This window comes from Candoia aspera, chromosome 18 (genome assembly GCF_035149785.1).
Source record: "Candoia aspera isolate rCanAsp1 chromosome 18, rCanAsp1.hap2, whole genome shotgun sequence".
NCBI lineage: Eukaryota > Metazoa > Chordata > Lepidosauria > Squamata > Boidae > Candoia > Candoia aspera.
In genome coordinates, this window is record NC_086170.1 from 6,448,498 (window position 1) to 6,728,884 (window position 280,387).

The window sequence follows — 280,387 nt, forward strand, 5'->3', positions numbered from 1 at the left end:
TGAAAGAAAGGACCGAAGGAATCCCCTCCTGGCTGCCATCAATTGGCGTTCTTTTCCCCAGGCTGAGCCCCTCAGATTGAATTTGTGCTTAATTTGGTTCCTGGATTTGATTGAAATATGCTCCCGACAGCCACCTCTCCCCATCCCCTGTCTAGAAGGACTGTCCTAGATTTAAGAGCTTGGAGGAGCGTTTGATTGCTGTTCCCAGCATGCATGGGTTTGTAGAGGATGACCAGGAGGAACCCAGAGATGCTGGGGACTATCACCCAACCCCCATCCAGGGCAAAGCTTTGCTCAAGCAGATTCTGGCATTGGAAGAACCCAGTGCCCTAAACGGGTCTCATCTCCTTGGACATGCCAGGATCTCCTCCCAAGGAACAGAAGTGGCACCATGTCCTGGTACAAGCCCAGGGTTAGAGACTCAGCCTTCAGCCAGCACCTCAGATTTCCCACTTCCTCCTTGTGGGAGAAAATATGCTCTGGATAAGGACTGGATGAGAAGCCAGAGGAACAATCTCATAACCTGTAAGTAAAGGTTTCCCTTGACATTAAGTCCAGTCGTGTCCGACTCTAGGGGGCGGTGCTCATCTCCGTCTCAAAGCCGAAGAGCCGGCGTTTGTCCGAAGACACTTCCTCCGTGGTCATGTGGCCGGCATGACCAAACGGAACACCGTTACCTGCCCGCCGAAGCGGTACCTATTAATCTACTCACATTGGCATATTTTTGAACTGCTAGGTTGGCAGGAGCTGGGACTAGCAACAGGAGCTCGCCCCGTCACGCGGATTCGAACCGCCGACCTTCCGATCGGCAAGCTCAGCAGCTCAGCGGTTTAACCCGCAGCGCCACCGCGTCCCTTCTCATAACCTGACCCTTGCTGAAACAACATCTCTCTTGGTTTGCGCAGTGTGGAGCAGCTCTCGTGATCCTCAAAACTACTCTGAGCAAAGCAGGGGCTGATTCCTGTGGGAATCAACCTTTCCCCAACCTGGCAGATTACATTCCTATGATACCCAGGCTGTTTGGCCATCGGAGGTTATGTCTGAACGGGTCTGGCAAGCTGCCACTTGCCGCTTCCTGCCATCATTTGTCTGCCGGCAAAGTGCCCACGAGGGTCTGTGTTGCTTCCATTCTCACAAGTCTGGCACACTTGCCTCCTGCTGTGTTCTTGTGATTGTCTGGCCTGCAGTGCTGCGAACCTGCCCCAACACCTCACCCCATCCGTGGTAAGTTGTGCCTCTTGTTAAAGTTGTACAATAATTCCCAGGCACCTCCCCAAGACTCCATCCAGCTGGTGGGGCAAGTTTTAAGAATGCCGAAACACATCTGGGAATAAATGGCCAGTGCATTCCAAGGCAGCTGAGAAAAATGCAGCTGTCAAAGTACATTTGCAGCCTTCTGCAGCCTTCCCTACAATCCCATAATAATAGAGCCATTCTGAAAGCCTGAGCTGCCCCGAGTGTTCACGCTAATGTAAATGAGAGCCATACATTCGCCCAGAAAGGGCCTGCCTCTTTGCCAGTCCCCCAACCTGGAGAATTGTAGTTGGAAAAAAAGATTCTTAGCATAGGACTCCTGTATGCTTGAATCCCAGCATCTGGCTGTATAAGACGATAAAACAAGAAAGGAGATTGCTCTCTCCCCCTTAAATTCGGTTCCTATTCAAGAACTCACCGGTAGAGATCATCCTGCCCCACCCCTGGCCTTTACTCATTCATTCAGAGAGGGCCTCATGGACAGTTCTGAAAGAAAAAAAAATGGAGCAATGGAAAGTCAAAAATATTTGAAACGTTTTGGAAAAGGCAAAACTCTCACCTTTTCTTCCCTAAGGGGCCATTTTATCGACTAACATGTTTCAAACTAAACATTGCTTCATTTCTTTCTTCTTCTTGCCTCTTCCACCCAACACTGGGCCACATCTCCATGAACATCAGGGGCAGGCTGGCTATTTTGCAGAATGGGGGACGGGGGCTGCAGTTCCCCCAAAGTTTGCATGGCTGGCCAGGACAAAACTTAAGATTTGAAATAAACTGTATTAATCAGAGTTAAAATTAAACTGTCCCATTAAGAATTAAGTCAACACCGCTACTCCTTGTCTCATTCCCATTTTCCTTGTCTTGCCATATGAATGCTTGCCATTTCTCAGCAGCTAGGAGCGAAAGGAGAGGAAGAATCCAGGTCAGTTGTCTGCCAAGCATATCTGCGCATGCTGTGCCCCCGTGGTTGCTCATGAGGATTGTAATTGTGCATTGAAAACAATAATGAGATGATTGCTCTGTTTGCCAGTTTCCCTTCTCTAGGTACCACTTGGCCAGAAATGTCACAGGCTGTACTTTCTGTAATCATAGATTTTGCCTTCAGTTTTCCAGCCTTGATAGCTTATCTGGTTAAAGTAGCTTTTTTTTCCTTTTCTTTTTGACTAGCATGCTGCGCTGAAGGTTTTTTTAAAAATGGAAAAACTGCTCCAGGGAATGAACTGTGGCGCAAGCAGACGCCAATCAAAATTATGCAAAGCAAGTTTCCTGCAGTTTCTTACCAAATTGGTAAGTGTTTTTCAACAGTGATCAGATCACTATACTCGATTTCTGTAGGCATCTGCATCTCAGCCTGTTAGATACTTCAGTTAGGAAATGTCTCTCCTATTCCAAATGATTAATTTGGCCAAGCAGACGTCATTAACCCTTTACAGATTTTTTTTTAAGGGGAGACGCTGGGAATTACAGGGATCCATGAGAGGAGACAAACACCTTCCTTGCTCACTCACCTGCCACCTCTTTGAATCCTCTTTGGCACCAGTAATTTCATCTGACATTTCCCAGAAACTCATGTTGCATGAGGACTAGAAACATTTTCATGTTTTTCTAGCCCAGGTAGGGAGGAATACTGGGAGAAATTTAAGTGTTTCCCTTTCCCCTCAGAAAACCTGATAAAGCACACATTTAAAAAAATAAAATGAATAGATTTGACTCAACTGGCGTCCACTGGACGTGTTGGGATAAAATTCGTGGGAACTTGTGCTTGGAGCAGGCTGATACAGCAGCTAATAGTCACCTCCAGTTTCACAGCACATTGTACACATTTGTGTAGATGTGAATCAGCTTTCTTTAATGGCATACTCTAAATAATATTGACCTGCAGCGATTAGTTGCTTTTCTTCCTGTTTCTTTTCTGTTGATCAAACGTCTTGCTCATTATATATATATATATATCAATCTCCATGACTTTTACTCAGCATTTCCTTTGACATTGCAGAGTGCCCCTTGAGTTTTTGGAAACACAAATCAATGATTAATGCTGAACCCACTGATCGGTCAAAAGACCTATTTTTTTTTCTTTCATAGGATCTTAAAGTAGATGCTCCATTGAGAAATAATTCTGATTGAACTCAGGGACTATTTCCAGGGAAGTGAATAGAGGATGGAGGTGCAAGTTGCAGTGTGTCTTTCATGCCAGAGCCTTGAAATAAGAGCAAATGGCTTCTGAGCGTGTGCAGAAAACCTTTCCAGAGTCTCTCCATAAATGCAGGCTCTGGTCGATGTGATGGGAAATATTGAAGCATAGGAAATAATTATCCCCAGAAAAATTCTTGGCCATGAGGTTAGACTAGTAAAAGCATGCAGCATTGTCAGCCAGTTAAAACTGCAGCCCTTTCATTTGGGGTTTTTGCAATAAGCGGTGCCTTTAAAAGCTGCTCGGGCATTAAAAACCCCATCAAAGAAATGGAAAGAAATAATCACTCCATGCTTCATTATTAATTTTCTCTACGATAATGTGGCAGTAAGAATCTTAAACCTTGAAAGCTGTAATACCACTGCTCTAGCATGTCTGTCAATTATTGTGACAAGTGACATCACTGCTCTTCCTTTTGGGAAAAAAATGTCCCCGAATGATGTTTCCTGTGTTTGTTCATTTCTTGGCCCATTTTATCTCCTGGGTGGAAGAACGAGATACTTAATGCTGTAGCTCCAAGCTGGAAAAGAACTGCCTGGCGTCATTTTAATCTCAAACTATTCCTCTGCTGAATGGTAACTTCATAAGGACTAGAACATTGGTGTCTCTACTACTCAGGCCGAGTCAGTAGAATTCCAAAAGTCGCTTTCACCTGTGATTTTCTAATGCCTGGCAGAGATTCCTGCTGTTAGAACAGGGCAAAAATCTGAAATTTCAAAAATGGGAAGCAGAGATATTCCGAAGGGCTGTGTAAAAACGGCCATCTGGAACACTGACGAGAAAAAGTTCACATTTTCCCGATCTTGTTTATTTTAGATATAACATGCTCTTGGCTTTTGTGCTGCCCCTGGTAACACCTCATTAATATTTTCTCTTGTGTGTACCTTTTCATAAGCCATTAACTTTTGCATCAGTCTGTAAATGGAGCAAAAGTCTCCTTGCCTATCTCACGATCTCTCAGCCGCTTGTTTTAGCACAGGAATCTCTCCGGAAGAAACTTGCTGCCTGACGAACCAAGATCAGAAGACTGGCTCAATAGCTTAACCTTTTTGATTCACTCCATAGAAAGCCAACAGACTCACATTTAGGGGCTCAAAGCAGAAGCCAGACAAAACCAACGAGCATGGGATGGAGCTAGGATAACATCAGGAAGGGTAGAATAGAAATTTGAAGAGCTTTGCAGAACCTGGCCTGTATTTTTCAACTCTGTGCAGAATCTGGGTTTCAGACTTGGAATGCAGGTAGGGCCACATTCAGCTGTCCCCCCAAACCATCAGGCACAGGTAGATACCTGAATCAAGGCAGAAAGCTAAGGAAGATGTAAACCCACCTTTTTCCCCATTTAATAGATGCTTCTTACATATCCTGCATCTTTTCCTCTCTTAAGATCCTGAGGTTGGAGATAATGCAACAAGAATGCCATCATCTCTAGACCTACAGTGTGATTTATGGAAATTTGCACTTCCACAATTTGCTGCTGGAGATCCTTTGTTCCTGAGAAGCTGTCTTAAACTCAGAGTGACTGGGTAGGTTGAAGTTTTAATGGGATCCCCTCCGAATATCTCTCTATTGATTTTATGGCATGCAAATCCAAGTTCCTGTTCAGCAGACAAAGGGACACCATTCCACCCAAATCTGGCACTTGCCTGCCCAGGCCTCTGCTTCCCCATTTCCTTGCTTTCGAAAGAATCCTGAGCAGCAGAACAGGTTCAGGGGAATATTAAAACCTAGGAAAACAGTTTATTATCAGGTATTTTTCCATTGCGTTTTACTTACAGCTCAGCCCCTTCCTGCCCCAGCCCACAATAAGATCTGTGCCGCCTTTTAAAAGTGCAATCAGATATAAAATGTGCAATTCTGGGGGTGGGAATTCTAAAATAACAGGCATGTGCTTTAAAAAGAACACACTGGGGCTTTTTTCAAACAGGAAGCCAGAAACAAAAGATGTAGTTTTAGGGGAATTATAAGTTCTCAGAGGATATCTGGGCAGTTCCGATGTGCATTTTAAAAAATTGGAGGGCTATTTGTGGCTTGATGGGTCACATTAAAATAGGCCATTGGGTTAATTCAGGTACAGCCCAATTAGCTTCCAATACACAAACATCCGTGGCTGCTTATCCCAGGTGTGAATTGGAGTGGATAAAGCTGTGTGTGTGTGTCTGTCTGTCTGTCTGTGTTGTTCTGAGCTCCTTTTGGCAATGTTAACAACGTAGGCAAGGGGAGGGAAATACTTCTGACGCATTTGAAACGGAGAGAGAGTTTGTGGTTCTAGAAAAGCAGGAGTAACAGGTTGCTGTTCACAATTGTGAAGGACAAGAGAGGAAGGCTGCAGCTTAATTTAAAAAAAAAAAGACATTTTACTGGGAACCTATAAAACTGATTAAATGAGGCAGGCAGAACTGACTTGCAGTGGCCCATGACTTTGCGTGAATGCTTTTGAAAGGGTGGGTATGAGTGATTATATTAGAGAATTCAGAATATTGCTTTGCACAGCTTTTTCCAAACTGGATGCCTTGCAGATGGGTGGACTTTGTCTCCCTTGTGTCCTCAGCAATAGCCGTTTGTTGGAGGATTCTTGAAAGTGGTGCACAGATATTTTGGGGAAGGCTGGATTAGCCAATGTTGGGCTACATATACAGTACCTGTTAGATATCGATGCTAGTCTGCTTGAGAACAAATAAACCATTAGTACCCCACACTTGAGGGACGCGGTGGCGCTGCGGGTTAAACCGCTGAGCTGCTGAGCTTGCTGATCGGAAGGTCGGCGGTTTGAGTCCGCGTGACGGGGCGAGCTCCCGTTGCTAGTCCCAGCTCCTGCCAACCTAGCAGTTCGAAAACATGCCAATGTGAGTAGGTTAATAGGTACCGCTTTGGCGGGCAGGTAACGGCGTTCCGTTTAGTCATGCCGGCCACATGACCACGGAGGAAGTGTCTTTGGACAAACGCCGGCTCTTCGGCTTTGAGACGGAGATGAGCACCGCCCCCTAGAGTCGGACACGACTGGACTTCATGTCAAGGGAAACCTTTACCTTTACCCCACACTTACTTTGTGTGTGCTAATTAGGCCCTTCCTGTGGCATCCAGGCATAAGCTGCATTCACAAGGCATGATGTATTTAATTTATTTAAATTTTGAAGACATACATACATAAAATTAATTCAGATTTAGTTCTGGCCCAGCCCACAACAGATCACAGATCATAGCTGACCTTGGCAGATCTTGAAAAAGCTAAGCAAGTGTGCGCTTGGTTTGGAGATCATCAGAAGATCCCAGGACTGTAGATTAGACTGGGAAGTCAGAACAAAAAATCTTTAAAGAAGGCAGTGATGAAGTACTTCCACATTATTGCCAAGGGAACTACAGGTAGTCCTCGCTTAACGACCACAATTGAGACCGGAATTTTGGTTGCTAAGCAAAGTGGTCATTAAGAGAATCCAACCCAATTTTACAACCTTTTTTGCAGCAGTCATTAAGTGAATCACTGTGGTCATCGAGCAGACCATGTGGTTGTTAAGTGAATCACACAGTTCCCCATTGATTTTGCTTGCCAGAAGCCAGCTGGGAAGGTCTAAAATGGTGATCACGTGACCACAAAGTGCTTTGACGGTCATACATATGAACCAGTTGCCAAGTGCCCAAATTGTGATCACATTACCACAGGGACACTGCAACGTCATAAGTGTGAGCACTGGTTGTAAGTCGTTTTTTTCTGCACCGTCATAAGTCTGAACTGTCACTAAACAACTGGTCATTAAGTGAGGACTACCTGTACAAAGCACATCTGTAAATTCAGCAAGAGTCAAGCTCGACTCCAGGAAGTCTTTATAACAGTCTGTAACTTGTGACAGCATCTAGCCAACCATGGTCGGGCCTAACAAGCTAATCAAGGTTGAACCTGATAATATGGGGGTGGAAAGCCACTAAGAAATCTGAGGGCAGTTGGATCCTAAATATAGTACAAGGCCTAGAAATTTAAATAAGGCAGGTGTAGTCTGAGTCATGCTTTCCAAATATAATTATTACCTACGTTTCTGGGCATTGTAGCTCAGCAACATCCAACATTCAGGACCAGGTTCTAGTCCCAACTTGGCCAATATTAGAGCCAGCAAATTTGGCTCGTACACTTTCTCTCACTTTCTCCCTCTCTCTGCTGCCTCAAGAGGGGTTGCCAAGATCTCACATCAACAGGCTGGGAGGAAAAAAAATCAGGGCTGAGGTTGTTGGAAGGCAGGTGGGTTAATAAACAAAAGTTAACAGCATGGTGTTGGAAGAACAGTTTCTTCCTGTCCTTTAGAAAAACGGAGAAGGCTGTTCTTATCAAAAATAACTTCCACTCTGTATGCTTTTTTGCCTGGCCCAAAAAACAAAAGAGGAAAGGAAAGGGAGGGGAGGGGAGGGGAGGGGAGGACAATATAAAAAACTGGAAATGTGTGCCTGCACGTCCAGATTGGGACTAAACAATGCATTAAGCCAGAAAGTAACTAATTATTGTGGCTTAGCATTACTTTCAACCCAGTCCCCTGGCCACAGTGGTTAACACTTGCTCCCTCTTGTCTGTGACAAATGGTGGCAAAAGTAGATTCAAGGATGGGAAAATATGGGGAGGAAAAACCACCACCCAGTTGAGCATAATCTATGTTGTGGAATCGGGGTGAATTTTTTTCCCCCATTTAAGTTGGCTGTCAAGCCTTGCCAAGCCACTGTGGCAGGACTCAACCTTAATTGAAAGGGGCTGTGATTCTTGTTCTTCCCTTCTCTCTAATCCCAGCTCTTGATGTAGAATTTCCTTTCCATCAAGGGCCGCCTTAGGAAAGATTTCTGGCTTGTGAATCAGTGGCCTTCTGACCCCCGAACAGAGAGGTGAGCTTTTTCTGAACCAGAGAGAGAATGCTTTTAAAGCCCCATGTAGGGACAGGGGTAACTGCCTTATCAGCATGGACGGCTTTGCTTTGGCCTTGAAACTGCACAATTAAAGTCTCCCTTAATGGACCTCCAATTTCACTGAATTAACCCTGCGGGACTTAAACATTTCTCTTTTAAAAGGTGAAGAGGGCAGAGAGTGTTTCAAAGATGTCAAAAACTGTCAGCATCTGCTTGAAAAAGACCCCCACTGCCCCCTCCAGTGTGTTGCTAGAAACCCTGTTCGGACATGCTAGATTTCTTGAATGGAGATCCATACAGTCCTGTTAGCTCTGCTAGCCAAGTGCTGCCGTTTGGCTATAAGGAGTCTCAAGTGACTATGATTTATTGAACCAGCCATGAATGGTTGGGCTCCCCACAAGACAGCGCTGAAAATGAGGGCCAGCAGATTACGATGGTGGGTGGCCTTGGAACTCATACTAAGCCAGAAACAAGCAAACAATGCTGGGCCTTTATGTATTAAATGTAAACACCAATTGGACTCTAGGCAGTTATTACAGGTAGGCCTTGACTTATGACCATTTGTTTAGCGACCGTTCAAAGTTACGACGGTGCTGCAAAAAGTGACTTACGGCTAGTCCTTGCACTTACGGCTGTCACAGCATCCCTGCAGTCACATGATCAAAATTCAGGTGCTTGGCAACTGGCATGCATTTACAATGGTTGCAGCATCCTGGGGACACGTGATTGCCATTTGCTACCTTCCCATCTGGCTTCTGACAAGCAAAGTCAGTGGCGGAAGCTGGATTTGCTGAATGACCATGTGACTTGCTTAACGACTGAAGCAAAAAGATCGTAAGATCAGGTGTGACTCACTTAATGACCACCTTGCTTAGCAATGGAAGTTCCAGTCCCAAATGTGATTTATTATCATCATCATCTTCTTCTTCATCTGCCTGAATCAATCCACTGCAGAATGGTTTCTTGACTGAAGACTGACCTGCCATGTGGTCCAGCGCATGCTGGTAGAGCAATGTTCCCAAAACGGAGGGACCAGCCCAAAGTCGCCCAGATGGCTTTCATGCCAAGGAAGGACCAGAACCCAGAACTGGACTCCTTGGTCCTAGGCCAGCACCACACTGGCTCCCTTACATATATACATGCAGTAATTATACTACAAGCAACCTATAAATACAGCAAATCTAAGCTGCATACAGTATGGGATGGCTCCAGCATCAGTCCTAGGGATGAAGGCCAGACTGGGAAGTCAACAAACATCCTGGAGGAGGGCAGTGTACCCTGCGCTGGGAAAAGTCTTCCGGGACTTATCCATGATTTCCCCAGTGGGCGGTCACGAAGGGCAGCTCTGGCTTTATTACCTGAAGGATGCATTCAGGAGCCTGGCTGGGTATAATGCTTCTTAGCATCTCTAAGCCGTGGCAGATTCCTTCCGGGATGTGTCCGGGTGGCCTCGTCCGCATCCTGGAGCGAAGCCCAACGGGGCTGGCTTCTCTGCCCCTTGAAGTCATGGCTTCCTTTCGGCCGAGCACGCTGGGCCCCCTGCGCTGTGTAAGCTGGATTCTGTGGCCTAGTGTGAACCCAATCGAGTGTGGGGTACTCAATAAACCCTGGCTGCAAGTGAAACGGGAACAGGATCATAATATTGCTGGCAACGTCGGCTACAGGATGTGCTGGGCAGCTGGCCTGAGAAATACAGATGGCTCCAATAGGGGAGAGTCTCTAGCCCGTGCCGCGCGATCCATCAAAGCTGGAGCTCAGCGCTGCGGGTGGCGGAGTCCTCGGCGCTCTCTGAGCTGGGTGGTTGCCCGCGGAAGTTTCGTTACCGGACCAGGTAGCATCATCAGTGCATCATCAGTGCATCATCAGGCGCTGGAGTCCAGCACCCATCATCCCCCGCCCCCTCTCGGGCTGATTAAAGTGGAGATGGGCCCACGCCCCTGGAGCTCAGCGGCCTAGCCCGGTTTGGGTGCGGGGCGGGCGCCGGGTAGGAGAAGCCCGGGAGAACAAAGCCGGCGGGGCGTGGAAGGGGCGGGGCCGGGGCGGGGCCTCTCGCCGCGCTCCACCACTTCGCCAAGCGGGCGCCTCCTTTTCTCTTCCTGGCTGGAGCCGCCGGCGAGCGCGTCCTGCGCGGAGACGGACCCGCGCGCCTGACTCGTGTCGGAGACAAAGGCTGGCGGGCCGGGCCGGGCCGGGCCGCTTCCTCCCCGCCGCCCATGGCTTCAGCCCAGCGAGCCAGCCCCGTCTCTTGCCGCCTCGTGGCAGCCGCGATCTGGTGGCAGGTGAGTGGCTGCGCCCGCGATTGAAGTTGCGGGCGCCTCCCCGTCCCGCGAGCGGGTGTCTCTCGAGGATGCTCCGGCAAGGCGGGGTTCGCACGACCCGCGAATCGCCCGTGGCGTTCCTTTGGGTTTGCGACTCTCGTGAACCAGCCGCTGCGGTTTCTCTCCCGCGGGTTCTAGCCTGTCCAGAAGTCCAGTCGGTAAGCAAACTGCTTTAGAGGCCAGGAGAAGGGGCGGGGAGGCTTAAATCTGTCAGCCAGCCTTTTTCTCCAACCTGGTGCCCTGCCCCAAGCCTTCCTTTATTTAATCCTGGCCTTGGGAATAATTCTCAGCTGCCTGAATTCACCCACTGTCCTGAGGCAGAAATCGTAGTTTGAAAATCAGCATGTGGTTTGGCCTGGCACACAAACTAAAAAAGCCACGTTTTAGATTTTGCAGGTGCAGAATCTAAGATCAGCTGCTGATTTACTAGACTTGATGAAACTCTTAAAAATGTGCGCTCTGGAAAAATTGCTGTCTTGTAGCTGCGCTGGGTGTGTTTGCCTGACAATCCTAAAGCATTTTCTGTTTCCTCCACACACAAGCTAGCTTGCAGTCCAAACTGAATAAATGTGGTCAATACTCCCTCTCTTTATTCTTATTTTTCTACAGCGGTGAAGAATATGCATTTCAGGATCAGTGAATTGGAGCGGATTTTTCTTTGTAATAAAGCTAATTTCTGTGGGGCAGAATGAATGGGGCTTGGAGTTGAGAATAAACCTGCTTTACAGTGTTTTGAATGAAATTCAGCAGTGCATATGCGCTGGGTTCACACAACATTTTTGAATTTGTCAGGCGAGTGTCAGCCTTTATGTTGGGGGTGATGCTTGATTGACTTGAACTTTGGCTTGTTTGGGGGGCAATTCTTCAGCCTGGTTCTGGACTCAGGTTGCTCTGTGTTTCAGGGCATGGTGTAAATCCAGAAAGTTATTAATTTAAGAACTCAAGGCAGGGAATCTTGAATATCAGGGCATTGTTTTGTGAGCTTCTCAGGGGGATCCGAGTGGTGGATTGTTAGTCCTGTAGTACTTGAGTCTGATTCCCAAATCTACCTGATTAACAGAGTTTTGGGGTGCTGTGCGTTCTAAGAGCCACCAGATTAGATTCTGGATTTGGCCCTCTTGCTTTCCTATCCTGTGCTAAGTGTCCTGTCTTTCTCCTCTCTGCAGGCAGTGCCTTCCTTTTCCGAGATCCACTGCCCTGGCCATCAAGAGTAAGTTAAATTTAAGTATCTCCTTTGAGTACGAATTTCTCCCTTTCGAATACTTAAAAGGTAACGCTAAGCTGGTCCACGAGGACAACCTCCCTGGTGGTTTTTCTGCCCTCCAGCAAATTGGAGGTGACAGGATTGGCCTACCTTTTCTGTTTGTTGTGGAAGTGAGCAAGCAGCTGTGTGTGAGCTGGATCCAGTTCTTGTGTGTGAGCTGAATCAAGTTCTTGAGCAGTGACTGGCAACTTCCTTCTCTTCCAGATGTTCCCAACAAGGAACTAGCTGGACAAGCTTGTGGTACGTTTGGTAAGTTTTATTTTATCATTCCTGAAGCAGTGCTTTCTTTGTTTCAGCAGCAAATCCTGCAGTTACCTGGATGTCTCTCACAGAGGGTGCTAAAATGTGGTTTGTTTTAACCATGCTTTTGGGAATAAACCGTGGTTTGAATCCAGTGTCTCAGGAAGGAGACTTCGAAAACCTAGCCAGAAAAGATTCTTTTCCAGCTGGGGACCGCCCCTATATTTTGGGGGCACACAAACTGTAGCTGAAAAGCAATACCGTGCTATAGTTTTTGAAAGTTTTAACGTCCTGTGGGTTGAATGCAAAAAAGGCATTTGACAGTTCTTGCATCAGGCATTCAATCGGATGAATTTAAAGGTGCCTCCCGGTATTAAAGAACCCAAGGAGGATGCTGTGAAACTACTGTTTGCCCAGAAAGAATGCTGCTGTTTGCTTTTTATGCATTTAATTTCTTCTTCTTATATGCCTGATGCCTTCAGCATCATCCATCCCAGTGCCAGGAACAGGCTGTAAGGTGGCAACTCGGGTAGAAGAAGTTACCCTTTTGTGTGTGTTGGTGTGTGTGTATACATACACACAGATTCAGAGAGAAACATACCAATCGATTGTGGCATTGCAGTTCCCAGTAGGGCTGGTTGGGGATCCTGGGAGGTGTGATCCCTCAACCGAGGCAGGAGCAGAGGCTCCTCCGACCATCTTGGGGAGTTTGGAAGAGATGTGTGCATTTCACAGATGATTCATCCTGGCCCTGCCTGCCTGCCTGCCCCACAGAAGAGAGAAGAGTTTCCCTCTTCTAAGGGCCCGTCTGCCTTTGGATGAATGAATCAATTCTGTTCCCATTGGCCAAGGTTCTTCCGTGCTGCAGGCGTGACTCAGAGACACTGCTGTGTTGTGGGTCAACATCCTGGGCCGTATGTATCAGGAAACTTGAGAACTGGCCTCACCCAGAAACAGTGGGTGGATTTCCCTCCTAGCTGTGATTCAGATGATTGTGTGTTGTTAGGTAAGTCAAGAGCAGGGCAGGCGTTTATTCAACTCATCCTGACTTAGCTTTTGGAGATATTTGGCATATTTGAGGAGGAGGTCAGCTTTCCGCCTACTTCTCTTGCTCTCGGGGAATATTCGGCGATAAAATAGCCTCTCAGCCAGACAGGAATCGTTTAGCAACTGAAGTAGGACTGCTTGGCAGGTCACCTGTTGCAACTCTGTTTGTATCAGCCTCTAATTTGCAGAACCACCTAAATTAAGGAATGACTGAGTTCACACGGTCACAGAAACCTGGCTGTTGCCTTTACAGGCAGTGGGAACCATGCTCCATTAAGCCATGATGTGCTTTCCCTGTTCAGGCATCACAGGTTATGTGAACGTGGAAATTCTGTTTTGCCAACCCAGCTTTAGTGCATTGTGTGAACCTTCTGGGGCCAGGGCCCTACAATTTTCTCCTTGCTGAGGTTGGTGATGGCATTTAGGAGCTTTCTAGCAGCTGCCCCTCAAAAGGGTTTGAAGCCAGGACAAAAACAAAGTTTGATTCTGTTAAACCAATTCATTAAATGCAGCTAATAGGATTATCCCCCAGGTTCCCACCGCTTCCCCTTCTGTCCCAACTGAAAATTCCAGTTAGGTGTTGATTTTTAAAAGGTCTACAGAAGCTGCAGTCTAAAGTTTTTGAAAGTCACGGTCGTATACCCCGCGACAACCAAAAAGATAGATAAGCCGCATCTACAGCTTCCTTCATTCCTGATTGTTAGCCGTCCGGCTGTGGCTGATGGGAGCTGGAGTTCAGCAACCACCATTTTCCCTTCACTTGTTGTGGGGCAACATCCTTGTTGAGTAAAAATTCTTCCTTGGCCTAGGAAGATAACTCAGATCATAAAATTACCAAGTGTAGATCTTTTGTGTGAATCATTACGGAAGATCTGGGGAATGTTTTACCTAGAGATGTTAAATGGCTAACTTTCTGGGTGCCCGTTTCTCTTTTTTTCCTCTTCTGACAATATGCGTTACTGTCCTGTGGACTGATTGCTCAATCGTATTGTGAAAGCTATAGGAGCCTTTTTTCCCAAGCCAAGCAGGTATTCAGAAATGTAACTGCGATGGGGGGGGGCTGTGTGTTTGCCTAATTACACTTGTATTTTTTTAAAACCTCTTTGCATGCGAAAGAATGACAAAGTTGCACATTTCTGGTCATTTGAACCCATCACTCTATCCAATCTCAGTGATGACTCAGAAGAGAAAGAATAATGCATTCCCATGTGTGCAAAAATTGCTCCAGAAGGGAATAGATGGCTCCCTCAAATGCACCCAGGCTGAGGCACTGCACAAATGCCTCATGTGGTTTGCCTGACTTTCTCTTCATGTGAACCCAGTCAGTTGTGGTTCATTTAAGAAACTGGGATTAAACCAGCTTTGGCTTGGTGTCATGCATGACCCCAGCTACTATTGGTACCTCAGCTGAACCCTCAACTGATGTTTATCTTACCTACAGGAAGTGAAAGCAATGTAAATCGTAACTGGCATCTGGTGTGTTTCCACAAAAAAAAATTACCACTTGGATGTTTGCCAGATGCAGAAGCTGTGATTTTTATCAAACCCTGCAGCCGGTGCTTACAAATCCTCCCAATTGCCCTGGAGCAGTGTTTCTCAACCTTGGCAACTTTAAGAGGGGTGGACTTCAACTCCCAGAATTCCCCAGACAGCATGGCTGGCTGGGGAATTCTGGGAGTTGATGTCCACACATCTTCAAGCTGCCAAGGTTGAGAAACACTGCCCTAGAGAGAGGAGGGTGTAAGCCTTGAGTAAAGTGGTATGGGGCAGGGTAGAGTTGTTCTTTCAAACCCCAACCCTTGCTTAGTTTGTGATTCCTAAGCATGGGCATTGTATGGTAGGCTATGCATCTTATCATAACCAGGATGATGGAATTGTAGTCCACCAGCACCTGTGGAGTCAAGGCCGGAAGCCATTTAAATGCAATTTTCCTCCCTCCCTCTTATTAATCCCACTTACTAACACGAAGTTCATCTCTTCCCATTTTCTCCCCGCAGGCTTATCCTGATCACAGTTTTCCTGCTCCTGATGTGCGGGATTGGAGCCAGCTGTGCCAAGTTCTGCTGCCGCACCAAGCGATCGCTGCGCCAGACCTTTCCGCCCCATGCTCATGACCTCACGGTCATCCCCACGGAGCATGACAGCACAGCCCACAGCACCGTCACCTGTAAGTAAACAGTGCCCGGGTGCTCCTTTTCTGCCGTTTGGGGGAGTCCAGAGTTTGAGGCATGACTTGCGGGAACCAAAGTCCCTTCATTTCATTTGTTTGGCGGTTTGAAAAAGCATCTGATAATCTTAAGAGTATTCACACAGAAGGGGAAAAGTTGGCGTGGCTAACTAGGTAGGCTTATCTGGGCCCTTGTTGACAATGCTGGAGTTTCCTGCTCTTGAGGCTGTTGCAGGAAGGAAGTGAATTATTATTATTATTATTACTATTACTGTTACTATCACCAGTGTTTCTCAACCTCGGCAACTTTAAGATGGGTGGACTTCAACTCCCAGAATTCCCTGGCCAGGATCCTGGCTAGGGAATCCTGGGAGTTGAAGTCCACCCATCTTCAAGCTGCTGAGGTTCAGAAACACTGACTATTCTTATTATTACAACTATTTAGATTCAGAGGCCACCAAACTCCAGAAAGATGGTGTTTTTTTTAAATAAGTGCTGCATGCTTTGTTAGAGGATAACTTTTCAAATCAGATCAATTGTTAAATGAGCCCCACCCTCCCCTTTTTCTCCATTTTTTGCATCTTGCACTAAGTCATGGTTTACTGCATCAACCCTAGTTTACCAGCTGCAAGTAGCATGTGAAATGTTGGACCAGAGAGGCCACCCCCCATTTGCAAGCCCCTCTCCAGCATCCCAAGATCATGTTGTAATTTTTCATGTTGTTTTTTTTAAATAAAAACACATCTCACCTTTAAACACACACCCAAATAACTGAACTTTGGCATTTTCAGGTCAATTTTGGTCTCTTTGGGTTATTGTTTTCTCAGAATGTTGAGATGGGAAAGGGAGTGGTTTGCCTCTTGCACTGATTCTACCCCTTAATACCCCTGGACTAAATCCAACTAATAGGCCCAGTTTCAGCCCCACCTTACCTGACCAGATAGTCTCCTGTGGAAGGCTGACAGACTATGTTGAAACCCATCTCCTCCAACATGGTCCCTATTCTGAACCATGGCTTCCGATCCACAGTGGCTGGATTCATACAAGATCTTCAGTCCAAACCATGCGCACCACCTGAAACTGCTTAATGAACCAGTCCTGGCTGTTGTGTTGACCCAGGGAAGCCTGATCTTTCTGTTTCACTGTTCTGCAGCCTACAGCTCAGTCCAGTACCCTCCGCGTGTCCCGCTTTCGCTGCCTTTTGGAGACACAGACAGGAATTTGGCGTGTCCCCCAGCCTACAGCCTCTACGCCATAGAAATGCCGCCCTCCTATGATGAGGCCATCCAAATGGCCAAGTCTCCTGTCGAGACTCCGTCGATGGGCCAGAAACTGGACAGCGACGCCTGTGAACCAGCAGCCTCGCAGGAGCAGAATGAAACCCAAACATCGCCCAGACCATCTGAAGGCAGCCCCATGCAGGTGCAGGAGAACCCAGGAGGTCCATCTGTTCCCTCCCAAGAGCAATCATCGTGGTCTCCTTGAGAGGGGAACAGGAGGATATGGACAGAAATAATGGTGGAGAAGGGAAATTGGATCACGTCTATGTTGCTACCCTCATCTTGATGGACCTCTACCACGATCCATCCAAGAGTACCTCCTGCCATTTCTGATAACGTCCCATTTGACATTTCAAGAGGATTGAAACAGGATGGTTGCCATCCATGTCTTAATTATCCAAGGTGAAAAATAAAGCTTTTGGAGTAGCACGGCCACCCCTTGGGGGTCAGCTGCCTTGAGTGCATTGGACATAACAGGAAATGGCTGGCTGCTGGACCTAAAGGGGGTCGAAAGGTGTGTATCCTGTGCCCTGCGGTCAAAAAAAAATGAGAGCAAGTACAAATTAATCTCTCTTTCTTCTGGGAAGACTGGACTTTCTAGCAAATTGCTGAGATATGGGATTCGTTGCTATGTAACGGCCAAGCTTGGACCCAGAGCCCGTTTTGAATTTTTCCTATTTTCTCTTGATAGACTGGGCAACGGAGTCGTGGTAACAAGGTGGAAACCCTTTCAGAAAGGCCAAAGTCATTTGTTTATCCTAATCCAAACCGGAATGGTTTCCCGGTTTCTGTTGCCTGATTCCCTTGTCTCCTCCAAGGACCATTGCTGTGTCCGACTGGAATGTAAAATACATGCTGGGATATTAGCAGGTCTGCTGTGGATTTGCAGAATAATGCAATCTTTTGCCAAGAGGGCGTTGATTTCTTATTTTAAATCTAGCAATATTCTTCTAGACTGCAAAGCGTTTTTGAATCTTAGGTATTTATCTTAAAAAATAATGTTTGTGTTTATATCTGTGTGTGTGTATATAGAAGTTCAGCATATTGGGAAAATGCTGATATAAATGCCCCACAGGTTAGTTTTCTTCCCAGGACCTAATTTTTCATAGATAGCTGGCAGAAATTTTGGAATGAATCTGAAATAGTCTCTAATAATACCAGTAACCTTTCAGGAACGTGTGTGTTTTGTTGTTTCTTTCTGTTTGAATCATTGATTGCCCCTGGAGAGCCTCAGTTTCACAGCCCAAACTCCTGCTGGTGTTGAAAGTTCCTCCTTGTAAGGTGGAGGAGAAAAATTTTCACAAATCTTGTGAATTGTTTAACCCTGCCATTTTTGAAGGCTGGAGGTAAAGAAATGATAACTAACTACCCATCTCTTTGGGATACTTTTCTTTCTCAACTCTCCTGGCCTAGGCAGAAAACCTTTAGTAGTATAACCAAAAGTGTGTTGGAGGTGCGTAGGTTTAAGGCAGAATTAGCTGGGTTGAAGCCATAATCCTGGTTTAATACCAAATGGCAGCTTCACACAACCCTCTGGGCCAAGACCTAGCAAACCAGATTACAACATAGCAGAAGACATGACGCTCCAGTTGAGCATCTCCTGGGGAGTTTTGTGGAACACACAGGAGGGCATGCAAAGTACCAAGTGTACCCTGTTTTTTCTGAAACCCCGTTCGTTAAATTTGACACAAGTTTTATTGATCAGACTCCTCAACAAGGGTGAACTGTCCAATTCTGGCTTGTCCCAAATGTGGCTAGAGTCATGTAGACTCAGGTCAAGAAGAAAGATTTGTTTCATGTCTCTCTCAGTTTAAGAACTCTTGATGTCACCAAGGCTGTGATTTTGTGTGCTGTTTGATGTCCAGGTTCTATCACGGTGGTTACCTGTTTGGCATCCTGGCATCATCGAAGGAAGAGAAAGCAAACAGGAGAGATGAACTGAAAAGTTTCTTGAAGGCCTTACTGGGTCAGTTTGAAGGATTCGCCTGTCATCATGGCCACAAATTCTAGGAAGGGAAAACAAATCTATAGCAAGAAGGTAGAAGTTTGCCTTTTTCTCCCTTCCTTCCTTGCCTCCCCCCCACCCAGACATGTTGGCAGGATGCTGCAAAGGCTGACACTCAGCACAATGGGCAATTTTTCCACCCAGGACTAGCCCTTCTGTTGGGCAAAGTGAGGCAACGTGTGGCCCATGTAGTAGAGTAGCAGCGAGGTCCTGAAGAACTGAATTATGAACTGGGGGTGACCCAGATCTCCAGGCTACCTCGCTCACCTTCCTGGATTGTACATGTAGAGGCAGGACAGGTGGCCTCTGGCATCTCTTACAACAGGTAGTCCTTGACTTAACGACCGTTTAACAATGGTCCAAAGTTACGACGGCCTTGGGATGGGTGCTTTATGGCCTGAAAAGCACTTCTGAGCATCTCAAAATGTTGCACCCCCCTCGCGGTCATGTGATCGCATTTCACGCACTTGGCAACCGGCTCGCATTTACGACTGGTTGCAGCGTCCTGCGGTCACGTGATCGTGCTTTGCAACTTTTTTGCCATTTTCCAGCAAAAAACACCCACTGGGGAAGCTGGATTTGCTTAACGACCTGTGATTTCACTTAACCACTGCAGTAAAAACGGTTGTAAAATCAGGGACTGGTCACATGGTATCTCGACTTAGGACCACAACGGCTTATGATGGAAATTCCGGTCCCGGTTGTGGTTGTAAGTCAAGGACTACCTGTACTGCGATCAGATGATCCGTTAGCCTGTGCCCAGTGCGATCCTTTGGGATGGATAATACTTTCAGGTGGGTCCTAGGTGGGTGGATTGTCATGCATACTCCTGCAGAATCAGCCCACGTTTGTTAATTACACCCTCTGATTAACAAACCCGAAGTTAAGAGTAGCATAAAATCAAATTGTAAAGAACCGCAAATTCTACCCACCCGCCTTCCATTTGAAATCTCCGGACAAGCTTCAGAGTCCGTGTTGCAAAATAAATGCCGTATTTTGCTGTGGATAAATCGGTGTTACTATCCAAATGGCTCCTTCTAGTGGACAATTTGAGGACTTGTGAGCCTGTTTGCTCTCATCCCTATAATTTCCACAAAGGTTGGAAATTCATCTCCCAGGATTCCCAGCTTTTAACCCGCTTGCTGGGGAATTCTGGGGTTTGACCTTCAACACATCTCATGGGGAAGGCTGTTCTGTATCTTTGCATAGGATAAAACATGCAATTAAGCAATCTGTTTATGGCAAACATAGGCAGATATTATAAATTGGTTTTGTTTGTGACTTATTTTTCAAACTAAAGTCTACAACTGGAGCTAGGTGCAAAGACGGAGGTGGAAGATGGAACTAAGTTTAAAATGGAGGAGCAGATGTGCAGCATTAACAGTATCTCAGGATAACCAGCGGTATAACAAGCCAACATCTAAATTCCCCAGAGGAAGAGATGCTAACAGGCAGGCTGGAGAAGGAGTAAGAGCTTTTAATTCTTAACTAACTGGGGAGTGGGAGCTGTTACCAGTATTTCTCTCACCCAGACAAACTCCCTAATTTATCTTCCCTTTAGTTTGACTTAACAAACTTCCTTCTGGGGTGTAAATGAAGGTTGATGTTTTTTTAAGTGACCAAACACTCCCCTTTCGATTGAAACAGAACCTGCTGTAGAGACATTACTGAAATGTTCATAGAAACTCTGTATTTGCACAAGTTAAAAAATGCTTTCAGGGTGCCAGCTTTGGGAGGAGGGGGAAGAATTCAGCCAAGAAAGGAATAAAAAGCAGCATAGGAGTATCGTCTGTTGGGAGAATGTGTGTGCTGTGTATATTTTGTATAAAGAAAGTAACAAACAAGTTATTACCCTCTAATTATGCTGTGTAAATATTAAAAAGTCAACAGTAGGTGGCAGCAACTCAGTGACAGCAGGTCTACTTAGTACTTGGATAGGAGACCACAAGGAAATTGCAAGCTGAAAAAACATTCTAGAAGCAGTAGCACCAATTTTGATATTGTTGCCAATAAACTGCACAGAAATATCAATATTGTCTCCTGAAGACCATCTCTATTTGCGAGCACTGTTATCTTTACCGTTTCAATGTTAAGCGCTTCTGTTTTCTCAATTTTCCTTTTCCCTCCCCAACCTCTTTCCTTCAGTGTCAGGACATTTTAGATTGTCAACCTGCAGGCCAGGAATTGTCCAAACCATTCTGAGAGCCTTCAATAAATTAGACTCGCTTTCAATAAATTAAAAATATTGACAGAATGCAATGCAGTCTTGATTTATGTAAAACTGACTCTAATCAGTACTTCCTTCAATGCAACCTGCTGGCCTGCTTAGTGGGTGCATCACTGGATGGTGTGCAGGATCATGCTTTCAATACCTTCGTAATCAATGGTCCCATCCCCATCCTTGTCTGCTTCTTTCATCATGAGTTCGGCTTCCTGTTCGTTCAGTGGTTCTCCGGCATTCATCAATACGTACCTAAAAAGGCAGAGAACATGAGAAGGCTTGAAGTACCACTCACATTCTCTTGTTGGGCCACTCCCTCTGAACATGGAGACTCCATTTAATGCCTTTGGCTGCTTACTTGAGTGTGTCCCACTCAATGTAGCCCTTATGTTCTTTATCAAAGACTTTAAAGGCTGCTCTGAGTTCTTCGTCCTGGTTTTTTGCCTTCTCATGGTAAATTCCCATCAACACCAAAAACCCGTCACAGTTGAAGGTACCTTTATCTGGAGGAAAAAGAGGAGACACTGGGGTCAAATCTGCAAAGACTTGCTTCTGATTTACTTTCTCAATTTTTTTATTTTTGGGGGTAGGGTGGCTGGCATTTTGTTGCAGCCAGAGATGGATTGTTCCCTCCACACAAAAGTTTGGGGGACTCAGAAGGATGCAGGAAGGAAAGTTATGAGGTCCCTAGATGGAGCAGGGAGGAATTTTAAGCCTATTTTAAGGCTGTGATGGCTGATCTCAGAAAGCTAGGAAGGCTGATGGATGGGAGACCACCAATAAATTTTGCGTGGTCAACTGGGCAGTAAAAGAGAACAAAAGTCTCAGAAAACAACAACAACAAACCACATGGGTGTGTCAACGAAGTCTTCAGAAATTGAGCAAAGATTTTAAACATGAATACTCAGAAGTACCCTGCACAAAGTTAGTGGGACTCAGCTTGATAAATCTTTCAGTAGAATTGCAGCCCTATTCATGCTTGCGAGGCCTTTGGCCCTATTGCAGTGTGATTTGATTTTTTAGATTATTTTAACATTAAAATTAAAAGTTCCCATTTTCTTTAAAATGAGAAGGTTTCTACTTCGTTAAGCAAGTTGCCTCTCTGTTTTTGGTAATCCTTCAGCACCAGAGACATTCTCACTTATTTTGTCTTCTGGAAAATCATGTTCCGACCAATTTTGCTCATCTGTCCAAAAAAGTGGAAGGGGGTCATGCCCTCTACGGTTTCCAGTAACTTCCATCTTAGATGAAATTTGCATAAGCTTCCTCAAAGAAGCCACAATTTGTCCTCAATGGGGAGACTTTTCTCCCTTCTAAAAGAAACAGTCTGTTTGCATAATAATTCATTTACAGCCATGCTGTTGTGCTGTGCCTAGCTATAAATGCAACTTGAGTGATCAGGAATGGAAGGAGATCAGCCAAAGAAACAAGCAGTTCAGTTCCTGAAACTGGGAAGGTCTTTCCCTGTGGGAGGGAGAAGGAAGCCACATCAGAAGAATGTGCAGGGCTCACGCAGATGAGTGTCGCACATGGGACTCCTGGGAGTCCTAGCAAAGAAGTTGTAATGGCCAGGTTATCAGACATGGGTCAACAGAATCGTGAAGGACACAAAATTCTGGAGGACACCACAGTGCTGGGCCAGAACTTTTGGAAACCCAAGGCAGCCCCTTGGAAAGGCAGCCGTCTTACTCTCTTTGTCGACATCCTTGGCCATCGTGACCAGTTCTCGCTTGGTGGGGTTAATGCCAATCAAACTCATGAGGCTCTCCAGTTCGTCTGTCTTCACCAAGCCATTCCCTTCTTCATCAAACATCTCAAAGATGCCCTTATATTCAGTTATCTGCTCTGGTGTCAGGGTTCCTGCCTGTGGTGAGAAGGAAGGTGGTGTGAAATTTGGGGCAGAGTCAGAAGAAGGACACTTTAGACCTCAGGTTGACTGACAAGCTGCTTCTCCTAAGTGGCCGACTGTGGCACTTGGAGAGGAGGAAAAAGAAGAGTATGGAAAGGGAGGTGGACCAAGATACCTAAAATTATGGACAACATGGAGAAATTAGGAGTGTTGGTGTTATGTCAGAACTCGTTACCTTTTGCCAGTGATAGAGAACAGGACGTTTTGAGTAGGTTCTTAGATGGACTTCTTCATCAGGAACATAAGGTAGCAAACTCACTGCTGCTAACAGTCAAGAAGGTTACAGGACTTAGTAGCGAATTCATGGGGGCAATAGCTACTATTACAAATTAGTGCAGTAGTTCCAAATACTGGGTGACATGAACAGCGCTGGACTGAATTCCATGCAACACATCCTGTAAATGAATTAATCTATTCTGGATTCACAAGTATAATGAATCATAAAGTCACTGAATAAATAAATAGGCTGGGTTGGCACATCAGATACAGACAACTCTAGCCATAGTTAGTACTAGCAAAACGTAGTCTCTTTTATAAATGCATTAGCGAAGTCTTTTCCTGGGGCTGTGTGAATCCAATCTGCACATTTGGGGAGATGTATTGTCTCCAGATCCTTCCTTCCTTCCTTCCTTCCTTCCTTCCTTCCTTCCATCCATCCATCCATCCATCCATCCATCCATCCATCCATCCATCCTGGATGCCTATTTCATACAATGACTCCAGGCATCTCTCAATCATACAATTCATACAATGACACTAGACGTCTCACGCATATTTTAAAACAGAGCCTTCCACCCAGCCACCAGACCAAATGTCCTCACAGCTCAACCCCACAGCCTAGCCCAATGCTTGGGAGAAGAGCCAGGTCTTCACAGCCCTCCAGAAGGCTAAAAGGGTAGGGGTCCCTCTGATCTCCGGTGGGAGGCTGTTCCAAAGGACTGGTGCAGCCACTGAGAAGTGGTACCTAAATTTTTGCATAATGCAATCCCACCCGTTTTGCATTATCCCCTCTCCAACCTTTGATATCTGTTTTAGTTCCCCAGAGGAAATTTTTCCCCAGGGGATAAATAAAAGTCATCTGGGCTTTTCTCTAGACAGAGCGATGGAGGAGGCTTGTAGGGCAAAAGAATTCCACTCCACTGTCCAGCCAAGGACCTACACGTTGATGAAGGGAAATATTTTTACAGGGGTTTCTCTTCCAGCCGTTTTAGAATGTCATCGTTAGGGGCAAAATCTCATTTAAAAAAAAAACCTGCCAATTGATTGGAAATGAAACAGAGCAAGCATGAAGCTGAAGACACGCAAAGCTCACACCAAGCAGGAACAGCCTGATGTTCCTCTCCAGAGATAAGTCTTTAAAGTTATAGCTGGTTAGAAACTCACCATTTCCTTGGTATTTTCAGCCTGGGACGGTGCCCTTCAGCTAACTGGTGATGGAGTAGGACATGCGGGCAGGAATGGTGGGGAAGCTACTCCCTTGTACAGTTAAGAAGAGAGTGCATGAGCTCTGGCCCCAGGGGGGTAAGGATATTGGCAACCTTTTATGGGAATGAAAGGTGGCTGATCCTATTTCTGGGGGAAGAATTTGTCTAACCATGCCTGCTAAGTCTAGAAGAAGGTCATCAGTCTTGCACTGAAATGGCACATCTGCTTTGCATGTGAAGAAAACTGGGGCTCTCTTGGCTGCTCCCAAAATCCTTCCTTCCTTCCTTCCTTCCTTCCTTCCTTCCTTCCTTCCTTCCTTCCTTCCTTCCTTCCTTCCTTCCTTCCTTCCTTCCTTCCTTCCACCAAAATATAGACTGCAAACTTCACCACCACTAATACTTCTCTCCCCCTAGAAAGATGGCAGTTTAAGTTTGCCAAGAGGGGAAGGAATGCAAAGGTAAGCCGACAAAGGAAAGATATGAGCAAGCAGATGTTGGCGAGGGTCTCAATCCCAGCCAACAGGATTAGTCCTGGGCAACATGTGGAGAAAGAAACAGATAGTGGGCATTTGGCTGGCGTGTTAGCCTGGGCTGCTCGGAAAATGAAAGCCAAGTTGGAGCGCTCAGGCAGAGTGGAGGTTGGAAGAGAGGGAAGAAAGAGGACAGGGAAAGCTTTTCCCACTTTGGGGAAAAGATTAAGCAGCGGGTTGCTGCTATTCTGCCTGGGCCAGGCTGACTGCTGAATTAAGTGCAGAGATTTGCTCCTGAGGTCCTCACATGGCATTTATCGCAACAATAGGTCTGTCCGCCGGGATGGAATTGCTCCAAAGGTGGGAGATTTGGTCCGTGGTGATGCTGAAGGATTTAGAGCGACGGAGCCTCAACCATTGGAAGAGATAGGCGGTGCAAAAGGCTGAGATCTGAAAGGTCAGCCCCAGTCCCAGTGCCAGAGGTGGGTGATTTTTTTCCCCCCCATTCTCCAGCGCTGGAAGAATGGAAGAAATATTCAGATTGCAGGAGGTTCTGCCATTGGGTAAGGCCAGAAAAACATCCTTTCGCCTCCGAGTGCACTAAGTTGTGGGGGATGTCCTCTGCTGCTTTGGAGGCCTGCCTTTGATTGCACAATTGCAGCTGCCATTTTGACTTTCACACACACACACACACACACACACACACACACACTGTAAACTGCCCAGAGTCCCCCTTTTGGGAGAGCTGGGCGGCAATAGAAATTTGGAAAACAAAAAAATAAATAATAGAGATATCTGTACATATGCAGACAGCAGAAAAGAGAAAAGAAAAAAAAATGCAAAGATGTAATATCAGTAAGTGGACAGAGAAAGGGCAAAAATTGTAGAGCTGGTACTCAGTATCGTGTTGATGAAGGATTAACCACAACAAGCACTGAGTTATTTTTAACAACAGAGAAAAGGGTTTTGAAGGTCTTTTTAACTCTGAGCTGAATGCCAGTATCTCCCCCGTTTTATTGTTTAAAGGTAAACCACCTAACCCTGAACCTGGTTTCCCTTCGGATCATATAAATCTTTTACCAACTTGATTTTTTTGACCCTCCTCTCCCAGATGCCCCTTGCAGACTGTTTGCCTTTTTGACAACTGATTTAACCAAATAAAGGTCTAGCCATAAGCACACTTATAAAAGAAAACCTTATAGAACATATGGGGTTTTAACTCACCATGGAGAGGACTTTAAGCTCGGTCTCCAAATCTAACTCCACTTGCATTTTCTCAACAAGCTGACCTATTACGAATTCTCAAAGGGGTTAATTTTTTTAAGCATCTATCCTCTAAACATCATTCTCTGGCCCATTATATTCTTTTTCCCCCAAATGTCCAATCTGTGCATCACTCTTAACCAGGGAAAAAAGGGCAGTTTCTTAAAGAAGCACAAGTAGAAACTGCAATTTAATAAGTCATTCCCTTGTCAATGTAGAATTCAGGAAAGTGGTTGCCTGTCTTTTTTCCAGCCTCCTCCAGCCATCATTATTAAAACAGTGGCCCAGTTTTTCACACTTTTGAAGCAGGCAATATGTAGAAACGAAGCCTGGGGTGTAAAATTTATTTTTATTTATTTATTTATTTATTTATTAATCAAATTTATCACCGCCCATCTCCCAAAAGGGACTCTGGGCGGTTTACAATAAAACATAAATAAAAATATAAAACTATAAAACACTATACTACATAATACAATAAATATAATAAAAACCTCGATGGCTGGGAGTTCTTTATGATTTGCAGGCAGAGCTGGGTCCTTCTAAGAAACTACCATCCCCAGGAATGGCTACTCTCCCTCCCACCCCAGGCATAATTACAGAACCAGGTCTTTAGCTGTTTCCTAAAGTCCAGGAGGGAGGGAGCCAATCTCACTTCCCGGGGAAGGATATTCCAAAGGGCAGGTGCTATTGCAGAGAAGGCCTGCCTCCTGGACCCTGCCAGATGGAATTCTCTTGCAGACGGGGGGTCCATAGCATGCCCTCTCTACACGACCGGGTGGGACGGGCTGATGTGATGGAGAGGAGACGGTCCCTCAGGTAGCCTGGCCCCATGCCATGTAGGGCTTTAAAGGTGATAACCAACACCTTGAATTGGACCCGGAAGCATACTGGCAACCAATGCAGCTCGCGGAGCAAAGGGGTGATGTGTGCTGATCTTGGGAAACCCAAGATCGCCCGCGCGGCTGCATTTTGGACCAGCTGAAGCTTCCAGATACTCTTCAAGGGTAGCCCCATGTAGAGCGCATTGCAGTAGTCTATATGGGAGATAACAAGGGCAGGAGTGACCATTCGAAGGGCCTCCTGGTCCAGGAAGGGGCGTAACTGGTGCACAACCCAAAGTTGTGCAAAGGCCCTCCTGGCCACGATTGCCACCTGCTCTTCGAGCAGGAGTCATGAGTCCAGGAGGACCCCCAAGTTACACACCGGGTCTGTCTGGGGCAGTGCAACCCCATCCTTAACGTTAAAATTGCCTTAACATTGTTTAAAAGAAGATGTTCAAAGTGGAGAGGGGACTCAAAAAAACCCCTGAGATTCTACCCACTTTGCTCTGTTGCCCCAACAATTGAGATTGTTGTTCCTTCTCCCCCAACATGAAGTATGGAAAGCGACCTGCTCCTGTTCTAAAGTGGAAGGTTTCACTTTATGTGACATTTGCCAGCCGAAGGGGAGACTTTCATAGCGACCGAGCCCAAATTAAGCAGAGAACCGATTTGGTTTTGAATGCCTGCTAGTGCTTCGCACGCACTGAGAGGCCCAAACTGGTTGCAAAAGTCTCCGGGGAAGTGTGTTTCTCCTGGCTCAAGCAAGAAAATAAAATGATATGATGGCCTCAAGCTGGCCACCTGTTCTTGTCTCTAAAAAGGGTTAGCTGCAGACCCCACGGCAAATGGCGAGAGGCTCCCTTGAGCCCCAGACTTCATGAGTTCTGCACCAAATAAGGGTATCTCTTTGGGGCAAGTGTATTTTGAATACCCCCCTGGGGATTGGAAGCTATGAAATGACCCTTGGAAAAAAAATCATGTTGATTAAGGATGCTTCCAGACTGGGAAGCTTAAAAGTTAATGGGTTGATTTTGTCCAAATGTCCTTGGGAACTCAGCTCCATTGATGTTTTATATTCAAAAGTGGCTCAGGGCAGCATCCTTTGCTTATTAATGCTATGAGTGGTGCTGTTGTGTAGCCAGCCAGCAGATGTTTCAGAGGGAAGACCCGTAAGGGCAGAGAAAGGCAGGTACCCCGGAAGGCCCGGCCAAGAAAACACCCTCTCAGTTTCTTTTTCGATAAGGAGAAAGGCCGAGCTACAAAAAAAGAAAGAAAGAAGATGAAGCTAGACCCGATCCAGTGTCTCGGCTGGGCCGGCTTCTACGCACCGCCTGTTCTTTTGAAAGCGCTGTTGCGTGCTGGAGAGGGGTTTGGCCAGAGGACAGGCAGGGAAAGGTTTCCATTTCTGTTCATTGATTCTCCAGAGCAGCAACCGTAGAAAGTAAAACCAAACAGTGCCCTAGAAACAAAGAAAGGACTTGTTCGGATCACAGTGCAGCAAGTGAGCCCTGCGGCAGAATGTCGCAATCCGGGAGTCCCCACATTTCAGCCAGCTGTTCCTTCTCTAGAATCACAGAGGCTGTTGAAAATTAACCACTCCCTCCCATCCAGCTTCCCTTCCCGGGGTTGTGTTCCCACAATATGCCCATGCCCTTTTTACTTAACCACCTTTTTGCCGAATCAAACACCCTCGGCTGGGCTTGTCCAAGCCACTGAGCCATAAATCACAGCTTGCCAACCACACTGCATGGGTTGACGTAATATGCAAAGCCACAAATGATCAGCAGCCTTTGGACTCTCTGCATGTGAGTGTGTGTGTGTGTGTGTGTGTGTGTGAGAGAGAGAGAGAGAGAGAATCCAGTCTTGTCTGCAAGGAAGCGGTTGTGTCTCAGCTCAGCTGATGCCTGAGTTCATACCACACACTAAGCCGTTGTAGAATAAATTCAGATGGCATATGAAGCCCAAACTGGCCAGGCCGTATGATGGCTAAACGCAATGCATGAGCCTCACCCGTATGACCACCCGGGCTTCTCTTCTTTGATGGCTACGGTCTGTCCAGGTACTAGCTGCTCTTTTTATTAAAGCGGGGAGCTCCACTCTGGATTTTTTGGCATGGATTGTCACTGGCGTGAGGAACTGCCAAACAATATTGGAGGGTGCCCCAAATTCTGTCTTGCTTCTAATGCCTTTGCTAATGTTCCCTTGCTAGCGGCAAGAAGCAGCGGTCTTTCTACCTTCCTTCAAGAAGGACTTGGGGCTCCTGTATTTATGCTGGAGGCCACGCTGTGTTGTGTGTGGGTGTGTGTCGGATTGTGTGCTTGCTTGTTTGTTTTCCAGATCACTCCATATTACACCTGATCTTGGGCAAAGGCATTCTGCTGCTTTCTTTCATTGCTTTGGAGACCCAACCCTCAGCTCTGACTCTTAGCCGCCCTCCTTCTGTAGCCGCAAACCCCAGGCACTTCCCTGTTGCTCCTTCTGCCAAGGGAGGGGCTGAGCCAAACGGCATCGTGTGGCGAAACAGACGCACGTGCGCACTCCCGGGGATGCAGGCATCTGATTTGCAAGGGGCTAAAAATAGCTCCCACGCTCGCTCTGATTTTCCACATCTGAGGTCTCCCCTCTCTTCTGGCTGGTTGGCGATGCTCACTTTCAGGTGGCTTGAAGGCCTGGCAGGCAAGCTCTGTTAACGGGGAGGGAGGGAGGGAGCACTGCGACGGCCCCGTGTTCCTCTCCTTAGCTTGGTCTTCTCCCTTCCATCCCCTTCAGGGAGGTGTTGTGTAGTGGAGAAAATAAATCTAGCCAAGAAACTGGAGCGTGCACCCTTTCCCCACCCCCATGCCATCTTTCAGATACGACCAAACCCCAAACTGGGTCAAACCCAGTCGATCTCTTTGCCTAATCCCATCAGACCCATGTTGATCCTCCCTGCCCCCAGATAAAGCCCCCTGCAATCCCATCTAAACCAAAGAATAGAGGCCTCCTCACCTGCTCATGGTGCAGCCCGGGGGCAACCTTACAAAGCAGTGTTTCTCAACCTTGGCCACTGGAAGATGTGCAGACTTCAACCCCCGGAATTCCTTAGCCAGCTGGGAGTTGAAGTCCACACGTCTTCCACCGATCAAGGTTGAGGAACATTGCAGTAGGGAACCCTTCCTCTTGACCTCGTCTCTTAATTTACTCCCTCTACGTCCTGCTTGAAATCCCCCTTTCCAGGTTCCAAACCGGGTGCAGCAGCCAAGACCTTCTGGGGAGAGCAGAAGGCTACATCAAGGTCCCCTCTCCTACGTCTCCATCTCCTGAGGTCTCCTCTCCTCGAAGTGCAATGCCGGTTTAAGGACACTCTTAATCAGGGCAATGGCTCCCTTTAAATTCTTCCCCCTTGCAGCAAAAAGGTGGTGCTTGGGAGCTCTTGTTTTTTTTGGAAAGAGATACACCGTGAAGTTCTCTCGGGTCGCTTTCCATCAATTCTTCCCTTTCTTTGGCACTCTCCTTGGCCCTGCAGAGCTGGCCCCTTTCTGAAGCCGATTTCACCATGGCAGGAGTGGGGAAACCTTGGTCTTCCAGTCTGGCGTCTGGCCAGTGGGATTTTTAGTTCTTGTCTAGCCTTGTCTAGTGGAGTTTGTATTCAGAGGTGTTCTGGCCTAGATAGCTTGAGCAAGGTCTACCAGTCCTGTGCACGATTGATTATGTGCCATCAAACTGTTTTTGACCTCTAGTGACCACATAGATAGGTTTTCTCCAGGATGATGTAGCCTTAATCTGGTCCTTCGGGTCCTTCAACGGTGCCCCATTGCCACTGTAACTGAGTCCCTGCACCTTGCTGCTGGTCATCCTCTTCTTCCCTTCCCTTCCACCTTTGCCAGCATTACAGCCTTTTCCAGACAGCTGGGTCTTCGCATTATGTGTCCAAAAACTAGTTCTGTAGGAGTCAAAATTACAGCCTCAGCCTGCAAGACACCGCGTTTAGGTTACAGCAGCAACGTGACCTTGGGTGATCTTGCGAAATTAAATGGGATCAGCTATGGTTAATACTCAAAGGGGAGTCCACTAGGAAATGCCAGGGCTGCAGGCTGGAGGAAGGCGTAGTTCTATTCCAATGTAAGAATTTGCCTTACGGCAAGGCGGGATATTTACCCCCTTTGCTTAGTGCGCACTTCGGGACGTGTAGTTTGAAAAGGCTAGAAATGTATTTTGATATCTTGACCCTTCCTTGCACCCAGCTCCTGTATACCCCTGTGGACTAGAGATGGTTGCTTGAAATCTTTAACGCAATCCTCCTTAAATCTGCATTGCACACTACCTTGGCGATTTTCTGCTCTCTTGTCCACCGGCCTGACGCAACAGAAACCTTCACCCCGTTTTTGGCGAGCGCGGCAAAATAATCAAAAGATGCCATGGCAGGCAGCTATCCTCTTGGGAACATGGCTTGGAGGTAATAAATCCTGTTTGCAGCTGAAAATGCCGCCAGCAAGCCACTGGGCTGCTTACCCCCACCCCTCACCCCACCCCGTTGCACCAGCAGGTTTGTCACTGCAGCATCTTATAAGAGCGATCAGTCTTTGCACGCAGGGATATGGCAATTCCGCAATGCTGGCAAGAAGAGAGTTAGTTAGTTTCTCTGCCTTTGGTGAGAGGGCTGGCTGGAGGAAGCCAAAGAGAGATGGCTAATCAGCTGTGGGGAGGGAAGCCACCCCCAGGACAGCCGAGGAGATGCCACAAGGCACCTCTGGTTCCAAGGAGGCTTGCAGAAGCCGTGGCAAAAAATATTTCCTGTGCATGAAACACACCTTGAGCAAGCCTTGCTTTATCTTTACGTTTTTCTTTGTGGGAGAAAAGCCGTGCTAGTCTATGGTGGCAAAGAAATCAGGAGAGCACCTCCTCCGACTAACAAATGTTATTAAAAGGCAGATGTTTTGCACAAAAGTGTCTGCCTTTTAATAAAATGTGTTAGCCAGAAAAGGTGCTACCAGACTCCTCCCAATGTTTCTGTGCGTTGCGTCAACCAAACTTTCTGCATCCTTGACCAAGGGCTTGGGGTATGGCAGCAGAAGGCAAGGTGTTAGTCTGGTATTACATATCCACTCGTCTCCTGCTTTTCTTTTCTTTTCTTTTCTTTTCCTTTTCTTTTCTTTTCTTCTTCTCTTCTCTTCTCTTTGTTCTTTTCTTTTCTTTCCCCCCCACCCCAGCTTGTTACTCCCAGCTAGCCTTCTAGGTGCACATTAGCCCCATCCAGGAGAAACCCATCCACCCCCAAAGGATCCAGTGATGGAATCCCCATTGCTACACCATCCATTGTGATGAAGGCCCAAACAGCTGGCTTCACATCTGTAGTTGCTGCTGCTGAAGGGCAGGCCCCAAGCAGTGTGTGTTGAAGCAGCCGGCTGGGATGAAACCAAAGCATGAAAGACAAAAGGGAAAAGGAAGGCCCTTTCTCACAATTCTGATGGATGCATGGATGTGAAGAGGGAGCAGAGTATTGGAGTGTGGCCCCATCCAACCCTCCCCCCCACTTCTGAACAGAAAGTCCTACGCCTTGGTTCCCTAGCTGCCTAAAAAGGAAGAAATGGCTTAGCTCATCCAGCATGCAAAACCAAAATGTTGCATAAAACCCGGCAATGGTGGTTTATTCATTTCTCCATGGTTAAGTCACCAATGAGTTAGGGTCTTGTGCAAAGACATCCTCATGTGTTTGCACAAGACTAAGAAACAGGCCGTTAATCTGGATGGAAGCTTGGCTTCCTAACCGGTAAGAGTCACTTCCAAGAAACAAGGAGGGCGGCTACTTTCTGTATTTGCAAACTTCCCAAATTCACCTGTTTGGCCACTTGGTGGCACCAAGTTCCCGGCCAGATCCTGGTTTGATCTAGTGGGCTTCCCCCCCCCCTTTTTTCTATTCTAAGCAAGGAAATTAAACAGTGAGATCTGCAGGTCAGAGGCCCCCGATTAAGGCTTGGCATTAAGATTCTGCTACCTGGGCTTCATGGCAGGATTAAAAATATATGGAAGCTTTATGGGGCTATTGACTCCCCGGAGCTGTCTTGAAACCAAATTAAAGATCAGGCAGGTGGGAAGAAATGTGTTTTCCGTCCTTGCCATTTATGGATCCATGCCACCCACTCTGCAAAGGGAAAAAGAGAATATCTCACCCTGGGCCCTTTGAGCATGCTCCTGCTGCTAAGGCCCGATAAATAATAAATAATGCGGCACCGGCACTAGCAAAATGCCAAGGAATTCTGCAGTGCTTCGCCGTGGATCTGTTGCCCTTACAGGTCAGCACCGGAAGATGCCTGCTGTGGTAGCTTACGGGCTATCCAAGTCTGGAGTCCCTTCATCAGGCCAGAAAAGAAGATCTTCCATTTGTAATCACACAGCAAGGATAGGAGACCACAGTTGCTCCATTTGTGATCTAACAGTTCCACCCCGGCCTTTCTAAAGGGAATTAATAGCCTAGAGCAGTGTTTCTCAACCGTGGGAACTTTAAGATATGCTGGGAATTCTGGGAGTTGAAGTCCACGTATCCTAAAGTTGCCAGAGTTGAGAAACACTGGCCTAGAGACCTGAATAAGGGAACCCACAACTGCAGCTGTAGGGATTGTGATCAGCAAAAACAACTCTTTCCACCATGGCTCCGAAGAACTCTAAACCAAGGAGCAAAATTTTATATGCCTCTATGTTCAGGATCCCCAGGCCCACTTGCGTCGCTTTTAATGCCTGACCCTGTATTGGTGGTAAAGAATCAGTGGCAGCCATCCCCCAACAAAGAATCCAAGTCATACAGAAAAGAGGAAGCTTTGTGCAAGTGGTCCCCGCCCGCTGTCAAAGCTGTGCTATTCACAGGACCCAATTTTCTGACTTCCAGCAACGTTGCACAGAAAACAGGCAAATTCAGACAATCTTCCTGGAGTCTGTTCTGCTTTGCCTGGTGCACACCAGCAACGTTTTACAGGGCTCAACCGGAGGGGTAGCTCTGCCATGACGTTTTTGATCAGTGAATTAGTTCTTGTGGCATTATGTATCATTGAACTCCTTCCCCACTGTGCCCGGAGTGGTGAGAATGTTCAGATCCTTGTTTAGAGAGGGACTCCATGCTAAGCCATCCTCTGATTTGGCGTGGACCCAGTCTGATAGGTGAACTTTTAATTATGGCTCAGTGTTACATGTGAACCAGCATACTAGTCCTTGTTCAGGCAATCCTGCTAAATCCGGCATGGGATAGAGATGATGATTCTTAATTTTGCTTGCTTGTTTCTAACAATGTGATTGCTGTGTTTGTAAGGTTTCATGCGATCGCAAATCTAACTTTTTTTCAAATAGCTGGAAACACCTTGTGATTCTTTCTATGGTCTTCCCAATCCTCTGATTTGACAAATTATGCTTAACTTACTCAGGTCACTTACGTCTTGATTTAGATTATGGATGTTTTTGTTCTTTGGGTTGTCAACTTTCTCTTTTCCCTTGTCTTGGAGGATCATTAATTTCTAAATGTACTAATATTATTAAGACTTACTTCGTTGGGTACATTTTAGAGCCATGCTCCATAATTTTTTAACTCTTTCTTAGCTTAATCGTCTTAACAGGCAGAAACAGGCTCTATTATTTAACAAAGTTGTTTAAATTTACAGTTGGCTTTTCTGCAGCTTTTAGCTCAAGTTTGATTGCTTGTTGAGATTGTTAGATCAGTATCAGCAGCTCCTGGAATTGTGATGTGAGAAGACAAGGTGGTGTGTTGTTTTGTTTTAATTGGGTGAAGTGTTTTAAATAAAACTTTGACCAAGGTGGATTCAGAGCTGGAAATAAGTTAAGGTACTCAACAGTTCTCATAGCAAAGAATGAACAATTATTGGTGCTCTAAATCCCACCCCCCACCCCACTTCTATTAAAAACCAAATTGGAGAATGTGGTTTGGTTTATCCCTCCTTGGCCCCAGGGAAGTGGAAATGAGGGATTTTTACCCTTGAGAATTACCCCAGGTCTTCTTTGGGGCCGTTCTTCAAAGTAATTCCCAAAACAGGGAATTTGGAACCTCCGACTGGCTCTGAGAATTTTGAATTTATTTGAAAGCAGATCAATTCTGAGGAGTTGTGAGCTTGGAGCCGATTGGTATTGACCAAAATGCACGGCCAACTGTCCCAAGTAGGTTGGTTCCATCTTCTTCCCTATAGCATCCACTACCATTGTTTTAAGGGACGGGGGAGTGTTGTGGTACGGTGAAGTCTTCCACCCATTTGAAAAGCAAGGGAGTAAATAGGTTGATTTGTAAGGAAGAGGGCCACCTGAACTGGGTTCTGCATTTCTGGAATCAAGCCACAAGGAAAAGGGAGGATTTAGCTCAGCCAGGAGAGCAGGCAGGCCAGCTGCTTTGTCAGAAAGGTAAAAGTTGTTGTTGAGCAAGAAATAGCAAGGAAGGAAATGCATCAGTAAGATATCTCAGGGAGATTGCTAAAGGAAAGTTGAAGACACCTCTCAGAAAACATTTTATTTTATATCCGTGATGTGTAAGGCTGTCTGTCTTTAAGGCAGAAAGTTGCTGACTTTCTGCAGGAATGGGGAAAGCCCAGGTTTTCTGTAGGAATAGAAAAATCTGCATATTCTGATAAAAAAACCTTTTAAAATAATTTCTGTTGAAAATCGCTGAATATATGACTAATTTCTTAGCAAAATAAAATCCCACTCATTTCCACTAGTCAATACTCTGATTATCTAGTACGTTGTATCCGTCTACCAGTCGGTTCTATATCGGGAAAAAAGGAAGGAGAACTCAAATTCATAACCAAAATCTGTTTGAATACGTGCGGAATTAAAAACAGACTTTTAGTTCGTATTTTTCTACGTTTAGACCCGTCATTTCCTTCTGAGTGTGCAATAAGGAATCATCCACACTTTAACACGAACAATTAGAAATGTCCTTACTGTTTAAAGCAAAAAATGCACTAAATATTAGAATACAACAATGCAAAAGCTGCAGAACATAAAGTCACAACAGGAATCAAAACTATTTCAAAAATATATTTTGGGGGGGAAGGAATGGTTATGAGTCAAATCCTTTGCTTCACGTACAAGAATTATTCTGTTCGATCTGATCAGAGGACCACAGAAGACCAGAGCATTCTGCTTAATAAAAACATAAATAATCAGATCATATAACCTAAGTCCGGCTCAGCCCACACGAGAAATGAAACACGTAATTCACTGCAGCAGTTAGTAGGAGTTGAATGGGGATTAAAAATGCTTTGGAACGTTAAAAATGGGACCTGAGAACAAGGGTTCTAGACAGACTTGCTGCTGTCCTGATGTTTGCTATGGAACCAGCAGGGCTGTTGTGGATGCTATAAATCCCAGGCAGGTTGAACTGGCATAATTTAATCCCTTTGTAAAACCATCGATTCCCAATTAAACTGCACAGTGGCACACCGTCCCTCTTTCAAAGTTACCACGCTGGAAAGATAAGGATGCTACCCTCCCACCTTTCTGACAGATTTTGCTCCAGATTTTTAACCCTTTTCCCCCTAAACAGTTGGCATCCTCATTGAAAAAGCCCCTTCTTTTAATCAGCTGCCCTTTTAATGAATCCCATTGCAGTGGTGCTCAAACTTTTCAGCTAAAGATCATGCTTTATTATGGAATTGTTTATGTGCCTGGCCCCAGGGGTGGCTCCCTAGGGGAAGTTCTCAGGTTGGCTCTGGCGTGGTTGCATGGAAACATCCAATTTCTGGAGCAACAGGTGCTTTGGGAGGGTCTGTAGCCAACAGTGTTCGCCTGTCAACAGGGGTGTAATCAGATCCTCAAGGGACTGCTACAAGTCCTTTGGGGTGGGGGGTATGTTTTACTGTGAACTGCCAAGAGACTTCTGTTGTTGGTGGTATAACTTGTTTAATAAGGAAAATAAAACGGAGACTATTCCAGTTAAGCGCAGGGCCCTGTACGTTTTGAAGTGATAGGCTATAATTTGTAAGCCGCTGAGACTCGATTGATTCAAGCAGGGTATAAATCCAATATCTCTACATGTAGGATAGAGAGAGAGAGATTTATGCTTCATCATCATCTGTGTCCTAACAGGAACCACGCTGAGACGAGGAGCGGGTCTCTAGTGTTTATCACTGCTACATAAGACAGAAAATCCTAACGAACTGAAGAAGCGTGGGAAAAACCCAGACAGATAAACCCCGAAAGTCAAGGCGGGTCTGATCTGTGTCTCTTTGAATGGCAGCTTAATTCCTCAGTACTACGCATGCGTTTTCCCCCCTGGATAGAGGCCCCCTCCTGCTCGCCATCAGTGCTCATGACATCCAGACTTGCAAGAGTCTGTTAATGCAGCTTAACAGTAAAGTAGAATTAGCAGGCCAAGTTTCCTCTCTGGTCTACCTGGCAAGGCTGACATCATCCTACACTGTAATTCAGCTTGTTGCTTTTTTTTTTTTTGGCTTGGTCTGAAAACAGAGAGCAGGACCTAAACCATGGTTTATCTTAGGGCAGGACGCCCCAGGGGGTGATGGCTTAGCAATGGCAACTTTGGCTTAGTGTGGTGTACAAAGATATTCAGATCTGGGCTCGTCCCAAGCCTGTAGTGGTTTTGTGCAAAGCAAAAAGGGACCAGATCTTGGGAAGTGACAGCCAGGGGTGTTCACATAAAAAGCAGGTCTTGCTTTGATCACACCATCATGGCTACAACCTTGGCTTTTTCTGACTAGGTCCTGCAGATATCTGTGGTGGAAGGGGCTCAGGGCTGTGAAATGTGTATGTGTTAGTCTGCAGACAGATAGCTTTCACATTTTCCAGTGCTAAGGAATCCCCTTCACCCATCCCATGACGCTGAAGCTTATCGCGCAAGCCACGGCCTGCGATCTGTAAAACAGGTCACAATCTCCAGAAGTGTCCTGTCCACTTAGAAAAAAATGCATTAGCAGCTTTGGAAGGTTTAAAGAAAAGCCAGTTGTGAGGGGGGGAAATGTAGAAAAGGCTCCAGCAGTCCAAGCACAGCAGGGAGTGTTGTGCACGGGGCAAAGGAGGAAATGAAAAACGAGAAAGATGGAACAGAACCACCAGAAAAAAGAGTGTGGAATATTTTGCTGTAGGTCATGCCTGTAGTATGTAATACAATATCTGGCCTTTCCACCCTTATACTCAAATAGTTCTGTTGATTTCACAGATTGATAAGTGAAAGTATGTGCATGAATAGGAAGAAAGGGAGAGAAACTGAGTTTCCTTGAAATGCTCCATTATGGCCATTGGGGGAAGAAGCTCATTCCATGCACATTCGCTCCAAAGAAATCCGCCAAGCCAAGATGTTGTTGCTAAAATTCTCCGATTTCGAGAGGTATTGAAGATCGCCTCAATGTTTCAGCAGAAATACTCCAGCTGAAAGGGAAAATGAGGAATTTAAGGTAATGAGAGGGACTGAGTGTGTCACTTCTACCCTTATCCCTCCTTTCTCTACTTATTGAATATTGATGAGCATTCAGTAAATAAAAACAAAGAGGAGCCTTTACATCTAAGAATGTGAGCTCTGTAATTGGTTTTCTGGCCTCTTCCTAAAGTTTTGTTCAGGACAAGGTGTGCAGATATTGTAACTCCAAAGGATTGCTTAGAAAGCAGAAAGTTTCAAAAACGAGAATAGTGGAAGAGTGCTTTGTACATGGAAAGCCAAAGGGTCAGTGGTCTCCAGTGCTAGGCAGGATTCAAAATTCAGAGATCCACCGAAATCCATCCCCTCTGTGATTTTGTGCAGAAGCCACAGGCGCAGAGTCAAGCAGGATTTCTTCCATACAGACCCCTGTTTTAAAATGCTTCCGTGCTTAGTGTGGATTGTGGGAACGCTTAGTGCGGATTGTTCACCACATTGCTCCATCGGTGTGGTGAACGTCTGAACGGCTTTGTCCTGGGCACCTTCTCTCTATTATTCATTTCATTAAATTCTCTATTAATCCGATTTTGTACCTGTCACAATCAGCTGGGCTCTTGGTAAAGGTAAAGGTAAAGGTTTCCCTTGACATGAAGTCCAGTCGTGTCCGACTCTAGGGGGCGGTGTTCATCTCCGTTTCAAAGCCGAAGAGCCGGCGTTTGTCCATAGACACTTCCATGGTCGTGTGGCCGGCATGACTAAATGGAGCGCCATTACCTGCCTGCCAAAGTGGTACCTATTAATCCACTCACATTTGCATGTTTTCAAACTGCTAGGTTGGCAGGAGCTGGGACTAGCAACGGGAGCTCGCCCCGTCACGCGGATTCGAACCGCCGACCTTCCGATCGGCAAGCTCGGCGGCTCAGCGGTTTAACCCGCAGCGCCACCGCGTCCCTGGGCTCTTGGTAGTTCACAACAAATGTATTCAATAATGACAGTATGCTAAAACAGCCACAGGGTAAAAATACATAAAAGCGGTAAAGTCAAATGCCAATACTACAAAATAAAGACACCATCACCATCACCATCCCATTCAAATCAAATTCTTCGTTACAGGTCAGTGAGCCAGACTGAATAAAACTTACGAAATAGAACATACAAAATAAAAGATGTCATATCAGATAAAAGATGTACACTCAGCTTGCACTGTTTCTCTACCAACAATATAGAAGTTTTACAAGCTGCAAAAAGGAATATCGCAACAGCAAGCATTAGCTGGGGGTCCTTATCTGCTAGTAAAAACTGAACCTAAAATTCTTCAATCCATCCTGGAAAGGGGGTTAGAAGTGACGTTAGAAGCTATTTCCTGATAAAAGTCAGAGTATACGTTTGTATTTCAATGTTATCATCTTTACAAGGACGGACCCTTTCCACATACGGAATTTCTGCTGATGGTATAATGCTGAACCGTGATAAATAATAATAAGTCCTCATCCCCTGGCACAATCTCAGTCACTGTAGGCCTTCCAAAACACATTTTAAACAGGTTTGGGAAGAAGAGGAAAACGAGAAGCGTAAGCAGAGCGGCTTATTTTGCATAACGCGTGCACAGCCACTGAAAAACATCACCTGTGAGCTTCAGCCTGCTCACTTTGCTACGGGCTAGGGGTGGGGTGGGGGACAAGAATCAACTTCTCCTGGGATGCACAGATCAAGCAGGTTGACTCCATCTGAAAAAAGCCATTAAACTTTTGAGCCAAAACTAAAAACCAATACTTATGCATTGCACCTGGGAGCCACACCAGGGCCCGGAGCACTGGTAGAATGTGCTTGTCCATGCAGCGTTATGGAAAGGAGCTACTCTGCCGCTGCACCTTATACAGGTAGTCCTCACTTAATGACCACAATTGGGACCAGAATTTTGGTTGCTAAGTGAAGCAGTCATTAAGCAAATCCTACCCGATTTTAACGAGCTTTTTTTGCAGCAGTCGTTAAGAGAATCACTGCAGTTGTTAAGTGAACCACATGGTCATTAAGTGAATCATGCGGTTCCCCATTGATTTTGCTTGCCAGAATCTGGCCAGGAAGGTCAAAAATGGTGATCACGTGACGGTCATAAATGTGAACCAGTTGCCAAGCACCCAGTTCATGATCACGTGACCATGGGGACCCCATGATGGTCGTAAGTGTGAGGACTGATTGTAAGTCGGTTTTTCCAGCACTGTCGTAAGTCCGAACTGTCACTAAACAAATGGTTGTTAAGCGAGGACTACCTGTAACATTGCAATTTTGTGCCGCCTTCTCTCTCCTAATGGAATAACTGCAGATTATATTACCTTAGAAGTAAGTCCCACTGCACTGAGAAAAGGGCACAGGGTGGCATCTTCCTGGATGCCACCTTCCTGCAGGGCCTGAAGGTTACTAAGTGTTTTTCCTTTTGCGCCACCTGATCCTCTGGAAAGTTGAAATTGAAGGACGTCTTTTGGTTGGGGTTTGGGCAAGGGGGGAACATCCTGCAGCCCTGGCCTTCCTATCGTGCTGCAATCGGGGTTTTCATTCATGCCGCAAAAGGTTTTCTGAGGCATGTTTTCTTCAAGGAAGCAAATTCACATAACCCGTAACAGCAGGGCTGGGTTCTCTTCCCATTAGCACTGATTGCTCACTTCCGATTCCCTGTTTTGATTGTACGGTTGGCTAGAAAAGGCGAACTGTAATTCCCCTCTCCGAGCCCCAGTTGCTCAAGAGGAGAGGTTGCTTGCCATGGGGCCGCCTCTTCCCTTCCTCTTAGCAGAAGCTTGCTGCCCGCTGCCCACTTTAAGTTGGATTGTTTATAAAGCAAGGGCCAAACACCCAACATCCTCCCTCCTTCCTTCCTTCCTTCCTTCCTTCCTTCCTTCCTTCCTTCCTTCCTTCCTTCCTTCCTTCCTTCCTTCCTTCCTTCCTGACCTCTGCGAAACTCCAGTTCTAACATCTAAGGTGGCTTCTCAGCCACGTCTCCGAGTCCTAAGCTGGGAAGATCTGTGCTCCTGCTGAAAGCCACCGGCCATCTGAAGCACACAGGTTGACTTCACCTGCAAATTCCGTTTGTTGTTTTATTTGTAATGTTCCTCCCTTTCTTTTCCTGGTGGTGGTACTAATCAAAAAGCAGGAGCCAAATAAGGGCAACATCACGACTCCACCACTTCTTAAACCAGGGCCACACAACCTCATTTGCATTGTTTTTTGGTTGGGCTTCTTGGGGACAATCTGGGGGGGGGGTAGTTGTTCAGGCTGCTGTCAGGGCCTAAACCCATTTTAATTTCTCTCTTCCAGAAATTCTCTCTCTTTTTTTAATTGGGAGGCTGATTCACACGTCCCACTGAGCCACAATGTTCACCGTATTTTTAAAATTCATTTCTCCCCTGTCTTTCAGCAATTATTTAAAAGGGTGTAAACCATGGTCTTTGGCTCAGCACCATGTACCAACCCAGCTAATTGGGGTTTGCTGCACCAGTCGTGGTCAAACCAATAGTGGTTTACCACAAAATGTGACCAGGCTCCACTTTGTTCTTGCTAACAAAGTTGGAGATTATTTGCAGAAAGCATTTAATTTAGTACAAGAAATTCAGGTTCCTTAGTTCAGTTAGTATAGGGAGTTTGTTCCTTTAGATGCCAGGATGCTGAGTTAGGTATCAAAAAATACATTTCTTTGCTTGTGAAGGGCTAATTAGTTGACTTAATTAAGGCCACTGGCCAGCATTTGCTTGCAAAGGGCTGTTGTAAAATAGCAAAATACACAGAGCTGTCTGTTGTGCTTCATTTTCTCCTCGTTTGCTTCTCCCTATTCTCTCTATTACATGTAGCCACAGTATGCTAAGCTTGTCTAAAATTAACCATGGTTAGTTGGTTTGTTCTCTGGGGTATTTACAGCCAAAGAATTGCGAAGGAGTACACCTCAAGGTATTTTCCCTATCCTTCTCTGGCCATTACCCCTCTGCCCTCTGTACATTTTCAGACACTTGTCCCTTTTGACTTACCTCAATTTGTGCAAAGGGATTGCTGGGCGTTGAATGTATACAATCAATTCAAAGTATATTTAATTTGGCTTGTAAATGTCCCTGCCATCCTTGAAAAGAAATATTATCACAAGAAACTGTTTTTCCTTGCAGTTTTTTGCAGGGTATGCTGCCTTATAGTCGGTTATGGGTGCTTTAAGAAATCTTGTACGGTATCATAAATATCTGCAATAAATGTATTTAGTATTTTCATTTTCAGTATTTACAATTCCTCTTTTTTTCTTCCTCTCTACAAATGAGTGAGCTTCTTGTATTTTTATGTAATGCTGGTCCTTGGTGGCCTTCATTTTCTTCTTTCTTTCTCCTTTTATTTTTTTTCTGAATTTTTGCCCTTGGTCTTCTAAATTGTACTCCCTCGAATCATCATAAAGATACAAGTTTTGCTTTTATAGTTATATGACACACACGTACACCCCAAGGTTGAGTGAATAAGATGGCCAACCTTGGCTGATTTCAACAATCTAAGCAAGATTGGACCTGATGAAGGCTCGGATGGAAGATCAACCGGGAAGTCTACAGGCTATGGTCAAAAAAAAAAATATTGATGGTTTTGAACGTTGGTGTTGGAAAAAATTCCTGAGAATATCATGAATGGCCAAGCAAACAAACAAGTGGATCACAGAACAAACCATTCCAGGCACAAGTGATCAGGCTCAAATTGTGATATTTTGGATATATTATATGAAGAATCAGCTTCCTTGAGAAGTCCATCATGCTGGGAGAAGTGGAAAGGAAGAGAATAGGACAATCACCAGCCGGGTGGAGGGACTCAGCTATAATGGTGATGGGTCCACTATCGAAAGATGTCTTTAAATCACTCTGCGGAAGATCTATCTACGTGGCTGCTTGGAGTTGACACCAACTTGATGGGATATTAACCATCAATCAGTGGTAAGAAAAGACCCGCAGCAAGGTGGACGGACTTAGTTACAGCAATGCTGTTGGAAGGCTTGAAGGGCCAGGTTGGGCCAGATCATCCTGGAAGAGTCAACCCTGACATGATGGCACAGAATCCGTCCCTACATAGTCTACGCACATGCACCCGAACTGTGTATGTATAATTTCCTCCAGTGGGAGGAGATGGGCGGTGACAAATTTGATAAACACACAAACAAATAAATAAATAACTATCTTTTTAGTCTTTGGGGAGCTATTTTGGTGAATACTACCTAACCTCATTAAATGTGTGCATCCCTTATGGTTTTCATAAAACAGTACAGAAATCTGATAGTCAGCCTGGCTTTGGTCTGAAGAAAATGAAGAAAGAGTTCTGTGCAATATTCACAAAGACGTGCATATATTTCATGGGTGGGTGTGTATCTCACATTTTATATATGTGTGTGTGTATAAAACATACACATATTTTACGCGCACACACGCGCACACACGGGCATGTATGTCATGTCATGTCCATTTGGAAACTTGGAAGAAATCTGTTCTTCTGTGGCGCCAACAGAGAACAAGATGTGTCATCCCAGGGTGATGAGCCATGGGACGAGTGGAGGGGGTGCTTAATACAGAATTTTTGCATTTTCATATAGTTTTTATTGGGTCTTTTTATGTGAACTTGGCTGAAAAGCTGCTCTGCTTCCATGGGGTGGCATAGAAGTAGCTCCAGAGACAGACAGAAAGACAGGCTGGCCTTGCTGGGAGTGGAAAAATTAGGTATTCCCACACACAACTGACGCGCTGTATTTATGACATGTATTTATTTATTATTTGTATCGATTTTATTTATGACACACATGACGTATTCTTTGTTTCGATTTCCATCCTCTTTCTGGAGGGTGAATGTGTCCTTATAGATGTGTAATTTGCATCCATTCGCACAGAAGTATATGCATTTAAGTATGCATGTATGTATGTATAATGCATATAGCTTATATATAGGTATACACGCACACACAGTCTTTGTTTCTATTTTTATGGGTATTCATACACGTGTATGTAGACACAAGCGCGCGCGCGCACATACACGCAGATACACGCGTGCCTGCACGGAGCTGTGGGGGAGGCAGCTGTGTCTCTAGGTCCCCCGCTGCCGTGTTCACGATCAGCGGCACCCACGTCCCCGCCACTCCCGGCTTTGCTCTCTGGGGCCGCCGCCGCCGCCCCCCGCGCCACCGCGCGCCTCGCCCCCTCAGGCGGCGCCGGGAACAGGGCGAGACAGCCCCGGAGGCCCGAGGGGCGGGGCCGCCGGCGGGGTTTCCCGGCCGCGGCCGCAGGGGCGGGGCCTGCGCGTGCGCGCCGGCCGGGAACGCCCTCCCGCCTGTTTGCCTGCCTGCCTGCCGCGCCCAGGCGAGACGCCGCTGCCCCCTTTTTCCTCGCGGCGCTCCGGCCTCGTCTCCGCTTCCCCTCGGCCGGGCCGGGCAGGGCAGGGCAGGGCAGGGCAGGGCAGGGCCGGGCAGGGCGGGACGCCCGCGAAGAGGACCGCGCGCGCGGAGAGCGAGGCCCGACCGCGCCCGCCCCAGCGCCCCCGCGGGGCTCCCTGCGCCCGCGCCGTCGTTGCGGTGGTTGCCGCCGCGGCCGCCGCCCTCGTTCCTCCGCGGCGGGGGTCCCGGCCGGGGCGAGCGGAGCCGCGCGGCCTCCTCGGCCTCCCGGTGGTTCTGCGCCCCGCCGCCCCGTCACGTCGCCCGGCCGGGGAAGGCGAGAGGCGCCGGGAGAAGGTCGCCCGCGGCCGCGCAGCCGGGCCGGCGGGGGTCGCCCGGGGGCGCCGGAGGAGGAGGAGGAGGAGGAGGAGCCGCGGCCGCCCAGGAAGGTGAGACCGGGCAGGGGGCGACTCCCCCCGGCAGAGACCCCTCTCGCCCCGGCCCCTCCCTCGGCCCGCTCCCCGCAGCAGCCCCCCGCGGCGAGCCCCGTTTCGTCATCGCCCCATTCAACCCTCTCCCGCAAGGCAGAGCCTCCCCGTGGGTATCCCATAATAACCCCCGGCCCCTCCTTCCAGGCTCAGAGCCTTGGGCCCTCCTTTGCACCCCCCGTCCGAGCCCCCCGCCTTTCCTCTTCCCACTTGGGACCCCCTTTTCCCAGCCACTGCCCGGCGCTGCGCCTCTGGCGCCCCGAGTCGATCCAGCGCATGGAGGAAATAACACCACAGGCTTGTTTTTTCCCTCCTCCGTCCCGCTCAACCCGCCTCTCCCCCGAGCCCCGTTCATCCCGTTATCCTCAGGGCCCCTCAGATTGAAATCCAGCTTGGCTGGTACTGATCACAATAACGATCGGTTGCTGCATTCTGGGAAACAGCCTCTTTATCGCCAAATTCCAACTTTTCCCCCAAGCCCCCCCAAACCATAATGATGCTCGCGGCCCCTCCTTCCCCCCCAGCGACCCTGATGGTTTCGGTCGGGTGGTAATACATTCAATAAAGCCCCCCAGACCTGATCAAATCCCTACAACGGCCTGCCAGGCCCCCCTTCCTTCTCCCCATCTCTTGATCCCCTCCCGCAGACCTCAAAACCTTCCCGCCTCCCAGGCGAATTCTAATTAAGAATTTCATTTTTGGATCCCTGGCGGGCATCGACCGGCACCTCCATCATGGTTCCTGCCTTTGATTTTTGGCCTGTCCCTTCTGGAGAGGGCAGCTCCTTATTGAAATTTGCCAGCCCCCCCCCCCCAGTTTAGCCAAATCATGCTCCCCTAGTTTTCTCAAAAAGCGGGGGAGGTGATGTGCTGCCCCCTTGACCTTCCGGCCCACCTCTCCTTCCCACCTCCTTTGCTCTTCCCCCCCACATATTTCCCTCTTTCATTTCTAGTCTTTCTTCCTTTTTTTAACCTTTCCCCCCTCCCCCTCAGTGACTAAAATGTTCTTCCTTTCTCTTCTCCCCCCCCCCTTCCTGTTTCCCCCTTCTGCCGCCACCGTGTCTTTCCCTCCCTTCTTCCTTTGGCCATTTTCCCCTGTCTGCCACTTCTGCTTTTCTTCTCCTTTTCATGTCCTCCCCCCACCCAGCGGCTGCACATCCTTTCTCTAGCCAGTCCCCTCCATTTTGCGCTCCCTTCTCTTCCCCTCCTCCCCGAATCTCGCTGCATCCAAAATTTGGTCCTCTTTGATGTCCTCTTTTGGTTTAGGGAAAGAGCCCAACCTTTTTCAGATTGCTGACACAGGGGAATCAAGAAATCACACCGCCCTGCGGCCCCCTTCGCTTTCATTGTCTTCATCACCGTCCCACCCATTTCAGCATCAGGGAAGGGAGTGTTTCCCTGTAGGCAGAGATAGGGGGGAAAAAGGGGGGGTCTTTTCTGCCCTGAAGGGGCAAGAGTGGGAAAGAAAAGCAGCTAGACCACAAGGAAAATGCTTGGGAGAAATTTTCCACAGCATTATGTGCGCTTGGTATAATGGTGGAAGATTGCTTGCTTGAAAGGAGCCGAAACCAGGGCACCATTCTAAGTTTTGGCTGAAGGAAGGGCTAAAAAATGGGATTTTGCTGATCCTTGTCTTCCCATGGTAGGAAAGGATGGTTGGGGAGGTGGGGGAGGGAGAGGGGAGAAACTGTTTTTTTGTTGTCTTAACTGAGCAATTCGGCTATTTTTATTTTAAAAATTCCTTGTTTAAAGTTGCTTCTCTGTTTCGATAGGCGTTGTGTAATTTTTGCCATTAATGTTCCAGCTCGTGGTGGTTGCGAAGGAGATGCAGAACGATAGATCATTTTTGAGGCTTTGTTTTTTTTTAAGTAGCGGTGCAAATTAAGGAAAGCGGCTTTGGGGGAGCAGAGTCCCTTTTAAAAAAAACTCAGGCTTTTTAAAATGATGGATAAGGAGGAAAAAGAGGCAGGGAGTTTTGTATGGCTTTAAGGAAACAGTTGATCTGGATCTGGAGGAAGCCCCGTTAAGCAGGAAAGAAGGTGGAGATGAAGGGCCAGGAAGAAAATTGGAATGATATACAGCCTGTTCTCGGCTGCCAATTTCTCATTTCTGATGATTAGCTAAAATTTTAATGCGTGTGATCTTTTCTCACAATTGCCTCCGCCGATCTCTTTCTTGGGGCACGTTTTATGTAAAAGATGATTCTGGGAATGGCCTCTCTCTGCTGCTTTAGACACGGCAATGGTTTCTTTTGCAAAAGAAAGCGTTCCTGAAAAAAACGGGAGCCGGCAGGTGGCTGGCTGCTTCTGGGGATCTGGAGGTGGGGAGAAAATGTAGGACCCCAAATTGAACCCGGACTCCCTTTTTTCATGGTCCTTTGGGTGGCACCAGATTGTGGCACTTTCTTGAAGCTTTCCTGATCAGCCCAAGCTGGTAAATAAAGCTCCTCTTTGGAAAATGAATATGCACAGAAGACCTATCTCATCTCAGCCCATGTTGTGTTTTTGGGGAGGAAGCATTGAACAAGTTAATTGTCTTGGTCTCTGCATATCAGGAAGGGTGTGCTTTTCATGCCCTCACTTTTTTTTCCCCATTTTTCTTTTCTGGAAATGAATGGATGTTTTGTGCCTGGAACCAGGAACTGCAACAAGATGGCGTTTGCAGAAAAGCCACTGTGCGTTTTCAACTCAGCATCACGGCTTGGCCAAGCTAAACCTTGGCAGCTGGAGATAGCTTTCTTGACTTTATCACCTTTTTTTCCCTGTCATTAACAGATAGTGCTTTGGTGGGGAATTGACAAATGTTCTGATTTTTATTTTTTTTTAACTTTCTCTCATTTTCAGTTCTCTAATAGCAATTGAGTGGGTGGAGTAGTTGGCTGAAATCGTTACAGATTAGATAATATATCAAAGGATCAAGGAGGGGTGTTATTCCTGAGTATCCGTTTATAAAAGAGTGAAATTATTTTGCAAAAGTTACCTCGGTTTTGTATAAGCGTTTTTTGAGGATGGTAGAATTTGTAGCGTCTGTAGAAATTGCATTTCTGGCCTTTGCCGGTATGTGTCAGCTTCTGTTACAGTGGTTGACCTGAAATTATTTCATAAAATAAATATCAATAGATAAAAATCTGTTTTGGATGCTTTTCCCAAATCATCCATATTTGATCTGTTACTTTGTTGGAAAAACAGGGGGACAATATACAATCTGTATAGCTTCCCTTGAATTCAGTGGGCCTTACTTGCTTAAAGTAAAGCCCAAATTCCTATTTTGGGGCTTAAGGGCAGCAGATTTTAAACAAAAGTGATTTTTGTTTCAAAACTCCTTGCATTTTTACTTACAGATTGACTGATGTTTGGGGTCATATTGCTGCCCTGAATACTTCTTTGGAGGTATGACAGTTGACATGGAATTACTATTTTTAATTTAAAAATTCAACTATTATAATTCTATTGGTTGGATTTCTAGCCTACACCTGAAGAATCATTAAGGCAAAATAAATGTTTATTTAGTAAAACTTCCACAGTGCTGTGGCCAAAATAGTGAACAACCAGCAAAGGCAAAAATCATTTAACTGAATCAATATAAATAAACAAAAGCAATGGAATATTTTTTTTAAAGAAAGCTTACAATATCTAGCATTTCTGGAATAATTTAGAAATGGTTAAATATTTATTTTATTGTACTTTGATCTTATGTTGAAGTATGGAACAGATTAGACTTGAACCCTTTTCAAGTTCAGTTAACCAAATATTCCACCTTAAGTTTTAAAATATTGTAGACCAGTAGAATAGAAGCTTTTGATTAAAACACCTTCTTTTATTAGCTTTGAGTTTGGAACCAGGTTTATTTTTCAGGGTCTGCCAACCTTTCTTTCCCTTTTTCATACTTTGTGGTTAAGATGCACATCCAAAGTAGACATTGTCAATAAATGCAATCAAAGATGGGTGCCTGGCATACATGTGTTCACGTTTCTACTTCCTGTCTTGGCTTTTGCCATATAAGAACAGGCACAACCTAACATGGAGGTTTTTGTAGTCCTGGGTGCTGTGAATCGTAGACTTTACCCCTATTTATTTTTCATAGCTGTTCAGTCAACTTTCAGCAAGCAGTGTCTAACATGCAAGTCTGATCTAGAATCTCAATTGTTAATCTAATTAGCAATGTTTGCATTTTGAAAAGAACCATATCAACTCTTGCTGAAGACTAGCATTTATGGAATACATGCTTTTCATTTGCCCTGGAAAAGGCATGTGTAGGATTGCTTGTGTTAAACCTAAAACATAAATTGAATGGTGCTTTGCATCAGATGTTCTATGGAAATGGTGTTGTCCCTTTAACCTAATTGATCCAAATTGTGCTAGATAAAAAGGAAACCAGAAGAGTGGGTTGGGTACACTTCTTGGACTAAATCAACAGTAACAGGTTGTGGTGTTTATTCTGCAGGCTGTCCTTCCTTTTAAGGGGTTCGGCTGCAGTTAGGAACCAGCTTTGTGAAACATCAGGAAGTTAGTTCCTCCTTGCATGAAGGGCTAACCTCTCCAGAAGATACAGATTTTCAAGTTCAGTGGAGAATTGGGGGGAGACTACCTGTCAGACTGATCTAGAACTTGGTTTTGAAAATAGCGTTGTCTCTTGAGATGCCTTCTTGAGATGTGATTGGTCCTACATCTCCTCAACTTCTACTGATCTAATGTCATTGGTTTCATTAATGCAAATAGTTTCATTAATAATGTGCCCCGCACAGACACACACACACACACACACACCATACCCTGCTTGTGAGAACTTTTTTTGGCAAAATAATCATGCTTGTCAAAAGCTCTGTAGATTTCCCTTCATGTCTGTTGCAATTGGCTCAGGTTTCAGTCCCTCAATAGGATTAAATTCTTACTGTCCATGGATTTGGGCTTTGCATTAATGGATTGGTAATTGATACTCTCAATTTTAATATCCAGATGTAGCTGTATGGCATTCTGGGTTCTTTTGAGAGTGCTGTTAACACTAGCCTGCAGAGAAAAAGGAAGATGAATAATCTTAGATGGCAGAGTTCCTGGATTGGGGGGGGGAATCCTCATTACTATTCACCCCACCAGGAGGAAAAAGGATAATGGGAATTAAAGAGGCATGTGCTCCAGAGCCATTATCTTGAGAACATTTTGAAATAGCTTCAGAGGGCTTGCTTTTAATATTTTGAGTGTTGAGTGGTTTTTATGTGGGTACTTCTGAAGGGGTTATTACAAGTAGTGGATTCTAAATAGAAGTGCAGTAGGCCACATTGGGGAAGAAAGGAAAGGAAAGGAGGATGGTGATTTAGGAAAGGCTTTGTTGAAAGGTAGATCCTAAGATGAATATCTTGGATGATAAAAGATCAAGTCATGACGGGCACAAAGGACAGCCTAAAGTTATAAATATGAAAGGTCTAAAACAGAAGAGAATATGTGACTGGAGGTTGGGGAAGAGCAATAAAGTTGCTATTGGATTTTATTTTCCTTGGGTTGAAGGCCTGTTCAGGAGCATAGCATTATATAGCTTCAAGCCTGAATCTGTCATGGTTGCCCAAAGCTGGTGCCGAAGGTCTAGGCCAGTATTTCGAAACCCTGGCAACTTAACAATGTCTGGACTTCAACTCCCAGAATTCCCCAGCCAGCATGGCTGGCTGGGGAATTCTGGGAGTTGAAGTCCAGACACCTTAAAGTTGCTATGGTTGAGAAACACTGGCCTAGGAGCTTCTTCCAGAAAAAGCTGTGGGTTGATCTGCGGTACAACGAGGATGACAAAAATTACCATTTAATATAGGTGGACCAAGCTCATGGTTTCCCAGCCTCTTGGAACAACTGATCTTTGAAAAAAAGCAAAGCTAATTCAGTGGGGCTGCAGCTAGAGAGAGGTGTGACTGAGATTCTTTGGAGTTTTTTTTTTTTTTTAAAGCAACAGTGCATTCGGTTTGGGAGCAGTCCCCATCGCCCTACACGTATAGACACGCTTTCCTCTAGTGAAATCCCCCCTCCTTTGTGAAGGACACATTTTGCTCTGTTGGTCAGATAGCAGTTTTTGGAAGAGGTGACCTAGGGAATAGCTGACCTCCCCTCCCCATTCATTGCTGCTTTTGCTGCTTAAGGGAGCCACAACGTTCTCCCAAATCCAGATGTCTTCTCAGCCTCCTTCCAAACCTGTTTAGCAGCCAGTTTCACGTGTCTTGTTGCATTTTTTTCCCCAATGCTGATTGAAGGGACACTGTCAGAGCCTAGACCATGAAAATGCTGTGTGCCCTCCCATGAATAATCTTGATTTTCCATCCTGCGCATAATTCATAGTATTGAGAAGCTGGGGAAATATTTCAATTTCTGGGGTAGTGTTTATAGAGTTCTTGTTAGCCTGTTCTGTCATAGCCTGTTCCGTCATCTTCATAGACGGAAATCGTGTGCCTTCTGTGCCTACCAATTGAAGACAATGCTCCATTGGCAGCAATAAAAAAAATTCCTTTTGGCTCCACAGATAATTGAAAAAAACAAAACAACTCTGTAACGCAATCATCTTTAAAAGTTAAAAATGGATGGGGACGCTGTCTGTAGAAACAAGGAGGGCAAAGATCAGGAGCCTCCTCAGAGCAGGGTCCAAAAATTCAAGATGGGGGCCGCGACGGTGCAAGTGAAGCTCCACCCGCTTTTTATATGCAATAGCCATAAAAAATAGGCAGAGCTTAGATCGCAGGGGCCCCCATCTTGAATTTTTGGACCATGCCTTGCGGGCACCCCTGGCAAAGATGCATCAGCGCTGCCAATTTTGCAGGTCATATCACCGCTGCTTCTATAACGTGTTCCTACGCGCTGTCTAGGCAACTGGAAAAGGCAATATCGACAAATGTATGTCTTAAGAGAAAATACATAAGAAGCTAGACTGGTAAGCTGGTTCCATTATCAGCTGATCTGAAGCTTATCTCCAGCCAGTCGTTATAACCTCGTTGCTCCTGCCGGCTTACAGGCCAGATGCATGAGCAGGCTGTTTCATATTTTCCTTGTAGTGGGTGGGGTGGCGGTGCAGTTCTTGGTTTTCCAACTTGTCTGGTCTCCCCCCCCCCCCCGCCCCAGGGTGAGCTTCCGGAAGAAGTAGAGCGCTGCAAGGGTGGGGAATTAATTGTTTTTTCCTCTAGCACTAGGAAAGGAAGCACAGCCTCTTTGTCACTGCGTACAAGTCAGAAGCAGATCGGTGACTTCCAAGAGAAGATACAAGCTCTTTTAGGAATGGTGTTGGTTTCACCCCAGCGAACTGTGATAAAAGTCAGCATTCCCAGATAGATCGATCGCCTGTATATCCTGACTAGGCTGTGCCATTGCCTGTGAATTTAGGACTTGTTTTACTGAGGCGTGTTGTTGCTGTTTTGGAAAAGAGCTTTTGTCGTGTTGCTTGAACTTGGACGAGGATTATAAAACTGTCCATCGGCAAGAAAAACCATCTGCTTTGAAACCAGGCAACAGTTGCTGGTGTGCCTTATTTTTGATCACAGAGGGGAACTGAAAGCATGCCAACACTTGTGTGCTCCAGAAAGGTTGAGTTGGGCTGGGCCACCAAGCTAAACTACTGTAAAGGCGAGGTATATTTGCTTGCTGGCTGACTGAAAACCAGCATTCTTTGGCCAACTGGATGGTTGGTGCCAGATGGGTAGAAATCTGTGGCAGGTTTTCCCCATGACATCTCCCCCATCTTTTGCAGACATCAAACAGTGATTTGGGCAAAAGAAAGATAATCAAGAACTTGGGTGCACGGATGGGCGGGCACAAACGTTTGGGTAAATATCCAGCCCTTCCCCCTTCTGAACTAAGAATGGTTTATTTTGTTTTCTAATGACAAGTGAGCTCCCTCAAAAAGTTCCATTCAAATGAGCAGAAGTACCATTCCTGGCATTAATTTCCTTTTCCCCTCTTGCACATCACTTAGGATGCTAAAATTATGCAAACAGACTTGTGTATGTTGGTGTTCACAACTTCATATGCAGTCACCACGTAATATTGCATAGGATGCCCATAAGTTTGTGTTACAGGAAACATCTTTATATAGACACCAGCTATTGGTCACTAGCCCAGCATTGTTTGTCGTGATTGGTTACAGTTGTCTGGGATTTTAAAAAGGATGCTTCCTCATTCTTGCTCGGCCATGCCAAAGCTTGAACTGGGGTATTTCTGTATACAAAGCTTTTTAGATGATAAATATTATTATAATCCATGCTCCAGGTTTGAGTGTTTTTTTGTCCAGCCGTCTCAAATAAATGAATGACTGTTGTGCTACATGAAAAACTGAAGATTAAATATGAATCCAGGAGGATGGTTAATGGTTTATAAACTTATCAGAAACCAGGTATTCTTGGGGGTTGTTGGGACTTGTGATATTCAAAGGCCTTTACCAGTTGATAGCATATTGTCTGAGATTATTTTTTTTTCCAGTTGGAGGAACTGTAGATACATCTGTCATGGTTTTGCCAATAATACAGCTGTCCTGCCATCTGTAAATATAGAATAATAGAAAGAATAGAGGCAATTTGGGCCCTTTCTTGTACAGTAATTAGAATGTAAGGTGATGTGCAGAAGCTGAAGAACATTATAATTATAATTGACAACTGATGTCAGGGGTTGGGGCAAAGATCAACCTTTTGTTTAATGTTTATAGGCAAATATATCTCTTACCCTTCGTTTTAAGTGCAGGCTATTAAGTCCTGGCTTTATTATTATGGCAGTATGTTTGGCACTTATCACTTCTAACTTTAATTATTTGTGAAATCTGTACTTTACCTTCTCAGGAGTGTGTTCTTTACCTTTTACAATTCTAGGGAGGGAGTGGGTTGTTACTTTCTCAGATGCTTAAAACAGGGGTGTTTGAAACCTGTAAGTCTCCTGCAGCTTCCCGAATACCAGTTGTGATTGTTAGCATTTTAGTCATTTTACTGGAGAATACAAGGGAAATTAGGCATTTAAATGAGTATAAACACTCCAAATGTCTAAATCATCTACCAGATGGGACTCTTCAGTAATAAAATTCTTGTTCAAATATTAAAGGAGGAGATGAGTTCTTCATATCATTATGAAATGGACTAAAATGGGTGTCCTTCCAGCTTTATGGTATTATTTTTGTGAAATCATAAACACATGTATATTTTCACTGTCCTGTTTTCCAAATCAAAGCTGTAACATTCAAAAGAACATACCAACAAAAAATAATTCGTTTCCCAGAACAAAATCAATATATGAACTAAATTCTGTTTAAAAGGTAGCACATAGCATCACTTGATAAGAACCAGTATGAATCCCTTTGGGGCATTTACAATTACTGAATCAACATGTATATCTATTAAATTTAAAATAACTTCTCCTGCCATGCTACGCAATCATGTTGACATTAATAATTGGTCTGATCTTTTTTTTTAAAATGTGGGATCTGTAAAATAAGTGCCAATCAAGTATCCTAACCTTGTTTTATGCTTAAGTTTCTGGGGAAAATAGGAAGCAGATGTTAACACTTGTTTGGCCTTCTTTAAGGAATTGTGTAGTCTCCAAAACCTGAGAACAGGGTACTCAGTAGTTCCTAGGAGTTGCAATCTGGTGCCCACCAAGTATTTTTTTTGCTCATTGTTGATTCCAGTTAAGTTTTTATGGCTTCAGTGCTGATTAACTCCTTTTTTGTGTGGAAAATAATTCAACCTGTTAGAACATGAATGACTCAGTGCTAGGTAACTCTATTTCCCCTCCCTTCAACTCAATATGCATTTCATTGCTAATCAAATTCAAAATGAAAACAAGAAAATGATGTTTCCAGAGAATGAATGAAGAGGATCATAGAGTTTTAAGGAGAAGCATTTTAAGTCTTGGTGGCCAACGCCTTTCTCAGTGAAGGAGTCCCAGTTAAAGTGGCCTAGACAGATGGTGGTTTCACCTCCACTGAGCTCCTCTGGGGAAGGGGAGCCCACCATCTCCCTTCGTCTTTGGACTTTATATAATTTTAGGATGTAAGAAGCTGATGGTTTTCTACTTAAAGTCTAGAGCCCTCAAAACCAAGTTGCTTCTGCTTTCACGTGCTCACACGTGCAAGAAGCCTTCTGCATGACAGGAAGCTAAGCAGTTGGAAACACCTGCTCTAAACAGGAAGTGGCTTGCAGGGTTTGCCAGATAGGCAAACTAAAGCTTTTCTTCCTTTCCCTCTTCTTGGTTTGGTTGAAGAGGCCATCTCTCCTAACCTGGGAATATTGAATGTGGCTAAGAATGTAAGACAAGGAGCCCTTAAGGTAGCAGCGGAGGATAATACATTGTTCGCTATCTAATTTGGATTTGTCTTTCATTATAGGTATGGGTTTTACACCAATTAGCGTGAGGGTCCTGAGCTCATTGTGTGATGGACCTTTCATGTTTTATTCTGTTCATACGGTCCCAATGTTTTGGGATGAGTTTTGAGAGCAACCTGTAAAACTGGGTAGGAATCATTGAATAATAAGGGGGTCTTCATATTCACTTTTTCATATTCTCATCTAATTCTGGTTTAAACCTTCACGAAAAGGCCAATCTGAAATAAGGAAATTGGACTGTTAGGGTAATGGGTTTAACCCATTAGTAGGACATGTCATCTTTTTTCTTCACAAATGTTGCCCAACTGCCTTCATCTTTTGCACATACAATAAAAGGGTAAAACTCTGCTTTTCAACTCAACCTTGTGTAAACCTCTCTCTTCCAGCGCCTTGCCCCTTCCTTCAAAAATACTTCCACCAGTTGCATAAACACAGGATGTTTCATTTCTTACAAGAACAGGGCCATTCCCGTAAATGGTAAGACTCCTGGCAGTGCAATCCGGTTCACCTCTTTGGACGCTCCAGAACACTTCCCTCTCAACAAATTGGGGTGGAGAAATGTTTGCGTTCTCTTAATCACTGCAAAAAAGAAAAGCTTTTCCCACTGAAGTCAGAGGGGTATCTTAGATTGGCTGAAGAGTTGGACTCTTTTCTTCCAGGTCATTCGTGGCCAGGTTACACTTTCTAGCTTCCTTTCTTCTGTCTCAGATTGTGGGGCTGTGGATATATACATGATGACCAAGAAGAGGAACAATCCTGGATTTCCACCTTCAACATTGGATCTTTCTCCTTCGGTGACCCTCCGAGGAAGCTATTGTTAAAATGTAGGTCTTCCACTCCTTAAAAGGAGTTCAGAGATTCTCATCCAGAAATTCTTGCTGAGCCCCATAAGAGCCATTGTACTGTTTAATGTCTCAAAGGTATGCGTGTCTGGAAACTATAGAGTAGTCAAAATAATTTTCATGACTTCTTGCCATTTTGGCATTTTATGACACAAAGACATCTTCCCACCATCATGACCTCTGTTTTCCCAGTAGTAGTACTCTGTAGGTGGATAATACATGGGAGGGGAAATTACACATGTTCTGACTTGTCTCCATAACTCATTTCAAAATGGCAAATGTCTTCAATTGCATTGTTGGGACTACAACTAAAATGCTACTTCCATTTGCAAATGTTAGTAAGTGCCAGTTTGTCTTTGTCAAAGGGGAATAGGGTTTTTAGTAACAAACATACGCAAGCTATGTTTACAAAATCCACTTGGTGCAGTGGAGTTGTGTAGATAAACACACACAACTGATGAAGTAGATTGCAGTTCGCATTCTCTTTCTGCTTCCCTGATCTTGTGTATCTGCTGCTTTTCACCGGATATTTTTCCAACCACAGATAGCGTCCTGCAGTGTTCTCCCAACTCAACTTTTAGGGTTAGAAGAAACTTTAGGACCAGTTCAACCACAATTGGTTTGGGTCAACCACCTGCTGAGGACTTCTGCTATCCTTCCCCTTTCCTTTTCTGTCTCAGCAGATTTGTAGAGGACGGACCAACCATTCTCCTGGTCTGCCATGTTCCTTAGCCAGAAGATGAACTAGTGCACATGATAAGGGATGAGAACAATGCTCTAGATCAGTGTTTTTCAAACTTGGCAACTTTAAGATGTGTGGACTTCAACTCTCAGAGTTCCTCAGCCAGCATGATGGCTGGGGAATTCTGGGAGTTGAAGTTCGCACATCTTCAAGTTGCCAAGTTTGAAAAACACTGATCTAGATTGATTCTCCATTAAAGATGTTATTTCAAGGCAAAAGGAAAAGTGAACTCCAGCGTGTGCTCTCTCCCTCCCTCCCTCCCTCCCTGTGTAAATGACTGCTATATTTTGAAACAAAAATTGGGGTTCCCTTATTTCCCCCTTTCTTTCAGGAAAAAGAGACTTAAGTGCAACCTCCCAGCAAGAATAAAACTCACCCAGTCTTGGGTTGAGATCTGTTTGTAAGTTACAATGAATAGATTGTGTTTATTCTCAAAGTGAGCACCCACGAATGCGTGTATGATAGATGTGCGTTAGTGAAATGCTAAATGGCATTGATATCACATGTTACGATGCTTACGTGACCAAATAGTCAGAAAATGTGCAGCAAGACAGACGGACATTAAGGAGATGGTCTTTACAGGTCTGAAAGGGGAGCAGAGTTTGGCTAAACCTTGGGAAGTTATATTAGAAGGTGGCTGATATTTACAGGTACAGATTTACTCTGAAACTGATGCAGGTTCAATAAAAATTATTCCATGCTTGCTTCAGGTTTAGACAGCTGCTGGGCCACAGCTGGGAGCCAAGTGGTCGATCTAAGCAGTTTGTCACAGATGGCTTCCACTTTTTTGAGCCTTTCAGTGCATTTTTTTAAATTTTAATGAAGTGTATCGCTTTTGGCATTTGCTTTCCAGCCTCATGATGTCATTAGCTGATAAGATGATTCTTTCCAGACACATCTCTACAGAGAATGCTTTGGCATACCTTCTGAAATCCAAATGTATATGATTGGTTTCTATTTAGAGGTGGGCAGTGCGCACAAAGACCCATTCCTGCTCCCGACATCCCTTTTAACTGTACAGATTCAATGGCAAGGCAGGGCTACCATTTTTGTGTTTCCATTGAACTTCCTATTTCTTAGCTGGATGCTATTCCTGTTTTCTCTTACGTTTTAGGTCCTTGAGTGCAAAAGAGGGTGTACACGCACGTATGTTTTAAAGATTATGCAAGTCAGAAGGCATTTCTCTGTAGGCTTAGTTTCTTTGTTCTAGCACAGGGTTTCTCAGCCAGGGTTCGGTGGCACCCTCAGGTTCCATGAGAGGTCGCTAGGGGTTCCCTGGGAGATCATGATTTATTTTAAAAATTATTTCCAATTTGGGGCAAGTTCACATTAAAGAGGTAAGTTTCATTCTCTGTTTTCAGTTTAGGAACACCGTTAATGCCTATAGACAGGCCTACCGGTGAAACGAATAGAATGATTTTGTGACTTCTGGCCTATATTTGTCCCTGAATGCGCAGGGGTTTCCCAAGGCCTGAAAAATATTTCAAGGGTTCCTCCAGGGTCAAAAGGTTGAAAAAGGCTGGTCTAGTATATTCTCAATAGATGTCTCTAGCCTGGTATTTGGCCTCTCGCTCCCATTAAGAGCCATTGTCTTATGAAGGCCAAGTAATTAGGGAGAGATACCCTCCATCACCTCTGAAGAGCATCAGACTTGGGAAAAGCTGATGTGATGTTCACCTAGCTTCTTTGTCGCACTCCACCCTATTTTCCTTTCTGAATGCTGTGCTTTTGATATTGTGATAAGCGCGTGCCGAAAACAAGTGGAAGAATGGGGAGAAAGTCCAGGCCATATTATGTGGTCTTTTCTGTGAGACCAAAAAGACTTGGATTAATGTGGTCTGAAACTGTATACAGCTTCAGGGTGTGGCTTCCTTTTCGTTCTGATTACTAATGAAAACTGGAAAGGAATCGTGAAATTTTTTTATTTTATTTTTTTGCGTTAATTTCATGCAGGCTTCCTTCCTCTGAGGTTTTTTTGTTTTTTTTTAAACTTGCAGTGGGGCGAGCAAGAAAAAAGTGTTTATTTTTACAATAAGTGGGTTAGCGAAGGTTTCGAGTTTATGTTAATCAAATGCTTAGTCATCGCCTTGTGTTGGAGATAATGCTGTTTTATCTGTGTTCTGTTCTCTTCGCTTGCCACACAGTATACCCATTTCTGCTTTACCCTTTCTAGGTGTAACGCCGTTAATCAATCCAATAACCAGTAAAATAATGTCTGTATCATAAAGAAGCCGAGCATGCGGTAGTTAAAAAGCTAACAGACCTCAGTTTATGGACATTCAGTCTTTTGTGTGCATTCTGTGTGTAATAATAAACAGTTTAAGCAACAACAAGCAAGTCCCTTGCTTGGGAAAATATTAAAAGTTGACGACGTATAGTTGCTAACAGAATTAGGGTTAGGGTTAGAGAAGTCTTTGAAAGAGTTAAAATGCAACATAAATGCTAAATCTTTGTGTGTGTACACACACACACACACACACACAGCTTTGGGGCTCTTTTCTAGGGCAAACAGGCAGTATAGTCGATTTAGCCCAAAGCCAAAACATGGATAACATGATGGGTTAACTTGACTCCCTTAATACGACTTTAGTGTCATTGCATACAGATTCAATTCAGATTTTCCTTTGACTGAAGAAATGCTTAGGAAATTTTGGATTGTTTTCTTTCCATTCCCTCCCTTGTTGCCTCATTAAGCCCCTTACATGTCCTCCTTCCTTTCTCCCTGAACTTCTAATATTATTAAGTGACTTCTTAAACCTTCATTGTTTCAGTATTTCACTTAATTTGTGTCCTATGAAAAGTTACTAGCAGGGCTGGATAAAGCTGGAATTTTATTAATGGGAAGAAGTGGCAATTTAGCAATGTGGTTCATGATAGAAAATACCTGGATTTGTACTACAGTGTAAACCACTTAAAGCTTACGACTGGGTGAAAAACTGGAACATGTGTGTATGAGACAGGATGCTCTGAAAAAGAAGATAAAGAAACTGTGGGGTTATTCATCTATCTAGAGAGAACTAGAGGCCTGTACAGTATGAGGATTTACATCTTGTTTTTCATCTTATTTTTCTCTTTGCCCATGGTAAACAGGAGTGAGGCATTTGGATTTAATTGGAGAGTTTGCTCACTGGAGGGTTGATAGCTGTTGACAAAGAAAGCCTTTGGGATCAAGGTACTGAACAGTAAGTTCTGCACCTATGAAGATTGTGTGTGTGTGTGTGTGTGTGTGTGTGTGTGTTTAAAAAATGCAACGTTAACACTTGCCTTTTATCCTGAGGAACTTGGTTTAGAGGACTGCGCTTGTGGAAAAATTTGGAAAAGCTAACTACAGCCAGCCTGTAAAGGAAGGGATACTGCCTGTTGACAGTGCTGCTGGGAATTTCCCAAGGGAAGGATAGATGTTGCCTTGGTGCATAACAGTTGAAGAGCACGCTAGGCCAACTGGTTTCCTAGTTACCCTAACCCACAGCATCTCTTGGAAGGGTGCATTGCATGGGAAGGGGCGTTACTTTAAATAGGCAGAGCACCACTGTTGAGTGTACATCCAAATGCAACTCAAAAGGAACATGGAATTGTCTTTTTGAGGACTTGCAGTCTATGCAGCGTCTTTCCCCAACATGGTGCCTTCCAGATGCTTTGGATTAGAAAGTTCCTTCCTTATCCCAAGCCGCAGGGCTGTTACACAGGTGTAGTGTAAAAAGACCAGTGCAGCACCATGTTGGGTCCTGCCTGAAGCTTCTGCATTGTACGCATATATCTCATTGAAGTTCCTCCCTTTCAAGGGGTGACTTGATTTCTAAATTATGGGTGAGTGAAGCAAAGTGTGCTTGCCACGGCTGTGTTCCAGTATGCTGCAGTGCCCAGTCTGATGGCTGCACATGGCAGTCTGTTGAGAACTTGGGTGTTTCTTTGAAAATGTTCTCTCTTCTTCTGGGGTTGGTGCCCAACTGTAGACCTATAGATGTTAGCTACACCAACTCATTGAAGAAAGACAGAATGAGGTATGGCTCAAAGACAGAAATCACTTAACCAGTAATTTGTCATAAAATGGCAGACATGACTTAATGCTTTCTGTGGTCTGTCCCAAAAAACCAGGGCACTCTAGGTTGAATGCTAGAAATGCGGCTTGATTGCCCCTTCTCTCTATCCGTTGCATGTGAAGGGTTCATTTGAGTCAAGATCATTTTTAACAGCCAGATTCTATGGTGAAACCATTTAAACATCCATCCATCCATCAGATTTATATTCATAATTTCATGGCTGCAATAGAACAATTGCCCTGTCTGAACAAGTGGTGACTTTTTTTCTGAGTCACGTTGAGCCACAAAAACATTTTCAGATGGCAGAGAGATTTGAACCACCTGGCAGTTGTGTGTCGTTTTAAGTCAATAAGCAATACATACTTATTAAACTGTCTGGTTTTTACTGTGGTCTGTTTATCAGTTGTAAACCTTCACCCCTCCCGAAAAACACACCCATTGTGGTTGAAGTCCTGTGGGGAAAATAGGAGGAGAAGAGAGTATTAGGTGTTTTCCCTGCCGTGAGTTGTTCATAAAAACAATAAAGGGATAAAAAAAGAATCTAAAATAAATAAGTGATAAAACTATCCGACCATAGGGCGCATCGCGTGTTTGCTGTGTTTTCCAAAAGGGGGTTTTGGATTCTCCTGTTATCCAAACCACATCTAGTAGTGAAGGCATCCAAATTTAATTAGACAGGTGCTCCCACCCAACAACCTGAAGCAGAATCCCTTACTCAGAAGCTGAATCACAACTTTTGCCTTCTACCTGACTTTTGCCTTGCCGTAATAGGCCCCCACATGGGATTATTTGCAGCAAAGAGGCCTACCATCCAAATTGTGGTTGGTTATTTTGAACAAGCTTGGCCCTTGCATCTGTCTACATTTTCTTTCGCCCTTCTTCCCTTTCTTCTGAATGCTTCCCTTAGCATCCCTGTCTTTTGGGTTATTAACTCTCCCCTTTACTACTGCGGTCCTTCCTTCCCCTCTTTTTTGGGTGTGAAAAACCACCGCAGAGCTGCCTTCATCCCAGTCTAAGCAAACAAAACTCCACTCTACTTTGCAATGTAAATTCTTGAGGGGTCCCTCACTCTCCATAGAAAATATGTACTTTGCATGTGTTAGCACCTGTAACTGGAAGGCCCTAATGCCGAAACCCGCAACGTGCTGGGTACCCCTTTTGAACTTCAGTTGGGCCGTTTCCGTGAATCTCTCCTGGATTGGGAATTCATGTCAGCAAGAGAAATCTGAATTAAAATTGGGCATTTGGAGTGCTCGCCTGCATGCTAATACCCATAGAATCCTTCTGACTTGCAGCTGCTTCATCAAATTGCTTGCATCGGAACACTTGGCTCAAACCAGTAATTTGGAGAACTGGGTTGTGCTCAGCAGGACCTTTCAACACGATCTGAAAAAGCAAGGGCATTTAAAAAGTGCCGCTTTGTTCAAAGGCGACACTTCTCTCAGGCTTGAAAGGAAGGGGGGGAAAATAATCCCCATAGCGCTGTAACTCTTAGAAACACGACTGGGGTTTTATTGCCCTTCAATATTAAAGTGGAAGTGGATGCTTTTGAAAGTCGACATTTTTTTTTTTTCATTGCCCAGAAGATGGGAGAGAGTGAAACTGCGTGGTGGCAAATGTAGTTATCCTTTGAGATGGCGTTAAAGAAGTGATGGCAGGGGTCCGGGTTTCTGGTGACAAGAGGGAATGAACCACAGAAGATGCTGTCCTGATCAGAAATTGTTGGAATAACCAGGTGGCTGCAACTGAACAAGTACAAAAGATGTATTTTCATGATTTGATTGATTGATTGATTGATTATGTGCCATCAAGTCCATGCCAACTCTTTGTGGCCACATAGATTTTCTCCACAATGATTTATCCCTGACCTGGTCCTTCAGAGGTGCCCCCATCGCTACAGTAACCGAGTCCCTCCACCTTGCTGCTGGTCATCCTCTTTTCTTTCCTTCCACCTTTCCCAGCATTAGAGCCTTCTCCAGAGAGCTGGGTCTTTGCATAATGTATCCAAAGTAGGATACTCACTACAGGTAGTCCTTGCTTAGTGACTACCTCGTCTAATGGCCATTCAGAGTTACAACAGTGCTAAAACCAGTTTAGCGACCACTCGCGTTTATGACCTTCGCAGCACCTCTCTGCTCTTATTTTCACCTGCTTATTTACCTCATACCAAGAAGTCCTCAAAGCAAGAGAAAGAACTGAAGGAAGTAGCAAGAAGCAAAGGAGAACTGAAGTAAAATCATAAGCATAGTCGCAGTTGCGTGATTTTTCACTTACTGGCCACTTCGCTTAATGACCAAGTTGCCAGTACCAATTGCGGTTGCTAAATGAAGACTACCTGTATTTAGGTACCGTACCGCTTTTCATTATATGCCTCCAAGGAAACTTTGCAGTGCGTTTATGTGGTCCCTTGAGATGTAAAAGGAAGCTCCCACCTTCGTAAATCCCTTTTTAAAAACGTTGGCATAGGCTGTTGCCACCAATGGCATGATGTCACAATGTTCAAATGCCATGTTTGGATATACTTTATCCATGGGTTGATCTCTGGGACTGATGGATCACCTAGAAATTGAACCCCCTCCTTGAATTTGGAGGAGATTTTACTCTAGGTAGCATTGTTCCAATGGAATCCAATACTTGGCTTCAGAATAACCAGCGGGAGCGGGAAAGGGTCAGAATTGGGGGCTGTCATTTAATGGACGTCACGCTCTTGAATCCCTTGCCCCTGTAGATCCCCCCTTCTGTCACCAGCCATCGCTTGGATGGCAAGGTAGTCTTTCCCAGCATCTGGAGAAAGGAGAGATCTTGGTTTGAAAAAGAACTTCCTTGCTGCGACTTCCTCTCCCAGCTCTTTGCTTTTCTGGGTGGAAGGGGGAAGGACGGCCACACACCCCCAAAGAGGGGGAAAGGGGTGCTCTCTCTGTTCTTTGTATCGCAATCCAGGAGGAAGTCGTCTGAATACTGAGGCTGAACAAGGGAAGAGCGATCGCTCAAGGTATGATCTGGAGAAATCCGTGGGAGAGAGGCCAGACCAGTGTTTCTCAACCTTGGCTACTCTAAGATCTGTGGGCTTCACCTCCCAGAATTCCCCAGCCAGCATAAGATGGCTGGGGAATTCTGGGAGGTGAAGTCCACCCATCTTGGAGTTGCCAAGGTTGAAAATCACTGGGCTAGAGTAAAGTATGAAAAACAGACACAATCAGCATTTAGCTCCCTGGACTGCTTGGGCAAAGTATTGCAGAATTTTGGGGGTTCAGTTTGCTTTTTTATTTTGTTTCCTTTGCTCTCAAACTGTGGAAAGATGTTGCCATACCCGCTTCTTTTACTTTTTCTTTTTTTAAGACGAATGCTAAAATTACAGTCCTGCCACCACCACACATTTGGCTCAGTGGAACGAGAATAACTTTCCTTTTTTTATTGTTCAAATTCCAGTGGCATCGTTTCACCCCAGCATTTAGCTCCGTAGAGTCTGTGTGTTAAGTGAGCTTTTTTTAGTGACAGCAAATAACTTTATTTGTCTTTTGAAAAAAAATTGCCTGGGGATTTCTTCCTGAAATGTGCATAACGCTGCAGTAAAGTTGTTTGTTTTGTAGTACATTCTGTCTTTGATGATAACTGGGCCTTTGAGGGCCCTGGAGAGGGAAGGCGGCGGTGTGCTTTTGACCTGATAAGCTGGAGCATCACAAATCTTTGGTCTGGTCAAGCTGACCAGACATTGCCTCACGATGTGGAAACGTTACTGAGATGGTGTGCAGGCAGGTGTGGTTGAAAGCAGAGTCAAAAATGAATGCCACTTTGGGGAATCAGTCACGTGGCTCAGTTTGCCCAGGAAAAAGGAATCCAAAGCCCTAAGAAGGCCCCTCCCCTTGGCAAGCTTGCCTCTACTTTAAGTCCTCTGCCATGGTAGGTTGGCACCATCTTGCCTTTGCTTGCAGTCTCTGTCTTGTGGGATGATGGCGAAGGTTAGACAGTATTGTGAAAGGAAGACTTCGAAATGCTTGGTTAATGCTTTTATAACCCGAATTTACAGACTAGCTAATACAGACTAAACGAGTCAGCGCTGAATGGTTGCATCCTATATTCTTTTGTAGCTCCTGTTCCTCATCGGCCTCAAAGGGTTGAACTCTTCCAGTCTCACCTGTGCTCAGTATCTTGGAGCAAACCGAACTCCCTTTCTATAAAACCCTTTATCTTACATTCCCCGCGGAAGCGGAATCCAAAACAGGTAGCAGGAATTTAAAACGAGCACCGTTGACAGAAATTATAAGCCGGTACAGCAAGCGCAGGAAAATAAATCCAGAAAAAAAACAGGAAAACGAAGCATATAAAAGTAGCACGTCGCCCACCGTTTGGTCTGTTGAAATGGCCTTCCCAAACATCTGGAGCTAAACCAGCTGCACAGATTGGTGTTGGTGTAAGTCACTTCCCTAAATCTGAACAAGAAGATGACAAAGTTGTAGCCGAGAACGGGGGCACGCTTGCATGGAAATCCATAATTTCCAGGACAGAAAAGAATTCAGCTGCACGCTGTTGAGTGTTTGCCTCCAGATGTTGCTCCAAAATAGAGAAGAAATTCAACTTCCTCCCAACCATAATTCATTCTACCAGTATTTAAGCACCTGTTAAAAACAAGCTTTTGCCCCCTTTACGAGTATCTATTCAGGGGAAGGTGATGAATCATGTCTGAGTTCCCATTGGGTTCTTTAATACATGAAAAACATGTATTAATTTAAAAAATACTGATTTTAATTGAAATAGTTGGCATCCTTAGCTGGTTTGGAGGTTAAGCAAAAGACCTACAGAGATTATTTCTAGCATATCATTACTATGCTGCTGATTCGTCTCCTCGCTTTAAATTAGCTCATTGTAATTTTTACTTTTCCATTTTATGACCCATGCATCTGCATCTAACGAAGCAGAGAATGTCAGCATCGCGGGTGAAGCTAGATTATCAGTTAAAAGCCGCTTTGTTTCTGTTGTGCGCTGGTGGTCCCGGAGCTCCAGGATTCGGAAGGAGAATTTAGAAATTCTCAGTTGAGTTACTACAATTGAACTTAGGGTTGATGGTGTGGGGGGGACCTTTTCCTGCTGCCTGATTTGTGCGCTAAAGAGAAATTGTGGTGTTGGAACCTATCCCTGGGCATTACTGCCTTGTTAATGTTGCTGTTTTTTGGTTCCTTGTTCGGGCAGATCAGGGGTTCTCATGGTTTCAAAAGCTTACTCAGACTGAGAACGTTGTTTCAAAGAAGTTGGTTCGGTGCAAATGTTTACCAGCTGCTGGATCGTGTCTCTGAGGAATCACATCTGTGATGCTTTTAAGCCTATTACGAACTGGGTGAGATTGTGTGTGTGTGTTTTGTTTAGAAACCTTGCGCGTTGTGCCCGAGTAGGAAGCCACGCATCTCCAAGACAAAACGAGATTGCAGTGGGAAGTTGTTACCTTCTGGGGCAGGCTAACACAGCCATGACATTTCCCCCATCTTTTCTCCCGATAGTAATATTATTGATCAGTGTTCCTATTGCTTGTTTCCTGTTCCGTCCTCAGCTGCAGCCTTTCCTGGGTAAAGATAACTTGGCTTCTGGGTTGGATGACTGTAAAGTGTTCTGTGTGGGGCTGACCTTGGAAACAATTCAGAAGTCTCGGCTTTGAATTTCCGGGATTTGGGCCAGTTAGCAGAACCACGTTATGGAACCGTGTTATCTCAGCTGCTGGTTTGCAAGTAGGCTCAGCTTCCTGGGGTGGGTGGGTGCTTTTTAACCTTGCAAATGACATGCCAGGAGGACCCGTCTCCATTTTTCTTCGGGGAAAGTGTGCTAGGCACCTGTAAGAGAGGGAGTCTCCACTGGGGTGGTCTCACCATGTCTGGCCCTGTTATTTTGTTATTCTTTGTCCAGCACTTTAAATTCCTGCGTGTGAGGTTTTTGTATCAAGTTAATTATTTATTCCTCTCCGTTCTAATGCCATATTGATTTGTGTTGTTTTCAGTTGTTAACAGTGGGCAGATTTCAAATTTTTATGAGATCCAGGTTTGGATGGAGGATTCTCTTTCCAGGTCCAAATGTGTAGGCTGGCTTATGCAGCCATCGCAGTTGCTGCAGCAAAATATAAACATTTAAAAATCAAGCCATAAATACAGCACTGCCAGCCTGACTTTTTCCCACATAGCGTCCTGAGAACTATAACTTTAGAGAGATGGGTATGTTTCTTAGCCAGAAAACCCTCTTTATACTCAGGGAGATTTCAGTGACCGTTACATTAGATACAAGAACTGCAAATATTTATATATGTAAATGCTTGAAACATAACATCTGAAAACTTTGAAGAAAAACAGGGAAGTCAGAGTGTTCCTTAAAAAGCCATCCCCACTTATGAGACTGGAGGGAAATACCTTGGAATATAAAACCTTTGTACAGGTCGCCCTCACTTAACGACCACAATTGGGCCCAGAATTTTGGTTGCTAAGCAAAGCGATCATTAAGCAAATCCAACCTGATTTTATGGCATTTTTTACATTAGTTAAGTGAATTGCGTGGTTCCTTATTGATTTTGCTTGCCAGAAGCTGGCTGGGAAGGTCGAAAATGGCGATCGTGTGACCACGGGATGCTGCGACGGTCATAAATGCGAACTGATTGCCAAGTGCCCACACCATGATCACATGGCGACAGGGACGCTGCAGTGGTTATAAGTGTTAGGACCAGTTGTAAGTCAGTTTTTTCAGCACCATCGTAAGTCTGGCAACCGTCACTAAGCGAATGGTTGTTAAGCAAGGACTACCTGTATAGGTTGTTGATCTGGGGAGGTCATAAGAAACCCCTCTTTTCCTACTTAGTAAAATACCACTGTTACTTTTGGGGTACACAGATAATTAAAGTCACAGTCCTTTCGCTACTTCGTAATCTAGCCAATCTGTGTGGTATTTCATGGAATCAATGACTGTTTGGTATGGGTGGGCAGGAGCAGACACCCCACCGCGCAAGTTGCAGCCAAAACCCCCTTAAAAACAACAGCCTAACCCTATTAGATTGCGGTGTGAGCAGTCCTTGTTTAATTTCATTTTTAAGCAAAATGTGTAAGTGTTTGGGCAGCTCCTCTGGGGTTTTAAGATAAAACCCAGGAAGAACTGATGGTGTGAGTATTTGCACAGCATGGCTAGCTATAAATAATTAGAACTTAATTTCAGTGCGTTAATAACAGTTAGCTAGGCCAGTTTAAGTAATTAGCATCACTGTCTTTAATTTGGTAACTGCTTCAAAGACGCTGCATCCTTTGATTAAGTTGGCCATCCGTTTTCCGTTCGTAGCGTCATTTGTCTAAGAGGCAGAAGTTTTTGTTAAAATGAAGAACTGTTCACCCGAGAAAATATTTTCCAGGTTGACTTCGTCTTGTGCTTGGTTCGTTGCAAGTGACCATTGAAATGGTGGTTTGGGTTTGTTTTCCTTGTGGCGGTTATGTGTCTGGATATAAAAATGCCATTTCTGTTAAAGTGAGGAAGACGAAGGTATTCGGAAGTGCCATATTGCTGAATCATGAAAGTGCTCTGAATGCGTTTTCCAGGTCCTTGCCTGTAGAATTTGTTGGTGAAGTATTTATTTATTAGATTCGTATTCCACCTTTCGTTCAGGAACTCATGATGAGGTACAGAGAGCCCTCCCCGTTTTCCCCTCCAAATAAGCAGGGCTGTGAGAGAGAGGAACTGGCCCCAAGTCCGTTGAACCTCCTGGCCAAGAGGGATTAGAACTTGGTCTTCCTACCTCTAGTCCAGCGGCTTCGCCGCTACACCTCCCTGGCTCTGAAGCTAAGAGAGAGGGACCGGCCCAAAGTCACCTAGAGGCCTTCTGTGGGTATGGGTGGAGTTGACGTGGATCTTCTCTTCCTAGTTCATCCCCTTCGCTATCTTCCTCCTCCTCCCTCCCTCCCTCCTGGTTCTTCTACCAGTATCTAGGCATTCCTTGGAGAACACAGCTAATTTATTGCCTCCATAGTGAGTCCCTCTCAGTTCTGAGATTCAGTTGATTCAGCTATGTGGTGTGTGGTCAGAAGATGTACCTCCCATCTCGCTTAGTGAAAACCACATTCTCTTCTGAACGTTCATTGTTTTGAGCGTTTGCACCACAACCCACCCAAATCCGAGGGATGTTCAGACATTGCAATGCAATAAAAAAAAGAATGGAATTAATAAGGGTTTGGTATTTTCTATCTCTTCTGTGTATTTGGGGAGTTTTGTAGGTATCCTGGAGACAGGAAAACTGGCTTTGTTTCATTGGATGAAACAATCAGCGGTGAAAATATTAAAGATTCTTTTGTACATCCAAGCTTCCTCCCAGTGCTGTAAGGAACAAACCAGTCTAGCTAGATATAATTACTGTGCTATTTATTTTTTTCTTGGTGTTTATTTCCTACTTTTCTGCACAGGGTGGCTCATATAATAATAATGATACAATAAAGACTTAAAGCATAAATCAGATTAAAAAAGGAAGATAATAAATTTATATGCCACCTGACTCCCAGTGACATACTCAACAGTGGTCGCATTAAAGCATGTGTAATTAATTAAATTATAATTAAATTATAAAATAGGGACGCGGTGGCGCTGCGGGTTAAACCGCTGAGCTGCCGATCGGAAGGTCGGCGGTTCGAAACCGCGCGGCGGGGTGAGCTCCCGTTGCTAGTCCCAGCTCCTGCACACCAAGCAGTTCGAAAACATGCAAATGTGAGTAGATTAATTGGTACCGCTTCGGCGGGAAGGTAACGGCGTTCCGTGAGTCATGCTGGCCACATGACCCGGAAGTGTCTATGACAACGCCGGCTCCAAGGCTTAGAAACGGAGATGAGCACCGCCCCCTAGAGTCGGACACGACTGGACTTTACGTCAAGGGAAACCTTTACCTTTACTAATTAATTAAAATCTGCTTATTTAAAAGCAAGACAAATCAATAGTCTGCATTCAGAATGAAATAAGAGTTGGAGAATCAGAATGTAAGTTTGGGAATGTTGGTAGGCACGTAATTGGTTGTCTTATTGATTAGTTGATTGGTTCTGTGCCATCAAGTTGCTGTCAATTCTTAGTAACCGCAGAGCTACATTTTCTCCAGGATGGTCTGTTGCTAACCTGGTCCTTCAGCTCTTCCAGTCACCCTGCAATTGAGGCCATCCACCTTGTTGGTCATCTTACACATCCGAGTCAATAGGGCAGATCTTGGGCACTGATGGAGGTGCGGCGTTTACAGTTTAGAAGCATTCTTCTCTCTGCTGGCCATTTTTCTTGGAACTCTTCACATTCATATAGGGCTTTTCGCTAAACTATTATTGGAAAAGTAAGATGGACAAACAGGTCTCCTGACCATCTGAATCTTGGCCAGCTAGAACTTCCAAGATCTGCGGTGTTGTATATAGGAAAGCCCCAGCAAAAGAGGAAAAGAGAGTCTCTCTCACACTTGCTCAGAATTTCTAGGAGTTAAGCAAAATACCTTGCTTATAGAGCAAGGATCTCACCCTTGTGCAATAATGGAATTGCACGGGCCACCTGCCGCTTTCTTTAGGCGAATTGAAATTGGGTAGCAAATCAGATGTCCGTCCAACAGTTGGATGACCTTGAAAGGGCCTTTTGGTTATCGATAATGCCAGGCGTCTTACAGCGGGATGGGGAGTGTGAGTAGCTCGTCTCTGTCAAATATTGCTATTAAACAATGGCTTTGGGCATTTTAAATAAGTTAGGGGCTCAGCACTTGGGGCGGGGACGGTTTTTTGGCAGTTTGGAGGTGGTATTTGCTGCAAGTCTCCAGCTGTTTGTTAAATGCAGGCGGGGCTGTTTGGTGACCCGGATCCCATTTTATTCATTGCCTCAGTTAGAATGCAGACTTCAAACTTGCTAGCCCTGGATCCATAATTATAAGCCTTGCGGCTCATTATAAGTATCCTTGGGATAAAGTAACTCGTGATTTTTGCATTAACAGAAAGCTAGTGGAGAAAGGCTGCAGGCTAGGGATGGGTTGCCTTTTTCTTTTCCACCCCAAAACTGGAGAGGCCAGTGAGGTCTGCAAGACCAAGATGGAGTTCTGTGCTGGCCTTGTTTCCTCCCCCAGGAATGGCCACAGAGACGCAGTTCTTGTGATGAAATAACTGGAATGATGTCAGGCCCTAATTCTCACGGTTTCCAGAAGACAATTCAAAAGGAACTCTTAGCTGTCTTGAATCATGTCAAGTCTGGAAGAGCTGGCCCACAACTCTGTGCCTCGTGGCTCCTTTATCATTGGCAGCCTCCCCCTGGGGCTGGCCGATCTGACTGAGGGTAGAATCTTACAAGAGAGCACCCAGGCATCATTTAATTGGATTTGCACAAATGGCTAACCCGAGTTGGGAGATTATTAAGCATTAGCCAGGATACTGCAACCTAGAAACCAAAAATTCAGAGTTGCTTCTGGGTATAGAAGTGGTAGGACTAGAGGTTGTAGGTTCAGTTGGGGTAGTTACTGAAAACGTACTGTTAGTTAGTTAGTTAGTTTATTTATTTTCTATCCCACCTTTATTAGTTTTACAAATAACTCAAGGCGGCAAATATACCACTTCCTCCTCCTGTTTTCCCCACCACAACCACCCTGTGAGGTGAGTCAGGCTGAGAGAGAGGGACGGGCCCAAGGTCACCCAGCCGGCCTTCATGCCTAAGGCGGGACTAGAACTCTCCTACCACGCCTGATTGGCTCTTGGGCTGAGAGAGAGGGACGGGCCCAAGGTCACCCAGTCGGCTTTCCTGCCTAAGGCGGGACTAGAACTCCCTGTCTCCTGGTTTCTAGCCCGTTGCCTTTACCACTAGGCCAAACTGGCTCTCATAATTCATAATCATAATCTCATTATTGCTTCGAGTTGTGTCCTGCCTTTGATTCAAGAGATCAGGTGGTATGCATAATGTCCCCCTTCCGTTTTTTCCCCCCAACCACAAACCTCTTGGGCTGAGAGAGCGGGATTGCCCCGAAGTGTGACAGTTAAACTCTCTAAACAAAGAAGATCCTAGGAGTTAGGCTGTCTGGGAATATGAGAAAATAGGATTTTTGCCACCAACAGTGCTATAGCATATGAAGCTCCCTCTTTTTCACATCACCTTCACGCCCACATTGCCCAGTATGTTCATTTCACACACTTTTGCTTAGTAGAGTTTTTTATACCAGTAGTCTGAAAAGTTTTGCTAGGTGGGGAACCAGCTGGAATAAATCCAGCCAACTGAGATTTCTTCCACATGCCGCTGTTTCCTAGAACAGAATGCTTTATATATACAGTGGCCGTATTTTCTTGGAAAAAAAATAACGGACAGACCTGAAAAAGGGGCAAATCCGAAAAAGGTTCATAAGGATAAATTTTTTTAATTGTTTGTGTTTATAACTTTGCTTTACAAAGGAAAATTCAAGAGGAAACCCAAGAAAAACTTCTACAAAAAGGCATATTCTAATAAGAATGTCTAAAATCAAACATTATGTGTAAATTTATTTTAAAAGGCAATTCAGTTTCCATATTTTTCACATGAATGTGAAAGACTGCATTAGGTGGTACCATTTGTACAATAAAAGTTAAATGACCAAAATAAAGGACAAAAGTGAATTTTTGGAAAAAAGAAAATAGATCTAAAGGACAGCTTTCTGAAATAAAGGACTGTTCTTTATAATAAAGGATGTATGGTCATGGTATTTATAATGAGCCACAGTTTCCCGATTCTTAAATAGTTGTAGCAAGCAAATAACTTTTGCGTGTGTGTGTATCCAAGTTGAAAATTCTGAGAATAAACATGGATTAGCAACTGGAGTGCTCTGACTTCAAAACCTACATGCCCGAGCAAATAAATCATATTAAGGCTTGACAGGGTGGCCTAGTCTTAATATGATTTATTTGCTTGGGCATGTAAGTTTTGAGGTCAGAGCACTCCAGTTGCTAATCCATGTTTATTCTGTGACCTCAGAATTTTCACCTTGGATACACACACACGCAAAAGTTTTAAGGCTTGACAGGGTGGCCTAGAGGGACGCGGTGGCGCTGCGGGTTAAACTGCTGAGCTTGCCGATCGGAAGGTCGGAGGCTGGAATCCGCGTGATGGGGCGAGCTCCCGTTGCTAGTCCCAGCTCCTGCCAACTTAGCAGTTCGAAAACGTGCCAATGTGAGTCGATTAATAGGTACCGCTTTGGCAGGCAGGTAACGGCGTTCCGTTTAGTCATGCCGGCCACATGACCATGGAGGAAGTGTCTTCGGACAAACGCCGGCTCTTCGGCTTTGAGACGGAGATGAGCACCGCCCCCTAGAGTCGGACACGGCTGGACTTCATGTCAAGGGAAACATTTACCTTTACCTGGTGGCCTAGTTCATAAAGACACTGAGTCAAAGACTGTTCATATAATACACTTAATCAGAAAATAAATTCCATTCTAGTCCAGTCCAACCGCTACTTTATTTTCTGTATTTCTTTTAGGGTCTGTGCAGAGGCTTCTTTGATCAAGAGTTTTTAAATGTTGCTACTAATTTTAATCATGAATTCCATTTCAAATGAACCCACATAATTATTTTATTTTGCTTTCTTTTGTTTTATCAATTCCCACCCCAGAGTTATTGCTGAACATAGAGGAATCAGCCATCGGTGCCATGCACAATTTTCTTCTTCCTTCCATGGTTTGAAAAAAAAATAATATGGGAGATAATACAGAATAGTGCACAGTTTACAAATGTTGTGTAATTTAATATTACTTAGCCCAAGATTTGGATGTGTGTGTGCATGTAGGTATAAGTATTTGGTTCAGTATAGCCCATTACTATGGCCAAAAGATGATCTGAGTCATGCTCCCATGTTGAAGATAAGGCTGCAGTCTTAGGTGTCTCGGCCCCTTCTCTGTCAGCGTGCCTAGGATGACATCACAAATGGGCTGCTTCATTTCAGTTGACTTTTTATATCTGTTCAGTCGTGTCCGATTCCCAGAGACTGCCTGGACAAGCCCCTGCAGTTTTCTTGGCAAGGCTTTTCAGAAGTGGTTGGCCATTGCCTCCTTCCTAGGGCTGAGAGTGTGTGACTGGCCCAAGTCACCCGGCTGGCTTTGTTCCTCTGGCGGGCGAGAACTCATGCCTGATGCCTTAACTACCACACCAAACTAGCTCTATAAGTTTACTTTATCTTTCTTCCTTCCTTCCTTTCTTTTCTTTCTTTCATTCATTCATTCATTCATTCATTTTGCAGGTTTTTAAGCTTCTGAGGGGTGTCAGAGCCGCACACCTTTAGCACGGGAAGATGAGTGAACTTGACCAACTACGCCAGGAGGCTGAGCAACTAAAAAACCAAATCAGAGTATGTATTGTCTTGTTTTCCTCTCTTTCCCCAGTGAGATATTCTTGAGAATTTTAGAGCTGTATCTGTGTGGCCTATAGAATTTTCAAAGATTTGAGCTTGGAGGGAAAAAAAAAAAGACCTAAATTGGCATTCCAATGGAATGACGGGTGTGATTGGGTTCAGATAACAGCAAAATCAAAATGACATTGAAATGTTTTTTTCTGGGGGTTTTTTTCTATTAAAAATGCTGAAAAATGGACTTAGAATAGGGAAAAAAAAGAAAAAATAGTTCTGTTTACCCTAACCCTGTTCTAAGTCCATTTTTCAGCATCTCTTATGCCCTGTGATCTGTTTAAGCCACCACATTACTGTTTTAAGTACAACTTTGCAGTGGCTCTAGGTGGCACAGAATGACAGCACCAATAAAATGCAGATCGTCCCCCCAAATGTGTGGAAAAAACAGCCAACACCCCTAGCAAAAGAAAAAAAAATCAATTAAAAAACCACGGAGGACCCATCACTCACAAGACGGGGGCGGCGGGGGAGAGGCAAGTTTTCAATCTTTTTCAAACACTGTCAAGGTGGGGGCCGGAAAAATCTCAGAGGGATGGTATTGTCCAAAAATAAAACGACGTAACTGGATATTTGAATTAACTGGAATAAACTTGGAAAATATTCATGCCATCCTGCAGACTTTATCCATTCTCACCCAAAAGGGGTACCGGTGCATACCTGTTCACCCACTTCCAATTTCCTGCATGCAAGGAGGCCGTTGAAATGCAAATTATCTTGCTGATTTTATCATTACTTAAGTTGGTAAGGATCCCATTGGATTAGACCAACTCCTGCCTGACCCCGTGTCCTGTTTCTTATACAGCCCTGTAGCTTGTCCCATTCATTTCATTGGGACTACTCTCTGTGAAAGTAAAGACACCACAACATGCTTAGTGTAAATAAATGGGATTTATTTCCATCGCTGTCTTTTCTTTTGACAGGAACTGAATTTATTGGTTAAAGAAAGCTGCGTAAACTTAAGCTCTTGTTAACTGAAGAATACACTGCATATACTCACAGATAAACCCATCTGCAGATAAGCCAACTCTCCAAATTTTGTATGTTTTAATTTTCACAATTGGCTAATCTCTGGGCAAACCATGGATTATCCATTTTTCATGGTATTCTTTTTATTAAAAATTTGAGAGTCAGCTTATCCACGAATGGGCTTATCTGCAAGTATGTACAGGATATACGGATACTTTAAAAAGTATTACCATATATACTCGCAGATAAGCCCATCCGTGGATAAGCCAACCCCAATTTTGGGGGTGTAGTTTGGCACCTAAAATTCTCGTCGTCTTCGTGAGTATCTGTGGTATATCCTTTTGCTTTACTAAAATTCACAATTGTTCTGAAAACATGGTTTCAGAAAGGAAGTTCAGCCTCCTTTGGGGTCCAGTATACACATCTTACATTTGCAGAACGGAAATGCCACAAATAAAATGAAATATCCGATCGAGCAGCTTTTCTTAAAACAAAGACCCAGTGAAAGTTTGTAGAGCTGGCGTTAAATTCAAAATTAGGTTTTTAAATGTGAACTAGAGAGACCACCCCTCTTAAATTTGGAAATATAAATAGTCCCAGTTGGAGCTCTGTATATTGCAATCGGCTTTTCAGGGTGGTGTGAGTGCCTGGAACCCGTTTTATTTCCTGGTGTTTACATCTGCGCCCTATTTTCTGTTCCAGCCTTCCTTGCATCTAGTTGAGTTTTCTGCCAAGCGATGACAAGCGAAACACAAGATCCTGGTTATGGGAACCTGTTACTTGTATGTGGTTTTGAGGCTAAGCCAGGTGGGAAATACCTCTGCAAGGAGGAGGACGGGATCTAAAATTCCCTATCCATGCTTCCCTGACAGATTTCCTAGTCCAGAGAAACTGAAACAAGCAGGAAGAATTGGTTTAAAGGGTTTCCTTGTTTAATGCAAACTTCTGCTTGTAGAAAAAGCAGTTCAAAGTGGGAGGGGAAAATATAAGTTGTCAGATGTTTTTATGGGAATGGAGGGTGAAGCTTCCAAGCTCATGCATCAGAAGGCAGCTTCCTTTATCTTGTATGCTGCTGGCACTAAATGATCTCTTTGGGATCCTTAGAATGGATCCACTTTTCATGATTTTTTTCATCTGAGTTTTACTCTACATTGTGAAAGGTGCTGTTTCCTTACAGCATACAAGCTAGACCTTCAGAATATTCTGCAAAACAAGCTTATGTAATGTTTATACCATCCCTACCCACCCGCTTTCCAAACTAAATACAATCCTGTCATGTGGAACCCATCCCTTATAAATGTCCATCGTGGGACATCTCACAAATTATCTTGCTGCTGTATACATAGCTAGCTGAAGAAATTAATATCCATGTCTTCCTGCTTTCATTAATTCTACATTTCTTTAAACATAATGAAAGGAAAGGCTCTATGAGGGAAATGTTTGCTTTCTTAAGGTGTTCTCTGTTTAAAATCAGGGGAGGAAAAAATCCTGCAAAGTTGGTTGTATGGTGTACGGGAGAATGGCACTGGAGCACCGTTTCAAAGACCTTCCCAACCTATTTATTGGCACAGCTAGTTTCCAACACTAGTAAAAACCGAATAAGTTAACATCCCCCTTACAAGAAAGCCCATTCTCTGTTTTTTTGAGCTTTACCTCCTGCTACAAAGCATTTTAAATGAAATGTTATGGGACATCGTAGGGGGGAATATGGCAACCTGCCCCTCTCCATATGATTTGGACTACAGTTTGCCTCATTCCTTGTTGCATGGTTGAAGGCACTGGATTGAGGAAAGATAAATTGATTTCTGTTACATAAATATGCCATGCGTGTATCTTGAAACTATCTGTGGTGAGAGGGAGAGGGAAAATCAAACAGCAGAGCCTTTGGAAAAATCCTTCCTGGATATCAGATCTCCTGTCTCTAAAAGGACTACTGGACACCTCTGATCAACGTTGAAAATACTGCTATGCATTAGGGTAAGGGGGACAAACTTCACTATCGATGGGACATGTTGCATTACGTTCTAATGCTTTCGCTGGTTGAGTGGGACAATTGCATTTAAATCTATTCCACTGCATTGACATCCACTTCAGAATTCCCCGGCAACTGCAACAGGCGACTTAGAGTAACGAGATAGATTTTGAGTAGCTGGTTAACATTTATACAAACGTGGGCAGTGCAGCTTGACGTGCTGGGCCCAGCAGAAGGGGTTTCACAAAGAGATTATCCGGCTTAGCTTGTCTGAAACCTTTGCGCCCGTTCTGTCGTTCATCGTAATACCATTCTTACAGTTTGATCAAGGGAGAGGCTGCTCTTGGAAATTGCTCTTAACAGGCTTTCTGAATTCTTAGCAGATTATAGGCTTCTGATAAAACACAGGGCTTTCTTCATTGGAGGTATTTATTTATGCCCTTTTCCTATTTGTGCGTGGCCCTGGGACAGCTAACAGTCAGTTTTAAAACCGAAGCAAACCAACCAGCTACAAAAATGTTCTTCTGGTTTCTCCTTGTCCATCTCTGCAAGCATCTTTAATTCACACTCTGTCTTTCCTTATTTCAGGATGCTAGGAAAGCTTGTGCTGACGCTACATTGGCCCAGGTAGGTCTGCGCACGGGTGCAAATTTAATCAAAGCGTAGGGTGGCCAGTGAAAATTTAATCAAAGCGTAGGGCGGCCAGTGAAAATGGCTTACGTTTAAAAGACTGCCGTTTGTTCATCTTTTGGGTTTCGTTGGCCATGGGCAGTCTGCTTAGGTAGCATTACTGACTCCTTGTATCAGTGATTCTCAACCTTGGCAACTTTAAGTTGTGTGGACTTCAACTCCCAGAATTCATCTTTGGGCATATAATAATCTTGCTGCAGTTACCCTGTATAAAGTTAGTCTTCCATAAGTCTTTTCTAATTGACTATCCCTAAGTCCCAATAAAAAAGAGTTCTGGTTTCCTCCTTTCCTTTCCTGATCGATGATTTGAGTGGCTTTCTCCAACCTGGGGTCCTGCTGGGGGTCCAGAAAGCAGCATGCATTTTGCTAAGCTACTTCAACAGATTTGAAGAGAAAAAGGGGGGAATTCTGTTTCGTTGTTCCAGAGTTAAATAATTGTGTTGTATGGAGACAGTGCAAATATGCAGACCTATATTTTTCCCAGTTGTGTTTATGCTACAAGCTTCCATGGTTTGATTGCAGTATAGCGAAATACAAGGCTTTATATTTACTTAGCCACATTACGAGGAAATGTGTTGAAGGCTGTTTCCTTTTACAAGCGGTTTCCTAGAAAGCATGTTTAATTTGGGCAGCAAAAACATTTTGCTACACCTTCAGGTTTTAACAAGTTCCCCTGGGCCTTTAGTATTTTGCAATACTAAGACCCTTGCAGACATGTAACAGCCCTTTTACTGTTACCTCGTACCATAGGGTGTCGTCCCCCAAACACACACACACACACACACACACACACACACGCACCCTTGAGTAGTTGCTGCTGCTGACAGACATGTGCAATTCTCCCTTTTAGATCACAGCCAACATTGATCCCGTGGGTCGCATTCAGATGCGTACTAGAAGAACACTGCGGGGACACCTGGCCAAAATTTATGCAATGCACTGGGGAACCGATTCCAGGTGAGTTCAGGGCTGGACGCATTGCCAGCAGCAAAGCTGGGTACTAAGTTCTGGATGTCTCCTCTGGGTCCTTTCCCCCCTCCCTCATGAGAAGAGGGAAGAATTTGCCACAAAAAAGGGAGACAGAATGAAAACGGGAAGAATGGGTCCTTGTATTGGTGAATATGGTACTTTACCAGAGAGCTTACAGGCTCTTTGTAAGGGGGCAGTAGGGTTGAAAAGCCACAAATGGAGGAGGCAAGAATAACAAGGGGCTGTTGAAAATGACGGTGTTGTGGTTGCAGCGCAGCACAAATGTCTGCGCGTGGATGGGCTTGCCGTTTCCCCACAGCATCGTCAGACCTGCTTAAAAATAACTCATTGCTGCTTGGGTCCCTGTTTGGAGATGTCCCACATTTTGCATTGACCCGGTTGATGGGAAGTTGGCAAGAGTCAGTTAATTTTTTTGTATGGAGATAGGTGAGGCTCCAAAACACAGCAGGGGAAGATTTATTGAAATGAAGACCCCATTGCCATTATTACAGTACAATTACCAGTTTTCCTGCTCCAGAACTGAGCATATTGAGTGATGCTGACAAGTAAGCTTGACATTTATTCTTCTGCTTTGTTGGCAGAGAGCTGAAATGGTTTTTCAAAAATATAGCAGCCTTTTTCTTTTTAAATTAACCGAAGCTGTATCAGAAGGGGTGTTTTTAATCCAATGAAAGGACTCTTATTAATTACTTGAATTTGTTTATTCAAATCAGTCTGTGTTACTCTGTTTTTTAAGCTGATCTTTATTTTATTAACGATGTCACAATAATATTCAAACACGGAACAAGCTTAAACTTAAAATGCTAATGAAGAGACAGTAAAGTTTACAAACACCATTTAAAATACATAAATTCAATGCAAAACACGCAATGCAGTAATAAATACCATTATACTATAAAATGCTATAATCTGTGTTGCTCTTAAGCACCTTATAGATTCCTGGATTTTTGTAATCTCAGAGAAAAATCTGAGAAGGTGGAAATACCAGCTGATAAACACACCAGTTACGTACCAATCCATTCTTGTTCGTTTTGATTGATATACTTCCCCAGGATTGGCAGTACAAGTGTTTCCAGTGGCTCAGTTTGGCTTGTTAAATGGCAGTTTAATAGACAAGGATATGCACAGATGTTCTGCACTCAAAGCCTCAGGGTTTAAAATGGCGCAGAAGGGATTGACACGGTTCCTGGTTAGCACTCTTAGAACCTAAGGAGATCTGGTTGGTTTGGGAACTCTTGCGAAGGGCCTGTGTGGAGGATTTGATCATCTGAATGAGGCCAGTCTGGACCGGTTCACTGTATGATTAGCAAAAACCGTATTTCCTTCCTCACCTGTCCTTCTAGGCTCCTGGTTAGTGCATCACAGGATGGAAAGCTGATCATTTGGGACAGCTACACCACAAACAAGGTAGGAGCCTCGCCAGTTTTGTCGTTGTTGTTGTTGAATTGCAGCATGGCTAAAAGAGGAAGAAATACGCTGTACTGGGGTGGGAAGGAGGGGAGTCTGGCTTGTGTTGTCTTAAGGATGGTTTTATTTTGCTAGCTGGTGAAAAGAGGGAAGACGCCATAATGCAACTTTGTTCCATAGGCATGTGTTGTGTAAGGCTCTACTTTTGCCCAGGTGAAGAGTCAAGATACACCCTCTTTACTCCTTCAGTTGCAAATGACAAATTATTTCTGTAAGTCACAGACAAGTTTAGCATCGCTGCTGGCAATAAACATAGATTTACGATCTAGCTGCGTGAAAAACAGGGAATGTCTAGACCAGGGTTTCTCAACCCTGGCAACTTTAAGATGGGTGGGCTTCGGCTCCCAGAATTCCCCAGCCAGCTGGTCCGGAACCGAAGCTTTTCCGCTGAATGTAGGCTCCGCAGTGATATGAAATAACTTTGGGATTTGGGACATTCAGTCAGAGCCCATTGGAGTTGGGCGGCCAATAAATTAAAATTAATTAAGTAATTGATGATAATCTGCTCCTTGCAGCTAGCAAAATGGTGACTTCACAGAAAAAAGTGCAGACAGGAGCCCTCGAACCTGACCAGGCCTTTAGAAATCACAATTCGAGACACTTGCTGGGCTGAGAAATCCCAATAAAGTCCTGTTCTCAATGCTGTGTGTAAAAGTGTCGTGTAATACTTGAACTTTTGCCTTATTTCAATAAGGCAGAGTAATTTATTGGCAAACACACATCCCATTCTTAGGAAATACGTCTCTCTCTCGCAGCCTTGCCCCTAACTGCCAGCAACACTTCTACCAGCTCAAGTAACCCCATGTGTTTGGCTGAGCAAGTATGTTTTTATTTTGCCTTATTTTTGCTAGGTCCACGCCATTCCTTTGCGTTCCTCCTGGGTCATGACCTGCGCATACGCCCCTTCCGGAAACTACGTGGCCTGCGGTGGACTCGATAACATTTGTTCCATTTACAACTTAAAAACACGTGAAGGCAATGTCCGAGTAAGCCGTGAGCTGGCTGGCCACACAGGTATGTCCCTCTCCCATCCAGGTTCTGCGCCCTTGGCCTTCAGGTTATGTTACGCCCTTCGATGTTGCCAGCTTGCTTGTTGAGCGACTTCAGTATATATCCTGGGATCTGTGTGATTTTCTTGCCATTAAAGTGAAGTCAGGTGGTTAGAGCTCGTGGGGCAGGTAGATGCTCAACTCAATCTTTTGCCTTTCCCAGCTATGTGGACTTCAACTCCCCCAGCCAGCACAGCCATCTCTGGGATGCTGGGACTTTAAGTCTAACATCCCAAGAGCACCTGGCTTTTAAAACTGGCTACTGAATTGGCTCCCTCCTCGTTCTGTGGTTGTGTAAACTTCACTTCTCCAGACTGAATATAGCATGCTAGCAGGGAGCTTGCCTGTGATGTTTGAAGGGTCTCAGAGGGGCTGGTTAGGACTGGTTCTGCAAGATGCTACTTAATGGCTGGGTGGTACCTAATACCATAGAACACCCTTCCTCAATCGTTTGGCCCTGGAGGAACCCTTGAAATGTTTTTCGGGCCTCAGGGAACCCCTGCCCATTCAGGCTCAAAGATAGGCCAGGAGTTACAAAATCATTCTATTCGTTTCCTGGGTAGGCCTGTATATGCAGTAACAGTGTTCTTCAAGTAAAAATAATGAATGAAACTTACCCCTTCAATGTGAAGTTGCCTGAATTTGAAATATTTTTTTAAATAAATCATGACCACCCAGGGAACCCCTAGTGACTCCTCGCGGAACCCGAGGGCTCCGCAGAACCCTGGTTGAGAAACCCTGCCGTAGAGGAACAGATAGAGAGCAGAATACGTCTGTCCCAAGAGATTAATCTGTTCGATGCGCTGAACAGCTGTTTTTTTCTGGGTGCCAGGAAAAAGACTATAATCTCACTTTTGTCATAATAGACTTAGTCATCATGACTATCCAGACAAATGCTTCATCCACGGGGGTGTTGGGAATATCTCTGGGTCCGCATCTGACCGCTTGCAGACCATTAAACAAAATTTAGTGCTGCTAAGTTCCAAGTGCCATGAAAATGATGAACATTTGAGAGGATAAGCGGATGGAATATGATCTCAGTTTCTGGGCGTCCAGTTTGGCACTACAACTAAGCCACTAAAGCTCCTTTTTAGACATTCTGGTTTGCGTGAGATTCCTTTGCTGTTGTGTTGGGTTGCGTGAGGGACCTCACAAAGATCAGGTGTGGACGCAGTGATGTAATACACCTTGAGGGCGGAAAATGATTTTGAAAAGAAAACTGCGTAGCTGTGGTTGCTTTCTTACAGATTAACAGAGGGGTTTTCACTGTTTGTCCTGTTATCTGAGGGTCCAGTTTGCCGTTACTTTTCTGCACCAGCTCAAACATCCCTTGCGCTGTTTTTCTTTCCAGCCAGAAATGTTTGGTCAGTGATCCTCCGTGATGGCAGAAGATTCAAGTTGGCAGTATTATTACCCCTGAGGTCAATAAGGGGTGGTTTCAGCCAGGTGTTAGGGTGGTTGGCTTGAACCAAAAGGATGAGGGTTTTGTTTTAGAGATTTTTCCAGACCAAGCACGGACACGCACACCCCCACACCAGGTTTCAAAGGTTTTTAGGCTTAGCAGGTACAGACGTCACAGCAAAATTCCAAAGATACGTGAGTCCAGAGGAGCAGGCAGAGATGATGTTGGGTTGCTGTTCCAAGGTCCAGGTGTTTGTGGGCAGGTCATCAGCCTGTCCAGGGTCCCCGTCACTCTGTTGGTGCTCCTACTTGGTGCCTCCACTGGGCGGAAACCAATCAAGGCTGGGACTATTGTGTAAAGGGCCTTCGCTCTGCCCAGCACAAAGCACTCCCCAGGGATCAAGAGTCAGTTCCTTGTCGTCTGCAGGGAGATCTGCTCTGGATGATTGAGGGCAGGATCATCCCCCAAGCAGGCTGAATCCGAGCTGGCCATCTCAGTACGAAAGTTCCTTGTGCGTCCTTGGAATCATCTGTGACGTAGGAAAAGGGAGAGTCTCTGACACGCACTTCTGTGATGTCAGCCTTACCAGGTAGACCAGACAGGAAACACAACCAGATGAGCTAAGTCTACTTTATGGGAAGGCTACATTAACAGAATCTTGCAAGTCTGAAAGGACAGTTCTCCCCCATCTCCTTTACAGCCCGAGAAACTAGGGGGAGGGGTCCCTTCTGAGCCTCTTGCCTTGCCCATTTTGCAGCTGCGGGCTGTGTCATCTGACCATTCCTTTGGCAGCATCTCTTTGCCCCGTCTGCCAAGGTCTTTCCTGCCTACCATTACATGTAGTGACCCGGGTCCTGCACGGAGAAGATCCCAGTTCAAACCTCACTTGACCTCAGAAGTTCATTAGCTGGTTGGGCTAGTTGGCATCTCTGAGCCAAAACAGCTGCCATGTCTTCTGCTTGGCTCACGTGGCTGCCCTCCGCAGATGACGCACAACTCCAGGAGACAATGCATTTGGTTTAAGATGTTCCCAACTGGTGCTGTGACCTCCAAATTACAGTTGGGATTGGAATCTCTCCACCACCCTAGCAGATGGCTTTCCTACTAGAGGAAAGGCAGAGTATAAATGTAATCATCAATGAATAAAGATTGGTGCCTCTCTAACAGGTTTTATTGTAACCGTATGCAAGCTATTTATCTGCATGCACATAACAATATTCAGGTCAATGATCTCTCATGCCTGGTACTCCCACTCAATCAGTGTATTTATTTTGATCAAATTTCTGATTATCCAGAAAAATCCAGTTTTAAAAAACTGGAAAGGTTTTGTTTTTTTTAATACAGTCAAAAAGAAGCCGCCGCTCCTATGCAGATAAGCAATAACAAAGGGCAGGTTTGTTTTAATATATGCTAGCAGTGAGAATTTGGCATCTTTCCTTGTGTTCTCGGGGCGCTGGTCCCAGAGGGAGCCGTAACCCACCTCTCTTCTACGGGGCCTGCTAAATATGGACTTGCAAGGTTGGAGAGCGAACCCTCTCAAAAGCGAAGATCACCACCATTCTCTGTGCTGCATTTTACGCTCTCCTTTGTGTGGGCAAAAAACAGACCCCGAAGGTGCAACTCGGCTCAGAGACTCTACCGCCCGCTTGCCAGCTTGGCTCCGGAAAAACCTTTTGCGGTTCTTAAGAGACCCTCCAGCAAAGCTTTGCATCCTGCTGATTTCTCACTGCTGCAGGCTTTTTGGATGGAGACTAAAAGAAGCTGCCTGAAAACAGCTCACGGGGGGGGGGGGCAGCGGAGGGGGAACTGAGGCTATACGGCAGCAAAGAGTTATTTATAAATCCGGCAGATTGGCTGCCAATTTAACAGGTTCACAGGTGATAGTCAAACGGGAGTATTTTCTAAATAAGCCTGACTTGAAGTTAATTCATTGGCCACAAAGGTTGTGTGAAGCTAGTTGGAAAAGGGTTTATGGCAAAGGGCGGTAGCCATTTTCCTCCGACCTTTGGTGTGTTTCCAGAGCCCGTTCCCCTTTGAAGCCATCCTGTGACATCTCGCTGGATCAGATCCTGTCCTGAGACACCCTGGGGTCACCCGTCCCTCCTCGGGTTCTTGTCAAAATGGGGTTGGCGGCTGATGAACCGAGGCTGTGGATGTGGAAATCCCCAGGGTGACTGAAACGTATTTGCCTGAAATGGGCTGTGGGAATGACCTTGGGAGATGGAAGGAAGAGCTGCAGACTAGACAATGGACAGATAAGAGGCAGCTGAGCCCCCAGGAGGAAAAGGGGTGTGGGAAGCATCTCAGACCCTCGTTCCCTGGAAAGTAAAGGCAAGGGAGGGGGAAAATGCTTTCAGACGTGCTGGATTCTGTTACTGTAACCTTACAGTAAAGGTAGTGTTGGTATTCATGTGTCCGGTTTCTTGTCTGGACTACCTCAAAGGGCTGACAGCGCCTCTGGCTTTCTCTTTTCCAGGCTATTTGTCCTGTTGCCGGTTTGTGGATGATAATCAGATTGTGACCAGCTCTGGAGATACCACTTGGTAAGAGCCAGACTCGGTAGCGGGTCCCAGAGATGGGTTTGTTTATTCAACAAACTGAGGAAGAATGTTGAGATTAGGCTGAAAGATCATCCCTCCCCGTCCTGCCCCCCCAGCCCCGAAATCCTGCAGAAGCATAGAACGGAAGGACAAGGCTGTTCGGAGCAAGCAGAGATCTATTGTCAGTACCCCAAAATCAGGAGGGGGTTTGCGATGGAAGCTCCTGCCGTTTTAAAAAAACGGGGAGTCAAAAAGGTGTGACCGGACCACTCCTGACCTTTTGCCTCCAGGGACCAACATGGCTCCCCTCCTGCAACTTTTGCTGCCAGAATCAGCGTCCCCACCCAGATCCATCCTTCTCCCCCTTCTCACATCTTTCTGGATTTTAGCATCCTAATTTTGGAAGGGGGGATCTTGCTTTGTGATGACTGTTAAACCATTAGGAGCCACAACCCCTGTTGCATCCACCACCAGTCCCCTCTTGATAATCCCGTACGTACTAGGCAAAAAACGTCGTCTTCCCCAGTTTTAATCAAGATTTTTATTGTGGTCTCCGTTTGCAGTAAAAGAAGAGCCAACCAGTTTCTGTTCTGCTTGGCCTAGAGTGAGCATCTTTTTCTTTTAATGTGGAGAACGAGGACAGAAAAGTTCTCAATCCCTGCTTTGGTTTCTGTAGATCGATGCGGGTATTGGTTTTTCTCTATAATGTGCAAGAGACTTTCTGCAGTACTTGGCTTTGGATGTTGGGATTAGAGGAATACTCTGGTGTTCAGGCAGCCTTTACAGCATTGGCCTCTTCTAAGCCACTTCGGATCATGGGGATATCTGGTTTCTTTTTCCTTTTGAAAATAAGGGCGGGCCCTTTAAGGCCAGGCAGACTTGGGGATTTTATCAGTGTGTGAGAATCCCTAAGGAGGGGGAATAAGAACCTTTAGGATACCAGCTTGGTTGTTCTAACGATTGCCTTCTCATCCCACCCCGCACCCCCAGCGCCCTCTGGGATATAGAAACCGGACAGCAAACTACTACATTTACCGGCCACACCGGCGACGTCATGAGCCTATCCCTCGCTCCTGATTCCAAGTGTTTTGTGTCTGGTGCCTGCGATGCCTCGGCCAAGCTGTGGGACGTCCGAGAAGGGATGTGCAGGCAGACCTTCACCGGCCACGAGTCGGACATCAATGCCATTTGTGTACGTAAGAACGTGGCGGGTGATGGGACGGCAAGGCTGCCGTTGCGACAGCCAATGCCTTGACGCCATCGAGGTCCCTCGATGGAGTGTGGAGCTGCTGTCCAATTGGGGAGAAGCTTTTTACAGGCAGGGCTCCCTTTTCTCTGGAAGGAGGAAATCGCCCCCAAATCTTAGTTAGCCCCACTCCGCCGGTCAATTGCAAAAGGCAGCTTTACTTGGAACAACTTACATCCCACGATGATAGCGCGAATATTACAAAACAGCAGTATCTGCCCATTTCAGGTCCTTGGGAAGGACTCGGCAGGTAGACGAAAATGCCAGATCCAGTCTCAGCATCTGGCTGGCCATGCGGCCAACCCTAATAGTTTAATCCCACCTTTGTTTGTCTCTCCCCCCCCCCAGTTCTTCCCCAACGGCAACGCGTTCGCCACTGGCTCCGATGACGCCACATGCCGGCTCTTCGACCTCCGTGCCGACCAGGAGCTCATGGTTTATTCCCACGACAACATCATTTGCGGCATCACCTCCGTAGCGTTCTCCAAGAGCGGGCGCCTCCTGCTCGCTGGTTACGACGACTTCAACTGCAACGTGTGGGACACGCTCAAAGCGGACAGGGCAGGTCAGCTTTTGCCTCCTCCGTGTCTAAAACAAGAAAGGCGGTGGGGGCAGAAGGGGGGGCACGTACCCTGGGAAGGACATCCCGAACGGAAAAGGTGAAACTCTCAAGATGGCGGAAAGAAAGGGTGAGGACCTGGGGGAGGAAGACAGAGGCAGACGAGTGCCTCTGGAAAATCGGATCCTTGAGCAAACCTGAGTGGGGAGGATATGTATTCCACTAAAACTGAAATGATAGAAGCCAAACGGTGATCAGAAAATCCAGCCACTCATGGTTTTCCTGAGTCTGTTTTTTTTTTTTGCAATGGCGACCACTATTGCATTGAAACATTTCCCCCGTGTTGTATTCCCCTCTCTCTCCAGGTGTCTTAGCTGGCCACGATAACCGTGTCAGCTGCTTAGGGGTGACTGATGACGGCATGGCGGTGGCAACGGGATCCTGGGATAGCTTCCTCAAGATCTGGAACTGAAGCCTGTAGGTAGTCTTTGCCCCCGCCCCTCCAAAGCAGCGGGGTGGGAAAACGCACTGGAATCTGTCTCCATCTTTGCACAAAGTGACGCATGGCGGAGGAACGGTGCTACGGTTTCTGTTCGTCGTCTTTGCAGAGGATACTGATGGGTTTGGGCCTAACCCTTCCCTGCCTCTATGCACAGGCAGGCAGGGAAACCAGGAACGTAGTGGTTCCTCTCTGTATAGGAACGAGGCATTCTGGTTTAAGGGGTGTTATATCCATACCAGGTAACAAGTTGCTCCCTGCGTCTGTGTCCTGTGCTTGATTTGGGGACACGGCTGACGAGAGGGCAAGGCCGTCAGCAGCGACATCACCCCCCCCCCCAGACCCAGCATGCTGGGAAAGGCCTCACCCGAGTTGGCTGCTGTTGCATCACTGCAGGCAACCCTTAAAAACAGCCTTTGAAATTCCTAACTTGCTCTCTGAATACGCAAGGCGGATGATCCATCTTGTTTTCTCTCCATCTTGCATAACCCAGGATGGTGTAGGACAGTGTTTCCTAACCTTGGCCACTTTAAGAGGTGTGGAGTTCAACTCCCAGGATTCCCCAGCCAGGATCCTGACCAGGGAATTCTGGGAGTTGAAGTCCACACCTCTCAAAGTGGCCAAGGCTGGGAACCATTGGTGTAGGAGATCCGCCTAGCAGGAAGAGCGGCTCCATATTGGCCAATCCAGATGCACCCTCTTCTTGCTAGTTGGTGCAATTTAAGGCTGCCGTCTCAGGCTTGGGGCGACGCGAGGCCTTTCCCGCTTCCGAAAGCAGCCCCCCATCCACTGAGGGCAGAGGGGGAGTCGAGATCATCCCCAGTGACTTTGCTTTGAAGGCCTAACCAAGTTCTTTCTGTGCATTCTCTGGCAGGACAGTCCGTGGACTCCCCGCTGACCGGACAACTTTTCCAACAGTTGAAAGTTTGAAATAACGTATCCAACTCAATATACTAACTTGGATCCCCTCCCTGCCTCCTCTCCCCCCCCCCCATTTCCTGCCCCACCACCAAAGGGGAAGATCTTTCCACCTCTCTTGTTCGCTGAATCAAAGAGCACAATTCTCTCTCAAAGAGGAATTACCGTGGGTTCTACAAATAGCAAAAGAGATTAAAATTGTGCATTCCATTGGGGACCACTTTTTTTTTTTTTTTTTGGTCTAGAGAGGGAAAAAAAAAAACGAAAGAAACCACACGCTTGTGTAAGCATGCCCAGGCAAGAATAAACGAATAAGTGGTGATAAACAAACAAATAAGGAAAACACACACATTGTGAAGCAAGACAACCTGTAAGTTTCACTGAAGTTTAAAAATGGCAAATCATACTGACTTTATGGGTTATAGTGGGAAGGCCTCATTTTAATCTCATTTTCAGACTTAAAAGTCTTGTTCGTAGCAAGATCGGTATCCCCTCTTTTGTCCATATCTCCATTTCCTTTCCCCTTTTTTAAAATTTTTTTCCTTTTCCTTTTTTTTTTTTTTAAATGCAGTTTGCTTTTTATGGTCCAACTTCGAGCCAAGACAAAGGAGTCAGAACCCAGATGCTTCTGGGGTTGTTAATGCTGTAAATTTACTCCCTGAATCTTCTTTTTCTTTCTTAATTTTTTTTTAAATTTCTGTCTTAATGTCACAAATTGTTGCACAAATATTGCATATATACGATAATGTTACGAAGATAACCAAGCACACTCTGTACATGGTATTGAATGTTTAAAAAACTTTCACTTTTATTGGTAACAAAAATGCAACCCCTTGTCCCCCCCCCTCCGGCCTCGCCTCCTGCGGCCTTTCTTTTTCATTTCCTGTCTGCTTCGTTTGATTTACTAATGCTGAAGGCTATCCCATAATCACAATAAACAAGATTTGGTGGATTGGCTTTCAGGAGCAGGGCCGAAAAGAAAAACCGTTGTAATGCTGGGTGGTTCCATCAAGGCTGGGTCTGAAGCGACACCCTAATTAATGTGTTGTTGTTTTTTTAAACCACAATCTTAGACTTTCTAAATTAAACAAGCACCGTGGAAAAGAAGGGGGAAAAAAAGTTTTCGGTTTGCCATATTGGGTTGGATTACTCTTTAGAATCGCATGCTGTAGAAACGCTGAAGTGCATAATAAAACTAAGACATCCTTCTATGTGTTTTCTTTTGAGAAATAACCTAATCCTTTTCTTTTAAAAAAAGAAGAAAAAAAGCAGCTGTAACCATTGCTGATTTTCCTTACTGCCGCTTACTCTGTGCATAGAATGAATTCCGTGAAGAATTGAAAAGCCCCCCAGGTTATGCACATCTGGAAGTAGGACGATAAGTTGCTATTCTTTAATAGAGTTTTTTTTCCCCCTCCCCCCCCCAAAAAAAAATTGAAAGCAAAAAGCCATCTGTTTAAACATTCAGATTCGATTCTGGGGTAGAGAAGGGAGAAGAAAACGCAGCTCGGTCGAAACCCATCCGATTAGCCTTTTTCTGGCTTTGTATTTTGACAGACAGAGAAACAAGATTAAACTCTTCAGAGCATTTGGAGAGCCAATTGTTTGGATAAACCTTTGATGTTCCTTTGGCCCCATCAGGATTTCCCTCCCCACCCCTTTTGCGGCAGCAGTGATTTTTAATCCATTTCCTTTTCTCTTTCGTTCCCCCTCCTGCAACATTCTGTACAAAATGTGCTGTAATTGTGCATTTTTAGGCCTGGATTTGGCATCTTGAATTTTGGTTTTTTGGTTATTTTTTTTAATCACCCTCTTTCCTCTTCCCTCGCCCCCATGAGATTACCCTCTGTAGAGCTTCCTCCACACCCTTATTCCTTCACTTTTTGTATTTAATTTTAAAAGTCGGTGTACTTCAAGAAAGCTGGATGCAAGATAGATCCTATATTAAAATGTACTGTTATTTAAGATGTAATAAAGCAGTTTGACATGAGTTGTTGGGGGGCCCTCATTTTTCCAGGAAGCTGGAAACTGGAACCAGCATTTATTTTCTTCTACGCAAAGGATGGCTTTGGTTTAAATTTCACCAACAGGCAAAATCTCCAAAGCAAATGACTGTATCTGCAAACCTAACCCTCCATAAAACATCTGGGGGTTCCACTTCTTCCTTCAAAGGTTTAGCGGCAGAGACTGGGACAAGCGAAATTTGGGGCAGATTGTCCCAGCAGTATTGCTCAAGCATCCGATCTTTCATTTTCCCCTCTTACTCAATTTGAGATGGGGGCAAGAAGCCTGATCCCTTAATTATCACTCCAAGGGTACTGAAAAAATGCAGTTTGGCATCCCTCTAAACTTTGAAACTGCAAGATTGGCTGAATAAACCACCCCAAGTTCACATACTAAGCCAAATTCAGCTCCTCCAGTCAATCCTTAGTGGCAAATCATAATGGTCAAAGCTGGCAAATTATAAAATATATGGGGAACTGTCGATAAGGTAGAATCAGTTGAATCAAAGTAGAATTTAAGTGGCCTGCTTACTCCAAAGGTGGAGAGAATGTTACATGCCATAAACCATGGTTTGCAGCCACAGCTGGGTTTGCACAACACACTAAGCCAAAGCCAACCAGGTTTAGATGCAACTTGGCAGATAAGCACAATTAATGGTGTGTGGGTTGCGCAACACACTACAGACCAGCACAGAATAGGATTGGAGCTCATTTTTGTATCCTGAGGCACAGAAGAGCTTAAATTTGCACATTCAAGGGGGACTTTTAAAAAGTTAGCTTCCATCTGCCAATTTTTAAGGGGGGAATCTGAACCATCCACATGCACACACACTGCAGAAATTGTGTGGGTGGTTTTGGGAAGAGGTGTGTGTGTGTATGGAAGTTAAGAGTAAAGGTTCCTTCAAGGCAAGATTTTAAGAACAAGAGACCCATCCATGTTGTCCTCTTGGTAAATAGGGATGCTATCTGGCTTGCTGTTGGGGCATTCTGACATTTTTTTTAATCCTGTTCTAGCCAATCACCCTGGGATTTTCTGAAAGTATCCCATCCATATACTAATCGAGATCAGTCTCCTGATCTAGGTATATATGGAGGTAGAGTTGAAATCTAACAAGGCACAATCTCTCTTATGGGGCTAAGGGGAGCCTTGGGTTTTAAGTAGCAGGGCAAAATGTGTTATTTCTTCAAGTTAAAAAATTCAGGAAGGAGATTGTAACAATCATTGTTGGCATTGTCCCTTGTCTAGGCAGGTTGCGTGAACAACTCATCTTGGGACGCCATGTAGCAGTTGGGTTGCAAGCTGTGATGTATGATGTGGGTTGATCTTTAATTGGGTCGATCAAAAGACTTGGGGACACAATCCCACTACCTGCTAAACTTGGTTAGAACTAACCTTGAGTTCTGTTGTCCAAACCCAGGACGCTGAGATGTTTGAACTGGAGAACAGGACCTAAATTGTGCAAAGGGGGCGGGGGGTGGCTTGCTTTCATTGACTGAATATTGCATAATTTTTTAAGCTGTCTGCAAAGATGATTTCCCACTAAGTTTTTTGCAGTGTTGGTCTCAGCTTAAAATAACGCATGCTTCCGTTCATTTAAAGGGGGGCACCCAGGATCGTGGCTAATTGCACGGGCCTTGAGCCTGCTGGCCGCGGTTGATAGGTGCTGAAATCCTGCACCTTGAAGGGGCCACGATGGAGAAAACATGTTTACACTATGATCACGATCAACTTCATGCAGGAGTTGGGGATCTTGGCAAAGCCGTGGGAAAACTCAAAAGCAATTACAAAGCTCTTTCTAAAATGTGGATCTGTATGTCATGCATCCACACACACCTTCAGAGCAGGATTAAACAAACCTGAGTGTTGAAGAATGTTTGAAAGGAAGAGGGAAGAGAAGCTAAAGTGATCCTGGGTAGGGCACGGTGGCATTTCTCACCCTGATTGTCAAGAGAGGGAAATAGGGGGAACCCTCCTTTCTTTGGCAAGGCAGGGTGCAAATTAAATTCACGAGCCCTTCCCCAGGCTAATAAGTTGGATCCAGCTCCATCAAGAACTGGCCCGTTTGGCGCAAAAATCAGCCTTTTTTTAGGTGTTTGGGAGGGACGGCGGCTGGGGTCCCCTGCAGGAAATCCCAGCTCTAAAAACGGTGGCAGCTGAGCCAAGGCAGAAGCCTGCGGGGGCGGAGGGCCTGGCTCTGATCCTGGATGAGTCATCCCGCTTTCATATGGAATTATATGTTTGCTTATTCAAACCGCCTCAGTTCAGTAGCCAAGAGAGCCAGTCTGGTCTAGTTAAGGTTCTGGGCTAGACACCAGGAGTCCCTGAGTTCTAGTCGCACCTTAGGCATGAAAGCGGCTGGGTGGCCTTGGGCCAGTCACTTTCTCTCAGCCCAACTTGGTGCAATGTAGGCTAGCCGCCTTGTGGTGCACCCCGGGCAACATGACTTGTAACGCTGAATAGTCTACACATCTGGCTGCTGGACCTCACAAGGATTTCCCAGCAAGAAAAAAAGCCGCATGAACACGGAACTGCTATGCCATACAATTAAAAAAAAAAAAAAAAGTTCAGTAGCCTTCCTTAACTGTTTTTTTAAATGATTGGTGTCTTGAAGTTGCGTTGAGGATAAAGCGGTGATTTGACAGACACATTTTCCTGGCAACAGCTTTCTGCCTGTTTCGCCAACCGGGAATCGCCTAGTGGTCTCCCATCCAAGTATTAACCAGCCCCAACTCTTGATTAGCTTCTGAGTCCACACACAGCTGGCAACGTGCCTCCTCTTATTTGCATTAAGTTGTTCTATGTACCAAGCTCTGTTTTGAATGTTGGCAAGCTTGACCTTCCCTTTTTTTGACACTTCTGGATTAGATTCTTTTAAAAACAAAACAAGGAAACTCCACACAATGGCTTGAAGTGGGTATGAGTCTCACCACTGGCCAACAAAATCTTAAGAAAATTCATCTTTGTTTCGTTAGTCATCCTCCCTGGCAGGTTTTAATGCCTAAAGTGCCATTTGATGCTTTCAAAATGGTCTCTCACATGTACAATGTGTTTGCACACTCAGAGACAAGTTTAGCATTGCACAAAGCGGCCCTTGATTCTCACAAACAGGTCATGCGGTAAATTTATTAGCCTGGAAGAAGATTCTTAGCTCCTGAGACAGGTATCTGTGTTTATCAACATTATTTATATCCCTATAGTAGTTTCAGGGTATATAGATCCCTTTTCAAAAATGATAAGATGATTAAAAATCCTTGGGTGTGTATTGAAAGGCAACTGCCTTGCAGAATTAGGAACAGCCTCTCCACTTTTGAAATGGTTAATTGTGAATTCCATAAATTAGTTCTTTTTATTCTCTCTTCTGCCAACACATGTTGATCTCAAATTCTGGCATTGCCCCAGCCATAAAGTCTCATTCTTTCTTCCCTTAGCTTAACCGAACTCTTCCCTTCTTAAAACCTAACAATTTTCTTAGCCCAAGTGACACAACCCTTAGAGTTAAGTGAAAGTTAAAAAAAAAAAAAAGTCTAAAAAATGCCCTTACCCATTGCTACCTTTCAACCACTAGAGGGCGCCTTTTCAACACTTAGCTTTGTCCAAAGGACTGGATGGAACGCTGGAATTTTTGCCAATCCAAAATAATCTTGCATCTTTTCTTCATTTTTATTTTACTTCTCCAATGATGCTGCCAAGACTGAAGATGGCCCTGGCCATAATCAACCCTCTGCATCTTCATTCCTCCAAGGTATGTGTCAAGAGTCACGAGAAGGAAGGGGCGGAAAAGATACCTGTGGTTTGCCAATCCACAGGAGGCTTTAAATGTCAGAGAAATGGAAACCGTCCAGAAAAATGAGGCAGAAAAACAGAAGCCCTTTTGGGAGGGGAAGAAAAAAACCGAAAAATTGCAACAGTGATTTCATCACAGCATAAATTGAGATCCAAGGTACTGGGGAGGGGGTGTTAGGGTTCCCTCCCTCTTCAAATCAAGAGGCATTTTTAGTAGAAACTTGTTCTTCCATCGAATAATCTGACCTCAAAGCCATCATTTGGGCCAAGTCTGCAGTTATTTCGTCAAGCAGCCAGGGTGGTCTGGAATGAAGTGTTACTGATTACAGTAATTATTATTTAAGTAATTTAATTATTAATTAGTAAATAAGTAAATGAAGTACATGAGGACTAGTGACCTATGTGATTGGGGCTTTAACTACCAGATGCTTTCCTATTGACATGACCTTAAGAGAAGGGGTTCTGAGAATGCAGGATGGAAGTTCTTTGCTCATTTGAGAGGGAGCTACAATACTTAGGGGTATATTTTATTTGTCATTCTTCCAATCCCTTTGTATGCAGGCCTGTGGGCCTCCAAGCTTGGGGGAAAAAAAAGGCTTTTTTTCTCTCTTTCTCTTGTGAATGCTTTCAAAAACACCGGTGATCTCTGCCAGCTGGGGCTTACAGGTATAAAAATAGATATAGATGAAAAGAATATTAATGCACAGAGCAGGCAGGGGACAGCGAAGTCTATTGATGTTCGATGCATGTGCAAAGTCCTGGTCATCTGCATCTGATGGCTGGCAGATGAAACTGCACTGATTACCATTAATAGGGGAAATAAACAGAATTTGATTATCCAGATCTTGATTTACAGGCTCAGCCTGTAGCAGGAATTATGTCTGAGGTATTAGCCATCCTTCTCTGAACTTTCAAAGTTTGGGGGATATTTGCTGCCCTTGAAATATTTGAATATTTGAGAAAAAAAATTCCTTTATACCTTTTGACCTGCTGCCTTTCGTCATGAGAAATGTTTGGTATCTGTCCACAGGTAACCGTGTTTTGAGCCGACGATGTGAAACGCAGCTTAGTATTCGATCGCGGCTGTCCCGTGTCATTTAACCATTGGGAATAAAGTTCAATTTACTCAGTCAACTAGCAGGGAACGTTTGTGACTGAGAGCAGAGAAAAACTGCAAAAAAACTAGCCCTATAGTTTTTTTAAAAAGCAAAGGGGGAATCAGTGCATTGGTAAAGGTTTTACATGAACATTCCCAACAGGTTTCCAAAGTAGCTTTGCAGAAAGATTTTGAAGCAACGTAAAGTAATATTACGTCAGCCCAATTTGTACCTGCTTGGAGGTGCCTGCTCCTTGTTGATCCGGTTCACAGTCATGCCTCAACTATAGTTTATTGAACATGGCTGGCTGGGGAATTCTGGGAGTTGAAGTCCTCACATCTTAAAGTTGCCAAGGTTGAGAAACACTAACCCAGCAAACCATGTTATGCCTTCCCACATTATGCAGAACCAGGCAAAGTCTGTGATGCTGAGGGGTGGGAATGTGGCCCCACAAGCAAGCTAGTTTAATGTATGCAGGACGGCCTATTGATTTTACATCCGCTTAACCACCATCCTCAACAAATGCTCATCAGTGGTTTTCATTTAGGTGAGTTGGGGGGAGGCAACAGAGTTGTGACATTATACGTCCAAATTTTCACGTCACTGGGGAGGACATGTCAATCAAGTCTGGAGGCTGCGAAGACCAAAACCAGGCTAACAGCCCTTCCAAACGCAGGAATCAGCATCGCTTAATTATTGCTTCTCTGGATCTTGAAGGGCATCAAACTCATCCTGTCCAGGAAACTTTTGAAGTGTTTGCCTTTTCGCAGGACGCGTCAAGCAGTAGCTCAGCAAAGGAACAGAGGGGTGGGGTCAAAAAAGTCAAAATGGCACCTACTTTTTTATGTGCCTCAAAATATTTAATTTTAATTTTTCTGCACTGAGGGACATTTTTTTTTTTGCATTTTTCTCTCATCTCATTGCTGTTCTTTAGCTCCTGCTGTTTGGCTGTTATTTTATCCTGCCTATTTTTAAAGCCTGCCTGCAGATTTGTATTTTTGCGCTGCTGCTCTTTTGAGGTGACCTTTGTAGGCCTAGTTTTTAAAATGTTTATATAAGCCTCCTTGGACAAATAGACAAAAACACCTAACAAGTATATATAGTGGGTAGAAATTGGCCAAAGATGCTTTTTCTTGGCAGGGTTTTTTTTTATTATTATTATTCCAACTGTTGCAGGAAAACAGAGGTGAAGACTGGGATCCTGCACTTCTTTAAGCCACAATATGATGTTTTTGCTTTTGGCTTAGGGAAAGCAGTATATTGCAATGTGCAAACCACAGCTTCTGCTTGAGCCAACTGTATAAACTCAAGCAATTGGTTTGCCTACGCTGCAAACCAATTTAGGCTGTGAAGGATTCACAGCCCCATAATCCCATGCAGAAAACCCTGTTCATATTGCAACGTTCAGTGGAAACCCACACACTGGGTTTATTTATGATTTAAGTTCTTTTCCGTCCCGCTCATGAATCAAAAGCAGTTCCAGAACAGCTTACCAGTCTGAGTAATGCCTCCTGTCTTGCCCTGGGGCTTACAATCCAAGAGGCATAGCACACGAGGAAAAGGGACGCGGGGGGAAGAGGAAACGGCAAATGGAGACATTCCCCTCTTAAAATATCCTTGCTTCTTCTCGGGGCACATTTTGCAGAAATTAACCAACGGTGCTGGAAAGAAACCCTGAGACTCTTGGTCTCGGAGAAAGATTTTCAGGGCTTCCCTTCTCAATGGCGGGCAGCCGACGGGGCTCGCGATGCGGCGGCGCCGCGCGCCTCTCCACCCTTTCACAGCTCCCTCGCCCGGCTTAGTGCGCACGCGCGGCGGCGCCCCGCCCGCCGTGCCTCCGCGCGCCCGGCCTCCCCTCACAGGGGCGGAGGGGCGGGCCGAGGGCGGGGAATGGAGGCGGTGCGCGGCCGGCTCCGCGGCGGCCGCCCTCGGCCGGATTCGCTGGCCTGGAGGCGCCCACGGCTGGCGGCGGCGGCGGCGACAGCGGCGGGAGGCCTGTGAGGCCCGTCTCGGAGGCGCTTGGACCGAGGGGAGCGCGCGCGAGGGAGCGGCGGAGGAGGGGCCTGGCTCGAGGGTGAGTGACGTCAGCAGGAGAGGCGGGGCCGAGCGGGGGACCGGCGGGGCCAGAGAGGGAAGGAGGGGACGGCCGTCTGTCCCCCAACGCGGCGCCCGCCGCCCCCCGCCATGCACCCCTCCAGGATTTGGCCCCCCTCCGGTGCCCTCCAGGGCCGAGGGACCCCAGCCCCCGCCATGGCCTTCCGGGGTTGCATCACCGCCCCCATCGTCCAGCCCTCGGCTCTGGCCCACCACGTGGCTTCCGGGGACTTCGGACCACAGCCTCCATCATCCATCCACGCAACATTTTGCCTTTCCCCCACTGGCGCCTTCCGGGCAGGTTGGATCACCCTCCCCGTCATCCCCTCATCAAAGATTAACCCTCACCACGACCACCCTGCCCTGCATGCTCTCCGCCTTGTTGGACTGCATGGCCCATCATCCTTAGCCTTCCCTCCTACCTGCTCCTTTCATTACGTTGGGATATAACCGTACTAATATCTCCCAAGCTGACATTCACTCTGTCTCCTTGCTGCAGACTGCAGCTCCTATCCTCCACTCCCTTCCCCCATGAACCCTTTCCACACATCGCCGGTTTTCTGACCCGCAACCCTTTCATTGCTGGTGTTCATACAATACGCTTAGTTTTCATGTTTGCTGAGGTGTTTGTGTGTGCGTGTTAGTCTCTTGCAGAAACACAACTCCAAACCTGTTCAGTTCGTTTATGGTTTAGCAAACCAAGATACGGATTAATTCAGTAACCCATTAAATGTGTTGTGCAAATGCAGCCTTTTTGAACTGCGATTGCATCAACTTCCCAGCCCGTAGGTTCCTGTGAAATTTGATTCCTGCCATTTAACTTTCTTACAATCTGTGGATTCCAAATTTACCAGACTATAACTTTTAACATCTGCCCCACCTCATCAGCTCAATAGCGGGGTTCCAGAAAAGAGGTGCTGTAGGACAGTGGTCCAAAGTCTTTTGCAGGCTCTCTTGATAACCATTTGCTGTAATTATGGATCATTTAGCTAACCACTGCTTAATTGCTTACAAAACAACAAAGGATTTTTGGAAGAATGTCATATTTGCTTTGCTCTGTTGTTCTGACTCTAGAAATACAAACTAATCATTTTTGGCCCTTGGAATGTTTGCAGAAAGAATGAGAATGGTATCGTCTTAAAGTCACAGTCCAATAAATAGGATAAATTACACAACAAGGATATGGATGGATTCACAAAAGAGCCAAAAGTGAACTCTCTTTAACATGTATGATTTTGTTTGGGAGGACGAGCTCTCTTTTAAAGAAAGTAGATAGTTCTTTCAACAGTAAGACTTCAAGATTTCAGTGGGTGCAGTTAATAAAGGGAGAATCAGCCCATTCTAATGTTCCTGTATAAATGGTCAAATTAAAATTAAGAAGTGATTTGTAAGAGACAACAGCCTCAGAGCATGTTAATTTTCTCTTTGATAGAGTTACTAATGTAATAGATAATGGGAATGCTGTAGATGTAGTTTATCTTCATTTCAGCAAAGTGTTTTTGCAATGTTTTCTCTGGGGTTGACAAGCCATGCGAATTGGATGTAGCAACTGTTAGGTGGATCTATTATAGGTTGAACTTTCATACCCAGGGAAAACTGATTGACAGCTCAGTGTTATCCAACCAACCAACCATTTTTTTAAAAAAGGTCAACAGTCTGCTTCAGAACATAGTGGGCATCTGGGTGGAATTAGATGATCTTCCTATGCTCTAATAGTAGAGATAAGAATTATCTCTTGATTTCACACACTCCAGCTGTGTGCACATGACCCACTTATCCAAGGCTTGTTCAGAAAATTCACCTTTCTAGGTTGATGGAACAGAGGAGATCATAAAGAGACCGCATGGCCTGGGTTTGTACACTGCACTAGATTGAAGTGTGTGTAGACAGCTTGCAAGTGCATAGTACAGTATTGTGAAAAAATAGCCGTTAAGTGGAATCTTGCTGAACTGGCCAGTTAGCAAATCAGGCAGGGAAACGTGTTAAGGTAAATGGTGAGCTGCCTCGGTAGATGGCAAATGTTTGCAAGGATGAGTCTAATAAGCCCATAATTTCAAAGATAACTTAAAGTCAGTGGGAGCAAAGCTGTTGAAAAGTTGCAATATTGGGTGGGTCGGTGGGTGGCTGGACTGCTTGGAGCTAAGCCGTCCTCAGATCATAATTACCCCAAACCTTGGGAGAGACATTGTCATCAGTACTGATGGTGAGCAGGAGGGGGCCTCTATCCAGGGGGGAAAACGCATGCGTAGTACTGAGGAATTAAGCAGCCATTCAAAGAGACACAGATCAGACCCGCCTTAACTTTCGGGGTTTATCTGTCTGGGTTTTTCCCACGCTTCTTCAGTTTGTTAGGATTTTCTGTCTCATTAGCAGCAATAAACACTAGAGACCTATTCCTTGTCTCAGCGTGGTTCCTGACTGTTAGGACAGACATCCAGCGTAAGCGCCTCCTTTTTCACAATCTGCAGTTTACAAATAGGCCAAGGTAAGTTAACAGTAACACTGCACTAATGCTGGCTTCCCACGTGACTCAGAGCCATAATGTCATTTGCTTTTGGCTGTATGGTTTGTGCAACTCAGCCATAGTGGCTGGAAAACCATGGTTTATAGCTTAGGTTGTATCAGCCCAGCCAGTTCCAGTTTATTCACTAAATGGTGGTTAAGCCAAGTGGCTCCGCTTAACCAGCCCATTGACTTAGCTTTATGGAGGTTTAAATGTGATTCTGGTCAAAGGCTTTCCACTGTGCTGCTCTGAGTCTATTAAGTTCAGAAGTGTGTTTAAGCGACTTTGAAACCACGTCCCTAACTCTAACCCCCCCGTCTGAGTTTCCAAGCGGTGCAAGAAAAATAACATGCATGCTAGGAATCCATCTTATTTGGAAAAGAATAGGGTGACATTTCAGCCCTGCAGCTTCCTGTTTTCCGCTTCTCTTCAAGAAAAGATTTTGCAACGGGCAATTTGAAGAAATTCTGTAGTCCTTTCTGCAGATTTAGTAACTATTGTGTAGTTCAGATTATAAAAGGTAGTATGATGTGAGCAGGCAAAGGCTGAATTGCTGCGGTAAAACCAGTGTTAAGCTCAGCCTTTCTTATAGTAACACTGGATGATCTTGGTTTCATTACCATATGAATCAGTAGCATCCATTGTGATTTGTTTCACCTGGGTAGATAAGCCAACCAGGGAAAAGTCTGGTCTGGTGACAAGCCAGGATTTGTTAGCAATCAACCAGGATCTGATACAAGCATGGCAAGAAATATGATTGTGATGTCTACTGTCCCCCCAGGCAGCCCGTAGTCATGCTGGTTCAGAATGATAGGAATTGTAGTCTGGAAGCTGCCACGTTGCAGAAGTCAAGTTTAAACATTCTGGAGGAGGAGCACCCAAGCCACAAATAGGACTATTTACATGTTGAATTAAGCAAGGACTTGGCTCAGCCCACGCAGCACACTAAGCCAAAATTAAATAATTTATATTTTAAATATATATATATATATATATATATATATATATATATAAAACATAAATAAATTATGGTTTTGCTTACTGTTCTGTGCATATATAGCCACTGTGCCTTTGTTTTTCTCTCTCGTACATAACATTGGGCTGTTTGTGACCAAATGGCGGAGTACGTTACTAAGTTAAGCAAGTGAAAACTTAAGTTTCCATCTGCAACTTTTCAGCAAATAAATAACACAGAGGTGGATTCTGGTACAGGCACTTGAAACGTTTAAAATTGAGAGAAATTTGTCCAAAGGAAAATGGCAAGTTCTTCCAATTATCTCATCTTCTGTATGCCTGGGAGAGAAACGATAGGACTGAATGGTATTGGGCTGCATGTATGGATCTTTTTACAAATTGTATAAATGATGAATAAACCATTTCAGTTGCAAAAAAGAGAAGCGTGGGGAGATAAAGTGCCTGTTTGTTCTTCTTCTTCTCAATGTCTCTCTGTTTCTTCCTGATGTTGGAATCCAAGCAAGTTCTTAAAGGTATGATTCAGAAGGCAACATCTGTTAGGGTGGACCGTTGACGGTGGCATTAGTGTGGCCAAAGCTATGTGTGAACCAGCCAACTGGGGTCAAGCTGCAAGGCTCGTTCTGGTTCCTGATTCTTGGCTTGTTAGGAGAATAGCAATATACTATTAAAACCATGGAGATCATTCCTTGGTTAATTTAGTCAGCTAGTAGGAAAACCCCAGGAAGTGAGATAGCTAGAAGAATTAATCACCTGAGCAAGGCCATGATAAGCTCAGTTATGTGTGGAATGGAGCCTTGGAGTGTTGTCAGTGTCCCCCCTTGTGCATCTATCGAAATTCATTTTGTTTATTCTTCTGGATTAGATGCATATTGCTCCCTTTCTGTTTTTTTGTAAAGCGTCCTATAGACCAGTGTTTCTCAACCTTGGCAACTTTAAGATGGGTGGACTTCAACTCCCAGAATCCCCCAGCCGGCATGAAGTCCATGCATCTTAGAAGTTTCCATGGTTGAGAAACAGTGCTATGGATTGTAGAGCACTAACATTGGCAAATTCTTTTCTGCCTTTGTGTGATACACAACCCAATATTTAAATACGTATTTACCGTAGTGGTGACTGATTTTATCCATTGCATGAACAACACCGGTGAAGACAGCCAAGTCTCCTTACCATCTAATTATTTATTTCATGTGTTCGTTAATCTCCCCACCTTTAGTGTGCAATCTCTGCTAGTTTGGTAGATCAGATCTGAGGGCTTCCCTATTTTCCTAGTGTTTATATTTTGAGAGGCACCTGCTTTAGTAAGCACTGTTCAAAACTCCCCTTAAGAATCTGTCCTCATGATGGGATCATTCCAAAAAGAACTGCTGGCATATTTAAGGAGAATCAGTGGACCAATTTTTTTGTTTCTTGCCTAACCATTTTCTCCAACTGCTCTTTATTTTCATATTGCAAATTGTGAACTTTAAAATGTTGGGGTGGTCTCTGATGGGGCTGTAATTCAGGGGTAGAGCCCTTGCTTAATACACAGAAAAGTATCCTTTGCATATCTGTTAAAAATCCTGAATTGATGACTGCCAGTCAGTGCAGATGGAGCAATGGTCTGGGTCTGTAAAAACAGATTTTTTATGAGCCGTTGTTTTAATCTGTAAGGAAAAGGGGTTTATAATGTAGATTTAACTTAACTCTTTACAACCTTATGGCCTCTACGTGTTATCTAGTTAATAGCAATTTCCTAAATCCTTGATTATTGCGTGTTTGACTGTTGTAAAGCTCCTTCAAGCTCTGATGTAATTTACTTAACTCTGATCTGCATAAACAATATTTGAATTAAACCAAAGGACAAAAAGGAACATTTTGCCCAGTGGTTTCTCATTTCAGAAAGTTGGCTTGGCTAATATAGTTGGGTTTTTTTTTAATCTGTTCAATTGCGTCTGATTCTGGGAGACTGCCTGGACAAGTCCCTGCAGTTTTCTTGGCAAGGTTTTTTGGAAGTGGTTTGCCATTGCCTGCTTCCTAGGGCTGAGAAAAGTGACTGGCCCAAGGTCCCCCAGCTGGCTTTGTATCCAAGGTGGGACTAGAACTCACTGCCTCCCGGTTTCCAGCCTGATGCCTTAACTGCTACATCAGACTGGCTCTCAGTTTGTAAATACAGTTTACTGACCCACTAAAGAATATGCACTTGTTGTATTAATAAGTATTATTAGTTTTTTCATGTGTGAATTTTTGGAAAACGCTGTAATAGGCAGCTGTAGATCTGTTGACATGAGTGGGAAACAGCCCAGCAATTTAAAAATAATGTATTGAAATTGATGGGTGAGGGAAGAAAGTAAATATTCTTTTGCCTTTGTGGATATAACTTGGTATATTCTACTATTGCGCAGTGGAACTTTACTTCCTCATAAGCATGCCCTGGTCTCCACCCAACTGGGGTTTTTATGCTGCATTTTGTAGATTTTCTTCCGCAAAGTATTCACAAGACTGGCCTTCTTTAGAGTGGGACGCAGATAAATCGGAGCAGTTTGGGAAGGAAACTGAAGTGCTGAAATGCTAAAGTAACAAAAGGATGCCAGGCTCCATGTGCGTCAGAACACTAGAGTCCCACATTTTTATGGGACAATTCTGCAATCTGAAAGGCCAGACTTTTAAATTCAATTCTTGCCCTGATCCTCAAGGGCCTCCCCAAACGCCTTGTAGCTCAGAAAATTCAGACAACTATAAAATTATCCAAATATTAATAAACACCCATACAGGAGTAACGTATTTTGTTAGCTAAGTTGGTAAATGCTTCATCCTGTTTTGCACACTTTGGTTGTGTTTGTGCGTCACACTAATCAGTAGTGGGGAGGGGGTTGGTGAGGTTTTGATTAGCACACTGTGTGGGCCCAGCTGTTGGGGTTTACAAACCATGGTTCATGGCTTGGCACGGTGGGTGAAGCCAGTCAGTTGTGACTTATTCCACAAATCGCAAATTAACCATGCTAATTGCAAGACATGAGCTGGCCATCACTGTATTTCCAAGAACTCAGTTTATAATTAATGTAAGGCCCAGAAAAAATACTTACTTAGTTCTGTGGGCTGTGACTCTGCAGGAAGCTTCAGTTTGCAGGACGCTGCAGTTGAGTCCCTGGCAATCTCCAGTTAAGCCGATCACTTGTTGTAGATGCTGTGAAACATCTGTCTTGCAGACCACAGTCCACTTCGTCAGATGTGTAAAGCCCTGTCTAGTGCTTCTCATTTTGAACTGGTATATATTTACATCCATAGGTGGTATCTGGCGAAAAGTCAGGCCGGAATGTGTACAAAGGTGCTTTGCAGATATAACGATACTAAAATACATTATTTGGCAGGGTGTGTGAATGACAGGGGAAGTTGCTGGCTGGGGAATTCTGGGAGTTGAAGGCCACACATCTTAAGACAGCCAAGGCTGAGAAGCATTGCAATAGACCATTACAATAGGTTGGCATTTGTATCTGGAGCTTGTTTAACAAGAAATTAACTTTGGTCTTGGGGTATCTTGAAATCAATACATTCTCTCCAACTTCCCTGCATTCACACTTCCCTCTCCCTCCTTATAGCCTTGCATCTCATATACCAGCTGAATTGGGTGAATCATTCCTACGTTGGATGCAAAAAGGGACTGGTCAGAAACCTGGACCAAAATAGTCATTTCTGTTGTAACCGAAGAATTGGGAAACTTTGGGAGGTGGTACTGTCTTAAGATGAGTGGGAGGTTTCCAAAAAGTTCTCTGCGGGCAGAGTTTCCAAATTCCTGATCTTTTACCATTCTCCTGGTTTACTTTCCTTTTTTATTTGTGGCTTTCTGATTTTTTTTTTAATTGTAGCTGTTCTACATGCAGGTGCTAGTTTATGGGGGCCGTCAAATTGTGGTTTGAAATGACGTTGCTAGCTAGCTTCTACTCAAAGAAAGGCAAACTCGGAATGATTATGACGACGCTATCCGTTCGGTCATGTCCACTTCTTGGCGCTTCTGTGGAATCTAGAAATGCACTAGAAATACACATCACTAAATACATCCATCCAGAAGCCAGATGTTGGCTTTGCTGGGACTTGAATCTGACAGGAATTGTAAATTTTAATTCTTTCCCTAGCTACTTCCCAAAATGGAGTTGGAAGCAGAGGCGTTTGGTCCAGCTGGGGAAGACCTGAGCCCCGGCACCCTGTGCTATCAGTGCCCTACCTGTAACGCCGACGAGGAACGGAGCGGTGTGAACTCCATGCGAGGACGGGCCAAGACGCGCAGCTTGTCTGCTTCTCCTGCCCTGGGCAGCACCAAGGAATTCAGGTACGAGATTAGAGCAGGATTGCCAAACATGCAATCACATGTGGGGTAATTAATGGCTATCTTGAGTCAACGAGCTGACATATGAATAAGCATTCTGAAGGCATGCTCCGAGTGCAGGCCCAACCCAGCTCTCCATTTATAATTGTCCCCTGATTAACTGTAGCATCCAGTCATTTAAAAATATGCTGTAGAGGTCTCGCCTAATTTCTTTCCTTCGCCCTTGGTGCTAAATACAGGTAGTCCTTGCTTAACGGCCACAGTTGGGACTAAAATTTCAGTTGCTAAGCGAAGCAGTCATTAAGCGAATCTGACCAGATTTTACGAACTTTTTTGCGGCGGTCATTAAGAGAATCACTGTGGGCGTTAAATAAACCTCGTGGTCATTAAGCAAAGCACCCAGTTTGCCATTGATTTTGCTTGCTAGGAGCTGGCCAAGAAGGTCAAAAATGATCACGTGACCACAGGACACTGCGATGATCATAAATGTGAACTGGTTGCCAAGTGCCTAAATTGTGATCGTGTGACGGGGGGAGGCTGCAGTGGTCATAAGTGTGAGGACCAGTCGTAAGTCTGAACTGTCACTAAACAAATGGTTGTTAAGCGAAGACTACCTATGTGGATTGCCTTCTAAACCATACTGCACATATACTAAAATTTAAAATGTTTGTAACTTATATGTACATCTGAAATCTTTACTTTGGGTTCTTAGGCTCCAAGGTTTAAGGTCCAGTGACTTACAGTTTCAGAAAATATCACGAACTGATTGTTGAGCTCCTTTCCGGGTTTTTTTGTTTGTTTGTTTTGTTTTAAGTTTGTTGGGTGCTGTTTCTAACCACAATTCCAAGCCGGAAAATTATAGTTTATAGGTATGGAACAAATCAGGATATTAAGCCATCGTTTTGCTAAAAGCCCTGGCTTATGTTGAAGCTGCTAACTTGAGTTTCTTGGCTTGGCTAACACAGGCCACTGTATTTGACTGAAGAGTTAATTCCTCTATGGAGAATTGGGGAAGATTACAAATGGGAGAAAAAGTAAATTTGCCCTACTTCTTTATTGTTGTTGTTGTTGTTGTTATTTTGCTATGAAGGAGATTTTTCCCACTCTGAGATTAAGAGGTTTTTGCTCCTGTCTCTCTCTGGAGCAATTTGTTCCAAATGTGTCTTTTCAGAGACTTCCATGGCTGCGCAAATCTCCCAGGAATTGAATTGTGAGGATTGCCGTTGCATTTTGTCTGGATTCAGGAATCAGCAGAACTGTAATGATTGCCCATCCTGATATACTCAGACTCACAAGCAGATACTTAATGATATCTGATTTATTGGTAGAATAGTATGCAAATACAGAGAAAGCTGAGAATGACTAAAAGCGCGCCAAATACAAACTAAAAACCCTCGGCTCCAAACGTAATCCCTCCCCTCGCCCGGCCATAGCAACCACCCCCCTCCCAGGTGCTGTTCACCGTTTTCCACACATCCTGGGAAAGCAACCTTGAACACATGAGATAACCCAAACACATTCCAACCCAGCAGCCAACAGATAACAACTCCCCGAAGAGGAATCCTCCTCCCTCCCGAGATCAAACACGTATCAGGCAAATGACATGCGAAACGTTACGATGTACCAGGAACATTGGAACGGTGAACATGCCAAGAACACTTTATGGCTAAATCCACTACAGATGACCACCCTCCTGTCCGTTCCATTTCTCCATTGCCTGCATGGCGTGAAACGGACTGCTTAATGTTTGGAAAGACGTTTTCTCTGCCCGCGCTCTGAAGAGCCGCCATTAGGCCCAAAAGAGACCTTCCTGTATTTGTTTTCAGTGTCCCCATATTCTTTCCAAACAAATAGGTTCACACAATCCGTTCGGCCATCAGTGGCTTAAGTTGGGTTTGTTGACAAAGCCATCATGGGTTGGACACGCTAAACCGTAAATCATGGTTTGCAAACCAGAGTTTAGGTTTCAGACCACGTGGTAGGCCAAAACGAAGCTGCGTGTGAGAAACCAGCCTTTGGGGATGAAGAAACTGATGACGCTTTGCTTAAATAGTGCCTGTTCTCAAACCCAGCTCCTCCCCTCATCTTTTTAATCATTGTTTGCATCCATCAAACAGCCCTTTCAGTGCAAGAAAAGTCTTCTGTTTTCAGCTCCTATTTCCTCTTGGTTCTGTTGCTTGAAAACTTTGCAAATATTGAGTAAGGTGGAGATACTTTGGCTTTGGGCTTGTGAAAGGCGTGGTACAAAGGAAGAGGCGAATGTAGATAGATGTCGTCATCATCACGTTACTTAAGAGGATAAAATCTGGGAAGCAATTGGAATTTTGTAATGTTGCCCTTCCTCTGTGGTTAAAGATCTGCCTTCTGTGCGTGTGATGGCATACCTTATATAATAGCCTCCGACCTATCGGATGATGTTGCGGGAGAGGGAATGTGGATTTGCATTATGGACTCCTCGGGCTCGAAGTTTTCGCAGCCACAAAAATCACAAGCGATTTTAAAGGAGCCTTCCAAATAATCGGTTCAAAATTACTAGGCTCCAGTGTATTGATCTTTTTTTTTTTTTTAAAGTAGCCTGTGAAGTTAATAAGTAGCCGGTTTTACAGTGGAGAAAGGAATTCCTTTCATAGAATGAAAGGAACATAGAAAGGATAGCTTGGAAGGGACCTTGGAGATCATCTAGTCCAGCCCCCTGCGTTATTGACTCCCAGCAGGGAAATGCAGATTAGGAATCTTTTTGCTTTGTATTCTCAGCCCTGAAAGCAGCGTACAAATCCGAGCATTAGCCAGCATTGGGCTTTCAGACCTCAGGGATACAAAAAAACTCTGCACATCCTTAGAGAGGCACTCATACAAACACACACTCACACACACCTCCAAGGCATCTCTTGTTTGCTGGGATGTAATAAAGGAGGTAGTGTTGCCGACTTCAAACGTGTGAGAAAAACAAAAGATCTGTTGTCTCAACCCTGACCTTGGCCGCCAACACACAGTGTGTTTGCGTGGGATCAGGGAGTTGAGCTAGCCGAGAATGTGCTGGCATCATTGGGAAAGGCTTTGATAAGGCGACCTGCTTGAAAAGCTCTTGCTGCCTAAAATGCCAGGTCCCGCAGAGCGAAAGTTCTGAAAACCAACCTGCTTGCTTCAGTGTATATTTGTCTATTTATTCCAGGTATACCTGGAAGCCTTTTTAATCATTTATTTATGTTATTGATTGATCGCATTTATATAGCCGCCCATCTGACATAATGTGGGCAGCGCACACCATAAAACCCCGTAAAACAGTCCAAATTGTTTTGGATCTTTTGAGGGAGATGGGCGGTGACGAAATTTGAAATACAAATAAGTAAATGATACATAAAAACCATCATGTAACCCTCTAGCACAGAGTTTCTCATCCTCAGTGGCTTGAAGATGGGTGGACTTGAACTCCCAGAATTCTCCAGCCAGCAAGGGAATCCAGCCTTGCTGGCTGGGGAATTCTGGGAGTTGAAGTCCACCCATCTTCAAGCCGCTGAGGTTGAGAAACCCTGCTCTAGCAGGCTCCAGTCTATCATGCGATCCCCAGGCCAGTTGACAAAACCATGTTTTAAGGGCCTTCTGGACAGATGTTCCACAGGGTGGGGGCCACGGCAGAAAAGGCTTTCCTCCTTGCGGTCCAACCGATGAAACTCCCTGGTCAATGGGACCCTTCACGCTTGTCTCTTCTGCCGGATCTGGTGGGACGGGTCGATATAACCGGGCAAGGCGGTCCCTCAAGTAACCCAGTCCCATGCCCTGTAGGGCTTTGAAGGTCATAACCATCGCCTTGAATTGGACCCGGAAGCAAACTGGCAATCAATGCGGCTTGTGGAGCAGAGGTGTGACCTCTGCAGTTCTCTGTAACTGCGGCAGGTGACAGGAACAAAGGTCAGTGACAGGTGAGCTTTCCCGGTCACCTGGGGCGAAGAAAAATGACCTCCAGGTGACCACCGTGGTTGTCGGTGAGATCTGTCCTTTGGATTGCTAATAACTCCATGAGGCTGATTGGAAGCGGGGGCGGAAACGCAATGAAGCTTTGCAAGGCTGTCTGAGTCAGGCACTCACAGGTGGAGTTAGCAACCTGCTTCAGTGCTGTGATGTAATGCGGGAGGTTGCTTCCTGGATGGGATGTAAATCTTCAACGTGGCCCGCACAAATCTCCGAAAGTGGCCCTGAGTTATTTTTAACCTGACAGCAGGGGAACCAGGCAGTTATGCACGTTGAATCCCACTGACTATATTCGTTAAGCTGAACCATATTTCCGTAAAAATGGAATGGTCTCTTGCTGTTTGGCTCACAGCCCCCAGCACTCATTCAGAGATCAAAGGTAGCTTCTCAGTCGGAAGAAAGTTGAATACCTCTGGTCTCTTCCACGTGTGACAAAATTGGGATATACCCCAGTAGCTACATCTGGACATCCCAGTAAGCAGGGCACAGTTGTTCTTTCAACAGCTAAACAAATCCAGGCAGGACCATCTGGGGATCCCTTAAGATTTTCTGACAATTGGGAGCTATGACTTGTTTCTTTCCTAATGGGCTGGAACAAACCAGGCCTCTAAATACTGTAAAAAAAGGTACTACTTCTATTATGCCTGTACAGCCCTGTTCTACCCTAGAATTCCCCCCTTTTGGATTGACAGAAGGTTGCATCTGGACATATTAGACCAGTAGCTTACCAAAATTTCTAATGGCTGGTTAGAAGTTCTTGGAATCGTTGCTGAATCGTTCTGACGGCGACACCGGATGTCCCACCCTTATGGGAAGAGATCTGACCGCCTCTTTTGCCATTTGGAATGGCTTATATTTTATTTCCCGTTCATTCTTTTATTTCAACCAATGGGTGGGATTCCTATTTTCTTCTACCCTTTGAGTTCCTGATACCTTAAGCTGTAAAATATGGTTTCCAAACCACTGTGATTGGATTCCCATGTGCGTCCTAACCACATGTTGACTCAGTGTGATGGGAACTCAATCTGTAGACCAGCCTTTCTCAACCTTTTGACCCTGGAGGAACCCTTGAAATATTTTTCAGGCCTTGGGGAACCCCTGCACATTCAGGCTCAAATATAGGCCAGGAGTTACAAAACCATTATATTCGTTTCCTGGGTAGGCCTGTATATGCAGTAACAGTGTTCTTCAAGTAAAAATAAAGAATGAAACTTACCTCTTTAATGTGAAATTGCCTGAATTTGAAATTATTTTTTAAATAAATCGTGACCTCTCATGGAACCCGAGGGGAACCCCTGGTTGAGAAACCCTGCTGTAGAATATAGTACATTTTTCAGGAACGTCATTAAAATTTCTGAATTTGGAGCCAACCCAGACTCTGTTGCTTTTGCTTATTATAATTTGGGGCGGCAAATTATAAACTGACCCTTTTATCCTTGATGACAATGTTGCATGTCCTTGAGATTTTAGGAACTCAATCCTGCTATTTCTCTTTCAGGAGGACACGTTCTTTACATGGACCATGCCCAGTCACCACCTTTGGACCAAAAGCTTGCATGTTGCAGAATCCCCAGACAATCATGTAAGTGTGAACCTTCCTGTTTCCTTTATCTTTCCAGCAACAAAACTGATTAAGGAAGTGTTGCAGAGAAGTACAGACACCTTAACCTAGATGATTGGATTTGTTTGTGCTTTGGTTGGTTTCTTGAAAACCGTTTCCTTGTTTCTGCCATAAAAGCCCTGATTCAGCTCATACAACACCTACTGCTTTAGGTGTTTAAGCTATGGGCTTAAATTTCTTCGATTGTGTCCATAAAAGGGCAGCTAGGGGACATTTCTTTCTGTATGGGTGGGGAGAAGGTAGTTCCTGTTCATCAAGGTGTGGTCCCTGGGTGAATATTTATCCTTGAGTTCCATGGTTTGGAAAGAGTACTGAAGAAGTTGATGTGGTGATGATCTCCTTCATAGAAAGGGCTTCAGAAATAGGCTGGCTATCAGCAAACTCTTTCCAAAAACGGGCATTTTAAAGGCAATGAGGTATGTCTGTGTAGCATTTAAACTCACATTGAAAATGACCGATATGCATGCCTGTTGGCTTTCCAATGTATGTCTTCCATTGGCTTGCAGCTGCACATATCACCTTGAATATTCTTTTGCTAGCTTCAATGGGATCTTCACAGTGGCACTTGGAGTGAGCGGGAATTAAGGCAGGTCCATTGGAGTGGCTGGGCAGCCCCCTTTGGAAGATGGTTTAATTGATGTTCCTGCACAACTTAGAGAATTGGGCTGCACAGTCCTTGGAGAATTGTGTGATTCTCTCATTCATTTTTCTTCTGCTGCTCAGGGACTTCCTTTTTATAACAGCTTTTTCTGACTTAGGGTCTCCAAATGTTGGATGACATGCCCATCATTTCTGACCAGAAACCCACTTGGCAGGCTGTGATGGCAGCTGTAGTCAAAAGTTGGCAAATTCAGGTTTGGGAAAAGCTGTGTGGCTGGAGAGGAGTATAGAAATGGCCTCGAAGAAGGAATTCAACAGCCGTTGCAGAAATACCAGCTTAGCCCTGGAAGGGAGGAACGAGTGAGAAAGAAAATCAAGACTGCCTCGCCTTGATTTTCTTTGGTATAAGCAGGGCAAAGAGATCTCTTTGGCTTTCAAGACTTAGTTATTATACCTTTAATAATAGAATTCCAATAGTTCTTGTTTTCTGGCCTGGCTGACCTCTAAGGGCTGACATCTGCAGAGATTTGGGTTCAGGGTCTCCTGTTTTAAAGATACCAAGAAGAGTCTATTTATTTGCTTTATTTAGATACTGCCTGTTCCTGGAGGCTCTGGAATTACTCCAGTTATCTAGAATTACTTTCCAGCAGTGTCCAGAACAGCCTTTCAGAGTAGAAGATCTTCAGGACTTCGTTTAATCATCACCTGAAAAGCATCACTTCTCCTTTAGCTGTGTCAGCTGCCAGCTTTTTCTGAAGTGGGGAAACAGTTGTGGCCAAAGTGATAGTTCCAGCCTATAGCTTCTCATTAAGAGAGGCTGGCCAGCGGTGTTGGTGTGAATGCTCACCTTTCTTATTTTTAATGTACATTAGGCAGGTGGACATTCTCAGACACTTAAAACATGTGCATGCCTTCTCTTGGTCTTCATGTGGTGAGAAGCCATGGGTGTCCTCCCTGTCTTTGCAAATGTGTCAGCATGACCAGCCTATCTGACGATTAAATTAATTTGTTTTCTGCACTGGCACAAAGACAGTGACCCAAATTGGCTAGGTTGCGAACAAACCAAGATTGAAGCTATTCAGACTTCTAGCACGGTGTGTGAATACAGCTGACCCGTCTTTCGCTGTAATTAGGTGGTGTGGAAGCCTGGCCATCAAGTTAAAATTTTCATGAGTGTTGAGTACACGTGCGCAGATGTTTGGTCCAGAATCTGAAATTCAGGATGCTTCCATGACATTCCTTATAAAAGATTCCCCATCCTCTGCTTATATGCCTCCATCGACTCACCACTCTTGACAAAATCTGCCTGCCTTTTCCACTGTAGGATCTCTCTCTGTTAGAATTTTTTTATTCTAACTTTTCAGTGAAATCTATTTACCTGAGAATAATTCTGATTTATCTTCTGCATGGCACCTTTTCAAGTAGCTTCTTTTAAAAGAAGTCTGGTGTCTCCTGATGTAGGGGTGATTTTTAAAATCTGTTTACATATGTACCCTCAGAAGATGGGTGGTGGTGGTGTTTTATGAAACCCACAAGGACCAGGAATGGCAAACCTTGTGTTAAGAGAAGGGCGGCATCCCCAGTTCTGGGTTCAACTCCTAGTATTTCTGCCCTGGGCTGGGGAAGACAGTTGTTTAGATTCCTAAAGAATTGCAGATAGCCAGTGCTGAAATATTGGTCTAGTTATCCTGCTTCTTAAACGGGCTCTTCGTTTAGTACGATGAGGACTAGAATCTTGCTTTGTTCTTAGGGTCATCGCTCAGTATAATTTTGCAAGCTGGTAACAGGGCTTGGGGGGAAAAATACTGTAGAACTTCAGTCAGTTGGTAGAGAAAAACTCTTTGCTAACTGGTTTGTTTGGTTTCAGTTCTGTGGATTAATCTGGCTAATAAGCAGATTTCCCGGTATCTGTATATCATTTTTTGGAAGGTCTGCTTTTATGGTGGATGTGAGTCTTCTGCTTAGAACAGCGTTTCTCAACCTTGGCAACTTGAAGATGGGTGGACTTCAACTCCCAGAATTCCTTGGCCAGGATCCTGGCTGGGGAATCCTGGAAGTTGAAATCCACACATCTTCAAGTTGCCACGGTTGAGAAACACTGGCATAGATTATAGGAGTCTGACTTGAATTATACTTGCTGCAAGCTGATGGCTTTGAAAGTTGGCCTGAAATTGCCTATTAGGTCGGTTGCATGGATGAAATTTGAGTCAGGAACTTCCCTTGCTTCGGGTAGGAAAGCAGTTTCAGCCCACGGCAGGGTGGGGAATTTCCCTGGCCCGCTGAAAAAGTAAATAAAAATAGCTTTGCGATGGACCTTCCTGTCTGCTCAGGGCCTGAATTGCTTTTCTTTTCACCCTTTGACTTTTCTGGCGACTGAGGCCTTGTGGCATAGCCACTTGAGGCCACAAGTTCCTTCTGGTGGCTTAAAAACTAACAGATGCTGCTTGCACCCCAGCCTAGTCACATAAGAGTTGAGCCCAGCTGTGAAAAAAACACAGAGATCTTGGACAGAGCCTGGCTCCGTGCCAGTCTGAGGTGGAACTCCCTTTCTTCTGGCATGGTTGTGATTGTGGTGAACTTGGTAGAGCTGTCTGGGGGTAAATTCAGTAGTCCAGCCTCAACCACCGCTGCTCAGCTGGTTTTCTCTCCCCCACCCCACCCGTTTCAAGCAGCATCTTCACTGGCTGTCCACAGCTGTTTCCTAGTTTCTATGCTTTTGCAGAGAAATTGAGTCCAAGTTTAAAACAAAACAAAAAACCCACATACACCTGCACAGATGTGTACCAGAGAGCGAGGAACTGGCACTGGCCAGCATCACAGGACCAACCGGGGGAACAGTACTGACTCAGTTCCTGCCCGGGGCATTTTGCCAACGCACCTCCCTTTCAGGTGACGGTCAGGCCCTCCCGTGGCTTGGCAGATGATGGGTTAAAGGCAGCTTATTCAACTTTGGACTTGCATCACCCTTTTTTATCACCAGGTTGGAGCAGCTGAGACACGGGATGCTCCTCCTCTGGGCCTGTGCTGGGGTTGTACAATATAATGACTGTGGGCTGAGATTAATCCACTTGCAGAGGCTTTGCAGGAGACACCCAGAGCTTTTCAAGCACTGGAGAAGCAGAGCCAGCATCCAGGAAAAACCAGCTGCGCGAGGCATTACGAGGAGCAGCAGATTAGCGATTTCAGTTTCCCGGCACTGGCACCTTTCTCTCAATGTTGTGGTTTTGTGTGTTTGTTTTAAGTCCACGTTCACTTCCCCAAATTAGTTTCTTTCCCTCCCGAAGAACTGGAAGTAGACGGTAGCTGGTTGTGCTGTCTCTCCTCGTAATAGGAGAGATTTTAACAGCCCAAAAAAAACTCAATACGAAGCTCAGAACAGTTGTGGCTTGTTATGCGAAGGCACATCTTGGAATCTGGTGTTGATTAAAGCTTCTTAGTAAACCACTGTTTATGCAAAGAGAAGCTAAAGGAGGAACAGTAATTTTTTAACAAGTACACTGGGCATTTCTCTCTCTCTCCTCTTTTTTTTTTTATTAACCTGAGAGGTCCTGGATAATTCTGTTAGATCTTTACAGTGGATTTTTCAAGGAGACAGCAATGTTGTTTTGGGGATGAATCAAAACCATTGAGAAAAGGAAAGACTGGCTTAGGAGCACGATGTTTTGTCTAAGGTAGCTGTTTGGCTTCAAAAAGGTTATTTTAAGGCTGATTTCTGGCGTTGGGTTCAGCCCGGGTCCAACTGGAAGAAGGCAATGAAGATTTTCCAGCACATCAGCAATTGCCCGCTTGCTTGTGCGGCTTGGAAGTGGTGAGTTGAGTGGGAGAAAACGGGAAATTGTTATGAGTGGAAAGTGATTTGAGAGCTGAGTTTTGGCATGGAAGTCCTCAGAGGGAGTTGATTATCCCTGCTAGTTTGTAGTGGAAAAGTTACTGAAAAGTTGGGTTGGTCGTTTGGAAATGCTGCATACTTTTCCTGGCTCCAGCTTGAAGTAAACTGGATTCGGAAATGCAGGTTAGGACGAAAATATCTGGCATTTCGAAAGTTCTCTGACGTGCAGTTTCTAATTCCATTTTCTTTGTTTTTATGATTTCTCATCCTTCCTTCCTTCCTTCCCTATGGATTGTTCTGACTGGGAGTATATACTGTAGAGAACATCATGTAAAAAAAATAAAAATCAAGGTCAATTTTCCATTGTTCTTTTTGTTCTGTATTTAAGACACTGTTAGATTCTTGCTGGGTTCCTGCCTGTCTTCTATGAAGTTCCAAAGTAGGTTTTTATCATCGCCTTTCTGAGGTTAAGTAAGGTGGTCGTGATGGGTCAGGATTTGTCCTGAGGTCATTGCCAAGACCTCCTGGCTTCCTTGAAACACAAAAGCAAATCTGTGTCCAGATTCAGAGTCTTGCTTTCAGGGATCTGATAGGGTTGGCTATTTGTTTATTTTAAATATTTATCTCTTGCTTTTTACTGATGAAACAGCAGGGGAAAATATGTGTCTGATATTTTTTAAGTGTTAACGGAATGATGCTAAATTGCAACATCCCATTTAGTTAATTGTTAATATAACATAAAGAGAACTGTACTGAGTCAGAGTGAAGAATGTTTTAGTTCTTGCCCCAGAAGTCATGGGTTTTAGTGATATTCTTAGGCTCCTGTTTCCCAGCTCTTGATAATTCAGAGAAAGAGAATGTGTGTGTGTGATTTATATATATAATGATATACATGTATGTATGTCTAATTGCCACTAATAGAAATAATATTTATTTATTTAAATTTGTATCACCGCCCATCTTCCCTAACGGGAGGCTCTATATATGTCTAATTGCCACTGCTAGCCAAGTCCTCTGTTAATTTTCTAAAAAATTAACTGTCTGGGTGGCCAGACAGTTCCACAGTTTAACTCTGCAGTTGCAGAGAAATGTCCCTTTTCATCTCCATTGGAAGAAGAAATTCAGCCTAACTTCTTTCTCCACGTGTAGAAAAGTTCAGACAAATATGACTGATAAGCAGGAAATATTTTTTCTTCCCACCTTTGGCTTGTGTACACCTGGTTTAGCTCAAGGCTAAACATTTGAAAAAACGGAGGGAAAAAGGGAAGGAAAATCAAGAACCAGCTTTTTAAAAATATATATATTTGTGCTAAATGAAACATTTTGTCAAGCAATAGAAAGCTGGTTTGATAGTAGAGCTGTGGTTGACCCCAAAACAATCCACAAGTCTAGGCTGGCCGGCTTCTCAAAAGAGACGGGCTGCCTCCCCTTACGTCAAAAGTGCTTGAGAAAGAGAATGACATTCTTACTGCCGTGATTTGCCTATATATAGGATTCTCAGTTGGAAAGCAAAGTCCTTGAGAGAATCCTCGCATTGTTACTTCCACCTCTAACATACTGACCTGACCTCAGGTTCCTTGGACTGATCATTTCTCGTCTTGGTTACTGCTGCAAAAGTGTGACAGGTAACACAGTTTAACAGCCCATTGTCAAATACTCGAAGATGGTTTGACCCTTTTCACTTGTTGGTTGTCTATCACGTAGCTGCAGTTATGAGATTGGCTTCCTCCAGAATGGCTCGTGGCTTCATACGAGGGTTATGGAGGAGGACAGATCTGTTGAGGGATACTCATCCTGAAGGCTAGTCTGGACGTTTCTCCCTAAATATCAGTCCGTCAGGAGGAAACCCTCCTGAGATAAAATGGCATCACGTGGTTTTCCATCTCAGCTTTTTTCATCAATGGATAATGAACAAGGGCAGTGTTTCCCAACCTTGGCAGCTTGAAGATGTGTGGACTTCAACTCCCAGAATTCCCCAGCCAGCATGGGGAATGCTGGGGAATTGCATGGCTGGCTGGGGAATTCTGGGAGTCGAAGTCCACACATCTTCAAGCCGCCAAGATTGAGAAAGATCTAGAGATTCTAACACAATGTGTTATGGATGTAGAAATGCAGAAACAATCCAAATCTAATTTCCAATGACTTTCAGTCTTGGAGATTGGATGTGAGTGTGAATCTAGCTAACCGTATTACTGGTTTGGAACCATTTAGATAATCTCTTGGAGGTGACTTTTAATATGTCACTAACCTCCCGCTGGAAAGTCCAGTCGGTCAGAGGCTAGAAGCATCTAGCCATGTCCTCCTTCCTTTATTGCAAGTATTTTAGGAATACGGGGAGAAAGCTTCATTTCCCATCTTTTTTTTTTCAATCAGAATTTGTCGAGTCAATTTCTGTGTCGCCCTCTTTCAGACCGGCACCCAGAGATTACCAGAATATAAACCGATTCACATGGGAGAACAACAGTCTCCTTGTAATGTCCCTATAAAATGAGTGAATCCGATCACATTTGATTTTGGTACAATTTCTGGGTTACAGTAGTGGTCCTGTCTTTATGAAGTTGCCTGCCAAGAGGCAGGCAGCAGAACACTTGGCATATCACTGGGTTGGATGCAAATTTCACCATTCCTGCTGTCCTCTGCTTCGTTGCCTCTAATAGGAGAGAGCTTGCGGCTTCCCGCATTGACTGGCACCACTGCTGAGCATGCTTGGCGTGGGACCGGTGTGTGGGGTTAACCTGTTGGGCCACAGGCAGTCGCAGCAGCTTCACCAAAGCATCTTCCTTTGCTTGACGCTGCATTGGCACATTGCGTAAGGCTGGGCCGGAGAAATTGGCGAAGCCCCAGAGTGGGCGTTTGAACGCTGAACTCCATGGGGAATTTAGCTCCCTAGAGGCTGAAAATACGGAGGCTAAAATAAACCCATTTGAGCTGGGGGAGTGGATAGGTGCATAGGGAGACACACCAGGGAAACACCAGCATGTCTGCTGATTCAAAGAGGCGCAGTTGCAGCAGTAATTGTGTCTGGATGGAGCGCATTGTAAGCGTGGGATGGGTTTAAATCATTCAGGGCGAACAGAAGCCGAAGCCCCATTTATTGTTGCAGCTGGAACTGCTGGAACTTTTCCTAAGGAGCTACTTTGTCTAAAATGTGGCTCATCTCCATGATCTAAGGTTCCTTAAAAGGAGGACTCTTGGGGCAGGACAGAACTTGGGGCTGTGCAGACAGGTGGGGGGGAAAGCCGAAAAGGCCACTGCTTTATATGCAGGGTTGCCGAACAAATCGATCCGGGCTCTCCCACTAAATCATCTTTCGAACGCCAGCATCCGAGCGATCTCGGCTGAAACTTTCCAAACAATTTGCTTTCAGCGAAGAGAGAAACTCTGAGACGGTATAATGCTGGGAATTTCCTATACTGGAACAGAATGTGTGTGTGTGTGTGTGTGAAAATCTCACTACATAATACATGGAATTTTCTGAAAGCTGCAAAGGGACCTGCGTGGTCATATTCTGGCATGTTGAAAGAATCAGCTGTCTAAAAGTCGCCCCTGAATGTTTAAAAAGTCCTGCCTGGGGAAGTTCACATTTCAACCCCTCCTTGGGAAATCTATGCCACACGCCAGAGGTAAACCAAGGGAAAACTACTTATTTTTTTCCACCCCTCTCCTCCTCTTTTGGCAAAAAATTGGAGTGTCCTGCTCATGTCTTCCAACAGGCACATTCAGGATCCAGCAAGCCAGCGGTTGACCTGGAACAAACCTCCAAAAAGTGTCCTTGTGATCAAAAAGATCCGAGACGCCAGTCTTCTGCAGCCCTTCAAAGACCTCTGTATCTATTTGACAGAGGTAAGCTGGACTTTGTTCTATCCCTCTCTCTGTCTCTCAGCTTAGACAAACAAGCACTTGGCTAAAAATCCTAGCTTTTTGGTGTTGGTGCAGAGGTGCCCCGGGAATATCTAGGCTGCAGACCTAGACATGCGTCTAAGGTGAAATTCCCCAGGAAGAAACGAAAGGCAACATGAGGTATGACGCAGGTTTCCCAAAGCTGTTTTGGAGGCCTGATTGGCATATCACAATTAGCCGTGGCTTCTTGACTAAACCACATTGGGGTAGGCTCTCCCCACATGCTAAGCCCCCAACTGTGGTTTACAGATCAGTGTGACTGGGAACCCACTGGATGCTAAGCCTCAACTAAACAAGTTACACAAGAGTTGAGGGTGATGCCAGGCTGTGAAAAATTGGGGGGGAAAAGGGAAATACAGGCAGTCCTCGCTTAACAACCATTAGTTTAGTGATGGTTCGGATTTAAGACAGTGCTGAAAAAACTGACTTACAACTGATCCTCACACTTATGACCGTTGCAGCGTCCCATGGTCATGTGATGGCCAATTTTTACCTTCCCAGCCGGCTTCTGGCAAACAAAATCAGTGAGGAACTGCGCGATTCACTTAACAGCCACGTGGTTCACTTAACGCCTGCAGTGATTCACTTAACAACTGCCGCAAAAAAGGTCGTAAAATCAGGTTGTATGTGCTTAATGGCTGCTTCGCTTAGCTACCAAGATTCCAGTCCTAATTGTGGTCATTTAACTGAGGACTACCTGTAACAGGCAGGGATAACATAGATGATTAGCAGAAATGTGCTTGTTCCAAAGGGGTTTGATGGCATCTGAGCTAGCGAAAAGAAAAAAAAAAAGGGCCACAAATGCAGAGAATGCAAAACAGTTGTGTGGTTGCCTGGCCTTGGCGGGGTAGAATTACGTTCCATTTCCAAGACAGATCTCAAATGAAAACCAGAAAATTCGGAAGAGAGGGAGCTGTGTTGTTCTCTGTCTGGGTTCCGGTGGGTGTTTGTGCTGCATCCAGGAAAGCGAAGCTTGCTCTTGAGTAGGCAGGAAGAATCAAACAGCCCTTTTCCCTAATGTCAGTGACAGGGTGTGTTGGGCGCAAGGTAAAAGGTGTATCTGACTCGTCTGCCAGACAGCCTAAATTCTTGTGGCTGGAGCTGCTAACTTCACTTGAAAGATCTCACAGCTGGCCCTACTGTTAGACCTTAGCGAACAGAATTTAAGTGCCACAAAAGGGCAGCAGAGAGTTATTTAAGCAGTTCTCGATCACTGTTTTTGACACTCTCACCCACATGCATGACTCATTACCTGATTTTCTGGTACCTTAGAAGACTCCCAGAGAGAATTTGAGAAACTTTACTCAACTTTTTTTTTTGTTTTGTTCTTGGACCTTGGACGATTCCACCCCATAGCATTCTGGGATTGGGTCAAGAAACCCCCTGCTTGAAATCTGACTTCGCGTGGCATGTTTTCGTGGCCTGGTTCACCCACAGCCACATCAGGGGGTTCCTTTAACTTGGTGGTTAGTGGTTTGTGTGAAGCCAGCCCTTCGGATCTGGCGGTCAGTTTGCAGCAGAAACCCAGTCCACTATGGTTTGTTCAGAAAACCGTGGTTAAGCAAACCAAAGCATGGAGCAGTGTGTGAATCACTTTTGTGTGTTCGGGCAAAGGTTGGATCAGAATGCCCTCAAGATGTTTTGGACTGCGTCCCTCAAGACTGATCACACTGAGGGGTCTTAAGAGGGCCACATCTGCAGCACCTTGGAGAGTGGATCTATTCTGATGCCAAAAATTGCTGTGTAAATTTTCCCAGGAAGAGCTAGGAGAAATTTCTCTATGATGACCTGGGCAGTTAATACTATTTAACCCCTCCCCTAGTCTTTGAACATAAATCTCCACTGCAAAGTGACAAGGCACTTAGCTTACATTTGGGGGAGCACAGATCTAAATCTGGGGATGCTTCCAAACACAGAGGCGAGGTCCACTTTGACCTCTTGATTCAGTTCTTCTGATCTCCCAACCAGGCATGAAACTTACTGCAAGTACACAGAGACTCCTTTGCAACCCGGGATGGCAAAGGGATGAGGTTTGCCTTTACGTGGATGAGCCTCTCAGTCTTTCTCTGCACCTTGGTTAAAAGGAGAGAAGGAAGGAAGCAGCCTGGGCGTGGGGTGGTTTTCAGTAATCGATCAGATTCACATGCCCCACGTGCCTGCCATATTAAATAAATCCATTTCCTAGATTCATTCATTCAGCAAATTTCTAGGCTATTCAACTCGCAAAGAACTCTGCGCAGTTCCTTTCCCCAGGGTCCATTTAACATACTTAGCCGACACTGAAACTAACTCAGCAAGTTATGTGAATACAGCCAGTAACTTGTCTGATTGACCTGGTTCAGTAACCTTGTTTGATTGACCTGGGACCATTGAAGATCACTGGAGGTTTTTATTGGCTTGTTTAAGTCAATGCAACTTTCTCCCAGGTGAACAACATGCTGGTTTATGTGGAGAAGAAAGTGCTTGAGGACCCCGCCATCATGAATGATGACAGTTTTGGGCCTGTGAAGAAGCGGTTTTGCACATTCAGTGAAGGTAATTAACAGCCTCAGAACTGCCACGTGGTTCAAGAGGGCTGGTGGTGAGAACTGCACCTTTTCCCATGTAATAGGAAGACTAGGAGAAAGGAAATCAGAAATACAGTATATGGGGATATATTCGTTCTAAGGGGGAAGTAGTTCGGTTGCTGGAATTCTTGTTACCCTATCCCATTCTTCTCAATAAATCTCGTTAAAGAAGACTTTGCAAGAAGCAGGCTCAGAATAACTTTTAATTTGAGGCAGCTGCCAAAGAGCCTGCCACGAATGTTGATAAATGGCCATGGGTAAAACAGGATCAGATAAAAGGGTCTCGCATTCAGTCATCCTGCTGTATATTTTCCTATTTAATTGGTAGGAAAAAAGGGAAATACAGGCAGTCCTTGCTTAACAACCATTAGTTTAGTGATGGTTCGGACTTAAGACAGTGCTGAAAAAACTGACTTACAACTGATCCTCACACTTATGACCGTCACAGCGTCATAAGTGTAAGGATCAGTTGTAAGTCAGTGAGGAAGCTTCTGGTCTTGATTTTTTTTTTCCTTTTCGTAGATTATGACGACATCTCGGATCAGATAGATTTTATCATCTGCCTGGGTGGAGATGGGACATTACTGTATGCTTCGTCGCTTTTTCCAGTAAGCTAGTCTTTGCTCTCCAACCCATTCCTTTGCACAGCTGGGACCACTTCTGTTACCTGCATTTGTCTGTTCAGGAGTGTCATTTTCTGCATTTTCCTCTCTCAGGTTTATTATGGGCTCAGTTTCTGTCCCTTTCCACATCAACAGTTAAATATGGTATGAGCTAAAATACCAACTTGTTTAAAAAAAAGCACATTTATTCTACAAAGACATTGAGAAAAAAATCCAGGTAAAATTAAATACAGCCAAATGTGTGGAACACAAGAAGGTCAGTACAGCTGCCTTAAATGTGCAGTAGAAGCTCACATGCCAAAGTTGTTCTTTTTGTTCCTCTTAAGTTACAAAACAGTACAGGTATGAATGAGAGGAATACAGGTAGTCCTTGACTTACAAACACAATTGGGACCGGAACTTCCATCGCTAAGCAAGGTGGTCGTTAAGTGAGTCACGTCCGATTTTATGACCTTTTTTGCCATGGCCGTTAAGCAAATCTGGCTTCCCCCATTGACTTTGCTTGTCGGAAGACGGCTGGGAAGGTCGCAAATGGCAATCACGTGTTCCGGGGAAACTGCGACCATCATAAACACATGCTGGCTGCCAAGCGCCTGAATTCTGATCCCATAATTGCAGGGACACTGTGACAGTTGTAAGTGTGAGGACCAGTCGTAAGTCACTTTTTCCAGCGCCATTGTAACTTCGAATGATTGTTAAACGAATGGTCATAAGTCAAGGATTATCTGTATAATAATAACAACAGTGTATTAATTTTATCTGGTTTACAAATTATTAAAAACATTTAAAAACAAGGAACAATGCCAGAACCCCAAAACCAGACAAAACAACAGAGAAGTGGCAGAGAAACACGACTAAGGACTGGTGATTTCTGCAGATTGCTTTGCAAACCTAGCCCAATTAGCCTGGCATATTTGCTCTGGGTTTTGCATTAATTCCCAATCAGTACAAAAGAATCAAAGGGGCATTTGTCCCAGATGTAAGAACGAGGACAAAAATGCTCAGGGGATGCTGTTTTCCTCAGCTTTTCCTCAGTGCTTTCTCTCCCCCCCCCTCTTGTTTTTTTCCTTGCCAACAGAGGAGTGTCCCCCCAGTTATGGCTTTCCATTTGGGGTCCCTGGGCTTCCTCACCCCCTTCAATTTTGAGAACTTTCAGTCTCAAGTCACCCAGGTAATAGAAGGTAAGTTCTGAAGAGCCCCTCCATTTCTACAGGCTGCTGCATTGCTCACAAGGTGCATGGTCTTTTCTGGGGGGAAGGAGTGGAGCGAGTGGATTCTGCCTGCCTCTCCACTGATGAACTCAGGACCCCCAAAATGCTCCCTTTTGCGCTCGTATGGCTACATCGACATTGGGGCGTGCTTTGCTCTCCGAACAAGCAATCCGTTTGAACAGTGACAGAAGAAAAAGTCTGCACAGCAGAGCTCAAAACTAACATGCAGCTGATTCTCAGATGTATTTATTTGTTTATTTTCAATTTTGATGCTGTCCGACTCCAACCGATGGGGTTCAGCAACCTCAGGGCATCTTAATTGCCACCCTGCCCCAGTTGTTTTTTGTTTTTTTTAATAACTTAATTTATTGCCAAGCCAAGCACCAGGCTTGTCCGCTGCCTTTATTTGCAAGAATGCCTGTCAGCCTTGCGAGGTAGTCCAGACAAGAAGCACGCCCAAAAGAACTATACTTTTTTGTAAGGTTACATTAACAGAATCTTGCAAGTCTGAAAGTACATTTCTCCCCCCTCGCCTTTACAGCACAAGACACTAGGGAAGGTCCCTCCTGAGACGTTTGCCACACCCCCATTCCTGCTGTGGGCTCAGCTGCCTCTTATCCATTGCCCTGGCTGCAGCTCTTCCCCCTGTCTCCCAAGGTCATTCCCACAGATCATTAGAAAATAGAGACTGGCTGGCTGCAACTCAGAGGCCCACCTGGTAGAAAGCAAATGTAATCTGGGAGGAGAGCAGGCTAATCCTGGCGAGCTTTGTATAGAAGATAGCAATGTCACCAGTTTGCCTTCCGGTCAGTGGGCCTCCCTCTGTGGCAGCCATTTTGTGAGTGTGCTCATTACATATTTTCAAAATCTCAGACAGACCCCTTCTAAGACCAAATGGTGGGCATGATCATATAATGTACCCTCTGGCAGAAAAGTCCAGGTTGATTCAATCTGTTTGAAGCCCCAGAGAGTTTCTGCCATTCTGCAGAGTCAGTACCGTACTTTTAAATTTGAAATATTTTAATTGATAAATTGTCAGGGGATATATATTTTTACTTTTATTTTATAATTTCTTACTGTATAATTTCTAATGTTTTAGGCTCACCCCATAAGGTAACAAATGCATTAATACAGTAATGGCAGAGTGAATGCTGTATTATTATGTGAGATATTCTGTTAGTTTGTAGTTTACTATTGCATTTCTTGATTGTACTTTGTTTTTTCTTTTAAATTTTGCTGGTCATTGACCACAACTAATAAAATACGTAAAGTCAGTACTGAGTGACGGTCTAAGTTAAGACCATTGCTCTGGATTGGCTCAGGTCAGAAGCAGGTTCTGGACCCCGTGGATCTGACTATATTATTCTATAAAATGGATTTTTATTGTGAGGATTCAGTGTAGGTGATTCTTCAGTTCCTTCTGGAGTTGCTACTTTAATCCCTCCTCGTCGCCTCTTAATTCCTTCTCGCAGGCAATGCGGCCCTCGTTCTCCGAAGCAGGCTGAAAGTGAAGGTTATTAAGGAACACCGGGAGAAAAAGGCAGTGATTCAGAATGGGATTGAAGAAAACGGGCTGGTGTCTTCAAGTCTGGAAAAGGAAATGTTTAAGCAAGCAACTCAGTATCTGGTTGGTACCTTCCGATGATCGGGCAGGTCATCCTTGCTCCCCCCTTCTTTCTAACCAATATTACTGAGCGTGAGTCGAGATTCCTCAGATTAAATTTGCCTGGAACTTCCTGGATGATTCGTTTTAAAGATATCGAGACTTCTTCCCACCCCACCCTGATTTGTGTTTTGGCTATGATCACTAGCTAGATGTTTTTGCCTGCAGTATCAGCAAAAAAAAAGAAAAGAAAGAAAGAAAGAAAGAAAGAAAGAAAAAGAAAGAAATTGTTTATTAATTTATTGTTTAATTGTTTATTAAAGTATTGGTTGATGGGTTGGTTTAATATAATGTCCTTGTGAATTAAATGATTATTAATTTAAATTGTTGAAGTCGGCTTTGACATATGCTGGCTTCTAAATGATACAGAGCCTGCCTTGTTATATATTTTTTTTTGTTGGGGGGTGGAGCTACAGCTGTGAAGCTCCATATGGAAAACGCCTCTGCAAAAGATCATTTCAGGGCTCTGCTAAAGGCACTCTTGTCCGCTCCTGCAGCCTGCTGCTCGCAGAGAGGGAAGGCGGCATCAGACAGGGGAGAAAGGGTCAGGAGGAGGCCTCCATCCCGCTTGCCTCTGCCCCACCCGCTCTTTAGCTTGGTCCCGCCCTCTGAAAAGCTCAGAAGGAATGTGGCCCTCCCCTGAAGAAGGATTACCCATCCCGATACAAAACAAACACTGTGCAACAGCTTTGATCCAAGCCCTAGATGACGGCATCGGTTTATTTTACACCTCCTTCCAATTATCGGCCCCATCGGGGCTCCTCTGGGAAGCATCGAGGCTAGACGTGGGAGAGATGGGAAGTGGTTCCCGCCCAGCCAGAGGAAGCATCCTGATCGCAGATCTGTCTGTTGGCAAACTGAGAGACAGGTAGAAACGGGCCTCCCACCTCGGAGAGAGGCACACCCAACTTGTGGCATAGCAAAAGTGGAAGACCGACACCTCTATATATAGGTCTCTCTTTGGGCATGCAGCAATTGCTGGAATTCCCCCCTAATAGCTTTGCAGCTTTGCAGCGATCACATGCCTGTCCAAAGCTCCTTGATTCAAGCGTGCCGGTGGAATTGGTGCCAGTCTAGACGCCTTAAGCCAAGTTGGAGACGGGTGTGTTTCACCGGCAACATCCCTTTCTGTCCTCCAGGTCCTGAATGAAGTGGTGGTCGACCGAGGGCCTTCCTCCTACCTTTCCAACGTGGACGTCTTTCTTGACGGCCATCTTATTACCACCGTTCAAGGAGATGGTGAGCCTCTTTTGGGTTGCCCGGCACCAGGGAAGGCTGATGGAGCCGGTGGGTTACAAGTTGGCCCCTCGGGTTGGTCTGAATACAGATGGTGCTTGTTTCTTCCCACTAGGTGTCATTGTTTCCACACCGACTGGCAGTACGGCATACGCAGCTGCTGCGGGCGCGTCGATGATCCATCCGAATGTCCCTGCCATCATGATTACCCCAATCTGCCCTCATTCCCTGTCCTTCCGGCCCATCGTTGTCCCAGCTGGAGTGGACCTGAAGGTATGATCTTAATTAGCTTCCGTAAAAGAGTAACATTGTAGAGTAGTGCTGGTTTGAGCAGGGAGGACCATGTTCTGGTCCCCTGCTCAGCCACAGAAGCTCCTTGGGTGCCTTTGGGCTGGTCGTTCTCTTTCAGCCCAGCTTATCTGGGGAAAAATGAAAGGAGGAAGCACTCTATACACCATCTTGAGCTCCTGAATGAAAGGCAGGATATAAGGCTAATAAACCAACACTTTTTTTTAAATACTGCACAGGCAACGTGCCCCCAAGGTGATTACAGGTAGTCCTCACTCAATGAGCATTTGTTTAGTGACGGACTTATGCTGGTGCTAAAAAAACGACTTGCGACTGGTGCTTGCACTTACAACCATTGCAGCATCCCTGCAGTCACATGATCACAATTTGGGTGCTGGGCAACCCTTTCACATTTACGACCACCACAGCATCCTGCGGTCGTGTGATCGCCATTTTTGACTTTCCCAGCTGGCTTCTGGCAAGCAAAATCAATGGGGAATCGTATGATTTGCTTAACCACGTGTTTCGCTTAATGACCATGGTGATTTGCTTAACAGCTGGTGCAAAAAAGGTTATAAAATCAGGTCAGATTCGCTTAGCAACCAAAATTCCAGTCCCAGTTGTAATTGTTAAATGAGGACTACTTGTATTCATTTTCTTGCTTTGCATTCAACCCCCTAAACCGTGAATGAACCAGATGGGCCAAGTTCCTACCACACATTAAATCACAAAACAAAGCAGACAAGAAACTAACTTGATTAGCAAACAGCTAACTTGGTTGAAACTAACCTGCTGTTTGTGCTGTCACTGGCCTGATTAAGCCTATGTTTTGCATTCCCCATCCCAGCGAACAGGCTTACGTTTTCTCTTATCTAAGTAAACAAAGTATTAGTGTCAATCCTGGCTCTTTCTTCCCCACCACCACCTCCCCTCAAACAGAGAGATTACAGCAGGCTCACGCCTTGTGCCAAAATGTATTTTGGTCCCACAAAGCAACAGAGAAGAGCGAAGTCAGGGAAAGCGATTAACAGCTTTATTTGGAAAGCTGGAACTCTGTGCTGTGGTCAGCATTTGTGTCTTGGGGAAGGCTGTGCTTTGAAGGAGCGAATCGTGTTTCACCTCTGACCCCACCCAAAAGAACCCAGCTAGCATTCTTTCTTAACAACAGAAACCACATTCTGCATATCCCTTTTGTCTCCAAATTGGCAGGTAGGTACCACCAGAGGACCTCTGAATGTAGACTCTTTGCTTGGATTAAAAGAAGCATGCCGAAACATGCATAAATCAGAGGTTGGAAATCAGCAGCTCAGCATCCAAAGATCTAGATCAGTGTTTTTCAACCTTGGCAACTGGGAGTTCTGGGAGTTGAAGTCCACACATCTTAAAGTTGCCAGGGTTGAGAAACACTGGTCTAGACACACAACTTGGCCTCAATCTTAACAGGCCAGATAGTTTTTACCAATAATCACTAATGCACATAACTGTTGCTCCACTTTGGGGGGTTCCTGGTTTTCTCTTAGCCATCATGGTTTCCATAACATGGGAAGCGTCGTAACAGCAATACCGTAATATAGATGGTTTGGCTTAGGCTTAGCCAGTTGTGATGGATTGCATAATGTAAGCTCTACCATTGTGGCTTATCAAGTCATGGTTAGGAGGAACGAGGGCCTAGCAGTGTAGAAGTGTACCTGAACTTAGCACCAGGGGTAATACATCACCATCGTGACTCGGAGCTGTTTTTTCTCTCAGAGGTACTTTTTCCATCAAACTTGGAAATCACGTGTCTGTCTTCTTTCTCTCTCAATCCAGATCATGCTGTCTCCGGATGCCAGGAATACCGCGTGGGTTTCGTTCGACGGGCGGAAGAGGCAGGAGATCTGCCACGGGGACAGGTGAGAATGTTCTTCCAGATGAAGCCAGAATCGGCCAAAGAAGGGATTTTCTTCTGAATAATCAGGAAATGCAGACGATGCGGGAGTGTAAAGGAACAACGGTTGGCATTCAAAATGTTGTTCTGACTTTGTGGGAAATGTTTTGACCTTAGAGGGGGGAGCTGCTTTTAAGCAACTCCGATTTGAACTCCAAACGACTGTTGAATTCCAAGCTGTTGAAATATCTGGAAGACCATCCATTTTCAGCTGGATTTGTCATGAGTGCTGATGGCAAGCAGGAGGGGGCCACGATCCAGGGGGGGAAAACGCATGCATAGTACTGAGGAGTTGAGCAGCCATTCAAAGAGACACAGGTCAGACCCGCCTTAACTTTCGGGGTTTATCTGTCTGGGTTTTCCCACGCTTCGTCAGTTTGTTAGGATTCTGTCTTATGTAGCAGTGATAAACACTAGAGACCTGCTCCTCGTCCCAGCGTGGTTCCTGACTGTTAGGACAGGATTTGTCCTAACCGGCCATCTTCTCTTTCTTTTAGCATCAGCATCACAACCTCTTGCTACCCTCTCCCATCGATCTGCTTCCAAGATCCCGTGAGCGATTGGTTTGAAAGCCTGGCCGAGTGTTTGCACTGGAACATCCGGAAGAAGCAAAATCACTTTGCTGTCGACGAGGAGGAAGAGTTTTGAGTGTTGTTGGGTACAGGCTGAGCTCACCCCTGGAGGAGACAGCAAGATGGGACTGTCCGTGTATATAAGTGTTTCAAGCCTGTAGCTGTTGGGAGTAGACCAAGATAATGTGCTTCTCCCTCATCGATATATATATCATATATATATATATATATATGATTTTTTAAAACAAAGATAGCAACGTACCTCAGATCAGTCTGTTCTACTGATGACCAGCTATCATGTTAATTTCCTGCCTTGTTAGGGAACCCTGGGGAGAAGAGGAACGGGTAGATCATTGGCTTGTGTGGGCCATCAAAGAAAGCTATATCTTTCCAAAAATGTGGAGTGTGTTTTCCGAGCAATCAGTTTCATTTCTGGCAAGGAAAGCCATATTAAAATGAATGGCATTTGCTCAGTTGGGTCCCAAATACTGGCAAATCCACCGATGGGGTGTGATCTCCAGGGGCTGTGGTGGTGGTGGTGTTGCGAGTCTGGCCATGGTTTGCTATAAGCAGTGTCTTATCTGTTCTGCAAACTTGCCACAGACGGACCTTTTCATTACAACTGCTGTTCATCCTTCATTTCTCCCCTTTCTTCGATTTACAAAAAGGGTGTTCTGATTTTTCAATGGCTGTTGAAAACCCTTTTCCCTTTGTGTTTCGATGTCCATCTTTTTATATGTCTTGTGTGATATATCTGTCCTTGAAGGGACCAAGGCAAGCAGGACTCCTGTTTTCAACCAGCTTTTGGCATCTTCCGAAGTCATTTTTCTTCAATTGGTTCTGGATGTGAGAGCAGCAGACAAAGTCTGTAGGGACGGGAGGTGTTTCGCCTTCCCTTTGAAGCACGCGTGGGGGTGTCTTTCTGCGTGTCAAAACTCTCCTGGCCTCTTGTGTGAATTCTTTGCTTCTGAAGTAATTCCAACATATTGTTCCAAATCCACACGAGTATTGCGGGGTTGAAAATATACCCTGGTCTGGAAAATAAAAGCAAAAACCAAAAATTCCCATGTAGAGTCTTTGGGGGTTGCTCCGTTTTCTCTTCCAAGTGCATCAATTTCTGTTGTCGGGATTCCTGTAATTAGCTCTCTCAAGAGCCCCACAGATTTGGACGGCATTGACATGGCCAAACAACGGGTGGAGATTGGAAGCCCTGATTTTTCAGCTCTTTGGAGACAGTCCTCTGGATTTCTGCAAGACACAGAAATAGCTAAAGGCTCCAGTCCTGTGGCCCCGTCTCTCTGGGAATTCAGCCTTGCCGAGCTGTTTCCTGCTGGACCACGTGATACAAGGCTGAAACTGTTTGAGAGAAGACTGCCTTCAATAGCTTTTGAGTCCAAACGAGAATGAAGTTTGGTTTGATGTCAAACCACGTGAATGTCCAACTGGAGTTTAAAAAAAAAATCCTTTGCTTTTCCCCCAGTGTCTTCAACATGCTGTGTGTCCTTTTTCTCTCTCTCTCTTTTTTTTTTTTGCTGCTGTTATAATATTTTCTGTTGTTGTTGTTGTCTAAGATTCTATCTCATGGATATGGGGAAAAGAAACATGGCTTTTACAAAGATTAATAAAAGGGATTTTCAAGAATGGGGAACATCCAGACTAAAATACTTTTTTAATCCTCCACTATTACCAAATTCTACTTTGTTTTCATTCAGGGTGAGCCAGCACAGGAGAAAGAGGTCATTCAGTGACTTCAGAGAACTGATAATTGGAAGTCTGGTTTGGGATGCCTTGCGTATTTTTTAAAAATCCCCAAATCCCTGTCATGAAGGAAGTTGACAGCCCCGACTTTTTCTTGCACAAAAGGAGTTGGATATTCCCATGTTGGTTATTTTTGAAGGCAGGGAGAGTCCCAAAGGGATGTCCTTTTAAAATGGGGCAGCTGCCTCCTTCCTTATCCCCCTGTCTGATGGAAGTACAGTGTAGGCTGTTCAGGTTTCTCCCTGCTGTGGTATCGGCTTCATCTGGGCAGTCCAAATTTGATGGAAAAGGAACAGGCAGGATTTTCCCCAAAGAAATTCACTGGCATTTTGTCAGGGATTGGCAATCTTGCGTGAAAATGTGTCTATCACATAATTTTTTTACAGCATGCTCAGTATTGTGTAAACCCCTCCCACCTTTGCACGCAGAAAACGTCTTCAGGTCATCCAATGCCGGCTAAAAGTGACGCTTTGCAAATGTTTTCTAGCATCACAAGCTTGTTTGTTTTACTTAGTGGGATTTTTTAATTGTCGAGCAAAATACAGCAAGCTGCCACCCATCTCACACTTCACTGGCCATTCAGAAGGCTGTCCCACTATGTTGGTGAGAATTTTTAAGACATCCTTTGTATCACTTTTTTTCCAAATCTACAGATATTTTAGCTGGCTGGTTGAATTTCAGCCGTGCTTTCCAAACTGCAGGGGTGTGGCATTTTAACTTTAGAACAATAAAACCATCAACATGGCTAGCTTTCCAAATACTGTGTAGCTTGCTGGGGGTTGGAAATGAAGGATATGGTTCTGTGCCAGAGTAAGGAAATTACTTGTTGAAACAGTTTGCGAGTTTCCATGCAGAAAAAGTGTTTTGTTTTCTTCATCTTCCACTCTGTTCCCTTACCAATGTTTAAGCCACCATGGAATAGAGAGTTGCTAGTTGGGTTTTCGTCCTGAGATGCAATAATGAAGGAAAAAAAGGCTAAAAGCCTCTGATGTTGGTGTTGATCCAGGATATCTTGGCTTGGCCAAAAAGATTCATTGAAGACAGAAAGGAAAAATAAATAAATAACCTCATTTCCGATGAGATGAGAAGTAAAATGATTTCCTTATTTAGGAAATGTGGGAGTTTACTTTTTCATTAAGTTGACCGATTTTTTAACAAATCATCTTGAAAAGAAACATTCTTTTTCTAATGAGTACCTTTTTTGCAGGGTTCAGAAAATAGCCTAGCTGTTTTTTAAAGTTAAGGTTGTATATAATTGCGAGTGGCTTGGAATTATGTCCTCCTGATGAATGCTGTCTCAAAATAATTTTTCAAAGCTCTTAGGGCTGCCCTGCCACTTGCCATTTTGTGATCCTGAGCAAAGCTGCTCCCCTCCCACCTCTTTATTTATACGTATTCTTTGGCTTGGAGGCAGCTGGACCAGAAGACAAGGAGAGCTGGACCATGTCACTTGAACTCTGGATTTTGGATTGCGGCTGGGTCCTAGCATCATCCTGCCGGCCTTCGCCATTCATCGTTCAAACTTCTCTGAACGGGAGGAAGCGCCCTTCCTTCTTTTCACAGCAGAGACCCAGCCCAAAGCTGTGTCTTTTATGGAAGCATGTTTGAGCCACTTCTTTTGAGTAGAACAAGGACTGGAGGTGGAGTAACAAACCAGGATGGTTAAAAGTCAGGCTTATATCCTGAATGGGGCACCACACCCTCCGATGAAGCCACGCGCAACCCCACTTCTATTTCTGTCAACTCACTGCATGTTCATTTAAGCTACCTCTGCTAAGGACCCACGGGACTTTGGTGATGGATTTCAGCTTGTTTCCTTCCTCTGCTGCTGGACGTCCAACTTCCCCTCTCTTGGCAAGAGAACTGCAGCTCAGCCCTGAGAAAACTATTGTTTACAGTGCATTGTTTGGAGGGCGTCAATGCAGCAGGGCGAGGACAGGGCACGGCCGCATTGGCAAGAGGCCTGACGTGCCGAGCAAACATTCAGAGAGGACATCGGGGCATTACTTGAAAGTGGAGGGGATTATACAGCCTTCCGTGTGTTGCCCAACGGCAGCATCCAAGCACTCATTGGAACTTCTGGGGGGGGGGGTGATTTGGCAAAACCGGAAAGTCCCAGCTAATTTTCAAAGTGCTGCTTCAGTCCAGAGTTCTTGAATGTGGAGACAGCTGGTTCAAGAGCTGCTTCCTCTGATGTGCTTGCTTCTCCAAATCCATTTCTGGTCCTTTTCTAACGAAGTGCAGCCTATAAAGACGTGTGGAGTGGATGTGGCAGAGATGGCGGGGCGGGAAATAAAAATTAGTAGGCCTGGTCCAATGTGTTGGTTGCCTACCAAAAAATCCACTTTTTGCTGCACGGTCAATGTTCTCCTTTTTGCTCCGGTTAAAGGCAGCCCCGCTGCAGGGTTCTGAACTTTGTTAAGAAAGATGCCTGACGTTTCTTATTGTTAATGCTTTGGAGACTTGTAAAATACTGCTGAGGGTGGAACTATTTTCCAGATCTTTTCAATAAATCTATTTTTTTTTTTTCCCAAAGTTTGGTGTCATGCAATGCTGTAGCATCCCAAAGACATTGAGACATGGTGACTGAAGAGCATGAGTGGGGCTGAGGAACATCCGTGTTTGAGAAATATATTGTTCTTCAAGCAGCTGGGTGGAAGCTCCCTGGTTTTGCCTTTCAGCATCCAAAACTTGGAGATGGCTTGCCTCTCTCTGCTATTGAGTTAATCCCAAACTCATAACATTTCTTAGAAAGGAGAAGAAAAGGTAATGGGTGGGGGGAATGATCCCTTGTGGAAAAAAGGGTGGTTTCATATAATACATTGAGCCCCGAATATGGTTATGTTGGCTTGGGTTGAGTTGAGCATGTGCGAACCCAATCTTTTTCTTCTCACAAGCAGTCGTCCATGGTTTATGGCTTAGCACGCTACATGAACCAGGCCAGTTGGACAAATTATGGCTTATTGTGGTATGGGAACCTGGACAGCTATTCAGTGGTCTCAGGGTCTTTAGAGCAAAACACTCTAAAATGTTCAGTAGGGAGGCTGGAACCCCACCCTTCCCAAAGATATTAGCAGCATCAGAATTGATCCTTGAGAGGTGATAAGATTAAGCTAAGATTATAATGGAGGCTGTAAAGCTGCAGGGCAGGATTGGAGAAACCTCCCCACTTCCTGATACTGTAATAACTTAATCACAAGCATCCACCACTTGCATCTGGAAAGAACATCTGGCTGGAACTTTGGCAGTTGATACTGAGATAATGTGGGGAAGATAGCAAAGTAAATGAGTGACCGATAAATAAATAGTGCAAAAACATTTTTTTTCCCCCTTGCAGAACGCTAGGAAAGGGGAGGACATTTTTCCACTCAGCCTGTTGTTTTTAAGCAAGAGCCCAGCTGATGGAGCAAGCAGGTATTGAGTAAGTCCTGTAAATCAGCAGTGAATGATGAAAAGGGCAGCCGCTTCGTAAATTGGGAAATGCCAACCGCCTTCGAAAACATTGGGGTTGGCAAGGGAGGCTGAGAAATGCAGATGGTGCAAGATTAACAAAGGAGTTGCTCAAGAGCATCAGTTTTTGTTTCCCTGAAGAGCAAATTGTTTTCTGCCTGGGGTAGACGAGGTCAAAAGGTACCAAACGCAACCGTGCCATTGATCCTTTATTGAAAAATACAAGGCTGGTAACAAACCTTTTAATAAAGCATTATAGTTAGAGTATTAAATATTGGGTTTTGTCTTGGTTTTTTGTTAGAAAAATCACTTCGTTATGAAGAATATATTGGCTAAGACACTCACATAGCTGGGTTGTTTTGAAAAGGCAGGACCAAGCCTATACATTTGGGAGAAGGTCATCTTTGGAAGTTTTAAGATTGCACTGAAGTTTTTTAAAAGGGCTCTCTGGATCCGGCAAGAAATCAGCCATGGAAGGAGAGCTGGAGATCCCACTGTCAGGGCCACGTGGCCTGCTTTAGATGGGCCTGCTGCCCTCGGCAGGGCCCAATTTCTACACCCTGGATGTAACAATTCGGTCTCCTGCAGTGAAGCACCCGCATGATTTTTCGGAGGAAGCAGACAGCTGGCATCTCCAACCGCTTGGACCATCTCAGAACTCCAGCGTGACACAAGATCTCTCCACGTCGCCCACCGGTTTTAGACCAAAGTCCCTCTAACGGGCCTTCGGTGGGTCTTGACCCTAAATTCTTCAGATGGGACAAGATCTCTGGCTTCCCTGCAAAAGGGGTGTGTTCATTCACAGTTGCCCAGCCCAGGTGTATGCTACTGTTCCCTGCCTCCCCGGCTCCTGGCACCTCACCCGGAGGGCAGGGCCATCTCCTTAAGCGTCTGCCAAATTTGGAGGATCAGAAGCAAACTTGGAGCTGGAGCGACAACTCAACTCCTGCAACCTTGAAAGGGTGAAAAAAGCTCCCTCTGCAACCCATCACAGAGTACAGTAAAGCAGAAGTGCAAGAGATCGGTGTTTCTGGTTTCAGGCTGGAGGCTGAAATCCCGTTTTTAGTTCAGGCTGACCCTCTTTCGGAGAGGGTCACGGGCAAACAGGGCCTGAGGCTCTTAGCACAAGAAAGGGTTCATCTGAAGCTGCCACCCCACCCCCCAAAAATCTGGCTTTCAATTTGGCACCTGAAATCTGCCTGTCGATCAAGCTCAGACATGCCAGCGTTGCAGTGCCCCGCCTGAACTAAAAATGGGATTACAGGAGACCCAGGGAGCAAATGCCAGCTCCTAGCATGGGAAAAGCCACTCACAGTTCAAGCTACATTGAGAAGGTGCTCCGGCAGTTCTTTTGGAAAATAGGAGTATGCGTGTTTTTGTTTGCTTTTCAGCAAGGGGAAGCTGGGAGGGCGGTCCAGGGGATCCAGCAAGGAAGCAGCAAAGGTCTCCACTGGGATCAAGCCTCTTCTGCTGCTTCTCCGTCAGTCTCCGGGGGAGGGGGGAATCCGATTTTCCCAAGCAGGTTTTCACTCTATGAGAGCACCATGTCGACGTGGCGGTGGAGCTGCAGGTCACGAACTGATCCTTCCATAGGAAGAAAACACTGCGTGCAGAGCAACAGAGAAAGGAACATCAACCAAGAATGAAACCAGCGTGCAAAAAAAGTTGCCTAAGAGTCCACTGCTTGTACTACTCTGTGGTGTGGGAAGGAACGGTTTTGCCTGGAGCACTGATCGGCATTCCTGAGCACTGACCAATCAGAAGTCAGTGCGAGAGTCGTTTTGCTTTGATCCCTCACTGGTAGGCCTCAGCTGCAGCCCTCAGCACTCAAACACTCAGCTTTGCCCGGCTTGGTTTTGATGGCCTCTCTGCTGATCTAACGTGGCATCTCGGCCTTCCTATCTAACTGTCAGGATGAATCAGCCGGCAGTATTTGGAAAAGAGGAATTCACCTGAGCCAGGTGGCTTCTCATTCTGGCCTGCCAAGGGTCCCACTAATCCTCATGCCAGCTGTCCGCTGAGGGGTTCCGCCCCGCACTGATTGAAGTTACTCCCAGAAACCTTTCCTAAGCCTCGGATACTCACTCCTCTCTCTCAGCCCTTGCCCAAAACTGTGATAGACATGAAACAGTGCCCAAAACAGGACGCTTTTGATCGTCACAGAGATGCAGGAGCAAGTGATGATGGCAGCTTCCAGAGCATAGGAATTCCCTTGGCCCCATTCTGTTATGACCTGGAGAAAAAGACCACATCCCGCATTGTCATGCACATCTCCCATTGTAAAACAACTAGCCCCTGGAAACAAAACGGAATGAAATTCACACCTGCTCTCATTTCAGAACATACCACCGCGGACCCATAGCTTGTTCCTCCCAAACAGCCAAGTTAACAAGCCAAGGTCTGCCGCCACAAGCTGGGAATCCCACATACTAAGCCACAGTTTCTTTTGATCGTGGTTTGTCGGTGGATTTCCAAAGGTGGCACTTTACCTCTGCCAGCCTTAACCTCTCCGGGTCATCCACCTTGCAGGGATGTTGGGAAATAAAGGAAAAAGACGGTGCACAAGGATCAGCACTCTCTTATTTAAAGGATAGATTGGAAAACTAAGATCCATGGATACTCCAGTGCCTAATTAAGAGACTTTGCCCATCCAATGGTTTGTATGCCTTTTGGCCAAAAAAAAAAAGTGTGTGAAAATTGCCCTTTATCTCCCTCTGCTTAATCCTGCTGTTGAGAACTACTGAAGGGTTATCTCTGTTTTATTTTTTTAAAGAATGGGATTGCTGTGTTCAAGGTGGTTTTTTTTTTGCCCTGCCCAGGAGAAACATTCTGGAAAGTTTTGACACTGAAGAGCTTTGTGAAACCTCACAAATCTGGTTTTGACCCTAAGCGTCTGACCATGGCTGGTCCAAAGGATCCTTCAGCTCGCATTCTGGAATGTTTCCAAGACAGCTGTTTCCCTGGCCTACTTGCATTTCTTTAGATGATGGGATTGACAAAAATCACTGAAGTTGTGACTGTGGTGTTCAGAAAAAAGGGTTAGTTTGGGTTTTTCTCCCCCTGTACATAAGGGAAGAGGAGCAAATGGCACTTTTAGAGAAATCACTAAGATGTGGTTGGTTCTCACTCAACAACGAAGCTAACAAACCAGTATCTGGAGCCATGGGCATGCTAAAGTCCCAGCAACAGACTGTTCCTGGTTTTAAGAAATCTCTGTTAGGTGCACCCATGTTTTCCTAAGTTGATTCACAGCAAGGGATGTCTGAACTGGGCCTATGTTTGACTTCCTTGGGTGGGATCCAGCTGAAGTTATTTATGGCTGGGTTCTGAAAGTTATGGATGGAGACCAAACTTCTGCCATTACAGTAGAACCAAGGAGACTCCTGCAAATTTCAAAAAGAAGGACTGACGACTGATTTTTGTTTCCACCATTTGCAAAGTTTCATCTGCCTTATGAACCAACTTTCTGCCTTTCAATGGGTCGGGGGTTCATTTTCAAGAGCTGAAATGCTCTGGGAACTTGAATTTCTTTTTTCTTTGGGCTCAGGAACCCATTTCAGGAAACTGGGTGAAAGGTCCATCATCCTTAACTTCCTTCTCCCTTGGGGCAGATTTTTAATTGACAAAGGAGTTCCCCCTCCTTAAATCAGTAAACTATTTGGCAAGACTTACTGTGTAGAGCAGGTATCCGAGATAAGCCACTTCTGGTAAGTTCTGAATCACAAAAATCCAGGTGAGAGGTTTCAACTCTTTTAAGATCTACAGAACAAAAGAAAAGGCATGGGTTGACTGTAGACCAGTGTTTCTCAACCTCGCCAACTTGAAGATGTGTGGACTTCAACTCCCAGAATTCCCCAGCCATGGCTGGCTGGGGAATTCTGAGAGTTGAAGTCCACACATCTTCAAGTTGGCGAGGTCGAGAAACCCTGCTGTAGACTCACCAGTTGTAAAACAAGCGTTTTCACATTGGTTTTAACTGTAAAGAACTCAAACTAGCCTAGGGCGTCTTTGAAAGCAGGAAGAGCTTAAAAAGTCTTCCCAAACGGATAGAACGGGGTAGGGAGATGGAACAGCCGTTAGCAGGACTGGACAGCCCCTGAATTCTACGACAGAAAAGTAACAGAAAGAACAACCTCTTCCCCATGCAAGCACTATTGAAGGTACTCACTGCCGTGATGCCACAAACAACTTTCAGAATAGCCCAGCAAATCCCAGCGGCCAAGAACACACTGTGCAGGTTTGAAATCTCCCGAGTTGTCAGCAGCAGGACACACAGACAGAGCTGGGGAATGGGAGACAGACCTTAGCAAGACAGCTGGCAGGAGGACACATCTGCAGGTCACCTTCCCGTCCCTGAATCAGACAGTGGTTCAGGGCCACATCTTGACATTCATTCCCTGAAAGTTTCAGGGATCTTTGGCAGTCCAGGAAGGGCTGCAGCACAAGGATGCTGTCTGGCATTTCAGCTAACCAGCCTGCCGTCTTCTTTCCTGTGTCCCATCTCTCTCTCTCCTTCATCCTTTCTGAAGCCAGTTAGTTTTCTATGATGAATGCCCAGCCCATGCTGGATTGTTCTGAGGGCTTTGCTCTCCCCGCCTTGGGTTTCTTTCTTAAAAGTGTTTTTTGAGCTTAAGGGGATCCTTACGTCTGCGCATAAGATGGCCTGACACAGCCAATTGCCCTCGGGGCCTCGACGTTGGAAACGGAAAGAATTAATTCAGAAAAGGCCCCCATCTTGAGACTGTCTCATCTCCAAACTCGCGAGGAACTGGATGAGCTGATATTTAGGACTTTGATTTATTTAATATTTATTTTTCAAATTTCTATCACTGCCCATCTCCCCCCAAAAGGGGGGACTCTGGGCGGTTTACAATAAAATCATCCTTTTAAAAATATCAACATATATTGATTTCATCTCATGCAGGAAGCAAGCAGATTGGGGATAAAGGTTATCTCATTCTCTCTGATGTGTCCTAAAATTGCCCAACTTCAAGAGATAACCAGCTACCTATCATCCCCTTTCTGATGGCTTCCAATGGGACAGCACTACAGTGCCCATCCTCTCCCATGGGAAAATGATTAAAACTGTAGTCCAGGCCAATCTGGAGAACAACGGGCTGAAAAAGGCCAACCTCAGGTCTTTTAAGCGTGTGCGAGAAGCATTTCTGGTACTTTTTTGGTGGCAGAAAGGGGGACATTCCTTGTGCCCAAGGACTCGAATCAGCTGGGACCTACCTGAGCCTGGAGGTCAAAGGTCAGCATGGAAAAGCAGAGGTTCATCATGAAGTACTGGGCTTGAAGGCTCTCCAGAGCCCCACCCACTCGGAAAGCCATCCCACTCTCGCTCTGAATAAGGATCACGGCGCAGCTCACGTCAAAGGCACCCACCAAGAGGATCAGGACAAAGCGGGCCTGGAGGAAGCAGAGAATGAGGGGGGACTCGAAAGGGCAGCCCCCAGGGCCCCCACCAAGGCCAGATCCTCCCCTTTCAGCTCAAACATTGCCTCCCCACCATCACAAGCATTGGATCGCCCACCAGGTGCTCACCAGCAACGCTGACTTCTGCTTGGCGGGGAGGACAGTGAAGTTGATCACGGAGCGCAAAATGACCAGGGCGATGGAGATGACAAAGACTATCAGCTCCTGGCGATTCTCCTGCAGGATTCCCCGGCTGACGTAATAGATGCAGAAAACTGCCAAAGAGAGAGAGGCCTGGCTAGCAGTAGCCGGGGAAGAGGGAAAAGAGATTTCCCAAGCTGAAAGCGGAGCCCTGGGATCAGCCCAGGGGTCCATCTTTTAAGTGCCCTCCCTCTGTGTTTTAATTGATGTGAAGTGTAACCTTAGCAACTTGGGTATTGTAAAAGCATCTCTTTGGCCTCTGTCCATCTATGTGTTAACAGCTCCAAAAGTTCAAGGGCTGCCCCCATGGGTGGGATGAAACCATCACACAAGTGACTTCATGATGCAGGTGATATCCCTGTGGCTTCTGATAACCCCCCACAGCAGCACCCCTTATTATTTACAGGAAAAACAGTTCTTATAAATAAGGAACATTAAAAATAAAAACAAGGAACATTCACTTTCTGGGACCAAAGATGACAAGACTCTTGAGTGGCACCAGGCCCAAATTTTGGGTCATTGGTGAGAAACTGCCCCTGGTCATTGAAAAGTCTGGCTCCATCTCCGGATCCTTATTGATAAAATGCCAATATGTGGGGGTGGAAACTCTGCTGAGAGCAATTAAAGTGGTGGATCTGGAGGTGGCAGAGAAGTCCTATAAAAGCTGGGTCTCAAATGCCACCTACTGCCTAGAGTGCACATTGCTTGCAGTTGACAAGGCAGTGGAAGAGTTGAGCAAGCCAATAAACAGGAAGTGTCATCTACAAGGGCAATAGCATTTTTGGGAGAGTCCAAGTCGGGAACCCCCACTAACCCGTCCCAGGGGTGCAGAAATTGATGGGAACCAGATGAAGCTAACTCGTGATGCTGGCTATTTTGGGGTACTGACATGATTAAAACCTGATCCAGTGACCAAGGTAGGATGAACAGACTAGGACAGTGTGCAAATTACAAACTACACAATCACAGCCAAATATAAATGACTGTAAATTGTCCTTCATTTGTTGGAAAGAGTCAATCCCCCTCTTCCCCCTTGTACAAGAATTAGTTCGGTCTGGGGTTAGCTGTCACTCAAAAATGTAATTTATATAGAAAGACCACTTTTGTGCCCTTGTAGCTCGTCCTTCTCCACCTTTCTAATTTATAAGGCTTGTCCAGTCAGGACAATTTTAGATTACCAAGGCCAATGATCTGAATGAGAGACACAGGAAAATCTTCGTTTTTCTGCTGGAAGAGGTTCTCTATGGTTAATCCAATGACACTCAACAACGAGAGGATGGTGACGCAGAAGTAGATCTTGACAGGGGAAGACAGTTCGGACCATCGTTTTATCTGGAATTATAAGAGCGCATCTAACGTAAAGGAAATTCTCCTTCACGCTGAACATCAACTTCCCCATCTAGCCCACAATCCTGGGATTTCCTGGGGGTCTCCCATCCAAGGACTAGGTTGCTTTTCGAAGTTAGCTAAGGGCAGATAGGTGCTATCAGCTGCTGCCCACAATTTTTGTAAAATTAGCAGAAAGTTCAGGGCAACGCTGCAGCGTACCTCATCTTAGGTTAGAGTTATGCCTGTCCTTTCTCCAGATATAACCCATAGGTCCAATGGCTCAAACCAGTTAATTGAAATTAACAAGACTGGTGAAGCTCAGACACTTACAGGGCCACAAGGTGTTGCAATCAACTCTTGGTGTCTTGGAGTTAGATTTGGCAGCGGAGAGTTTATACTTTCATTCGGCAAAGGAGAGTCCAGAGTTTCTTCTGACTGGGAAAGGAGAACCCTAGGTGGACAGGAGGTCAAGCCAGGTGAAATGTAGAAGCTAGACTAATGCATATTGAAAAATAAGTTATTTAGGAACTGCAGGTCAAATGTGTTGCCATTTTGCCAGCTGTTAACTGACCAAACTTGAAGGCTGCTGAAAATCAGGTCAGTTGTGCAAAATTGGGGCAGTGCAAAAAATCAGAACAGCTCATTTTATAGCCAGGCCCAGGCGAGTATGTTGGGTGCGGAAATGTGCTGGTTCACCAAGGGTGTGCTAAGCTGGCAGGAGGGAAAAGAGTTGGGGAGTTCAGGAAAGGAACAGGCCTCTATCTGTTCCAGTTTTTTGTAAAATTTGGATTTGGGGTTTGGCTGGAGGATCTCAGACAGGAGTCAGAAACTTGTGGTGCTCCAGATGTCAGCTGAAGGAAATTGGGGGTCAACATCTGGAAAGCCACATCCTTTTCCAAAAGGGTGGCAGTGGGGTCTGGATGCCCAGCGGAGGCTCAGCTGAACTCTTAAGCTTTGCTCCCAACTGGGCAGTGAAGTTTGTGAACTGTGCAGGGTACGCTCCTCCAGTGGGAAGAGAGCGTTGGGCTCCAAGCCCACGTGTGGAGAGCAGCAGTTGAATTTGTTCTGACCCACGGCAAAATTGCACACTTTGGGCATTTCAGACTGGGGTGGATGTGCGTCGGGGCTGGTGGTGGAAGAAGAGGAAAAGGGGGCAGCACTGATGCTTTGGCATTTCATAGCAGACGGGCCAGGAAGTGCAAGGGCATCAGCTCCCAGTTCCTCAAGTTAAATTAAAAGCTAAGCTTCTAGTCCTGCTGAGGGCGAAGCAGCCGGGTCCGTGCTGAACTCTGTTTTGCGTGATGCATGGAATTACAAACTAGCTAATGATGATTTAAACCCAAGCGTTGGGCCAAGGCGGTCCATTTACGACTCACGCTATCATGCAAACTCAGTTGGGCGGATTGAATAAACCTTGGTTTGGTTAACCAGGACAAGCATGAGATGCAATGGCAGCCTGTGCCAGCCTGGCATCCCCCAGATGCGCTGGGAGCACAGTTTCCATTATCCCCACCTAACATGTCGGGAGTGATGGGGGTCGTGCTCCCACATTCCCCTGGAGAGTATCAAATGGGGGAACGACGGTCATTTCCTGCGGGCCGTGACGTCAAAAGGGGTGGTTACGTCAGAGGAGCGGCGTGGTGACGCCCCTCGAACGTCACGCCGCGGGCAGAGAGGCGGAGCTCTAACGGAAAGACCTGTTCGCTTCCCTCCCCCTCCTCCCCCGCCGGCTACGGGTCCCCGTAAGGCGCAGGACCGGCTGCTACCTCGTGCCGGGGGTCTCCATGGCGACGGCGACCGTTACATGCCCCAGCCGAGCGGCGAAACGGGCGCTGCCGAGCGCGACAAGTCCTGTCTGGCGGAGGCCATAGAGAGGGGATGGCCGCGCCCGAGCGGAGCTACTTCCGGCCGAGGCGGAAACGCGCCATTTTCGAGTCCTGCGTCCGCCTCCTGGGGGCAGTTCAGAGCCAAGGCGCTATAGAGAAACGTCTAGAGTTGACCGCCGCTCTAATTCTCTCTATTTTTCTCATCTCTATGCTGCCTCGTGACGTCACTTCCCGCCCTCCCGTTGCTACCCGTTTCTGAAGTGAGGGGCTGAGCTCCTCGCAGTTGCAATCTGCGTCAGAAAGCAATAAAGCCGTTTTTTCCGTAGAGTTCCCGACATAAATGTTCCCTTCCTTGCTGATCTGGATAAAAGAAGGGAGAAGAAGCATGTTGCCTCAAGAGGACTAGAAACTTGGGTGTACGTGGTAGAAAGCATGTCTTCCACTTTCAGGATCCTCACCATTATTTCAGCTTGGTTTTAGTTCTAAATGTAGAGACTTTTGTTGTTGTTTATTCGTTTAGTGGCTTCCGACTCTTCGTGACTTCATGGACCAGCCCACGCCAGACCTTCCTGTCGGTCGTCAACACCCCCAGCTCCCCCAGGGATGAGTCCGTCACCTCTAGAATATCATCCATCCATCTTGCCTTTGGTCGGCCCCTCTTCCTTTTGCCTTCCACTCTCCCTAGCATCAACATCTTCTCCAGGCTGTCCTGACTTCTCATTATGTGGCCAAAGTATTTCAGTTTTGCCTTTAATATCATTCCCTCAAGTGAGCAGTCTGGCTTTATTTCCTGGAGGATGGACCGGTTTGATCTTCTTGCAGTCCAAGGCACTCTCAGAATTTTCCTCCAACACCACAGTTCAAAAGCATCGATCTTCCTTCGCTCAGCCTTCCTTATGGTCCAGCTCTCGCAGCCATATGTTACTACAGGGAACACCATTGCTTTAACTATGCGGGCCTTTGTTGTCAGTGTGATGTCTCTGCTCTTGACTATTTTATCGAGATTGGTCATTGCTCTTCTCCCCAGGATTAAGCGTCTTCTGATTTCCTGACTGCCGTCAGCATCTGCAGTAATCTTCGCACCTAGAAATACAAAGTCTTTCACTGCCTCTACGTTTTCTCCCTCTATTTGCCAGTTATCAATCAAGCTGGTTGCCATAATCTTGGTTTTTTTGAGGTTTAGCTGCAAGCCAGCTTTTGCACTTTCTTCTTTCACCTTCGTCATGAGGCTCCTCAGTTCCTCTTCGCTTTCAGCCATCAAAGTGGTATCATCTGCATATCTGAGATGGTTAATGTTTCTTCCAGCGATTTTAACTCCAGCCTTGGATTCCTCAAGCCCAGCATGTTGCATGATGTGTTCTGCGTACAAGTTGAATAGGTAGGGTGAGAGGATACAGCCCTGCTGTACTCCTTTCCCAATCTTAAACCAGTCCAATGTTCCGTGGTCTGTTCTTACTGTTGCTACTTGGTCGTTATACAGATTCTTCAGGAGGCATACAAGATGACTTGGTATCCCCATACCGCTAAGAACTTGCCACAATTTGTTATGGTCCACACAGTCAAAGGCTTTAGAATAGTCAATAAAACAGAAATAGATGTTCTTCTGAAACTCCCTGGCTTTTTCCATTATCCATCGGATATTGGCAATTTGGTCCCTAGTTCCTCTGCCTTTTCTAAACCCAGCTTGTGCATCTGGCAATTCTCGCTCCATGAATTGCTGAAGTCTACCTTGCAGGACCTTGAGCATTACCTTACTGGCATGTGAAATGAGTGCCACTGTTCGATAGTTCGAACATTCTTTAGTGTTTCCCTTTTTTGGTATGGGGATATAAGTGGATTTTTTCCAGTCTGATGGCCATTCTTGTGTTTTCCAAATTTGCTGGCATATAGCATGCATTACCTTGACAGCATCATCTTGCAAGATTTTGAACAGTTCAGCTGGGATGCCGTCGTCTCCTGCTGCCTTGTTATTAGCGATGCTTCTTAAGGCCCATTCAACCTCACTCTTCAGGATGTCTGGCTCTAGCTCACTGACCACACCGTCAAAGCTATCCCCGATATTGTTATCCTTCCTATACAGGTCTTCTGTATATTCTTGCCACCTTTTCTTGATCTCTTCTTCTGTTAGGTCCTTGCCGTCTTTGTTTTTGATCATGCCCATTTTTGCCTGGAATTTACCTCCAATGTTTCTAATTTTCTGGAAGAGGTCTCTTGTCCTTCCTGTTCTATTGACTTCTTCCACTTCCGCGCATTGCTTGTTTAAAAATAATTCCTTATCTCTTCTGGCTAACCTCTGGAATTTTGCATTTAATTGGGCATATCTCCCCCTATCACTGTTGCCTTTTGCTTTCCTTCTTTCTTGGGCTACTTCTAGTGTCTCAGCAGACAGCCATTTTGCCTTCTTGGTTTTCTCTTTCTTTGGGATGTATTTTGTTGCCGCCTCCTGAACAATGCTGCCAACCTCTGTCCAGAGTTCTTCCGGGACCCTATCTACTACGTCCAGTTCCTTAAATCTATTCTTCACCTCCACTGCATATTCCTTAGGAATATTAGTGAGCTCATATCTAGCTGATCTGTGGGTCTTCCCTAATCTCTTTAGACTGATCCTAAATTGTGCAAGAAGAAGTTTGTGATCGGAACTACAGTCAGCTCCAGGTCTTGTTTTTACCGACTGTATAGATGTCTGCCACCTTTGGCTGCAAAGGATGTAGTCAATCTGGTTTCGGTGTTGAAATGTAGAGACTAGTATCTAGTAAATATGGAGAGTGGTGCCTGGTATCTCAACAGGGCTAGAAGCTTGTTTGGTTTTGATTATGAATGGAGTGAGGCCCCCCTCAGGGAGCCTGCTGTATCTCAGAAAGGGCACACCTTCCTGGCATCCAGAGTGGTTGAGCAATTTTAAAAGGAATATTTATCTTTTCTTTTGGCTCCCCGATCTTTAGAATCCAGTGGTAGATTGCCTCTGATTTAGGCCCACTTTTTATCCACGCAGCCTCAACAAGAGAAACCATCACCCCTCCTCAATTCAGAAAGTCCAACTCTTGCTTTAAGCATTGGCAGGGTCCAATTGGCCAAAATCCCTGACGAAGAAATAATTGTAAGGGCTAATTCAGCCCCATTTTTCCTAGGGGCACTTCTCAAAAGATCATTGTGTTTGCGGATTGGTGAGATTTCTTCTTTTCCCCAAAGGGAAAGTTGAGCCTCAAAATTATTTGCACTTTGCACATGCCCAGAGTCATAATCATTCTCAAGTTAAACCTGGCCTAAACGTGGCTCTTAGGCTCATTTGGTAATTTCTCTTTTGTCTTTCCTTCCCCTGCACTTCTGATTTGCTCCGCCTGACCAGAGGAGGAGCAGTTTGCGTAGCAGGCTATCCTCCCTGCCTGATGGAGGCAGGCCCCATGATGGCTGCGGAAGAAGAGGACAAGCTCTGCCAGGGAACACGGGCAGGTGTGTTTGTACAGGACAGCCTGGGCACAGTTGCGTTGCGCTGCATTGGAACGGGATAATTTGCAATTGCGGCTTGGAAGGGGCATCCTGGAGACATTTGACAAGCCGACCTTTTCTGCCCCCACGATTGCAAAGGGAACTAGGTTCAGGGACAAGGACGTCTTTGGATATTACTCATTGTGCATATTGTGTTGAGGTTATTTGTTCAGGAAATAACAACTTTGAGAAAGCGGCTTCACGGCCACGGCTTTGGATTTTGCTCCAGCTCTGCTATTGTAGCAAGCAGAGAGATGTGGATGGGGTGCAGGAATTACCATCAGGAGCTAGACGGGGGAGCGGTTTGGAAATAATCTGAGCGGATCCTTCTTGGGATTATTTTACAATGAAAAAACGAAGTGAGTCATCGTGGCATAAACCTTCACGGACTAAAGTCCAATTTATCAGGTAAAGGAAGTGTGGATGTATTTACCAAACACTGTGTCTTCAAAGCCACCTGGGAAGTCCAATGAAGTCCAATGAAATCCAAGAAGAGCCCAGGAAATTGAATTAATTGTCCACACTGTGGACGATTAACCGTTTCATTATTCAGGAATAAACCTGTGATGTGAACACAGCCTTGAAGGTACCTTTAATCAGGCAAGGGGGGTAATAAAATGTAGCTTGTGTTTCACCATGGCTGGATAATTGTACAGTCTTCAAAAGATTATGAGAGTCATATGCAGCTGCATTATATTTACTTTATTTATTTCAGTGTATGTGCAAATTTGATTCTTTCCATACCAGGACTGTACTATGAATAAGCATATTGACGGTGTGTGCGTGCGCGTGTATGTATGTATATATAGGACATTTGCACAGTTACTGGCGGTTCTACAGAAAGCTTGAATGAGTATATGATAACTGATGTGGGTTACAGTACTACCATTTCATCGTAAATGATATTAAGTAATCTCTGAAAAAAGGTAAAACGGTTTCCATCATCACCGCTCTGGCCTAAAAAACTAGATTAACATTCTTGATCAATTTCCTTTCGATGCTTTCATGAGCTGGAAATTCCTAGGAGAACAAAGGAAGTGCTTTTGCAGTCCCTTCAGCGGATTTGTTCAATTTTTCTGGAATAGAGCTGGCCGCACAACCTATCTTCATTTGGCAAGTGCGTGTGGGTACATGGGCATAAGGAAAGATCATGCACAGGCAAGAAAGCACTGTCTCAAACTGGAGAATCGAAACCTGCCGATTTCTAATTTCTACATTTCTTTGTGACTCCAGTGTTGAAGGGTGACCCGTGTCTCGAGACGGGCAGAGCTGTGTCCAAAATGAACAAAAAGTTCACCTCTGTGCTGGCAAACATTGTACGTAATTTCTGATGCCATAAGTTTGAGGTCTCTTGATTTCTGGGCGAGCGGAGACTGACCCATTTGTCTTACGCAGAATCAGACAGATGTTACAGCCTGAATCATTTTGAAAGCTGTTAAGGGAGAAGTATCATTGCAAGGGCGAAAGTGCTTTAATGTACACCTTACGTAAACCATGTTGGCTTTTTAAAAGGGTACAACATTCCTTTTAAAAGAGTGTAGTCAGCTTTGTTAAAGATTGCTTCCAACAGCCAGGCGAATCCTGTGTGGTGAGTTGTGCCCACCCTGGTTTTAATTTCATTGTTTTCTATCAAACTGTAATTTCATTTTGGGCCACGTGTGCCTTTTTTTAAGATCATTTTCTGCTAGACTGAACCTGGCTTTTAAAAAATCTGCCCTCTGCCCAGGGAGACTTTGGCATTATGCAAGACAACTCACCCAGCCTCATTCAGGAAAAAATGCCATATATTAGTTTGTCAACTATTTAATTTCTCTCTCCTTGTTTGCTTCTTAACAGTCTCTCTCTGACTCCATTCTCGGAGAGAGAATGAAAGTAAACATCTGGCTAAATTTCATTTCACTTCACCTCAATTCTTCTTCTTATTATTACTATTACTATCATCATTATAGTATTATATTAAAATTTGATATTCTTCCTGATTAAGTGCACTTGGTGTGGGTGGTCGGCTTTTGATTAAAATGTGTTTTGGCAATACGGCAATCACAGAACTGAGCTGCTGTCTTTTTGACGCCCTTTCCCTTTCTTAAAACTTGCATGGAAGTTTTGGCAGAGAGGAAAAGCAGGGATGGGCTCTGAAAGACGTGGCATCAGATCATGGCTCAGTTTTCTCCCTTTCCCTCCCCAATCATCTGATTCCCGGCCAGTCATAACAGCTCAGTAAACTGATTATAGTTTGCTAAGACAGCTGGTTGCATGGCTCCGTTTGTGTGGGTTTCAAAGTAATCAGGGACATCACTGGGTTAAATATCTACTGCTCTACTCACCCATTTGAATTGAAACTGCAGTGGTTTTTGGAAATTTAAAACAGGAGTTCTGCAGACAGTGGTAAAGTGGTGATGTGGATTGGGCAGAAGATACAATTTTTCTGATGGTATATCTTTTAAAAAATGTACCTTGTCCAACAGCTAAAAGATACAAAGGGAAATATTTAATTAAGGAGGGGGGGAAATCACTTCATTATGCTAAGGCTGCCTTCCTATATGCAGTTTGCTGGAACTGAGTATATAGAAGTGGGTACTGAGTAAACAGAATTAGTACTATCTCATTCGGCTGATTGATTGATTGATTGATTGAATAAATTTATAAGGCCGCCCATCTCACCAAATGTGACTCTGGGTGGAGTACAACTAACTTTATTGCGATTTCTCGTTATTGTGGATTTTGAAATGTAATTCCCTTGTACAGTGAACTACCTGGAGATGTTTATTAAAGGAGGATGTATACCATGTTCCACAAGGGGTTTTTGTGGGCTGAAAAGTCTCCGGCTGAGAAAAACAGCTGCTTGTAAAAAATAAATTTGTATGAACCATGAAAATAGACAGAGTAACTTCTCCAATGTTGGACTTGCCAGGTGTTCCAGTGGTGTCTGGGAATTGTAGTCCAAGATAAATGAAGGGCACCACCTTGTGAATAAATGCCCAAGGGTGTGTTGGGGATAAAAACCCAGCACTCATAGACTCCTAAAGTTGGAAGGGACCTTAGAGGTCATCATCTAATCCAATCCCTTGCTCAAGACAGGATCTGTTAGAACAGTGTGTCTCAGCCTTGGCAATTTTTAGATGTGTGGACTTCAACTCCCATGCTGGCTGGGGAATTCTGGGAGTTGAAGTCCACACATCTAAAAATTGCCAAGGCTGAGACGCACAGCACTAGAGAATCTCTGACAGGTGACTGTATTTGAAGGCCTCCGGTGAAGGAGAACGTTCTCCTTCACGTGGCAGCCTGTTCCACGGGCTGCTTGAACAGTCAAGAAGTTCCTCCTGATGTCTAACCTGTTTTCTTGAGTTTGAACTCGCTGCTTCTGATCAGGCCCTCTGAACCAGCTAAGAAAAAGCCCCCTCCTCCTGTAGAACTACTCATTTCCTCTTTCTCAACCTCCCCCCGCAAAGATTCATTTAGGTGGTCTTTGTAGAAGACGGAATTCGTGGGGAATGCAAGCTTGGAGAACCGCAGAGCCCACATGGCTTTCTTCATGCTTTGATTTCAAAACTTCTCTTCCCCTCCCTCCCTTCCTCTCCTCCTTTGCAGAGAAGGGAGCAACGCGTGAGCAGATGCACCTGAAGCTCTTTGCAAGCCGAGGAAGTTGGGGGGGGCGGCCCACTCAAGACAGAGGGCTGTGCCTTGGGAGTTGAGCGTCGAGCCCCACCTCCTGAGATGGCCACCCTTACAAGCAGCTCAAGCCTGGACCTCGCCCACACCACCCCTCCCACCTCCCTCGCCTCGCCTCTCTTGGAGGACAAGCCCAAACCGAAAAACCTCTTCCAGTTCGGCTCCCTCTTCCACAGCCGGAGTGAACGGTTTGTCATTGCACGGAGCGACAGCGTGCCGGAAGAGAACGTTCTGAAGATCACCATCACCGAGACCACAGTCATTGAGTCAGACCTGGGCATCTGGAGTTCTTACGCCCTTACCTACCTCACTTTGTGGTTCTTCTTCAGCTTTTGCACCCTTTTTCTGAACAAGTACATCTTGTCCCTGCTGGAAGGGGAGCCAAGCATGCTGGGTAACCATGTTCACCTCCCTCCGTGCACCCAAATGGGGGGAGATCACCTGCAGCATGGGGTCACAGTCGGGGGTTCATCCATTATTGATGCTTCAAAGCTCCTTTCATTGCAGTGTTTCTCCAACATGGCAACTTTAAAAGACGTGGACTTCAACTCCCAGAAGTCCACATCTCTTAAAGTCACTAAGTTTGAGAAACACTGTTTTATTGTTTTGATTGCTGAAAATCAGGACCATGTTCCCTCCATCTTGAGATTGCAAACACCCTGAGCTTTTCTTTAGGTTAAGCCTAAATTAGACTTCATATAGAGTCTAAGGCCCAAACATGTTGAGAAACCTTTACTCTGCCTGCCAGTGTCTTTTTTGCTGACTGTAGCTGAAATGGGCCTCTTGCTGCCAAAAGGTTGCATGCCACTTGTGGTTGTCAGAACCTAGCAGACAAATTCTGATCTTGGTTCATATGCTAACCTCCCCCTCTTCAGCTCAGTATTATTTATGTATTTATTTCTGAGAGTTCTATCCTGCCTTGTGTTCAGGATCTCAAAGCAGGGTACATAGCATTCCCTCCTCCCATTTTCCCCCCACAACAACCCTATGAGGTAGGCTGGGCTGAGAGATTGGGTCTGGCCCAAAGTCACTCAATGAGCTTCCATGGCTGGGGTGGATTTGAACCTGAATCTCTACACTCCCACCATTACAGGTAGTCCTCGACTTACAACTAACTGCTCGTTTAACGATGGTTCAAAGTTACGACGGCCTTAGGAAAAGTGCTTTATGACCTGTACTCACACAACCAAGGTTGCAGTGTCATGCGGTCACGGGATCGCAGTTTCTGGCGAAAAAAGCCCATTGGGGAAGCTGGATCCGCTTAATGACCACCATAAAAATGGTCATAAAATCAGGTCACGTGGTGACTCAATTTATGGCTCCAATGACTTACTATGTTAATTCCAGTCCCAATTGTGGTCGTAAATCAAGGACTCCCTGTATCCCACTCTGCCACCCCAGAAACCAGGTTAATTCAATCATCAGGTGTGTTCTGCGAAGGCAGCCCATGTTTCAACCTCTGACAAACTGAGTTGGGCTCTCTGTGCCTGCTGTGGCTGTCTTTTGGCTGGAACCTTGTCTGGGTGTCCTAATTCCAGGCATCGCTGTTTCTGTCTTTTCTGCCAGGCGCTGTTCAAATGCTCTCCACCACCTTCATCGGCTGTGTCAAAATGTTCGTTCCATGCTGCCTTTATCAGCACAAAAGCCGCCTCTCCTACCCTCCCAACTTCATCATGGTTATGCTCTTTGTCGGCCTGATGCGGTAAGGCCTTGGCAGGTGTTGGAGAAATGGCGTCACTTCTTCATTTGCCCCTCCACCTTGGCGGAAAGGAAGTCCAAATCTGTGTTCCCTACTGTGCTAAAGATGTGTTTTCTTTGGGGGAATCATCCGAGGCAGACAATGGAGAATTACCTCTCTCTCTCTCTCTCTCTTTTTTAAAAAGGTTTTTAATCTGCTATTCCTATGTCTGGTTTTTGATGTGCATAGCAAGAAGTCTGTGGTTCTTAATGTTTGTAATTGGTTTGTACTTTGGGGATAAACGTACGCAAAACCCAAGGCAATTAGGAGGTCGGGTTTTTTTGTTAGTTTTTAATCCACTGCTCTTGCATTAGCTTTAAAAATATGTTTTTGATATGGTTTTCTCCAACCTGGGGCTTTTCCGATTTTTTGGACCACATTTTCTATAATCCTAGGGATTTTAGGGAGGGATTCCGGTTTGCACAGTTAACAGTTAACTATTACAGTTTTCCAGAGAAAGCTGCTTCTAAGCCAAGCTAGAGAACCAATCAGACCAATATTCTCACCTCAGATTGGCAACAATTAGCCAATCTTTAAGGATGGAGATTTTCCTGTCTCCCTTTGGAAGGTTGAAGATCTTCAGCTCTCTGTCAGTTTTTATTTTGGTTGTTAACCAGCATAAAGTAACGTTAGATGATGACAATTTACAATCATCCCAGTATGAACAGTCTAGCCCAGTGTTTCTCAACCTTGGCAACTTTAAGAGGTCGGGACTTCAACTCCCAGAATTCCCCAACCAGCCATGCTGGCTAGGGAATTCTGGGAGTTGAAGTCCAGACCTCTTAAAGCTGCCAAGGTTGAGAAACAGTGAGCTAGCCTATATACTGTGTAAAAAAGAACTAAAATTTAGAATTACTAACGCAGCTATACAATCACAATATTGCTCAAATATTATGCTACGGTAAAATATTGTGCAGTATAGGCATAAATGTTATAATAAATGTTATAAATGTGACATAGATGTTACAAAAACTACAGAAAAATAGCTAAAAATTGGAAGTACTTACAGAACAGTATGACAGCAGTATGTGACTACAATCTACATGGAAAATTATAATTAATATTGACTATGTATACTGTAATACAGTGCAGTAATATTTTTATTTTACTGTTACATTATTAGTTTTATGCTGACCTATGACCGAAATAAAATAAATGCACTACGATATAGTAGCAAATAGCGTGGTCTAAATGTTGCTGTGTTAAAAGCAATAGCACTTACAAGGGGTTAAATGAGTAGATCAACCGTAATGCAGATTTTTAGATTTAAGTACTGGATAAAACTGCTGTAAAGTCCTGCACTGTTAACTGCTTGAGGTTTTGTTTCTTTTTCCTTGGCAGTAATTTTGGTCAAGGAGGGAAGGAAGAAAACAGGTGCTGGGGTTTTTTGGCTAGTAAAAAGTTAAACGGCATTTCCCCGTTTCTTTTCAGGTTTGCAACAGTGGTTTTGGGGCTTGTCAGCCTGAAGAACGTAGCAGTTTCCTTTGCCGAGACAGTGAAAAGCTCGGCGCCCATCTTTACCGTTATTATGTCTCGCATGATCCTAGGAGAATACACCGGTACGTTTTGCTGAGATACATACAGCTTTAAAATGGACCTGAGCACAGGATGATGGACATCTTGATACTCCTCTGGATGGAGCAATTTTAACGCCTGGTTGCCAGAGACGATCAGAAATTCAACACAGGCGAGCTTCTGAGCTGATGGAGGAGGGATGGATCACGGCCTTATTTACCAGCCCTTTGGGGTAGGCCAGGTCAGGAAACCGATTCCTCAGGAAAAGCTAGAACTCTGCTTTATGGAGACAGATGATAGTATTGGGATCTTGAAAGCTTGGCTGGGTCTTGCCTTCCCGCTTGTGCACCAGGAATTTAAGGCGGTGCCAGTTAGGGTTTTTTGCTAAGATGTTCTTCTTTTCCTGGGCTTAAAACATGTTTTTGTAACCGTCATCTTTGTAGCTCCCCACATCATTGTTCTCCTGGCCTGTTTGGCTTTTGACCTCCATACTTACAAGGAAGAAAATGCCAGATGCTTTAGGGGTCTAATCTGCCCTGCCCCATCCCTACCGTCTTGGCAAAAGCCATTCTCTTGTTTAGCCATCTTGGCTAATGATCTGATTTCCATATTGGAAGCAACTTGCAGGGATCCTTCAACCCTCAAGATGTTGCTTGACTTCCTCTCCCAGAAGGCCTTACTGGCAGGGCCAGTGTTTGAACGCTGCCAGAGCTATGGTTTGACCACATCTGGAATACCAGTATCTCTCAACCTTGGTGACTTGCAGATGGGTGGGCTTCAACTCCCAGAATTCCCCAGCCAGCCATGCTGGCTGGGGAATTCTGGGAGTTGAAGCCCACCCATCTGCAAGTCACCAAGGTTGAGGAACACTGCTCCATACCATCAACAAACTTTTCATCCCTCCTGAACCTCAATCCCAAGTCAAGTTGGCCAGAACTCTTTGATTAGCTGGGTTTTTACCTTTTGATTACTTTGTCCTCTCTTGATTTCTCGTTCTACCTTGGATTGGCTCAGGACTGTTTGTGAATCTCTCCCTGGTCCCCGTGATGGGCGGGCTGGCATTGTGCACTGCGACCGAGCTGAGCTTCAACTTCCTGGGCTTCTCGGCAGCTTTGTCGACAAACATTATGGACTGGTAGGTAACTCCAAAGGCTCAAAGTGTGGTGGCGGGGTGCACGAAGGGAAGAATTTCTATAAAGGGTCTCAGCTGACCCAGAACTCTAAACTGCTTCTCTTCCGGCCTTATCTAGACAGTGGAACTCATCTGCGAAGGTAATTTTAACTGTTACTAGACAACCCACTGGGTCATCGTTTCAGGGTTATATCCTTACCAGATTCCTCAACGCCTTCAACAATGGCAGTACTTCAGTGTACTGGAAAAGTTCTTAAAAATTCAGGGAGACATTCAGAGATGTATCTGCCTTGAAGGAAGCCCTTGTGCAACTGTATAATACCGTCAAACGTCAGGAGTTGACCACGGGGAACGTTTTATGACATTTGGTATTATGTCGTAAGATGTTTTATAATCATATTTATATCATCAACTGTTTTATAAAAATTGCAAAATTTTATTCACGGGTCCCGGGTTTTGGACGCATTCTGTAAGTTAGCCCGTTTGAGGTCCCTTGGTTCAAAAATTGTTGCCCTGCGATGCACCATTTCGCCCAGTTAAAGGTTACAAAGCATCAAACGGACACAAGAGTTTTAGTAGTATACAGATGGTGACATCTCCCCCTTCGGTATCAATTACTTCCTCTAAACCTTTGAAATAAATGTGGCTCCCTTCCTCTCTTTGCAGTTTGCAGAATGTTTTCTCAAAAAAACTGCTCAGCGGGGACAAGTACCGTTTCTCGTAAGTATCTAGTCAAGTTTACCAAAAAAAAAAAAAAATCACGATCTCTGTGGATGAGGCTCTGGGGAAACCACTGAAGGTTTTGCAGTGTAACCCTGAACCATCTGGTTTTGCTCATTAAACCTCTGTATGATTTTCTCTGCTCCACACCAAGTGACTTGCATTAATTTCCCCGGCTGCCCCTTCAAGTCTCAAGGGGCTGCAAATGACATGTTGAGCAGAGACCTGGGTTCGGATCTCTGATCTGCCATAAAACTCTCCAGGCAATTTTTGCTACAATTGCATTCTTTCAGCCGAGCCTACCTGGCAAGATTGTTGTGAGGCTTAAACAAGGGGATGGGGAAGACGATGAAGAATACCACCTGGAGTTGTCAGGAAAAAAATGCCACACAAAAATGGATAAAATATAACTTGGCATCGGGATTTAGCACTAAACTTATAGTGGCTTTGCAAAGGGTGGGATCTTGTGCCTGGAGGGAAAGCTTGCATTTCTGTTTTATTTTCTGCTTCCATTGAAGCTAACTGAGCTAACTATTTTTTTTTTTTAAATTAAATTTGGTTGATGCTATTTTAGTGCTTGTGCTGCAGGCTCTACATTTCCTGCTTCTAAGTTGCAGGAAGCTGGGCTGCAGATTTTCAGACAGTTCTGTTGTTTTTGCGAGGCTGTGATTAGAAAGGCTCAGAGAAAAATGAGGTCAGGAGCTACCAGAAACTTGGTGGCCCTGACATACATCCTTGGTGTAACATGGTCCTTTCTGAATCCAGATTCCATAGTCAGGAATGCCTCATTACAAGATTGTTTGTTTCTTAACGTTTCCGACTTCAGTGTTCCTTAAACTGTGTGCTCGCAGGATCCCTTCCCACTTTTAAAAATTATGGAGGACCCCAAAAGGGCTTTGGCTTGTACAGGTTGTGTTTATCAATATTTACCGCGTTAAAAATTAAAACGGACAGCTTTATAGAATATGTATTGAATCCTGTAAAAATAACAATATAAAACCCACTAGGGATTAACGTAAATAAAATGTTTTTCATGAAAAAGCCAGGTTTTTAAACAAACAAACAAAAATAAAAATAGTTTTAAATGTTGGCAAATACCTTCAATTTCTGGCAAATAATTTTGATTTCATGGACCCCTGAGAGGGTCTTGGGGGACCCCCAGGGGTCCTCAGACCACACTTTTAAGAAACAATGACCTAGTTTAAAAGTTATTTTTGCGATTTGAATCTAAGGGTATTTTCCCTTGCAGTCCAAAATGTTTCTTTTTATTATTTTTGGCAACATCTGTGCACTCTCTGTTTTGATCTGGCAGTTTTCTAAACCAGCCCTGAGCACCATCAGGCTTGAGGTTTATCAGGTAATCTGCATGATGGCCAGGCCTGTAGATTATTTTTAGGCAGACTGGTCAAAGGTGAACAGGTAGCTTGATCACTCAGCTGAAACAATGAACTGTTGTGCTTCACTTCTCTGATTATACTTTGCAACTGATGACAGTGGCTCTGGCTAACTTAGCCGTTGTTTACTGGCAGCATAAACTGGAATTTTCTCCTTTCCCTATCTCGTGAGATTGTATAAGGATAAAATGGAGGGTGAAGAGAACACGCCTATCACCTTTGCCCGGGGGGGGGGGGTACTTCTTTCAGTTAAAGCTGCAGTAATGGTTCGCTTCACTTGATTCATTCCTCCTCCCCGCCTTCTTGTTTTTTTGTAGTGCTCCTGAGCTTCAGTTTTACACAAGTGCAGCTGCTGTGATCATGCTTATTCCTGCCTGGGTCTTTTTCATGGTGAGATGTGTGTTCTGCCCCCATGTTTGGCAGTGAAGAGGGATGTTCAGGCCAAACGGGTGGGACCTGCCACCAGGCCATGAATAATATTCCGCCTCGTACTGTAGAACACAGACTGGGGGACATTGTCATAGATTGCGAGTTGCAAGCCAACATTTGGCAGGGTGGGGGACAAACTGAGTGGGGCAGCCATTTCTCTTTTTCTGTCTTTCTCTTTCCCTTTCCCTTCCTCATTCATTCTCCCCTCCTTCCTTCATCTCTTTCTCTTCCTCCGTCTCTGTTTCTACTTTCTTTCCTTTCTTTCCCTGCCGGCCTCCCTGCTTGGTCTTTTCCACTCCTTCCAGCAGGCTGCTGGGAAGAGGGAAAATCTCTTGGCAGAGATTGATTGATTTTCTATCCCACTTTTATTATTTTTACAAATAACTCAAGGTAGGGAACATACCTAATACTCCTTCCTCCTATTTTCCCCACAACAGCAACCCTGTGAAGTGGGTTGGGCTGAGAGAGAGTGACTGGCCCAAGGTCACCCAGTCGGCTTTCGTGCCTAAGGCGGGACTAGAACTCTCATACCACGCCTGATTGGCTCTTGGGCTGAGAGAGAGGGACTGGCCCAAGGTCACCCAGCCGGCTTTCGTGCCTAAGGCGGGACTAGAACTCTCATACCACGCCTGACTGGCTCTTGGGCTGAGAGGGGAGACTGGCCCAGGGTCACCCAGCCAGCTTTCATGCCTCAGGTGGGACTAGAACTCTCAGTCTCCTGGTTTCTAGCCCAGCACCTTAACCACTAGACCAGACTAGCTCTCTATCTATTTTTAAGCAGATATCTATCTGCTTAAAAACAATGTAATGTTCAGCTTTGTGTTGCTGATCACAGGCCAATAAGGGTGTTGCCCATGGCACAACACTCCAATGGGCTCTCGTTCCATACTCAGTAAAATTGGGGGTAGGAACTCTGCTTGGCATCCAGAAGATCCCCTGGCGTTTCCAGCTGAAATGACTGAGCCTTCCCTTCCCTCCTTTTAACCCTCTGCCCTGTCTTCCCTTCTGTTTTTCTCCTTCCCAAAAGGATATGCCTGTGATTGGGAAAAGTGGGCGGAGCTTCCAGTACAACCAGGACATTGTGGTGCTGCTCCTGATGGACGGGGTGCTGTTCCACCTTCAAAGCGTCACAGCTTATGCTTTGATGGGCAAGATTTCCCCGGTAACTTTCAGGTAAAAAACACCAGAAAGACCACATGGTCTCCATCAGATAAAAAACTCCTTTATTTCAGCAGTATATGTACAAGGATTGGGTGACCATCTAGGTAGGCAAAGGTCCCTGGCTCCCTTTTAGCAAGCCTTCCCTATCCTGGGACCCTCCAGGGCAGCTGGATTACATCTCCTATCATCCCTGCCTGTATGGCAAGGGCTGTAGCTTGTCTTGTTTTGGCAGAGGTGTTTAAAATTATGCCAAGCAGGAGGGTAACAGACAGTAAAATTTGCAATGTGAGTTTCCTGGGTGTCCCTGATTGAGCCTGATCCATCCAGAATCCTCCTCCTATTCCTACATATTATACACAGGCATCTCCTGAATGCGAAATTATTCCCATGTTCTCAGTCTCCTCATCTTTTCCTGTCCTTCCCCAGCGTTGCCAGCACGGTGAAGCACGCCCTGTCCATCTGGCTAAGCATCATTGTCTTCGGAAACAAGATCACCAGCCTCTCGGCCATCGGGACCATGCTGGTGATAGTCGGGGTCCTGCTGTATAACCGAGCGAAGCAGCACCAACAGGAGACCCTTCAGAGTCTGGTGGGAACAGCCCCAGCCTTCCAACTATCTCCAGGGGTCAATGGAAACACAGAGCCACTCATCTCCAAGGACGCCCATCCATTTAAATGAGACCACCTCCCACATCTCTGCCTTAACTTCGCTGCATTGACGTTTAGAGGGATGATATTTTTCTGTTGACATCCTTGGTGTTAGCGGTAGATCCTACCCAAGGCCCGTTGCACTCTGGAGGCAGGGCAGGCCGTGATCAGAAAAGCGGGAGGCCAGATGAGGCAAGAAACGGAGGCATGGGGAGAGCTGTTCCTAAGTCGGCTTTGCACTCTGCCACCCACTATATACAGACCTGTCTGAAAGTCACTCTTGGTCCATCTTCCACCAGACCAACGTGAAATCCAGCAGAGTTTGCCACCGTCGGCAGGCAAAGAGGTCCAAATGATCTGTGCGGCGGCACACGGTTTGAGCCGCCCCACAGATCATTTGGACCTCTGCCTATGCATGCGAAGGGAAGACAAAAGTCAGCTTGATCCATCTCTTGGCGGCTGTCCACCACTACAGTGGTCCAAAATCCCAAGGCTGGAAAAGGGGATCATCTTCTGGAGTCGCAAAATGGCAAAAGGTCTTTGCTGGGAGCTGCTGCAGGATCTTATCACCACTAGTACGGTGTGTGCCAAGTGTGCAACTGGTCTCCCCATCCTAGGTACATCCTCTGCGAGGTCACAGTCCTAGGCGTCAGTGGGAACCTCTGGATGAAACCTTCTGAAGATGTTCTGCTGAGAACTCATCAGCAATTTTGACAGTCATTGTCTCACCCATGCCAACCATGCTAAGATTTCAGGTTTCCCTGGAATGAAGCTTGTTGAATTGTTTGTGGGGAAACCTGAGAAACATTTTGCACAGAGGGTAAGGGAAAGACTGCCCAAACTTCATTTCATTTCATTTCATTTCAGTACCACTGAGGGCAGGCAATAAATCCAGTTGGCCTTGGAAATCTGGATGCCTTGCTAATAGAAGTCAAGAAGTGATTTGGGGAAAGGCATGCTAGGAATCGTTTCTAGCTTCTGCTGAGTTTAAGGATAGACACGTTTGGGATTGCCAGATGAAGAGGGAATCGTGCATTGGGTGTTGTTCTGGATCATGTGCTACGACGCCTGTTAGCAGCCAGATAGCCAGCAAGCTGCTTGAGAAGGAAATGAGATTTGATGGAGCGAAGTCCTCTCCAAACTAATGGTTGAAAATCCCATTAGGACTCTGGGAAGCTGTCCGTACATCAGCTGATACCCATCTAGCTTAGTCAAGCTACTCTGGCACCACTGAATTAATTCCTTCCTCCTTTACAGCCATTCCATCAATGTCCTTGTGGCTTCGGTATCGATGGGCAAGGGCTGGATTGCGCTCACAGACTATTAGCCGCTTACTTGGAAATAAAAAACGAATGGCTGCTGAGCCGTGGAGACTCGCATGAAGCTCTCTACATTGTCTTTTCTACAGTCCACATGAACTAAATGTGGTCAGGTAGGAAAAATAATGTTTACACCCGGCACGTTAATATGCTTTTCGTTCCAGAGTGAAAAATACATGGCATTCCGCATTCCCTGATTTGTCATCTAGAAGACTAAATTTGCTGCCCAAATGTTTTTTTCTCTCCTCTCCTCCCTCCTCTGTTGTGCTAAAATGGGAAAGCAAACAATGCTTTGTGTAAGAGGATATGCACAGCGCTGGACTTCAGATGCAAAGCTTCTCAGGCAGAATAGGCTCCCGCTGCTGTTGGTCCCCCCTGAAATGGCAAAACGTTTTCTCTTTTCCTGGGCAAACTTGAAGGCAAACTGGTGCTTTCGTGTTGGGGCCAAATCTTCAGTGTTTCGGGTGCCAAGCTCAGGCTGAAAACAGTCGTGTATTCGGAGCCTGACTTCAGAAAGGGTGTGCCCTTGCTTTCAAGCATCATGAACTCGACATCACTCAGATGACCACTCTAAAACCTTGACTAGACCAATCCTGTGGATAATCTCTCATTACCTGTGTAAGACACACATAATTTACAATTTGCTCGTCGTAGGGATTTTTTCCCCCAAGAAAAACTTACAGTGAGGGGTAATCCTGCATTTGTTTTCTGTTCTCTTCTCCGAAGTCTGCATTGAATAAACAAAAAGTCACTGAATGTGCATCTGTTTCTCTTTCAGTTAATGATTACCTCCTATGATTTTCTCCTGTGGGACTTTAACAGAGATGTTGTAGTATGGGTACAGAGCAGAGGTGGCAACTGCAATGGATATGCTGCCAGTTAAAATTAAATCACTTTTTGTCCAGAAATCCTTTTCAAAATACACACAGCTCCTCCAGCTTGCTAAACTGAGTATTAACACGTGGAAAAACTGCTTTTTTAAAATATTGCTTTTAGGTATAATGCTTTAGGCCAGTGTTTCTCAACCTTGGCAATGTTAAGTTGCATGGACTTCAACCCCAGAATTCCCCAGCAGTTGGAAGTCCGCGCATCTTAACGTTGCCAAGTTTGAGAAACGCTGCTTTCAGTTTTCAAACTGCTTTGAAAATACTTTATTTTGATGGGTGGGGTTTTTTTTCACACACACAATTTAAAAAAGGTTAAAAAGTAGGATTTTTGCCGCAGCTTGCTTTGACTAATTAGCCTGAGAGCGATTCCTGAATTCTCCATTGAGTTTTATGAGAAGGGACCCGGAAATCGGACAGCCTTGGCGACTCTAAACTTGACTCTATGACAGTTTTCCATTTGATGTCTACGAGCCACTCATTTCCGCCTTGGGAGGGAGAAAGAGAGAGAGTCTACCTAACCCGGAAGTATGGCAAGCGAGGTGACTCTAGCGTTTCGAAAATCTATGAATCGTCGAGCTTCAATTGAAGCGGCTCCGCGACGTCACCGCCCCGCGCCGGATGTGAAGCGCGGGCAAGACGCCGAGCTTCCGGTCACTCAACCTCCGGCAAGTGGGTCGTGTGGAAGCGGCGGTGGCGGTGCCAGGGGCGAGAGGGAAGGTGAGGCCGGCGCGTTGCTGGGTCCTGCGCCGTTTCGCGCGGCCTCGAGCCCGGGGAGGCGGCGCAGGGGGCGGCAGCGGGGAGACGGGAGCTCTGTGGGTAGAGGGGCGGCCGCTGAGGAGGGTGGCCTACCTCAGAGGGCTGGTGTTGTGGTGGCCCACGTTGGAGGAGCGCTGCTCGAGCGGGGGCGGCCCGTCGTGATATTTCTGTGGGTTTATAATTCGTTATTGGAAGTTTAAACCTTACTCCGCTGTTTGAAGCTTAAAAAAACCGAGGCGGGGGTTTCCTCAGTGACTCCCACGGGTACCTGGACCTTTCACGTGGGTATTAATGAGGAGACCCAGGTCGAGATCCACCCTCGGCCCTGCGAGTTCCCTGGGCGACTTCGGGCCGGTGGGGCTCTCCCAGCCCAGCCTCCCTCACAGGGCTGTTGTGGGGAAAACAGGCGGGAGTGCTCTGTGTCCTGCCTTGAGCCGAATTCAATGCATGGTATAAATCCAATATATAAATAAAAAGGCCACAGGTTCAGTCCCAAATTACCTTGCAGGAGAAACGCCAAGAAGGACCTCCACCCATCGCACGATAGACTGCGACGTACCGTCCGACGCTCGTAACAGCGAACGGCCCTGAAAATGCCCATAGGTGCATTGCATCTATTTGTAGATAGATTCTGTTTCATTTTTAAGCCGCCCAGAGTCACTTTTACAACGAGACGGGCGGGATATAAATTTAGTAATAAATTTGTAAGAAATCGCTCAGAACAGATGAGCTGATAAGTTGTGGCACCCCCAGTGAGGCACTTTCCCCGCTGTTGGCGTAGATCACAGTGACTTCTGGTGCCGTCTCACTTGGTGGTTGTGTTCGTTCCTAGTGCCTTTTGTAACACAAATGGGTGATGAAAAGGAATCTTGGAAGGTGAAAACGTTAGATGAAATTCTTCAGGAGAAGAAACGCAGGAAGGAGCAGGAGGAGAAGGCAGATATAAAGCGGCTCAAAAATGTGAGTTGCGGATTCCGCGTGGTGAGGAATGCTTTAAAGAATCCCTTCTGCGACTTGCACAGTAACGCTTTGGTAATAAGTGGGGCGTGGGTCTTTGTCACAACGTGCACATCTTGCGTGTTCTTTTCCATCGTGTGGCAATCCTCAGCAGTTTTCACTCTCTCTGTTTAAGTCGATTAGTGCAGCTTCCAGAAAGCTAAAATGAATCTTTTCTTCCTAACCACCCTAGTCTGATGACCGGGACTCAAAGCGGGATTCCCTCGAAGAAGGGGAGTTAAGAGATCACCGTATGGAAATCACTATCAGGAATTCACCTTACAGGAGAGAAGATTCTATGGATGACAGGTGAGGAAGCAACTATAGGAGGAAGTTAATGTTTCGTATCGCCATTTATTGTTCCTTCATTTGAAGGACTTTTCAATCCCTGGCCCCCGACATCCCAGAGTGCCTTGCAGAAAGTAAACCCCTTTCAGGATGAGCCAGCATGTTTGAGAAGAGAAGCCAAAAATTGCTGGGTCTCTCAGAGCAGGAGAAATAGATCTGCTTCCCTTGATGCTCTTGCCTATAATCTACTGTAATTGCTGTTATAGATTGACAGTTTATGGAGAAAGGACCCCCATGGATGCTGTTTTTGGGCAAAGCTAATGAAATGGTCCTGCTATCCTTTCCTTGCTTTGCTGGACTTTGAAGCAACTCTGGGGAACTTTTTGGGCGAACGGCAGCATGAGAATCGTTTAAGTCGTTTATAAAGCATCTCTTGTTTACAGAGTTTGCGCACCACTTAGAATCCTGACAATGTTTGTTAGCAGTCTTAGAGACATAAGAGGAAAAGTGACGGGTTGGGAGGAGGAAAGCAACTAACCGAGGTACCAGTTCTTCAAATTGCATGGTTTGTATAAATTCTGGCCAGAGCAGAAGCAATTCACAGAAGGCTTGGGGTTATTCCCCTACTTGGTTTCCTTTCTGAAACCAGCAGGTTTTGAAAAGTGGTGAGATTGTACTTTGGGAGACTTGCTAGGTGACTCCAATCTCACGTTTCTTCCCTGTCTTTCTCGAACGGCGTGCTCTGTAGGGGAGAGGAGGACGACTCCCTGGCCATCAAACCACCCCAGCAAATGTCGCGCAAGGAGAAGGCCCACCACAGAAAAGACGAGAAGCGGAAAGAGAAGAGGCGCCATCGCAGTCACTCCACAGAAGGTTACTGTCTTCTCATTTGGGGTTCCCTTGTTGGTTTGCCACTGCTTTTGATAAAACACTCTGCATGGCCACGGCCTAAGGGCCACAACTACAAAGCTGGGAAGAGATGAACAAGGCTCTGAGGTCCATCTAGAAATCGCTTTCTTGTGACAAGCAAGGCTTAACCTTGTGGAGCAGTGTTTCTCGACCTTGGCCCCTTTAAGAGGTGTGGACTTCAACTCCCAGGATTCCCCAGCTGGCTGGGGAATCCTGGGAGTTGAAGTCCACACCTCTTAAAGGGGCCAAGGTCGAGAAACACTGTTGGGGAAGCTTAGAATTATGAAATGAGGCTCTCAAAGGACATTTCGCCCAACTAAGCTAATACAGGAGCTTCTTTGCTGCAGCACCCCTAAAAGATGGCTATCCGTCTTCTGCTTCAAGGGGTGGCCGCCTCAAGTTGCATTTCCCCGGCATTTGAGGAAGAAAGTCAGACCCTGCCTTTACAGTAGTTAGCATGTGTTGGTCAGCTGTTGTAGCACATCCACATAGAGAAGTGTCCGAACAGCCTGCTGAACCAAACAGTCTGTCATCCTGCTCCTGGATGCTGGGAAGCAGTCGCGGACCTTAACGCGGCTTGTCTATGGAAGCTCTAACATTTCTTTTCGTAGATGCATTCATTGGCAACGAATCTTTTGCAGGGTGGGGGAGCCATCCAGACCTTCCTCCCAAATAGGTCTTTCCTCCCTTTTTTATTACCATATATTTTTGAAATAATAGAAAAAAAGAGATACAAATAGGAAAATCAAGGACAAGTAGCAAAATACAGGCAGATGAGTAACATAAGCAGAACTAATTTATCCTAATACATTATTAGAAGCTTATAATGTTGTCAGCTACGTCATACTCATTTTCTAATCAAAACCCGTCTGTCCCTGGCGAACATTAAGCTAAAAATGCTTATCTCAGTTCAAATCATTAAAAAAAAGACCCATACATGAAATCAAAACTGTATACCGGTGTTTCTCAACCTTAACAACTTCAAGATGTGTGGGCTTCAATTCCCAGAATTCCCCAGCCAGCATGGGAGTTGAAGTCCACACATCTTAAAGTTGTTAAGGTTGAGAAACACTGACATATATGATACATCAAAATTAAGATACATACCCTAACACCCAAGTTTTGGCTGGGGCCCAATTCCCAATGAGCTTGACTACAAATCCCATCGTTCCCAGCACAACCGCAGACCTGCTGGCTAGAACAGTTACAGGGAGTGCCTGGGCTGAAGCTAAACCAACAAGCAAACCATTTGTTTTGTTCCTTTGCTCCAGTAAGTTTCCAAATGCCGTTTGCAAGGGAGAGTAACCGACAGTGTGGCCTTCTCTTTATATCTTTATTACTAGGGAAGCATGCTAGGGTGAAAGAGAAAGAACGTGAGCATGAACGTAGAAAAAGGCACCGTGAGGAGCAGGATAAGGCCCGTCGCGAATGGGAGAGGCAAAAAAGGAGGGAATTGGCTAGGGAGCACTCGCGGAGAGAGAGGTAATTCTTTGCCAGCCCCAAACCCAACGTTTCTTCCTTAGAATCTTTCCTTGAGCAACATCATGTGGATGCTTGGTTATACGTCTTACACTCTTTTCCGTTGCTGGGAGGGAATCGATATGATCCTGTGAACAATGATGCCATCATTGCTTTGTGACACAAACCAGCATTTCAGTATCAGCAACAGACAGGAGTTATCATAGATATGCTCCATTTGCGGAATTTTCGCTGAAGAACGGGCCTTTTACTTACCAAGTTCATATTCCTGAGGATTTTGCTTGTTTTAAGCATGAGTGGTTACTTGGAACGGCTGGGTGGTGCTTGGAAAGCGTGCAGGGCAAGCTGACAAATTTTAAAAGTTGCAGGCTGAGCAGTAGCTGGGTCAGAAGGCAATGTGGCACACCCTCCCCAGCTCCTTACAAATGCCCAGTGAATGTCTAAACCAGAGGAACACTTGAAATATTTTTCATGCACATTCAGACTCAAATATACTGTAGGCCAGAAGTTACAAAATTATTATATTCGTTTCATGTGCAGGCCTGTATATATGCCTTAACAGTGCCCTTAAACGAAAATAAAGAACGGAACTTACCTCTTCAATGTGAAGTTGACCGAATTTGAAATAATTTTTTTAAACAAATCGTGATCTCCCAGGGAACCCCTAGCGATCTCTTGCGGAAACCTGGTTGAAAAACCCTGGTCTCAACTAAAACAGAAAGGCATTTTGATTTGATTAGCTTTGAGAAGTACGTTGTGATTTTGAAACAAGAGCATATTAGCATCAGGCTCTAGAGTAAGAAGATCCCTAAATAAGAGAACGGTGTGATTTTGCAACACTGAAGTTTCAAATTTGTGGCACTCTACGGCTACGCTCTGCTCACGAGTAGTTTCCCTTGAGCATCTGGTTACATTAAAGTTGAGCAAATAAATATTGAGGTTGAACCTTTGAGCCTTCTGGGCAGTATAGTTGAAATACAAATATCATATCAATAAATCCAGGAACCAACTTAGATCAGCTCAGTTTCTCTGCTGTGTCTGTCCTTCCCAAAGTTTTACTAACTGTTTAAAGCTTAGAAGAACCAATGTATGAAGATAATTCTTTCAATCAAAAAGGATATTTGTAGCTCAGGGTTGAACTGTAGAGTCCTTGGTGCTCCACAGCCTTGTTGTTTTCTTGCAGACCTTTCATTGCCAGACTAGGCAACATCTTCTGAAGGCTCAGAGAGCACCAAGGTCTCCACAGAGAATTCTTTCTTTAAGTGTCTAGATCACAAGCCTTGAGTGTAAGAGTAACAGAAGCAGGATTGCAAGGAAATTCTTGATTGCTTAACTAGACTTTGGAAGCAGATACGCATCAGATTGGGAAGCAAGCACGTTTTGCTATCGTAGAAAACAGTATCCTGGCAGCTTTCCTTAAACAATAGTGTTGCATTTCTCTTTTTGGGAAAAAAAGAAATGCATTGATGCTGAAGTGTGAGTGACAGGCCACTTCTTTAAGTCCTTTACAAGGTGTTTGATCAACAAGCCTTTGATTGATTGGCAGCCTGAATATATCAGCTGTTTTTTAAATGCTTAATTCTGGGTCTGCTTTAGTTTCCACCTGGGTGAAATTGTCTGCTTGAGTGAACAGATCTGCCCGTATTTCTTATTCTTCGTATGTTTGATATACTTGTGGCAAGCCTCAACTGTGGTAGTTGATGGGTACCCTTAATGATTCCCCTTAAAATTGGAATAGGCTTTTCCCTCGTGCCTGACAGCTTCCCTTTGATGTCTGACTGTTAGTAAAATACTTGTTTTATTTTTAAGATAAGATTGAGCATGTGAACTTAATATTATGTCAAAGCTTTGAGCCTGACGAGCTGTGAGATTTTTGTCTTGGGTAGTGTCAATCCTTCCTGCCATTGTTAGCACCTCATTCTTGCCATGAACAAAGACAAAACTATTGCGTTGGCGAAACCCAACTGAGTGTAATTCAATCACGCAGTAGACTAATAAAATTAATGTGGGCGCCTGAAAACTCTCTAGGGACCGTTTGGAGCAGCTTGAGCGAAAACGGGAACGGGAGAGGAAATTAAGGGAGCAGCAGAAGGAGCAGCGAGAGTTAAAAGAACGGGAGAGGCGAGCAGAAGAACGGAGGAAAGAACGGGAAGCCAGACGGGAGAGTAAGTAGTCCAGGGAGCAAAATAGGGGGTTGGCTGCGTGCAAGGAATGAGTAATAAGGGAATGAGTATGTCAGAGGAGTGCCGTGGTATACCGTGCGTAAGAGTTATAGACAAGTTGCGGTTGAAGAGAGATTCAACATTTGCCAGTGTGTTGAGGAGACAGCTAAAAGACTGAGATTCATGGGAAGGGAGGAAGTGGGCTAGATAGGCCAGGTAGATTCTGAACATCAGGGAGGTTCAATTTCAGACGATGTACAGGTAGTCCTCAACTTATGACCATTCATTTAGCGACCGTTTGAAGTTACGACAGTGCTGAAAAAGTGACTTGTGACCGTCGCAGTGTCCCTGCAATCACGTGATCAAAATTCAGAAGTTTGGCAGCTGGCTCACACTTACGACGGTTGTGGTGTTCTGGGGTCACGTGATTGCCATTGGCAACGGTGATTTGCTTATCGACTGTGGTGATTCACTTAATGCCTGCAGCAAAAAAGGTCATGAAATCGGGCATGACTCAACCACCGCCTCACTTAGCAACGGAACTTCCCATCCCAATTGTGGTTGTAAGTCAAGGACGACCTGTAGCTTGGTCTGGATACAGTCAGGTAGCAGGATGGGGTGGTTCTCATCTTGGGAGAATTGGAAAGGCTGTGTAGGAAAATGGGAAAATGATAAGCAGATTCCCTTGTCTCTATTAGTTTCAGGGCATCACAGGACAATGAGGGAAGACTACGGGGAGAAAGTCAGAATTTGGAGCCGAAGCCCCCTACGACAACAGAGAGAAAAACTTGAACAGTCAGAAATCAGGAAACCAGGTAGCTTTTAAATTCATCAGCAGGACTTCCTGAGCTGGTATCCTGTTTGAAACCACCAAGGTGGGAGCAGCTGAAAGTACATTGCAGGTTCTATTAATAATAAACCTGTTTTGTTTTTTTTTAATCACATGATTTCAGTATCTGCCTGCATGCAGGGCGACTGAAACATGGTTCCATATTAACCCACTAAGATTTCTTCTGGAAAAGTCAGTGTGGCTATGACCGTACCACATGGACAGAACAGCAGAATAGTTTCTTACATTTATACCACTTGGAAACAAGGGGAAAGTTATGATATCGCATAATGTAAAATATTCCTTATTTTCCTACACCAGTGTTCCTCAACCTTGGCAATTTTAAGATGCGTGGACTTCAACTCCCAGAATTCCCCAGCCAGCAAGGCTGGCTGGGGAATTCTGGGAGTTGAAGTCCACGCATCTTAAAGTTGCCAAGGTTGAGAAATACTATCCTATACCCTCCCTTTGGAAAAAAATATCATGGCTGAAAACCTAGAAAAAGGGTCTTGAGTGATCCTGTCAGGAGAGAATGAAATTGACAGCTGAAATTGAACAGAAATTTTAAATCTTCCAGGTTGTCTTAGTCTGGAAAGTGTTTTAAAAGTGTACTCTGTTAACTTGTAGTAACATATTTCTGCAGAACGTGTAGAATCTAAGAATGGGTTCTTCGTGCCTTAGTTATAAAGCACGAAAAGAAAGTAAAACTGCTGGGTCCTATATAAACATATAAGAATGCTTTTTTTCTTTCTTTAGTGGTTAAAAGCAAGCTAAACGTTTTGATTAGGAAAGGATTGCTGTCCAATTTTGTTGACAATCGTCTGATGAACATCAGTCAGCGTCTACTTTCCAGATAGATGCTTGGGGGGGGGAGGGTCTTCACCTCCAGATGTGCGTGCTTCAGATTTTCAGCAGTGGTCCTGATGGCTCAGAATTTGTCCATCTCGAAGATATCACAGTGAAGGCCGTTGTAGAGCTTAAGAAAACAGATTTTAAACGCCAAATTGTAATCAACGTGCAGTTCCGTTGACACTTGCCTTCTGTTGTTCTCCCCCTACAGCGAGAGAGGAAAAACCAGAAGGGAAAGACCCCCTTTCAGATCTCCAGGACGTCAGTGACAGTGAGCGAAAAACCAGCTCGGCAGAAACTTCATCAGGTAGCCTTCGTGGGGATGCCGATTCAGTGCAGTAGCCCTGTTTGGGCCACCAGAAACTGCCATTTTTTTTTTCCTCTAGGGGAATCAGGATCAGGTTCAGAAGAGGAGGAGGAGGAAGAGGAGGAGGAGGAGGAAGAATCCAGCAGTGAAGAGTCTGAAGATGAAGAAGAGGAAGAGGAGGAAGAGGAGGAGGAGACAGGAAGCAATTCAGAAGAAGTATCTGAACAGTCAGCTGGTTAGTAGTCGAAAACAAAGCCTCTTTTCACAGTGCTGATGTTATTACAGGCAGTCCTCACTTAACGTCCCTAATTGGGACTGGAATTTCTGTCGCTAAGTGAAGCGGTTGTTAAGTGAAACATGTGACCGCCACTTGGCAACAGCAGTCCTGGGTGTGGTCATTAAGCGAGGATCAAGCAGTCATTAGGACAGGGCTTCACACTTACCTTGCCCTGTGCAAACTGCCTCCATTTCAACTCCCTCCACCTGCCTATCTCCCCGCATCTCTGCCGTTTTGGCTGCCCTGCACAGTATAGCCAATGGCACACCGAGACTGCTGAAGTGAGGCGGGCCTGCTAGAAGTTGAAGCAGAGGCAGTTCGTGCAGGGCAGGAGAATGTGAGGTCCTCGCCTAACGACCGCGCAGACGCTGCAACGGTCGTAAATGCAGGCTGGTCGCCCAGCGCCCAGGTTTTGATCATGTGACCACGGGGACTCTGCAACGGTTGTAATGGTTGTAAGTCCATTTTTTCAGCGCTGTCGTAACTTCAGACAGTCGCTGAACAAATGGTTGTTCAGTGAGGACTACCTGTATTGTGTTCTCTGTCTGCTGCTGTTGATGCTTGGCAGGGCCCAAATATAGGTGTAATGGTAGCAAACCACTAACTTTTCTCCACATTCTGGCTTCTAGGAGTCAAGCAATAAGCCATCATCCTCCCCTGCTGTGCTAGATTGCACCTCAATCTGTTTGGGGTGTTTGTGTGTTTCGGTTTAGCCGTTCTAGATTTCCAAACCACCACAGTGTTGTAGATCCGAATCCCGTTATCCCTTTCTGTGCAGGGTGCAAAATGGCTTTTGCTTGCCACTGAAGCATCTCTCTCTCTCTGTCTTGCAGAAGAAGTGAGCGAAGACGAAATAAGCGAAGAAGAGGAACGAGAAAACGGAGACCATCTCCCAGTTGGTAAGGCAGCAAATGCAGGATGTGGCTCTCTATTCAGTGCCCTGCTCCTTTCCCCGTGCCTCCCAGGATAGGTCAAAAACGCGATTTTTCCCTCCCTGGCTGGCTCACCTTCATTGCACAAAGGCAGAGTTGCGCCAACCAAAGATATCATAGTTTTAAAAAAGCTTGTTTTGCCAGTAGTATGCTATAGGGCCCTTTTCCTCGGGACTTCTGTCCCTAAGTGTTGTTAATGAGTTATGCCCGATTTTATGACCTTTTTTGCCACGGTCGTTAAACAAATCACCATGGTCATTGAGTGATTTGCATGTTGTTAAGCGAATCCGGCTCCCCCCATTGACTTTGCTTGTCGGAAGCTGGCTGGGAAGGTCACAAATGGCAATCCCATGACCCCAGGACACTGTAACCGTTGTAAATACATGCTGATTGCCAAGCGCCTGAATTCTGATCTCAGGGACGCGGCAGCGGTCGTAAGCGCGAGGACCGGTCACAAGTCACTTTCTTCAGCGCCATCATAAGTTTTAATGGTCGCTAAACGAATGGTCATTAAGTCGAGGACTACTTGTGCATCTCCCAGAACTTGTGATAGGAGTTTGGAGGTTAGAAGCCCTTGTATCTCTAAAATATCAAATATAGGCACAAGCATCTCTTTAGGGACAAAACTACCCCACTGGTGACTGGCTTCCATGATTTGATTCTACCATTTAAAGTTACAGAGTCAAGGTTTGACCAGGATTCTGCAGGAAGCGAAGCCGAGGAAGAGGAAGCCGGCGAGGGAAGCCCACAGTCCAACGCCATGACGGAAGGCGAATATGTTCCTTACTCACCTGTCTTCTCACCCGTAGAACTGAAACAAGAGCTTCCCAAATATCTCCCAGCCCTTCAGGTGAGATGGATCTCATGAATTCATCATCCTGTTTCCAAGGAGGCCAAGCTCCTCTGCTTGCTGTTGTCAGAGAAGTCAGGACTTCTTCACAAGCATGGCCTTGGAGCAGTCATTTGTGGATTTTGGTCTGCGGAGTCCTGGGTGCTCTCTGAGCTTGGCAGTCTGCTGGCAGACGTTTCATGGCCCGACTAGGGAACTTCATCAGTGCGAGGGAGGGTGGGGTTTGCTCCCTGTTGATATACAATAGCTTGCCCTGCCAGTGTTGGTGGGGGTGTGGCTTTCTCCTTGGTAGTTCCTTCATTAGGCTATTGTTTTCTGCTTGATTTAATCCCTGCTTATCTGGGAGTTGGCTACTGGAGAGGATGTGTTCTGACCTTTTTGCTTCCTTCTTAGCTTTTTTATTGTCTCCTTTGAATGGTGTTTAGATGTGGTTTATCTCTATGTATCTGCTGATGGCTGATGTGTCTGAGTGCCCAGCTTCCAGGAATTCCCTAGCGTTTTTGGATTTGGCTTGGCCTAGGATGCTCACAGCTTCCCAGTTGAAACTCAGGTTGAGTCTGTCCGTGTGTTGTGAAATTAAGGAGTTTTCATAGTGTCTTCTGACGGCTAGTTGGTGTTCATGGATGGGCTCTGCTAGTCTTCTGCCTGTCTGCCCTACATAGTGGCTGTTACAGTCCTTTTGCCAACTTTTGGCCTTTGTTATATTTCAAAAAATATCTATAACCTGCTGTTATACCCCTAGATCTCCAAGTGGGATATCCCCAGAGGGAATAAAAAAGACCCTGAATAAAATAATCTTTTTAAAAAAAAAGGAGTTTAGCTTCCTTTGCCTTGTACCTACAAATCTTCAAATGGAGATGATTTGTTTTAAAAAAGGGAAAAAGGATATGTTCATTTGCTTTGTTTGCTCTTCTCGCACAGGGCTGCCGCAGCGTGGAAGAATTTCAGTGTTTGAACCGGATCGAGGAAGGGACTTACGGCGTGGTGTACAGAGCAAAAGACAAAAAAACAGGTAGGGTTTTTGGGGGGGCGTGGTGGGTATTGAACCTGAGTGTTTCTGAATGCAAAGCAGGCTGGAGTCATTGGTTTGGCCCTTTCCTAATTCTTCACGTCCATTTTAAACAAAAATTAATACAGGTAGTCGTCGACTTAAGACGACAGTTGGGACCAGAAGTTCCATCGTAAGTCATTGTAGTCGTAAGTCGAGTCACCACGTGACTGGATTTTACGACCATTTTTACAGCAGCCGTTAAGCGAATCATGAGTCGTTAAGTGAATCACCACAGTTGTTATGAGAGTCCAGCTTCCCCAATGGGCATTTTTTTGCTGGAAAATGGCAAAAAATGTTGCAAAACGCGATCGCGTGACCGTAGGATGCTGCAACCAGTCGTAAATGTGAGCTGGTTGCCAAGTGCCTGAAATGTGATCATGTGACCACAGGAGGTGCAACGTTTTGTGACGCTCGTAAGTGCTTTACAGGCCACAAAGCACCCATTCTGAGGCCGTTGTAACTTCGGGCTGTCATTAAACAAACGGTTGTAAGTCGAGGACTACCTGTACCTGTAAAAAGTCAGTGTGGTGTACCAGCAAAGGTGGTGGGCTATGTGTGGAGGAGACCCAGGTTCTAATCTACCAACAGCCACAGAAGCTTCCTGGGCCAGTCCCTCTCTCTCAGTCCAAACTACCTCACAAGGTTGTTGTGAAGAGGAGGAGGAGGAGGGAGTGTTCTGCACTTCCACTTGAGCTCCTGAACAAAAGATGTAGAAATAAATATCACAACCCAGGGCCCAGCATTGCCCTTTTAGTTGATCCTTTTCCTGTCCACCCTGCTGTTTTCCTAAAACTAGTTGCTGATTCATTTTTAATTCAATTAATTAATTAAAAATGAAGAATAATTCAGTTCTGAGTCTCAGCCTGCAGTGTTTTTGAAAATTACTTGGTCAGGCCTGCTATGGCTCAAAGATTGAGAAACTAGTTTGCAGATTGGCTTTCCTGGGCTCAGGCTGCAAATTCTGAATTTTAAAAAATACCCCGCATGGTTCTGAAATCCTCCACTTCCTTTTCATCACGTGGTTCTGGGCTGATTTCCCTGGGCTGATCTTTCTAGGAGCCATCTGTAACTGAGGCATAATCGGGGCCCACTTCAGTGGGCTGTCGGGAGGAGAGCTAAGCTGCGTGCGGTCAAACTGACGCCCCTCTTTTTTTTCCCCTCCAGATGAAATTGTGGCCCTGAAGCGGTTAAAAATGGAGAAGGAGAAAGAAGGTTTTCCTATTACTTCCTTAAGAGAGATCAACACCATCCTCAAAGCTCAGCACCCCAATATTGTCACTGTTAGAGTAAGCACACTAGGGTTTCAACCCACACTTTCTGGGTTGCAGGGCCCTTTTTCTTATTTCTTTTTTCTTTCCTCAAAAATTAAACATCGTCCCACACCCCTCACAATGTGCCTAAAGCAGCGTTTCTCAACCTTGGCCACTTCCCTTGACAAATCCTTCCATGCGGTTTGAACGGATTGTGTTTTCAGCCACGGGGAAGGAACGACAGCAAGCAAGCGGGCGTGATAGGGGATCACCACTGTGTCCTTTTCTCCATGGCATCTAGGAGATTGTCGTGGGTAGCAACATGGACAAGATCTACATCGTGATGAACTACGTCGAGCACGACCTCAAAAGCTTGATGGAAACCATGAAGCAGCCCTTCCTGCCGGGTGAGAGAGAGACACCCCTTCTCTGGCATGAGAGGGACCCCAAGGACTGGCCTTTTCCCTCCCCTCTTGATGCCTCCCGCTTTTATTGCAGGGGAAGTGAAAACCTTGATGATTCAATTGCTCCGGGGGGTGAAACATCTCCACGACAACTGGATTCTGCACCGAGACTTGAAAACCTCTAACCTGCTCTTGAGCCATGCTGGGATTTTAAAAGTAAGCCTTCCCTTGCCCTGAAAATTTCTTGTCCTAACGCAGACCCATCAATCTGCTTCAGTAAAGCAGCAGGAATAACGATAGAGATTTGGCCTCAAACGATAGAGAGTCTGCTCCTTTCTAACGAGCGCTGTTAAGGTCAGCAAAAGGATTTCTCCCACGCCCAAGGCGGCTCAGCAAAACGAGTCATTCTTTGCTGGGGGAGGGGGTCAAGAATCCCTAAAAATTGAGGAACCCCAGTAGCGCAGTCGGGCACACTTAGTGGTTTGGTTAAAGATTTTCACAGAAATAAAACATGAAATAATATAAAGTTGAGACAAAGAAAAGAGAAGTATAAAAAGTAGTGCAAATAGGGGGGGGAAAAAGTTATACAGTAGTCCTCGCTTAACAACCACAATTGGGATCAGAATTTTGGTTGCTAAGCAAAGCAGTCATTAAGTGAATCACCCAATTTCATGACCTTTTGAGTGGCGGCCGTTAAGTGAATCACAGCAGTCATTAAGAGAACCATGTGGCTGTTAAGTGAATCACACAGTCCCCATTGATTTTGCTTGCAAGAAGCTGGCCAGGAAGATCAAAAATGGCGATCATGTGACCACAGGATGCTGCAAAAACCATGAATGCAAACCAGTTGCCAAGCACCCAAATCATGTTCGCATGACTGCAGGGACGCTGTGACGGTTGTAAGTGTGAGGACCAGTCGCAAGTCGGGTTTTTTCCCAGCAGGGTCGTAAGTCTGAACTGTCACTAAACAAATGGTTGTTACGTGAGGACTATCTGTATAAAGAAGTGACTTCCGATCTTTGCAGCAGTTCCAAACTTATTGCTTCTCCTCCCACTTTAAAATTACATCATAATTCCCTTCTTCAACCATTTTTAATCAGCCAATCCCTAAATTGTCTGGTCATTTTTTTTCAGTTTTCAGCAAAAAAGGGTTCCCAGTCTTTCATGAAAGTACTTGTTGTCTTACCCCCGATCAAACAGGTTGATTTTGACATTTCTGCAAATTCCATCACCTTGCATGCTTACAGTACGACAGGAAAGGGGAAGTGGGAAAGAGGAGAATGCTGCGGTATTTCCAAAATATCAGGCATTCAGCCACCGTCTTTGGAAAGACACCAATGCTTCTGGATTCTCCCCACCCCAATCTTGGAATGGCAGCCATTCGAAGCAAGCTGCCATTAGGTATCGTTGGCTGATACCAATTAACCCACATTAGCACATCTTTTCCAGCACAGGGTGGTGGTTGTGGGGAAAATAGGAGGAGGAAGGAGTATTAGGTACGTTGGCCGCCTTGCGTTATTTATAAAAATAATAAAGGTGGGATAGAGAATTAAATAAATAAATCAGCCCTCCTGTCCTCATCTTCTCTCTCCAGGTTGGAGATTTTGGGCTGGCCCGAGAATATGGCTCTCCCTTAAAGCCGTACACCCCGGTCGTTGTGACGTTGTGGTACCGTGCCCCCGAGCTGTTACTTGGAGCCAAGGTTTGTGATACGTGGGGTTGCTGGCTGAGTTTTTTAAGCAGCAGCTCTTTTTCACGTTTGGTTTCCCTGGGATGAGCGTCACAGGTTTGGGTGCCTCTTCTCTGTAAGAAGGTTCAAAGATCTTCTCGGCCATTGCTCAGCTCGAGAAGGTTTTCTTTTCGGCTTTTAAACCTGCGCTCCCTAAAAATGTAGATGTCATTGAGCCTGGGAGGGCTGTGCGGTGAATTGGAAAGGTCCAACATTGTCTTCCCTGAATCTCCCAGTCAGTCAAATGATTGCATTAGCACAATGGAGAAGAAGGAATCCCCCCCAAAAATACAGCTTAACTTTGGAAGGCATGAGGAAGGAATGAGAAAGCTGCCGATGAGCTATCTTCATGCTTTCCTCCCTTACTTGTGTCACGGTTTTTGAACAGCTTCCCTGGAGTCTGAGGTCACTATAATCTGGGAATTGGCTTGGTCTGAAATTTCCCACTGTCCCAGCCAGCATGGCTGATGGTGAGGCATGCTGGGAAGTGTAGTTCAGAAGCATCTGGAGGGACTAAGTTGCAAGCAGAGGCTTGAGATCTGCAAAATCTGTTCTAGTTTCAGCCATTTCCACCTCAAACTGGGCTGTTCCAATCTTAAGAGAAGCCTCCCAAACTCTTCTACATGCTTCTGGATGGGACCCACTCAGCAGATCTCCCTCTCCGCTTTCTTCTTTTCCAGGAATATTCCACAGCCATCGATATGTGGTCCGTGGGCTGCATCTTTGGAGAGCTGTTAACCCAGAAGCCACTCTTCCCAGGAAAATCCGAAATAGACCAAATTAACAAAGTTTTTAAAGTAAGACTGCCCAGATTTAAGGATCGGTTGTGGTGTTTTGTGGTAGAAGTCAAGAAAATGCTTGGCCATTAACACGCGCGCGCATACCATTTGCGAGCTTGCTATTTGCGGTTGTAGGTTTTACACCGGGAAAAGAGCTCTGAACGTTTGATCACAGCCCTGTAAAATAGGACTGGGGTCCCTTCTTTGAGGTTTTAGACAGTGTGAGTAATTTTGATAACAAATGGAGATGTGACACAGACTGGATCTGGCCTACAGGGTTGTGGAAAGTACAGACACACCGGTTTATTCAGTAAAACATGGAGTACCTTTGATCATCAAGAATGCAGGTAGATAAACAGGATCCATTCTGCTTCTATTCCTGCTGTAGTTATTATGTTTTGTTTGATTATCAAAGCCCTGTCTTTTTTTTCTTTTTTTTAAGAGCCCTTTTTCAGCCAGCTTCTTTACGTTTTGTTTTCTTCCTGTAAAGGACCTGGGAACTCCAAGTGAAAAAATCTGGCCGGGGTATAACGAGCTACCAGCGGTAAAGAAAATGACGTTCACGGAGTACCCGTATAATAACCTTCGCAAACGGTTCGGGGCCCTCCTTTCTGATCAAGGATTTGATCTCATGAATAAGTAAGTGGGGTGCTGCTTTCAAGAAAGCAAGAAATGAGACTTTTGCTGGGGTTAGAAATGGGCCCTAATCCCTCATCTAACGCTCCAGGGAATTTTGGCAGTTGGTCCCCATCCTTGCTGACTGCCCTTCTCATCTGAAGGCCTTTTTTTTTTCTTTTTAACATTTGGGTAAAATCCAGGTGTTTTTTTTTTATTTCCCCCAGTCCACTGATCCATACTCAGCAGCACCAAAAGAAGCCATTGTAATCTCCCATAATGCCCCCCTGCAATTTTGCTCCAGGGCCTTGTGGGAAATTAAAACAGCTGATCATATGCTTCCCCAGCAGGGGGCAGGACCGAGCCAACCTTGGCTGACCTTGGTTGGGCCTGGGTGCAGGCTACTTGGGTGCAGGGGCTGAAGGTTAGGATGGACAACTGAAAAATCTTCCTGGAGGAAGGCGATAAAAAAAAAAATTGCTTCGTTGCCCTGAAAATGACATACCTTGATTAAAATCTTTATTTTTTATCCCTTGTGTAGAACCATTGTAATTCTGTAAAGCAGTGTTGAAAGTGCTGGTAGGTCAGATTCCAGAACAGCCTGGCTAGAGAGATGAATCGGTGGTCTTCCAATATCTGTTCCAGTGTTTCTCAACCTTGGCAGCCTGAAGGTGTGTGGACTTCAACTCCCAGAATTCCCCAGCCAGCCAGCTTGCTAGCTGGGGAATTCTGGGAGTTGAAGTCCACACATCTTCAAGCTGCCAAGGTTGAAAAATGCTGATCTCTTCAATACCCACCCCTCACTGAAATAACCCCGGGGTGTATGTAGTATATGGGACTTCGCTTCTCCAGGGTATCACTCTGTGAACGGTTAGTAAAATCTTCCTTTAGCTGTTTTCAGCAGCATCTCCCCCTCCTTGCCATCTTGTCTTCCCCGGCACATGAGTAATTGCAATCAACAATTTGAGGCCCAGATTTAAGGAGAGGGGAAAAAAAAATAACCTTTTTAAAAACATGTGAAGAAGTTTCATCCAAATGTAAAGCAGAGTGTCTGGTAACCTGGGCAGCCGAATCAGAGAATGGTTACCTTTTATAAACGCGGGAGTCCGCCGTCCTATTTGGACATTTTGTTTTATTTTAATCAAGCCATCTCGTGACAGCAACTCTGGGCAGCTAACACAATTTCAAATTATTGGGGGGAGGGGGAAATGGATTGATTGGTTTATTTATTCAGTTAAATTATATGGCTGCTCATTCACCAGGAACGTGCATTCCCTTTTCCTGGGCCATTTCACTTACTGCCTGTTTCTGCTCTTTTCCAGATTCTTGACATACTATCCTGGGAGAAGGATCACGGCCGAAGATGGCTTAAAACACGAATATTTCCGTGAGACTCCGCTTCCCATCGACCCCTCCATGTTCCCAACGTGGCCAGCCAAAAGTGAACAGCAGCGAGTAAAACGCGGCACAAGCCCCCGGCCCCCAGAAGGAGGACTAGGATACAGTCAGCTGGTAAGTCCATCCAGGGAATGTGATTTTAAATAACCAAATCCTTGCTTGCTGAGGAGAAAGTTTTGTTCTGACAGGGAGCGGGGAAAGGAAAATCAAGGAAAATCCTTTTGCTTGGATCATGACTTGGGGAAGTTTAAACCAGATGTCTGCCCTTAGCAGAGTCTTACACAGCAAAGGCCTGAAGGAGTACTTATGGTCTGCTAACAATGGAGCAGGGGGTTTGTGGGGGCCAAAAAGCAACTTTTCCTTAGCACTTTTCCACAAAGAGGTAAATGTTAAGCAGTCAGCAGGATTAGACCCCCAGACGCGTGGCAGCATTTGCCACGTGTGACTTCCAGAGCAGATTGAGGATTAATCCACTTAAAGGGGATTTTCAGTAGCAGCAAATTCTACCAGCAGTAGAGTATGACTTTAAATGCTGATGTTCCCAGGAAAAGCTTCTGGAAATTCAGGAAATTTCTAGGCAGATGGACCAGAGAGTAGCTTGTGAATCTCAAAAAGTCCCACTTGAACCATCCTGAAGATTAGCTCTCCTCCTGTTTGATTCCGTCTAATCTTCTCTGAAGGCCATGTCGGTTGGCGTCCATTGCTATATCATGTGGCAGTGAGTTCCACAGTTAGCTGTTGGAAGAATGTCCTTTTTCCAGATCACCCACTCTTCAATCTCATAGGATGGCCCTGGTTTCTGCTTCTTTCCATGTAATTCCTCCACGTGGTGCCTGGTTTTCTGAACTTCTGTTGCTACCCCCTCTGACCACACCCATCTTTTTTTCCTAAACTGAAAGGCCTGAGGAAGCTGTTTCAAGTGCTCGGTCATATGATTGTCTATTGCTTTGAGGCTTTTGGATCATGCGCAGCGCAACCTATTTTTCATGAGTTTGTTGGTTTCGTTTTTCATCCCTTTGCTAACCATTTTTACCGTGGATTTCTAGAATTTTGACCCAAACTGTATCACCGCTTTGCACTGAACGTTTGCCAATTTGGAAAACTCTGCTGCTTTTTGCCATTATGTTTATCATCATCATCATCATCATTATTATTATTAATATTATTATTAGAAGCGATGGTGCATTAGCTCAACAACCTTGAGCCAATCCAGCTCCTTGGATCTTACTGAGTTCTTCTAAGTCTCATTTTCTTCTGCCTCTGTAGTTCCTGTTATTTAGCCAGTTATTTAACCCATTACAGGATTTTGTCCTCTTATCCCCTGACTGCAAGGTTTATTGTGGTGAGAAATTTTATCCAAAGCCTTGGCCAGCTCCCTCGGAATTCCCCAACAGCAGTCCACAATCTGCAGATTGACCATACACTGATGAAATATTTACACATCTGGGGTATGTGTGTCCTTTTGCCTTCCCAGGGTGACGACGACCTGAAAGATACTGGTTTCCATCTGACAACCACAAACCAAGGAGCATCAGCTGCAGGACCTGGTTTCAGCCTGAAGTTTTAAACAGAGTGGCCGAAGACAAGATCTTTAGAGAAGGAAGCAGAAGGAAGTGAATTCTTGTTCTCCTTGGGGAACGTTGGCAAGCATCATGCTCTTTAACAGAAGGCTGAGCTGCTCTGGTTTTTTTTTTTTTTGGCGGAATATTCTCTGCAAGTGGGACCTGCTTCTGGGTCAAAGTAGAGAAAGATGGATTCCATTCCATGGATTGGAATTAATCTGAGACACCAAGGACCCTTTTGGGAAAAACCACCACTATCATCACCACCACCATCACAACAAAATCCTAGCTAACTTCAAGAACTTTTAAAAAAGAAACCCTTGTTTCTATTTATGTTTTTCCCATTCAGTTTTGTTTTTTCTTGCTTGTACATATGTAGAATAAAAAGAAAATGATTTTTAATTGTTTACTCTGTGCAAATTACCTTGCTTCCTTCACTCACTTCACCTTTGGTTTGCACAAAAATAGATCGTATTTTAACACTTGGTGCGTTTTCCTTCCAGCTTTCAAATGGTCCATGTTGCGGCTTATCGATTCCTCAGCCCAGGAAGGAGAAAGATACGTAGAAAGAAATTTTTGGAGATCTGCATGTAATGTTTTACTGCTCCTGGGCATGGATAAAATTCAGGGAAACTTCCTGACATTCTCAAGGATGAATACAAGTTCCCCTTTAAAAAAAAAATGGAAAGTTAAGTTTCTAGCCTTCTCTGCAGGTCTTAAACTGATGGTCCGCTTGCTGAGTTGGGTGGCCACCTTGAAAATGTGCTGATATTTTCCTTTAATCCAATTGCAGGCATTTTACAACAGATGCTGTGTGTGAGAGAGAGGAAGAGGAGAAAGAAAATGCAAATCATAATAGAATAGTTTGGCTTTTTGAAACGCCTTTGATCTAGTTGTTAGCTTCCAATCATCCTGTAAGGTAAGTTACTATTTTCAAGATCCATGTTTCAAATGCACATGTCTGCCAGCTTCCCTTTGCCACAAACAGTTTAGGCCAATTTTAGACAAAACTTCCTTTTCCCATTTCTTCAAACGCATCAAGGGCCAGCTGAGAATCCGTTCCAAACAGCAAAAGCTGGCTTTTTTTGTGCAGGGGCCCAGAGAAGAGAAAAAATTTGTTTTCAAGATAATTGATTACATTTTGCAATGCCATCTGACTGCAAAGGCACCCAGCAGGAGTATTTTTGGGCTATATGAATGCCTCCTGTCCAACAGTTAATAAATCTTTGAGGGGAGATAACAATAGCCTGAAAACAAAGCTGTAACTCAGCCTAAAAGAGAACATAAAAAACCAGGGTCCTGCTGCATTACACAACACAAGTGTCATAGAGTTTGGCAGCCTGAAGAAGTTCTAAAATAAAAATAAACATGACATCCTTTAGCAGTGGGTTTCAGCAGTTAGCTTCCTCTTGCGCCTTAGTTGTATTCTCAAAGCCTGTTGTTGTTACACATATCTCTTTTAGGCTGGCTGCTGTATTGAAAATTACCTCTCTTTTTTTTCTTCTTCTGTGCTTCAGGAAAAGATGAACAGAAGGTGGGACAGAAAACTTTCTTGTCAGGTTGGAAAAGCATTATAAAACGGATCTCTTTTTTTATTCTAAGCGTAAGGAAGCATTGTCCGTCAGGGCACAACGCCAGAGGCAGCAGTGTGCAATTTTTTTACCTTAATGATAACCTTGTAAAAAAATGAAAAGGTAAGAAAACTGTCCTTATCTTGTGTGGGCCCCGAAAATTGGATTAATTGGGTAAACTGTGATTCAGCTAACCAAGGATTAGAGTGTCTTATGAATACGGTCTCTTTGCCTCTCTACTGAGCCTTGTTATTTGCACGAGGACCTTACTGTGGTTTACTGGGTCCAACGTGGGGTTCATGAGACCCACAGAACCACAAGCATATTCCGTGGCTTGGGTTGACACAATATGCTAGGCTAAATTGCTTAGTGGCAGATTGTCTTAAGCAAACCCTCCTTCCTAGCTGTTGGTATGCACTGATGCTTTTTAATGCCTAATGTTCTCTCATGTGGCTTAGTAACACTGTCTGTTTACTCAATAATGTCTAGACTGTCTTGGACACATTGAACTGAGTCAAGTGTTGTCATGAACCCCATAACCCAGTGTTTCTCAAACGTGGCCACTTTAAGACAAGTGGACTTCAACTCCCAGAATTCCCCAGCCAGCATGCTGGCTGGGGATTTCTGGGAGTTGAAGTCCACTTGTCTTAAAGTGGCCACGTTTGAGAAACACTGCCATAACCTTGTCAGAAGTGGGTCAGTTCCCAAGCCTGGCCCAGTCAGTCCTCCAAGGAAGAGAGTTGGAAATGACAGAAGGGCTGAAAGCACACACCTTTTCAGAATTTCATTGCTGGGAACTAACAGCATAGAACATGCAGCCCTGCAGTTAATACCTAACAGGATAATGCTGCAACGGTACGTATTAACAGGCAACAATAAATACCAGTATGGAAGTGCTTTATTTGAGCCGAAGGACGAGGGTGATTCATTGGTGGAATTCCTTCAGGATCAACTGTGCTGTAGCTTTCCAGAAGCTATACCCAGGCTAGCAAATTCTTTCAAGTTCGTTGACCCGAATAAAAAAAAAATGCACAACAGATGCAAAGGTTTAACGCAGGAATTCTTGTTTTAGGTCCTCTGTTCTTGACTCAGCTCCCTAAAAGAGGCAGGAAGTCTAGCTTGTGACTTGGGGGAGTATATAATTTTCAGTGTTACGCAGCATATGAAACATGCAAACTTTCACGTCAGTTCTGTGGAAATAATGTGGCACAGGAGCTCATTATATGCTTGGGATTGTTCACTGAATTGTAGAATAATTAAGGCCTTGGCTAAGGTTCTCATTGTACCTCTGCTCTTAAGAGACCGCTTGTCCCCAGCCTACCCCACAGACTTTTTATTGGGGGGGGGAATGGAGGAGGGGTGTTACATATGCCATCTTGAGCTGCTTGAGGAGAGAGGGAAATGCAAATCTAATAAAATAACCATAACCCCATCGGTGACAGAGCATCAAGCTCCAGATTGCCGCAGGAAGTGGCTGAAAATATAGGTGTAAAATGGTTCCTAAAGAATATTAGCGGGGGTTTAAAAAAACAAGCAGCTCTTTTATCTCAGCATCGTAGCCAATTTCTCCTCCCCCTGTGACATAGACTACACATCCCATCGTCCCAACGAGTTGGCCAAGGATAGGAACGATGGGAAATGCAGGGGAGAAACCAGTATTTTTGTACTCGTCTCCTTCTGGAAGAGGCCGTCTTGGAAAGCTGGTTTTTGCAAGTGAGGACCCGCTGTTGAAAGTGAAGTATGGAAACAGAGGTGGGAAAGAGGGCCCACATAAAGCAAAACGATTCAGGGTCTGTAAGTCCTGGCAGACCGTCTGCGTTAATGCTTCAGCCTGACTCTCCAAGAATATGTGGTCAAAACTTTGGACTTTTTCTTCACCACGCAAGTATACGTGCCTTCGTTGATCGCATTGGCAATGATGCTCATGTGGTCGTCATTCAGAAAAAGGTAGCCAGGATAGGAATATTCCAGCAACTCCTTCTCCTTATACCAACTGTATCATTTAAAAAAGAGAAGACAGAGAATGGAAGGATCAGTTTGATCAATAATACAAGGTTTAGCCATGCAGCTTGCTTAGTAACAGAGCCCGCATGCAGATATCTTTGAGTCTATAGGTTTGGCAGCTATACGTAGTCCTCACTTAACAACCACAGTCGGGACTGAAATTTTGGTTGCTAAGAGAAGCGGTCGTTAAGCAAACCCGACCCAATTTTACGACCTTTTTTTGCGGCAGTCGTTAAGTGAACCACATGGTCATTAAGCAAATCACATGGATCCCCATTGGTTTTGTTTGCCAGAAGCTGGCTGGGAAGGTCAAAAATAGCAATCACGTGACCATGGGACACTGTGACAGTCGTAAGTGTGAGGACTGGTCACAAGTCGGTCTCTAGCACCGTCTTAAGTCTGAACTGTCACTAAACGAATGGTCGTTAAGAGAGGACTACCTACATTGAACAATGCCAATCCTGAAAAAAAGGGACATCTTAGCCTTCTGAAAGCTGTTTTGAAAGTTTCTATTTTGCACTTATCCACCTTGCCGAGTTCAAATCCAAATGTCAGTGACTTACTAAACTTTCCCCTTTTTGTGGATGATTTTCTGGCCACATCGGAAAGTAACATTCCGGCCCTCTGGCACAAGCTTGGTCTTCATCCTGGGGGGCGGTGGGGTTGGTATCACCGTTGGAAAAGGGAACTCTACCACCAGAATAAGGAAGAGTGGAAATGAAAGACACATCAGCTTGGAATGACAGCGGTGGATCTAACGCAGCCGAACAAATTGTAAACATGATCTGGAATAGCAATCTTTTGGGCTAGGAAATGCCCTCCCATTTGGTCTCCTTCTCTCTGCATTTACAAAATCTGCCCGTTTTTCCCAGCTTCCATTGTTAATTGGTTTCATACTGCAAATAGTTAGTTGTTCATCTTCGGAATGTTTTATTTCGTGAGCTGCTCTGAGCAGCAAGGCCAGATGTCAAGCAAATAAAGACGTTTTCTTGCAGCAGTGACAGATTGTTGTCACCTCCCCCCCCCCCTCCATTTCCCTTTAGAAAAGACATTTGGGGTTTTGAATTTCCCAAATGCGGTTGCGTGACGCAGAGAGGTTCCCAGCTCTTGGGAAAACGTTGTACCAGCGGTTCCCTCCTGCTGAAAATAAGCCATTAGCTTAGAGAATCAATTGGCCTTTTGAAAGGAGATTTGCTAGAGTGCAGGATGACACCCACGCAGTTACTATGAATTGAGACGTGAGGATTACCCAAGCAGAAGTCACAGCTGTGCGGACAGTGCTTTTGCATAAACCGTTGGCGCGTTTGACAGTACCCTTTCCGACTCCATGATGGACATATAAACAGTCGATCTTTACAGCCTGAAAAAACAGGATTTCGCTTTTAAAATGGGAAGTGGGGCAGCAAAAGAGGAGAGGGTAGAAATGGCATGGCTCACTTGTCTCGGACCGAGCTGCTTTGGGTAGGCGTTTGAGACAAATCTAACACAAAAAGCTAGTTTTCAGCGACAGAATTTAACCAAGTGCCAGCCAAGTTAATCCACTGTTTCTCGACCTTGGCGACTTCAAGATGGGTGGACTTCAACGGCCAGAATTCTGGCCGTTGAAGTCCACCCATCTTAAAGTCGCCAAGGTTGAGAAACACTGAGTTAATCTAACAGCAGAAAACCTTAATTCATCCACCATGATTAGGATTTCAGATGTAGCTGAGATAATGGGCTGGGTTACCTTTCTGAAGGAAACTTTGGGATGGAGCTCCATTCTCCTCGCATCTCAAAATTTTAGCATTTGCTCCCCCTGTGGCATGTGAAACTGGTTTATGAAACAGCCTCTTTGTATCCTGTATAGATGGAGCCAACTTAGGGGGGGAAAATCACTTTTGTTGATGTTTTCCTGAGGTAAAATGCCCACCTTCCCCTTCAGTCTGTTCTAACTTGCTGAGGTTTTTCAAAGTAGTGAGAAACCATTGGAATGATGGTTTATTGGGGTGAGGAGGGAGATACAGTTTATTTCCAGAAAAGCAATATTTAGTATAAACACCAAGGGGAGGAGGAAAGCCACATTTTTAGTTGATCTGATGGTAGCAGAACTAATTCCTCCAATTCTTTCTAAAACAGGCGTGGACTGCACGTTTGGCATAAAAATCAACTGGCAGTTAATGCCAATCCAAATAGCTTGAAAATGGTACAATGAAAAAATATACATGTGGAGAGATTGATTTCTCCTCCCTCCACCATCTCACATGCTGTCCTGCACACAGCGCAATTCTCTGTTCCAAGCTGTAAATATACCCTTCAGCTGAATTTCAGTGTTGGATTGAAAACCTATCATTTTCTCTGCCCAAGATGTTCTGAGTTTCAGAGGCCCTGAGAAACATGTCTGGGGGAACTCAAAGCTGCTGCGTGCCCAAGCCAAAGTCCTTCTCCAGGAGTTTGGGTTTGCTCGACAGATAATGCTGTCTTCATGAGGGTTAGGATGGACCTTAAAAACAATTTTAATGGGATATTAACATAAAGAAGACATGGCCTGTCATTTCCCCATGCAAACCCTCTCCTCCTTGTGTCTTTTTCTTGCCTCTAACCTATTTATGGACCAACACAGTGATTCTAAAAATCCTGCTCTCCAAATCTTAGGCCTGTTGCACATAACCACCTCTGCTCAGGCCTATTTGCATGAGGCAGCTACCAGCGTGCTTTTTATCAGGAAAAATGGCAAAGGCAATGACTAATGGTTCCAGAACTCTTGCCTCTTCTCCTAGCAACCGATGCACCAACTTACCATAGAGCCGGTAAATTCCCCACATCTCGTCCTGTGAGATGGTATCCTTCCCTGTCAGGGTAGCATTAATATGCATCAGGGCATTGGGATCCAAGGAGTGCATGAGGCCTAAAGCGTGGCCAATTTCATGGGCTGCCACATGAACCAGATCTGTCAGCCAGACGCCTAAAAAAAGGAACCGAATTAACTGGTTGATTTGCAAGGAAGAAAATACACAATGCACTCTATACAATGTGCAAAACTGTTCTAGCTAATCTGGCATATTTTAGTCTATCTGCCAGGGCTACAATTTTTTTTAAAACGCCAGGAACAGCAAGGATTGAAGTAGATCACGTTTGTACCGCGCAGCGTGAAGAAATGAAACAATACGGGCTTTCCTTTCGTTGTAACTGCATCCAACAATTGCCTTTAGCTGGGTAGCCCAGATGGACGATCCGTAGTCCACACTGCCACTATTTCTCTACTCTGCAGAAGGGGAGGGCACCCAAATGGTTGGAGAATTTGCTTTCCACGCTGCAAACATTAGGACAAAGGAGTGCGGAGACGCCGGAGGTCAACAGATCCTTTTCTTCAAGCGCTGAGCGAATCTGCTAGCCCCCTCAATTTAAAACGGAAGGAGCGGTAGCAATGAAGTTGATTCAGCTGTACTTGGATATCACTCCTTGTCCTGGATTAAAGTTCCTTTCTCATCTAGCCCAAAGGGTTTATTTTTCATTAAAAAAATAAATAAAACCCAGAAATACAGAAATACAACCCTTTCTTGACCCAAGCTGCAGCTGTTGAGAAATTTAGGAATAAGGGGTGATCCCTCCCCCTGCCCCCGCCGCCAAGCAGTGCAAAAATTCTCATTTGTCTCGGTCTTCCTAAATAGGAAATGGTTGTCTTGTTTGCAAACTGTCTCACGAAGGCAGTTCGTGGATGAAAGGAAATAACAGATTTTTCCTTGCCTTGGAGACAGTGCATCCCCCTCCAGGGATTTCACAATTGTGAAGTTTGCAGGCCGGTCCCTGGTCGAAATAAATCCCCGGGGTTGGAAAATGTCCATCTCCAAAGCTTTGAGATTAGTTTTATGAGAGAATAATCTCCTCTCCTGTTCAGTCTGGAGCAACGGTTTGTGTGAGGTTGATGATCCTATAGGGAGCAGATCGTTAACACCAACACAGTTGGAAACTAATATTCAACATTGAGGGTGCAATATTTTGTCTCCCAGATCTTTTCCACAAGGCCCTGATGAATCAAAATGCTGCTTACGAAAGAGAAAATGATGTAATATTCGATGGGCGCCTTAACCGTCTGCAATTCAAATTTAAATGAATTAAATTAAGTTTTTCTTCTGAACCCGATTGCTTTGAACCAGACAGCCCTTGGCGTGCCGCAGCTTGAAAAAAGAACGGCAAATTTTTGCTCCGCATTCTTCCCAAATGGGGCACCAGAGCAGGCAAGCAAGCCACTAATAAAAGGTGCTAGAAACCTCAAGGCGATGTTTGCCTGCTGTCTCTCTGCATGGTGGATCTTGCTGGGTTTCCAAACAACCCTCCTCCTTGGGTGAAGATAATTTATGCTCCCTTATAACTTCATGCAGAGATCAATTGTGCAGACACTCCTGTTGGCCACTTCAAATCCCCATCTGCGGAGAACGGCCCAGAACAGGAACTCATACAGAGACACAGGGACAAACTCTTTAGGGAAGCATTCTTGGGAAAGGCTTATCACAATTAGAAGCCCACGTGTTTAGCATTTCACGGAACCCTTTAAAAGAACAGCGGCGGCTGAGCTGCCCGCAAAGGGCCACGTCCCCAGAAAAACCCGTCTCCCAGATGGACAAAAATGTAAACAGCTGTTTTGTTTTTCTGACAAGGAGAAAAACACGACAAACCCTTGATAACACTCAGTGCTTGGATTTCAGCCAGCAGCAACAGTTAAGCAGGAGGATAACTGCGGCTTCGGTTCAGCTGGCAGGAATATTTTCATCATGGACATTCCAGGAAGCAAACTCAGTGCTCGCCTTGCAGGCGATTTGATGGCGAAATCCGACAGGCTGGATGAAGGAGCAGACAAAAAGCACCGCCTAATTCCATACAAGCTCCACAGCTATCCACAGAGACGGAGGGTTCGGGCCTCTGGACGCAAGCAATTTAGAAGCCAAATTCTACCAGCTTTAATTGCAGGGGTACTTTGTTATTTCTGATTTGGCAAAGCAGTGAGCTTCTGCCCTTAGATATTCACTGGCTTATCATCTCTGATGGGTTTTGTCTGCCTGCTTTGCAGAGGCCCGTGAGAAAGACTGTAAACTTTCCAAAGAATAAAAGCTAGGAACAGCAGAAGTATCTTGCGAAGCTCGTTGGAAACGTTCACATACATTGAATTATCCGACATCCTTGAGGACTAGAAGCTTGGTTTAGCCAAACAAACTGGGAAAGCTGAATACTGTATCTGTCTGCCCCATCTGGTCAAGTAAGATCTTCCTTGCGTTGAGCTCAACTGCTGGGGCCTTTGAGGATGTATTTCATACTTTCCTTGGTAATAACCCAGCAATGGTTGGAAGGAGTTCCTTATTTTCTCAACCAGTGGTCTCCCATCCAAGGAAGGATGAGCCAGATCAGTCCTCTTCCTCCTCCTCTTTCATCCAACAATCTTTTTTGATGATTTTAATGTCAAATCCAGTACTTTTAAAACTTGCAAACGTTTGGTCAGTCCCTTTCATCCGGTTCCAAAAACTCTGATCACTGTTGGCATTATAGTTGACTTCTTCTCCTACAGTCTTTCCATTTCAAATAGCAAATCCCGGGATTTTCTTCCTTTTTCCATTTGCTTTTCATCAATTCGCCCCTCTGCTGGTATCGCTGCATCAACGAACCACGTGGTATTCTTTTCCATTCAATTTTCCTTTCCTGTTGAATTCTTTTTATTGTAATTCAGATCGGTGGGCCCGGGATCCAGTGTACTTACCCTTTTTCCAGCTGAATCGGGTGTCTCCTACAATCCAGTACTCGTGATCGTCAAAATGGATCTCTCCTGTTTGCGGAAAAAAGGCATGGGCTAACTCTCCCGTCGTCCCGTCGAAACAGTGATGGATCTGCGATTCCAGGCAATCCGTATGGTTGATGGGGTAGAAGCCTGGGAGAGATTTTGTAGGGCATGGAGAAAGAGGAAAAAAAGGGATCACTTCGTGCCTACAGACCAGAATCATCCTGGCTAGTTTTTCTCTTCTGGGAATCCCCCAAGCATTGGCTTCTGACTTCCAGAATTTCCAGCTGTTCATCCAACACATCTGGAAAACTCCACTTGCCTCTCATCTCCCATTTCCAACATTCAAAGCTTTGTTGCTCCATCCTCCCATCTCTGATTTCCTGGATCAACCAGGGCAAAGTTTTCATCCCTAACCCTAACAAAGCAGGCTTGTTACTGTCCAGTGTCTGTCTCAGGGAGGTGATCAAATTGAACACCAAACTTAACACATCTCCTGTACCATCCTTTGGAAACGGGGGGTGGGCGAGCACGTGGCCTCCAAAAGCTATGGGTGCAGTTCCCAAACATCGCCGAAGTGTAATTTGTAATGTAACACAGCAAGGGAAATTATCAAGTGCATATCCTTGTGGGCATATTTAATTGGAATTAAATGCATGCAAAATCAAATTTATTTTTTTGTTCTGGCTCTACCGATTATCTTTTGGAATGTGGTCCTTGCCACCCTCCTGGCTGCAAAGTTGAGCACAAAGCAACAACCTTGGAAAGCTGTATTAACTAACCCACAGCCTTTTCTCAGTTCCACATAGCACAAAGACCTCAAAAGCTGGTATCTTTGCAGCTCGCTCCCCTCCAGATTCTTCACTGCAGGCCAAATGTTGTGTTCTGTTTTCAATTTAGTGGCATGCACGGATGGAACAGTATGATCTGGTGGGCCTAAGATAATTTCTCCCACTTATCTGGAAGAATGTGCAAATCTCGCTTCGTCCGTGCGATGACCCCCTGCTCTCCAGATGTTGCAATGTTGCACTCTAATATGTGCACCAGAGATGGAAACAGAAAATTGATTGTGAAAGACATTTCTCCCTTGACAATCTTCGCAGTTGATTATCAAGTAGCTAGACGTACCAAGAGGATTAACATACTGATGAAACGTGGGACTCATTAGGGAATTGAACATTTGCAAGCCCTAAGATAGGTCAGATTGCTTGGGAGAGAAAATGGGGTTGGCAGAGATACTGATGAGCTGGAAGGAGGAGGAGGAGATCATTATTATTAAGTGGGGTTTTTTCACGATTTCAGTCAGCCATGCCTGCTTTCAGACAACTCCATTCCTGCTTTTCCGTTTCCCTCTTCCTCCCAGATGCTTAATCTTTGTTAGCCCTTGTCAGTGTGTTATACAGTACCATAATTTAAGGACACGTCCTCCAGGAAGTTAAAACCAGCACCAGGAAGGTACCTACCAATTGTGAGGTCACTGGAGGCACTCACTGGCACCTCACGAAAGGTGAAAGGGGAGACTTCACTCCACATGCGGAAAGCTGCCGTCAGTCCTTTCCTGGTCTGGCTTTTGCCAATCAGGTTTTTGGGGAAAGACAGAATTCTGCAGGGGAATACAAAAGTAAACTAAGAGATCATTTCACTTGCAAATTCCCAAGTTTGACTTCAGTCTTTGGCTGAGGACCACCAATTTGGGGTTAGGCTATAAAAAGATAAAACCAGGATGGGAAATGGACATAGTCAAAACCAGAAATTGGAACTATTTAATCAAGTTTAATTAACTATACTAATATGAATCCTCCCTACACATTTAATCCTTTTTACCTTCCTCCAGGACTATAGAGGCAGCGTTTGAGGGATCTCAAAGCCTCACCCTTGAAAAGGAAGCAGTAAGAGCTTGCTTGCTGTGTCTATACCGTGATTCAATTCCGCAGGGACAACTGGATCAAGCTTCTGAATCAACATCGGATTGAGCCAGGTGTCTCCAAACCGACGCAGACCATTCAGAAGCTGTGCCCCCAGTCAGAAACGGCTTTATTCTCCAGAATTGATGTGGCATTCCAGATCAAGACCACCCCATCACACCTTTTGAGCACCCCAATTGATTTTCCATGTTGTGACCGCTCCAATTTGAGTTTCCAGTAGGGAACAGGGATTGGAGCTCAGTTTTCCAAATTTACCGTTCCGTAACCTGGAGTTGGATGTAATCAAAGCAGACACAGGCCAAATAAAAAGCAACTGAAAGAAGCTGTGCAAGATCAGAAATCACGGAGAGAGCTGGCTCATGGAATCGCCAAGGGTTGGATACAACTGAATGGATAATTCGATTCGAACCTGGAGTTAGAGATGCACCTCTCCGTAACTCGGAATCTTGTTAGGTGGGTCAACCCAAAAACCAGAACCCAGCCCGCAGGCCTGTAGTTGAAATTACCAGTTTTCATTAGCTGTTTGGAAGATTGTTGTCTTCCCAATGGGTTCCAAGCTGGCTGATTTGTCGTAGGAACTGAAAAGCACAATGTGCATTCCGTGAGCAAACCAGGGGCTCGTAAACCACAAGGCTTGCTTTGAACTGTTTCTCTTTAATTGGGACAATCCTTACAGCTCTATTTTCCCCGTCTCTCAGCATCCATGGGGACAACGACTGGAACGGGGAAAGAGCAAAGCTGTCAGATCCCCCTATATGTAGCCTGCATATAGCATCTTTCTCCGAGTAAAGTTTGGTGTAAAAATACAAGTAAATGTATATTTTTAAAGGGAAACACATCAAACTTCAGCTTAAGAGGACAGAGAATTTTTTTTTCCCTCTGCCAAGGATGAGGTAAAGCCCTTTTTGAAAAAGCCAAGCCATGCTTCGCTCCTGAGGTTTGCTGCGGCCAACGTGGTCCCACCTGCCAATCTTGACTTTGGCACATCTTGAGCCTGGCCGGGTTTCTAATGCAAAGAAAGCCCTTTTTTTGCTCTGTAGCTTCTTGCCAGGCATCACAAAGGGGACGCTGTTATCGCAGTTGTTCCTGGAGCTCAGAAAAACCAAAATGCCAGCAATTATGTTGCCTTCAGCCATTTCTGCATCAGCTAAAAGTCAGTTGTTGTTTTTTTTGCATGAAAGAATGGAGAAAAAAAGGAACAAATATTTTTGGAGAGGTTGGATTTCATTTCTTGCATTTTCACTTTGCAAGAGGGCAAGCATAAATTTCAGTCAAGAGGGAAGAGGTTTCCATGTCCATCAAATCTTAGCCCATCATAATTCTTTCCAGGGCTTTTCTTCCTCCTTTGAACCTGTGATCTTTCCACACAAAGCATTTTTTTCCTTCCAGAGATGGAAGAAAAAAAATTGTTTGGTCCAAATTTTTATTCAAACATATCCTTCTGGCACTTCCCAAAGCAAAATTCATTTTTCAGAGTTGTGCAATGCAGTTTGCAATTCCAATCTTTTTTAAAGTACAAAAATTAAGACTTTAAGGGAAAGCACGCAGAAAAATGCCCATTATTAAGGGAAAGGCACAAAGATGGTTCAATTAGGATCCAGGTGATGTGTATATTTATTTTAGAAAGTGGAAAAAATTAACACTGTGGGTGTTTATTTGCAGTCTGATGTACAGATGGGTTGAAAGCCACACAGAGCCAAGAAAATAAGAGATGGGGTGAAAGATTTATGAGACGCCTATCGTTCATGACACGATATGAGTAGTTCAAAAGACATCTTTAAAAAGCATCCAGACGCTTGGAGACGTACAGGGCCACTCAATCTGTGTGTCTGCGTAAGATGTTTGCTCTCAAGAAAACAGTGATTTACCACCCCTTGTGTAATGGATTGCTATAATGTGTGTTAACTTGTGACTTGGAAATTTGACTCTGAAAATGAAGTCTGATTTTTAATGTGGCATGGAAGAAATACTAAATCCGTGGGCCACGACTGTCTTAGCTGTACTTATTTTAATGAAGCTGAAATCTAAACTACATCATTTTTTTCATCCTGACTCCACCAGGTCTCTGCTCATTTTTGCAAGAGAGTGCCCATCGTTGTACCCCAAGGCAACCTGAAAAAACGACACAATTCAGTTTAAATTATGTTCACTGCTGCACTAGTGCCCCCCACTCAGAAAAAACAAATCTAAAACTTTAATCCTGGTTTCTTCCCCTGCCCTGTCCTTTGTTGGTGTGGCTTCACGCTTGGAAATAGGCTTCCCCATATTAGCATGACTGGATCCCAACTCTGGGGGACAGGAGAGCCGGTGACCATTTCAGATTTAGCATTGTGGAAAGGAAAATGTCCTTACTTGTATGTTAGGTTGAAATGGTCCCATTTCAGATGTCCTGGTGTCAACGTGTAACGCTTCTTCCGGAGATGAGGAGGTGGAGGTGGAAGGGCCCCATTTTGGAGGCCCAAGGTGACCCCATGATTGGGACCAGGTATGGACATGTCTTCCTTAAAGGCAAAGGAACAAGTCAGACGCTTTGGAGCAGAGGCCCAACACAGACAGCATCTTGAGGTATCAAGACCCCAGCCAAGTCAGTCTGTCAGGATTTTTCCCACCTATTGCGGCGCAGTGATTTTTCTGGAAAAGTCATTTTCCATCTTGGTTCTCCACCCTTGGTGCCCTAGACTAATTTAAACCAACCGACCCTTCAGATGTGAGGGATTTTAGCTTCCCTCTGTCAGCCCAATTATGGCAGAGATGGTGAGAGGGCACCAGATTGTCTACTTCAATCTTGTTAAAGCAGACAAAGAGCCAGGAAATCTAGGATATTTTCCAGGAAGAACAAACCTTTCCCTGTTACTAGCCCCCGGGGTGTAGTTCTCAGAATTCAGTTGCCACTGAATGTCATGTTTCCACTTTGCAATCATGATTATTAGCTGTCTGTAGTCTTTCCAAGATTCACCAAGGCCCCTTCCTTAAAGCCATCTCCGTTGCCAGCTGCCACTAGAATCGTGGATGGAGTTTTTTGTTTTTTAAAGTTGCTCATCTGTTGCATGACCAAGCACTTCCTTCTCACTTTTCCGCCTTCTCTAAATTAGCTCATTTGTGCAGTAAGTGGGTTTTCTGCTCTGTGCAAAAAGGTGTGGTGTGTGGGAACGGGACAAAGAGAAGAAAAAATGCAAGCAGAGGTGAGAAGAAATGCGCAGAGACATTCCTGACTTTCTGCAGATCTCTCTCTTGCGCGCTGCCTTTTTGGCAACATAAGGCCAAAGAAATCTCCAAGGAATGGAGTGAAGGCCACAGCTGATCAATTTGCCCATTTCTACCCTGGAGGCGAAGGAGAGGCGAAATGTGCAGAAAGCATGAGCCTGATCTTAGAAGCAAAAGGCAATCTTGAATTTCACTGTGTGAATGTCAGAGTTGGGAGAGCCCCCAAATCCATCTCCTTGCTGAGAAGCTGTTGGTTCAATCCTCCTCGGAGCTGGACCCGAGAGTAAAAGTGGCGTGGCCGATGCGTTACGCTGAAAATACTTTTTGTGTGCTGTCCTTTGCTGTTTTCTGAATAATCGCTCAGAGGTGCCTGCCATGTGACATCAGCTGTTGAAGGTGAGCCAATTCTGGCCTTACAGATTTTGGGGGGGAAGGATCACCCGCCAGGAGAGGGGAAAAAAATCCGGTCACGTCATTAAAGCTTTTGACTGATGGCTGCTGGTCACCAAGTCTCCAGCTGCAGCCCCAGGTTTCAAAGCTACAAATTTAAGTGCCGTAATCTCCCACTTTTAATTGGAGGTCTAGGAGTTGTACAGCGTTTTTTTTAATTCCACCCTCCTCCCCCCCCCCCACCACAAAAAGGCTTGTTTAAAAGAAAAGGAGATAGCATGAAAAGCTTGAGTGGTAATTCATTTCTTTTGTGGTGGTGCAGTGAGCAGGCCCTCGCTGAAGAAGCGGGGCAAAGCTACAACGGTCTGTAGTTTCTGATATGCACTCGGTTCTACTGGAATATTCTCATTTAAACTGTCAGCCAAAACAAAAACAGCTGCCTGTTTTGCCATCAGATGGTGCCTAATTTGCTTTTTTTGACTCCTGGTGGCTATTAGCTCCCACAAAATAAATTGGAGCCCAAGAATCTTCTTAAAACCTAAGAAATCCATTCTGTCGTTTGCGTGAATGAATAACCTACAGGTAGTCCTCACTTAACAACCACAATTGGGACCGGAGTTTTGGTTGCTAAGTGAAGCAGTCATTAAGCAAATCTGACCCAATTGTATGGCCTTTTTGTGGCAGTCATTAAGTGAATCACTGCAAGCGTTAAGTGAATCACGTGATTGTTAAGTGAATCATGTGGTTCCCCGTTGATTTTGCTTGCCAGAAGCCAGCCAGGAAGGTCAAAAATGGTGATCATGTGACATGGTACACTGACAGTCATAAATGCAAACTGTTTGCCAAGCACCCAAATTGTGATCACGTGACCACAGGGATGCTGCGATGGTCGTAAGTGTAAGGACTGGTCATAAGTGGGTTTTTTCAGCACCGTCGTAAGTCCGAAACCACTAAACAAATGGTTGTTAAGCGAGGACTACCTGTATATCACGTGTCACGTTTGTACTGTGGTGCAGCTTGCTTGTGTTAGGAAATGTGGCATCCACTAATTATTTCCATTTGTTTTTTTTTGAGTGCAACTGAAACTCAGGCCCAGTAGGATGAAAGGAATAAATCAAGGAGTTGAAATCTGCAACACATTAACCAGAAGGAGCGATTGTTCTACCATGATTTGATGATGATTCTCCTCCTGAGGAGCTTCATCTGATTTTATCACATTCCCTCCTTCCAAGCAAGCTTATTGCTCAAGGAAACCAGGAATCAAAACAATCCTGAATTAATGTTCTTATCTAGCTTGGGCTTAGTGTGAAAATTACATGGCTGCCCCCTTGTTCTCTTTGCCAAAACCTCGTGCCCTAAGTAGTCAGCTGAATCCAAAATTTCTGGGCTTCAGACCTGAAAGTTGCTTTTTTCTCCCAGATCAGACAGAGTGCCTTTCAGAGAAAACCCAAGGATTTATCAGCATGGTCCTGTTGGCAAAGAGCAGTGAAAAGAAGCTGGTTTTGAGTGCTGAAAGGACACTTCACCCTTCTAAAAAGGCCATTCCTAGATATTTTCAATTTTGCTCATCTCAGCACGGGGGAAAAAAATAGGGCAAGATGAGTCATCCAGCTGCTGCGATTAAGCAACAGAACTGGAAATCACCCAAATTCTCCTTGCCCTTCGTCCATGCCAGATTTTTTTCCTTGGATCTGTACTTTTTCTCCAGTTGTGGCAGGACTAACCTCTATGCAGCTGGCATGGAGAAGCCTCTCAAGATTGAAGTTTTTGAAAGGCCTGCTTTCACAGCTTTGCAGCCCCGTGGAACAGATTCAGAGGGGCAGAAAGAAGTGAGAATGCACAGGATGAGATCCAGTCGCTCCAGAAGAGCCTCATTGCTCAAAGGTGGGAGATGCTGTTTTAATTGGATCCTTTATCCCATATTTTTGATGCTGGACTGATGAGAGAGCTCTGAAGATCTCTCTCTTTCAGGAGAACCCCAAGCGCTGTACGTGCAAATCTCCCTCTGGTCAAAATCTACAGGGACTAGAAGGGAGGAATCATTTTCCCACCAGCTGTTGTCAGCTTCCTAGCATCCTTCAGCACTGGCCAGGCCAGCTAAGGCCACATCTGGCAAATGCCTGTTTCCCCCCATCTGGAGAAAGGTACACTCTTTTGCTTGCAAAGCACCTTTCTGCATCCTGAACAGAATTCCACTGTCCCGTCATAGCTATTGGAACGGACAGCAACTGACTGAATGCATGGTCTGGAAAATCTGGTGGGAAGGAAGGATTGCTGTGTGTTACAGGCCTAGGACCAAAAGGCTAAGTTAAGAAGGGGTATAAAGGTAAGCAGAAAACTGTTCACCAAACCTGCAGCTGCAAGTTTAATAATGAAACAGTGGGGGCTTATTATCCGAGATACTCAGCAAGGCTGGAGATAACTTCAAATGCTGAGTTTCTTGAAGAAAAGGCCGGTCCTGATTTTATTACCGTTAGTGTTTTGCTGGTGCTTTTTTAAAAACACGCGCGCACACAGTGGTATCATTGGCATTCTTGAATGCCTTAATTTTTTTTAATTGTGATTTCGTATTGCTATGATGGAAAGTACCTTGGGAAACGACTGCCCCCAGCCCCAAAACTGTTGGACTACCGTTCCCATCATGCATGACCATCATCCCACATCAGGTTCAAAACAGGATGAAGACACCAACAGTCAAACATACATCAGTATACCATTTTTTCATGTAGCAGAGAAGAAAACATTGGGACATACACATTGGATTCAAAACCCAGCTTGGGGGATTTGAAGTGATCCCTTGCTCTACCTACCTTGCCAGACTGTTGTGAGGGTATAGTGAGTGCCTCCCTCTGAACTCTTTGGAAGGGAAGCAAGCAATATAAATCGAACAGCAGACAGTCACATTTGTAGGGGAAAATGTCCGATGCTTACCTGGGTCTTCTGCAGCTCTGTTGCAAACGACTCTTCCAAAACCACCAGGAAGATTAGAAGCAGGAAAATGCCTGGGGAACTCGCAGGGCCTTGATATTTATGTGTTTTCAGCCTGCCAGCAGGGATCAAAAAAGGAGACACTCTCGCAGAAAGACTTTTGAGCTGCTCCATGGCTGCATTTAATTAAAACCGAACGCGGCGAAAGAGAATACAAGGGGGGAAATTCAACCCAAACGCATCCAGCTTGCTAGGCGGATTTCTAAGTTCTGAAAACTTGCCTGCAGTGGCAAACTTTCCTGGAAGTGCTGAGAACTTTTCCTGGGAGGTAAAAACGGGGTGCGACTGCCAAGGGTTTAGTTAAGTCTCTGACACGCTCGGCCAGCCCTTGCCAAATTCGATCGGATTACTGGGAATCTCTGCTAATGGGGGAGAGGGGTAGGGGGGAAACAGCTGGAAAGGAAAGGAAAGGAAAGGAAAGAGAGTTAAGCCAGCTGCTTTAGCATCGGGATGAGGGAGGCAGTAGATCCATGCGCACGCACAGACACAGGAGGAGGAAAAATGGTCAAGGGGAGTCCAAAACGCTGGATTCAAAACATTTGCACACATGCACACGCCCTGAATATTTTAATGATGGGATCTGTTCCACGGCTGGAGATCCACCCATCAGCAAGACACAGCTTTCAGGATCTGATTTGCAAAAGGGGATTTTTGGGCGGGCCTGCCTGGTGCTCCTGAGGGGGTCTCCGGCTCCATCCAACCTTCTGCACTTTGTTCCTGCGATTGGCTGGCCCTGTTTTACAATATGTAATTTCTTCCTGCCCCTCCTCTCCTGATTTTTCTTTGGCTGACCTCGCCAGTCCCGTTGGGGGGAATTTATTTGGAAACGGCCTCGTCCCGGCTCGCTTTCCTGAGGCTGTGAAAAAGCTTTCCCACCCCTTTTGAAACAGCCTAGGAACCAACAGCTTTCTTTAACCCTGGCCTACCTCACAGAACCGTCGGGATGAGAAAAGACGGCAAAGTTGAGACAGCATCTGCCGCTTCGGGATGTGAAGTTGGCAGGAATGTAAGAAAAAGTGTTGGGTACAATCTGGAGGAAGAAATCAGCTCAGTTCTTTCTTCCATGCTTAATGTGGTGGTTTTGTACAGTGGAAATAAGGCTCAATTTGTGATCATCCTTTTCAAGGTCTCAAACCCTCCCGGTGGGGACTTCTTTCAAAGCCCACAGCCAGCCTTACCTGGAAACGGAGGATAATGCCTCACATCTGTCTCGGCTTAAAACGTAATAGTAAAAGCTTGACATTTGAAAAAAAATGGCAGAGATTTTTTTTTAAATATTGAGTTTAAGGAGTTTTTCTCCCAAAGAAATGCAGAAGAAGCCAAGAGCAGGATGTCACAGGAAGTAAAAATGCTCAGCAAATAACTTCCTTGCTCCCACTGGCCAGCTTTTTAGAAAACTGAAACAATGGGAAGGCGGTATTTTAAATTGGTTGCAGGCCTAGTTGCTGAAATGGTAGGGACTAGAAACTTGTGAAATATAAATAGAGTGTTTGATTCAATGCCTGGCATTACACCAGGGCTGAGTTTGTCCTGAAGACGGGGGGTATTGTAGGACTTGAATGCTCAGTATTGCTTTTTTCTCAATTCTTTTCTGTAGGTATTATTTTGCCATCTTTTAAAAATAAGGTATTTTTACATACTTTGACACAAAGCGACAATAAATACTACATAAGCAGCACAAGGAACGATGATTAATCCCCTTTTTTCTGTTTTTTTTTTCCTTCTCACATCTGGCTGTTTAAGTTGGTCAGCTCTCAAAAATCACTGAATCTGGTTCAGTATAATTTTGGAGCGATGGAGATGGAAAACCTTCCTGGCGGCCAAAAGAGTCTTCACGGTACTATGTCAAAAGCTAGATGAGAGTCTGTCTTGCAGCTCTCCCATCTCTGATGCCTTTAGAGATCGCCTGGATGAATTTTAATTGACAGTATCAGTTTATATTGGAAAGGATGGAGTACATCCCACAAACAGCAAGGAAAACAGGAAAAGGGTCTCAGGGTCATTGCAGCCTGAGAGGGAACCCTGAACACCAAAGGGCATGAAAAGGCTGCCCTCCGGTGACTGTTTTGGGCATTGCAGCCTAACAGGCTATTAGAACCATCGATAGCAATAGAAAACGCAGCCTTTTCATGCTCGTTGCTGTGGGTGGTTCTAAGAGTCCCTGTGAGGCTGCAGTGCCCAAGGTAGCCACAGGAGGGCAGCCTTTTCATGCCCTTGGCTATTAATGGGTCTAGTAGTCCCTGTGAGGCTGCAGTGCCCAAAATAGCCACCAGAGGGCAGGGTTTTCATGCCCTTGCCTATTGACGGGTCTAGTAGCCCCTGTGGTCACTAAATGAGGACTACCTGTGTTTGCAAGATGGGGAAGCAGCTAGACTAGGCTATCATAATAACACTCTGGCCTTTCTAAATTAGACCACTTAAAAGATGTCTTGTTTTTAAAAACCTCCTTTATATCTGTTTGCCTTGCCTTTTCAGGTGCAAAAAACTGGGTGACTTGAGTGTGGATGAGGATGCAGTGGAAGATACTCCAAATTCTGGGGAAGATGAGAGTAGAAAGCTGCCTTCAAAGGTTGACAGCAAAAAGAAACCGGGGTGCAATTTGAGACCAGTGAAAAGGTGAGTTTCCGTGACTTGGATGGATGGATAAATAGATACATAGATTTATTTACGGTGGCTATGAAGCTGTGTGCCTAGAGAGCTAACTGAAGTTCCTAGATGAGAAGACCAATTTTAACTTGTCTCCATTGTCTTTCCTCTAAGAAAATGAGAAGGAGTTTCCTTTAAAGCAGGAACATATAAAGGTAGCAACCCCACTATATTACTGTTTAAATACATATGTAAAGCACTGTAATTCTGTCTTCCTTCATTGTAACTTTATTTTACCTGTTGCTTCATCTTATTGTTTTCAATCCATCATCTTAGTCTCCCAAATATTTTTGCTCCTTTTTAATTTGATTGTAAATTGATGATAAGATCATGGGTTGCAGGTCTACGGTGTTGGCTAGATTCCTCCAACATGTGAATCTACAAAACACAGTGTCTGTGTTGTGTGACGTGCAGTGTCCAACTGTTTAACTCTACTGAGGTGTAACGTGGCAGGCTGGTTCGCACAACGTGCCAAGTGGCTGAATTCATACAACCTCTCCAACCATGAACTGTACAGTCCCCTTTTAGCCTGTGTATAAACTCACTGTTTCAATAACAATGTTGTGATTAATGTATGCTAGGACAGATGCTAATTCAGTATCATCTTCATCTAAATATTTTTTATTGTGCTCTTTATCCAGAAAGACTTAGTGTACAGTTGACAGCTCAGTTTAAAAAAAACAAACAACTTTTTAGGCTTACAATTTAAAAAGTCACAGTGCAAAAGGAAAGGGGGAGAGGGAGGGAAAAGGAAAACAAAAGTAATTCAATCACAATTCTGAACAGTTACGGATCTTACAACGTGCTTCATTAATTTTTTAATTTTACTTTCTGCTTCTCTTTTTCTGATAGGAAAACTATCAGTCCGTTTACAACCGGCGGTACATCCACTTATTTCTGGTGCCGGGTTCTGAGTACGATGCATCCGAAGTCAGGCAACTTCTGATTTACCCCTTGACCCAAGTTGTCATTGGCTGCCTTAAGTAGCTGCTGATCGCTTCCCCCCTTGGGCACCCCCTTGGCCCCATGATAGCATTCAGAGGGTCAGATTCAGAAATGGTCAGCGATCATGGGTAGGGCTAAGGAAATGTTTTGGATTTGGAGTAGTTTGGGTTTAACGATTCTGAATGGTTTCAGTGCCAGCTTCTTCCCCCAAGACCTCTGTCTTTCCACTGCTTAAGGCTGCTTTCCACCTGTCTTGGCAGAAGCTTCCTTTTTTTAAAAATACTGAAACTTTTAAAAAATTGTCTTCAATTTGTGGGTGGCAGTAAGGCACCCCCAAGAAGATTTATTCTGAAGGTCAGCCTGTATAATATATTCAAGAGCCAGGATGGTGGAATAGAGCAGCATTTCTCAGCCTGGGCAACTTGAAGATAGGTGGACTTCAACTCTACCCGCAAAGCTGGCTGGGGGATTCTGGGAGTTGAAGTCCACCCATCTTCAAGCTGCCCAGGTTGAGAAACTGATCTAGGTTCACCTCCCTAGGCTGGAACAGCCCATCCCTGTTCTTCTTAATTGCCTCCAAACATTTGGGGTAGCATTCTTTGCCCCCTTGTTTCTAGGGTGTGTATCTGGGAAACCTTACAGGGTCATGTTGCCCCCAAAAAAAGGAGAATTAAGAATCAGACCACCCAGGCTTTCTTCCCCCCCCCCCCCCTGCCCTGCATTAGAGACACTCAGATGTCTTTCTGTCCTGCAGCCTCTCCCTGTCTGCAAATATGGTGGTGCTGATCAATTAATTGGTGCTGGTGATTAACTAGCCCCCAGCTGCCTTTTCTGTTCCCTCCTCTTCTTGGTAAGGTGGGATTTACACCTCCTCTTCCCTCCCCAGGGGGTGAAAGGGCCGTGCCTGGAGGCCGGGGCCGAAAACCGCCGTCTCGGGCAGAGCTGCAGCAGCTGGCACAGGGAGGGGACGTGGCGGAAGACTTGGCCTTCTCCGACGGGGACTGATGGACGGGCTGGGGGGGATGATCGGACAGCTGTTCCCCGTGGGGGTGCCAAGGAGGGGGCTGCATTTTTCAAGCTGGCCCTGGAGCGGCGTTTATGCGCTTGGGGAGACAAGCCATAAAATTTGCCATTGGGCAGGGGAGCAGTAAGAAGACTCGGCCGTGGCTGTAAAAGCTGCCGCTTTTTTGAAGGACTTCTCTGTTTTCTTGCAGCCCCTTAGATGAAAAATATTTTGTATTTTTTTGGAGCCCGCAGCAAGAAAAGTTGGACTGCACCTCCAAAGTTGGACTGAATCCCCCCCCCCCATTCTTGCAGTTGCCCATTTTCATTTCTGTACGCGCGGAAGACTTGTTTGAAGGGGATGGGGAAACTTGTGCGGGTTCGTTCTGTCTCGCTGGCGGAAATGGCTTGTAAAAACAGCCTGCCGTGTGGATTTATTTCTCACGCGTGGATCTCGGAGCGCTGAAACCGCAGCGGGCAAAACGGCCGGATCCCGAGGGAGCACCGTTGTCCCCTGCGGCTTTCACCGTGTTGTGGTCCACGGATGCGTCTCTTGGCACTACGCCGGGCCCACCAGGAACCGAGACCCGCCAACCAACAGGGAGTTGGGGGTGGGCGGCGTAGTTCTGCGCTGGTTCACCTCCTTCCTCCAGGGCTGGTCCCAGTCGGTGGTGATAGGAGAGGAGAGATCCAGCCCTCGACCCCTCCATTGTGGGGTGCCGCAGGGTTCGGTTCTCTCTCCTCTCTCGTTTAACATCTACATGAAACTACTGGGTGAGATCATCCGTCACCACGGGTTGAGGTATCATCAGTATGCTCATGATACCCAATTATACATCTGTCCCGGCTGAGGTAAGTGATGCAGTGACTGCCCTTTCTCGGTGCCTGGGGGCTGTGGGGGTCTGGATGGGGAACAACAGGCTTCAACTGAACCTGGTAAGACGGAGTGGCTGTGGGTTGATGGGGCTTCATCTTCCGGGGAACTGTCATCTTTAGTTCTGGATGGGGTGGCACTGCCCCAGACAGACTCAGTGCGTAATCTGGGGGTTCCCCTGGACTCACGACTCCTGCTCGAAGAGCAGGTGGCAGTCGTGGCCAGGAGGGCCTTTGCGCAACTTCGGGTTGTGCGCCAGTTACGCCCGTTCCTGGATCGTGAAGCCCTCCGAACAGTCACTCACGCCCTGGTTATCTCCCATATAGACTACTGCAATGCGCTCTACATGGGGCTACCCCTGAAGAGTATCCGGAAGCTTCAGCTGGTCCAAAATGCAGCCGCGCGGGCTATTTTTGGTGCACCTAGGTAAAGGTGGGCACATATAACACTGTTGCTGCGCGAGCTGCACTGGGTGCCAGTTTGCTTCCGGGTCCAATTCAAGGTGTTGGTTATTACCTTTAAAGCCCTACATGGCACGGGGCCAGGTTACCTGAGGGACCGTCTCATCCCCATTACATCGGCCCGCCCCACCCGATCATCCAGAGAGGGCATGTTACGGACCCCGTCCATAAGAGAATTTCATCTGGCGGGGTCCAGGAAGCGGGCCTTCTCTGTGGTGGCCCCCGCTCTCTGGAATATCTTGCCCCCGGAGGTGAGGTGGGCCCCCTCACTCCTGACCTTCCGGGAGGCCCTGAAGACCTGGTTTTGCCGTCTCGCCTGGGGTGGGAAAGGGAATAACCATTCTTGGGGATGGCTCACACCCTAGAGTCCCTCCCACCAGCCTGGATTTTACATTCTCTTGGATTTTATTTATTGAGTTTTATTGTGTTGTGTGATTTTAATGTTTGTTTTTTTGGGAATTTTATGGTAAACCACCCAGAGTCCCTCTTCTGGGGGAGATGGGCGGTGGCTAAATGTGAGCAATTAAAAAAAATGTTGAGGTTGCCCAACAGATCAGATCTAGCTATTGAGCCTGCAAACCTTACAGTTTTTTTCTTGATGTAGTCCCAAACGTGTCAGGCTGAGTTTCTGCAGTTTGCGAGTCAGGTGGAGGGGGGCATTGCAGATCCCCGAGAGGGCCTTAGGTCTTAAGCCTGGCTAGGACAGCCACGTTTTGTGGCTTGTGGGAACGGGGCTGAAACCCAGAGAACCCTTGGTGGAAGCCTTTGGGTCCCGTGAATCCCAAATGGCGGCTTCTCTAGCTTTAAGCTGTGGGGAGTGGCGGGTGGGCGCAACAGCCATTGTGGGCCCCTGGGTGAAGACGGTTTATCTTGTCTGGGAGCCTCAGGTGGCCCAAGTGGAAGCTTCAAGTTCAGGTGCTGGGACAGAGTGTTGAGGTGTCAGAAGAGCCTAGAGCAGCGTTCCTCGACTGTGGTGACTTGAAGGTGTGTGGACAGTTTAACTCCCATGCTGGTGGGGGATTCTGGGAGTTGAACTGTCCACGTGTCTTCGAGTTGCCACGGTGGAGAAAGACTGACCTGGAAAGTTGCAAACTCCCACCAATCGCAGGTAGGTGCTCACGCGGGTGGACGTGAACTCTGCTTTCATTAAGCCAAGTGGCTTTTAGATGGGTGGACTGCAAATCTCAGAATTTTCCAACTTAATCTCTCTTGAAAATTCTGGGAATTGAAGTTCTCCCATGTGGAAGGCACTAGATGGCTGCCACTCAATTCCCAGCATCCTGCAGCACATTTCAGAATTTTGGGAACTGCAGTCCACCCATTGGAAGAGGCAACCTCCAGAGGGGTGGATTTCAGTTCCCAGAATTCTTAGCAATGGTGGGCTAGAGAATCATAGGAATTGAGGTCACTGCCCATCTAGAGACCACCAGATGGCTGCCACTCAATTCCCAGCATTCTCCAGCACATTAAAAATTGTGGGAGCAGAAGTCCAACTTGGAAGGCATTGAAATTCTCTGCCTTCATAACAGAGGACTTCAGTTCCCAGAATTCCTAATGGTGGGCTGGAGAGTTCTGGAAATTGAAGTTCGCCCATCTGGGAGACGGAAGACCCGTGCCCGCTAGGTGGTGGGCCTCCACCCCCAGAATTCTCTGTTATGAGTTCTGGGAATGAGGTCCACCACCCCAGAGGGCACAGAGCCCTGAATGCCTGTATCTGGATGGGAGAACCCCCGTTTCCAGAATTCTCCAGTCCACCTTTGGGAATTCTGGGGACTGAAGCCCTCCCATCTAGACAGTGGGTGAACAAACAATTCTCCAGCCCGTTTCTGTATTCTGGGAACTTAAGTCAGCATGGAACTCCCAAATGAACCTGAGCCCCCAGAATTCCTAGCAACGGGGCTGGAGAATTCTGGGAATTGTAGGCCCAAGTGGGTGCACCCCAGCCCCAAAGCCCGCCCTCCCCCACAGCATGGCCAGCATGTCTCAGCTCTGCATGCCTTAAGGTTGCCAAGGATGAGAAACCGCTGCTGTGGGGGCTGCGTTGGGGTTCACTTTGTGTAAAGAGGCCCCCTTCCCCATTCCCCCCCCCCAGTGTAGAGAGCAATCGGGGGGGGGGGGAAATCCTTGTGTGTGTCTGAGGTTCCTGCCTTGCTTATAACTACTAGGGATGCACAAGGCATTGAGAGTCTGAAACAGGCCCCTCCTGCATCTGCTGAGTCTTGCGGGCGCTCTGCGCTTCATTTCAAGCCCTGGAGGCGTTGTGTACTTGTAGCAAGGGATGCACAGGGAAGACCCTGTGCGTGGGGGGAAGGCGGCCAAGGAGCCGACCCTGGCATAAAGGGAGGCTGGCAGGGGGAGCCCTGGGAAGCCTGCGGGGCACCCAAGCCCCCAGCAGCAGCAGCCCTGGTCTTGCCAGAGCCCCCCTCCTCCCGCCTGCCTTCATCTCATGGTTGAAGCCAAGCACCTTGGCGGGGGCTGGGGGAGGCCCAGGCAAGGTGGGGGGGGGGCAGGTGGGCTGCTGGGAGATGCCCCTGGGCAGTGGTCTCCAGCTGGCCCTTCTGCCCCCTCCCCATCTTTCCTAGGCCTCCCTTGGCCGCTGCCAATGACCTTCTGGGGGGAACCCCTCCTCCCAGGATTCCCCTCCCCTGCCCCCCCAGGCCAGGGAAAATGGGGGTGGGCATGTGGGCTGCTGGGACATGCCCCCAGCCCCTGCCAACACCCTTGGCTTCAATCCTGGCCCAGGTGGGGGGGCAGGGGAGGGGAATCCTGGGAGGAGGGTGGTTTCCAAAAAAAACCCCACCAAGCAAAGGGGGGGGGGGTGCACCGCTTGCTTTCTTGGATTTCAATAAAAAAAAATAAATGTCTCCTGGTGTCTGGGCGTTTTTCTTTTTCCCCCCTGCCTGTGCCTCTCCCTCCCTCCTCTTGGCCACCTCCACCATCTTTAGCTCCCCTAGGTGGGGAGGGGCAGGCCCTGGGTGCCCCCCCAAGCTCTGCCAGGGGCTAGAGTGGCCCCTCCCATCTCCCCAGGGGCTTCCTCTTCCCCCCATCTCCCCAGGAGGGCTGCTGGTGGCAGCGGCGGCTGAGTCAGGGTGGGGAAGGAAAGGTGCTGGGAGGGGGCTAGAGGCAGGCTGGCGAGGGGGTCCCTGCCAAATGCCCACTGCTCCCTTTCCCCGGCCCCCCTTATGCCAGGCTTGCAGGGAGACCGCTGGTGGCAAAGGTGAAGGAGGGAAAGGAAGATCCAAGCAGCATTTCTCAACCGTCGCAGCTTCTAAGATGTGTGAACTCCCCACATCTTCAATGGCCAAGGTTGAGAAACAAATCCTGGGCCAAAGAGAGGTGGACAGACAAGCAGGTCAGAGTGCCCCCTCCCAAGTTTTCAAGGGAGGCATCTGTGCCTGTCCTGCCTGTCCCCCCACCCTTCAATGCCAGGACCTCCCATTCCTTCCTCGCCGATGCCCCTGCCCACAAGCCTGGCATAAGGGGGGGTGGGGAAAGGGAGCAGCGGGCATTTGGCAGGGACCCCCCTCGCCAGCCTGCCTCTAGCCCCCTCCCAGCACCTTCCTTTCCCCACCCCGACTCAGCCGCCATCAGCAGCCCTCCTGGGAGACGGGGTGGGGGGGAAGAGGAAGGCCCTGGGAAGATGGATGGGCAGGTCCTGCCCCTGGCAGACCCCCTTGGGCCACCCTTGAGGCCAAAGATGGTGGAGGTGGCCAAGGTGAGGCAGAGAAAGGTGGGCGCTGGCAAGATTGGGGGGGCAGGCAGGCCAGCCAGCCAGAGAGCCCTTGCCAAGCAACACCCCTCGCTTTACATCTGGCCCCTCCAACCGGCTGGCCCGCTTGCCCTCCTAATCTTCCTTACCAGACCCCCTTCCCCCCACACCCCCACTTACCCTCCTCTTACCTGTGAGTCCCGTCCTCTCTGCTGCCCATCCGGCTGGATTTCTACGGATGCCAACAACACAGAACCTCTTTCATACTTACCACTTTGGCCTAACCTGGTTTATTAGGCCAAGGTTTGATCTAACAAGCTAGGCTACATTTACCCTTCTATCCCACCCACTCCCAATAGTTTTACTGCCCACCACAAAACCTTCCCCCAGGAATGGCTGTTCTGAAGGTCACATCCCCAAAAGCACCCGTTTTATAAATTGAGCGAGTTCTTTGTTTTTGTTATTTCCAACTGCTTTGCTGGAAAGCCTTAATTTTAAAGTGATGGACAGCTGGACAATATACTGAGCTACCTTGGGTTGAGTTTGGTGCTGTTGAAAATGCACAAGTCGGGGGGAAAGGACATGTGGGTGTCTTGAAACAGAACGGGCAAGCTTGGCCTCACGTTCTTTTTCCACCGCTGTACAAGCTGGGGAGACACACACACAGGTTGGTTGAAAGCTGGCAAGGGTTAAATATGGATATGCAACGCCTGGGTGCGGATGCCAGAGAAAATGTGCAATTCCGCATCCTCAGCCAGGCTGCCCTGCCGGAAAAAAACACACATCCTTCATGCACAAAGCCCAATTAAAATGGAGCATACCTCTGCACGTGTGTACATACAAACACCATTCAACGAGGGAAGCAACAGGACCCCCCCCCCCCCCAACTATGATATCCTTCTTTTGCTCCTTTTTTCTCCCCCTCCCGACAATTCCCAGGCAGGTCCCCAACTGCGGATGGACCCTCTGCAGCGTCCCAGCAGCAAACACCCAGATATGCAAGGATGGGGGGAAAAAACCAACACTGCACACCAAAGAGAGACACAGAAAGCCAAAGAGAAAGAGAGAAGGTGCCCCACAGAGCTTGGCTGTGCTGTACCATCCGAGCTGAAGTAAACACGGACCGGAGTTTTGGGTCCCGGATCAGTTTGTCTGTCCTTGGTATTATTTCCAAAGTTGCTAGCGATGCAAAGACCTCCCGAAGAAGGAACTGTGTCGTACCGGTTCCAGCCAGGGGTGTATTTCCCCAGAAAAAGGAAGATGGGTGGGGGGTTCCTTTCTCCTTTGGATCCGCTCGTTGGCCGTTCGCAGCCCCTTCTCTCTCCAAGCGTGTCTTCCTTCCTTCCAAAACTTCTTTTGATTAGTTCCTCCCACTCTCCCTAATCCAGAAAAACTTCCCATCCATTCTTTCAATTCCCCAGTTCAGAAAAGCTCCACGCGGCCTCTTGGGTGGGCTTGCTTCTTTGGACCATGAAATGTCAGATCGCAGAGGAGAGGCAGGGGGTTACAATGGGGGCTTGGCAGGGTTGCCAAGAGCTGCCAGCAAGGGGGTCACGTTCTCCTGCATTGGTGAGACCCAGCTGGGGAGAAGCCGGGCAAAGCTCCACGGGAGGCAAGTTGCCATTGGTGGGCCGCAGGGCCGGGGGCTGCAGCGGAAAGGCCACCGGGAAGCTGGCCACATAGAACACGCAGCCCACCCGCTTGGCCACCTGGGGAGAGAGCACAAGGGGAAACGGTGCTCATGAGCACGAGAAGGGAGCGCGACCCTGCGTAAAGCCCATGCATGGATTCTGGCATGGCCAACTACTGGGCATTTGGGAACTGACTCCCAGCCCAAGGTGGGCTGAGCTTGCAAGGATTTGGGGAATAAAAAGTAAAGCAAAAAGTATGCCCACAATTCAGCACCATCCATCCTCCTTCCAAAGCTGAACCACAGAGAACTGCAACTGCTCTGCCAGAAAGAGTGGGCCCGCCTGGCGTCAGCCACAGGCTCTAAAGCAGGGCTTCTCAACCCTGGCAGCTTGAAGATGTGTGGACTTCAACTCCCAGAACTCCCCAGCCAGTATGGGAGTTGAAGTCCACACATCTTCAAGCTGCCAGGGTTGAGAAACACTGCTTTAGAGCCTGCGCTAAACAGCCTTAGGGAGACAGAGGGCCCCTGGTCATACGTATTATTCAGTCTGCTTAGATCTCCCTGCGCTTGGCAGTCAGCAGTTAGCAGCATTAAACAGCAGTCTTGAATATGAGTTTTTCTTCTAGCAATTCTAGGAAAAAGTATTTTTAGGAATGTTTATAACCACCCATTAAACTGGTAGGATAGAAGCTTAGCAGGGACCAAAATATATTTACTCACGGGTTGTAATTCCCCAGAGCTGTGGCTCCTTCTACTTAACTATCTCTGTCCCTGGGCCTTGTTTTCTGCAGGCTGCACCTTCACCATCCTGGTACACACCCGTGAGGCTGCCACTTGCAACATGGAGAAAATTCAAGTGATCATGGTAAGGAATACCAGAATCACAAGAGCCACATAGGAGTTGTGTTTCACTCTATCTGTGCACCATGCCAAGTCAAATACAACTTTGGTTTGCTGGGCCAGCAATAAAGCTAGTCACTGTGGCTTGTGAACCATGGTTTTTAGCATCTCATTGTACAAATCCAGGGCCTTGTGGCTCATTCAATAAGCCATAGTTTAATACAGGGCACAAACCAGGTTTAAGAATCCCATGATTGTTGTTTGGACATCCTTCCCATTATTTAAATGTATGATCTTGGGCAATATGTTCTGCACACTTTGAAAGTAAGTCAGGAGTAAGCCAAGTCAGGGTTAGGAAGTTGTATGCTTTCCTAAACCTGACTCTGCTTACTCAGGGTTACTTTCAAGTACATGGGATGGCAAATGCAGCCAAACTACAACTCCCATGAATTTTAGCCAGCCCAGCCAGCAGGGAGGACATATAGAAAATGTGTACAAACAACTCCTAAACTCACCCACACAGGCAACCCTATTTGTTTTCCAACCTGTAGGACTTCCCCTGGATTCTGGCTGATGAACAGGACATGCACAAGCCACAGCTGAACCCAGTGAAGACCGTGGCATCAGACCTTTTAAAGGTGAGCAGGCCCACCTTCTGCCCCAGATCGCAGCCCTGCCACAGGCCAGCTTTGCAGACCGAGATAAGCACCTGCTACAGATTTGCTCCAATCAAGAAAATCGGGTAGCATTTGCTCCTTTTAATACCTCTGCGTGGCTCGGGATTGGCTGCCTGGGGTCAGCTAACCGGGATCCCAGGAGGCGGATTCTAGGTAGATGGGCCTGCAGGTCTTCCCTTTGACCACCAGGGGGCAGCTGCTCTACGGGTTGAAGCTATGGACCCCCAGCTGCGTTGCTGTCTGGGATGGGGGGGCGCTGGCAGCGTTGCCCACCTCGCCCTGCCAAACGTGGCCCCCCAACCGCCTCCCTGGTTGCATCTGCACAGCAGAGCGGAGCCAGCCAGCGCCTCTGCAGACTGACACCGCCCCGCCTCGTGCCTCGTGCAGCGACGGTTTCCCGAATGGCCGGAGATCCCTGGATTGTGCAGCTGCAGCGCCTTTCCAAGGGGCACGTCAGCTGCCCCGCCGGTGGGACGCGGGTCCCGCGTGGCGAGGGGCGCCCTTTCCGGCGGAGCACCAGTGCCCACGCCCCGCCTCTCCCCCCGTCTCTGGCCTCACACCCCGCGAGTGGGCGGCCGCCGCTTTGCCAGAACGCCTGCCCGGAGTGCCCGGGAGATGCAACTCCGCCCCGGGACCCCCCCGCGCCCTACCCGGAGGAAGGCGGCGGCTGCCTCCAGGGGCGCCGGAGAAGCGCCGGGGCTGGCCGAGAGAGGCAAGGGAAGAGGCGGCGCGGCCCCGCTGAGTTCCGGGGCAGCTGCTCGCCGCCAAGGAGCCTCCAGGGAGGAGGAGCCAGGAAAAGGAAGGCGGGGCGTCCTGGAGCGAACTCCCGGCGGGAAGGGCGTGGCCCGGCACCCGCGTCATCGGATGCAAATGAGCCGGGATTCCCTCCGCCGCCCTCCTCTTCTCCGCTGCTGCAGCCCCCGCGGGGCAGGGACCGGCGGAAGGAGGGCCAGACCCCAGGAACAGCCGCGGCGACGGGGAATCCGCCCGGCTTAATCAACGGCGCACCTGAAAGAGCGCTTCTGAGCGTGTGCAAAGCGCCGCTTCCCTTTCTCCGAGGAGAGGCATCCGCATTATCAGGGCAAATGAAATTGGGGGAGGGACTCCCATCACGCACGATTCTCTTCCCCTGTTTACACACCGATTCTGATCAGTCCCTGGCTCACCTTGGCTGATCCGGAAAGCTGTGTGGCGGCCTGGTTAGGAGGGGATGGATGGGGGACCACCAGGAAATCCCCAGACTGTGACCAACTGGGATGTTGATAATGGCAAGCCCCTCGCAGGGAAAGTGCTTGGTGGGGAAACTTCCTGCACTCTCCACTTCCCTCCTTGTCAATTTGTGCTAAATTCCACTACCTATCCTACAGGAAATCCTTGCTATGAAACAATTCCTTGGGATTTGCAAATGCAAATTTTAAAGAATCCCCATAGATTAAAAAAAAAGCTTTGGAGAGACCGATTCCCTTTTTTCAGGCTTAGGAAATTCGTGATCCTGCATATATACTTGGCAAAGGTAGAGCAAATGTTCCTATCATTCCAGATGGGCAAATGGTGAATTGTCTCCTAAATTCAGTTTCAAAAGGTCACAAGAGCGGTTGCAGCCAAGGAGGAGAACCTGCAAAAGTTGGAGGGCAAGGAGGAGGAGAGAGACCTCCCCAAACGCTGAATTTGGGAATAGGTTTCTACTTCCTGCCCTTCTTTTAAAAATCAGCATCATTCTTTTGCTCTAATTTGGCACCAAAATGTAAACATGCTTCCAAAACAAACAAGGGTTTAAAAAAAGGCTGCCCAGTTGCCAGCTGAAATGAGATATCGTCTTCAGCCTCTCCATCGCGTGGTCTTTCCGGATGCCAAAGATCCGGGCAGGGCCTTTCCCTGGATGCCAGGGGCCTTTCCTCTCCTTCCAAGAAAAGAGTCAGAGGCTTGGCTGCTCGCATGCAAGGCTATTCATGGCCACATTGGCAAGAAGGAGACGCAAATGCAGCGGCTCCTGAAGGCGTCCCATGCCAGGCTGATTCCCTCTTGCTGCAAACACGGCCTTAACTTAAACCAGTTCTTATCTTGTAGCTTTTCAATCATAAAGGGGTTGACAGTCCATCAGAACAAAACGGAATGTAGCATTTATCATTATAATTACGACCCTACAACTGTTATTATTTCTAATATTCTTCTTCTCCACCTTACCCAGACTTTCATCCTGATTATTTTTATTTATTTCTTGCAATTATTTTTCTCCAGCTGCCATGCAAGGAACGGCCACAGGAGGGCAGGCTTTTCACACCCTGTGCTATTGATGGTTCTAAATACATCCTCTCAGGCTGCAGTGCCCAAAATAGCCACCGGAGGGCAGGCTTTTCACACCCTTTGCTATTGATGGTTCTAAATACATCCTCTCAGGCTGCAGTGCCCAAAATAGCCACCGGAGGGCAGGCTTTTCACACCCTTTGCTATTGATGGTTCTAAATACATCCTCTCAGGCTGCAGTGCCCAAAATAGCCACCAGGGGGTAGACTTTTTAATGCCCTCAGCCTTTCCTTTTAGATTGCAGTAGCCAGTTAGCCCCTAGTCGGAGACCTTTCATTCCCCTTTGCTATTTATCCTTCTGGTATTCCACTGCACGCTGCCCGAGGACCGCAGTCCTACATATCCTTTCCTGGATGTGGCTAACATTCACATTGCGGGTGCCTTGTCCCCACGTCAAGTTGTAGCCCTTTGCCCTGCCGTCTTGTCCAATGGAAGTTGCCCTTGATGTTTCTCCTAGACAAAGTCCAGGGACTGCAGCTGCTGACCTTCTTCCCCTTCCCTTTAAGCCAAACTCTTGAAACTAATATGGAAGCCGGGGAGCCCAGTTTGAAATTGGGCCAAGGAGCTGACTTGCTACGACAGACGAGCTGCTGGGCTTGACCTGGGCCTTGCTGCCCTGCTCCAGAATCAATCATGGGGCCCTTCCCACCCACTCCACCCTTCATAGCTGCTTGGAGACGGGTATTTCCAAAATATCTGTACTCGTATTCTCCTTGGTACAGATCAATCAGGAGCAGGGGAGGGAAGCCACCTTTTAAAGCTGGTCTCAAATTAGGGGCTGTTGTGAGATTCCGGTTTGCGGCTGCTTGGCGGGGAAGAAGTCCGATAACCAACTGCAGGCCATTACAGTTGTGCACTTCTGACGTCTTTCATTTAGTTCATGAACCTTGAAGGTATGCTGCCCCTGATGCTGGAGGCTCTATTTCACTTTGTTGTTTATTCGTTTAGTCGCTTCCGACTCTTCGTGACTTCATGGACCAGCCCACGTCAGAGCCTCCTGTCAGTCTATTTCACTACTACAGCTAATCTCTCTATTCAAGAGGCCTTGCCTCAGGCGGTTCCAAAGCATCTCAGCCAGGCTCGCATCGATGGCTCCCTGGAGAGTTTCTTTCACTCTTGTCGGGCCAATCCTTCATATTTTCATTGGAATTATGACTCACACTCTTGGCTCCCCTCCGCTCGCAGGGGCGTCTCAAGGGCCGATTTCCGTCTTCCCGGCACCCACCTTCCCTCCTTACCGCACACGGCTGCAACTCGCCAACTGGTTTGGCGACCTCATTAAGAGGTGCAGCCAAAACCAAGGGCACAGCACCTGAGCTGACTGATTTCCGAGCCCTCCGAGTTGGAAAACGCGGCCATTGTGAGCGGGGAAAATAAACTTACTGCACGCGAGGAAGGAACGCTAGCACCCACAGAGAAAGGCTTGTGTAGATGTGTTGTATTTTTTTGCCAGCAAACATTCCCCACTTCACGTTGAAGGACACACACATTCTCTCTCTCTCACGCACACGCACGTGCACGCACACCCTCTCTCCATCAGGGTGTAGCTGGCCCTGGAAAATCCAATTTCCCTTTGCCTCCCCAGCTCTCCCTTTGGCTGGGCCCTGGTGCCGGAAGGGCGGAACTGGCTTCACGTCCCGCCTCTTGAAGTGCAAGAATATTGCTTTTCCGCGGGACGGAAGGAAACATGCACTTTTGGGAAGGTCTCTCCTCTTTTTGAAACTGGAGAAAGCTGTGAAGGAAAGGCATCGTTCTACCCCACTGGCCCAGGTCTTCGCCGTTTGGATCTACCCTCCGGCCCGCCCAAAACCCTCCTGACCGAAACAAAACCCGAAACGAAAGGCGGGAGGCGCAGGGTAGCGGCAGGGCGGTGGCGGAGCCAGTCCTCAGACGAAGATGTGGATCCTCTCGCGGATGGCCTGTCGGCAGATGGGGCACACATTCAGGGCCACCCCGCACTCCTGGCACGACCCATGTCCGCACTGGAAGATCAGCTTGATCTGGCTGTCGATGCAGATGGGGCACGTGATCCGCTCCTCCATCTGCCGGTAGCGGCTCTGCAGATCCTCCATGAGCTTCCGCTGGTTGGCGGCCTGTGGGCAGGAGCCACCGTCGACCTCGGAGTTGTCTGTCGTGGGGAGAGGAGAGGGTGAGCCGCAGGCGTGGGAAGGCGGTGCGGGGAAGGACACCCCTCTGTGCCGCCGTCCCAAGCGTAAATTTCTGTTCTGCTTAAATTTCCAGCCGGTGTGTCCTGCTAAGACGCAAGGCGGGTTGTTGGGGCAGAGGATGAGGTGCAGAAAACCATCCTCCGGGTCGGGGGGGGGAAGCATGGATCTAATCCACTGACATTTAGAAACCATGATTTGTTTCATTTATAAATCCTGACTTTTGGGGAGCACGGCTGGTGGGTTGTCTGAACTGTGGTTTATCTCTCATTTGTTTCTGCACTCCCTATTCTGGGCGGGGAGAAGAGACAGGGAGGAAAAAGGCCAGGAATTGGACTCACACGCCACACTAAGCCATCATCTGGCTTGTTTTGTTGTGCTTATCACCATTCGCAAACTGTACAACCTCACCCAGGAACCTAAACTAAATACAAGGGCAGCATTTGCAGGATTCACCCAACAAAAAAACGGGTTCAGGGGACATGCAAACAAGCCTTGTAAAAACAGAAGGAAAACTGCACCAGCCCTGCCCTTACATTTCCAATTGACAAAAATGCAACCCAGGTAGAAAACTGGAGGAGGAGGGCAAAGGAAAACAAAGGAACTCCAGACCAATGCTTTCCATCTCACCGTTCCTGCAAGGCCGATCATAATAAATGGATGTTCCCGATACTATCTCCATTCTACACATTTTGGCTAAAAGCAAGGGGAAGCATGCAAAGATATCAAGGGATCACGCTCACCTTGTTTTAACTTCTTGGTAATTGTTACTTGGCATTTGATGCATTTCTTCATTCTTCTGGAACATTCTATTTACAAAGAGAAATTGGGACGGGGAAAAGGATGAGAGAGACACCAGTTTATTTCTATGCGCTCCTCCAGCAGACTCTCTTTCCTTACTTTCAAAAACAAGCTGAACTTAGGAATATGAAGCGAGTAAGAAATAGACGCGGTGGCGCTGCGGGTTAAACCGCTGAGCTGTCGATCGGAAGGTCGGCGGTTCGAAACCGCGCGGCGGGGTGAGCTCCCGTTGCTCGTCCCAGCTCCTGCTCACCTAGCAGTTCAAGAACATGCAAATGTGAGTAGATCAATAGGTACCGCTTCGGCGGGAAGGTAACGGCGTTCCGTGTCGTCATGCTGGCCACATGACCCGGAAGTGTCCTATGGACAACGCCGGCTCCAAGGCTTTGAAACGGAGATGAGCACCGCCCCCTAGAGTCGGACACGACTGGACTTTACGTCAAGGGAAACCTTTACCTTTACCTTTAAGAAATAGATGCTTCAGTCACACTATACGGAAGACGTGGTTTAGGGGCAGAAGTACCTTCGCACACGATGCTGTGTTGACAAGGGTAGAAGAGGATCAGGAGTGCCAGTTCCGAGCAGACCAAGCACTCTGAAGGGGCAGCCACCTTTGCCACGCTGAGGTTTGTCATGGTGTTGGGAGTTGTGCGGACACGTCTCAGGCTGCTTGTCATGGCAGAGCTTTCTAAGGAATCCTGCTGCTCTCTGTAGCCAACAAAGCACAGACAGACAGAAAGAGGCCACGCGAGGTTAGTGGTGACTGGAGAGCAGCATGGCTGTGTCAGTGATGGCTACAATTGAGCAGGATCAAACATCTTGCGACAGCCAAACCCCACTAAACCCACACAAAGCCCATTCAGAGTGCTCCAACAACGAAGAACGTTCCGAGCGAGGGCACGTTCCTGGCGATTGCGGGGATGAAGTCGGCAGCGGATGAAGCTGGGACCGACTGATCCTCACCTGTATTTCTGGGAGAAGTTCTGGATCAGTTGGGCGATGCTTCCATCCAAGACAAGATCAAGCGGAGACTTGCCCCGGTGGTTGGCATAGTTGATGTCGGCCCCCTCCTGGGCCAGGTAGCACGCAAGGGCAGCTCCCATGTTCAGTTTGGCGTTGCCGAGGAAACCAGAGGCCTGAAGCTGGAGGAGGACGGAGAAGGGAAGAACACTGGGTGAGAGCCACTAAGGGGGAAAGAAGGAGCAAGCCGTTAAGGAGGGACTTGGAGAAGTGATTACACCAGTAATGGCTAGGGAAATCTGGGAGTTGAAGTCCACACATCTTCAAGCTGCCAAGGTTGAGAAACCCTGGATTACACAGTCCGGGGTAGAAGGAAGGGTGAGAGAAAAACCTCAGAATAACCCTGCCCCAATTTTGCATCTTGATCTGGCCTACCTCATAGGGCTGATCTGTGTTTCAAGAAGGCACATATACTTGGGTCAAGCTTTTGTTAATATCAGTCAAAATGGCACCAAAAACTATTCTTGAGTTTTCCAAAAAGCCTTTTACGAGCACAAAAATGCTCAGATATTATGTGGGGAACTGAGGGAAGTTTCAGGGGGAAACATGGAAGTCACAACCCTAATCCTGAAACACAAACTGGGGCTGTGGAGTTGTGACACCCCTGTAATGGTATGTGGGAAAGACCTTGGGAGATGGGCGAAAAGACACTGCCTGGGGAACGGTCAGATAAGAGGGAGCTGAGCCCACAGCTGCATAATGAGCGGAGCAAGAGGCTCAGGAGAGGCCTTCCCTAAGTTATTGGGTTATAAAGGAGTTGGGAGAATTGTCTTTTCAGACTTGCAAGATTCTTTAATGTAGCTTTACAATAAAGTAGCATTAGCCCATCTGTTTGTGTTTCCTGTCTGGGAAGGCTGACCCCACCCCCCGATGGATTTGGAGTTCGACTTCCTCCGCCCTGTCCCAGCCAAGAGACCCATGGGGAGCCCCAAAGATCCAGATGCTGACCCGACTTTTCACCTGATCCTGCGTTCAAGCACCTCTCTCACCTTTGAGAAGAGGCTGTCTTCCTGATCCGGCTGCTCCTCGACCATGACAGACACTAGATGTTCCCGCTCCAAAATTATATGCATGGCCGTATCGCCATCCTCGTCTTCTGCGTTGACGTCGGCCCCTTCGCTCACCAACAGCTGCACCATCTCCACGTGACCCTGGGTGACGGCTAAGTGCAGGGGCGTCTGGTTGCGGTTGTTCTTGAGGTTGATGTCGCAGCGGCCCTGGGAAGGGGGATGTTTATTGGGAAGGAAGGCGTGGGGAAGCGACAGCCTTCAATTCCGCAGATCTTCACCCAGTTTTTCCCAGCTGGAACTTTAATCTTGGCAGAGGCTTAAATTTATTTGCTCTTAAAGGGTTATACGGGGTTGAACCAGCTCTCCCTTTTCCTCTTCCAACAGCAGGACCAGCTTGCAGTTTCTTTCAACTCAGGAGCATGGCAGACACTTGCCCCCATTGATGCCAGAGGTAGCCAAGGAAAGCCACAAACCCTACAACTTGCCTGCAAATATTAGTCTTGCCTTGCTAGCAGTTTTGCATCAAGATGCAGCTGGGGTGAATGTTTCAGAACTCCCCACCACCACCATCACCCAGTTTTGTCTGGCCTTAGAACCTGAACAGATCAGGCTTGGTTGGGAGACCACTAGGAGATCCCAGGCCTATAAAGAGACCCGGATGTTAAAAGTCATCATGGAAAAAAGCAGTGGCAAATTGCTTTTATGAAGTTGAGCTTGTCATGAAAGATACTTTAGGATCAAGACTGGGAATGGAGGGTATTTGGGGTGAATCAACTTTCTTTTAGCCTGAGTGTATAAATGTAAGCATATGCTTCCACACTTCTGTGTACCTTCCTTAGAAGATCCACAGGCAACATGAGATTGATCGTGATTTTACAGCAAAATTCAGATAATTTAGGCTTCCATCTTCCCTAAAGCCAGAAACCTCTCCACCCCCCCATGCCCCCAATCATTTCCCCCTACATTTACCTCTTTGATTAAAATCTCTGCCACCTCCTTGTGATTGTTCAGGGCCGCGAGATGCAGAGCGGTGAATCCATCATCCTTTTTGGCGTCCACCAATTGCCGAGCCCTTGCGAGGATCTTCTTGATCGCTCTGAGAGGTGGAAAAGAAGAGAGCAAAGGGAAAAGAGAAAGACACAGAAGAAAGGAAGAAAACAGTGTATTTAGGGTATTGATTGTCATAAAGAGGGAATATACATTTCAGAGATCCCTCCTGGGATTAAAAAAGCCATATTTTGAGGTAGGAAACCCACTCAAGCCTACAGTGTAGGCCCTGAACTAGGGTGAATATAGTTTTAAAGAATCAGCTCAGCCACCCCCAAACCAGGGAAACTCTGTAGGATCACCCCAGCTGTCTTCAGGCCTTCCAAAATCCTTCAGTGATGCTGCCAGATACCAAAATATTCCCTGCCTTTATCATGGCACCTTTAGAAACACATCTAAATGTCCTGTAATTTAAATGATGAATGCAGGCCTTTGAACTTTATTCAGACCGCTACCTCTTTAAGTAAGTAGCGCATTCTTTTCGGATTTCCACACCAACCCCTTAAAAGCAGGAAGCCTTTTATGCCTCTAGGTCCCTTGCATAATTCTCCTGGGAGGCAAAATGGCCTCTCTCTTCCTGCACAGAAGTTTGATGTGTTGGCCAACATTCTGTGGCAGGTGGCTTTCCCTGGGATTTTGAAGAGTGACTGTCCTGATGTCATGGAAGTCAACTCTAATCTTGTCATGCTTTACTCATCCCTTGCTTACAGCTTGTTTCCCTTCAGGGCTGCATGGTGTAACAGGTTGAATCCTTGTTGGTTCTGAATAGTAAAATCAATGCCAGGAACCTCAGTGAGCGCTTCAATGATGCATTTAAAGTCGGCGGTGATGGCGTAGTGAAGGGGGGTATCACCGGCGGAACCCTGAAGGGACAGAGGGGGCGTTAACACAGTGAAACGGTGGCAAGGATCAGAAATTCTCAACATGTGTTACTTTATGCTTTAAAAAACGCAGCCTTTCACTGAACCCAAAAACTCAGTGGGTTCAAAAAAAGCTCTTTTTTGGATGGGAGACCACTCAGAGAGCCTAGGCTCAAGGGCTTCCTAACTTTTATCCCCAAACAGAAAGACTCACTGGCAAATTCACGTCACAGTTGAGCTCGCACAAGGCTTTTACAGCCTCCGTGAAGCCATGATTGACGGCGACGTACAGGGCCGTGCACCTGGCGTTGTTCAAGAGATTCGCGTTGGCCCCTTTGCTGACAAGCATCCGGGCGACGTCTGCTTGATTCCTGGTTGACACAAAAGTGGAAATGGCAAAAATACAAGGGAGGTGGGAGAATTCTAGTTGGGAATAAAATCCTTCTCCTGTTACAGTCATTTCTTTATTTTCTTTATGGCTGGGAAGGGGGAAGAACATTCAGCCATCTTCACCATCCACCCTCTGCTTCTCCACTGCCCCATCACCATTGTCACCATTAACGAAGAGTGAGAAACAGAGAGCCGAAAGGGCAGCTGCTTTGGACTCTCCTCAACTGTCATCTAGCTGGCAACCATCCCATCATGCTCCTGGAATAGGTTCCATCTTAGCTGGACCTCTAAGTCTAAGAACTCTAAGGACATTTGCTTTTTTTTCCCTCCTCCCTCCCCATCCCTTCTTCCTTTCATGTCATGCCATCTGAATTGAAACCCGGGGAGCCTTGGAGATGAAAAGTGCATGCCACTTATTAATTAATTCCCTGATTTGGAAACCTCCTTCTTTTAAAGACCAGCCGCTTCTTTTGGAGAAAACAGTCTTCCCCCATGCCCCTTCTCGAAGCTATGTTCCCTGCAAGAGGAGCATTGCCCCATAGCTCTTACCCAAACGCTCCATAATGAAGGGCTGTGTCACCTTCCTCATCTTGCAGGTTAATACTTGCATGAGCCTGCAGCAAGAGCTTCACCACTTCCACCTGCCCCACATAAGAAGCCACCTGCAAAGCGGTCCTGCCCTGGTTCTGCACATCCACCTGTGGAAGAAGTTTAGCATCTGTTTACAGGACTGGCCAGCCGACCCTGTCCTGGCTCATTTAATGGCACAACCAACACTGGTCCCCTCCGTTCAGCTAATTCTGGATTAAATGTATTAAACTCCTTATTATTAAATGCCAAATGCATTATTCCTGGCTTGGCTTCTTTTTGATCTTGGCTGGACTGGGGCCACCCAGAGCCATGCCAATTTGTGGCAGAGACCAGGAAGTCACACAATACAGAGAACCAGAAAGAGGGGTGATTTAAGGCGGTGGTTCTTAAACCATTTGACCCAATTACCCCTTTTCCCAGTCTCAAATAATGCCCCCCCTGCAAAAAAAGCAAAAAGCAAACTGTTGTTTTGCACAAGCATTGCAGCAGCGGCAGTCCCAAGCCGGCTCCTCGACTCACAAACAACAAATTGCTCGGTTACCCCCACGATCTGCCCGAATAACCCCCAGTTTAAGAACTACAGATTGAAAGGTATTTCTGCCCGACTCCTCTTGTATGGATCTCTCTCTCCGGAGAGACTCGCCTGCCTCCTGTTTGGAGGTCATTTTTTACAGCTCCGGCAACATTTTGCACCTTGCTCTTGGGATGGGCCAATGCGGGCGAGGGAGGGGCCCTTTCCCCAACACATCTGAATCCAGAGCTGACCCAAAGAACGTTCCTCAGAAGCCACTTGCCTTGTCGGGGTATTTCTGGATCAAGTCCCGAACCTTGCCAGCGTTCCCGTGGGCTGCCTCAACCACCAGGCGGCCGGGACTGTCGGCCTCGATTTTTTGGGAAAGTAACCGCCCCACCACGGAAGCCAAGGAACCTGTCAAAGAGGAGCAAGAAATACAAATATGACGACTTCTGGTGGGCAACGGCCGATGAATCTGTTCCCTTTTTTGAAGGGGAGCTGGCAGTGCAGACCGTTCTGGGTGCAGGCAGGACCCCTGTAGCCTGAAGAATTCTCTGGAGGTAAGGAGAGTCCTGGAAATCACCCCGTTTGTTCTCCAGACAGCAGTTCCTCGGGGGGGGGGGTCACGGAACAGAGTTCCCGTGATCAATCTGTGACCGGGACAACTGGGAGGCGGGTTGTCACCTTGTTTGTGGCTGCGCTGGAGCCCAACAACACACTAGATCGGGCCACCCCATTTCTAAGATGCTTTAATTTTATGTTTATTCGACATTTAAGAGAGGCTTTTTACAGTTAAGAGAAGCTAAACCTATTGGTGATTTTCATTATCTTTTGTGATCTTTAACCTGGACATTTGCCTCTTGTAATATCGTGTAAAATTAAAAGTGAAGGTTGCTGTTTTTTTTATTGCTTTTTTTTATAAGTTACGTTTTGGAAATATTGAAGACTTCCCTTATTTTAACGAATCTACCTATGTGGAGCCAAAGTCTGTCCTTTCTGCCTTTATGCTCCTATGGGAAAGTTTTTTGGTTATTACTTTCTACTCTGTTGATTGGTCTATCTCCATGAATAATTAGCCGTCGGATCCTTTCACTATTCTATTAGCAAAACAACTTATGCTCTTTAAAAAAATAACTTCCACGTTCTGAATGGTGTTTACTTTCCCGGGCCACTAGAGGGTGCCATAATCTACTGTGGTGAGACACGGAAGAAATTAAACTGATTCTTGACGAGTCTTGTCTTAAAGTCATGCAGTTTTTGGACAACCTCTCAGAAGCTGCGGATATTGAAGTGTGCCAGCGGTTGGAGAAAATTGATAATGCTGTGAAATACCCAAAGGACAAAGCTGATTTCGAAAGAAGACAATGGGGATTAGGAATGTGGAGTTAAAAAGAGAACTGGAAAAGATCGAAGTGTTGGAATTTAAAGAAAAGAGAGAATTGGATCTAAAAAGGGAAATGGGAAAGACTGTACTGGTGAAATATGAAGAAAAAGAACTTGGTTTAAAACGTCGGAAGATACCAGAAGAAAATTTGGACTTTTTAAGGCAGGATGAAGAAAAGATGGAGGTGCAAAAATAAAGTTCATTAGAGTTAAAATTGGAGTAAGAGATTGATGTAGGTTTTTTTATGTTACACCTTTGCTGTAGAAAGTCAGAAGTCACTCTTTATGTATTCTTTTCTTATTTATTTCTACACCTTTTTAGTCTTATTGTCCAGTCTTGTGTATTTTTTATCTACAGTATGTTCTGAAAATCTAATAAAGTTGTTTTAAAAAAAGAAAGACAAATATCACCAGCAGGTTGAGACGGCTAGCGCAGGGCCTGAGGGCCTTCTGCCCCTGCAGCGATCATGTCTGACCCCACTCGACTCCCACACGATGATCTTCCCATTGCTGGGATGAGCGATATCTGAAGGCACGGAAGCACCTCTGGAATGTGGAGTGCCTGCTGTGGGTGCACTCACAAAATGGCTGCCACGGGGGGAAGCTTGCCCCTTCTCAAAATGGCTGCCTCAGTGGACGTGGCTAGTCCAAAGCAGTCACTTCCTGGAGGGACAATAAGTGACGGTTTTGTGTGTGGGGAGGGGAATCAGAGGCTTCAGAGATGCCACAGGCCAAGAGGAACACAATTACAATCATGTTTTCACGCACATCCATTTCCCAGGCAATTTTAATTGAAGAGGTTTGGAAAAGTCCAGCACTGTGCAGAGCTCTGGAAGTGCCAAGCTGAGTCTGCACAGATGGGAATATGTCCTGCCCTGCTTCCTGGGATATCGGCCCGCCCTTTTGCCTGGTGGGAAGGTTAAAGATTAGAGCTTGGTGATCCAAAGGGCCCCTGCTTCGTTCGCTGAGCTCCTGGAATATCCTTGAATGTTTCATCACTGCACCTCAGCTGATTCCTGCTGTTCCAAACACTACATAAAGGTGATCCCTAAAGCTCTTCTTGCCACCACCACCCATTTTGCAAAGAACTGGGGTTAAGGCTTCCCCTCACTTTTTGACTCCCTGGTGTCCTGGGTGGTCATAAGATTAGCATCTTCCTCTCTCTGGTAAGCTGTCAGGCACGCTGGGTTGAAGGTCCAGGACTGGCCGGCGAAGGAAACGCGCAAATCTCCGTCCCCAAAGATTTTGATCACCTTACCGATGTGGCCCAGGATCTGCAAACGGGAAAAAGGAAACAACCTTGGGTGATTTCCCCCGTTTGGCCGAAGCGGAGAGAAGGGGAAGCGAGTGAGAAAATGCTGCGGAAATAGAAAATACATAATTTGTGGTTTGGCAGGAGTGGGCAGGACCGATGGGTCTCCCTCTCCTATCAGCCCCTTGGTTCTGTTGAAAAAGTGTCGAGAACATGGCTAAAAATGGTTTTAAATTTAGACCGATGCGAGGAAATTTAAAAAATGGCGGTTAAGGGAGGTGAGCTCACCGACGTCATCTCATCCGTCCATTCCCCGTGACCGGCTTGCAGCTGCTTCACCGTTTCCATGTCGTCGATCACCCGCACGACATCGTCAACCCAGAAGGTGTTAAGCTACAAGGGAAAAGAAAGGCAAACTCTTCCACATTTTCTTTCTTGGGATTTGGGTATGTCAGAGGAATGGAAAGAACTGATTTTTTTTCCCTTAAACAGGTGAATTCTCTCAACTCTGCCAGGCTCAGCTGAACCAGTTAGAGCAGTGTTCTCAACCTCAGCAAGTTCAAGATGGGTGGACTTCAACTCCCAGAATTCCCCAGCCAGCATCCTCACAAGATGAACTGTTTCTGCTGGGTTGCAATTGTAAAACTGCCCTTGAATTAGCATTATTCTGACCGTCTCCTGGGCGTGTCCAAGCAGTTTGTGTATGTGTGTGTGGTTTTTTTTTTTAAATCCCAATCTAGCCAGAGATTTCCTGCTGGTCTCCCATCCCAGTGCTAATTAGCCAACCTTGCTTAGCATTTTGAGGTCAGCGATGATAGGTTAGCGGCTGCTTCCTGGCTCGCTTATGTTTCACTAACTATGATATTGATTAGCCACTCTCATGACATGCTTTGTTCTAGGACCACATCATAGAAGCATTTGGCTATTTTGCCCTGACTGAGGAAGCTGACTTGATCTCCCAACAGGGCCTGGTTTCAGATCTCCAGAAACTTCTAGCTTCCAACGTTTAACAGAGGAAGCAAAGTGGCTTCCACGCTAACCTCGGTTGTTCTTATCTGCAAAATGGGTGCATGGCTCTTTCTGATCAGGTCTTTGTTCTACTCAAAGAATTCTATTTTAAACAGGCCTGAGTAACTCAGATTCAATTCTGCATACAGGCCAGTGAATTCTTTATTTAACTTACGTCATTGATATAATGGGAGGATATTGTCCTATCTTGGATATGCCTAGAAAGATCCACATGAGAAGAAAAATCTAAGATTTGTCCTGCTTCTCCTGAAAAAGGAGGACTTTTTATTCCATGTGTGAAACAGTAACAGTTCCATCATACCAAGCCCAAGCTAAATCTTATCCATCTGAAAATAGTCACCTGTTCTCCCGCGTTAGCCCACACGCTGAGAGATGAGAGCAAATTTCAGATCCTTTGCCCGGGGAATGATCTTTACCCACCTTGGTTAGAGCTCCAGGATGAAACGTCCAACGGGTATCGTTGTTGAACTGGACCCTCACATCTCCTCGGTCTGTGATCCTATGCACTGTTCCTGTCTGGCCAATGAACTTTGGAAGGTGGGTGGGAAGGAAGCAAAGAAAGGAAAGAAATGTGAGATGGGGAGAATGTCACCACTTGGCAAGGAGAAAGCCAAAAACCAACAACCCATCATCCTTGCTGCTTCAGAGCAGGCCGATCATTTGGCATTGCCCTCTTCGTTGAATAAAGGGGACTAAGTGTTCCTGCCCCCTTCCAACAAAAGGATTAGCATTTACACTGCCAAGTAGAGTCTGGGTAAATACAGATCTCCCACCTCAGCCATTTTGGGATTCCAGCCTCCATGGCCTTCCTGCATCTCTCGTAAGATGTCGATGTCTAGGAGGCATTTCACCTTGTCCCCGTGTTGGAACGGGTGCCCCTCTGTGCTCTCCTTTTTCTGCAACTCATCCGGCTTGCCTGGAGGAGGGCCCAGGGTGGGCAGGGAGGAGAAGGTTTGAAAAAACACAAAAATATCAAACCTAACCAGAAGGTTTAAGGTATGGATTGTCACCACCGACCTACTCTGATGCTTCAGATGCGTTCATTCGTGTCCCTTCTCTTTCTCAGGACCGGGAGAAGGGGCGCCCCCCTTTTGCAGCAAACATCACATCGGAATCACCGACCCCATTCTTTCTACCAAGCCCCTTCTTGCGTTCGCTTTCTTGCTAAAAGCTATTTTTCCTTTCCCCCTCCATTCTAAGACATGTTGCCCAAGCCTTTTTTTATCTATCTATCTATCTATCTATCTATCTATCTATCTATCTATCTATCTATCTATCTATCTGCAGGTAGAACTACTGTAACACTCCTATCAATCTTATTTAGGTGTGAATTATGGTGTACATGCGACAGCCACCTCCTAACTTGGGAAGGGACTGGATAACAACCCCCAGAATTCCCAGCAAGCCCCAGCTGATGATTATGGGAGCTGTAGTCCACTGGAGGGGGCCAGAATTCCCAGCAAGGCCCAGCTGAACACGGGGAGGGGTCCAGACTTAGGGACAGCTGATGTATCCTTTGCCTTTAATTTTTTTTTTAAAGGGCACACATATACCTAATTTAGGAAGATGCTCCTTGTAATAAAACCCTCCAGATGCTTCCGCAATACATTTTAGGTCCACTTTCCCTTTGTGACCAACTCGGTAGACGTTTGTGGTACCATCAGCCCAGGTGACACTGGCCACGCTCCGCCCCGTCTCCACGTCCCAGCCACGGATATCAACCACGCGCCCAATTTTGCCATCGCCGCCTGTTGGCAAGAGAAACAGAGCTGCTCAGCATTCAGAAATATGTATATTTTAGCTGCAGAAACATTATTTTTTCTTTATTTAAGGAACCGGCATTTTGGTGCACGAATTTTACATTTCAGCATGAATTTCACCAAAAGCCAGAACCTGAGGTGGAAATACATTCCTTTCCAGAACTTCCTGGACAATATCTGTAACTCCTCACCAATATTCATGAAGTCCATATCTTTAAGGGAGTTTCTGGCAAGTTTTTGCCCAAAGGAGGAAGTGAATCCAAAGTCACATTCTCAAGTTCAGGTTCCGATGCTTTTGAAAAGCTCTGAGTTTAGCTGGAAATTTAATTTTTGCTCCAGATAAAAAACAGATAATCTTGGCTTCTATCTATTTAATCACGGGACTCTGCAAAGTCTCTTTGACTCTTACAGGATAAGGGATAACAAATCGTACATAACACATAACAAATCTAAAAGCTATTTAAAAAGGCTTAGCAAATGAGCAACATGTGAATTGAAAAACAAAAAGGAAAAACCCACAAAAATGTACAAAACCAACTTTGGTTTCATCTCAAGAGCCTGCTGGAATTTAAGATGACTTAATGCAAATGCCATCTCCAAAACTGTTTCTTTTGTGGCTTTACTGAGAAAAATCAGATTGAAGGGCCCAGAAGGGTACATGTCCTCTGATGCATCAGCCAGATTAAGCTCTGCAAGGAAAAAGTTATCCCAGAATCTTATTTCCATCTTTCCTCTAATTCATTTTAACAGACAATAGTTCTATCCACCCTTTACTTTTAGTTTCTTCCCAGTTTCCCTGGCTGTTTTGCTGCATGCTGTAGAGGTTACCACACAACTTGGTCCCCAATTTTCTCCAGCTTGTAGTGGCAATGCGGAAGACCACTGTATTTCGAGCAGTTTAAGTGACATTTTTTGATTTCTCCTTCATACCAAGAAGATTACAGAAGTTTAGAATTCATTCTGAGCTGTGCTTAACCTGCTGGTTTTTCACTCTTGCTTGGAAAGTGGGGAGAAGAGAAAACCCCGTAATTGGTTACTAGCAGTGGCTTATCTCTATAGCTTCCCAGGCTCTTGGATCATATCATAAACGGGTGCCCCAGACCCTGGGAACTCTCCAGCCAAGGTCAGATCCTGCAGTCTCAGTACCATGAAAACACAGTCACAAGGTTTTAGTGATAGACTTTGCTAAAAACCTTAGGATTGCCTCTTGAGTTTGAAGCTTGGCCACAGACCCTGGTACCGGGTGGTGTGTGCAAAACTGGCTTGGGGACACTCCACTGTCGTTTAATGAGATGTCTTATCATCCGGCTTGGTCTGCTTTCTTGTGTTTCTGTTTAAATTGCCCGCCAATAAAGCTCAAAGTCTCCTTCCTTACTGGTGTGGTCATTGTCTCTGGATCTAAAAGAACCAATTGCCTGGGCACCTGATCACTGCCTTGACACTTGGCAAAACACAGCTTTATTAATATCAAACACACAGTGTGATGTCTGATGCAAATCTCCAGCTTGACCTGAGTCAAGTCAGACGGGCAGCCAGTCACTGGGCTGGGCTACCCGGCTGGCAAAATTGCCTTCTGAATGTCTGATTACTCCCTGCATGCAGAAAGGAAGCATGCAAGGGGTTCAGGTACTCTTGGCATGCTACTTTTCTCAAGCACGGACATTAAAAGACAAAGTAAAAGAACTCACCCTCTATAGGGGAGAGTTTGGCTCTTGACATTTCCTAGGTTTACGAATGTTTCTCCAGGACTGCAAAGGTTAAAAGCTCAATTTGTCTTCTGAGAAAGGGGGAGATTTTTCTCAACTCACCCCTGCAATTGATCTATTCCACAAAGAGATTCAGACAAAAGGTTCTTACCATCCTGGTTTCCCCATTCCCAGTCAGGCCCCCGGACAACTTTGGCATCCTGAAAAATTCCCTTCAAAGGGATGCGTGGCAAGTTCTGCCGTGGGCTTACGGTGACTCTGCAAAGAAAATCATAAACCTCATTTTTTAATCTGTTGGAGGCTAGGCAGATGCTTACCTCTGCAGCTAAAACCGTTTTCCGCAATGATTCAGGGTCATTTAATAAGGCTACTTATACAACCTGTAGTAACCTCAATCAACACTAGAACTGTGGGAAAAAGCCTTTTTCCTTTTCCCCTTCCTCCCTCCCTCCCTCTCCCTCTGCACTATTTAATTAAAAACGACCCCCCAAAAGATAAAAGTCTAGAAAATTAAAACAAAAATTTTGCCTCAGTCTTTCCAAGTTCCAGAAAACCCAGGGGGTATGTGTGTTGAAAAGGAACTATGTAACTTCCTGAGCAAACCTAAGTTGAAACTGAGTAACAGACTTTGTTCCTTGATACATTTAATTTACTAAACAAACAAAGAAAAAATACATTAAGCCCAAATATTTATGAGCATATGCATTTAGGTATGCCAAACCCAGGCTACCACCTTCTGGCCTAATTCTGCATGCAAATTTAAGTGGGGCTTTAAAATTCCCTCTTCGGCTCTTCCGTGTTTTTCTTCTCTGGCCCAGCACCACCTTATGCAACAGCTAAAGTCTACATCCCTGAGGCTTCAGGTCGTTTCATATAAACAGCAGCTGCCTCCAACTTGAAATTTCCCAGCTCTGCAATTTCTGGGTCAGCCTCGATCCAGAAATGAAGCGCTTAATGAAAATGGTGATTAAAGGCCTCCTTCCATCAGCAGCAGCCTTGACGGCTGTTATGGCCATGCAGGATCTGGAAAGGCAGGCCTTGAATCGGATTAAAAACTGGGAGGTGTTTAGCTCAACGCTTGGCTTGTTTCTCAGCCTTATGAGTTAGCAGTTTGATGGGGAGAATGATCGGGCCAAGGTGGAAAAAGACCAACTCTTGCTTCTAGTGTTAATGAGAGCCAGTTTGGTCTAGTGGTGAAGGCACCGGGCTAGAAACCAGGAGGCTGTGAGTTCTAGTCCTGCCTTAGGCATGAAAGCCGGCTGGGTGACCCTGGGCCAGTGTCATGATCGCCATTGCGATGTTTGCGACATCGTAACGGCTCGCATGACAAAGCGCGGATGCGTGTCAATGGCTGGAGAGGTGCGGGCGATAAACCGGACAAAGAAGGTAATGGGGTTGGGAGATCTACGGAACAAACAAGGTCCCATCGCCCGGTAATCGGCCACTGAAGCCCCTGATAAAGAAAGGATCAGGGCGAGGTTTGGAAAGGCGCGTCCGGGCTTTCGAGGAATATCGAGGTCTAATCGCCCGGTAATGGACCATTACCTTGCAGGAAGACAAACAGGGCGATGCCCGGGGCGAATGGGGCTGGACGACCTCTCACCTATCAAGTCTTAATGGCCTGTCACTCCGTGGAACTCGTGGGGCACACCTGGGGAGGGTGGGGGTGGAGCGCTGTTTGGCGCGAGACTATTTAATTCAACTTTGGGCGCGCTTCCCTCACTCTCAGCTTTTTACTGGTGTGCATTCTATTCTAAATAAAAGCCAGAGCTCAAACTTGATTTAGAGTCTGAGTCTTTTATTTGGTCTTAGGCATTCCTTACATAAAGCTGAGAGTCTTTTAAGAACGAACCTTGCTAGCCTCTACCAGGAAATTTTTTTTTTGCGAGAGAAGCAGCTGGCGATGACTGAACCGGGGACGATTCTGGAGTCGGCGCTTCAGAGCGGAGACGCGAAGGACTCATCGCGAATGGGGGAGGCGACCAGACAGCTTCTGGAATCGGCACTCCCGAGATGGGACACGAGCCCCCTCCCTACCCACACTGCACCCCAGTTTGGAGCCTGGAGCCCCAGCCCAGAGTGGAGGGCCCCGATGGAAGAGGGAGTCATGAGTCAACAACACTTCAGGTGGGACGGCGTAGCGGACCCCCGGCTGGGGACATCCCACACCACTTGGAGACTCCAGTACCCCCAGATGCCCGAGAGGGAATTTGCAGGACTGCCGATTGGGCAACAACCGGCAGCACCGAGGATGGACGATCCCGTCACACCGGACAGGATCAGGGCTCTGGAGTCCAAGGTGCAATCATTAGAACACATGCTGCGATCCATGTCAACTGTGGTGAGTGAGCTCACGAAGAGTGCTGCTGCGCAGGGCGCAGGGAGAGGTCTTGGCATCCCACCCACCCTATCGCTGGCCCCAAGAGGAAGGGGCCAGGCGCGGGACTTTTTCCCAGGGCCCCATGGTTTTATTCCGGTGGGGGTTACCCCTACTCACTCACAGGTTGGGGTTTCTCCAGTTGGTGGGATCGCTAAAGACTTTCCAGTAAAATTTGATGGCGACCCCACGAACCTGTCATTTTTTTTAACCAACGCAACAAATTACGTACAGCGATACGGACATTGTTTTGCATCGGAAGGGGCTAAAATCTCGGCTATTGCCACAAAACTTAAGGGCAGAGCCGTGGACTGGTATGTACAAATGTCAGAGTCCGGAGCCCCAGCCCTGGCTACCTTCCACACCTTCCTGGCCGCCTTGAAGCAGTACTTTGAAGACCCCCTGGCGGAGGGCTAAAGGCGCTCTTAAAGAACTCAATCAGGGGCAGAAATCGGTCGCAGATTACACCCTAGAATTTAAGGTCTTGGCAGGGAAGGTCCCTGAATGGTCGGAGGCCACCCTGATCGATATGTTTAAGGATGGCCTCAGTCGAGAGGTGTTGCAATGGGCGCTGTACAGAGACGATCCGGACTCACTGCATGACTGGATCTGTCTTGCCGGGAAGGCTGAACACGCCCAGCGCACCTTCATGCTGGCGACTAAGAGAGACAGGCGTCCTCCCAGCGGGAAAGGGCCAGTGCCACAGTTGGGCCCGACATGGGACGCCGAAAGACAACATCGCTTTGCCCGTGGGCAATGCATCAAGTGCGGTACGGCAGGTCACCGTGCGGCAGAATGCCACAAGGCTAGGACGGCGGATCGCCCACCTAGACCGACGCAGAAGGCTCCGCAGAAACCACCCAACCCTCCCCGACGGCTAACAGGGGCACTAGCGACCCCGGACGAAGAAGAGGACGTCTACCTCACGGGGGATGGGTTGGCCGCCCCGGAGCAGCCAGTGGAAAACGCCTTCCACCTGTCCTAAACAGCGCTGCTGGGCAGGTGGTGGAGAATGGGCGCGATACCACCAGGGTGAGTGCGGACTGTCCCATCCTGGCCATAAAAATTGAACTGAGCTACAGCTCCAAGACCATCGAAGTCAGGCCTTTGGTGGACTCTGGGTGTTCCAGATGCCTGATCCACCCCAACCTAGTCGCTGCGCTAAATTTACCCTGTTTCCCTCTCCCGAAGCCACCCCCCCATCGCAAGACGGACTGTGCCATTGAACTACTCCCTCATGTCCCATTGCCTAAGCCAAAAATTTACCCAATTACACAAAAGGAATTGGCAGCGTTGCGGGACTTCGATAAAAACCTCGCTCAGGGCTTCATTGAACCGGCAAACCCGCCGGTTGGAGCGCCCGCAAGAAGAAGGATGGTACCCTAAGACTGTGTACAGACTATCGCGGGTTAAATTCAGCCTCCTTGTCAAACAAGTACCCCCTCCCCCTCGTGAAAGATATGTTGGCACACTTGTCGACTGGAAAGGTTTTTTCCAAACTTGACCTCCGCAAGGCGTATTACCACATTCGCATCAGGGAGGGGGACGAATGGAAAACAGCTTTTAACTGTCCCTTGGGCTCCTTCCAGTATAAGGTACTGCCTTTTGGTCTTGCAGGGGCCCCGGGGGTTTTCATGCAACTAATTAATGAGGTTCTGCATGACCATTTGATTAAAGGAGTACTGGTTTATCTGGACGATGTCCTGATATACTCCAAAACTGAGAGAGAACACGAAAGATAGGTAAGACAGGTTCTCACCAAGCTTCGGCACGCTAAACTTTATGCTAAGCTTTCCAAGTGCGAATTCCACAAGTCGCGCCTGGATTACTTAGGTTACAGGATTTCAGATAAGGGCATCGAAATGGATCCTGCAAAGGTTCAGGCTGTTTTGAGCTGGGAGCACCCACGCAACCGGTGCCAACTCCAAAGTTTCCTGGGATTCGCAAATTTCTACAGATCCTTCACAAAAGGGTTCGCAGAGATTGCCCTGCCCTTGACTGATTTGTTGCGGACCAAAGGCGTCGGGGAAACGCGCAAGGTAAAAAACCCAGGGGCCGTGCTCAATTGGACTCCCGCCTGTCAGGCTGCTTTCGACCGGTTGAAAGCTCTCTTTACAGCAGAGCCAATTTTATCCCATCCCGACCCCAAACGGCCTTTTGTCCTTCAGGCTGATGCCTCTGATTTTTCAATTGGGGCTATCCTATTACAAAAGGATTCTTCTGGACTCTTGAAGCCCTGTGCCTATCTCTCCCGGAAATTTTCTGAGACGGAAAGGCGCTGGCATGTCTGGGAAAAAGAGGCATTTGCAGTAAAAGTGGCACTGGAGGCTCAGCGTCACCTTTTAGAAGGGGCGACTTGCCCTTTTGAGGTCTGGACAGACCACCGCAACCTTGAGGCGCTCCGCATGCCCAGGTGCCTCAGCCCTAAGCAGATTCGCTGGGCTCAATTTTTCAGCCGTTTTAACTTTCAGCTGAAGTTTATTCCGGGGAAGAAGAACTTTTTGGCAGATGCACTTTCCCGACTGCCCCAGGATGCGGAACCTGTCTCCGACGTCGTGGGGACTGTGCTCTCTGAGTCTCAACTGGGTTTGGCCGCTGTCACCCGGAACCGCGCTCATGAACAGCCTCCCCCCCCCCCCCGCGAATGACTCCGGCACATCCCGCTCCGGGCCGCAGGCAACCACAGATGCCGGGTGGGTTGCGTGCAGATTTTGCCCTCGCATTAAAGTCTGATCCCTGGCTCCTTGCTAACCCTGACAGGGTTTCCATGGAACAAGACCTCGCCTGGGTGGAGGGATGTTTATACATCCCTGACTCACAACGATCAACTATCCTCAGTCGGTCTCATGACAGAAAACAGGCTGGTCATTTTGAGTTTCTCAAATCCCTCCACTTGACCCGACACCAGTTTTGGTGGCCCTCGCTGAGGAAGGATGTCAAAACGTATGTGGCATCCTGCCCTGTTTGCGCAATGTCTAAGCGACCGTCCGGTAAACCCCAGGGGCTGCTGCAGCCCGTGGCTAACCCTTCACGCCCTTGGGATGAAATCTCTATGGATTTCATCGTGGATTTACCGCCCAGTCAAAAGAAAACAGTCATTTGGGTAGTCAAAGACTATTTTTCCAAACAGGCTCATTTTGTCCCCTGTGCCTCTATCCCGTCAGCGCAACAGCTGGCAAAGCTCTTTTTGGTGCACGTGTACCGCCTTCACGGCTGCCCCTCTCGCTTGGTGACCGATAGGGGCACACAATTTACCTCACAGTTTTGGCGGGCTTTTTTGAAATTAATTGGCACCGAGCAAGCATTGTCAACCTCCTGGCATCCCCAGACTGACGGATCTACTGAGATCCTCAATGCCACCCTTGAACAATTCCTCCGCTCCTACATCAACTACCACCAGGACGACTGGGTGGATTTGCTTCCTTCCGCGGAGGTTGCATACAATAACGCTGTGCATCAAAGCATGGGACAAACCCCCTTCAGGGTGGTATCGGGTCGGGACTTCGTCCCCATTCCCGAGCTCCCACAGCCCCCGTCTCCAGTAGTGGTGGCCTGTGATTGGGGTTCTAAACTCGCAGACTCCTGGCCCATCATTAAGAACGCCCTCAATGAGGCACAGACCTCATACAAACTTCAGGCTGACAAGCCCAGGCACCAACAGCCACCTTTTCGAGTAGGGGACCTGGTTTATCTCTCCACTAAATTTATCAAGTCACCTCAGCCTTCCAAGAAACTGGCCCCCAAATTTATTGGCCCCTTTCAGGTTACACAAATTGTGAACCCGGTCACGGTGCGTTTGGATCTACCTCATAATTTGAAGCGGCTGCACCCTGTGTTCCACTGCAGCTTACTCAAGCCGGCCAGTGACCCCTCCCGGTGGCATCCACGCACTCCCCCTCTCCACCCGTCATGATTGACGGACAGCAGCACTTCGAAGTCAAGGAGGTTCTCGACTCCCGCAAGCTTCATGGCTCTCTCCAATACTTAGTGCGCTGGAAACACTTTCCCCACCCCAAGTGCGTCGCTGCCCGCGACATTCAGGCCCCCGAGCTAGTCCACAACTTCCACGTCGCATATCCCTCCAAGCCCTCAGCTTTATTTTCTTCAGGGGGGCGGTATGTCATGATCGCCGTTGCGATGTTTGCGACATCGTAACGGCTTGCATGACAAAGCGTGGATGCGTGTCAATGGCTGGAGAGGTGCGGGCGATGAACCGGACAAAGAAGGTAATGAGGTTGGGAGATCTACAGAACAAACAAGGTCCCATCGCCCGGTAATCGGCCACTGACGCCCCTGATAAAGAAAGGATCAGGGCGAGGTTTGGAAAGGTGCGTCCGGGCTTTCGAGGAATATCGAGGTCTAATCGCCCGGTAATGGACCATTACCTTGCAGGAAGACAAACAGGGCGATGCCCGGGGCGAATGGGGCTGGACGACCTCTCACCTATCAAGTCTTGATGGCCTGTCACTCCGTGGAACTCGTGGGGCACACCCGGGGAGTGTGGGGGTGGAGCGCTGTTTGGCGCGAGACTATTTAATTCAACTTTTGGTGCGTTTCCCTCACTCTCAGCTTTTTACTGGTGTGCATTCTATTCTAAATAAAAGCCAGAGCTCAAACTTGATTTAGAGTCTGAGTCTTTTATTTTGTCTTAGGCATTCCTTACAGCCAGTCACTCTCTCTCAGCCCAACCCACCTCACAAGGTTGTTGTTATAGGAGGAGGAAGGAGTATTAGGTATGTTTACTGCCTTGAGTTATTTATAAAAATAATAAAGGCAGCATAGAAAAATCAATAAATAAAAAAATAAAAAATAATTACAACCCTATCTGAGGGTTGTACGTGACCTTTTGGAAGAAACAGATGGGATCATTTAAGGAAAACTAAAGATAGTTAACTCAAATGCCCTCTTAGGTATTTAATGTCTTTCTGCCACATCAAAAACTACAATTTTCTAACCCTTTTGGAGGGTTATAGAGGCTACTCTTAATATTGGGCTGGGCTGGGGGGAATGAGATGCCTCAGGTATAAATGGACAGTAAATTCAGACAAGGATCTTTTGACTGTCTAGCACAGGGTTTCTCAACCAGGGTCCCATGGCACCCTAGGGTTCCGCAAGAGGTCACTAGGGATTCCCTGGGAGATCACAATTTATTTTTAAAAATATTTCAAATTCGGGCAACTTCACATTAAAGAGGTAAGTGTCATTCTTTATTTTGAGTTGAAGAACACTGTTCGTGCATCTACACAGGCCTACCCATGAAATGAATAGAACAATTTTGTAACTTCTGGCCTCTATTTGAGCCTGAATGGGCAGGGGTTCCTTCCCCGAGGCCTGAAAGGGGTTCTCTCAGGGTCAAAAGGTTGAGAAAGGCTGGACTAGTAAGAGGAAAAGGTTATTTTGAATGGAAACCTCGCGGAGCATTCAGAAGCTTTAGCCACAAGGAAGAAATCTGAGGGTAACATCAGATGGAGTGACTGAGACTTCTTGTAGCTGGGGGAGGGAGGACACTCTTGAGGACTAGCAACTTACCAATGAAAAGATTGAAATGCTAAGGAAGTCCAGATTGGTGAAGGTTCCTGTGCTGGAAATTACTGGTCACATGCTATGTTTATCACCATCTCTCTTAAAAAACTGGAAGCATCTCAACAGAATCCAATCTGGGAAGGGACGGGAGACTGAGAGAACTTACGGCTGCGAGTGGGCAGTTTCGTAGCGCTCAAATGCATGGGAAAGATCATGCTTGTTGCTCGTGTAGCAATGTAGGCACAAGTCATAATCAAAGCAGATTTTGCACTTCCACCGCATTCCACGGATGCCGTGCTTCTTGCAACAATCACAGATGATGTTAGGGTGACGGACCCCTATGCGAAGACAAAAACAACCCTTTTTAGGAGTGTTTTTTGTTACAGCAAAGCAGAAAGGACATGTGGTACATGACTGGAAAAGGAAAAAAAGGGGTGTTTGGAGTCATGTTGGCAATCTGTGAATTCCAGACCGCGCTTGCAATAAGAGAATGAGACCAAACCATATGAGTGACTGTTACATTTCCTGCACTGCATTTCCAGCAGCAAAGCAGTAGGGCATCCAACTCTTATTAAACATTCTGAGATGTCCAATATGCATAAAACAATTTTTTTTCGGCTGCACTGACCTCATTTTAGGACTGAAAGAGACCAGTTTCACATTCCTTTAAGACATCTTCCTGCTGATTTCCAAGAATAGGATTGTTATTTATTCCCAAGGTCTCATAAAAAATTAATATCCACTTCATCAAAATCCTTCAACCTTTCATAAAAAGATTTGTTCCTGATGTAGGAGTCCCAACAGAGAAACATTGAACAGATATGGACCTTCTCAAGCAGGAATGCTGTCTACACTTGTACAGATGCATAACCATGTGGCTTAACTCCAAGCTGGACCCAAAAATCCAGCCAGCAGCCTGTTTTTGAAGGACCACATCAACGCTTTCCGCGATGTCATTAAGCTAGGTTGAAAGTTAATAACTTTTCAGTGCAATTGTTTTCAGTGTTAAACTTTGTCAGCCTGTGCATGGTGATCTCAGTCAAGACCCTCTATGCTCTTGCAGAGCTAAATAATACTCATAGAAGAAGATAGATTTAAGTCACCAGAACAGGAACAAAGAAACCGGTAAGATTTCTGGCTGCACTGAGAAACTAACTACAGGCAAATGCAAAATTGACAGGGATGGATTCCCTGAAAAGAACTGGCAAAATCTGGGAGAAGAAATGGACAGAAAAAGAGAATTGGAAGAAACGATTTTGGCCTTGGATGAGTTCAGATGCTGCACTAAAGCAGAATAGGTGTTCTCTGAGGGAAACTATCAGGCTAGCATGCTGTCTGAACCCAACCAATCATGGCTTCTTCTACAAACCATGATTAAAACAACCCTCTATTCCTGTTTACAAGCAACTTCAAGCCCTAGACTTCCACCTCGATTTCTGGAGCTGCCAAACCAAATCTTTCATTTTGTCCCAGGAAACCAACCAGCAGACTACAACTTCTGCGAATGTAAACCAGGCCTATGAACGGGGACATTTCAGTTACTCCCCAAGGTGAGCTTCAACCCTCTTCGATATTACAGACTACAGGAAACTAGTCGCTTTGAGATAAAAGGGCCTCCAGATTATCCAGGAGGAGCAAAGCGCCAACAAGAACGTTACAGTCTTCTGTGTACAACAGAACAGGATTGCTGACTTGAGGCTCTTTGGATCCTTTGGACTACAACCCCCATAAGCCCCTGATAGCGAGCATTGCTGGGGCTTGTGGTCTGGCCACAGGTGAAGCTCTGTATCTCTGCTGTATATAATAATCCTGGGAGAACAGAGCACAATAAAGCTCGGTTTTCTTCTTGTAGGGAGTTCACGGTTCGATCCCCAGGAGCTGAGAAAACCCCCACGTAACTCACAATTCACACTCGAAGCGGGTGGGAAAAAAGAAAAGTACCTATTTGTGCATTGTCATATAGCAGAAGATCATACGCTCCCTGGAAGCCGGTCCGGTAATTGGTGCGAGTCCCGTGGTCCCACTGGACCACCACGGTTTTGTCAGGGGTCGCTGGGCTGCCCTGCCGGCCAATCTCCACCACTGTCCCGATGTTCCCCTCGCCGTTGTCCTGGTTGACCCACTTCCAGTCGGCCCCACGGACCACTCGCATGCCGACCTGCATGCTCGCGTAGGGGTCCGGGTCCATTGCTGTGCCGGGGATCCTCAGCTTGGCCACTGGCAGGCGGATGCACTCTGCAGGGAAGAAAACATGGACGATACCTGGAGAAGGGCAAAAAACAAACGTTATTCTCTCTTCTTTTCGGCACAAACTCACAGCAGCCTTTATTTTCTCCTTACCACAACAACCCTGCATGGTAGACCAGGCTGAGAGAGTGTGACCAGGGCCAAGGCTGTGTTGGCAGATTGCTGGGAAAGCCTTTGGCCCAGGAGAGACCAGAAAAGTCACACACCAGGCATTTCTATAAAAATAATTTTGTTTACAGAAAGCAAAACATATTTAAAAGCTTCTGCATTCTTACAGGCTCTCAGTGAGAGCTGCTTAACTCTCTACATGCCTACACAGAAGGGAAACAGAAACGAAAAACAAGTCCAGGCAAGTTCTTCCCCCCAGGTGCAAAAATTAACATTCGAAAAGGGGACAGTTGAATTCAACCTCTTCACCCGGCCAAAATGATTAGTTACCATAGTAACCTTAATCTGTAGTAGAAAACATTAACAGGCTAAAGCTGAATCCAGATCGTTCCAGCCCAATGGTAATGCTGGAAATGGTGCTCCGAATGACATTTCAGTTAAGCCAAAGATTGCTTTTGTCCTGGACCAAATGACCTTTTACAGTCCAGCCCCAGCACACCTCTCAAAACAAACCAGGATTCTTGCTTTCCTGTTGCCAACAAGCCACTCAGGAACATGACTTTGGAAGGGGCTACTAAAGTCATCTAGTCCAACACACCCTGCTCAGGGCAGTGAGCTAAATTAAGGTGTCCCAACTCTGGCCCAACTCTGCTCCAACTCATCCAGCAATCACAGGACCAAACTGGCTTGATGATTGTGACTTACATCCTGAAACATTTGCAAACCAAGCAAGAATTCTTGTCCTGACTAAGCAAGAACCACGCCGAGACGAGGAGTAGGTCTCTAGTGCTTTATTATTGCTATAGTAGACAGAAAATCCTACCCAACTGAAGAAGCGTGGGAAAACCCCGACAGATAAACCCCCAAAGGTCAAGGCGGGTCTGTTCTGCGTCTCTCTGAATGACAGCTCAAAGTCTCTAAACTACGCATGCGTTTTTGCCCCTGGATAGGGGCCCCCTCCTGCTCACCATCAGTACTCATGACAATTCTAGCTTCATGTAACCAATATCCTGTAAACTATCTCAGTACATGTAAGATACAGGTAGTTCTCAACTTATGACCACAATTGGGACCAGAACTTCTGTCACTAAATGAGGCGGTTGTTAAGTGAGTCATGCCCAATTTTACGAGTTTTTTTGCTGCAGTCATTAAGCAAATCCAACTTCTCCCATTGACTTTGCTTGGTGGAAGCTGGCTGGGAAAGTCACAAATGGCAATCACGTGACCCCAGGATGCTGTAACTGTCGTAAGAGTGAGGACCGGTCTCAACTTACTTTTTTCAGCACTGTTGTAACTTTGAATGGTCGCTAAACGAATGGTCATAAATCAAGGACTACCTCTATGCTAGTAATATGTTTTCTTTTCTATGCCTAAAAAAAAAAGGAAAGAAAAAGAAACTTTGCTTATCTTTGGTAATCTTCTTTCCTGAATGCCAGAAGGGTGCAGTGTACTGAAAACTGAACTCCCTTTGCTGAACTGTATTTCTCAAAATCGGGTTTGTTTTTGTTTTTTTTGCATTGGCAAGTTCAGTTCCTCACAGGAGACGTAATGCTCAAAAACGCAAAAGTGATTCATGGGATCTAGACTTTCTGTTTTGTTTTCTTTTTTAAGTTTCTAGTCCTCTGGGATTAACAGGTGGGCAAAGAGGAAAAGCAAGAGGAAAAAAGGCTGTCCCTACCCCCATGCAACTAACAGATTAACAATTGGGGTTTGGCAGAAAAAAAGATTCCCCATCCTAATGTTAAGTCTCCCACCCACCTGCCCACTGCAATGTTTCAAAAGGAAAAAACCTGCACAGAAATTATCTAAATTTTGGACAGTTTCATCCTCTCCCTGCTTTTTTTTTTCTTTTTAAATTTGGCCTAAAATTAGATAGGACACTGAAACTCTTTCAACCAGGAGGGCACCTTGCGTCTTTTACACCAACTGTAAAAATAACTGAGCATAAGTAGTTGCTTCACACACCCGCTCTGTCACATTTCATAAGTCAAAGTTAGGCTGGGCTAAATGTCTTTAGCAGGTTTTCTTCTGAGATGCAAGCGCTGGAGTCATAAATCAAAAACAGTGGGTAGCTGCGGTAGAAATTCTTTGCTTCGAGGATCCAGTTTTGATAAAAATAGATGAGAGAAGGTCACAGCGTTTGATTTAAAAAGGAAACAAAAAGGCTCACAATCCTCCTTTATTTAGGATCCACCTTCTAGTTTTGCCACTCAGTCTGAAATCAGAGGCAAAGATACTTTTCTATAGCAGCATTTGAAAGGGCATGCTAAAAAGTACATTTGAAAAAAAACTGGGATTCATTAGGTGGAATAAGCCCAATTTAGCAAAGCAGAATTGATTTCTGAGCCCACAAGTCATCCACCTTCTTTGCTCTTTTTGTTGGGTTAAGATGAATCCCAAATCGGAAGCAATGAAATACATACTACATGCTTCTGCATGTCAGTTATATGCAGTTACCACTGCATGTCAAAAATACTCCGAGATCAAAGTAAAACTGCAAAGGGGAGCAGCAAGAAAATACAGAATTGGTTGTCAAAAAAGAGAGGGAGTGAACATCTCAGGACAACTGGAGGCATTCAGAACATTTGCATCACCAGCATTTCTCAAAGGAAAATGAAGAGAAACAAATTTGTGCTGTGCATTATTTTTCCTGGCTGCATTCACACATCCCAGTAAACCAGGGTCAGGCAATCGAGGTTGCCTGAAAGCCTAAGATGAGGCCTTCAGTTGCTCCTGGGTTCTACTTTTTTACCAGGCCCCAAGAGGCAAAGCCATGACCAATCTGCAGAGCCACTGTATGAACTTCATTCCAGTCATTTAATTCCACGCTAGGCAATTTGCAGTGGAAATTAAATTAATGCCAAATGGGTTTTTAATTCTGCTTTGTTTGCCGTGACCCATCCACTTCTCATTCATTTGGGGAGGGTAGGTCCACCAATTCACAAAGGTCTAATGTTCCTTCCTGCCTCAAATGTGAGACTCACTTGCTTTGATTGAGGCAATCAAACCTTTAGTTAAGGCAGTAGATGGACCCAGCCAACAGCTAAATGCAGGTCAAAGAGGCAGATGAAACGATTCCCAGCACAAGAAGATGCCGCACATCCCCACATTTCACAGACTGAAGAATGGGATGGATTGAATAACTCTCTCACTTTTTCAGCACTGCTTCCTGGCCCTTCGGCTTGACTTCGATCTGTCCAACAGCAGAGCCGGCCTTTTAAGGGACCTGGGGCAGAGAACGGAGAAAGGGGGGAAAGAAAAGGAAAGTTCAAATAGCAGCTCTATAACTTAACTACGAGGACACCAAACTTCTTCATCACCATCATCATCACCACCACCACCACCACCAGCAAAAAACAGGTATCTAGAGCACTGTACTTTAAGATACAGATTAAAAATTAAACATAAAAGGAGGGAAGAAATTGTGGTCAAATCCACTAGAAATCTTCAAATCGATGTTGGCTGGTCATCTCTGATTTTATTTTATTTATTTTTATTTAAAACAGTTGTAGGGCTACCCATCTTAAATAACTCTGGGTAGCTCACAGCAGAGATGCCCTAGTGGATCCTACACTGAGCAAGGGGTTGGGCTATATGACCTCGAAGGTCCCTTCCAATTCTAAGCTTCTACGAACAGCTCCTTTCTAAAGAGAAAAGAACATTATAGCTCAGCCATTTCTCAGCCTGTATTAATGGATTTTAATGCTCCCCTTTCCTTTCACACTTTTCCCTTGCCTGTGCTTGTAATTGCAATTAGACTCTGCGTCCGACTGTTTTTAATCAAAGTTTAAGACAGACTGAGAAAGCCTTTTAAGCAAAGAGTGGGAAATATAAACATCCTGTCTTCCCAGATGCTAACCCTAAGGGAGGGGGGGAAATGGAAAATTAATTCTTAGAAAGGCAGTTTGCATTTTTACCCAAGAGATCATTTTTTAAAAATATAATATATTCATATATATATTGCATAATTCATATATTGGCTATAAAATCCTAGTTCACAGATTTCCCTTTGCAGATTACCTTTTGCTTCAAAATATTGAGAGGGAAGTTTGATCATTTGGGGGGAAAAAAGCTTTTTAAACTGAGAAAACCATTAAAAACCCAACCTTAAGAGGGATTAAAACTGGCAGGAGTTAACATTAAAACCCACAAGGGATTATCCAGCAATCCCCTATCATATAAACTAAGAAATAAATAGCTGGGACGTAGCGTATTTTGTAAAGAAAGAGGCAGAACGGTATAGCAATGCATTATTTGTTTGTGATGTAGGAAAGAAATTTTTTAAAAACCCCAAACATTCAGATTTATAATTAAAAATAGCACAGAACTCAAACAAAACAAGCTGAAGGTTCCCACACATTGTTGTCTGTTCCGGAAGTTAAATGACTGCGGAGGAGGAAGAGGACCGAAAAGGAAACCAATTCAGCATACCGCTGTATTATAAAGTCATTAGCATTTCCGAGAAGAAAATTCTCCCGTTTTTTCCCTTTACTATTCTGAATAGCTTCAGGATATAGTACTTTTTCTCAAAAGCCCGAGTTGTGGGACTAAAAGCATTTGAGGCCGATCGGGATTATTTTTCAGGGTGACCTGTTCGTGGGGTGGGCAACTGGCAGCCACAAGGCCTAAATTCCCCTTTCTTGGCCCCATACTATCACAGTGGCCAAACATCGGAGGCAGTCTTTCTTGCTCTTTTAAGGCAAGATATATACAAAACGGGCCTGGTGCGGTTTTTAAAAAGGAGTTGAAAAATGAACACCGGCTGGGTGACCCTGGGCCAGTCCCTCTCTCTCAGCCCAAGAGCCAATCAGGCGTGGTAGGAGAGTTCTAGTCCCGCCTTAGGCACGAAAGCCGGCTGGGTGACCCTGGGCCAGTCCCTCTCAGCCCAAGAGCCAACCAGGCGTGGTAGGAGAGTTCTAGTCCCGCCTTAGGCACGAAAGCCGGCTGTGTGACCCTGGGCCAGTCCCTCTCAGCCCAAGAGCCAATCAGGCGTGGCATGAGAGTTCTAGTCCCGCCTTAGGCCTGAAAGCCGGCTGTGTGACCCTGGGCCAGTCCCTCTCTCTCAGCCCAAGAGCCAACCAGGCGTGGTAGGAGAGTTCTAGTCCCGCCTTAGGCACGAAAGCCGGCTGTGTGACCCTGGGCCAGTCCCTCTCAGCCCAAGAGCCAATCAGGCGTGGCATGAGAGTTCTAGTCCCGCCTTAGGCCTGAAAGCTGGCTGTGTGACCTTGGGCCAGTCCCTCTCTCTCAGCCCAACAAACCTCACAGGGTTGTTGTGGGGAAAATAGGAGGAGGAAGGAGTATTAGGTATGTTCCCCGCCTTCAGTTATTTATAAGAATAATAAAGGCAGGATAGAAATAAATAAATAAAATAAACCGACAAAATGGATCTCAAGACCCTGCGCAGTACGGTGCTCACTCGCCACCAGAAGATTGCTTAACCCTGATTTAGGACATTGCTGGGTATGTACAGTGCTTATCTAGTTTCCCTGACATGCAAGCTTTTTACAGGCAAAGAACTACACAATAGGAAGAAATGACTGGCAAGGCTAAGGTGCCTCTCCTTTTTTGGGGGGGAGGGGTTACTTCCTGCTCTCCCATGATCACACTCAGTTCGATTTCAGCACGCGCTGACAGGTAATCCAGCACATAAAGAATTAATTTTGACAGTATCGTTTCCCAGATTCTATATGGGGATAAAGAAATAACAGGTAAAGCTTTAAGGACTGCAGAACCCGTAAGGGAGCACAGAGAAAGGAGTGTGGTTTCAGATCTCAAGGACTAGAAGCTTGCTTTTTTTCTTTCCTTGGTTTGTAAACAGTGGAACTCTTATTGATCTATTGCAGAATCTCTAGCTTAGCAAAGACGTTTTCCACAAACCACTGAGCGTTCTCCGAAAACATTCTAAGCTAATCCCTCTCCAAATCAAGCCCAGTTCAGATATATAATATTAAAAAAAACATGAAATAAAGCAACACGCAAAGGCTTGTTGGATCTGTGAAGGGGCCAAAAGTTTATTGTTGCCATGAAAATAGCATGGATGTTTCCATGTAGTCATTAGCTCAACTTGCAGGGCACTCTTAATTTTACTTTGGGGAAGATATCTATATCTGTATCTATAAAATCATCATGAAGATGGGTAAAATATTGTCTTCCATAACTCTTGAAAAAAGTATTCAGCCATTCTTTACATTTCCAAAATTCTGAACATTACCCAGAGGCTTCCAAGCATATTCCCACAACAATAAGGACTAGAAACATGATTCTTTAGAAAGTTGAGAAGAAATTATTCCCGCAATCCACAGGTTTTTACAGAATTAAGATGTCACTACCCAGAAATAAACTTATCAAGCAAATGCATGCAGGAATTACCTCTTAAGATAGAGCTTGCGACTTTTCTGTTTTAAAGCCTCCACAGATGATGGCCCGTTGCAGGCTTCAGTCAAAGTTTCAGTTCATGTACATCTAAAAGATGGGGAAAGAGGTGTTCAACTCATTCGCCAGACAAAAAGCAATGGTTTTGAAAGGGCCTGCATTCCAAAACAGGAGGAATGGTGCTTCTTAAAAAAAATGCAGTTTCAAAGTCTGCCTGTAATAAAATCAAAACCTGATGCGGTTTGGATTTTACTGGGCCGATACAAGGAAATGCAACCAAGGGAAGGAAAGGGAAGGGAAGGGATGGGAAGGGGGGAATAAGAGGAGGGCTCAAAATCCAGAGGTCTTCCCAGCTATCCTTTTTTAAACAAGAATTGCCGGATAAATTAGGATCTGACAGGCTTCCAGTGAATATGCAAAGTTTTTATAAGACAGAGAGAAGTCTCTTTTCTCCTCACTGGGAATAAATGCAGTTAAAGATTAAAAGGCCTCCCTCCTCCTTTCGGTCACTGCCCACCCCCACTTCTCCGAGCAGGTTGGGGACTTCAGAAAACAGGCCAGGGTTTCCTTCCAGGCTCCAGTGCTTGTCAAACAGGCCTTGTTCCATGGCGCTCTTTTGCCAGCAGAAAAAGGTAACGTTGCGGGGAGGGGGGTACAGCGGGGCCAGACTGCAATGGTGCAGCAGTCTCCCTCCATTCTGGAACTCCTGCGGATGGCAAGCTCCAGATCACAGCAGGGGGATGCTTCCTCCCGAGGTGAACGAGAGATGCAGAACAGAAGCCGCAGCAGTGACTTGCATTTCCAAGCCAGAAAGCAATGGAAATCCGGGCTGACTGAGGAAGCAGGCTGGAGGGAGGGGGGAGAAGATTTGTGCCCAGCTTTTCTGCTCCACAGACTCATCCAGAGATGTGCCCCACAGGGGAAGACCTCCCAGCCCCAGAGCAGCTACTCCGCTTTTTAACATCCAGCATGCTTCTTTTAAAAAAATCAATCAATCCAGCAGGAAACTCCACCCCTCCTCCTTTAGATCCACCCTTTCCCCTTGTCCCCACCCCACCTACATCAGCTCCTCCAAGCTGGGGCCAACAGAAGTAATATTTATCCAGGCAATGAGGCATTTTCTGCACCTCCAGGCAATTCTAGCTTTTTAGAACCATTTTTATTTTGGACTGGAGAAACCGACTCAAAGATTTGCTGGGGCATGGAGTTATGGCGGGAGCAACAAGTTGAAATTAGGAGCTTTAGCCCATGTAGTATTTTGCTTCTCCTGTTGCAACCCTATCGAGTAGCATCTATTTTTATTTATGGCCAAGTGCATCCATTCTGTAATTTTAAGTACAATTACCGCTGCATCCACCTTGGCCTCGCTCCCTCCCTCCTTCTTTAAATTATTGATGTGTGATCATGTTGACATTTTTTGTTAATTGTCATATTGTGTTTGCTTACGCTGGTGCATAAAGCTGTTTGTTTGTTTCTGGATATGTCCTGTTTTGTCACCACCCATCTCACTAAGAGCGACTCTGGGCGGTTCCACAGAAGCCGAGCTGCACAGCACAGGGGTGGTGAATTGGCAACACCAATTCCTTGTTCCTGCAACAAGGAGTCAAGGCAGTGACAATCTTTAGCAGGTTGGCAAATCTGGCAAAGTTACAGAGTTCGCAGCTGCGTTTTCCCTGCATGTTCTGGTGCTTCTAATTGTATCAGGCCTCTGCAGGGGGCCACCCCTGGCTTGAAAACGGCCAGTTTTTGGATAGGAAACCGCGAAGAAATCCGGGAAGGGAGGCTAGGCTTGATAAGCATTGTCCTGTCCTGCCCATGAAGTTACCAGGAGTCCAGCTCTGCCTGAAGGGGATTTTAACTTTGCTAGCCCTGTCCCTCATGAGAGAACAAAACATTCCTTTGGTAAGTTAAGTCATCTTTAACTGCCATTCAACAATTTATTTAAAGCAAAAGGGGTTGCTGAGAAGAAACTAGCTCACCCATCAGCTGCTGAGGTTGCAATTTCAGCTGACACTGTTGCAAGCCATCAAATCAAATCTCTTGTGGTTTTAGGTTTAGGTGGAACAACAGCAACAACAACTTTCTTCCTCTCTTTCATAACATTTTTAATCTTTCCCTACAACTGGGGTTCATGAGAGGCAATTTATAAAGCCCGTCAAAATTTAAGAAGAACACAAAAAGCACTCCATCTATCCTGCTCACGTGTTGGTGCTGAGCCCTTGCCAAGAAGCCAAACCGTATCTTTTCCCAGCATCAGTGCAACATCAAGCCCACTGGTACCACACTAGACCGCTATAGAGCAAATCAGCTTTTCAGTTTGAAAAAATGACAAGCATTTTGGTCCAAAACCTGCTTCTTGCAGCCTAAAAACAAGCAATTATATACATACACACACCAAGAGAGAATTTAAAATTACCAGCAATGACAGTTATAGGGGCAGGGACTTCAGTGTATACATATTTTAAATGATGTCCAGGGTTGGGGACATCCACCAAGCGGGGAGGCAGGAAAAGATGGTTGCAGAACAGCTTTCATATCTCTACCTGTTTATTAAAGAAAAACTTAATGTGCTTTCATGTGGCTGCGAGGAGTGGCAATAATGACGATAGCAATGACCAAAAACACAAGGCACAACACAAAACAAATATCATATTATAGTGCCCCCAAAGCTGCGCTGAAAATTTGATACAGAGAGGCCGTGGGGTATGGCTGAGATTTTCTGCTTGCCCTGGGGTTTGGGAGAGGTTAACTGGGGGGACACTGCATATAGTCTATGGTACCTACGTTTCAGCTGAGATTCACAAGCGTAAAGAGACAGCCTCATTTGTGCATGGGGGTCTGGACTACAGATCGCACAATCCTCCATAGGTTTGTGCCTATGTCATCTTAGGAAATTTGGAGAAAGTCTTAGGAGTTGGAAGCAGGCCCAGGCAGCATCAGGAGTGGGAAGGAACAGAACACCGGGAGAAATCCACAGTAACTTGCTAAAAAAAAGTCATCATCTTGTATGTATAAAGGGGTTTTTGTGAGCTGTAATCTCCAGCTTGACTCCTGCTGGCTTTGTAGATATATTTTCTTGGCAACAGTACAGAAGCCGTTTGCCACTTCTTCTCAAATGGTTTTGACTTCTCAGCATAGTCGACTGTCCTCCGATTTCCTAGTGGCCTCCCATCCATGTACAAACCCAGTGTGACCCTGTTTAGCTTCCGGAGATTGGCTGAGGTCGATTACACGCTGCCATCTGTTGCAGGCTAACTCAACTCTGTAATTACACCATCAGGGAATTATCCCGATTTTGTATTTTGTATTATTGATTGATTTGACTTTTATCCTGCCTCAATCTCGGCAGTTACATCATCACTGTAAAAACTGCAACAGAATTAAGACGACACGCAACCCAAATCGCAGACAAAACCAAAGTAGAAGGGAAAAATAATAATAACGAGGTGCAGGCGGTGTGACTGCAAGTCTTCATTATTGAGTTTATTTTAATTAATGTAATTTAATTTAATTCACTGTGTTCTGTTTTAATCAGAGTTGTGGTGGTGGGAAGCGTAGGCTGCTCAGAGTTCGTTCTGACTGGATTAGACAGCCTCTAATCCCTGCAAAATAAATAAACCTGGCCAGCAGAACTCCCTGCCACAAGACTGACATCATGCATACTAAAGCTCTGACACAGAACTGCCCCTTTGCAAAGAACTGTCCAGGCTGCCATGAAAACTGCATCAGTGTGCCCACAACCCTTATCTTTGGTATGTATTTATTAGATTTTATACACCACAATCATAAGACACTACTGAAAACCTGAAGCTGGAAAAAGGAGGCATGCAGATTTAAGGGTCCTCCTCTTAAACATAAACCTTTTTAAAAAGCAGCAAATATAGGATAAAGCCATGGAATTTTGCAAGAGAATCGATAGAGCAACACATTCAATAACGACTCTGATCAAATGAGCGCTCACAGACGGAATACTGTAAGCCATCTAATTCTCAGCCCTTCAATATGGCTTTCGGCACTTAGCCCCACCAGTGATCACCCCCTGCCCTGGGAGAAGAAAAAAATAATTAAGATGAGCCTCGCGCTCTTTCCAAAAAGCAAATGCATGATTCATGCAGGATCAACAAGTCTCCAAAGATGATGCTGTTTTTCAGCATTATCTCTGATGCCAGCCACAAAGAGAGAGGAAGGAAGCATCTTTAACCCAGGAAGGACCCAGGGACCAGTTTTCAATCCCTGAAACTTTGTAGAAAACCGATGGGGAAAGAAAATGGTGATCTGCAGCCCTCCACCCCAAAGAAAGATGCCAGGCCCTGGGAAAAAAGAGCCAGGCCCAACCTTGGCTCTCTCCCCATGTGAAAACATGGGCCAAACCAGCCATCCAGGAGATGGCTAGAGACCAGGTGAAGGGGGAAAGGAGAGGCCGGCCGGTGTGGCTTCGAAGCAAGTCCAACCATGAGCAGGTTGGGGAAGATCTGTCTTTCCAGGAACAGCGCTGGGCCCCATCCTTTCTCCTCCTCCAAGGGCCGAGCCACGCCAATCAGCAGATCGGTGGTAGCGCTGGAACAACGATGATGGTGATGGTGATGGTGATGATGATAATCGCAGCAGCCACAGTAACAAGAGCAATGGCGCAAGCGAAGGAACGCGGGAGACCAGCCGCCCGTCCGATTTAAGGCAGGGGGGCTTTCTCGGCCTCTCCCCTCACCCCTGAGGGGTTGCCAACTTTCCTAGCGGCCCTGCAGCTACGTTTTCCAACCGCAGGACGCCCAACCTGCCGCGATGAACCCCTCGCAGCCTCCCCCCTGGGAAGGGGAAGGGATGCCGAGCAAGCTCCTCTAAGGGGCCCCGGTCCGAGCCCTTGGGATCAGTTGGCAACCCTGCCTCCAGGCCCCGGCTCCGACCCAGCCCGCCTGCGCCGTCGTCCGCGAAGGGAAACTTACAGCAAAGTTTGCGGCCAAACAGGCTTCGGATCCTCTCCACACCCCGGTTTGCTCTCTCTCTTCCCCTCGTCAGCTGCTTCCCTTGACAGGCCTCTGGATTTCCCCTTCCTTCGGCCCTCCCTTCGTAGCAGGCGCAAACAAGCCGTTCTGGTCCCCCTCGTTTCGGTGTGTGGCGTGCACGGCTCTTCTCCCCCTTCCTTTTCCAGCCTGCAGAGAGCAACGCCTTCTGGGAATGGTAGTTCCTCCAAGCGCCTTGCCCTGCAAGCTTCCCGGCTGCCGAGAGCAAAGACTCCACTTCCCGGCATGCTCCGCCGCCAGTCCTTTTTCGGACCGGGGACGGCTCCCTCCCGGAGACTCTGCTTCTGTCTCCCCCGTTTGCGATGCTGGAAGATTTGGGGAAAGTCAAGCAAAGGGCGCCCTCTGGCGGAGTTTTTATTTATAGTGAAGGATCCGCTTGCAAAAACACTGTACTGCAGTGTTTCTCAACCTTGGCCACTTTAAGCTACGTGGACTTCAACTCCCAGAATTCCAATGCTGGCTGGGGAATTCTGGGAGTTGAAGTCCACGTAGCTTAAAGTGGCCAAGATTGAGAAACACTGCAGTACTGTATGCATGTTTGCGGTGTGGGCTTGTTTTAACCGGAAGGAAGGAAGGAGGTGAAAAAGTCAGAGAACAGGAAAAGAGGAAAGTGAGAGAGACAGGACAGAGAAAAGAAAGAAGGAAAAAAGCAGAGGGAGAAAAAAGACAATGGAAAAGAAAGAGGGAACAAGGGAAAAAAAAGAAAGGGAAGAAGGAAGGAAGGAAGGATTTTTAGGCCAGAACATCAAGAGAACTTCTGAAGAGCTCTTCCGAAATCTGCAACCATCCTGCAATTTTTAACGTAATAGAAGGGAGGGCATTTGCAAAATGCGCGATTGCAGCATCCTTCCTCCAATGGCTACTAATCTGAGTGATTGGATGCCATTTCCAGTCCAACCCTGGTTGAAAGAACAATTTTTAAAAAGGAATAAAGGAGAGAAGGAAAAGAGAACATTTAGCATCCGGGATGCAGCTTGAGTTAGATACCTTATTTCTCTTGACACTGTAGCCTGTAGTGCTAAATTTCTTTTAAAAGGTATGTTAGAAGATGCCTGGTTTTGCGCAGCTTGGCAGGATCTTTCCTTTTCAGTTTGTAAAGATGAATTTCCTCTTTAGGATGGAGCAAAGTGTGTGCCATTTGTCTACAGTTAAGGAGCCCCTCTCTAACCTTTTCTGAAATTTGCTGGCTTTTTCAGTCCCAGGATGGTCTCAAATGCCAAAGGCATCCACTCAAATCCAGCCCTTTCCCACTGAAATAAAGAAGATACATTTTATACAGAGAAATAAAGCTTCTGTATAACGTCCCTCGTATGAAGTTCGCTTTCCAAAGGGACAATAAAATTGACAAGGGCCATTCCTCTGCCTGCTTCTCAGCTTTTCAGGGCAAAGAGCTGTCCTCTCTTAGACACTGTATACTACGTTACTCCACTGGTCAGGCCAGGAATAGTTCCCTGATCAATCTGCTGAATCAACCATTATAGCTGGAGGCAGTGTGCCTCCGAATCCAAAATGCCAGGGATCAGTGATTCCTCAAGTAGGAGATTGGGGAGCTTGAATAACAGCGAGGAAAAAAACAAGGCAATAATTGAAATTATGGCCTGGCAAATCTTTACCACTGGGGTTAAAGGAGGAGGTGGTTAAATGTGAACACAGTGTGATAAAGCAAGAAATTGGAACCCAGCTCTGCGGAGAACTTCAAGCATTGATCCCTGGACTATGAAAACCATAATGTCGGTCTGCATTAAGCCTTGTCTAGAACTAGATGAGTCCTGGAAACCAAGTTTTCTTTCTCCCTGCCATCTGCTTCTCCTCCTATGTTCTATCTTTTCAGATCATAAGGTGCCCTAGCATGTGACATTCAGCAATACAGTCTTAGCATTGCAGGGTCCAATGTTTAGCCCATCATACACAACAGAAAGGTTGCAGGGAAACCGCATCTCAGGGAAAAGGCTGGTTTAGAAGCCCTGATATGCTAGTTTTCTATGTGAAAGGAGGTGCTGTGTGAAAGAAATCTGAAAGTGTCACTGTCTAGATGCCATGTGATAATTTGGTGAGGATTTCCTTATAGCTGCAATCAAGGTTCCAGTGGTTTTCCTGAAGGTGGAAATTGACTTTATATCCTTCAAGTGTTGCTATAACTGGGCCTTTCAGCCAAGCTTAAAAATTCACGAAGTTGTACTAAGAATTAAAAGAGGACAAAGATGAGGGTGGCTGCTGAGAAATTAGAGAGGACCATTTTTGACCAGTTTATGAACCTGACAATAGGAAGAGATGCCATACAACATGAATGGGTGGTTCACAAAGAAAACAAGTATTTTGTACTTGCCATCCACCTTTCAGGTTGCCATGTTCCAATTGCCGCCTTGTCCTTCTCTCAAGCTCCATGACTGCATTATAATTTGGCCTCTTTTTCAATTGCCTTCCACTTTTTGAAACATCAGAGTCTTCTGTCTCTGCACGCTTGAGTCCAAAATATTCAAGCTTTAGCTTCATCGTTATTGCTTCCAATGGCCCAGGTGACTTGACTTCATCATCACAGCTCAAGACATTTGCAAGGTTTTCCTCCAGCACTTTTAAATAGTCTACAAGGAAAAAGAGCTCTCCTTTGTGCTGTGAGCTTTCTATATGCTTTTGGCTTTTGTTGCAGATGGAATGGACCAGTTCTTTGCTATACTTAGAACAGTAGATATGCCAAGTTAGCTTTTCTTCAGCCATTAAGCAGAACTGCTGTTTGGCTCCTAGCAAGCCTAGCTGGAATTACCATGGTGCAGAGGAACGCTTCATCTCCTTGTCTCAATGGGCCTTGCCAACAACTGGCCGTAAATATGACACGGCGAACCCTCCTCACTGTCATTCTGAAATATTGATCCTCTCTGCAAGCTGGCTTGGCCTTTGCCTAGGGTTTGATTTTGTAGCTTAGTCACTTGGGCCTCAATTGCCACTGGAAAAGCATTCTTGCAAAAAAAAAAAAAAAAAAAACGAGCTGGCTGGGCCTAAGCCACAGAACAACAACAAAAAAAAGAGTCCCAGTTGTTGTAAGTCTGTGAAATGTGTGAAGGGTTTCCTTTAAAAAAAAAAAAGTGTATTATTGAGATGCAAAATAGGGCTTCTTGTGGCCCTGGAGACTGTTGCCTGTAGGTGGCCAGAGTAAAAAAGCTGTAGCCAAAAGGATTTCCAAGATGGCAGATGATTAGCAAGAGTCTGCCTGAGAACGTACAAAGTGTCGAGGAATGTATTTTAGACTGTGCCTCTATTTGTGTAACCCAATTTTCACATAGGAGCAGGTTTGCTTCACAGCATCAAGCTATGATTTATTTAAGCATGTTTGATTAAATTAGCAGAGTTCACACATTAAACAATAAATGATAGTTTACCAACCATCGTGGCACCCACAGAAAGCAGTTAAACAGAGCAAACCATGTTATGGTTTGAAGAAATGGATAAATCCAGCTAGAGATGGGATTCACATCTTCAGAGACACAAGCCTGCTTCACATATACTAAAACCAAGCAAACCATTTTTGCTGTAACAGAATAAAGAACAGTTGCCCTAACCAAATATATGTGGATATGTTTCTATTTAATTTTCCAGTTGCATGGCAGACTTTAAAAAGGAAAAAAAAAAAAGGAAATCTCATCTTCTACAGGCAGAGCCACAAATTATTTAACAGCCAGAGAACTTTAAAAAGTGTGTTGCTAGTTTTGTGAAAGTGTCCTAAATAAATAAATGTTTTGCCTGAATTGGGATTTTTCCGAAACAGCCAAGCCTGGTTTCCTTTTAGTGATTCCTTTCCCCCCCACATTCCCCCCCCCCACAAAAAACCTGCTCCTCTTTGGGGGACAACAGGAAATCTGAAGAACTCTGATGTCAGGCATCAACCTAAGCCAAGTTTGGTTAACCACAGTTTAGTGCGTAACTCAGAATTGGTAGAATCACACAAAACCATACACCAGAGTTTGCAACCCACAACAGCAAACTAGTTGCTTTGATCATTGCTCAGCCAACTATCAAAAGCAACTGCAGGATGCCAGGTCGAATCTGCGCCTCAAAAGCGCCCCTGGCAGACAGAATTGCAAATGAGGCGCAGCTTCTCCGAGCTTCATGAAACTTAAGCGGAAGCACCAGGCTCGGGAGCAGTCTACCTGCCGAACCTCCCTCTCTCTGCTTGGGAAGACCAGGAGGCTTCGGTCGCTGCCTTCTCCTGGTGGAAACTTTGAGGAGACCACTCCCGTCTCCAGGGGAGCCCAAGGGATCCTGGACTCTGGCGTCTTTCGCAACTTGCGGCCGCGTTTTCCCCCCTCCCTTTAGCCCTTCAACGTCCGGCCCCTTTCTCCCACCGCCTCCCCTTTCCTTCCTAGTTCAGCTCCGCCCAGCTCCGCATCCTTCTCTCTCTCCAAACTGCAAAACTGTTTTTCCTTCCACGCCTTTCCCCACGGTCGCATCTTCCCTTCAAGTGGCCCATGCTGGGGGCTCCGGCCAGTCGCAATCCGTTAAGAAACGCAGCAGCCTGGGAAGCATCTGGTGGGTTTCCTGGTCAGTTTCCTAGTCAATTTCCTGACTCCCCTTAATTCCTCTTTTCCTCCTGTTGCCAATTGAAATGAGACTGGCTGAGGGGTGGGCGGGATAAATCGATCACTTTATAAACATGATCTATTTTAATCCACCACCACCCCCGGAAAGGGTCGCGAAGGGCAGGGGCTGTCCAGGAACCCAGCAGTCAAGAAACTTTTATTCCCCTCCCGATTTGCTGCCTTTGTTCTGACGGCAATTTTTTAAAAAATCCTCTTCTGCAGCCCCAGGAAAATCAAAGTTTCTTTGGTTTTATTTGCACTCACCTCCACACACCTGGGTGTGTGTGCATGTGCAAGAGAGGGAGAGAGAGAGAAGGGAAAAAACAGTCCAGCAAAGAAGTCAATACTTTAGAAGAGAAAAAAAGATCTGCTTCCATTTTTTTTTCTTTTCTAACTCCAAAGGTTGGTGAGAAAGAGACTTTTTTTTTTGACTGGAGTCCGCTAATGCCTTTTCGTTTTCCTCCGGGCAGAGGATGAGAATTGCCTGGCCTGCCAACCAGGAAAGTGAGGAAGATTTAGCAGTTCTTTTTCCAAGTATCAAAACCTAAGGAAAAGGACATTTTGGGTGCCTGATTTCGACCAGATGGCCGACTGGTGAAAATTTGAGAAAGAAGAAGGAAAAAAAGGAGGGGGAAAAAAAACCCTGGTTGCCAGGATGGGCACTGCAATTTGTACCCGAAGGCAGAAAGGTCTTTTACAAACCGGATTCTGCCTCTTGGCTCTAGCCTGCCTGGGCTCTGGAGTCCTTCTCTACAATCACCTCCAGCAGAAGGTGAAGGCTGCTGAAAGCTCAGCGTCCAAATTCAAACAGCAACAGGAGGCCCTTTCGGCCCAGCTGCAAGGTGAGGGGGGGCTCAGGGGGGGTTGATGCTGTATTTATTTTCCCCAGGGATCCATCTGCCAGGAAGTCCCCTGGCCGCCCCCCCCCCCTGCCATTTGGTCAATGTGTCTTGCCAAAAAGGGATGAAGTGAGATCACCAACCCAGTGCTTTGTTTCCAAGTTACGCAGTCAAAGAGGCCTGGGGTTACTCATGAGTCGGAGAGAGTTCCCTCTGGTGCCACAGGGGTCAGCTTGACACCTCCTCCCCAGCATTTCCAGGTAGGAAGATCAGGTGGGGCAGGTACCCATGGGCAAGCCCCTCTCTCTTCCTCTGCTGCAAACTTGTTTTTGGAAAATGGTCCTTGGGCCTGTCAAAAGGAAGAAGGGGCCAGAGGCTGCCCCTTTGGGGGGGCCACATCCCAGCCTTCCTTTCAGCTTTCAAGGAATCTAAAAGAAAAGAAAAAGTGAAGCCTGGCCTGGAGGATAATAGAGGAAACCACGGGGTTTCCCGTGGGCACCATCTTGCCTACCCTGGTGTTAGAACAGTAAGAAATAACCTGTTGGGATCAGTTCAAAGGTTTACCTGGGTCAGCAGTGGCAAAAGGCCACATTGAAATTTTTTTACAGGGGCCACATCATCTAATGAGATGAAATGATGGTGATTGAGAAGATAAAAAGAATGGTACTGGGGACAGCTTTTTAGTGTAGCAATCTGATCCCAATCACAACAATAATTAATAATAATAATAATAATACACAAGGAACCACATCTTCCCACCTGAGATGGCTGAACAGGAGACAAAAGTCCAATTTAGCTATCATTATGAGTACCTGGTGGTGCCCTTTCCTTTCACGCTTTTGTTTAGTCCCAGCCTAAAACTATCCAGTGGGCCAGCCATCTACCTCCTAAACTCTAAATCATGGCTAATGAACTACAGTGGCTGGATTTATGCAATACACAGCTCACCAAAGAAAGATTTAATGTGATGGCTTGGTTCACGTAACTTGGAAAGGCATAATATGGATTTTGCTTAAATTTGGCTAAGCCGGGTGTATTGTATAGCAAGGTTAAGGAAGTTATGCAAACACAGCCTCTTCAGGAGCAAATCCCACAGTTTATCTATCTGCTGATTGAAAGAGGACTTCCTTTGCTCCTTCCCAAGGGGCTCCAAATCCTGCAGGCCCCTCTTCCTTTCTGTAATTTTACGCTATCTTAGCCTATGGTTGCTGATCTTGTAAATTATTATATTTTAGAACGGAGGACTTATTGCCACCAATTGGCTAAATTCTAATATTGTGGGGCTGGGGGAAGAGGGAATTCTGTCATCTTCTCTCACCTTCAAAAAAGTTGGCAAGATGTTGGTCCACTTTTGATTTTAAGTCTGTATTCACAGCCATGAGGACAAGCAACGTGACCTGAATTTTTGACATTTTCCAGAAGCTCAGTTCTGAGCCTGATGGGAAAGTGAATATTGCTTTATCTACCCTCATCCTTGCACTCTGTTCTTCCGGCCACGTGCCAAGCTCCTTCGTTACCCAGTGAAACAGGAGGATCTGAAGTCTCCCTAAACTTGATGGAAGTTTAGAAGGCTGATTACTTTCTCTGGCAAATCCTATGCTGGTCTTATTTTCTTTTTATTTTCTGCCTCTTGCAACAGTAAGTTTGGAAGGTTTTTTTTAAAAAAAGCTCCTTTGCTTTGACTTCCCAAACTTGCCAAAAATATATAACCAAGGGCCAAAACAGGGCAGGCTTTGGGTTAAAAAGGACTCTCCAGACCCCACTTTGTATTGCTTGTCAAAATGATACACACGGAGGAAAGGACGCCCTTCATGAAAAACACAGCTTTCTCCAGATGCAAACGCACACGTATTCAGGCTTTGAAAATCCTTGTGACCCATTGCGTGTGTGTGCACCCATTCCAGCCTGCTTGTTTGTGCAGTTTTTGTTTGCTCGCTTGGCACAGGACCTGGCCGTTAGCTCAGAAATTCTGGCCGGGTGCCCATTCCTGTAATTATGGTTGGTGTGCCTGGCCTGCTTTTCCAGCTGGTAGCTGTTTCCCAGAATAGATCAGCAAAGAAGCAGACCCTCAAAAGCTTTTTTGGATCCAGCTGGAATTGAGAGAAAACCCTAGTGAAGGCCGTCAGCTCATGTGCAGCTTTTCCATGCTAGCCCCTTGCAGCAAAACCAGCCATGGGCTAATCATTTGCCTATAATCTGGCAAGTTTTTCCGATGCCACAAAGTGCTTTGTTTCATGTAATGCAGAAAACCTGAGTTAACAAAATGGTTGTGTTCACATCACTGGCTGTGCTCAAAGAAACTGATCGTATTAAGGGCAGTGTTTCTCAACCTTGGCTGCTTGAAGACGCGTGGACTTCAACTCCCAGAATTCCCCAGCCAGCTTGGAGTTGAAGTCCACGCATCTTCAAGCGGCCAAGGTTGAGAAACACCATTATTAGAGCTTCGAAGGCTGGCCTGCTCCATCCACAGTGTTGGGACAATGAATGGGTTCTTACAACACAACGAGCCACAAGCTAATCAACCCCTTTTTAAACCTAGTCTAGCCTGTTGTTGGAACCTCACCTTGATGTAAAGAAAACTTCCTGCTAATACTGAACTTGGGTATATTTGCAAGTGAAAATGCAATTCCAGCCATGAAGCAGAAAGTTGGGCCAGATGACCTCTAAGCCCCACCCCCACCCCCAATCCTAGGAAAGCATCTCTCACGCCCTGAATTTTGAAGACCGTGTGGCCGGTTATTTTTAAACACTGCACAAAGCCCGCACGGAAAAGGCTTTCTTAACTCAGTGTGTCTGCGGTGCTGGAAATGTTTGCAGAACAAAGTCTGCTTTATTGGTTATTGTTTGCACAGAGGTTTTAAAGAAGCAGTTTAGGAGCTGCTTGTGATGGCTGAATAGGACTGCAGGTAGCATTTTCGTTTGGCGCCATCCAGGTCTGATTTTTGTGCCTTAATCTGGATCAGCAGCTCAATTAGCAACAACAGGGAGCTCTCCCAATCAAGGGAAATGGAAGCTGTGGTGAGGTGGCACCAAGCATAGAGGAGAAAGCACTGCTAAATTCATATTATTTATTTCGTATATTTAAGCATTTGGCTTTCAAACGTCTTTTCATTCCGTTTCTAGGGCTTCTATCTAACTTGACTGAAAGTGTTGGAAAATTCAGAAGTTTCCATACACTTGGGTGTGGAATGTGGTTGAACCTAATATGGTAGCATTTCGTGATGGCTTTAGGGTTACAATTGTTTAACCCTAATTTCAGCCGCAGGGAAGTCTTTTAATGTATTGCCCTCCGCTGTTTTATTGTTCAGAAATGATTTTTGTTTGTACGTTGTGCATTTTTACCTGTCGTTTGGGGTCTAAATGTTTAAACTTCCTTTTTAAATGTTTTGGAAGCCATGTCGGGGAGACTTTTCTCTGAATGATCAGCCTGTTGGAACAGTTCTGTTGCAGTTGTCTTTTATCATCTTCATCCCTAGATTAGTATTTTGCTTTTTATTTTTATTTTCTGGCAAGGTTCTGATCTTTAATTGCTATGTGGTAGGCAGGAATAGTAATAGCAACAACAACATAGTCCCCCTCATTAGGTGGCTATCTCCATCTACTGAATTTGATGGATGAAAGTTTCATTCATCTCATTTTCGGGGGAGAATTGAACCGAATGCAAATGGTTAGAACTCAATTTGTTTAAAAAAATCTAGTTGTGTGAATGTATAGATTGTATTTTGTTACTCTATGTACTTCCCCTTTCAACTCCGTTGCAGTTGTTTATGAACACAGATCCCGGCTTGAACGTTCATTGCAAAAAGAACGCAGCGAGCACAAGAAGACAAAAGAAGGTAGGTTTTTCCATCCCGGACAATGCTCAGTTCTTTTAAAAGAATGGTTCCAGTGCAATTTAATTCTTTGCGCTTAATCAGATGGAGGTGGCTTCTACAGGCCACAGGGCAGAAATGAGTAGTGAAATCTTGAAGGATAGAATATATATGTCACAAAATACCTTCTGGGTCTCTTTAGTGCAATGCTGGATAGCTTTCTGGTGCTGAAGATTTCATAGGATAATCTAGGGTCAGCATTAGCTAAGAAGCTCATGGCAGAAGTGATAGGTGATGATATAGCCACAGCTCATTCCTATGTTCAAATCTTCTTAAAATCCCATACCCAGATGACTGACCAATCATTGGGTCCAGACAAAGGTTGGTTGTGGTCTCCAACAGCTCAGTGTGGTTGGGTGTCAACACCTGGAAAAGTAGGTCACACTGTCATGGAACTCTTTGCAGCATCCTATTGCTCTTCCATGTTAGAAACCCCCAGCCCCTACCTGAGCACATCTGGCATTGGTTAGTGCTGTTTGCAGATGCTGAACTACACAGGAGCAAAAGCTCACTTTTGAATAGATGGTTATTTCTAAGATGTCCACCCTGGCATTCTGTCACTTCCCTGCCCTTTGGCTTTTGACGCACCACTGCTAACACACTTGAGGGCTTGGCAGCTGAGTTTCTGGATCAGCATCAACGTTCAGCCTTCGTTCTGGCGTGAGGGCCAGATTGGGCAGAGTTGGACTAGCCCAATGGATTATTTGGTGTCTGCTGCTGCTCCTTGGATGAAGATGCCTAGGAGGCAGGTAGGCACAGATTCATCAACACACTGCCAATATTGAGGTCAGATTCACATCATTTCAGTTACTTCCTATCTAGGAATTAGGAAGGGCAACTAAGTTTTTGGGGAGCAATTTTCTCATCAGAGAAATATGCCTCCATTCCCACATCTCCAGATTTTCATGCCAGTTACCCTCACCCGATTGCTTGGTCCACTAGTAACAGCCAAGAGTTGCCGGGAGTTGAGTGGCAATATGATGATGATGATGATGATTCTACTACCAACCCCTTTCGAAAACAAAGACCTGCTTATATTTGCAGAAGATTGACACAGCAGTCGTTGTGCTTGTTGAGCGCTTCTGAGAGGTTCCAAATTATCTCCAATAGTCAGAAATAAAGAGACAGCTGCTTTTTGCTCTGTCTAGAGGCTGGTTAATCAATATCTGATTTGGTCTCCAGACTAGGTGTTGCAAAAGGATCGATTCAGTGTTTGTTTCTGAAAGAAATGTCAAGGGATGACATTGGGGGATCAGATCCTGAAGGGGATATGAATTTTTTGACAATAGATGTTGGGTGTCCTGAAAGGCCAGCGAGTTAAATAACTAATATTTTTTTTTATTTGCTTTAAAAATTATATGCGGAAGGAAGGAAGGAAGGAAGGAAGGAAGGAAGGAAGGAAGGAAGGAAGGAGAGCGAAGGGGGGAAGAAGAAAATAATAGTCTCTTATGAATTAAGCAAAAAACTGCTTAACATGTCACGTTGTATAATTACATTATTAACATGAAAATCACTAGCTAGTGCTTAGATTGTAAAAACAACTGGAAGAAGGCACTGGCAAATCATTTCTCTTGTGTGGTCTGGATATTTATATGGACGTGTCCAGGTGGTTACCAGGAGTCATGTATGTCTTAAAGGAGCCTTACGTTAACAACAGAAAAAAAAATGGAAATCAGGCAGACTATGCAGCCCTCCAAATGGAAGTTGTGACAGTAAAATATTTGTACAGATAGAGAGAGACAAGTCCTTTAGACCACAGTAGCGCTGACTGAGAATTAGTGTCTTTTCAGCCTTTAGTAATCATAAACAATAATCATTAAGCAATCATACAATCCTTTTCTGTTGCTTTCCTGTTAGTTTCGAGATTCTAAAGAACCAGTCACCTATAAAAACAAAGAGTCCTCCAGGACAAAAGTGACATGCAAAATTACTTGGGTCTCAAAGGAAGTTGCTTTGGGGAGTGCACACCCCCTATGAACCACTGTTGCATTTTTAATGCTACAACGGTACTGAACCAACCAATTCTACCTAAGAAGACACATAGGGGTGTCCAGTGGTTGTATTTTTCTTGAATTCATCGTAATATGAAATCCACAGAAATATATAGACGCTAAAGATGATCTCCCATTAAGATTTATCTACTGAGTACTCCAATTCCTTACTTGATGCTCCCAAGAATGCAGTGTATTCCAGTAACCACTCATAAGTAGGTATTATAAGCTTAGATAGAAGTTTTACTTGCTTGTCCAGGAATTATTTTTTTTCAACAGTGGGGGCATTCCATCCTATTCAGAAACTTCAATGTAAACCAGATTTCAGTAAATTCCATCTCACTGATTTCCCCATTTCTTTTTTTTCCCCTTTTTTTTTCTGCTTTGCCTTTTAGATTTTTTAGTATACAAACTGGAGGCTCAGGAAGCACTCAATAAAGAAAAGGTGGGTAAAACCGGATCCCTTTGGAGGGTATATGCGTATTTAAGAAAGGGAGGGAGAAGAGGTTTAGATGATTGATCTAGATCTGAAGTGTGCTAGATTTCAATGAATGTGTAAGTTTCTGTCTGGGGCATTGTCCATTTTGTCTGGTTGCCCCTATTCAGAGAATCATCCCTTACAAAGGTCTCAAAACCTGGGGGAGGCTGATGGACCCAACTCCAAAAATTGACGCCCCCTGCTCTTGGGTCTGATCATTCTAACAGGGCTTGAGCACCCCAAGAGTACAAGGTCTCTTCCTAATAAAATGTGGGAGTGATCCCTAAGAGGTGGGCAGTCTCCAGCACTCAAGAAGTCTTCCAAGAATGTAACATTATTTTCCCATCCTTTGCTACCCCATCCTTACTCGAGTTCTCCAGAAAGGAAAATGGGAAATTCCGTCTGTAAAACAAAGTTATTCGGCTACTCTAATCTTTTCATCTCTGTGGCAGGACTTGAAGTTGTCTTTAGTAAAGAGGGACCGTTCACACAACACATAAAGACTGTGTTTTGGGGTGGTTGCATTTTTATTACATGCTAAGTTCGGTTTTCCAAGTCTGCAACGGGACCTTGGCGTATTGTAAGGTCCTAGTCGATTTGCTCAGAGTCTGATTTAATGCATTGTGTGCACTTAGGGAAGGGGTTAATTCAAGGAAGGCCATTATGGTGATGCAAACCCAGCTGGAGAGTTGAGGATGGTGTTTATGGAGGTGTAAGAGAGACAGACAATTGTGCCTTATTTGCATGGTTAGAATTATTATTGTGGTTTTATCATTGCAGCAAGATTCTATGAACAGATATGGGGCCTTAAGCTCACAGCACAAGATACTGAAGGTAAATAGACCCTTCTTCTCCTTGTATTTATAAATTAGGTTAGTCTGGGAAGCCTGTGGCTCTCTAGACATGGGTCTCACTGGAGAACACTCTTCTATATTCAGGGCAACGTAATCCAGCATCTTGTTTTTCAGCAGCTACCGGCATCCAAGTTACCCACAGGACAAACCAGAGATAAGCCATTGTTTCTTCCAACTCTTTGTGAATCAGGTTTGCTGCCCTGTCTTGGATAAGACCAGCACTCTTGGATCAGAATGAGAGTCTGCCAAGCCCAGCCTCCTGTTTCCAACAGCGGACAGCCAAACACTGTTGGGAACAAGAGGCTTTTAAAACTGCAGGAATTGGCAGGTTTGGCTTTTTGTGGCTGGTCTTGGCAATCATAATTATCCCTTGGTGATTGCCACAGATCACACGGGGGTTGCAGAGACAGCGAGGAATGCTGCAGGCAAGGAGAGCTAGAATGGGAAATATTCCTACCTCATTCAAGTTCGCACACCCACCCACCGAGCATGCACGCACACACTGGACAATCCATGAATGGAAACAGGCCAGGGCCTGCTCACTCCCTGGCCAAAGATCCCATAAATCTATCTGTTCTGCTGCTCAAATAGAAGCAGCAATTATTTTGCTTGTAAACTTGGCCATGTTAAGTAGCACTGCGCCATTGCATCATGTCATTGGGGGTATTGATTATGTGTCAGCCTTGCTTGATGGAACAGCGGCTGCAGCCCTGCGTGCATTTCCCCAACTCAGGGAGGACGGACTTAAGACCTCCAGGATCAGTTTGTTTGGTTAAATTAGAAACCAGCCCCTGAGCCAGATGCAAAATGGGCTCAACTGGATAAATATATGTTAAGAAGTGAGAAAGACAAACATGCTCGATCCCATGATAATCCAAGACCAGCCAGTCCATTACAGAGAGAATTTCAGTCCTGGTTTTCTCCCAACTGGATTTTATTCCCCCCAGACACCAAGTTTAGTTCCTACTGTGCTTAAATAGTTCAGACTCGGCCTTCCATCTAAACCTGCCCAGTTACTAGGTAAAAGTATGTCCCATAAATTGCGAAACCTTGGAAGGCGGAATGAGAAATTCACTTCTTTTTAGGGTTTGTGCCCATATTTTGGTTTGGATTTGCCTCTCCCCAGAACCAGCATGAAGAAGTCAAGAAGCAGTTTTTGGACCTGCAGCTGCAACACAATGGGCTGAAACTGGAGCACCGCAAGGCGGTGGAGACCCACAACCAGAAATATTCCCAATTGCAGCAGGAGAAGGACAACAACGTGGTGGGATTACAAGGTGGGGAGAACATAAGAGGGCTGCCCTGGCCCAAAGCTGAGCCCAGGATTGCAAGGGAATGCCTCTTTTAAACGCGGCATCCAAATCCCTCGAGTGGGAGTGGGGGTTGAAAGAAGGGAGAATGCCTTTGAACTGAACTGAATTGAATTGGTTTTCTAGATACTGTTTTTAAACTAAGGGAAGAAAGCAAGTTACTTCGTAAAGCCCACCAGGACATTCACTCACAACTTCTCAATGCTCAGGTAACTCAATTACGATGCTCGGTCCTCTGAGGAAGCCCTTGGCCCTGTCTGGAGGTGCTGAACTTCAGCACCCATGGTTCACAGCCAGGATAGCCAGAACTAGAAAGATGGCTCTTCTTTGACAAAAGATGGCAACCCTGCCAAAAGGCGGCAGGCAGGCAACTTGGGACACGCCAAAGGAAAGGCCACCTGAAGGCGGATGGGATGTACCTTGGGGAACTCCCTGCCACAGGATATCGAGGGCGTTATGCCAGATGGCTTTTGAAAGCGATTAGACAAATGTGTGGATAGGTCAAGACAACTTGGAGGCCTGAATAGCTGCCATTGGGAAACACCAACAAGACAGGCTGATCAGCCTGGGCTCCTCAGGGGTCCATGGTCTGATCTAATAGGTCTCTTCTTACATATTGTTTTGAAAGTCTGAAACTTTGGGAATGTGGTGGAAAGCTTCTTCTTTGCTCTCCCTCCAGGTCCAGATGGAAGAGTTCCAGAAGCTGAAGGAAACCCTTCAAAAGATGCCAAGTTTTAAGGATGGGGGAGCAGCCAAAGAGCAGCAGATGCAACATCATTACGGTCAGCTTAGCGTGTTGCAGCTTGCTAGACCAAAGGTACTATTTTCCAGTTCTTGGTTCCCCTTCCAAAGTCTTGGCCTCTTGCTTTGAAATGCCAGGCTGGTCCCAGATTCAGTTCTTCTAGAACTATGCAAGGCTTATTCTCCTTATGCCTGTTTGTTTGTTTTTTAATAAGCAAGGAATTAGGATAAAACTAAGCACGCTTCTAAGTCTCCACTGCCCGCCCACCAAACTGCTCGGGAGGCAGTTTGTAGCGAAGTGCTGCTGTCCAGGCGATCAAACCAGACTGGAGAACAAATCAATCACGTAAGAAAACAGTTAAGACTCAGAAAGGTTAATAATCCCAAACTGGCTGCTAATTCTGGGAGCAGCAGTCTCGCTAAAGCTGGAGCCAGTATCCTCCAGATGTTTGCCAGAGTTGAAATCAGCTGGGTAACTATCTAAGGCTGGGTGCCAAAAATGCCTTATCTCCAGTCTTTGCCTGCCTCACTTCAGAAGATGAAGGTTCAGTGCTGACCTTAGAGAAGGGGAGCTACAAAGTCCATTCTAAGCTTCCTCCAGATGGACTTTCCCTCCCCTAATATCCCTGTCCCCCAGGAGCTCTGTAGGATACATCCTAGTGGACTGTAATCTTCTCATTTCATTGCAATTTTATCACTATAAAATTTGGGGGAAATTTGTAAGTTACACTGGAGGGCAGGATATATATCACTGCAATAAACAAACAGGACATGGGCAGGTTATGGGACTTAGAATTGTGCTAGGAAAGGGACCAGAAGCCAGAGCAACTCCTTAAGGGCTAACATGGTGTGGTTCTAATATCTCATCCCAGTTAGTAGCCCAGTGAGCCCATCTGTGTCATTCCATATTTTTGGAGAAATCTTTCTCCAAATCTGGATTGTTTATGCAGCCGGGATACGACCAGCAGAGCTGGGGAAATCCAAAGGCTTAGAACAAAAGCAACAAGAACAGGACACCAAAAATCAGTAGAAGAGCTCAAAAATAATTGAATTGGTTTCATGGTACTGAAAAGGGAGAATGGAATGGAGTTTCATGGAGGAGAATTTGGCAGTCTGGATTGAGTAGGACCACTCTATTGTGCCAACACTTGGTTGGTCTTTTTTGTTTCTGGACAGTCTCTCTCAAGTCTACTTTATGGTCCTCCTAGGCTTCCAAGGGCAATGGCATAAAAGCACCTCTGAGACCACAGAACCAAGCTGCAGTTCCTGCTGGGAGCCCCCTCGCCATTCTAGCCCCTGGTATCAAACACCAGGGAGAAGAGAACTTGGTGCATGAAGGCCAGATTTCACACAACGATGGAGCTGGACCGCAGGGCAACGTGCTGTTTGGCCAACTGGCCCCACCTAAGGCAATTAATTTGCCACTTGTAGCCCAGCCACCAGCCAGGCATAAAGATGCACCCATGATTCGTTACACCAGGATGATGAATAGTGTGCAGAGCCAGGTGAGAATATTCATATGCTTTCGTTCTGGGAAAGAACTAGGTCAAATAGATTTGGACAAAGGAAGCCAGATGAATCATATAAGCCTAGCTGGTTGACTAACAGAGTCAGGAAAGAAGTCATCAGCACCATGGGCAGCTTCTGGTATGTTGGATTGAAATTGGCTGCAGCTATGCAAAGGCTATGCTAAATTTTCAATAACTCTCATCAGTTAGGTCCTATCTGTGGTTTCCTACCACCCTCGGCTCCATCACTGCTGAAGGATGAGGGTGCCAGAGGCCACCTCAGCTGGTATTAATTTGGGTGACCTGCAATCTATTTGCATCTGAATCCTTCCCTAGAAGATGCGGAGACTTAGAAATTGAGGACATTGTTGTGGGTGGGATTTATGCCTCCACAAAGTTTTTCATATGAATATTGATCCTCTTGCTACTATTCCAAGGTATCAGGTTGAATAAAAACATCTTTACTGATGTTTTTATTCAATGTCAAAATCTCCTTTGAGTTGAGCTCAGCTGGTTGAGTCTTTGGGGCAACAGTATAGGAGTGGTTTGATGTTGTCTCCTGGGGTATTTTTCTCTCTTCACAGTCAAGCCTCCAACTCTGGAGGTTCCTCATGGTCTCTCATCCAAGAACTAACAAGGTCTGACTCTCTGTAGCTTCTAAACTAATTTAAATGAGTTAGATTGGGTCAACATAATAGACTCGATAAGGATGGATATCATAAAAATAATGGGGGACAATCTTTGATCCCTGTTCAGTTCAATTTTCCTTCCTTCCTTCAAGGGAGTTAGCCTGAGAGGTAACCGTTGATCTAGAATCCCTCCAGTGAGTAAGAATTAAGTCTAAACACAACACAGCCATGGTTCTGGTTCTACCCTCTTTTTTGCTACAGGATCCAGAAGCAATGCAAAACGTGCAGGAGGAACAGGACCATCCAGAAGCATTTGCACCCAGGTTCAAGCTCCCAGCTGCTTCGGAGGAAGGACAAGTCTTGGAAGAAAAACTCTCAAACAAGCAGGACCAAAGGGTGCAGAGGTATTTGCTCTTCCTGAATTGAAGGGCCCAGTCTGGCTACAAGGCAACATGTCCTTCCTTTTGAGCCCACCGAGCAGGTTTATCTAGCTTTTGATTTGCAAAGCACTACCGACCTGTGTGGGACAGTGTGCTTTGTGTCCACACTGAAGGTCCAAGGTGAGTCCTTGGAATTCTCCTGGAGCACTACTTCCATTCATGCATTACGCTAAGCATTGTTTGCTGAACAAACCACAATCAGGTAGGTTCACCTAACATGGAAAGTCAACAGCCACGGCTTATATACCACAACATGTGGGTTTACATAGTACATTAAGTTACAAACAAGCAATCTGTATTAGGGCTTAGTATACTATGTGGCCTCAGTGTTAGCAGCACTGGGCCAGGCGGACCAACAGTTTGACTCAAGCGTCAAATGTTTGAGGTGTTGCTATATAAAAAAGTTGGGAATAATTATTTTTCCCATTTGCTCCCCTTCCCCAGATCAGCTGCGGGCTTTAATCTTTGCATCTCTGCCTCCTTTTCAATTAAAAGAGTTCTCCCCTTGAGCCGCTGCTAAGATGCAATGCAATGTTTGCGAACATTTGAACTATACATAAAGTTAAAAACACACCAGCACAAAAGACACAAGAGCTGAGAGTGAGTTTCTTTTTTCTTTTCGAGAAATTAAAATTGCATGTGTGTTCTCACCTGGGATTTGGGTTCACAGAGAAAGGGGTTGGACCATCTTCTGTGGACAAAATCTGTCTCCTCCCCTCCCAAGAAATATTTCCCCACCCCAGGATATTTTAGGGCATTCAGGGTGAATGGCTTCTCTCTCTGTGTTAGGCACTAGGTGCAGAAATTGAAGAATGCTCTTGATGAGAAAAGTACAGTGGAAAGGGAGGCAAGGAAAAATATTGTAGGGTTGGCAGACAACCACTAGGCTGTGCAGAAATGCTGGTGTGTGCCTTCTGTGACTCCAGTTGAGAAAAGCAGCAACGCGCCACACACTGCTGGCCTTATGTCACTTGACCCTGGGATTGGTTCAGATGGTCCTCATTAAGCAGCATCTCCAAAATGTCACTTGCTTCTGCTCACCTCTAATTAAACAGCCACCCATCAGACTCTGTTGAAGAAACTCAACAAAGGAGAGATGGACCCCCACTTCCATCCCTTATTCCAAGATTATGATAATCAGGAAACAGCACAGAAAAAAATTAGCTAACAAGGCTGATAAACACATTTCAAGCGTTTAGGTCATTCCTTTGACCTAAATGCAGGTGGCAGAAACAAAAATTTGGGCCTCCTGGTTTTCAGCATGGGGTTGCGAGGATCTCCTAGCCAGGGCCATCTTTTGCCTTATTCATGGCTTCCATCCATTGCGACTATTATCGTTAAAAAGAAAGACATTTTTAGCTCTCATGGTACTTCAAGAAACATCCAAGAAGGAAACACAAAATTGTTTGATCTGGCACAATAAAAAAGAACCTGCAGGTTGGAGACTCTCTCCACCAATACTGTGCCCAGTTCTCCTTGGCTGCATTCACACAACTCCCATAACCAGGTCACAGAAAAATACTAGCGATTGGCATATGCACAGTTATGCTAAACTTAGTGTTAATCTTGGTTAGTTTGAGAAGGGTTTGAGATGCTGTGCAAATCCAGCCCTTTTGGTCAGTTGATGTTTACAAGGTACCAGCAAACATGTGTGAGCCCAGAAACTGGATGAATTCAATATCCAGCCCTTGTGTGATGGCAGTGGGTGGCTGCAAGCAGAAGACCCCGGTTTCTGTGCTCAGAGTTGAGATAGGCCTGGGTCCCGAGAGAGTGCTAAAACCCAGGGACCAAAGAGTTTTGATATAAGGCACATGGAGCTAAACAAAATGTATGAGAAAAACGTTTTTGCAACGATCACTTTTCTCTGCAGCTGGCAAGAGATAGTCCACAAAGTCAACTCCCAGATGGATGAGAAGAGAGCACTTCCTTACCTACAAAGCTACCATCTGGACACGGTATCTGAGCAAGGCGGGACGCTTGGCAGTCAAGCACAGATGAGCACAGGGCAGCCGCAGCACACCATCTGGGGAGCTGAAAAAGGAGGAACGGATGACAGAGAACTACACATGGGTAAGGCTGAAGAGCAAGGCTTGAGATGTGGTGAGGTCAGTCCCATCATCAGAAGCAGGGCAGGGGAGAATTCTGCAGTGTTTTTGCAAGATACAGCAGGAACTGGGTTCTGCGGGGTAAGGTTGCACTCCTGTTTTATATCGTCTTGGATGGACAGATAGTGTGATAGCCAAGGTAGATCTTATCCACCTTCTCAAGGTGAGGCAAGGTGGACCTTATTAAGTTTCCAAAGATACCAGAAGTTGGGGCTGACTTTAATGCTTATTTTGTTATACTTTTATCTCTTCCTCAAAGTGGGTACTTGGTTCCCTCTTCTGCTGTGTCTTCACTTCACATGGGGCCAACCCACAGCGACCCAGTGTGTGTGAAGACTTGAACCTTACCTGGATCTCCCCATTCTTATTCCAACAATCTAGCCACACTTCCCCAACCTTGATGATCTCCAGAAGCATGGTCTTCAACTCCCAGAATTCCCAGCAGTGGCCATGCTGGTTGGAGAATTCTGGGAGCATAAGTCCACATATATGGGTTCTTAGGTTGGGGAAATTTGCTGTGAAGATGTAACACTATCTTCTAAAACACATTCTCAACTTTACAATCTAAAATAATTTGGGATTTCAAGCCGTTGCCTTTCCCTGGTCCCAAACCAACACTTTAACTACTACTCCATTCTTCTGTGCGGTAGCCATGTCAGCCTTCAAAGCAGGGGCATAGGGTACAGATCCACACTGGTGGCACAGAAGATGGAAAGAGCCAAAAAAGAGTTACAAGACAGCTCAGCACCCTTACAGAGAACATCGGCTTGGCGGAAAATGGTGCAGTGAAAAAGCAGATCTCTGGAATGTGGCCAGCACCAGGCAGGTGGCTCTGGTTTTGCAGTGTAAACGGACCCACTTTCAACAACTGCCTTTGGAGGATGGGTGCTAATTGCTTCACATCAAAGCCAAAGCCCTGAGGAACAGGGTCACAGTGTGAGCCTGCGGTAAATCTGAAATGTTGGGTTTCAGCTGGGACTCATGCTGGACGGGAGGGGATCTTTTGTTTGAAATGATCTAACTGGCAACTTACTGGGATGGGGGAGAATGCAAATTATTATTGATTCTGGAGGAAGGAAACTAATGATTGATCCTGCTGCTGAGTTGGTGGGTAGCAAAAAAGGGTCTTTTTGTGGATCCCATTTTATGGAAGGAACATGCAAGAAGACTAGATATGAAAATAAAAAGGAGGGAGGGAGGGAGGGAGGAATAATGTTACATATTCCAGGGGCATGCTGGATCTCCAGGGCCTTCCTCCAATAAAACCAAAATATCCAATGTTCTCGACATGTCAAGTAATTGCAGTATGATGCTAGACCACTAAACGTCGTATCATAATGTCATAATATCTTGCACAAGAATGTCAACATTCTGTGAAATCTTTGCATTTGCATTTATTCACCACATCTCTGAAGACTGTGCGTAAAATTGTGGTCAGTAGCTCCAGCGCTAAAGCCCAGTTTACCTCCCATACTGTTTGTGCTTCTCCATGTGAGCTAAGCTCATTAAAGAGCCAGCCACACCAAAGCCAACAGCCAGGAAGTGTCTGCAGGATACTGACACACCCTCAGTATTGTAAAATAATGCAAATAGAAAAAAGAGTAAGAAACCGGTAGGGCAGCTTTTCCTGGCAGCAGGAAATTTGGAAGTAAGCAAGATCTTTTAGTGTTTTCAACATCCAATTTTTTTTCAATGCTTGTTGGCTTTGCTTTGTTCAGATGCTGGCATGATTAAGAAAGAAAACCACACATACCTACAGAAGGAAGTGGTTATCCAAAAACAGATGGTAAGAAACAGGAGAAAAAGATTTCCCCCCTCCCCCTATGTAAAGAATAACTTGGGATTTTAAGCGAGATCTGAAAGCTTATGTTTCTCAAGTGCTCAAGATTTGGAAGATCTGTTTAGATGGGAGCATCCCAGGGTTCAAATTACTAAGAATTGCCAAGTCCAGCTGGCAGTTGTGTTGGGCTGCAATTCCTATCCCCCCCAGTACCCAGCCAGCCCAGTTATGGCAACTGTAGTTTAATAAATCAGGAGGTTGTGCTGTTTGGGAGAAACAGGATTTAAGGCACTCTGAACCTGCCGATAGTCCTTCCTCTCAATTTCTTTAGCCTCCTTTCAAAATCATCCAACCTAGTAACAACCATCACACCTTCCACAGCGGGGAGTTCCAAACATTAATTAAGTGAAGGAGGATTTGGGGCTGTGTTTGCCCAATTCAGTTTGCTGAAGAAAGCAATGTGCAGGCATTGCACATTATGTGAACGCCACTGTGCTTTGCTAAGAAGGGGGTTGAGGTGTTGTGGGAACCCAGTTGTGGTTTGGCTGGCTCAGTCTGTCTCTTTGGATCGCCCTGGGCTAGTGTGATGAAAAAGGTAGAGAAATTCATTTCTACCCTGAAACATCCACCCACCCCGCAACTGCATACATTTTATAAACCATTGCAAAATTCTTTCTTCCTCACATTTAAATTAATCTGCATTCATGACATGGTTTTATATGACCTTGCATTGGTAAGACAAACATTCCTTCAGCTCAGAAACATTTTTAACTGCCAAATACTAAAACAGCCTCCCCTGTTTCCCTAGGGCAGCAGTTCTCAAACATTTTGGTCTCAGGACCCTTTTACATGCTTAAGAATGATTGGGGACCCCAAAGAGTTTTGGGTTATGTGGGTTATATCTATTGATATTTACTGTATTAGAAATTAAAACAGAGAAATTTTAAAACATTTATTGATTTGACTCTGCAGACCCCCTGAAAGGAACCCCCTCAGGGACCCCTGGACCACACTTTGAGAATTACTCAAAAATGCAAAGACGTTTCCTTGCTCTAACTGGCTTTAAATTTCATTACACTGTATTTACCTCAAAAGAAAACTAGGGTCCCCCTCCAATAATTTATCTTTAAAATGGGAGGGTTGTATTTGATTGGCTGACAATAAGGCATGCAGGTGAAATTTTTCCTTTCTGATCTTCCCTTTCCTGGGTGAGTAGCGTCATTTTTAATTCTGATTTGTTTTCTTTTGGGTAAATATGGTAGACTCGGGGGTGGGGCAACAGAGAAAGGTGGTGGGAATAGAGAAAGGGGAACCATTTGAGATTATTTAGGTATGCACAGAGAACCAGAAGAACTTAAATTGCAGATATCCATTCTATAGAGAAGCTAGCCTGGCCAACATCTGGCATCATGTGCAGTGTGTAAAGAAATGCAGAGATAACCTTGAGAAAGACATGCAGGAGCTGCTGAGAAAAATAAATGCCACCTCAGTCCTTGAACAGGAAAGGTGTGAGAAGGACACTAAAAATAACTCCACCTTGGTTCTGTTTGGTAACAGAAGGGGCAAACTCTAGCAGGCTTTTCTGGAGCAATAAAGTGGCATTTCTGGAATTGTTGCAATGTCTGTTTCCTGACCTGGTTTACCTCAAAGGGCTGATGCTGTGTATTAGTGACCCTTCTCCTCTCAGGGACCCAGAGAGGTTGCTGATCCAGCCCAGGACCCCAACAATCAAGGGGAAGATGAGTTTGAGGAGGCGGAACTGGAAAGACCTGGCTTCGAAGAAAAAGCGGATTCGGCCGAACAATCTCACCAGACAAATCGGCCGGCTAACACTGTGAGCAAGGGAAAGCTACAGCAGGTTTGTTTTTACCCCAGTTAGAAGTTGGGTGGAGGGCCATGGAAGGGAAGACATTCCTTGGAGACCCCTCCCGAGTGATTGCCCCAAACTGGTGGTGCCGTAGCTTGCCTCTGAAAGAAGCTTCCAGTGTTTTCTCTTTTTAAAAAATCTGTAAAGCAGTCACATTTCGAAAGTGGCCCGCTTGGCCTGCTTCAGTTCCAAATAGTTTTTAAGATCTGTTGGTCAGTTTTTTTTCCTCCAAAATGTTTGGTCTGGCCATGCTGAATTTTCTATCACTCCAAAGCATATGGTGGTCCCAATCCTGCTTGCCTTTGGCCATGCTGTTACACTGCCTACGGTGCAGCTTTTGACCCTAAAAAGTCTGCCCACCACAATCCCACCATTTTAAAGATCTCTTTATTTATTAGCACCTCGCTTAACTACTTATTTTTTTTTTATGCACTTTGTTTCCCAGGAAGCTGATGAGCCAAAGAAAGTCACTGACAATTTAATGGATGGTTATCAGGAGGACCAAGAACAAGATCCTGTATAAAGTTTGTTTTTTTCTTCTTTTTCTCATAGACCATCTTTCTGTGAGCATGGCTTAAAGTGCTGGTTTATGGGTAGAAGTTTCCTAAGCATTGATCTGCCAATTAGCTGGTTGCTCATGGCGAGTAAAGACCTCCTCCAGGCAACCATACTTGAAAATTTGGAACAGAACATGGTTCTTTCCTTCTCCTGCTCACGCATCACAGATCTCTCCGCCCTGAAATATTCTCTGTAGGCGGCTTATATTACAAACCTCCTTAAAAATCACAACAAAGATATGAGTGAGGCAAGAATGTGGTTTCCATCTCATGTCAACTCATCGTCATTCAGATTTTCCTCTCTTCTTGTGCTGGTGGGTTGTTGGGAATCAAAACACCCAGCGCATCTGGAGGGCATCAAGTAAGGAAAGGCTGCGAAAGTCGAGCAGCTGGAATCAGTCAGTCCTTGGGAAAGGCAAGACAAGGAGTTGTAAATTGGTTGGATGACACTTAGGGAAGCAAGTCAGGGACTGCCTCGCCTTGGCAGCTGGATAGAGTATTTGGGAAGGAAGCAAAAGAAGGCGCTGCTAGGGGTGTTAATTTTATCTTTGCTGGGGTTGATGAGAACAGTACTTCCTGTTTTCTCTCCAGGAGGACCATGGAGGTGAGGTGGGTGACACTGAAGATTTGGAACAGTTCCAGGAACCCAAAGGCCATGCTGGAGATGACAGGAAGGAGGATTACTTTTGACGATGGGCTGGGGGGCAGAAAAAAGCCACCAAGAGAGATCAGAACCAAAGACTGTTGCAATAAACTTGGCCAAGGGAGGTGGGGGGTGAGCTCCATCTGTTTTCAGAAGGTCATTGGCTACACTGACCAACGGAGATATAAACCCACATCTTGTTAGCAAGGACCGGAATGACATGCAGCACCGATCTTTCAGAATGTTATCATGAATATGAACATCATAATGTCTCTTCATGGAGAATGGGGCTCAATATATCAATAAATCAAGGTTCTCCTTTGGAAGATTCCTTCCCTGCTTACGCTTGTTTGGACCACGGGCAGGGCCTGATGTAACACAGAAGTACTGTTACCGTTTTGGCTACTTGCATTTCCCTTTCCCCCATCTCAGATTTGCCTGACTGCTGTTCAGTGAAAACTCATCACCTTTATATGTACGTATATTGTATAAACAGAGAATTCATTTGGTAACAAGTTGTCCATTAATTGTCGGTTTTGTTGTGGATAAGGGGAGGGGAGAATTGTCACTGTTGCAAAAATCGGAATGGAAAGAAAACTCAACTGGAAGCCGCTGCTGACTGACAAACATGTAAGGTGCAGAGGCAGACGTGTTTATTCCAAATGTATTCATTGTTCTGCAGTTGACAGAGTGGAAACTTGTGCCAGCAAACCATTTCAGATTCAGGACAGTAGTTTTCAAAGGCAGAAGACTGTATAGTTATTCGGTTACATGGCTGGGTGTGAGCTGATCAGAAATGTAGCTCCCGCTAAAAGTAAGCAAAATTAAGACAAGGTTGACCAACTTATCAAAGAGGAGAAAAATGAACAACAAATGCCTTTTCTTCTCCTTTGCACCTTCAATCAAAGTGAAAAGTGGGGGTGAAACTGGTTCTACACCTGTGAAGATATTTGTACCAGTAAATGTTGCAATGCTGCTGGATTGAACCTGGAAGACAGGAGTCTGTTGATGGCCTCATAGTCTCCATGGGTTGGCGAGTACACTGTGCTCTGGTGAAGGAACCAAATGGTGGCACGCTGGGGGAAAAAATCTAGACTGGAGCCTAGAACAAGGTATGGCTACGATGGGCATGTAGAGCTGGAAGACCCACCAGGATCTTGACACTACAGCTTTCCAAACATCACTGGATGATAGGCTAGGTGGCAACGTCTTCCTAAATGGCTGAATTGTTCTGGAAGGCCAAGAGAAACCAGAAGTTAAACCTATTGTTTTTGTTTCCCCATGAGCAAATGTATATTCTCCTCTCTGAATGTCTGCCAGGACACTTTATGGAAATGACCCTTTTTGTTCCCTTTGTCGGGAGGGCAGCGATACATAAGAGGCACAGCTGCCTGGAGCGCTCAGAGTGTATCGTTAGAGGGAAAGTGTTTAAAATGGAGTGCGCTGGGACAGGCATCAGAGGTGAACTTTCCGGAGAAGTCAGGCCCTCAGGGACCACCGGAGGATAGCAGGAGCTGATGCCTCTAACAAGGGAAGAGCTCGGATCGTGGAAATGCGGCTGCGCTTCCATGAAAGTGTTAACTAGAGAGATGAGGCCTCTTCCAAACTTTGATTTAATGCACCCCAATCACTGGCTGTCTGCTATAAATAGCTCTTTCCAAACAGATTAATCCAAAGCTAATTCATCTGCCTGGCCACGTAGCAGGCCAGCCACGTTTCCAATTCACTCTGGGGTTACAGAGACGCAGGCCTTTCACCAGCTGTCTGATCAAAGCTGACACGGTCTGGATTCAGGGGGGTTGGCCTCTGCCCAAAACCTCCGCTGAGAAATGGAGAGCAGAGGCAGATTTTCCGCTTGGATCTTCCTTCTTCCCTCCCTGCAATCCATCTCTTTTACAGGGCATTTGTGACGGAACCAACAGGCTGAGTCACCGTTCCGAGGGGAACCTCAGATTTGCCCCAAATTGCTGCCGGCAGCAGAAATAAACACTACTACGAGTGGCATTCAGAGCCGCCACCTCCTGGCCCATGTCCTCTGGAGGGCCTGGCTGAGATCTCTGTCCCTCCCAGTCGTGGATAATGGGAGTCGTAGTCCAAGCACCCCAGGTCGTTACAAGATCTGCTCTTGGCAGCAGCGATCAAGAGGATCGTTGCCCAGTTTAGAGTAATGCACACTTGAAGACCTTTCCTGAATGCGACCCTGATGACAAATGGCTGAATTCCTGAATGAATGAAGTTTACAGTTAGAATATTGTATAGGGTTGCAGGGAGGCAATCCAGTGTGCTGCAGATGCTTTAGACCACAACTACATCCCGTGCCAATGGCCACATTGGTTGGGGCTAATGGGGGTTGATATCCATGTTTTCTAACCCTGCTTTAGGCAGGGCTGCCTTTGAAAGTCACCAGACTTCAATTGGCAGAAAACGCGGTTGCCAGAAACTTGGGGGCCGAATGGCAGAGTTAGTGAGCAGGTCGTTTCTGGAATTCCGAAGGTGGCTTGGACGACTTTAAACGCTTGGGATTCAAGTGGGTGGAATGTCCTCCTTTTGAGATCAACTCACACAGAACTTCTACATGCCCTAAGGTCTCTGGAGGTATAATTTCATGCTGTCTTCCACACTGGTGTTGTGCCAGTGTTTAAAAATATTTTTTCCAGCGAATGTTGAATTCCGTTGTATATGAGTTGGCTCCTTCAGTTACTTTTTAAATATTTTACATCTTAGAATCACATCTATTGCATTCATTGAATTACGTGGTCTGTTGTTTGCTTTACTCTTTGATGGGATGGGCTTTCTCCGCCCTTAGAAAAGAGTCTAGAGGGTTTTCTGATCCAACTATCAATTAACTCTGGGCAGTTTTCTTGCATACCTCAGTTTGCACATACTGTCCATTTGCCCTTCCGTCCAGATCCAGCTTGTCCTGGCTTGTATGGGTCCCACCACGACGACTTCCCTAGCTTTTCTATGGAGATCATTCCAGAATATCTGGAATGAACACCAACAGGCAGACCTGAGATGCTATTCCATAACTACATAATCAGTGCGTGGCTACCCCTCCAGTTTCATCTCTTTTTCAGACAGAAAGCCACAGCTGATATTTTTAAAAAGGGGACAATTCATGGTGGGGACAACAAACAGGGACTAACTGGTGGGGTTACAAAGGAAGAATTGATGCTGCCAAGCAGTTTTGCCCATCATGGAAAGGAAGACACCTTCACTGTCAAATTCCCAGTGGAAACCATCTCTGCCTTTATTTCTTTGCACTGATTACCCTTCTTTCCTCCATGAATCTTCTCTCTGCACCCCTGTCATCCTCACAACATGCCTGTAATGTAGATGGGGCCAAATGATTGAGCCAAAGTCATCCAGTAAGCTTCAGGGCCGAGTAAGGGCCTGCATCTTGATCTCCCCAGCTCGAGACTGTTTGTCAACTCAGGTCCAATTCTGCAGCTTCCCTCCTCAGCATACATAGCCAATGCATTTTATATCCAGTGAAGCTCATTTTATTAGGGCTCCAAGCTTAACCGGAAGCACACAATGCCTAGGGGAAAAGGGTCAAACTTTCTAGGCCAGGGGCCGGGGTGGGCATATAGTACTGCGTATGGAATTTTGAAAGTATGTCTTGGGTGCCCCCTGATGGACAAGTCACAAAATATTTATCAAAAGAGACGCTCCGATTTTGCTTTCCACCACCTCCTAAGAAACTTTCTTCCTCTCCAACAAAACTTATTTCCCTGAGCTATCGCCAGCCAGCTTTTTATTGCCAAAGAATGCCCAGTGGACTTGGTAGCTTCTTCAAGAAACCAGAGTTAGGCAAACCAGGGATGTGGTGATGTGAACCCAGCCTTTGTCACTTGCTTTCTGGATTTTTGGGAGAAGTTCAGAACTAAAAAAGGGATTTTCTGAACCCTGAATAGCGGCTTTCTTTTTGTAGCTGAAAGGGAGAGAAATGACCTGACTCTGCAAACTGTTATTTTGATCTCACAAGTCTGCTGAGTCTCTTTAGACTGAGCGGATTCTAAATTTGGCTTCATTTGCAGCCAAGACAGCTTGGTGTCCCTGACAAGGTTTTATTAATGTCTGTTTGCAGAGAGCTTGCTGTTCCTAGGGCAGACAGTTTCTGCAGGGGGGCCAAATCCTGGATGGCCTGCAAATACAGGCATTTTTCAAAGGACTTGTAAACATTGATCTGGATGAGAGCAAAAGGGAGAATCTCCTACAAGCAGAACTTGAATCTAAAGGAGTTCACTAGGCACTTCCATGCAGTTTTCTTCCCACTGCCTTCTTCCACAAGGTTTTTCTTTTCACTTCCCAGTCTAGCCAATCACACCAGGCTTTCCTTGTGGTCTCCCATCCAAGCCTTAACCAGCTCCAACCCTGCTTGCTTTTCACCAGCTTCCGAACTTCAAAGGCGGGCTAGCATACTTGGGCATCACCGCAAAGGGTGCAGCCTGCTGAGGTCACGCGCCGCGGTTTGGAGAGCATCGCTCGCCGGTTCTTCGGGGTCTCGGTGGCGCCCTCTAGTGGTCCCAGTGAGCGACCCCTGCAGCGACCGGCAAGCGGCCAAGCTGCCCGGGGAGCGGCGCGAGGAAACGACGGCGCGGGGCTCCTTGGCGCAGCTTCTCCACAACCCCCGCGGCCAGGCGGGGCTCGAGGGCGGCGCCGGGAGGCAGGGAGGCGCCGGGCCAGGGGCGGAGTTTGCCCGCTCTCCCCAGGCGAAGGCGCCAGGAGGTGCCGCGCCGGCTCCAAGCGGCCACTTTGAAAATGTCTCTGTCGTTTGCCCGGGAAAGGCGAGGGTGGTCGGCGGTCGCCCCAGCCCGCCGCGCCGGCTTTCTCGGGGCGGCCGCGCCGCGCTAGCGCGCTCGATCCAGCCCTGCCCCTGCCCATGCCCATGCCCCAGCGCGGCCAGCATGCTCGCTTTTTGCCTCCTGGTGGCCCTGCTCTGCCCGGGACGCAAGCCGGGCGCTTGGGGAGCCGGCCCGGAGCCGCGCAGAGCCGCGGCGGCGGCGGCGGGCAGCGAGCCGTGGTGCCCCTACAAGGTGCTGAGCGAGGGCGGCCCGGGGCGCCTCTGCTTCCGCAGCCCGGCGCGGGGCTTCCAGTGCGCGCCGGAGCGCTGCACGGCCCACCGCTCGCCCGGCCGCGCCCTGCTGGCCAACGTGCTCCACAACGGCAGCGTCCTGCTGCAGTGGGGCTGGCCCCCCGCGCCGGCCGAGGGCCTGCCCCCGCTGCGCGGCTTCGCGCTCTCCTGCTCGTGGGAAGGCGCCTACACGCGTTTCCAG

The 280,387-nt window shown here is 45.8% G+C and overlaps 11 protein-coding genes and 1 long non-coding RNA gene across 27 annotated transcripts in view; 8 read left to right on the forward strand and 4 right to left on the reverse strand.

Moving 5' to 3' along the window:
* The first annotated feature begins 9,763 nt into the window (after positions 1-9,763).
* On the forward strand, positions 9,764-17,816 carry TMEM52 (transmembrane protein 52). The gene is made up of 6 exons (XM_063317682.1): positions 9,764-10,160; positions 10,436-10,608; positions 11,814-11,857; positions 12,116-12,160; positions 15,196-15,365; positions 16,519-17,816. The coding sequence occupies exons 1-6, from the start codon at positions 9,764-9,766 to the stop codon at positions 16,848-16,850; spliced, it is 1,161 nt and encodes a 386-aa protein (XP_063173752.1). The 3' UTR covers positions 16,851-17,816.
* Positions 17,817-18,322: 506 nt separating this feature from the next.
* On the reverse strand, positions 18,323-25,946 carry CALML6 (calmodulin like 6). The gene is made up of 5 exons (XM_063317685.1): positions 25,899-25,946; positions 22,561-22,735; positions 21,230-21,374; positions 21,023-21,123; positions 18,323-18,651 (listed from the first exon to the last, which is right to left on the reverse strand). The coding sequence occupies exons 1-5, from the start codon at positions 25,944-25,946 to the stop codon at positions 18,605-18,607; spliced, it is 516 nt and encodes a 171-aa protein (XP_063173755.1). The 3' UTR covers positions 18,323-18,604.
* A 2,724-nt stretch (positions 25,947-28,670) lies between these two features.
* On the forward strand, positions 28,671-92,191 carry GNB1 (G protein subunit beta 1). 5 transcript variants are annotated; one of them, XM_063317633.1, is made up of 11 exons: positions 28,671-28,820; positions 74,108-74,215; positions 77,799-77,837; positions 78,751-78,857; positions 80,234-80,297; positions 81,209-81,371; positions 85,285-85,351; positions 86,339-86,540; positions 86,943-87,159; positions 87,519-87,630; positions 88,527-90,560. In XM_063317633.1, the coding sequence occupies exons 2-10, from the start codon at positions 74,159-74,161 to the stop codon at positions 87,623-87,625; spliced, it is 1,023 nt and encodes a 340-aa protein (XP_063173703.1). In that variant the 5' UTR covers positions 28,671-28,820; positions 74,108-74,158; the 3' UTR covers positions 87,626-87,630; positions 88,527-90,560. The 5 variants fall into 5 exon arrangements, with proteins under 5 accessions (XP_063173703.1, XP_063173704.1, XP_063173705.1 ...); XM_063317634.1 differs by lacking the exon at positions 28,671-28,820 and adding an exon at positions 44,899-44,915; XM_063317635.1 differs by lacking the exons at positions 28,671-28,820; positions 88,527-90,560 and adding exons at positions 60,024-60,046; positions 92,174-92,191.
* A 1,501-nt stretch (positions 92,192-93,692) lies between these two features.
* LOC134506990 (uncharacterized) lies at positions 93,693-95,492 on the forward strand. The gene is made up of 3 exons (XR_010068859.1): positions 93,693-93,734; positions 94,140-94,316; positions 95,388-95,492. It is a non-coding gene; the product is annotated as an uncharacterized LOC134506990 (long non-coding RNA).
* A 1,887-nt stretch (positions 95,493-97,379) lies between these two features.
* Positions 97,380-132,133, forward strand: NADK (NAD kinase). Of its 2 annotated transcripts, XM_063317333.1 has the most exons (12): positions 97,380-97,528; positions 105,136-105,329; positions 110,794-110,877; positions 119,059-119,188; positions 121,672-121,780; positions 122,335-122,420; positions 123,514-123,616; positions 125,119-125,273; positions 126,449-126,548; positions 126,661-126,818; positions 128,643-128,725; positions 129,258-132,133. In XM_063317333.1, the coding sequence occupies exons 2-12, from the start codon at positions 105,148-105,150 to the stop codon at positions 129,406-129,408; spliced, it is 1,341 nt and encodes a 446-aa protein (XP_063173403.1). In that variant the 5' UTR covers positions 97,380-97,528; positions 105,136-105,147; the 3' UTR covers positions 129,409-132,133. The 2 variants fall into 2 exon arrangements, with proteins under 2 accessions (XP_063173403.1, XP_063173404.1); XM_063317334.1 differs by lacking the exons at positions 97,380-97,528; positions 105,136-105,329; positions 110,794-110,877 and adding an exon at positions 114,597-115,324.
* A 3,491-nt stretch (positions 132,134-135,624) lies between these two features.
* Positions 135,625-143,385, reverse strand: LOC134507058 (uncharacterized). 2 transcript variants are annotated; one of them, XM_063317474.1, is made up of 9 exons: positions 143,255-143,385; positions 141,819-141,939; positions 141,338-141,491; positions 140,088-140,233; positions 139,776-139,952; positions 138,709-138,822; positions 138,213-138,299; positions 136,626-136,773; positions 135,625-136,143 (listed from the first exon to the last, which is right to left on the reverse strand). In XM_063317474.1, the coding sequence occupies exons 1-9, from the start codon at positions 143,272-143,274 to the stop codon at positions 136,112-136,114; spliced, it is 999 nt and encodes a 332-aa protein (XP_063173544.1). In that variant the 5' UTR covers positions 143,275-143,385; the 3' UTR covers positions 135,625-136,111. The 2 variants fall into 2 exon arrangements, with proteins under 2 accessions (XP_063173544.1, XP_063173545.1); XM_063317475.1 differs by lacking the exon at positions 138,709-138,822.
* Positions 143,386-146,677: 3,292 nt separating this feature from the next.
* On the forward strand, positions 146,678-161,266 carry SLC35E2B (solute carrier family 35 member E2B). 2 transcript variants are annotated; one of them, XM_063317337.1, is made up of 9 exons: positions 146,678-146,764; positions 150,389-150,863; positions 152,036-152,171; positions 153,639-153,766; positions 154,737-154,857; positions 155,521-155,574; positions 157,286-157,358; positions 158,425-158,570; positions 158,985-161,266. In XM_063317337.1, exons 2-9 carry the CDS (start codon positions 150,515-150,517, stop codon positions 159,235-159,237), a joined length of 1,260 nt encoding a protein of 419 aa, XP_063173407.1. In that variant the 5' UTR covers positions 146,678-146,764; positions 150,389-150,514; the 3' UTR covers positions 159,238-161,266. The 2 variants fall into 2 exon arrangements, with proteins under 2 accessions (XP_063173407.1, XP_063173405.1); XM_063317335.1 differs by lacking the exon at positions 146,678-146,764 and adding an exon at positions 147,279-147,386.
* A 767-nt stretch (positions 161,267-162,033) lies between these two features.
* Positions 162,034-181,730, forward strand: LOC134507242 (cyclin-dependent kinase 11B). 5 transcript variants are annotated; one of them, XM_063317761.1, is made up of 20 exons: positions 162,034-162,129; positions 163,001-163,128; positions 163,358-163,473; positions 164,201-164,325; positions 165,705-165,843; positions 167,869-168,005; positions 168,701-168,817; positions 169,892-169,987; positions 170,067-170,222; positions 171,098-171,163; positions 171,871-172,046; positions 172,968-173,058; positions 174,262-174,383; positions 174,649-174,754; positions 174,846-174,967; positions 176,346-176,453; positions 177,161-177,277; positions 177,750-177,898; positions 179,197-179,386; positions 181,628-181,730. In XM_063317761.1, exons 2-20 carry the CDS (start codon positions 163,018-163,020, stop codon positions 181,652-181,654), a joined length of 2,271 nt encoding a protein of 756 aa, XP_063173831.1. In that variant the 5' UTR covers positions 162,034-162,129; positions 163,001-163,017; the 3' UTR covers positions 181,655-181,730. The 5 variants fall into 5 exon arrangements, with proteins under 5 accessions (XP_063173831.1, XP_063173829.1, XP_063173830.1 ...); XM_063317759.1 differs by lacking the exon at positions 181,628-181,730 and adding an exon at positions 180,747-181,241; XM_063317760.1 differs by lacking the exon at positions 181,628-181,730 and adding an exon at positions 180,747-181,241 and having other exon boundaries at positions 171,877-172,046.
* Positions 181,731-183,285: 1,555 nt separating this feature from the next.
* Positions 183,286-199,150, reverse strand: MMP23B (matrix metallopeptidase 23B). Its single transcript, XM_063317338.1, has 8 exons — positions 198,603-199,150; positions 194,430-194,578; positions 191,616-191,755; positions 190,135-190,302; positions 187,186-187,350; positions 185,659-185,769; positions 184,973-185,099; positions 183,286-184,398 (listed from the first exon to the last, which is right to left on the reverse strand). The coding sequence occupies exons 1-8, from the start codon at positions 198,771-198,773 to the stop codon at positions 184,224-184,226; spliced, it is 1,206 nt and encodes a 401-aa protein (XP_063173408.1). The 5' UTR covers positions 198,774-199,150; the 3' UTR covers positions 183,286-184,223.
* A 16,016-nt stretch (positions 199,151-215,166) lies between these two features.
* Positions 215,167-251,008, reverse strand: MIB2 (MIB E3 ubiquitin protein ligase 2). Its single transcript, XM_063317339.1, has 21 exons — positions 250,846-251,008; positions 245,903-245,995; positions 242,686-242,759; positions 239,120-239,440; positions 237,345-237,516; positions 229,430-229,536; positions 227,366-227,560; positions 226,586-226,728; positions 226,233-226,340; positions 225,072-225,176; positions 224,643-224,805; positions 222,429-222,562; positions 221,593-221,741; positions 220,868-221,024; positions 220,502-220,656; positions 219,716-219,842; positions 218,726-218,953; positions 217,680-217,858; positions 217,240-217,424; positions 216,659-216,724; positions 215,167-215,878 (listed from the first exon to the last, which is right to left on the reverse strand). The coding sequence occupies exons 4-21, from the start codon at positions 239,364-239,366 to the stop codon at positions 215,637-215,639; spliced, it is 2,862 nt and encodes a 953-aa protein (XP_063173409.1). The 5' UTR covers positions 239,367-239,440; positions 242,686-242,759; positions 245,903-245,995; positions 250,846-251,008; the 3' UTR covers positions 215,167-215,636.
* A 4,283-nt stretch (positions 251,009-255,291) lies between these two features.
* On the forward strand, positions 255,292-275,640 carry LOC134506957 (Golgi integral membrane protein 4-like). 5 transcript variants are annotated; one of them, XM_063317346.1, is made up of 15 exons: positions 255,292-255,456; positions 255,897-256,336; positions 260,095-260,169; positions 262,592-262,641; positions 263,455-263,508; positions 264,655-264,805; positions 264,965-265,047; positions 265,518-265,655; positions 266,788-267,084; positions 267,978-268,120; positions 270,027-270,226; positions 271,980-272,047; positions 273,729-273,899; positions 274,354-274,425; positions 275,057-275,640. In XM_063317346.1, exons 2-15 carry the CDS (start codon positions 256,150-256,152, stop codon positions 275,153-275,155), a joined length of 1,788 nt encoding a protein of 595 aa, XP_063173416.1. In that variant the 5' UTR covers positions 255,292-255,456; positions 255,897-256,149; the 3' UTR covers positions 275,156-275,640. The 5 variants fall into 5 exon arrangements, with proteins under 5 accessions (XP_063173416.1, XP_063173418.1, XP_063173415.1 ...); XM_063317348.1 differs by having other exon boundaries at positions 255,965-256,336; XM_063317345.1 differs by having other exon boundaries at positions 255,292-255,444.
* A 4,375-nt stretch (positions 275,641-280,015) lies between these two features.
* The window catches only part of FNDC10 (fibronectin type III domain containing 10), a 763-nt gene continuing 391 nt past the window's right edge, over positions 280,016-280,387 (forward strand). The window contains exon 1 of the mRNA XM_063317554.1: positions 280,016-280,387. This exon is cut by the window's right edge and continues 391 nt beyond it. Coding sequence (XP_063173624.1) covers positions 280,019-280,387 — 369 coding nt within the window. The 5' untranslated portion in view covers positions 280,016-280,018.

Bases quoted from the DNA above. Each gene is read 5' to 3' on its own strand.
- GNB1 (XM_063317633.1), top strand. From the start codon at position 74,159: ATGAGTGAACTTGACCAACTACGCCAGGAGGCTGAGCAACTAAAAAAC. The intron at 74,216-77,798 runs GTATGTATTGTC...TCCTTATTTCAG, and splicing joins AACTAAAAAACCAAATCAGA to GATGCTAGGAAAGCTTGTGC. The intron at 80,298-81,208 runs GTAGGAGCCTCG...TATTTTTGCTAG, and splicing joins ACAGCTACACCACAAACAAG to GTCCACGCCATTCCTTTGCG.
- MMP23B (XM_063317338.1), bottom strand. From the start codon at position 198,773: ATGGAGCAGCTCAAAAGTCTTTCTGCGAGAGTGTCTCCTTTTTTGATC. The intron at 194,579-198,602 runs GTAAGCATCGGA...TTTGCCTTTAAG, and splicing joins CAGAGCTGCAGAAGACCCAG to GAAGACATGTCCATACCTGG. The intron at 184,399-184,972 runs GTAAGTCACTGA...TAAATGATACAG, and splicing joins CACAAAAAGGGGAAAGTTTA to TTGGTATAAGGAGAAGGAGT.
- TMEM52 (XM_063317682.1), top strand. From the start codon at position 9,764: ATGTGTCCGGGTGGCCTCGTCCGCATCCTGGAGCGAAGCCCAACGGGG. The intron at 11,858-12,115 runs GTAAGTTAAATT...CTTCTCTTCCAG, and splicing joins CACTGCCCTGGCCATCAAGA to ATGTTCCCAACAAGGAACTA. The intron at 15,366-16,518 runs GTAAGTAAACAG...ACTGTTCTGCAG, and splicing joins AGCCCACAGCACCGTCACCT to CCTACAGCTCAGTCCAGTAC.
- LOC134507242 (XM_063317759.1), top strand. From the start codon at position 163,018: ATGGGTGATGAAAAGGAATCTTGGAAGGTGAAAACGTTAGATGAAATT. The intron at 168,006-168,700 runs GTAAGTAGTCCA...TGTCTCTATTAG, and splicing joins ACGGGAAGCCAGACGGGAGA to TTTCAGGGCATCACAGGACA. The intron at 169,988-170,066 runs GTAGCCTTCGTG...TTTTTCCTCTAG, and splicing joins CTCGGCAGAAACTTCATCAG to GGGAATCAGGATCAGGTTCA.
- NADK (XM_063317333.1), top strand. From the start codon at position 105,148: ATGGAGTTGGAAGCAGAGGCGTTTGGTCCAGCTGGGGAAGACCTGAGC. The intron at 110,878-119,058 runs GTAAGTGTGAAC...GTCTTCCAACAG, and splicing joins CAGAATCCCCAGACAATCAT to GCACATTCAGGATCCAGCAA. The intron at 121,781-122,334 runs GTAATTAACAGC...TCCTTTTCGTAG, and splicing joins GTTTTGCACATTCAGTGAAG to ATTATGACGACATCTCGGAT.
- LOC134506957 (XM_063317346.1), top strand. From the start codon at position 256,150: ATGGGCACTGCAATTTGTACCCGAAGGCAGAAAGGTCTTTTACAAACC. The intron at 267,085-267,977 runs GTGAGAATATTC...TTTTTGCTACAG, and splicing joins TGAATAGTGTGCAGAGCCAG to GATCCAGAAGCAATGCAAAA. The intron at 274,426-275,056 runs GTATAAAGTTTG...TTTTCTCTCCAG, and splicing joins AGGACCAAGAACAAGATCCT to GAGGACCATGGAGGTGAGGT.
- SLC35E2B (XM_063317337.1), top strand. From the start codon at position 150,515: ATGGCCACCCTTACAAGCAGCTCAAGCCTGGACCTCGCCCACACCACC. The intron at 154,858-155,520 runs GTAGGTAACTCC...CTCTCTTTGCAG, and splicing joins TCGACAAACATTATGGACTG to TTTGCAGAATGTTTTCTCAA. The intron at 155,575-157,285 runs GTAAGTATCTAG...GTTTTTTTGTAG, and splicing joins GGGGACAAGTACCGTTTCTC to TGCTCCTGAGCTTCAGTTTT.
- LOC134507058 (XM_063317474.1), bottom strand. From the start codon at position 143,274: ATGGAGACCCCCGGCACGAG. The intron at 138,823-139,775 runs GTAGGTCCCAGC...CCCATTCCCCAG, and splicing joins CCTTTGACCTCCAGGCTCAG to CTCTGTCTGTGTGTCCTGCT. The intron at 138,300-138,708 runs GTGAGTACCTTC...TTTGTTCTGTAG, and splicing joins TTGTTTGTGGCATCACGGCA to ATCTTAAAAGAGTTGAAACC.
- CALML6 (XM_063317685.1), bottom strand. From the start codon at position 25,946: ATGCAAGTGGAGTTAGATTTGGAGACCGAGCTTAAAGTCCTCTCCATG. The intron at 22,736-25,898 runs GTGAGTTAAAAC...TTCTCACCACAG, and splicing joins AGCTTAAAGTCCTCTCCATG to GCAGGAACCCTGACACCAGA. The intron at 21,375-22,560 runs GTAAGACGGCTG...TTTTTCCTCCAG, and splicing joins CAAGGATGTCGACAAAGAGA to ATAAAGGTACCTTCAACTGT.
- MIB2 (XM_063317339.1), bottom strand. From the start codon at position 239,366: ATGGACCCGGACCCCTACGCGAGCATGCAGGTCGGCATGCGAGTGGTC. The intron at 218,954-219,715 runs GTAAATGTAGGG...CCCCCTTCCCAG, and splicing joins CAGAGATTTTAATCAAAGAG to GGCCGCTGCGACATCAACCT. The intron at 216,725-217,239 runs GTACTTCTGCCC...CTTTGTAAATAG, and splicing joins ACACAGCATCGTGTGCGAAG to AATGTTCCAGAAGAATGAAG.